Raw genomic sequence first — 288358 nt, forward strand, 5'->3', positions numbered from 1 at the left:
TCTACAGGACAAAAATAAATACGTAAATCCAGAATGGAAGCCTTTTATTTATCATTTTTCATTAAATTGCACTTGCTAGTATTATCCTCACTTATTCTCCTATAGCTCTAATGATTTCATCAGAAGTGCAGGAATGTAATCAATGATCAAATTTAGCTACAGTCTTCAAACAAAGAAAAATGGCTAATACCTCAGGGCCCTGTGGGCTCTAATAGACCTGAATGGCCCTGACCAGCCTCACCTGGGACCCCATCCACTCCCCTGCCCAGGGGACCACAGGCTCTGTTTAAGCTCAGTCCCTGCTGCAGTGATGCTGCAACAGTGCTAGTCTCCAGCTCAGCCATAGCTGTGCCAGTGCCTGGCCGAGGACTCTGCTAATACAGAGCTCAACCTATTGGCTCTGGCTCTGCACCAGCACCATGGACCTGACTAGTGACTGCTGGACAGCGTCTGACCCCGGTCACCCTCACTGTGCCTGATCCTTATCTGCAGGTTATCCTGGCCTGACCTTCCATCTGCCTCGGCCGCACAAACTTGTCTGGTCATGTGGATCCTTGGTTGAGCCCGGCCACTAAGTCCCTACCTGCCTTGCTTGGGCAGGGACAGGGCTCAGCCTTGCCAGCTGGGTTACTGTGTTCAATTCATGGCTCCTTGCTCCTCAGGAAGCAGCTGGCCCTTGCTGCTCCAAGACTGTTAAGGGGTTTTCTGTACATCTGTTTTCCATCTCTCATTCATCAGAAAATGAAGATGTTGCTATTACATTTTTCTCAATTCTGTTTACATTGGTCTCCCACCCAACTGATTTGAGTAAAGTAATCTGAGATTAACAACAGTTTAATTGAAACTTGAATTTAACCTTAAATCTTTGTTGTCAAAAAAACTGAAGAAGTCAAGAACCCGGAGGCTCTTGACTGCCACAGGTTGATTTGTACTAATAGCATAAAACATGCTTTAATTTTATAGCTCTTAGAGCTGTTTGCTGTACATGTTCAAATCCTGCAGGACACTGCAGGGATTGACTTGAAGCTCTTCATTCCTCATTTTCAACAGCTGAAATATTACCAAGGCTTGTAATATGATGTGTACCACTTACTAGGAGGAAACAGCCACAAATACTTAAAGTGAGTCTCCCACTGTCTAAGGTATGTCAACTGAGTTTCTTAAATATCCCCTAAAATGGTGTCTCTATCATGCCAGGAGAACAGGACTCTCATATTCAATGAGATTCTACCTCCACAAATGATATCTGGCAATCAGTTCTTCAGCACTAAAAGAACCAGTTAGCATGCAGTGGTAATGCAACATGTAAATGGCTTCATTCTGCAATGTAACTGAACTCAGCCTGACCCAGTGGTGCTGAAATGAAAATTTACAGCTTCCAATCAGAGTGGGATTAGCACATACTGTGTGCTAAGCTCTATTGCTGAGTTTACAGTTAAGATCTGACACATTCACAGTTTAAAGATTTACCTTTGGATTGAGTTGAATTTCAGGTATAGCTCAAATGCCAACAAATATTTATGGAAAGTTTAGTTAATTAGCTGCCTGGTCAAAAGAAAACAAATGACAATCAATATGAGCAATGGGAGCAATATCACCCAGAAATACGGTGCTAAACAATTAAACCACGCATCTCCTTCCCTTCCACATCAGTGGAAAATGTGCCAGGATGTCTGCTTATTTGCTTACAATGACTACAGCAGGAAACACAACTTTGCAACAGGTTCTGCTTCAAGCAACAAATAAAAGAAACATCTGACAGCTCAGTATATAACTACAGAGCTGAAATAAGGAGGTTGCACAAAAAACATTACTTTGTGAAATTTCTCTTTTAACTGGTGGTATGTGGGGAAAAGGAATACGTCTTTTGCATCACAACACTTAATGATTTCTTAGTGAAGCAGAAGTGGCAAATTTATTGTCTATTTTAACTATGGAATAAATGAATTTAATTTCAACAAGAAGATAAACAGGTAAACTTGCCTCAGTGTTGTGGCTTATGGTTTAACTAGTAATTGTAATTTTGTACAGTGCTTTCCCCTAATATATTAATGAAACTATTTTGCACAGATGTATTGTTCTGTGAATCTCCTACATAAAAGCACACGGACACACACCTGAAAAGATTCGAGATGGCAACCTTCATCTTTCAGGTCAAGGAATACAGGCTTGAACTTAGGAAAGACAACTTTCATTCAGTCACAGGTAGAGATAGGTTTCTTATCTTTTTTAAGCCAGCCATTAGAGGGCTATATGACTCAAATAAATGTTTGAAAACAAATTCCATCCCTAAGAAAATACTAATTTTAACAGTTGTTGTATCTTCTGTTCACTAGAAGTAGTACTTCATTAATTTGAGTTTTGTGCATTTTATAGGTGTTTTGCTACCAAAATCTTGTCAAATTAAATTCCATTTTCCTCATTTCCTGTATCCTTGAAATAGAAAATAGCATTCATTTTTAAGATCTCTTATTTGATATTCTCAGCACAAAACCACATGAACTGTAAGACTGCCTACTTGGTTTCAAACACTGCCAGATATATTGGTACTATACAATTATCATCACAAGTATGTAAGATCAGTTTGGCTATTATGTTCATTGCTTTCCCTGTTATCCCTTAAAGCCTATAGGTATCTATACCACGTCCTCTTTAATATAAGGAAGGTATGTTTATTTTTTCATATTTTAAGTTAGATTTCCTTTCAGGAATCAGGAAGTTCACCCATTCATTCAAGCCTAATAAAAACTATTGGAGAATACACCAACCATTTTAGATACTTTAATGGAAGCAGTACACACAAGGGGTCTTGTTACTAATTTTGTCATTGATTTCTTTCTCTTTGGAGAAGTAATTTACTACTCCGTGCTGAGAACTACAACATCTATAAATAGGTAAAACAACTAATTAAGAAGTAAGCCTTGAGCCTTCATGTGAATGTAAATATTCAGTGTTAGGCACAATGGAAATATCCAGGCATGTCTACAACATACAAGGTGCTTTGAGATTATCATATGAAATACGGTATAAAATGCGCAAATTATTCATATTATGTTACTACCATCATTCTATGGAATTTATTATAGTTCTGTCACAAGTCATCAGAGTCAATAAGGAATCACAAAGGGAAATAGGCTATGTTATGCAGGTCAGGCTAGATAATCATAACTGTCCCTTTTGGCCTTAAAAATCTATTAATCCCTTCTAAAGCTGTTATAAATATGGAGAATTTTACATTAAAAACGCATGACCAATAAACAAAAATACATCAGTGTAATTCTCTTTTGATACATTATGGGTTATTATGCATTAAAAAATTTCAAAATGAATACTAACTGAAATTAAGAGCTTTTACAGAATTAGATATTTTATCATGTTTTAAAGCATTTAAATTACATAAAATGTAATCGACGTAGCAAAACTTAGTGCTTTTAAACCGCATGTGCATTTTCTTCTATTCTTAAAGTTTTTTTGCTCTTACATTTATGTCAATCATTTTACAGAGCTGAAAGAACATGGTTCAGTTACTGATTCTTATGAGACGTGACTTCTGTTTGACTGCGGACATGTAGTAATTCTCTCCTGGTGAGCCTCTCTGCCTTTTCCTTTTTATGCAATTATTTATTCACTCTCCCTCCTCTTGTGTAATGGGTCCTTACCAGACTTGTACAAATACTTTAATAGGAGTACACTGAATTCTTGCTGTTGCTAGTTTAATCAACACCTTGTCATGTAAAATTATACCAAAATCATTTTAAAAGAATCTAAATAAACAGCATCATTTAATTCTTCAGATTACCAGACAAGCAACTCTGTTCATCTAATAGAAAGTGTGTATCTGTATTCCTACCCTCTTCATTGGGTTAATGGTGATTCAATATATTTAGAGCTGGAAGCTACTACTCTAAGCTTGAACATTTGAATGAAAAATGGGCAATTCAGCTACATCTCCCTTGGCAAAACGATCCATTTAATCAGTGTTATAGTTTATATCTAGGCAGTAGGTTTTAATCGGAGTATCTATCTACTAATTCAAATTGGAGGAGGTAGCAGGGAGAGAGATTCCAAGTGTCGTTGCTGAGTCGGTTTATTTCCTGTAACTATCCATCATAGCAGGAGAAGCAGCAGGCAGGATGCACACCAACTTCAGAGAAGATTACTTTTTTCCCTGTGGATTCTAGTGTTGGATCCAGGCATCATCTGTTCCATCACTCCAAAAATGTCTTCTTTCATGTCTCTCTGTACCATATGCGTGAGTATTTTAGTCTGTTATGTGACCATATCCTCTAAACAGAAGTTATGGTCTTGATACTGAAATTATAGTTTTCAATGATAAATACGAAATAAAATGAAAATAAAGTTGCATGACTTACACAGGAAGCATATGCTGGTCTTTCCTTATACAAGTATAAGTAGGCATGCAAATAAGGGCTTTCAGGACTGGTGAGTTCTTTTAAAATCCTTCTACTGTATCAGCTTTACTTTTGTCAGCAATTAATTTTATCTGCCATTTTATAGCCCAGTCTTCCAATATCAGACTTTTGCTCTCAGACTTCATTTTTATAAGCATGAATAGGAAACTTTTTCAGATCACAATTCATGCCATTTTCCAGATAATTTGTGAAAAGACTGAATAGCTTAAGTCTTAGCACAGACTTTTGTTGCTATAATTACCAGAAATTATAATTGTTTTCCCCTAACCTATATGGTTGAGGCTTTGCAAGGTATTAAAGTCATCTCCTGAGGACTTCAGGCTTCTCACATAACTGAAAGTCTTCACCCAGATTAAAACCGAATATGAAGTGCTTAATTCTCCAGCATGGGATCTTTAATGGAGAAGATATTAAACTGCGTATAAAGAGGAAGTCAGATGGTGAAAGAAGCACAGAACTGAGGATAGACGTCTTTTGTTATACAAAACGTTGAAGGAAAATTGAAGAAAAAATGGATCATAAGAGTATGAAATAGGATGACTTGAGAAACAGGCTTAATTATAAAAAACAGTCAAATGTTATAAAGAAATTAAGGTAAAATCAAATATTCTGCAAGCACAGAACAGACACTCTCAGCATTTTCAAATCCTTGCACATACCTCTTATTTCAATCAGAAAATTCTTAATGGAAAGAACCAGTTTAGTTACATGTAGCACTACAGATAAGCAGAAGGCATTACCTAAAGAATTTTTGTGTTCTTAGATTAAGCATATGAAAATGAATAAACAGTTCTAAGTTATATACAGATATCAAGATTTGAGCACACCAATGCTGGAATCTCAGATCATTCTTAGACGATCTTGATCATACTTCTCAAGACTAAGCCCTTTCCTTTATTGTTTATTGATTTTTCTGACAGTCAGGGAAACTGCTTCAGTCAGTGCCTGTTTTAGCTGATCAGCATTACATAACATAAGCCTCTACATATACTAATTGATTTATATCAGCAGAAACCGGATACAGGTAGTTCCCAAATTCTCTTTTTCTCGGGAGCACGTAACAAATAACACTCTATGTTAAAATAATTCACAATTTTAAATATTTATAGCCAACTTCTAATGAAATCATCAAAATATTTAATCAGTTACAGAGGATCACTTACATAGCCCACAACTGATCTGAGATTAGACAAGTATTTTTAAATAAATTGACATGGACATAACCTAGTACTGCTCTTTGTTCCATTGAATTTATTTTAAATTTTCTAGAGAATACAAATGGGGTTAAAAAATGGAAATAAACTTGTTTCTGGCTGTTCGTTTTTTTTTCAGAAAAATTGAAATACTGAAAATTTTAAGCCAATAGTCAGGAATAGCACGTTTCAGATTCTTAGTTACATAGCTGACATGAACAATCACATCATAAATATGACTTTAGAGAGCATAACGAGAAAAAAATACAAGAAATACGAGAAAAACTTCAGTAGAGTTTTCCTAGTTTTCTCAGATTTCCTAAAGAAAGATAAATTACTTTTGCATAACAGTATTTAAATCAAAACCCATTATTGCCAGACTTCCTCAAGCAAAGCTGCTGAGCCTATTGTTTTCAATATCCTATGACTACTTTCTTTTTCCTGTAAAATTAAAATGTTCAGGAAGTGTCTTGGGGATTCAGTGAGTGGTTTCTTTCTCCTGCAAATCAGTGTTTAAACAATGTTTCGGCAATGCTAGGCAAGCCTTCTGCTGCTGATGATAGCATGATTCGAATGAGACAGAAAATTTAAGTTCATACTGGTCTGAAGCCCTCCAAAACCAAACAAGAAGAAAATATTTATTTCAAGGGCTTTGCATTGAGTTGCAAAATAATTCCCATTTTGATAAGACCTAAGTATCCATACTGCAACAGAAATAAGTTATTGTTCTATATATTTATAGTTTTACTTCTGCTCAAATGTGTCAACACAGAAAAGATACAGAATGTACCTATGGACTTCTCTACACTATTCTGTAAATATAAAGAGTTCAAAGATGAATATAAATTGTTCTGTGATCAAGTTTTCTTTATATTGTCCAGCACCTATTTAAATACTTATAAATATAAAATGAGAATCTGTCCTAGTGTGTTGGTTCCCAGAGGGTCTCCTTTTTTCACAAATACATGAATTTATGGACAGTTCAAGAACAGTTAATTAAAGCTTCCGATTCTTTGCTATTTTTTCTCAGAAGAGCAACAGAAATGTAAGATAAATACTGTCTTTTCATGTAACCTCCAATTTATTATACATGTTACAGAAAAGAACAGTTTACTTTTTTAGTAAATATCCTAATAGCAAATATCCTACTGTAACTGTTAAAAAAAGAAAAAAAGGACTACTTTTTTCTACTACAACTTTTTTAGTAAATACCCTACAGTAAATGATAAAAAAGAAAAAACAAAAAAAGGACTACTTTTTTTCTACTACAACTGCTACCGCGCTAGTGTTTGAAACATGCCATCTGGGCTAATGGGTGCATTTTGTAAGAATATGCTATTGGCTTTCCCTTTAAAAAAATCAATATAGCAATGCTGGTGAATATTTTCTAATATAACTACATTTTGACCTTGTATTTTTCATTTGTTAAAGGTTAAATCAGAGTGTAAAAAGCTGCCTTCATAACATAGTGTTTTTTTCTCCTTTGCTTCCTGAAAGGAATAAGCGTGCACAGCATTTCTAGAAAAGATCTCATTTGTGGTCACGATACAAAAGGATTTCTACTGTACTTTAACAACAGCATTAGAAGCGTATAGGAGGAAAAAATGAACCTTGCCACTGGATGACGTCAATAGTCCAATAATTGTATGTTTAATCACTTAAGTTTGCTTTGATATCATAAGAATCCGATAATACAGTCAAAGGGGAAATAATTAGCATCTTAACTGATAAGGGTACAATGCTAGGACAGTAGAAAGCTATGAAATTGGACTGGATTCAAGCTGAGAATTGTATTACTGTGGAAATATAGCGATCTCAAGAGACTACTCCTCAATTGAAAATGATTTTCCTGTTTATAAATATACATCACTTGAGATTGGGGGGTTTTGTTCAAAGTTATTATCTTTTGAAAATGATCTTGGCTCCCAGGAGTTACTGGAGTTATTTAAGACGACAGCTTTCTCTTTAAATTGAAATCCAAACCCATTTGCAATTATGCAGTTTTTACCTTCTTTCTGACATCAACAATTAAAAATGGAAACATAGGCATTTCATTGAGATGATTTAGAATTTTAATTCTAGGGTACCAAGGCATCAATTTGCTAGAGAAAACCAATCTTACTATTGGAAACTTGAGTGTTAACTGCCAGGAAATAACTAGCTTTACATTATATTTACATTACAACTGTTGACAATTTGTTTTAAAAAAACAGCAAAAGAAAAACTATTATTACTTATCTCTAAAGATGTTCTATGTTCTTTCATTAAAAATGATGTAGTCATTACTGAAACAGGTTCTTGGATACTATTGGACAGATTCTGCGCCTGGTTACAGTATAGGCTATATACGAGCCGTATTCTTTTATTCTTGCTCAAATAAAAGCCTTCGATAGCTGTGCTGTTGTTTGCTCCCAATATTTCTAGCATTTCCCACAAAATATTCCATCTTAGCCTCATCCAATTTACTATAGATGTATCAGCTTGTAAACAGAAGAGATGAAAGATTGTTCAGCAATTTGAACAGAATCACAGAATGGAGTTTCGGGTCTTAAGAAACATATGTACATATAAATACATTTGCTGCACATACATTTTGTGCTTGACAAAAATGTTCTGTTATATGTTATAATAATGTGTTGAATATAGTATAATCTGGATTCACAGTATATATAAGAGGCAGAGCTGGTCCAAGAGTGTCCATCTGTACACTCAGCAAAATCAGAAGTCTGCCCTCCTTCAAATCCCCAGCAATAGACAAGCGTTGTCTTAAAATGCAGACAAAATTTTCAGTGTCTTGCACAAAGCTGATAGCATCCTGTTCTCACAAACACTCAAAACCCTGATAAAAAAGAATGCACATGCTGCATTCAGAGAATTAATTGCACATTATTAATACTTCATAGAACACCTACTGGAGAAATGCCTAATGCAATTTTTTTGCTGTTAATATTTTCTCACAAGATGATGTTATGATGTTTTTTCATATTCACACACCTAATGACAGCGAACCAAATTCAACACCAACCTGCATCCTGCACTAACCTACTTAATTGAATGGCCCGGTTCCAGACTTGATATACGTGAATGAGTCCAGCACAGTTCCACATATTTCCACCAGCACTGGATTCAACCATTCAACCAACAGCTCCTGCAAGACACATTCATATAACATTTAGTTGCTATAAATAGCCAGATAAAAATAATCCTTTGACCCAAGTACCCTTCATGAATTAAGTTTTGGATAGAAACATTTCCTCCCATTCTGTTTGTGATTGCTTGAAATAAATAGATTTTTATAGTTTGTGTATGCATGCCGAAAACCAATTAAACAGAAGCCAAATAGAAATAAAAACTACAGGCTATTCCAAACCACCAACAACATTGGTTTAAGCAAGAATGAACTGTGCTCATAAGAAAGTCTACAGGTAGTATCCAAGCTGATAAAACTTGGTACACAAAGCACAGCTCCAGCTGATTTTTATTCACTGAAAAACATCATTTTTTAACTGCAAACAAAACTTGAAATCGCAAGTTCTCCATAAGCTTAACTAAAGTAAAAGTCAGTGTTAGACCCAAAGACATTCTGAGATGAAAGCAGAGAGAACCAGGATTGTGGATGGGAATGGGCGAGGAAGATGAAAACTGAAAGGAAGAAAACTCCAGGTAACTTGCTCCATAGAATTCCTGTGTGATTACATACTTTGGAGATGTCCTATGCTGGAATTATTAAACAATACTTTTTAGACTCCACTGCTGCACTTGTTGCAGAAGCTGGAAAGGTGTAAGTGTATTCTTAATGTAGGATCCAAACGTTAGAATGAAGTACAATTTGGCACTGAGGCATCCAGCCACCACCATGATTGTCACTGTCTTCCTTTTAGGAGGTTTGTTATATGTATGTGACATAATTTAGTACAGTATTTCCAAAAATACCTTCAGACCCTTATAAGTCTCTGTGGATCAGATTCCCTACTTAACATGCCTGCAGTCATCCAAGAACCAGTAACTGCTTTAATAATGCCTAGGATGTTGGTTCCTAAAGCTTGCCTGTAATGCTTGGCATCTCCTGCTTCAGATCTTTTTACTTTCTTTACCACGACCAGATCTACTTGGTATATTATGTAAGGTAAGTTATGTAATTAAAAGGTAGTTGCAACGGAATGGAGGATTTCTGGACTGAGATAGTTGGAAGCTGCCCTAAAGAACTGGATGCTATATCTGACTTACAGATACACTTACATATACCCTTACATATACACTGGGCAGGTCACTCAAAGCAAATTTTTCAGAAGTAATTACTAAGCATGTGTTCTTCATGCATGATTGGAGTAATTGAAATCAATGGAAACTGTGCTTTGAATGCCTGCAGTGCTATTGTTATACCAGATACTCTGAAAAAAACAAGACACAGTATGCCAAGTTTCAGAATTAGTATATTCTTCTAATTTTTGTTTTTACATGCCTCAGTTCTGCATCTGTAAAATGGAAATAATAACTGCATTTTATCTCCTAAAGGTATTGTTAAAATTAATTATGAAAAATACTGGTGAGATGGCAAGGTCTATGAAAAGCCAAGAATGGAACTGATGTTCATAATAACGTGTCAGTTACATGCAGCAAATAAGTGTGGATATTGAACAACAATAAAAAATTAAAATTGCTCATTAGCTGAGCGGCAGGAACATTGTGCCAATGAACTGTAACTTAGAGAAGCCTATCAAAAGTGCAAAAAAAGATCCAGGAGTTGGCACGATGATGCAAAACCTCCCTGTGAAGAGGTAAGGATACACTTTGGGAATGTAAGAACCACAGACCACAGCCTTTCTGCTCTTTTTTAAAGGCAGATACTTAAAACTTCTCAAGTAAAAACTGAAAGAAACCCTATTTACATGTATACATGTGCAGAGCTTTCATATTTTCAAACAAGAAAGCTCCACATACAAGACCACTTGGTCTTCTGCTAGAGAGAAGAACTTCACAGAGATGCAAATACCAGCTGTACCTTTTTCAAGCTAGTCTCTTTCCCTTACTTTCTACATCTGTATTTCTATAAAATATTGGCTCTTGACCAAATCTGACACTTGGATAAGATTACTACTTATTCTTGAAAACTTGCCAGAAAAAATGAAGCCAAGAGAAAATTTACTTCAGAATTGAACACAGGCTGTAGGATTTAGTATTAGGCAACTACGAGTTTTCTCATGCATAGCTGCAGTTGTTTTAAGTATCACCCACATAAACTTGCTAAAATAATAAGTTCTGTAGAACTTCTTACATGACAGTGAAGCTAAGGCTTTATATGAGACAACTTAGTGGCTTGGTACAAGGAAAACTTTGTCATCACCTACCCCATCCCACCGCACCCCTGCACATACCCTTTCTTCTCCCTGGGCTCTTGCACAGGTTGCACGATCTCACCTTTTCCCTCCTATCAGCTCTGGTGCCTACATGATGTCTTGGCAAGGCCATTTAACTCACTATGCCAGCAACACCCTATCCTCACCAAAAAATACCCTTAGCTGATTATTTAATTCAATTCAGAGAGACTTGCAATGAACATTATGGCTGCCACAAAGCAGCAAGGAAGCCCACTGAGGCAGGGAGAGAAGGAGCTGGCATGAAACACAGGAGTAGGTCCTTTCTCTTTTGAAAACAGTGAACTGGAATATCAGTGCCTGTTTCTTCTCACCTTGTTTCACTGGTATTCTCAATCTTCCCTTCCGTCAGATGGGTGTTCACCATTTACCTTTTTAATGCACAAGTGAAATTTAATAACATGTGTATGCAAATCAAAATATTTTATGATGAAATGTATTAATAATTCAGATCAAAAGTACAAGAAGCTTAAAACTAAAGTCCAACAGAAAGAGAATATAATGGTTTATATTTGTTTTTTGTTTTTGTTTTTTTTTACAGGAAAGTCCATGGCAAAACTCTTGTCTCTTGGAACAGATTATGGCTTTGTTTGTACTGACAATAGCATTAGAGACTTTACCAATATACAGATAAAAATCCTCCTATAACTTTAGGTCAATGCATTTCCTGTTTATCTGTAGCAGAGGATTCAGTAAGAAAGCAAAAAAAAAATTTTTTCCTTTAACATAAATATTAACTCTCTAAAAGGATATGAAAAAGATCTCATTTCATTAAAAGTATTCTCTTTAAGACAGCATGCCAATAGTTATTTAGCTTCTTTGGGTATTTGAGTTCATAGAACTCATTCTATTGCATATTAAGATTGCATCTAACTTCCATTAGCCTACGCTTCTTTCGAAAACTATCATAACTGTTTATACACACACACACACACACACACACACACATACACCAGCCCAATTCAGCAAATACTTAAGACTATTCCTACAGTCTAGATACTGACTTAGCACAAGAAATAATGAGTAGCGTTGTTTGCGTAGGCTCCTATACTGCAGCAGACAACAATTTCAGTAAATCTTGCCATCAGTGACTAAACAATCTGAGGACAACTGCAGTCATTTCATAGCTTCTGATTTTGGAGCTGTGAGCAGAGCTTCCCAGTAATGTACAGCCACATGGTTTCGTTAACCAAGTGCGGTCTGAAACAGGATGTCACAAAACATTACTGAATGAGTTAGCAAATTTCTGTATTCTAGTAAAAGAGCTGGAACAGTAAAACAGGAAGCGTAAATACAAGTATGTGGTGCTGTCTACATGATCAGTGGGAGAAGGCACAGAAAAACAATTTAGCTAATGTTAGTCCTTTAAAAAAACATTGGAAACTACACATTGCAAATTCCTATTGGCCCGAGTTTTTCCATGCTGCTAGAAAGACAGGCTGCTGTTGTTGTGGGGCATAGGGGAGGGTTGCTCGCTTTGAGTATTTAATACATGTTAACTATACTAAAAAATATGCAATGCATGCAAAGCACTTCTTTTATTAAAAAAAGCAGGCACAGATAGCAGAATAATCTGGACATCACTTAATTTACCCAGTGCCTTCCTGCCTCATGTTTTTCTCTCAGGGTAGTTCACACCTTTTTTCAGCAGTAGACACAAGACAAAACATGTACGATGCTCAATGAACAAATGAGGTCTATTTCAGTTGCTAAAGCTCCCAATGAATGAGAAAATACAAAACAAAAAACAAATACAAAATGGCAGAGAGATGCATACAATGAAAACTCCATCTGCACTTGAGGCAGGTGGTGCATTCACCACGCTGTATGTCTCAAATACTACAAGAAAAAAAAATTGCTAGAAATAATAATGTCACCAACAAAAGCAGGCATAAGGGAACAAATGGTGCTAGAGTGTCATTGCTGCAAAGGGACTTTCGGATATTCTTCAGTTCCTATCTTTAAGTATGCTGATTAGACAACATGGTATATTTTAATGCCATTAGGGAACATAACAGCTGTAACAGTACTGATGCAACAGCAACAAGTCATTTTGAAAGTCTATTCATAAATTCTTCAGGAGAAAGTCCTCTGTGTCAGTGCTACTGCCTGTATAGCATGTAGCATAAGAGCATCATGCTGTGAAACCCTGATTCCAGTTAATCAAAGCACCAAATTAAAATTGAAGTATGCTAATCTATATGAAAATGCAAGAAATATTTAATTTTAAATGCAATCTTCACCTCATAAAATCCACATTCTAAATACCAAGAAAAAAAGTGCCTTAACAAGGTCACTGTGGCAAACTAAAGAAGAACAAGGAGACTAAATGCACAGTATACCAAAGATGTAAAGAATTATCAATGCCCAATACTTACGGTTAATTGAAAGCCACGCCATTCAGTTTGCCAGTTTCAGAACCACACAAAAAAAACACTTTCTTTTCAGAATCTTGAAATCTTTGTAATTACAGATTTAGATTCCTATCTGAAACTCAAATATTGTATTTGTTTAAATAAGATATGACCTATAATATTTCAGTAAATGATAAGAACAGATTTCAAGAAATATAGCAGGTTTAATAGATTGGATTTCCAGTTTAGGGAAGTTAACAATACTTAATAGAATTGATCCAGTAACTTAACATTGGCAACTGTTAGTGACTACCCACTAGATATATACAACTGTCAAGAGAGAATAAAATTTTTATATCTGCTTTTAGTATTTTGCCTCTTCATATTTTGAGATTATACAATTTTAGTCTTGTTTTATTCACCATAAAAGATCATTTAATTTTATTTCCAACACAAGATATTTTTATAAAAGCCTTTTCTTGTAGAAGAGTTCATAATTTTAGTAGTGGTAGGCCTAAAATACTTGTAGTTGAAGAATATTTGCTAAAACAATAAAAAGCTGGCCAAAAAGAGAACAATCATATATGCAATAAATTCTAAGAATGAACTACTGTTGGTTAAAAGCTCTCAAGTTGAAAAGAAGAAATTTTACAGTGAGGGTCACAGGCACTCATTCTCTTATTATTGTTATTATAAAGAGAGAATTTGATTTAAAATGCTATCACAAACAATGCAATAGCAAAATAGCAACAGTTGTATATAAGAGTATTTAAATTGCCTCTATCTTTAAGATAATTTTAAAATTATTTAAATTTCAGCTAGGAATAGAAGGCAATAAACAAACTTATAAATAAAGAATAAATCAATTTATTTCTAAAATAAAAGGTTGAGTTTTTCTTCAAAAGTCCCAGTCACGTTATATTTACAATTCTAATGACAAAGCAAAAGGGATATCCTGAAGACATGCTGATTCCATATTGACCTTTGCCATTTTTGTAAAATATTAGAATTTTAATAAATGGGTAAAATATTATTTAAAATGTTAGATGTTCAAGTATAAACTCAGAAGTCCTAAGGTTGATAAGAATTCCTCCCTTCCAGTGTCTTCCAGATGAGGAACTCACAGCATTTTAATTAAATTTCACTAGAGCCCTTCAAGGCAAATTATCATTATTTCTTTCTATGGCTTGCACTGATAACATGGAATTATGTAGACAGATCAATCAGGCATCTAAAATAAGTTACACACACAAACTCTTCTGGTTGAAGTCTGTGGACCGGACCCAAGTTCATTCAACTCAACACAGACCCATTCACTGCAAAAGAAGGGCAGTGGTTAACACTACCAACGGGTCTTGTCATCTTGATCTACAACAAATGACATCGGTGCATTCATTAAAAAAATGCTGGCAGGATCAATCTCCCTTTCACACAGTAAATTTGGCTGGCTACTCTGGGTTATCCTAACTCCATGCTTGTGATTTTAATAACCATTTGTTTAAAGATGAATATGATCCGACACATTCAGTTTGAACACAGATAAAAGCTGAGCTGGATACAGATCTACTGCTGAAGTACTGCAAAATACAGTGCTTCATTTGTTTTGAGCGAGTTTTCTGATTCTATTTTTACTCACCGTGATTTACCACCAGTATCCTCTGGGTGATAGTTAAGGAAACAGATGCTGGGAATCTCTGTCCCCTTAGTTCCTGAGAGGAGGGCTCTGACTCACATTTGTGCCCAGTCTCTCCTTTGTACTCACACATGCAAAGGGTGGTTGTGTGAAACTTAAATTACTGCTTGATTTCCAGTTTCTCATTGCCAGTTTCCTCAAAGTTTCCACTTACGTATTTTACAGCTTAACCAGTTTCATTTGAATAGCATTTTATTACATGTTTCCCCTTCCAAAACCTGAACTGCATGTTCCCAGGACAAAGTTAAATTCTTTTATTTTGAAGTGCTCTATTTATTTGGGATTTTCCAATGAAACTGGATAGAAAGATGTACAAATCTGAGGCAAAGTTGAAAATAATTTCTAACAGATGTTTTAGTCTGAATTTTTCCTCTAATATTTTGAAAAAATACACATATAGAGCCTAAATAGGATAGCTTAATGGTTAGGAATGAAATACATAATAGATTATCAATTCTACCTGACACAAAGACCAAATTTAATTCCCCCAACAAAAGAAAATTATCAAATAGAAATAAATACAGCTTACGCTTGCTTATAAGGCTATTGTGGAACTTTCAAGCATCCGTGTGCAGATATGAACAGCCTTGTTGGCTTTTATTGATAAACTGCTGCACATAGTGGAGTGCAGGAAGAACACTTCTGGATTGAGGCTAAGGCAAAGACAGCAGCAGGGTCCCTCTCTGATTGAGATAAGGTATATTTCATTAAGAGCTAAATGCAATTACTACTATTTTGAACATGTTGCCCTAAAAATTGCTTTATAGCAATGAAGGAGTTAAATGACATACTTGATTTCACTTTAGGAGATTTTTGTTTGACTAGAATTAAAGTCATAGAGTAGTTCAGAGCTGAGGTCCACTGTCAACCCACAATGAGTTGCTCTGGCTGAATTTCTAGAAGAAACATCACAGCACAATTAATCTGGTGGAACAGCTGGATACACAGACTGCAATTAATTTTGCTCTGAATATTAACAGTTCCACAGTAGTTGAGAAGAAATGATATCAGTCAATAGATTTTTGAATTAAATAAGCTGTGGGCAATAGAGTAAATTATTGTTGATATTGTAAAACTTGTTTAAATCAACCGAATGGTTATAATCAATCTGTATACTTGATAAATATGTACTAGCACTTATTCATATATGAGAACAGGAGATTACTTTTTAACTTCTGACTGAACAGGAAAGGGGAGATTTAAATAAACCACTTAAGTACTTTAACTGGATAAACGTGGATTGTTTATTGTTTCGTTGTTCAGTAGGTAAACAGACATACCAGAACAGTGCATAACTAATATCCATATGTTGGAAACTTGTTTCTTGATTGTACAGAGATATAGGTAATATCTCTTTAATAGTTTCTTTCAGGGAGCATTTCTACAGAAATAGCTGGACTTCTAAGCAGATGGTCACTGAACAAGAAACAGTTGAACAGTGGCACCCAGAGGTGAAAAGTGTACTGCTCCTAAAGAGCTATTCCATTTGCTGTAATCTATTTCTCAGCTTTTCCTTCTGTCACTCTTATGTTTCTTTTCCAAGTAACAAATGCCAGAAAAAAAAATGTTACAATTTGGAAGAACATACTGTAGAGCTTAAAAAGAAAGCCCCAGCTTTGTAACAACTGTCCATTACAGTTGGGTAGAAAAACATTTTTTCCTACATCTTTTCTCTAACAAAGAACAGGATAAAAATAACCATGAAAAAGAGAAAATGTTCAGATACATCTCCTCAGATGGAATGCTGAGGCCACAAAGCCCTCTCTTCTCCTTAAATTCACAAGCTGAACTTATTGTGCCGGATTATAAGAGGAACTTAAAGAGATAGACTTAAAAGTCAGTGGATTTCAGGAAGAGAGGTTTGGGATGGTAGTACAGAAATAACTGTAGGTGACACAAACTCTCCACATTACATAACTTGCCTTCAGAAGCGTAGTGGGAGCTACTGTTTTACTGTACTAAAAGCATCAGGCTGAGAGTACCAGCCTTCTCTGCTAACCTTCTCAGGCTCTTTGGCCAATATATATTGTATATATATGCATGCCAGTTATTTATTTCACAAGAAGTTTAATTAAATACAAAGAAATGGTGTGGTTACCCAGCATCAATCTCAGGAAGGCCCTGTAAAAAGAGACACATTGATTTCTAATTTAAAAGGCCATACTTTTGCAATTAGCAATGAGCGCCTGCATTGTACAGTTAGAGTGGGACTCTGTACTTGGGCTGAACTGCAGCAAACCACATCATTGCTTTCCAAGGAGCCTCCAAATAACCTTCCATCTAAGGGACCAGAATAGAGGAGGGCTTTTGGCAAACATCTGCCATCAAAAGAGGAGAGAGAGAGAGAAAGATAGGTGTCTTGCTCAGATTTTAAAGATAAAGTTTATTTCTGTGGGTTAACTGATTTAGGGGAAGTGTCCAGAATGCATCTGATGATTTTCCCTGGCATTAATATCTTTTATCTGCTTTGCTCCTCACCTTAATATCATCATCATCATCATCATCATGTAAGGAGCAATGGTGATGTGATGGACACCAAAGTGAAGCTCAGTTTTCCTTATCTGCATCTCCATCCCAAGCATGAGGAATGGATTTCCATAAACTCCAGACAGAAAGGTGAATGTTCCTAAATTCATTCTTCTATCCATGCATATCAGGGTTGCATTTAAACTACCATTCCTACTGAAGCCATCAATTGAGGTTAATTTTCAACAGTTTATAGGACAGGACACTTCTCCACTGCTGCCTTTCAAACAGGACTTTAAGCAAACATATGAAAGCAAATAGAGAGCAATTACAGGTATATGCAAATCAGTATCCTCCCACCCTCCTCCCAGATTCCACCTTTATCTTCCTGTCTATCACCATACTAAGATTGTGACTATTTGCACACACTTTTTGTTGCAAAGGCTGCAAGGCAGGGACACACTGCAGGGATCTGACACGCCCAGCGTGCTGCCGCTGACTTGAGCGCGGGCGCAGCTCCGCTGTGGGACCTGAATGCACAGCAGCAGGGGTTTCAGTACAGTGAGCTCACAGTGATCTGAGCGAACGACGACGTTACAAGAATTGCATCGAGAAACGTTTTAACTTTACTGCATAGCTGATCATAGCGGGAGCATGAACGCAGCAACCGCACTGCCTTGCAGCGTCCGGCGGCCGGGGCGGGCGGCGGCGCCACCGCGCGGCCGCGGAGCGCGGCGGCCGGGGCCCCCCCGCGCTCGGGGCGGCCGTGGGGCCCCCTGTGCTCGGGGCGGCCGGGGACCCCTGTGCTCGGGGTGACCAAGGGACCCCCCAGGCTCGGGGCGGCCGGGGCCCCCCCGCGCTCGGGGCGGCCGTGGGGCCCCCTGTGCTCGGGGCGGCCGGGGACCCCTGTGCTCGGGGTGACCAAGGGACCCCCCAGGCTCGGGGCGGCCGGGGACCCCCCGCGCTCGGGGCGGCCGTGGGGCCCCCTGTGCTCGGGGCGGCCGGGGACCCCTGTGCTCGGGGTGACCAAGGGACCCCCCAGGCTCGGGGCGGCCGGGGACCCCCCGCGCTCGGGGCGGCCGTGGGGCCCCCTGTGCTCGGGGCGGCCGGGGACCCCTGTGCTCGGGGTGACCAAGGGACCCCCCAGGCTCGGGGCGGCCGGGGACCCCCCGCGCTCGGGGCGGCCGTGGGGCCCCCTGTGCTCGGGGCGGCCGGGGACCCCTGTGCTCGGGGTGACCAAGGGACCCCCCAGGCTCGGGGCGGCCGGGGACCCCCCGCGCTCGGGGCGGCCGTGGGGCCCCCTGTGCTCGGGGCGGCCGGGGACCCCCCGCGCTCGGGGGGACCAAGGGAAACCCCGCGCTCGGGGCGGCCGTGGGGACCCCTGTGCTCGGGGTGACCAAGGGCCCCCCCGCGCTCGGGGCGGCCGGGGACCCCCCGCGCTCGGGGTGACCAAGGGACCCCCCGCGCTCGGGGCGGCCGGGGACCCCCCGCGCTCGGGGGGACCAAGGGAAACCCCGCGCTCAGGGCAGCCATGGGGACCCCTGTGCTCGGGGTGACCAAGGGTCCCCCTGCGCTCGGGGCGGCCGGGGACCCCCCGCGCTCGGGGCGGCCGTGGGGCCCCTCCGCTGGCACTGCATGACACACCAACCCACTCTCCACGTCCTTCAGACGCGGATACTCAGTGCAAGACCCATGCGGAGAAACCACGCTTTTCACAAGCCACAGTTCTAAAACTGTCAGAGCCAGGCAGTACAGCTCCAACGTGTAACTTGCTGCTTGCTAAAAGGCCCAAATAAAGATATTATTTGAATTTCTAAGGAACATTATCAGCAGCATGGCAACTGTTGTAATACCATCTTTCAACAACTTCAGACATATTACAAGTATTTATAATTACATATTACTATCTCGTTTTGCCTCAGAAGTCCAGAAAATATTTTAATGATCCTAGTTACAATCCTGTTTGGCTGCTTACTGTGTTCACTGTATGCTCTTCTTGTAGATATAGGCAGGGATTTACTTAAGTTTTTAAGGGATTTAAGTTACTTAAATGCATGGTTCAAAATATAGAACTTAACAACAGTGCTTAGACCACAGATCCTCTTCCAGGACTGCACTGCAAACAAAGAGGTGCACAAACAAATATTTTTTAATGCCAGCCAACAAACAGGGGCAACACCTTTCAATTCCATAAAAATACATTCAATAGGCAGAAATACTTTGTCGAGGGACAGAATAGAAAAGGAGTAACTATTTCCTTCCACAGAAAAGTAAAGAACTTTCTGCATTCTGTAAAAGTAAAGGTGTCTTATGAAGGCGAAAGAACAAAGCAAAACCAAAAAGGAAAAGAAACAAAAAAACCAGTCCTGTCCCAACTGATGAAAAACACTAGGAGAAAAGTTGAAACAAATGAATATTCTTGCTTCAACATCAGCATTCAGGTAAGCAATAGAGATGGGGGCAATTCACCATCCCTACACGTAATCTTTTAATTTACAGACACCCCTTTAAAATGGCCTGCTTTTCAGAACTCTCTCAAAGGAAAGGACACTCGCTGCCTTACCTCTCCACATTTTATTTGCAGCACCCAGGCTGATGCAGCATTCTGCACGTTCTGCCCCCTGGCCCTCACACTGTTAACTAAAGAGATCTTTTCATATTTAATTGTAAGTGTTATGCCTCACAGCCCAACATACATTTTTCTGTTTTGCAAGCACTGCAGCTTATTCTGCTCAGCTGTGAGAATGCAAGAAGAAAACAGATATATAGCTTAGTATATGGGTGTTAAACATTGTAAAAATTACTATTGTGAATTCTCCTTTATAATCGTATCTGCTATCTACATGTGTAGCTAGAAATCAAATGCTCTGAATATCTTTTATATACACATCAAATGCAAATGGCAGCCTTATCCAGAGAACTACCAAGTAAACCAAACTTTTATTGCTATCAATGAGAGATGGAAAGCATTAACTGTCTGTGTATATCACTGATACTAATAGGTGGTGCAGATTTTCAGCACTTCTGGCAAACTAACTAATTGCCAAACAATCTCATCACTGGTCTATTTATCTAACCTAATTTTCCATCACTACAGTGGCACACAGAGGAGCTTCCCATGAGGTACAAACCCAGATAAGCTATCCAGCTTTACACAGCAGTTGGTAGAATTCCCCCAAACTAGGGAGGATTATATCCCTATTTAAAATATTGAATCTAATGTAACTGTCAATGTCACTACTCCTACACTTAGTTTTAGATTAGAAACTGAATGTTATTCTGATAAAATAAATGGCAAAATGGAACTCAGAGAGAAGACTAGCCTGGACAAAACATTACACATAGCATGTGCAGGGCACAGACCTGAATTGGCAGGGAGATGGACCAGACACGATCATTTCAATTTCTAACTTCATGATTATGATTAAAAGGTTATAGAACACTTGCATGAAGTTATTTGACATAATTAAACTATAACAGCACTGTATAAACACATTAAATGTTATGTCCAGACATACATGAGTTATGTCTAAATAAGGCAATTAAATTTACTTTTACAGTTTTAGTTACTATTCAGAAAAATATATTAAGCAAGGTTATTACACAAAGCCTAAAAATTGAATTTGGATCTATGCAGGTAGAACCTCCAGCCTATACACTATGCAAGTGTATATAAGTGCATTTATTTAGCAGAATCAAATGACAGAATATAGTCTGCTGAGCATCTGATTTTAACTAGCAAATACACTTATCAAAATGACAGTATTATTTTCATAGCTGCTTGAATATAAAAATAAGTTCCATTTGATATATAATGTTTATATTAATCCTTTTAAACATTTGCTGCCTTTCACCCCATAGGTGATCCCTGCAAAATGTGTAGAATGATTTATTAAGGTCTGACCCAGCAAAGTGCAGAGAAGGCTCATATCCCACTGGCTTCAGGAGCTTAAGGGCTAATTAAGGGCTTCTCCATGCACCTTCCAGGATCAAGTTCTAAGGATTCTGCAGTCCTTCTGGACTACGCTTTTGTCAGGTTTTTGTACATTAACCTTCTTTATCATGATTTCACTTTGCACTGAGGTCAGTTAAAAGCTGCATCTAAAACTCTCAAGCAAAATTTTCAATCAAGTTGGTAAGAGTTTGTGCAAGAAAGGAATGCAGGTGTGAGTAAAATGTTTGTCACAGCTAGCTGTTCCACACTGAAGATCACTTAAGGATTTCACATCACAAAAATTTCACAACGTAGGCCTGAAGAAATTATAGCTACCATAGTTAATAGGACACAAATAAAATACAGCAAGAAAAGCATTTCCAGTGTAATGCATAATTCTTAGGTCTAAAACTAACATTCAGTAATCCTGTGTTTGTTTCTTCAGAATTTCGCTCTCCTGTAATACACGTAAATCAATGGAAAATATTGGGAAATGTAAATCAATAGTACTTATTTTACTGTTAAAAAGAAAATCTATTGTTCTATTTTTCTTTTATGCTGTTTGCCCTCAAACTCTAGAATTTTCTCTTTTCCCTTTGGTATTTTAAAACCCAGTTTTAGATGTTCTGTTAAAGTAACAGTAGTCATGAAAATCTGCAGTGCATTTGAAACGATCACACAATCCAAAGCATTTATCCACATCTGTAGAACTGATTGACTAAGTAAAATAATAATTCTTTTTTTAAAAATATGTACTGCTTTTAGAACACAATGTAAGTGCAGTGAATATTATAACAGGTAGTCTAATTCAAACACCAGTAAAAAGGCAGCACAACATTGTTAAATTCAGGAAAAAATGTGTTGTTCTTTCAGTTGTGTCTTTGCTAACAATACGGACGCATCCATTGTATTACTACTGCAATGTTATTGAGCTAGTTTTATTAAGGCAAATTTATAGCAATGTTAGAAATTAATACCACTCTTATTTCCTCCACTGCCTGGCTTTATTGAATGCCATGGGGCATATTAATCAGTAAAGCCAAGTAGTGCATGAAATAAAAGTATAAATTAACCTGTAACATGAATGTAAAAAGGGGCTTAATAAAATAGAAATAAATAACACTTTAATGATAATCAACCCCGCCTGGCTTAACCATGAACACAGTGTAATAATGCTAAACACAAAAAAGTACTTAAATAAAGTTTAAATCATGATATAAACAACATAATATCTGAAGTAATACTTAATTCACTGTATTGTTCAAATACACAGAAGTTTGTACAAAAAGCATCTTTCTGGCCTGACACTTGTTCATTCACAATTCCTGTTAACTTTGAAATCAGGAATCCAAAACACGGATAACTGTAATGTAAGAATGACTTCCAAGCAATTCTGCATTCTAGAGTCTGTGGATTTACACATAACTAAAAAGGAGGTTTTCGCATAGTATATTTCACTTACACCCAAAATACGTCTCCAAATATCAGCTAAAACCAGAAGAGTCTCTTCAAAGCTATTTCACCCGCAGGTGATGTGCACACAATGTGTACAGTGATTTATTAAGGGCTTGACCTTGTAAGTGTGTGAAGTCGTTTTAACCTGCCTTTAAATTTATGTTGTTATTAAAAAAAAAAAATGTATTCTGTGGTATAATGGTGGAGGTTTTCTTGAAGGAAATCTCTTTCCTCCATCCTCCAGGGTCTAAAAGACTCAATCCATAAGAATTACTCCCAGTAAACAAAGTGCAGTATATATGCAAGTCTTTGCAAAATCAAAGCTAATTTTGTAATCATAAACCAACAGACAGTTCAGCTTTTTTCTACAGTTATTACAGTTGTAGAGTACAAACACCTATGCTGTCATATATAACTACATATATGAAAATATATTTATCTGCAAAAACCGAAAAATATTGGCCCAAATCTATAATTATCATAAAATAGCAAAGTATATGCTCCCTCTGCTGGCTCTGCTGCAGAAGTCAACTATGAAACACACCCAGTGTAATTGCTCTGCTATTAATGACACCGACATATAAGTATTTAACAACTTTGCAAGAAACACAGGGTAACATGAAGAAAGGTAAGAAGAGAAATACTGTGCGAGTGACAGCCAAATGTAACAATATGAAAATGATACAGAAGTGAAGGTTTTACAAATATAATAGAAATGCATGAAATTCATTGCATCACAGTTTTGATACTATTATGGAAACATACTAGTATTGGATATGGTCAGCATTTAAAAGATATTGTGAGCTACGTTGGAGACATTGTGCTTGGGCAGAAATGTACTATGACAACCAGTACTAAGTAAAATATGTCACATTTGCAAATTGTATAAAACAGGGTTACAGACTGGTTACATTCAAAAGTGTATCCAGGGTCTAATAGAACTGGTTAAGGATCTTATTTTGGAGAAAATGTAATGACACTGAACAGGAGGCAAGCTTAACATTTAGTCCAAGTGAGGTCGCAGTACTCTGACGATGTTCACTAGGAGTTCTGTCAGCTAATGAGCTGAACCATCCGTAACAGTTTTCTAGCAGATGCGGCCCACTCCCATACCAGGCCACTACATCTTCTGAAGCAGAGATCTGTGGCAGGCTCTAGTGACAGCATTCTGAGCAAAGGGTAGAAAACTCCGCCATCAGGTACTCAAACATGGTCATTCTTCTTTGTAAACAGTAACGCTTTTCTCTTTCTTTCTTTCTTTTCCTTTTTTTTCTCACCACAGGGCCTTCTAAATACAAAATTCCTTTTAATTTCAAAACTGTTGTGATTTTTTTCCCCTTCATGAGCCATAATATTAAATTCAGCCCCAATACAATTCCACTAGATGGACAGGAGTTACACTAGGAAAGAATTTGCCCAAGTACTGCTTCTTTGCTTTTAACGAAAGTTTATGCTTAAAACCTGCATTTTTCTAAGTACATTGAATTTAATCAATGATACAGATTTTTAAATCACTAAATTTCAGAAAGTTTTAGAAGATGCGTAAGACTATCCAGTTTAAAATATTCCAAGTGTATATTATCTCAGTGCTATTACAACAGGATATGGCCTACAGTAGTAAAGAAAGCAGACAGTGAAATTCATATCTTACCCAGTAAATATGCAAAAAAAAATCCACACTTAAAATCATCTTTTAAAATGCTTTTTAATAGAACCTTTGTGTATCATTTCTGTCTTCTGCATCAAGTAGCATTTTGAACAAGGAGTGTATTTAGAGCATAATGCCATGACAGCTAAAAGACTACCGATCCAAATGGATACTTTAACATTATAAATACTGGTCACCATGTTTAGATCATTGAACTTCAAATTATTTTCCTGAGAGGTCAAATTCTTTGGCAATTAACACTCAGTGCTGACAGCATTATACATAGTAATTAGTCCTGAAGGTTTCAGCCTAATGACTGAAGATGAATAAGAGACTTTTATTCTAATAAAGCAACAGAATTCCCTTAAAACAGAAGAAATTACAGCATACCTATGCCGTTCTAGTTACATACCAACACAACATTTATGGACAGTTATTTAATTTAAATTAAACTAAACCAGAAACTGAACCAGTAGAATGCCACTTGTTGGTCTCAAATTCACCAAAGCATCAAAGCTTGCACCTAACTTTCTATGGCTATTGCAACTGGATAAAACATGCTACATTCTTTGAAATGTGACACCTTACGGATTTAAGAGAGAGTGCCAACTTAAAGAATATCCCAAATACAGGGCTTATATTTAACTAATACATTAGGGAAGCACATGAAATAAGTATTATAAAAGCTAAGGTAAAAAGAAATCAACTTACAGGTAAACAGTCGTGCTTGCATTTTAATACATTAAGAGGTATAGGATTTTTTATTTAAATGTTTCCTCTAGTGTTGAATTAAAACAACTATGCTTTATACATGAAGAAGTATAGCGTGAACATCTGTCACAAATACATTGTCTATGGATAGTGGACCAAAAGGAAGCGTACAGTGGAAATATGACCAGTATGGTTCAAGTAGTTACATACAAGGAAACAAACATGGACGCTGGCTCCCTGACATTTTTCACACCTACTAGAATAGAATATTTTAATAAAAGACAGTTATTTTTCCCTATGTTAATATTTCAAGCATCTTTTTAAATAAATTGCCTGTGTGCTTGTATCAGTTGATTATATCTTCTACAAATACCATTTTCTTTATTCCCTGGGACTAGAAACAACTCTGTATTTCTACGCCAGTGTAGTCATATGCATTAGACTGGAAGTAAGACTGTGACAACTCTGCTTACTGCTTGCAGCTGTCACTAACACTAGATCTATCTTCACAAATATTATTACAAGTGTGTTCATCTGAGGTGTCCTTATTCACAATAGCTGACCTTCATGGCTATGCTTGACATTTAAAAAGAAAAGTTCTGCTTTACAACCTTCAGTGTGCTCTCAGTTATAAATTACTTGTAGAGTATTAGTAATAATAATTGATTTTAGCAGTAAGTAATAGAGTTATAAACAGCTCCCACTATTTAATGAAAGAAATGCTTCAGCTTCTAGTTTTATTTATTAGTATTCAAGAGCTTTCCACAACCTTACTGAGATCAGTTATTGCTTAATTAAACTAGAAAAGATGGCCTGTCAATGACTCTTTGTTCAAAAAACATAAAAATAATTATTATTTTTTCCATTTCTCTACAAACCTTTTTATGATTTGCTTGTTTTCCTTCTCTGAGTTGATTTGAATGCAGAAAATACTGAATTTTCTTAATTTTACTTATATGTTAATAAAAAAGCAAGATTTTCATCTTAATGTGGTGCATCGGCTGCAAATAAGTATAATCAATGGAGAATTTTACCCTGCATTTGACTGCTCCAGAGCTCTCCTTCTCAGTGTTCACGAGTGAATCAGCTGCAGAGACAGTTCAAGCATCTTTCAGATGCTTATGATTAAACCCTACTGCATTTTTTAAGAAATGTAGCGTTTCTAACAAAGTAGAACAGTGCCTGTAGGTTTGTAATATGTAAGAACTGATGTCTGCAAATAAGAAACTAAAGACTAAAAGACTTCACTGGCAAATGGTCTGATGAATGACGCAATCTTTCTATCCGTAATGGTAGGAAGGTTTCAAATAAACAACATCCAATCAAAATCTGACTGGAAATTGATAGTAGCTGCTGATTTTACCTTCTTTTTTTCAGTCACAAAGTAGTGATAACTGACAATAAAACTTAATGTCACATCATCATTACACAAATAAAAATATACTGTACACTTACATAAATGTCAAGCTTGAAATGCTGTCTATCATCTCTCACCACTAGCTGGCACCACAGCTTTAAAAATGTAGTGGTATGTCCCATTTATATTTTACTAATTAACAAGCCAGCTACATAATTTTCAACAGAAAACAATTATTCAAAGCAAATGAGAAATATTTTGGGCTATAAACTGAAATGAGTCTGAAAGCAATATTCTCAGTGATGGCTGGTAAGATATACCCTGTAAAGGGAAATGGATAATAGTTAATTGATTCAGAGCTTGTTTTTATTAAATGAAAATAAACAGTTCTGTACACAGACAGGAGAGTCTGGTATTTTTGCTACTGAATGGGAGATTGTAGAGGTCAACATGTTGGATTATGAGGAGGATGAACCCCAATAAACTGCCCCTCTTATTGGGCTTTCTATCCCAAATAAACTCAGAAGCCACTTCACGTTTATTCCCAAGGAAACTGCTTTATTGCATCAGCTAATAAATTTCACGTGCTCTGTCTCCTTCAGTGGCTTCCCTCCCCTAATAACAGCCTGCTGCTTTCATTGTCTGGCGGCTGGGCACGGGCGCCCTGAGCAGCTAGGAGCGCGTTTGCATCTCTGACCGCAGCGGTCCTGACACTGCAACAAACCTCATTGCTATGTTCTGCTCTGATTCGTTCAGACTTGTCACTGAGGACTGATCTGACACATGCACCCACACATCCAGACATACACAAATCAAAGCACGGGAGTTACAGGCTAGTCAACTACTGCTCAACCTTAGATCAAAAGAAAATTCAGGCAACTGTTTCCAGCTGTCTATGGATTTTATATTTATTCACAGGTTAGGATATAAAAACATAAATGGTCACATAATACCATACACATAATTTGTTAATGTACAAATACATCATATTTTTGTCAGCTGTGGTACGAGTAGACACTAAAATACTTATACAGTGTAAGAAAATGCTCCCTAAAAATAAATTAAGTTTTAACCACTCAGAGGGCAGATGCTCTGCAGCTGTCCAACCAAAGTCACTCTGAAACCTGGAACATACAGAGAAGATTTCTGTATCTGTAATAGCAGTCACTTCTAGAGAATTCTGCCCTGGTACCCTTAAACAGCACAGCTTACAGTAAGGTTACACATAATCATTTTTAGTCTTCCATAGGACCAGAAGGAAGATAATGTATAACTTGAAGAGCAAAAATGTACAAAATCTGCAGCTGAGTTATTACACTCTCTACCCAATAGCTATCTACCCATTACTGTTCAACAGATATGCCCCTCCTCCATACAAAAAAAAAATCACAGAATAACATATAATGGAAGCTATGCAGAAAAAGGTGACCTCCTGTGTCATTTTATAGAGACATTTCTGTGCTAATGGGGAAACAGTGAACCTAATCTACATGTTCACTGTTCTCTAGATAGGTTAGATTCTGCTATTTACATGTTACTGTAAAGGTGCCAGGCTACTTAAGACAGAAGAGCAAAAAGCAGCTCCCACACATCAGTATTGAGGAGATTATGCATACAGACCATACCTGTGCTTCCAGCATGACCACTGACATCACGGAAGGGCATGACACAATGACACGACCACTTCTTACTAACAGATTGATCTGGAAGACTAAGTATTGCAGGACTGGGGTTAACAAACAAAACAAACAAAACATAATAGGTACAGCACAAATTCTCACCTTCCAAGAGGGAAAAAAAAAAAAAAAAAAAAAAAAAAAAAAGACTGGAAAGTAATGAAAGGAATCTACTACAAGATCAAATTATTTTGGTGTTTTAAATGGTATTTGCTGGGGAATTTTACCCTTCATCAATACAGGTATTTGTGTTTTGCAAATAACTCTATCCTGCATTTGCCATCCTGAATACAAACACTTCTTTCCTGTCTTAGAACAGAAAAGAGTGAAGAGGATATATTGGTTTCTTTTCTATTTGAAAAAATACCATATAAGGAACACAGACTGGGATCACATTTGTCTTTTCACAAGAGGAAAGTTTACATAGCTACATTTCTACATTGTATCTGGAATTCTCAGATTCCTGCCACTTGCAAGTTACACTTCCAAAGTTCATTCTGTAGCCAAAGGTTTTGAATCTTTGTTTTGTCTAACAAAAACTGTCAACATACAACAAATTAGCTGCCCTTAGTGCTTTAACAAAGCCGTGGGGGTTGACACCTCTTTGCCATATGCTCAAGAGCATAAGCATATTGCCAACATCAACTCATCATAATATAAAAGAACACTAGCCTTATTTTGCCCTGTCCCAAAGTTACTCTGAGGTCATTTCGACAGTCCTGCAAATAGTCAACAGGGCTTGTAACGGAGTCAATTCCACAGAATTCAGGACAGACGGCAATGTAAGATGAAGGATCATAAATTGGAGAAAACCTGGTCTTAGTGAATGCAGCAGCAAAGCTTGTAACAGCCGCAGTATAACAAAGAAGTGTTAGAGTTAATCCACTGCTATCTGTCTTTATTTTGCTAAACCACTCAAGTGGACACCACAGCATTGAGACTACATTAATCAAAATTTGGAATGACCTGCTTTTCATTGCAAACTGCAGTTATCTTTCTTTACTGATTGGCCTTGACCTGTCAGCTGCCTTTGGTACTGCTGACCCTGGGGGTTCTTTTGAAGAGCCGGGAGTACTATGAAGGGTTGTCTGACTCAGTTCTTGCTTGGTTTAATTCATATTCTACTCAACATACCCATTTTATTTCCAGTAGAAATTGCTCATTTAATTGCATTGTAAGTTTTATGGGCTATGCCCCAGGCTGCGTTCTTTATGCCAAGCTTCTCAGTATTTATATGTAGAATGGTGGAAGGGGGGGGGGGAAGTCATTCACTCACAAAACTAGACCAGGCTTCATAATACCAGTATTTTTTACTGCTTTACTTGGTATACAAAGCTGGTTTGGGAATAAAACAAATGTATGTGTCACCAGCCCGGACTTATTTGACAAATGCCCTGTTTTCAACTTCATACTTTCAAGATAGCTTTGTCCTCCTTTCAGGAATTTAGCAACTCTTTCTTCAATGATAGTATGTATTAAGTCTGGTAAGAGACCTATATTACAACTTCACATCTAAACAACCCCAAAGTTTGTTGGATGAGATCATTACTACATACCCAAGATACTAACGTTCTTTCAGGTAATAATTTTGCAGTGGGATCAAAGTGTTTAATTTCTTCCTCTTGCTTTGCCAATGGGTCTCAGATTTGATATTCCCAATTCTGATTCTTCCCAAAGAAATAAAGAAATGTGTAATATTGCAGAATTCTAGCATATTTGTGGTGTTTGCCAAAACAGACAAGAGTTTAAATTTGACATTCAAGTATGAGAAAATGCTTTCAAATATTATGTCACCCATAAACTCACAGACTAGTGCTATCTTCTTTATTACAAATTAGTAAAAAGCAAATTGTAGTCTTACAACTAGCATTTAAGTTTGTCAGTGCTGTTTACTGCCACTAGATCACTGTCAAAACAGTATCACAGGGATTAGGAATGTAATATTGAAAGAAATGCATAAGGTAAACTTTTATTTTTATTTATATTTTGAATTAATGGATTATTTCAACAAATAGGAGTGAGCTTATTGCTCAAGATATTTCACTTTGCCACAGAACTGATACATTAAATCAGTATCATCATGATCATGAAGCCGAAAAATTTAGATTAGATCCATCATTCAGGAATAATCTGGATCCTGGTCATCCAACCAGTTTTGTGCAGATGGATTTCTGTACCAGCTGCAGTGGAATGCTGTGCCAGAATTAGAATCTGCATCCAATGGTAAGAGTCCGAGATTGAGACCTCAGAGCAAAACACTAGCTTGCCATTACAAGTAAAATATATTTGTTATAAGTATTATTTTTAGTTGAACGTTTAATTGAATTTAATTTGCACTATGTTGACTACCTTATTTTAAAATAAAAATTTGTCAATGGAGAAAAATACAGGGGATAAATACTAAAAAAAATACTATTACCCCCTTAAAATTTTTGAAAATGGATTTTTTTTAAAATAAGATAAAGAGGATAGTAACACAAATAGGAGATATGATCAAAAATGCAAATAAAGGGAAGCTACAAAAAGACCAAGACTGCAGTTCATTCATGAGTGAAAACACAGTAACAGGCAGTATTTAGTGAGAGATAATTATTGAGAAAATAAGCCCAGAAACCAAACACCTCCAGATTTTAGAAAAACTCAGCTCTGAACCTAATTTTTCTGTGCTAGGATTTTTCACTAGTGAGCATTAGTAGGAAAGTTCTGGACTCTTACGTAAAGATCAACAAACTAGAAATGGACGCACAGGTTTTACTCCAATGTCATGTGCTATAATTTGATACTAATTCCAGTTGAACTACTGTCAATTACCTTATCTGTAAACGCAATCAGAGAAAAGTCCAGGGTCTGAAATTCACCAAGCATTTATATGAAAAGAAAACAAAGGGACTGCTTCTTTCTCTAACCTCCCTCCACTAGATTCATCAAACCTCTTCTTTCTGGTATCATTTTTCTCTACTATATGTATATATTTTCTCTACTGTATGTAATGAATTGACTGCTTCAAAAAGCAGAAGAATTTCAAAAACAAGATAAAGTATTCTTTCTGATTAGCTAAGAGCTAATTTTTTTTCTTTGCTGTCCCTCACCTTGACCTTCTTTTCTGAACAAAGTCTGTTTGTTAAGCAGTAATTGCCAGAGCAGTATTGCCAAAGTAGAAAGACAAGCTGCATTAATGCTTTAACATTCAGTTTAACTGGGACAGCAACACACACTTTACCAAAAAAAAAAAAAAAAAAAAAAAAAAAAAAAAAAACTTTTTTTTTTCAAATGAAATAACATTGCTTTCTGCTTTTGATGAATGTCACAGATTACTGATAACAATATGTAGCATGGAGTAGAAATGAACCAACAGCTGCCAGAGGTTTAAGTCTTTTGTACCCTGCCTGTTTGTACCTTCCCTGCTGGAAGTTACCATTTTCAGAAAACAGTAAGCAGAGGGAAATGTGAGCCTACATTTAAGCCACTCAGTTCACACGTTCAACATACTAAGTTGTCGGAGAGAGGAAAACATCCTCAATTACCATAGCTAAAGTCACAACTAATCAAAAGTAAATAAAATAAAATAAAATAATAAAATTATTATTAAAATTTAGTACTGTGAAAGCAATATTTTACCATATTTTATTAGAAACAGATTTAAAAAATTATAGGACATAACAGTGAGCAAATATGTTTTGATTTTTTTTCAAAAATACTCAAAATTCTGTGCCTATTTATGATCCACTTCTTCTCACAATGGTTAAAGCACAGCTGATCTTCACTGCAAAGACAAAACGCTAGTCTACTCTTCCCAAATGACCCTACCTAGACTGTGACCTTATAGGACCACATCTTAATTTAGAAAATGTAACAAGGTGGCAGTCCTAGCATGTCCCATGGGAATGGAAATGCATTGGTCAAATACAGTCCTCCACGGAATCAGGAACATTCAAAGAGATCTAGGAACAGCAGCAGTGAGCAGTACAGTCTCAGGAAGGCCTGAGGCAGTTTTGGCAAGGTCTGAGGAGACCTTCTGCACTGGTGGTATTCATATAGCAGTTAATAACATGGGTTCTGGCATATCAATGTCATCTATGTAAAGCAGATGACAAAGCAACATGATCCCTGCTGTGAGGAACTAACAGTTTGTGGGATAATTATGAAGCTAAGAATAATACCTAGCAGCATATAGTAGGGACACACTTTTTCCAAGACAAACTGTATTCATATCAAAATATTATCTTCTCCTCGTTACTCTTCAAGGAGAAGTAATTTAGCAACAGCTGTTTTGGTCCAACAACGTGCTTCCAAGAGAGTAAAGAAGATTGCTACTGCATACATAAAAAGGTCATGCTAGTACAGACTGAGGTTTATGCTCTGTTTCTAGCGGAGCATCACTAAAATACAACCCTAATAATGGGGTGAAATATTTTTCAGCTTACATACTGTCTGATTCCCTCAATATCCTAAAATCAACGTGCATGTCAATCACTTTGAAACATGCATGCTTGTGTTTTAGCATAAATGGGATCTGAGGTACATACTCACAAAAAAGATTTAGGTTCTGAAGATGAATAGTAGGCAGATTTTAGAGTCAACACTGACAGACTTAACCTAAAGGTCAAAACTGGCAAATCTGCCTCACCTCATTGAAGTGAACAAAACAGGAGAAAGAAGAGCTTTAGGCTGGCGTTTCAGCAGTGCTGCAGTCATGCATAATTTAATACTCCATGACTGGCTAATAACACTCTTCTCTATCTTCCTATCAGAAGTCTTGCAATAACGGTCAAGATTTGTGGTTTCCAGCAATCAGTCTGGAATATTGCCTCACTGCTCCAGGCCTGACACAGTAGTTCTAGGTTCCCATTGGGATATGCTATCCAGTTGCATCAGTCTGCCATCTTAAACTCTTGGGAGAGCATTAAGCTACAAATAAACACAGACAGGCAAGACAGAAGACTGTGTTTGGGCGTATGACTTATAGCACAGAAGCAAAAAGTAACTCCAATTCAGCTAGTCCCATAGCCAACTTCACGATGAAGAGGGAATAAAAGCAAAGGCAGACTGGAGGGTTAGCATATGTCTATCTGAGAAGGACACAGAAAGTAGTTAATTTTTTCTTAAACAGTAACTCTAAGATATATTTACATAAATAATCAGTTGTGTGTTTCTATAATTACACATTACAAGCATATTTATTGCATTTTAAATTAAATATTGTATAATGATAGATTAAAAATATATATTTTTCTTATTGTAAATTTGTGGTGTAACTACAGCTAATATTTCAAATGGTACAGTCTTCTTGGTTGACTAAACTTTAAAAGAAACTCCTAACTCACAGAATCGAGGTGAAACTTCTTCAGGCTGCCCCACTGAAATGAAACAAACAGATCCATTTATCTGAATGCTTTGAATAACAATCTTGAAATAGTGCCCAGAAAAAATACGAAAATGAGTAACATCTGCAAATTTCTTAGGCCTGCTTGGCCTCATTCTCAACCTACATAAATTAATGTGTATGGAATGTACCTCAGGTAAGAATCGGATTCCATGACTCTAAATCCCTTATTCAGAATTTTTTTTTATGGTGGGGACATCATGAGACAATTATTATATTGTTCAAACACCACAAAAATCACACTGTGTTTTACCATATCTGGTCTAAAATAGTGTAACAAAGTCTTCTGACATCTGGTTAATGTAGATTGATACCCATCTATAATAGCGTTATGGTTGCAAACATTAAAAATGTACTACTAGTCTTTATATTACATTTGAGCAGGAGTGATCACATTTCATGGAAGGTCAAATGATACTCCACAAAAAAAATACTTGTCTGTCATTTCACAAAAAACAAAAGCAAAATAGCAACATTTTAAATCCATATTGTTCCCATTTACATGAGTCCACTTGTTTGAAAGTTACAGTCTTAAATATTAATTCATTTTTATGTATTAGATAGCTGACCTTATATTAACTTTCTCTTGCATAATCTGCTTATATTACCATCCTCTTATTAACACATGGAAAATGATTAATTACCTGGCCAATGAAATCAGGAGAACTCAAACTGTCTGTGTCCTGAAGGCAGGAAATGTCATCAGGTTATATATTGCTGTAAATATTTCTACTATTCAGCATTTTCCAACTTTGTTTATTGCACATGATCTACAATATTTGGTAAACAAGTTTGTGCAGCCATTTCTGTGGTGAACATTCTAGAATTATAAAGCATTTTTTTTTGAACTCATAACACAATTTTCTATTCCATGGAATACAAGAATCTACACATTTGAGGTCTCTAAATGTACAAATGATTACTAGCTGCAGTTGCCTCACCTGAGGCTATATTCTCTTAGTAGTTTCAAAATATTTCTCTTAATTAAGTGATATAATCTGCCAAAGTAGGCTCTAGACATTTCTCTAGAGTTTTATTCTACTTGCCCAGCATCTCCACTGGACTCTTGGTATCAGTCAGTACAACAATTTTAAATGTAGTAAGAATGACAAGATTCTTAGAAACAATTACAATGCTCATGATGTTTGTTTAATCATTACCACTCATATTTTAGGGAATAATATTTTGTATTTAGCAATACTTCTAAATAAATACAAAAGTTTTATGTTAAAGAAAAAAGAATGATATATAGCTTGTATATGGAAATTATTATGAAGATTTCAGGATTTATTTTAAAAAGATATGCATTAAAGTTCCAAGTGCAAAGATTAGTACATGTGGTATTATGCCCTGGAATTTAAATTTATTTTGGCAGCTTGTGAAAGACAACCTTATTCACATGTTTCATGCTTTCTATATACAGAGAGCAGTATGCATATCCTGCAATACTGTAATCTAAAAACCTCAAATAAAAAAAAAGTACTTCTTGGCAACAACGGACCAGAAAATGATTATGTAAAAAATCGGTTCAAGGTCTTTTGAAACATCAGACTTCCCAGAGGAGTGTAATACTTAAAAATGAGCTGCAGCTTGCAAACAGAATAAAACATAGCATGTCATCACAAAGCACAATCCTAGACATATAAGTATTAAGCATAGCGGGGGGGGGGGGTAAATTTAAGGAAGGAATCTATTGTACAGCTATGTTTTTTAATAAATCCTGTTTGTGACAGCTGTTGGCAAAGCATCTTTTAGGGGAGTTGCTATGTATACCAGACAAACAGTTAAAATTATGCTTGATGAAACTTTAGTCACAGTCTGAAAATGTGTGCAAATTCAGTTTAGAAAAAAAGAGAGAGGATTTCCTGTATAGCAGTCAGAAAAGGCATTTTGAGCCACACAAATCCAGTGCCAGATGTAAGACTAACTATTGGTTGAATACTGACCATGTGTTTGAGCTGTGCAGATCTGAAAACCCCTCCCAGAGCTAGATCTGCATTGCAGTCAAAGACCAAACAAGATTTATTTCCTCTGCCCTACTCTCTTGCACAGATAGTTTGGCAAGCAGGAAATCCACCTGCAGTTCCTCCTCTAAACTGTACCAATTATATTTATTCTTTACCTAGTAGTACAATTACTGCTTACTAGTGTTTTCCAAATCTTAATAACATGAATATTAAGATCAAGTATAATCTTATTCTATTTTTAAAAGTTTTGATTTGAAGAGTAGATATTACCTGCTATGTCCTCCTTTCTTCTTTCCTGTACATCTTACGCTTTTTTATTCCTGTGTAGACAAAATAAGCCTTGATTAAATATAATTCCAGAATCTCTTACCTTTTTCCATGTTGCAATGATTTTATTAAATAGATTTTAGCACAGTTGACTCCTCATGCATTGGCACCTCAAACATAAAATATTAATTTTCATTTTACCTGGAGTTTTCACCTATATGTAGCTATCTCAACAAGACTAAAGTTACTGATAAATCACATTATTTCTTCCCCTGAAAATAAATATGCCACTATTTGATCTAGATTTAAAGAAATTATATGTTTGCTAACAAAAAATAGTCTAGTATAAAGAAAAAAATTTTTTTTAACAAAGCCTTAAATTTATCTAGGGCCTAGGTAAATCAAGCAGCTTAGCATATGTTAGGCTCACATTATTTATATAAAGTAAGCTCCTTAAATACGATGGTTGACACTTCAACATGACAGCTTGACACTTTGTCTAGAGTTACACAGCCAACTATGCTATAACGGTATCTCAGTAGGTTTTCTTTTCTTCATTGCTACAGGTCTCATTGTTTGAGTAGTCCTAATAAGGCCTGGAAAAACCTTCCCAATGAGTGGCTTTTCTTTTAATTTCTGTCAGCAGGGTTCAAGCAAATAATATTTTAAGAAGAAAATTCTGAGAAAGCACAGTGAAAGCAGGTTACGGAATAAAACAGAGTCTAACTATGTTCAGATTTAATTAGCGTTCAAAGAACAGGAAAGCAACTGGAAAGAATTGATTAGGAAATGGTATTCATTTTACAGTAATCCAAAATGCGGGATTATTTTCCATCTAATAAATTCAGGCTTACACATCTAGTGAACATACAGATTATTCTGTAGAATAAGCATTTTATGCGGGGATACAACTGTAAAAAGAATTCATCCCCTGTCCCTGAATGAAAACAAAAAATACAAAGGGAAAGTAGTTTACAAATATTTTAATTCAGCTAGCTGCTAATTGTTTGATCTCTTCCGTTTCCTGGGTCACAGCTCTGAGATGGAACTCTTGAGGAATGTAAGTCATGCAAAACTGATCTAAACTCAGACAGATGCAGTCTAATGAATTTAGTTGCAAGAGTTTGGTGTTATTTCTCCAACTGTTTGCCAGAAATTACCCCAGTATTAGGATGATAGACAAGGACATGTGCCTTTGCTTCACAGATACTAGCTGACAGGCTGGCGTATTAATTCACACTCACCTTTATCAATTATTAAAGTTAATATGGGAGACTCTAAATTGAAGCAGCTGACGTGCCTATATGCATTCTGTGACTTTGTAGAAAAAAAGCAGAAAGTGGAAATACCATTGCAAAACCACTGCAACTAAGTCCTGTAGAGACCGTCAAAGTTCTGAGACATTAGACACTTGGGCTGGCATCATCTGAAGTGCAAAGGGCCTTTACGATTTGTCATTTCTGAGTATGTATATGTACATATGTTTGATATGAAGAGAAAGAGACAGAAACTATTATTTCCAATTTCTGAAATAAAGCAAATACCATTACATAATCACACTACTCATTCTGATATCAATAACCAGACTGTTGGTTCTAGGTAGTTTTAAATTAATGAAGTGAAAGGTATTCTTGCAGCCTGCATCGCATAAAAATACAACTACATTTGCCAAAATGTTATCAAACTTTACACTAATATATTATCCTGTCTTTGTTCAGTAAAGATTGGCCATTTAAATCAAATGCAGAGATGAAAACAATGTCTTTTATGTAAAGAAGACAGCAGAATCTACAGATGCTTGCACAACAGTCAAGTGTCTGCAGTAACACTTATCCGTATTTAAATAGACCATATATCTACAATATAGAAAAAAGAAGACTTGAATGTTAGACTACCTTTTTTCCTGCAGCTCACTTCAGTTTTTTTACTATGGAGCGCTCAGGCCTCCTTACCAAGATTATAGTTTGTATGCTTTTCAAAGTATGAAATCGCAATACATTTAAACTAACTACACTTGTAAAACTATTATCACAATGCTAACATTTAATCAATAATGAGCCCTTTTGTTTCTGCAATCTAAGAAGCTTACGAAAATATATTTGTTTCAGTGAATTGGTTCATTAACATTACTACTCTGGAGACTAGAATTAAAGACCAGTTTTGTGGTCACATCCTAATCTCCATGTAATACTAAAAAAGAAGGTTTGATAACTTCACCAACAATAGTACTTTTGTACCCAAAGACTCATTTCACAAACTAATATATTGTAAGAATCAAACAAAAAAGAAAAAAGGGCAATGAACACAAAATTCGGCCACAGAAATAACAAAAGTCTTTCCCACTCTCATGGAAGTATGGAAGCTGGTACAAATTATGTTTCCTTTGGCTTACAATAAAGACAGTATACATTTGCAAACACTTCTAGGAAAAAAAACAGCATGCTATGCATATACATAGGTCACCTGCTGCTGCATTTGCTGCATAATATGAAACTGCATCAGCCAAAATAGATATAAGTACATTAAACATTGTATTTTCTTTTAAGAAAATGTGTGAGCCAAAATGGAAAGCAACAGTCTACCAGATACCAACGAACTTGAAAACACTTTACTAGCACAAGACTGTCCGTTTGAAATCAAAATTACAATTTTTCTTCTAGGATCTGACTGGTAGATAATTTTCATAAGCAACTGTAAATCTTTGTAAAATTGGCCTCTCCCTCTTTTATTGGTTCATCTTTTATATCAGTGTATAGAGCACAGTACTATAAAATAATTGCATTCATTCATTGCTTATGTGTAAGCAATGGTTTACCTGAAATGCAGGGGGACAGAACCATAGAATTCAAACTTGATCTGCCTATGCAACCAAAACACAGTACAATACAATCAGTCTCCATGAGCAATGCTTAACTGTGAATTTTAAATGAAAATCAAAGTAATGAAGGCCTCACATTCTCCAAATTCTATGAGGTACTTCTCGTATAAACTAACAAAAATCTTTGCAACTGACATGTACTTTAAGACATATACTTAGCCAATGCTGTTATCTCTTTCATAGTATTCTCATCCTGTCGGTGACAAAGTTATGAGTACAGGCAACATAAAAGACACATACATGAAGACTTTTATTTGAAATAAATATTAAAGCTGGGTGGTTGACTTCAATGGAGAAGAAAGGAAGAAAAGAAATTGTTGGTTTTAGCCTCAATGCAAAGACTCTCTCGAGGCTACTGAGATTCCAGTCAGTCCACTTCCTAGGAAGTCACCTGTCTTCTCAGAGAACAATCAAAATACAGTAATGATCTACAAAAATACTTCTACACCCAACTTCAGTACACAATGGCTGTGACAACATTTCTAAACCTATTTGAAATTTACACACACATTAGGAAAAGTCCCTTCAGCTACAGAAATCAAGTTTTGACACTTTTGCACAAACCGGAGTAAACCGAAGATGCTAACAAGAAACTCAGAGATTATCTCACTTTTTTGTGGTAACTACAGATTAGAGACACAAGCAAAGAAAGGAAATGCCAAGCTTCTTCCCACTGATTGATAACCCTTTCAATCAAACATTTCTTATGGGGGGGTACCCATTTAAAAACCTTTCTGTGAAACAATATCCCCGGCCATAAAAGTATTTTTAAAGGGGAAAAAGAACAATTCCTCCTACTAAGTTAGGTCATCCAACTGAAATGGTCCTAGTAAAATGGCTGTTGGTACAGTGAGGATAGAGATAACCAAGACTATGGAGTAAAGATGACTTTTACAGGTAGTTTTTTTACGCCTTTTTTTCTGTCATTTTCCCATAAGGAAAAGTTAGCTATGTATGTGCTTAACTATTCAACTTGCTTTATTGTATTTTAATTTATTATACATAACTGCTTTTTCAACTCTATTTGCTAGTTTTTGATCACAAACACCAGTAAAACAAGATACAAGTGATGCTTCTGCTTAAGAAGCTATAGAGGTTTGTCAAACTGCCTTTACTTGCTTTGATACCTAAGCTGAAATACACGAACTTCCCTCACTTTCAAAGGGCTAGTGCTTAACGATCTCTAGGAAGCCATCTCTTCATACTCTCTTCACAGGGTCTCTAGGATGAGACCAACGCATGGAGGCAAGGAACTTCCTTTTGAGGGTCTTGGGCCCCACTCGGGCATACCCCGGTTCTCCTGCAGAACTCTGTATCACGTCCCTCTTCCCCCGTTTTCTTTAAGAAGTTTGTGTCTCCTATAAAAGTATTTGAACTCGTCTAATTAACAACTTTCTTCAGGGTCAACGTCTCACTGGCTCCCCTTTCCCAACGGCGCGCGGGGCCGGACGCAGCCGCGGCGCCGTGCTGCAAGCCGCTGCTGGAGCCCGGCCCTCGACGGGCTGGGCGCCCGGCCCGGCCGCGTGATGAAGGCAGCAGGGGCGGGCGGCCGCAAGGCCGGCCTGACGTGCTCAGGGGGAGAGGCGGCGCCCGCCAGTGCGCCACCACTAACGGCTGCGCGCCGGCGCCGCCACCCCCACAGCGGGCGGCGGTTAGTGCGCTAGGCCAGCGGCAGGCGTGTGAGCGGCGAGGGCGGGAAGAAGCTTAACTGAGCGCTGGCACGGTTATATCTTATCTTATCTCACCTCTACTCCCCCTTTCCCACCTTCCCTCTTCGGCCGTTCCCGCTCCCTTCCTTTTTCCCCTTCTCTGGGTGGGGAAGGGGCTCCGCGGCCGAGCGCGGCCCAGGCCGGGCGGCACTGCGCGGCGGGGGAGGGGCAGTGGGGGAGGGGGGTAGAGGGAACAGCCGCCGCCGCGCGCAGCTGCCATTACCCCCCCACACACACACCCCGCCCCCCGCCAGCCCGATCGCGCGGCGCCTGGAGCCCGCCTTCCCGTCACGTGACCCCTCCTCCGCCCTCCCCCTCCTCTTCCTCTCGGCTCCATATTGATACCGAAGGAGGCGAGTCCGGTCACAAAATGGAGGTAATTGCCTACCGCGTGGAGGGAGCGGGACCCGCTAACCTAAGCTGAGGCAAGGGAGGAACGGAAGATGAAGCGGCATTCCGCACCCCCCTCCATACTAGTAGAGATGCTTAAGCTCTCCGCTAGCGCTCCTGGGCGGGAAGGAGGAGTGCTGGGCGCCCCGGGCTGAAGGAGGGGGCTTGGGGCGGTTGGAGGGGGCACAGTGACGCTCATCGTGCTTCCCGCAGCCTTCGCTGAGCGGCGACTGCCGTTGACTTTTTGTTGGGCTCCTCCCGCGCTCCAGGCTCATTTCCCTTTTCGCTGCGAAATGGCGCATTAGCCTGCAATGGCGGTCGCTGGGAGGAAGGGGGAGGGCGCGGGAGCGGCTGCGCCTCCTCCGTGCGGCCCCTGGGGCATGGTGGCTGCGGCCGCCATTTCGCCGCGCTCCAGCGTGTGGGTGGGTAACGCAGAGCTGGACCTCGGCTTGGGACAGGGCTGTGGGCATCAGAGTCCCCCTCTGCCGTTTTGGGGGAGACCGAAATGCTTCGGCGCGTGTTCGGGGGTGTGTGGATGTGTGGGGGGGAGGAATGAATCCCAGACATACAAGTGTCATTGTTCCTGTTCTCTCCATACGGCCCCGGTAAAAGCCACCTGGAGTACTGCGCCAGGAGTATTCTCCCACTCGTTTTCTTGGGAAGAGACTTATAAAGCAATATGGTTGTATAGGGCTGTCCCCCGCTCCTCGATGAAGAAAGGACTAGTACACGTAGCAGCACCTCCCTAGGCCGCCTTTCCACCCCCCCCCCCGCACCCTCCCTTCCCGAGGCGAGTTAGCACGTGCAGCGAGCTTTTGCTGACTGAGAAGGGGGGAAAGGCTTACCGCAAAGCTTTCTCAGATGCTTTCTCGTTTCCATTTCTCCTTTTCCAGCTCCCCCAACTCTACATGCACAAGAGCCACGACATTCAGTAGCCTCCCGCCATGATTCTGGTGGGCAACACAAAGAAGCAATCCTGGGCAGAGCTTGGTTCAAAGTTTCCTTAACTTAAATGAAATTGTGATCAAATTTGTACTAGAGCAGTCATCCATATCCTACCCAGAGGGAAGATACTGTAAGGATAGCCCCTTCTGCTTTTCTTCCCTTTTCTTCAGAACCTAAGATCTTTTTGCTCAATTGTTGTTAGAATTGTTCAAAAAAAAATACACAGTGAGCAAAATTATTGCAGTATTTTCTTTGGATATCTTAGCCCCTTTTTGCTCAATTGTTGTTAGAATTGTTCAAAAAAAAATACACAGTGAGCAAAATTATTGCAGTATTTTCTTTGGATATCTTAGCCCCTTTTTGCTCAATTGTTGTTAGAATTGTTCAAAAAAAATACACAGTGAGCAAAATTAATGCAGTATTTTCTTTGGATATCTTGGCCCCTTTATTGCAAGCTGAAACATAGAATTGAGAACAGAGAAACCAACAACTCATACTAGCTTCTGTTCCTTCCTTAAAAGTAGAGAAGAAACTGGATCCCTTAGCAAAACAGCTAAAAATAACTCCACTTTCCATGTAAGCAATTGTTTTAGTTGCTTCAGGGTTGTTGTATAGTTTGACAAATGGGAGGGATGATGGCTTCAGAGCATTTGAACATGCTTCAATAAAGTTTGGAAACCCATCACATAAGTTATTAAGCTAATATCTTCTTGTTTTTTTCCCAGCAGACGTTCCTGTTGGCGTTGGGAATAAACTGCCAACACACTTAGAGCTGAAAATCTATTGTTTTGCTGCTTTAACTCTTAGGTTTGGCACGATATACTGTATGCACATTAGGTCCAACTTTAGCTATTTACAAAAAAGACCAATACATCTCCATAGTATTCTCTGAATGGACAGGTAAACTTTCATCTTGGGAATGTCTATTTCCCCTCTACTATCTTGCTTGTTGCCTCTTTAAGAGATATAGTAGTATAAATTCCTTTGAGTAATGAGGCATCCCCAGTAGCTTTCTGTTCACTGTAGCTAGCAAATTTGTTCTGAGATTACTTTCAGTTTTGTGCTTAAGTTGTAGTATACAGCTGTTTCAGTGCTAATTAAGCTCAGTTAATAAAATGTTCTGTATGTTTTAATTTAAAGTTGAATACAGTATTTTGTTGATAAAGTATAAAAAACAGTATAAAAATGTCTTAAATTTCTGTGATTAAAAAATAGGAATGGCACTGTGTTCCGTTTAGTGGATAGTACGTGTCAGCAATGAGACAATTCTCCTTTGCCCCTCTGGTCTTCAGAGGCCATCATAGCAGAGATTATGCCTATGAGCTGGCCAACATGGAGTCCCACTGGGGAAAGCAGCAGATGACAGTGTGAGAGAGGGACTGCATATTTTTCATGTCTTCAGTAGATACCTAAACAGTCTTATACCTTCTCTTCCTAGCAATTCCTGAAGATTTCTATTGCTATGCAGCTACCTTTTCAAAAGCTTTTGACTTGTCAGTATTCTGTTTCCTACCTCCCCAGCACGCTTTAAGGAATTCTAACAGCTCAGGAGGTGTTAGGAAACTATGCCCTATCTGCTCTACTTTGGCTAATGTTTAGTTTGAAGGATTACAAGAAGAGCAGGCTTAATACTTCTGTAGAGAGGTAAACAAAACTCTTAATGTTACTTCATAAAAGCTTTTAAAATGGCTGATCACAATGTTCATGATTTTGCAACCAGATTTAATTTGAAGATCTTGATTTCATGTTGAAATACAGCTTCAAATTATTTTAAGTAATAATTTTCACTCTGAAGAACAGTACATACTGTTGGTCGTTAAGAGACCTGCCTGCCTTTCCCAATATGGTTTTTGCAGGAATAAAATTTTAGAGATGCATCTAATCTTGTAAATATCAATAATTTCCATGTAACATAAATGCAGTTTTAGAGTAGCATGTTATTTCATTAAAGAGTTCTACTTTGGCTACTGTAGTAAATTTAAAGCAACATCCAAACTAATGGTGAATTGTTGCTGAAGATGCTATTAAAGTATAGTAAGACAAGACAAGTAACTTAATGATCTGAGTAAACTTCAAATAGTAAAGATTAAAGGGAACCATCTTTTTTGTTTGAATGCTTATGTATGGGTTCACTCATAACCTTATTTGTGAAATACTTGCTTTGTTTTGCAATGACATGTTACATAAATATGTTAACATCTTTATTGTGAGCAGTTAGGCATGTAAAAAGATGTTGGATAACAGTCACAAGAACCAAATCAGTACAAAACTTCTGCGCTGATATTTTAAGGAAAATGTTTTTCAGTGCAGGGTACATTTTTTTAATGCAGCCTCTAGTGTTCCAATTTTATAGGCTGCTGGGTCGCTGATAACAGTAGGCCATGCATAAGATTGCTGCTAATAAGCTTTATTTGTAAAACATTAAATATTTCAGGCATAAAATCTAGAGAAATAGAATTTGATTTGAATTTTGGGTATCAAAAGTGGAATTTGCTTGCCCTTTACCAGTTGTATTCATGATAATTATGTAAAACAACATTTAACATTTTTTTCCTACAGATTAAAGTTTTAGATTGTTCCTAGTTATTCTAACAGTTATAGACAGACCTATAGACAGCAGATGTTCTTTCTGCAGCTCTTCTTAACTGAGCAAAATAGGCAGAGGATTTTTACACTTTTAAATATTTTAAATGTTTAATTTTGCTCCTCCCTCATTTTTTCCTGTAAAGCCATTTGTTCCAGCCAAAGAAGGCCCTGTTTCCTAGGATTCGGGGTAAGTACTGACTTATCCAACCTGTTTTCTAGGTTTCCTAGATCAAAAAGAAAGGCTGATACAGAGTACCCTTCCAAAATGGCTGCTCTTAAAGAAGAAAGAGACGTTGAAGACTACAAGAGGAAAGGAAGACGATCCTCACAGGTGAGACTATTGCTTTTTTCATTAAAAAGTGTAGTTTTAGAAAGAAAAGAGTAGTAAAACTTGAATATTTCCATTTGATGGGTTAATTTTGAGCCTTACAATTTTAAGGATTTGAGTGTTAAGCATAATGGGGAAGTTCAACTTTCCTGTTTTTTTGTTATAACGAAAGAGATCAAATATGTCCTTATTGTTTGTGATTGGAACAAGGTGTAGCAAACTTTCAAGGAATTTTTGCACTCAGAACATCATCAGGAACTTTGATTTTTTTTCTGATCTTCAAAATCCTGTTTTTAATGGGAATAATGACAGATTCTTTCTAATACAAATAACTGCCTAATACTGCAGATGAAAATGAGGCTGTACTAAGTAAAAATAATTGTTTTCTTTTGTTTGTTTATAGCAGAAGTGTAGACTGAATGAGGTGTCTGGTGAAGATTGGGACTATTCTGGGAGGATGGGGTAGGATGCAGAAATGGAAGGGGGAAAGAAAGCCTTGGTACTGTTCAGAACATAATTTTAAGACCAGCAAAGAGGATGTTAAATATGCTTATATAGCCTCTGAGCCATTTTCTGTCTCTTTATACTGATTTGTTTCCTTTCTAACATTTGTTTTCCAGCATGGCTGGATATTTTGCTAGTTAAGCCATCTTTTTTTTCTGGAGATGGTACACTCCTGTAATCTGAAGGGGCAAGTACATACTTAGTTTTGAACAAACCTGCATGTATCCTGTAGTGTAAGTTTTTTTGTATCAAAGTATTCTTCTGAAAAGAATGCATTAGTAGTCAGGTTTGGGTTTGGGATACAATATAACTTTGGTTACTCAGCTGCCTGCAAACTAAGCTTTTGTAGTTAACAAAAGTAGCTTTACCTGGAAGGTACTTAAAGGCTATTAAGTTACTGGAGAAAATGTTTCCCAGAGAGAGTTTATTAGGCCCTGGTTGTCTGTGAGCTTCTGAGTTTCAGGAGCTAGCCTGGAGATTGGACTGCCAGGGGGATTGGGCAGTTTAACTTCACCAGTTTCGCTGCAGATAAACTGTGGTTATAGTGAGAGGCATTCTGTGGAAACTTGTTGGAAACTTGTTGGTGTTAGCTTTTTCAGAGATACAGCACAGGGGAGTAATGTGAGGATAGTGCCTTTTGATGGGAGTACTGCAACTTCAAAACGTTGATTATTTAAAGCCCCTGCCATGTGAAGATTAGGTTTCTGACTAATTTGAAATAAAGGTGCCATTGTGCCAAAACTGTGAGACCTTTTCGACAGGAAAGAGGAGTCACTTGGGGGGAATCCCTCTCCCCTACCGAAAAGGTGGTACGGGTAGACTGAGCTGAGTGTTCCGGGTTTAGATAGGACGTGAGAGGCTGTAGTTAGAACAGTTACTTCGGGAAAGGATGTTGCGGAGGGAAGGAAATGCCGGCGCCGCCGGCCTGGCTGCGTGCTCCCGCTGCGGCGCCGGGACGTGGCGGGGGGGGGGGGGGAGGGGATTGCTGCTGCGCACGCGCGGTACCGCTCCGCCGTGGCCCCGCCCTCTCCGACTCCATATTGAGGGTGGAGGAGACAGGCGCCTCACAAAATGGAGGCGGTTGGTGCTTTGCAGAGCGTTGGTTTGAGGGAGGGAAGTCGCAGGCGAGGCTGAAGAAGAAAAAGCCCCCACTTCCTCTGAATGTGTAAAGATATTTGGGAACTCCCTTAAAATGCTCATGGAAAGAAACAGTAATGTAGCTGCAAGAAGGCTGAGCTTTCCCCTCCCCAAACACACTGCAAAAACTGAGTGCTGTGAAATGATGCGCTGGCTCGCGGTATCGGCAGAGTGGGAGGGAGCTCGCTAATCCTGTTGCAGCCTATGTAGTAGTTACAAGGGGGAGGAGGAAAGGAACTGTGTTGTGCAGGGCTTGCTGCCCAGAAGAGTGCTTACAGCTAGTGCATTGCTGAAGGACTAAGAAATAGCATTCTTAATGATAGAAACACTCTGAAAACCCTAGGCACTCTTACCTCAGTAAGAACAAAATGCCTGAAAAAATACCTTTTTCCATAAGAAAATGTTATCTTTCGTATCTGTGGAGAGCTCCTATAACATAGGGAAGTTCTGAGGGTAATAGTTTCTCCCCTCAGAAGAGAGTGTCCACAGTGTGCAATTTCTGTTGGCTTTGGCAAGTTGTAACAGCAGGTGGTTTTCTTCATGAGAGCTGCAGTTCATGCATATGTAATAAAAATGTAAAGGAAAAGCAAAACCCTTTTCTGCCAGGAGTGACCCAAAGAGTTCTGGTTTTTTGTTTTGTTTTGCTTTTTTGCATTTTTGGTTTTTTGTTGGTTTTTTCCCTCACCAGGTAGATATGGTTTGAATTGCTAATGGACAACCCCATAACCATAAGTAGTGTCAGAAAACTGTAAAAAGTCAGTGCCTTAATTTGAAAGTTGTTACCCAGAATATTGAGGCTCTCTTGCTCAGTCTTGAAGGTACAAATAAGAGCTGTGATTTTCTTGCCAGCTAGCTCTCCATAATCTTAGATGTTGTTGTACTGCAATCTGAACATTATAAAAGGATCCTAAAAGCAGTAAAAGAACCCTAAATTGGTGTATAGTTGAGAAACTGTTTTTCCATTTCTTGCTTCACAAATTTCATTGCTTTCTATGGCAGATGTGCAATACGTTTTTGTGACTGACCTTCCCCCCTTTATTTAAACAGTGACAGGGGCTAAAGCACTTCACCTGTGCATTTGAAGCAAAATGCATGTGAAACTGTACGAATACAAAGATTTATATGTAAAAGACTGATTTGATCTGTCTAGTTCAGCTCTCTTAACTTGTACTGCTTCTAATCCAAACTAACTCACTGCAGAGGCCACAGTGGATCCTACTGCACATTCTTGCTGCAGAATTGAAGTCATGTAGCAGCTCTGGCCAGCGCCTTTGCTATGAAGTGGTTTAAGTGCACAGAAACAATAACAAGCAACTATATTAAAGTCTTATTTATAAAAGTTGCCTTTGTTTGGGGGATGGGAAAAAGTTAAAATGACTTTTGACAAACTTCTGTCAAATGCATGTGGGTATTTCCTGCCCTACTAAAATAGCTAACATTGAAAGACAGCAGAAGCACTTGGACACTAGTAAGCCCATATTTAAGGGTGCTTTAGCACATTTTTAAATGTGGCTGATCAGGTGTAGGTGATACTGTCAAGAGCTCAATTATACTGACATGTGTTTCAACTGCACTTGTTAAGATACTAGTCTTACTCCAGTAGTTAGTCCCCACTTGTGATCAAATTCCTAACCACTTCTTACAGTTTTGTTTTCTTAAGTCCAGACTGGCTCACATTTAAGAGATATTTCCTACAACACTGAAAACCAAATAAATACTTCTGTGTTCTTGTTTGTGTGATCTCTCAACTAAGAAAGTTAACTCAATACAAAATTTACACTTTTAAGGAATTAATTCTTAATGTAAATGTTTTAAACTGGATACTACAAAAGACTGGACCCTCAATTTGGATATTTTATTTTGAACTGTTTTCTTAAGCTTTCGATAGTTTCTCATGGTTATATTTTATAAAGTGTTAAAACTTCCTTTTATCTTGCAGTGATTTTTTTTTGCAAGTCCCTACAGAGCAACTTGCAACTTGAAATTAAGATAAACGTAAAATGGAAGCACTTTGGGGGAGGAGAACAGAACAATTTAATACACTGAAATTTCTTCTTACTGTTTGCATTTGAGCATTCTTAAGTTGTTAACTAGTAACTGTTTTAATTAAAACCATACCTCATTAAGTGTTAAGCTTGCCACGTTGCTGTCTATTAAAGTCATTTGTTTTCATGTAAATATGTTCTACTTTTAGAATGTACACAGATCATTTTTAGTAATTCTGTGGAATTTTAACTGTGACTTGTATTCAGAAATATATTTGATTTTTTCCTTTTCTAGGGCCATGAGCCTAAAGAGCCAGAGCAATTGAGAAAGCTATTCATTGGAGGTCTGAGTTTTGAAACAACAGATGATAGCTTGAGAGAGCACTTTGAAAAATGGGGCACACTCACAGATTGTGTGGTAAGGTGTCAAATATTTCTGCTTTTGGAAAGATATAGGTACTTAATACAGTATAGAAATGCAGTGTCTCTTCTGTGTCTGTAGGTTATGAGAGACCCACAAACAAAACGTTCCAGAGGCTTTGGCTTTGTGACTTATTCTTGTGTGGAAGAGGTAGATGCTGCAATGAGTGCCCGACCACATAAGGTTGATGGACGCGTGGTTGAACCAAAGAGAGCAGTTTCAAGAGAGGTAAGTTAGTGTTTCGGTTAACTTTATTGTTTCTTAATATGTGCCTAGTTATGTAAAGCACTGAATATCATTTTTGATATTGCAGGATTCTGTAAAGCCTGGAGCACATCTCACAGTAAAGAAAATATTTGTTGGTGGAATTAAAGAAGATACAGAAGAGTATAATTTAAGGGAATACTTTGAAAAATACGGCAAGATTGAAACTATAGAAGTCATGGAAGACAGACAAAGCGGGAAAAAAAGAGGCTTTGCTTTTGTAACTTTTGATGATCATGATACAGTTGATAAAATTGTTGGTATGTAACTCTTTAATGAGAAGTGGCATGGGGGATAAATTAACTTTAGTTCTCAGAAAAGCAGTGAAGGGAATGTAATGTTTTCATAAATCAACTGCTTGACTATTGCAAGAAATGGGGTAGATTTAATACTTAAAGTATGTTCATGCCTTGCAGAAGCATTTTGTTAGTGTTTTATGGTGTATTGTTTGTAATGATTTGATTTTCTAACTTTTTCAATTTTACAATTATTTCTAGTTCAGAAATATCATACTATAAATGGACACAACTGTGAAGTGAAAAAAGCACTCTCAAAGCAGGAGATGCAGACTGCTAGCTCTCAGAGAGGTAAATTTAGAATTATGTATGATAATTTTATATCACTGATTTTCAATTAATGTAACTTAAGTAAAAATTTTTTTTTAGGTCGTGGGGGTGGCTCAGGCAACTTCATGGGTCGTGGAAACTTTGGAGGTGGTGGTGGAAACTTTGGCCGAGGAGGAAACTTTGGTGGAAGAGGTAGGTGACTGGAACGTTTCTCTGAAATGTGACTTTTCATTTGCTCTGTCTGTTAGCTTTAATACTTGATGTGTGTGCAGGAAAAAAATCTCATCTGTTTTGTGTTCCAGGAGGCTATGGGGGTGGTGGTGGCGGTGGTGGGAGCAGAGGAAGCTTTGGGGGTGGTGACGGATACAATGGATTTGGTGATGGTAAGTGTATTCCTGCCTTCCCCTCTCCCCCCCTTTTTTTCTTAATTTTATAACTAGCTTTATATCTTATTTCCATCTTGGAAACCAGCTCTACTTTGGAGGTAGTTTTTTACCTTGTTGAGCATCAAGAGTTGCAGGTTACTGATTTTGTTTTGTTTTCCCTTATACCTACTCCCAAAAGTGTGCTTGGGGGGGGATTTTTTCTCCGCATACAGCCTTTAAGTAACCTTGTGGCATGAGGTCATGCTTCATGTTGTGAAGCAGCTATATATCATTACTGAGAGCAGTGGAATGAAGATTTAGATAACATTTGAGATGATTAAGTCTGTGAAGTAAAGCAGTGACCAGCTATCTCTTTAAACAATGCCAGAACCTTCTCTAACTGTAAAGACTTCTCATACAGTGGTATTATCTTCTCCAAAATGAAGTTGAGGAAGAAAGCTGTGGAAATTGCCAGTCAGCTGTAGAAGCAGCATTTTCATTGAAACAAATGGCAAGATAACCTGTAATTACATGTGTCCTGATACTACAAACAGTCATGCTTAGTGATGTTAATTTCTCTGGGACTATTTCCCAATTCAGAACTACTCCATAAATATGTCTAAGACCAGGTCAGCACCTTGAAATATTAAGTCCTTTATTTTTTTTTCCGATCACCAAAAGCTTATCTAAAAGATCATCTAGTAGTTTTGGTGCAAGTTTAAGTAAAGCTGTATGTCCAGATCAAAACTGTAAACCACAATTCTTTTTAAAGGCTTTGCTTACTAAATACTTCCGATTTAGAGGTGTAAAGAGGATGGTATGTAGTACTAACAGAAAGCCACTCACAGTTAACACAGTTAACAGGCAGTGGTTGTAGTGTTACATCTATGCAGTTTGCATGAGTGAGAATGAAATTTAGTATTACACAGACAAATGTTTTCTATTTGGACTAGATAATTCAGATAAATTATAATTCTTTTACTGTTTTTAAAGATGGGCTTTATCTTACCAGTATGTAACTTTGATGTGCTTAGTTTGACTCTTCTCTTTTTTGAAGGTGGCAACTATGGAGGTGGTCCTGGCTATGGCAGCAGAGGAGGTTATGGTGGTGGTGGAGGACCAGGATATGGAAACCCAGGTGGTGGATATGGAGGTGGAGGAGGGGGATATGATGGCTACAATGAAGGAGGAAATTTTGGTGGTGGTAAGATGTCAATTCTAGTTAGCCACACACCCCCCTCCCTTTTTTTCTCTCTATATATGATCAGGCCTCAGTTGTACCTCATGCCTGAGGTACAATAATATGTAAGAGGACTTGTATAGCTAGGTCTTAACAGAGAAGATAATATAATGTAAGGAAAGTTCTCTCCAATCTGGATAAGCTTTGCTTAACCTATACAGAATTGTTTTGCCTGAAACATATCTTTAAAGAAGCAGCAGCTGTTTGGAGGTAGAGTAGGAGAAAAGGGAAAAAACTTTACTAATAGCAAGAGAAAAGGATCCTCTGACTCTACCCAGCCCAGTTCAGACTTGTATGTGAAGTTATCGTGTAGGTTTCTATTTATAAGGTTTTCACAATTTGAAGGGCTCTGTTGCTGTCAGCTATCACTTTATGCTGTCTAGATTCTTTGCCTTGGTGATTCAAGTTTGTGCAAGCTCGCATGCTCGCTCTCTCTCTCTCTCTCTCTCTCTCTCTCTCTCTCTCTCTCTCTCTTTTAGTGTTTTCCTATGAGATGAGTGACTCAAATTACATTTATAAAAGCAGGGTTTTTTGCTGTGACCAGACTATATCTGACTAAACTCACATTAAACTTCTAACACTTACTCTCTAAAGAATTAGGTAACCTCTGCATATTTTTAAGGCGGCTATCCTTTTTTGCTGTACGAGGCTTGTATGTATGGTCTACAGATAAAAAGGAAGTCACTTAGAATGCTAGTGACCATTGTTCACATTTCCCACTGTAGATGATGCAATGTAATGTAATGTATTGGAATAAAGGCCAGGACTGAGTTACAGAAATTTGCTGCTAAAGATACGTGTCAGTCATGGATGATGGTAGTTTCATTCCCCAACATAACTGTGCTGGTAAAAATCCTTTATTGTAGGGCAGTGAAATGGCTCAACTCTCAATTCTTGAACACCAATTAGTTAGACTAATAGAACACTGCATTATGGTAATAACTATTTTACGGCATTAACTAGAATAAATCCTTGATAAAAGATTAATATCTTCCATTTTAATGGCTAATCAAAATATTGCTAGCTGTGTCGTGTTGAGTAACCAGTTCAGCAGTGTTCCTATTCTTCGTTAGTGTTGTATTTTCCTAAAGAATATTCTGAATTGCACAGTTAATTCTTAAATTTAGAGCAACTTCTGTGGAGGCCTGCTATGATGGGCATGATGTTTCTGATCAAAGTATCCCACAGTTGAAAAAACAGATTGGAGTCTTTATTACAATGGTTGGGGAAGGAGTAGTAAGAATTTGCAAGGACTAGTACAGGTTTGGGGAGTTAATCTGTTGCAAAATCTGTTGAATACTAATACATTCATATATATAAATACATAAAATATTATTTATTACAATTCTGTTACTTTTCAGAGCAAATAAATTGTGTGTTTGGTTTGTGGCTTACATTGTCATCATACGTGCAAAGCACTCAGCAGTGGAAGAATGACAGTGCAACTTAGGTGCTTTACTGATTTTAGAGGCAATCATTAAATATGGCCTACTGTGTTAACTTCAGATTGCCTATTCCAGTTGGTTTAAGTTTTCTAATATTGTCTGCTATTTTTCACCTTCAGTGAATTGTTTCTAATCTTAAATGCTAAGGGTTTTCCCTCATTGGTGTACTGTGAGTAGAAGTAGCATGCAGAATGTTTGCATTTCTATTTTAGGTTGTTTTAAACAGCTGTTGGAATTAGTGTTGAATCCCTAAGCTGACAAGCTTCATGTCCTAAGTATTGAACACAAGTGGGTTTATGAATCTGCATTTGTTTCAGGTAATTACGGTGGCAGTGGAAATTACAATGATTTTGGCAATTACAGTGGACAGCAACAATCTAACTATGGTCCCATGAAAGGTGGTGGAAGCTTTGGTGGCAGAAGTTCAGGCAGTCCCTATGGTGGTAAATACATTTTATATTGAAAATTCTCTTGGTTAAACTGTCTTATTCATATATTTCAAAATACATACTTTTTTTGTAGGTGGTTATGGATCTGGAAGTGGAAGTGGGGGCTATGGTGGTAGAAGATTCTAAAAATGCTACCAAAAAGGGTAGGTGTAATGCATATTTATAATGATGATGAATGATGTACAACTGTTCACTGAGAGTAATAATTTTCTTATCCTGTATTCAACAGGCTACAGTTCTTAGCAGGAGAGAGAGCGAGGAGTTGTCAGGAAAGCTGCAGGTTACTTTGAGACAGTCGTCCCAAATGCATTAGAGGAACTGTAAAATCTGCCACAGAAGGAACGATGATCCATAGTCAGAAAAGTTACTGCAGCTTAAACAGGAAACCCTTCTTGTTCAGGACTGTCATAGCCACAGTTTGCAAAAAGTGCAGCTAATGATTAATGCAATGTAGTGTCGATTAGATGTACATTCCTGAGGTCTTTATCTGTTGTAGCTTTGTCTTTCTTTTCTTTTTATTTTCCCATTACATCAGGTATATTGCCCTGTAAATTGTGGTAGTGGTACCAGGAATAAACAAATTAAGGAATTTTTAACTTTTCAATATTTGTGTAGTTCAGTTTTTCCACATTTAGTACAGAGAATTCTATAACAGAAATAAAATGTAGATTAGGGTGTTTCCTTGTTAGTTAATAGAGAGGATTAATGCATTTCTCAATTACTATTTTGTATTAATTTAAAGTTAACAATAGAAACACCTATTGATTTGCAGTCTTAAGGGGTCTAGTCTCAGTGTATATATGTAACTGTCATTGACATGAGTTACATAGGCATACAGAGGGAAAACATCTGTATGTTGCATTATAGTTTGTTTAGATGTATAACTAGGATTGAGTTACTCAAATTAGTGTTTGTGAATTATAGAACTAAGATTTACCTTCAAATGAAAATTTCAAATTACTTTTGGTTTGTGCATATTTTTTTAATTTGTAGTTCTGTATTAGTACTAGCGCTTCAAGAAAATAAGGCATGATAAATATTTTAACAAGACCAACTTTAGCCACATTCAAGCTGTCTCCAGTCTCATTTGAGATGTGTAAGAGATAACTGCAGTTGCTCAAGTTTTGGGTGAAGAAAAAAAGAAACTTGTTTTTTATCTTTTTATTTATTGTAATTCCTGAGAAGTTAAGGGGGGAGGTTGGGGGGGGGAATCAAGTGCCTGTTGCCTTGGGATATACAATGATTCTGTCAAATAAAGCTACACCGTGGGGAGGGCGGCTTGGAATTTCAATCTCCTTCCCCTTCGTTTTTCCCCATTTCCCTCTCCCTTACACCAGATTGCACTGTTCCAATTAAAAGAGGCGTCATAGTGAGAGTAATAGGTATGTTCCAAAATAACTTAATGGCTATATACTTTCTTGCATGCACCCTAGGCAATTTTCTGGACACATTCTTCTGACTGGGAGCCAAGGGTAGCACAGGTGTAATCACTGACAGTCCCAGGTAATGCGTTCCAAAAGCCCATTCATGATGGGCAAAGTAGTATAGTTCTTAAGCTTTTTCCCTTGTGAGTATGTAAGCTCAGATAAGAGCTTGAAGATCAGAAAAACACCCACAACTTAGTTTGTATTTTACTAATGAGAAGCACTTCCCACAATATAGAACAAAACATTGTACAGTCTTAAGTTTCCATAGGTAAAATGATAGTGTGTTACAATTTGATTTGATACACTGGAGTAGCAAATCTTATCAGCACATATGGCTAGAAATTGTACTCAATTCTCACTTCTGACTTCCAAATTAAGGCACTGCCATTTGTCCTTTTCTCAGCTGATCTGACTCTTCTCTCAGCTATTGCCAGGACAGTGCTTTCTGTCAATTTAGACTCAGAAGAGTAGGGTCACAGTCAATAGAAGAAATGCTCAGACGCTTGACAGTATACAGTATTGGAATTATTCTCACCTGTTTCACTTCTGGGTCAATGTGCAGTATAAGGTAAATGCAATTCCAGTGTAGGAATGAATCTGCAAAGATGTATGAAATGGCTCAAGTCATAATCAGTCATATTAATAATGAATTATAATTTTAAGAAGCAGAAAATGAGTGTGTTGTTGAAAAAATTAAACAATGTTATTTAAACACTGTTATTGGAGTGTATTTAGACTGCAGTATACTAAAACAAGGAACCTCTTTCAAGACTGGTAGACTCCGAACTGGATTACAAAAGTCTGATTATTCTTTTGTGTGGAGTTTTAAAAATATCTAACTTAAAAGCAAGAATTGGTGATTTAGTGAACGCTTTTGTTGTTGTACATACTTATTAAGTTGGGCTTGGTGGGGGGAGGCTGTATTTCAATAAAGGCATTTTTTTAAACAACCCCTTTGGAGTTTGAAAACACATTCAGAACTTGAAAACACATCTCACTAGGGAGTGAGCTACCTATTTACTGACTTGCTTTGTACATTACTACACTTAGGAGAAGTGTAGACTTGCAACTGGGGCCTGCATCTGATTGCAGGGACAACTGGAGGATGGGTTTGATGTCCCTTCTGAAAATTGATCTGATATTTCTAAATTTCTTAGAATGTATTGACAGTGTTCTTTTTAACAGGGCCTCTTGTAGCTGTACTGTGACAACTGTTAACTTTGAAAAATAGTGTCATAATAAACTTTATGAACAAGATCTGTATGCAGCCTTTTAAGAGATGGAGTCTGTAAGTGACTGCTTTGTAGGTGGGTGGGATAGCTTAGCTGTTGTTTGTGATATGGAAAAGTGTAAGCTATAAGGACAGTGATTAACCAGCTTTAAAGAATCTAGGATGTACTTCTTTGATCCATACTTTGCTAAGGAGACTCATAAGACAGGACTTCAGCAGCCTATTGAGTATGGAGAAGTCAGCATAATTAAAGAATGACAAGGCAGCAGGAGCAACAGCTTCAACTCCAGAAAAGTGAAGGCATAATATACTGTGCTGATAGTGAGCAGCTTTCCAAAGCTAGTTAAATCTGCTTATCACAGCTGAAATATCGAAGAAAGTCTAGCAAGAGTTCTTCACCTCTTGGAACCTCCTTGAGTGATAGCTACTTGAGTTGACTCAAAATCAATAGGTCTAGCATTTAGACCTGAAAGGAAGGGCAATGAGCATAGGTAAGGTTTGCCTTTAAAATTTTTCATGAATTAAAAAGAGTAGTGGGAGATTTTTTAACAAGGTAAGAGTAATTTCTTTAATTTTCAGGTTGAATGAGAAGCTGCTGATTGACAAAATGGGGAATGTCTTGCACATCCTCTTCAATTGGAGGTTTCTGACTGGGTAAGATTTGTAGTGTTTAGTAAAACACTTGTTTAACCCTTATTTCCTTCTAGGCTTTCCTTTAGCAGCCTTTTAACATGAAGGAAAGCCTTAAGTTTTAGGCAAGTATGAAAGTGTATGTCACCCAGCAATTCTTGATCTGCATCAGGCTTGTTTGCAGATGTAATCTATGTTGAAGAATCTTGTGTTCTGAAAGGTATGAATGCTGTGTGTCTGAGATCAGCAAAATGGAAATAAATGCTTTGAAATAAATGCCTTGTTATACTGGGGAGTGTACAGTCAGGTTTGAGAAATTGTCCATTAACTTGTAATAAAAATGGAAGTCTTAAAGTGTGACATAAAAAGGTTAAGACTCTTCAGTTCTTCATCAGGATTCACAGTAGCATGTAATGTAGTGATTCTGCAATAATTAAGTAAACACATTTTGCATTGATTAGAACAGTGATTTGTCCTGTAATAAATGAACCATGGCTTGCCAAGTGATTCCTCTTCAGATACATAGTGCTTTCAGGGTAGTTTAGTGAGTCTAGTGTTGTAAAGTGATACCCAGCTGAAAGCAGAACTGCTTTTAATTGGATGGCTAGCAATAAAAATAACTTCATGGAATCTGCTTTTATGCATGTGGGTTCTTAACTTTGGGAACATATTTTCCTGTTCTTGTGTATCTTACAGACTCACAGGTATGGAATATTTTTTTTGTTAGTGCTTTCTGTCTAGTACTTAAACTGCTAATATGTATTTGAGTCTGGTATTTTTGTGAAGTGAGTTTTTTGCGTGTGTTGACTATGCCTAAGTTACTCTGAAAATAGTCAAATGGAATACACTTTTGCATTTCAGTTTAACTTAAGGCTTAGGTATGTTCAGAGTGATTCCAGCATTTAAACTTGTAGCCTAGTGTCTCTAAACACCTAGAAAGCAAACTCTTGAAATTACAATGTGTACAATTAAGAGCTAGCGTGATGTAATATAAAGATTTTCCTATAATTAGAATGTTCTTGTGAAATGGAAGTCTCATAGTGACTGAATATATGTATATTTTTTTAAAGTGACTTTTTTTTTTTTCTTAGCCAAAGCTGAGCCAAAATTAATGCTGCAGGGAGGTCAGTCTTGTCTTAAATACATTATACTAGATACCATACCGTTTAGGTGACTAGCTTGTTTCTGTACCTTTACTTTTCTTCTCCAACGCAGATACTGTTTCATGGCCAGCACTTTCTCGGATTTAGATATGAAACTTGTTTAATGCATGCTGTATGGCTGTTATTCTTGTACATGGAGTCCGTTCCCTAACAGGTTCTAACTAGCTACTTTTTAAATAGAGCTATCGAGAGCATGAACCCTGGTGTGTAAAGTGCAACTGAGGTTTTTCTATAGTAGCTGCCATTGGTTCCTAAGCTGCAGTTCTACAGAAATTTGTTCAATACCTAAAGGTATTTGTGAACTTGAAAGCAAGTGGTATTTCCAGTATTAAATGCGTTTTTCTCCAAAAAGGGCCCAGCATGATGCAGATGTAATAATATTTTGTCATTAGAGAACACTGAAATTAAGCATATTGTTTTAACATGGATAGCCTTTAAATATTGTAAGGTGGGAAGGGGAGGACCTCCTAGCCTTTTGAGTCTTGATTGTGTGATCTATTTATTGACTTGCTGTCTTTAGTTCTTGTGTTTGGGGGATTAACATGTATTCATATACTACCATCAACACTGCACTGGAATATTCACTCATATCAGTCTGGTCTCTGACAAATATTTGTATCTTGTGTGGAGCATGAAAGATCTTGAGTATCACTCAACTTCAGATATCTGATGGATGATTTTTTTTCCTACTGTGGGTGCTACAGGTTGACATCTCTATCTAAGATTAGCTTTTTCCTGAGCTAAAGTAATCCAACTATCTCCATAGAAGAAAAATGGCCTTCATGTAGAAGATAATATCGCAAGATTGGAAACAGAATAATGTATTAAAATAACTGGCAAAGACTTCAAGAGCAATGGCGCTAGTATGGTGAAATTTTAATACTTGTGGTTAAACAAGTTTAAAAATAGCATGGATATTAAAAACTTCAGTATAGTCCATAATGGATTGAAATTTGTTGAAATACTTCATTTTTGTATCAGAATAAAGTGTATATTGTCAAATGACTTACAACCTGAAATGTGTTGTCATCAGCTTTGTTAGTGCTGCAAGGAGCACAAAGAAGTTTTAAATTATTACAACCAAATAAGTAATAGGGTCATCTTTCCACTCAGGACTGTAAGTCAGAAGCTACGTTGTCTCAGCACAGTGCCTGAACTTTAGTTTTAACATCTTTGCAACTGAAGGTTTTGACCAAAATGTGAATCATCTCCATATGGAACCTTGTCAGTGTATGAGGTCAGGATGGTGATGCATTAAAATGTATAGGAGAGCTTGGCACTGTCACTAGTTGTTCCTAAGCTGGGTATTTTCATGTGTACCAAAATCATCTACTGTGGAGTATGTTTTTTTTCCTTCATTTTGTTGGATATTTCAATGCAAATATAACAATCATTGTGTTCATCACATGAAAAATAATGTTTTTAAACCATGAGTGCAAGTTGTAATGGTGTGAAGTTACTTCAGAAAGATTCTTTGATGGAATCCGGACAGAACTTGCTGCTTCGTTAACTGTTTGTTGTTGGTATTTGTTTGTTAACTGCTGTTCTTGCCTGGTAACAGAACCAGTTTTCCTGATGCTTGGTTTTAGAAACATAGGTTGTATAGTACGACAGTCCCCTGCAGAAGCCGTAAGGGCTTCACCTAGGGCCCTTGCTTTAGGGTTAAAGGAAGAACCAAAATGGGGGCCTCTGAGGTCTGTTTTGTATCCAGCTTGGTTTGTATTGAAAATGGTCTGTCTAAATGCAAGATTAAAATATTTTAATCAGAGACATTTGATAGCATCATTAATAGGAAACAAAGTCAGGAGCTTTGCCTATGTTCTCTATACTATACCATCAAACTAGCCTATGCGTTAAAGCTACTTTATCCATCTTGAAAGACAGTTCAGTACAGTAGCTCAGTGTGCTCCTTCTTTAATGCTTGTGCACTAAAATTGCCATGCTTAAGAATGACTTAGATCCTCTTACTTAAGAATGTGCCTAAATCTCACATTCCTCTACTGTTTCAGTGAGGATTGACTGTCCTTAGTGTTCTCATTCCTGGGCAGTATTGGAGGCAAAGTCGTTTGAGGCATGCTTGTACAACGGCAAGAAGAGCACCCCTTGCAGTGCAGCAGTAGCTGGTTCAGCTGACCTGGTGCCTGGCCTCTTCCACAGAGCAAACAAACCTGCTCCATCAGTCCAGTCTAGCCCCTAGTACTCTAACCACTGTTACTGGCTGTTTGCTCCAGAAAGAGTAGTCCTCAGCATTGGAATGTGGCAGCCCTGTATTTTATAGTCTCAAGGAGTGTGCAGCAGAATGAACTGACGCGTTAATAAGGAAGGAGGTTGGCATGAACAAGGTAAGTGGCCTGAGGGTGCGAGTTGCATCACCTGGATTTCCATTTTTTCCAATAAATATTTTCCGCAAGAACATAGATGTGACTACTTAAAGCAGCAGGGTTCCTAGTACTTCTAGGTATGTTGTTTTGCAAGCAACTGAGCTGACTAATGTCCATCCATGGCAAAATGGGAGAAGTCTCCCTCCCTTTCTTCCCTTTCCCTGTTTTGTTGCATGAGCTTACCTTTGTTGCAGTGCTTATGCAAAAGCACTGACTGTTTTCTTATTCCAGGGCAGTTTTCTGTAAGCTGATTCAATTTACCAACTCTGCAGAAGTATCTTAACCAACAATTAGTTTGCACTAGGTGGAGAACACGCAGCTGTGAGGTGACAGTGAAGGAAGCCCCTTCCCCTTTTGGTAGTGGTGAGCTGTTAAATCCACTCAAGTCACCTCTTGGAACTGCACCCTGAAGCGTTTTGCAAATGCTTCACTCGTTACATGATGCAGGAAATGGCCACATTAAACATCCACTGTTAGAGAGATTGGAAAGTCTAGTAGGAACACACTGAGGCCCTTCTGGGATCTGGCTGCTTTAGGGCCTTGCAGATTAAAGGAGAGCATCCTGCAGGAGACTAGATGCAGTAATGGCAGGTAAGTACAGTTATCTAGGGCTTATTCTTTCATTTCACAGGAAAGAAAGCTATTCAAGATTGGTTTTGGTTTGGGGGTTTTTTGAGGGGGAGGAGGGGCGGGGAGGTGCTATGCTATTATTCTACTGTGGTGTAGAGGAGATTGAAACTTAAGATATGGTGGTGTCTTTTTAGCCTTAAGTTTTGAACTATTCACAGGTACTTTTGAGAATGCATTATTTATGAAAAGGGAGAGAATAATAGAGAGTGGAAACTCACTGCTTTTGTCCAAGGGCTACTCTTCCCATTGCTTGCAGTTTTGATTGCAAAAATTGTAGATACCACAAGGATGAAATCGTTGTTCCTTAGAAGAAATTTTGGACTGACTTAGCTAACATACGAGATCAAAGCACCTTTGATGTGTTTCTGACATCAGCAGTATATAGATTTGGGTGATCCTAATACAATGGCAAAGCTAAATTTAGGTTAATCTCATGAATGATACTGCCAGTTTTCTTAGTGTTACAATGAATTTTTTTTTTTTTTTGACTTGTACACCAATGTGTGAGAAACAGATTTTATCTGACCTTCTTATATTTATTTTTTCCTTGTATTTACCCCTTCACAACTTCCTGTATCTGCTGGCTCATATATAAACATTTTGTGGGGCAGAACTTCAGTTTTGAAAGTTTGCGGTAAGTAACACAACACGGGAAGCTGCCTGAAAGGTGAGAGCGTTCTGTGAAACTATTAGCTGTGCTCTGCCTCTCCTGAGCGGCAGGGCCGGAGCATCCAAAAGCCCCAGTTCTAGGTCACAGGCTTTCCTCCTGGTACTAGTGCTTAGCCAGCAGTTTGCCTTTTAAGGGGGGTCTAGTCAAATCAGACTGTGGTTCCTGCAGCACTACACAGCCTTGGGGCAGAACTACCTTCCCGGTAAAGCTGCTGTTGCTACTCTCTTTAGCCTACTCTTCCCTGGTTACCTAAGGCTGAGGAAAAGCAACAGAGATAGCGCGTGTGTGTGTGAGTGTGTGTGAGAGTGAGATTATATATATATATACACACACACACACACATATATATATATATATATATATATATATATATATATGCTACAGAGGCCTCTGCTATTCAGAACCTGTGTAAAGTGAGTCAGAACAGGAGGCCGAATGACAAAGTGATGAAGACTGGAAATGCTGTGGAATTACTCAGATACTAAAAACAAAAGCTGACTGTGTAAAGTTGCACTACTACTACTGTTATCAACCAGGCAATGAAACAGCATGTGAAATTCAGTGCCTACTGGGAAAAACAAAACGTACCTCTTTGATAGTAGGGTCCAATTTAGTTATTCAGGAAAAAGGTCTTGAAATGAGTGGAGAGAGTTGTACGAAGACAATAGCTCAACACTCTGGAACCATCAAAAATGTACATACTGTGTTAGGAGTTAATAGAAAAAAATAAGAAAGCAATAGGCAACTTAAAGTCCCTTGAGTATCTATATCTTGGCTATGTGGTTCTCAGCATACACGCTAAAGAAATAATTTAGAATTAGGAAGGTACTAAAATTAGGTATTCTAATGGACACAGCAAAGACTTGACAGTGGTCTGTGCAAACATGAAGGCAGTGGAGCTGTAAGCAAAACTGAACCTATGAAAGAAAGAGTCTGCATGTTTCAAAGGGAGCTACTTTCTCATGACTTAAGCAATTAAGCAGCAGCCTGCATCACTGCAGGAAGTGAGCCCAGCACTATAAATGTGTTCACAAATGGTTAGGCAAATTTATCAGAAATCCCAAGCCTATTTAACAGAAATAGGGGTGTAGCTGTGCTTGAGAAGTCTCTCAGTTGTATGGTGTTGGAAACCAGTGGGTGTACAGTCAAAAAGGTCAATGATCTAGACACGTGTAATCTGCTATTCTGAGCAGGGTAAATTACTCTGTACAAGCTTTAGGGCATTTGAAGCAGCAGGTTTTACTGTGTTGTATTGACCTATGCAGCTATTCTCTGAATTAAATTTTACCAAGGCTTCAGCCAAGGGTCAGGAATGTAGCTTTGCTGTGTGCCTTAGAGATACAGCACACAAGGCTCAACCTTTATGATAACAGAAATTCAAGCAATCAGTTAAGGGCTTACAAAGAGTTGTTCTTGGCCAGTGAATGAAAGTATCAAAACCCATTTCAAGTGGTTTTGTCCTGAACATGAGTTCTTTGCTCCTTGAGCATTTCCTTGGCAGTTACTGATAACAGTCATCAAGATTATGGCTCTTTGTACTAACTCCCTATCCTTCCTCTTCACTTTTTTATTTTTCCAAATCTATAAAGACACTCAGAACAACTACAAGATCCATAAAAAATGATCTAATATGGAATTAGGATTATGGTCATTAAAATGGTTGTTTTGCATTTTATAGACAGCCATCCTGCTAGATAGCCATGCTGCAGCTGAATAAAAGCAGTTTAGGATAAACTTAAGAGATTGTAAATTTACCAACAACCATTTCATTTAGTACTTCTCAAAGCTTGTTTTGTGAACAGTAAGCTACCAGAAGTCCACTTTCCTAATCTAGGACTCTTTTCCCCTCTATAATTACCACCACCTTTCTGGGTCTTTCTCTACTCTAAGTCAGTCAAGCCCCTTCTTTTATCTTATTTCCCTACTATTTCCCCAACAGTTTTGCTATATGAAAGACACATTTTTTCACATGGTTTGTACTGTGCATGCACAGACCAACTGACTAATATGCACAGGTTGGTTGGGCACCAGCCACCAATTTTACTGAATGGAAAAGGGCAAAAGCTCTGTCTACTTTGCCTTTAAGGAGAGCCCTAATTGTGGTCTCTTCATCTGCTTATCCCCCTCCCCAGTTTTTAAAAAAAGTCATAGAAATGTAACACCTCAGCACTTTCATAAATCTGTTCCTCAGAAAAACAGGTTAAATTATTTTTTTGAAAAAAAGTATTAAAGGTCTTAAACTTGCACAATAACCAAGCATTTATTATGCTATATTATATAGAATATTCTAAGACAGGAAATGTTCTTAAAATGATTTAGAGTACTAGTGGCAGGAAAAAAAAAAACAGATTTAAGATTAAATGTGCCTGTTAGATGTTTCACAGGAAAGAAAGGAAGATGAGATTTTTTTTTAACTGTTCAGATGACTGTCACCGTAAAAAAAAACAAAACTGCAAAAGTGTTTCAAATTACAAACTTTTCTATACTTACATAAAATCCACTATGATCAAGTACAATGAGTCTTTTACAAGTCTATTTATTTACCCCAATTTTTAATTCTCTTACAAATCATTTCAAATTCTGCAACACTTAATTGAGCACAGGTCCCAGACTGTCCAGTTAGTTGGCAGCAAGTATGTATCTTCTATAACCTCAAAAGTAATAGCAATGACAAATGATGCTTGCTGATCAGAGATGCATAGTGCATTTCTAGAAGAAATGGTGAGAAATGCACAGAATTTTTAGTTGGAAAAATGTATAGTGTTGATGTTTTAATAACAGATCTTAAATGCCTTTGGAGAAAAGATCCCATCATGAGTTTAAGTACTGTTCAAAGAGTAAAACAATTGTTATGTAAACTTATGCTTCAAGTCTATGCTAAATTTATGCAACACTATCCTTCCAAAGGCAATTAAAATGTTGATGAACTAAGGAGTAATAATGTTGACAATGCTGTGTGATACATCTCCACTTACTAGCACATTGTTTCATGAAGACTTGTACTTGGAAAATTACTGAGGATGTTTGAATCAGCAAATAACCTACTTTAGAGAAAGAAGTAGGTATGAAGTACAGTAAAAAAAAAAAAGTTTAATGAACTTTAAAACAAATAAAAATCATATACTTTGTCAATGTTTATCCTAAATTATATATTAAATATAAAGCAAGTATAAATGTATAAGAAAAATGGGAAACAAACATTATTGCATATTTATAAAAATGTATCAAGCCATACTGTTTGTCTTGCAACAAATTATATTTAGAAAGCTAAAAATCATTTATATATATATATCAAATCTATGAATATAATGATAGGAACAGTATATAAATATCATATCTTTAAATATTTACATGTATATGGAAACTAGTCAAAGTGGTACTATAAGAAGGAAATGTCTGTTATAAAAGTGAGATTACAAATTTTGCATACATATACCAGCATTACACTATTAGTTTTAAACCTGCATCTTCCATAAACTAGTTAACTTTAGAATTACTGTTGCATAGAATCATTTGAAAAATATTACCTAATTCTGCATTCCACCTCACAGTAAAATCTGTCTGCATAATGATACGAAAATAGCAACTTGAAGAACACTAGCCAGCTGTGCTGCCCTTCAGAATTTAGTCTCTGACTTCTTGCTTTTAGGAACAAGAAAGACATTGCCATCTCTAGTTTGCTGCAGTGAATAGTCACTAGGAGAGTAAGACTTTCCATCTTCATCACGCAGCATGCTGAAGACCTCAAGGTATAATGTGGTAAGTTGCTTTTTCATTTGACGAAGGCTTTTGTCATTCTCTCCTTTTTCTTTAAGCAATTTCTCTTTCTCATCTTTTAGGTTACTCAAATCTTGCTCCAGTTCCACTATATTTTCCAGTTTTCTTTTACGGCAGTTTTGAGCAGCCACTTTATTCTTGCCTCTCCTGCGTATATCTCGAATGAGTGCAAGCTGGGCTTCACTGAACTGCTCCTTAGACATCATTTCATTGAAGTCATCAACAGGGAGATTGATGATTTTTTCTACAGGAAAAGGGATCTGCAGAGCTTTTGCTCTTTGCTCATCTCTTGTGAGATGAGCTTCAAGGCGGCTTGAAGGTTTATCTTTTGTGAATGGAGCTTTGGGGTGGCCTGGACTGGCAGGTGGTTCTTTCTTTGGTGTGTTTGCATGTTCCAAAGTAGGGGTTTGAGCACTTGGCCTCAAAGAAGAAAGTACATGATCATGGACTTGCAATGAATACATGTTTGCATTGCTCTGTGGCATGCTTCCAGGAGCACTATCCATGTCTTCCATTTCAGAATCGCTACAACCAAAAGTCTTATCTCCATAGACAGATGATTCAGAGTGTTCAGGTGATGCTACACTAGAACTTGCATTCAGTGAAATACCAGAGTCAGAATCGTTACACTCTGGTACAGTTCCTGAGTGGTCACCATTAAAAGCTTTACACAGAGAGAAACTGGAAAGATCAATAGGTTCACTTAGAATATCTGCAAGTGATTGACCTAAACTGTTTGTCATGGCAGTGTCACTGTTTGCCTTTGAATGAATAAAGGTGGCATAGAAATCCTCACAGAAATCTGAACTTGAAGTGGATGTGCTGTTCAAAGAGTTCCCACTCAGCTGGCTGGTGTCTTCTGGAGGCAAAATGCTGGAAAAAGGACTTTCAAAACTATCCAGGAAGTCTGGACCACAGTTAACATCTTTCCTCGTCATGGATAACGAGTTGTAGTAATTATAGCTGTTGTCCATCTCTGCTGGCTTTGTTTCAGGGCTTGTGATTGCACTCATCTCAGCCAGGCTGTCATTTTCAATGTTAAGACACTGCATGAGAAAAGTAAAGAAATTCAGCAACACCTCACTAATCAATCTTTTTATATAATCCACAATAAATATTTTAGCAAATCAACATGATGTAAAATGGGTATTCTAATATTGCTGTGACCTAAATTACTACAACACAGTTCTTCTGTGGAGAGACATGGAGAGGGAGAAGACAAGACACCTAAGCAGAGTATAAGGCAACTTATTCTGGACAAAGCTACTTAGATTAAACCAGCAGAGCCCGTTAGTCATAACAATATGCTCATTCCAACACACTGCACTATATGGAAATTTCATGGAGCCCTCCTGCTACATTTCTACTAGGAATCACAGAGCTCTTACAAGCACTACTGCTAATAACAGTATCAATACAGTAAATGCAACATTATTGAACATGATTTACTGAGCATTACTAGCAAACAATTATTCTCAACAATCTTTAATTTCATATCATGATATATTTCTTCAAAATCAAGATTTTTTTCAGGAACTACTGAATGAAACAGCTGTTTGGTGAAGAGAAATGTAGCTCCTTGTGAAGTGAAGAGTACTAACATTAAGCCTTACAAACATTAACTCATCCCACCTACTTTTAGTTAAACTGGCTAACATCAGCATAAGTGCCTAAAACTACTTCATTGATGGGCTTTCATTGGCTACAAGACCAACATTCTTTCCAACAGGGTGGCAGCATCTTAACTGAGGCTGAAATAAGTGTGCCTGCTGTCCCCACAGAATTAGACAATTGCCAAAATGAATCTGTTTCTCTTAAGGGACCACACACTGATTATTTAAATGGAGATCATACAAGGCTTAAGATAAGGTTTTGTAAGAGTTCTTTCTTCTCTTCAAATATAATTCACAAAAAGAATGTAGCTTCAATTATCTCACTTCTTTTCAGAAGATTATTCAGGTACTACTCAGAATTACTGCTACAATTATTTTCTTTTGGTTTTATATTTACAGTTTCACTGCTGCCTCTTCACAGTCAAATTGTCCTTGCATGAGATTTTTAATCCTATCAGTAAAGATCAGAAAAACAGGAAGATTTTTTTAAATACAGAGACTAAGGAAAAAGTACAATGATAGCAAAGATGCTGTCCCCATACTTGCTTCCCTTTTTTTTTTCTTTTTCTTTTAAGAGATGATTTAGATCGACAGGGGTTCCACCAAGCATTTCTCTCTTGTGTTAACAGCATATAGTAAAGCAACCTCATGCTGCAGCACCATAATGTTTTACAAAGAAATATGGAAAAATAAGTCTGCTTAATTTTATGGTCAACTTAAGTAAAATATAAATGAAGCAATAATGATAAAAAAAATCAACTAGATGCCCTTTATAATGCACAATTTAGGAACATAAGAAAATGGTTTTTTTAGCCTGCTATTGTTCCTTGGAAATATTCAGTTCATGTAAGTTACACTAGTAGTTCTTACTGAACATATATAGACAATAATTACATAAGAGGCAGGTATAGTTATAAGCCTACATATTTGCCATTTTCCTTACAAAACCTTTTTCCCTAGATAAAAAATGAAGACAAAATCTAAATGAAAGCAAGCATAAGTGATTTACACAATCTGTTTAACCACTGTCAAAAATACAACTGGAATTATTTCCACAAGCATTATTGTAAATGTTATAGAATCCACAATTCAGAAGTACCCATTTTTTATTCAACTGGATCTTCAACCTTAGTAATAGTAGTACTGTAATACTGTATGTAACAGGTTGTATAGAGAGGCAAATAATAATTTAATAAACATAAGCAAGTTCTGGTTGGGAAGACAAACTGTTTTACTACAGCACTCTGATTGATAATCAGTTTTCTTTCTCCTATGTATTCTCTAATTTAGTGTTTTAAAAAATTAAAAGCCAACACTGATTTACAAACATTAACAGGGAGTACCCAATGTGACAGTCACAATCACCATCTGTTAAAGTGCTATTGTACTGCATTCTCTGGAATACCATGCTTCCCCAGAATATCATGCTACTGTTTTCAGGTGCTTATCATATTAACCCTTTACCTGTAACTCTGGAAGGGACAACAGTTCTTCCCAAACTTGCTCTATGTTCTGCATATTTTCTGCATCAGTAAGTGAAACTAAAACAGGTGATTCAGGTGGCTGAGTTTGATTAGAAGACATGAAGATTGGGTTACTATCCATCTCAGCAGGAACCAGGGACTGAAATGCAGCAGAAGATACCTGGAGTATTTAAAAAAAAATACAAACAGCTTAAAATTGTCTGAAGTAAAAATCTATTCTTGATGTTCTACCACTTTTGCAGAACAAGTAGCCAGGTGTTTCATAACAAAAGCATTTCTTGTAAATAATCAGATAATCTAGAAATATTCCCATGAAAGCATTTTTTTTTTCATATTAAGGGAAAAAAAACAGGTAAAAAGGCTACTGACTGCTAAAGGGCTTATCTTTACTACATTGAATAGTCTGGGTCTGTATGCTGAAATAAAGCAATTCAAATATACCAAGTTCAGAGAGCTGAACTATGCAAGTGACTAAACTGCAAAACTCCACTACAGTTACTTGTAGTAACTGGAATGATTGCCATCAGTTGTGGTCATAAACTGAATCCTGACATGCTTTACTAGGGTAAGTACAAGGAACACAAGGGCACCACACCACCCATACCTGATACAGCCCTGGTTTAAGCCTCCCACAAAGCGTTATTCCAGTTGGGAGTCAGCATGGGGACAAAGCTGAAGCCATACAACAAGTTAATACCACAGTCATGACAAATCTTAAGAAATAAGACTAGTCCCCCAAAAGAACACCCATGAAACTGCAAAACTGAGCATTTACCTCATTGTCATCTATAAATGGGAATGCTTCTGCCAAGAGCTGCATGCAGTCATCAAATGACAAGGCTTCTGTTTCTGGTTTTGAAGTATGTGTGCTCTAAATAGGAAAGTTATGGGGGAAAAAAACCCAACATATTACTGCATCTTTGAATAACCGAAGAATCTTCCATTACAGCAATGAATGCGAATTAATTTTAGGTAACCACTAGCATTGTATCTTCATGTGAATGGGAAGAGGTTCGAAAACACTCAATACATACGAGAGTTTACCTGTGAAAAACTGATTGGTGGCTCAGTATTTTGTGACTCAACACGCTGAGCTGGCTGAATTGGAACAAATTCACCTGTCTCTTCGTCTAACTGCAGCTGAGCCAGCAAAGCTTTCTCTTGCTCTTTTTGGAGCTGCTCTTGTCTTTCCTTTTCAAGTTTCTTCTGTTTCTCAAGTTCATATTCCTTCTGCCGTTGACTAAAATCAAAAACTTCACGCCTTGCCCCAAGGTCTATATCTTGCCTCCAGAGAATGTCAATCAAGTTCATGTCCTGTAATAGAAATATGTTTTTAAAGCAAGCCTCCTTCCTAGCAAAACTGGTTCAGAATAATAACAAATCTTTTTAATTCTGTATTAAACAGGTAGATTCATGTAACTGAGATTTAATCTCTTAATCCTACCAAATTACCTCCATAAAATGTGGCTTTGTATACCCCTTCTGAAGTGCATGAACTGATGGCTTGCTTGCCCTGGCCCACACACAAGCTCACAGGAACTAAGCAATTTGTTATAATTAGTTAAGGTAACATATGAACTAGTCAGAGAAAAAACATTTTTCTTTCCTAAATTAACAGATAGAAAACAAAGCTATAGGAGGAATTATATGACTTAAGTCATTTTTTCTTAAGAGAAAAAAAGAAGAAATTAAAGAGGTTGCTAATGTAAATTTTTTCTGTATGATCCCATAAAATTGTAGAAGTTGACTAAAAACATGGCAGTGGACTGGCTGAAGTAACTATAACAGCTATATTGAAAAATGCATTTTAAAATATTCATGTTCCATCATAGTATTCAGCATTAATCCTAAAGATTAGCAGAACAGTGCTACAGAGCTGGAAGATAACCTTGTCTCAAAGTCACCAAATGGCATAACATCACTGTAGCACTAAACACAGCTATTAAGACCAGTAACTAAAATTTTGTAATTTGGAGTAAGATTTACCTAGTCCAGATTGTCATTCTAGATGTGGTTGGTTTGGAATAGTTGAGTATAAATTAGTAAGTGTGAAATTTGTTACTCACTTAGGCTCTGGCTTATCACAGACTCGGTCATTTATCCGACTGCTAACAATGAGCTAACTTTCCTGGAAACCAGCTATCCCTGTATGCTTAAACGCAGCTATAATGTTTCAGAAGACAAAGTAATCTTTGCAATCTAGGGAAATTCATCCAGTTGATATATTTTATCTGTCTACAATTACTTTTATTAACTGCACAGAGTTTTTTGATTGGCTTTGCTTTTTAGTTGTCCAACCATTTAGTATTTCTAAGGGCTGAAATCTGGACTATTTTTTTCTGTGAAGAAAATCTAACAACAAAATCATCAATCAGGATGTTAGCTGATGGAGAATTTTAGTACTTGGTGGTCCCACTTCTCAGATGGGTAAAGCCAAACATATTCTAGCTGGTGCCTGGGAATTATTAGTTTATGACATATTTCATTATTCTTAAAATCACCTTTTAGCAGCTCTGCACAGAAATAACATTTAATGTCAAACCTGCTCATCAGATTAGTACACTACGAGTAATGTTTCAGTATTTCATTTCAACAGATTTTTAGTGATTCAGTTAGTAGTTCCAGACTTGAGATAAATTTAGTATAACCAGTGACCCACCATAATAAAATCAAAATATTCTCTTATCTCTAAAGACTATTTTCAGAGAAGTACAGTAACTTCAAAATCAAGTCACTCTGCCACTCAAAAAGATAACTTCTCTACAAGATTTATGGCAAAAGGCTTTAGTATGAGTCTATGTTTGAACATACCAATTCAGTATTTTCATTTCATTAAAAATTCTATACTATTAAGATTCACATTCACATATTGCAAGAATATTCTACTAGTTACTAAAAAGGCAGTGACATAATATATTTGCATGTTTATACAATGCAGGCATTCACAGATCTAAGGCATATATAATACACTTTGCTGGGAGAGATCAAACTCAGTTTTAATGGCTAGCAATGAAGATGCTGAAATAATTACAGTGGCCCAAGATAATGTTTGGTCTTTCCAGATTGGCAGGGTAAAATGAACTAATTAGGTTCTGCAGTAATTGAAGGTATTGCAATATGGTATAGCTTCATTAAGGGCCAGTAGTTTACCAGCTGCTCATTGTCTCCTTCTGCAGCAGATTCAAAACCATTTCCTAGTTTTGGAGCATTTGCAATATGTTCTGGATAAAACTGCAGGATCTGGATTTTAGGGCTCATTTCTGAATTATTTGTTTATAAGGCACCCTTACAAACATGACTTGAAAGATTTTTTCATGCATGTAATGCATGAGGTTGTGAATTAATAGAGCTATTTTTCTCCCTGGGTTGCAACAGACCATAGAACAAAAACAGAACTGATGTTCAGTTTCAGTTTAAATCACACAAAAAAAAAGTCATATTTTCCTTAAGAATGTGGAACCATAATGCAAAACCTTAAGGTGCAGCTCCTAAATCTATTGGATATATTAATTATGAAAATAAGTAGCTTTAGGCACTGCTTTATTTGTGGGATGAGACACATCAGCTGGCCAAAAAATGATGTGGATGTATGTGAACTGTGTATTTGTACACCAGTCAATCGAGCAAGCAGCATTACTTTTCAAATCAGAATACACTTAATACGCTTGTCTGGTATTCTTCTACTGAGTAAGCTATTATGTAAAACACTCAAATGCTGTGTTGATTTAAATTTAACCTGCCATTTAACAGTTATGTATAATTTCAACCAATGATTTTACTTATACTGCATTTTTAAAGAAAATGCAAAGCCTCAGGTCAAAATTAATGGAGACAACACTGACCAGTGATTCCTTGACAAACAAATTATAACCCCAGTGTAAGGTGGTGGCAAAAAACTTCAAGAATCAAATAAATAAATTACAGTCTAAAGCAAATATACGATTTTGTTCCTTCAGCCTCCCCACAGCCTTCCACTTCATTGCCTGGCCCCACTGAACACTGGCGCACGCACACACAGATGTATACATACAGATACAGGGTATTTTAGGTTTCCCACCTAAACATTTTTACCTTTCCACTGTAAAAGAATCACAAAAGTGACAGTTTATTTGAAGTCTAAAGTGTTTGACACTACCAAGAAGTATTTTTAATATCACTTGTGCACAGCTACCCTCTAATTTTTAGACACCTCAACATGATGCGCTAGAATCAGAAAGATTCATTTAAAGGGGAAAAGCAGGCTGGAGGGAAGAGCAAGCACAGATTAATATCCAAACCAGAATACACGCACTAAAAATTCTATGAAAAATTAGTTTAAGCAAAGGCTTGTGACTGTACTTCAGAGCCATGCTAACCACTTCCCTTGGTATCAGGGCTATTTACTGGAAAGGCACCAGCAGCCCATCATGTGACTCAGTCCACAAGTGCCCGCTTGTTCGTCCCTCTGTTGTGTAATTTCTTGACTTGCATCAGAGGAAATGATTGTTTTGGCAGGAGCTAAAAGGAGACGCAGGAAAAGCTAGTTCTCCTCGGCACGAGGAAGTCAGTCTGTTAACTGGGAGGGATTGCAGATGCAATGTTTTCCCCGAATTTAGAACTCAGATCCTTCCCACTGAATATCAATCTCTATTTTGAGAGGAAATATATTAAGATATTTAATGCATGTATTACCATTGTCCAAGTATCTAACTTATGGGAGTCATATGCTTTGCGCACTTTTCCCCTGGCAAACCAGTGGTGATTTTATTTTATCACCAGTTTTGTAAACAGGGAAAGAACCTCTCTCACCAGAGAAGAGCTTGCTTTGCTTTCCCATGATCCATATAAGCAAAAGGTGCCTCTTACTCATGATTTGCTTTTTTCTTCATTTAGTTATATGCTCTCCCAACTACACTGATAGCTTAGTTTGGACTTATAAAGGCAGTTTTAATAAGATAAACCTAAATGTTAAACAATTCACATTAAGCTACCATCTGGCCCCCCAATGGAAATTTTCATGTTTTAGATTTACATATCAGCATTTGCCATCTGGGCAGAGTCTGTTATACATTTTATGAGAAAACCTCTGACTATATTTGTGAAGTTTGACTATTAACTCTTATTGCTCCTAAGCAAACATATTTGCAGCACGGTAAACAAAGGAAAGGGGCCCTATTTTCATGTTGTTCTCATAGACTAACTTTTCAGCTTTTTTAAAAAAATGTTCATCTTTGTTTCCTCCCTGTTTATCTAATCGATTTTGTTTGAAATATCAACCACTTACAGGGTAGAGTCAGTAAAGCAGAAACATCAGCAGGGGAAAAAAAAATCTAGCATCTCAGACAGAGTTTTAAATTGTTATTAACTAATTCCTAATTACAGAGCACACCTCTTTTTTTTTTTTTTTTTTTTTTTGCTCATATGCTTTTTAATGTCATGCCTTTTGCAACATAAACTGAGACAATATTAAGCATCTAGCTCACCAGACAAGGACTTCCCTTCCTTTCCCTTGATCCATTAGAACCTAACTTAGAGAAAAGGGAAAGTTTCACATACCAGGATGAAAAAAAACGAAGCAGCAATAGAATCAATGGATATTGCATCCTCAGGACGTTCAGAAGCACAAGAAGCAGGAAAACACTCCTACAGCTTATTAGGAAGAGAACTGGCAAAGTACCCCCAAATTCCTATTTGTTTTCCAAAGATGAACAAAAAGCATCTTAAAACCTTGCAGTATTCAAAACTGTAGGAAGCAAGGATCAGAGATCCTGAGATACTCCAAGACAAGAATGAAAGTGTGGGGAAGGGTAACAAAAAAAAATAACAGAAGGCATTGCAGGCTTTTTTTTTTTTAAGCACAAACAGTAGAAGTAACAGCTGAATGCCTTCCCATCATTATCTTCAGGAGGATTTTTTTTTTTACAGTAGGTTTTACAAATGATTTATAAATCATTTAATATTTTCATATGATCTCCAGAAATTACTTTTTTTTCTAATATTCCAGATCCTGCAATCTGATAATTCTTTATCAAGGTAAGCTACCACCACTAGCAAAAAAAACCCCTGGTAACAGTAGATAAGGTTAACCCAACACTAATACTTTTTAAAAACAACTAGCCTTGAAAGCTGACTCATGGTTTTCAATCCCTTATAGTTAGAAGCACAATGTCAGAAGTTAATTCAAGAATTTGGATATGGTGAAGACATCAAAAACTTGAGAAGAGCAGCATTTTTGGGAAGAATGAGGAACAAGAAATAGCAGAAGCTATTTATGCTGGAGGACAGTGGGGGCACAATGGCAATTTTAGATGTCTGGATTTAGGATTTGGAAATGTGACAGAACAGACAGCTGTCAAACAAAGCCACATGACAGCAACCTGTGATTTGTGACTCACAAAGTTAAATCCCTGGTCAAATCCCTGACTACCCTGAGGAGCTGCCCGCTGTCTCACATTTTTGACCACAACCTTTTTCCAGACAGTCTAGGGGAAAACAGTGTGCTTGGGTTGCAGGTAAACTTTTTTGTCTTTCATATTTATGCCAGTATCCCTGCTGATGAGACTGACACTAAATGAACACTTGCTTTGGCTTCTTCATGTCCATTTACTCTGCCTGGTCCTAATTAGACCTCGGATGCCTGATTTCTTGCTCAGCAACCTCTTTTGAAGGCCAGTAAGACTGATTTACCCAGAAAAGGACCCTAACAGAGCTGAATGCTATATTTAAAGAACAGACATTGTAAGAGAATTTCCATTCCTTGGTTATGTGAATAAGCATGTTGAAAAACGATGGTCACATGTCTTGGGACATTCTTTTGCCTCAGCAGAAACACAAGAGACAGGCTTACTCCCTGAAATGTAAATGTTTATAAGCAAATTTCATTTTCTTACTGAAGAAACTTTTTGTATGCTTTTCCAGGCCAGGAGCAGAAGATGTCCTGATATTTTGTTAGCTAAAAGTGTTTAGCCTCTTTTTTCTCCAAACACACTTCACATTCCACAGACAGAAGCTCTCTTTGTATTCCGGCACGCTCTCCTAATAAATGCCAAATTGCCAGGATCTTCTCTTATAAATGAAATTAGTTGGAAAACTATTTGGCTATACAGCCCAGCATTCTTCAGACAGGTTCACCAAGAGTGTTATCTTTGCTAACAGCACAATATTTGCATAATGACAGTGTTATTATGCTAACAATGAAAGTGAGAGGCTCTGCCTGGCTGGAAGGATAGTCTTCCCCTACAAGGGCTTTCAGGAAACCATCACCCCCACAACCCTCACTCCAGAAATAACTTCTCTGAGAAGTAAATGACATATATATTTTATCTGAAGCATCATCTTCCAGGAATGCTATCAACAAAGACTACAACTATTAGGTCTGATTCTGCTTACAGCTCTTCCCATATCATACAAGCTATGGTGAACCAGCTAACCAAACTGAAAGGAACAAGATATACTTCATATATTCTCCAGTAATAGCGAAAAAAAAGGTTTTAAGCCTGTAGAGTGTAAAATGAGTGAGAACGTAACTGCAACAAAGAAAAGCTGTTTTAGAATGTTTATAGTCATAAATGTACACATTTAAATTCATTCCTACTCCAAAAGTTGCAAAATCCTAATGTCAACAATAGAGCAAGACCACAGCAAGTAAAGAAAAACACTCATCACAAAGACAGCAAAGAGAAGGAAAAGAAGGAACACAAAAGGGAAGCTCACTTCTCCACTTCGACAATAGTTTTCTCTCTTTCTGAGAGAGAGGGGAAAAGAAAATCTCCACCTCTGTGCCATTCCTTAAAATACTGAAAGCATGCTAGGGTCTCACAGTACTCCATTCGAGCCTGGGGTGCAGCAGAAGGACCAACATTTTCCTCTGGCTCATTAATCTCTAGAGTCAGAAATACACACACAATTTCCTTTTTCCATTACATTTCATCTGCCTTTAGCTGACTGACCACTTCTGATACAACAGCTAGATCAGGGCATTCTTGTTAAGTATTGCAGATCTCTTTGCAGAAGATTGTTTAGCATTCTACTTTATACACTCCAAAAGTAGTCAAGTTGTCCTAAGTTGTATGATCAATGTGTATTTTAGCAGATAGCTTTAAAATAACACATTTTTAATACAGAGTATATGCCTTCCAGGGGCTGAAAGGTCCCGAGATTGATCCTCCCTCAACATCTTAAAAAAAAATGTGTTCTTTGAAAAGTCTAATTTAAATTTTACTTTTTCACAGTTTGGCTAGCATAAAAGCGTGTGGTTCCACACACCAGTTGAGACCTTATCTAGTTCCAGCTTTCATTCTGAGCTTGATTAGTGAAGTAACACTATCACTTTACTAAAACTGAACACATCAATGTATTTAGTCCAGTCCTCTTAGTTAACTATGTCCTTAGTTAAATGTCTTTTAAACAATTTTAGGTTTAGATAAAAGCTTCCACTCACATTCTGAATCTCTTTCAGTTTAACAGAGACATTTACTTGCCACTTCTTTACTGTCATCAGCAGGATTATAAAACAATTAAGTCACATTTATGGGCATGCATATTACAATCCATTACATAAGCTGCATAATGAAATTGGGAGACTCTGGCAAAAAGATAGGATTGTTTTAAAAAAAGATTAAGATAGACTGTATTTTTTTTACATGCAGGATGCATCAACCAAAATCTACTCTGCTGCCCCAGCAAGTAAAATGAGTGATTCTATTGGGGCTTACTAGAAAGCTGCTGCATAATCACCATTTATCGGACCAGGTAACTCCATTTTGAAAGGTATTCAAATAGCAGCCATCTCAGAAATCTACTTCATTTCAGGAAAAGTTGGTTTTAATAGCTTTATTTGCTATTGTTTTTCCCTCCCAAGTTAAACTCAAAATTGCACCATAACAAAACTAGCATTTATTGAATTTGTTTATGTTTACAGTAAGAAATCCTGGCCCTAAATGTAAACAAATAATATAAAAGTTATATACTTGAATGTAACCAGCATCTAAAAATACTGCTGACCTTTCAACCACAGGAACACATAAGCCTTCGCATCTCACTATTTTATATATTGAACCCATGGTACTTGAAAAACAATTACCTGCTAAATGATTGCCTTCAAGCTATCCTGTTGTACCGTGCCAGGCATGTACCATGTGGACATTGCCACAGGTTATTCATTAGTTTATCTAGAAGAGGATTTGTATGATAATGGCTCAGTCATCTGGGAAACATGATCCAGTCAAACAATAGCATGCTCTTACAGGCAATGAAACAAATCAGGAAGTTAAAAAAAACAAAAAAACAAAAACAAAAACCAAAAAAAAAAAAAAACAAGTATAGAAATAGAGAAAGGAACCTAATACAACTGCAAATAACCCATTTATTACGTTATATTAATCTCAAGTTATAACCTCATGGCCACTATTTTCATTTAACTAGGATTATCTACTTTTTGAAAAGCATGTTTCAGGTCAAACATGAGAATATAGTGCATCTGTTCTTAGGTCAAAACATTCTCTAGGATTATTTAGAATCTTAGTTGAACTATACACATTACCACTGCTCTGAGATCTCTTACTATAAAGCCCCTATTTTTAGCTATCATTTTGCTGCTGGCTGGGTAGGTTATGGGGACAGGCACCAGATGCATTATTACAGCTAAACTACAGCCTGAATGTGGAAACAGTGTGTCCTAGTATTACAAGAAGCATGTCTCACCAAGTTTCACTTCATTGATCTCACAAGCACCTTACTTTTATTGTTGTTGTTCATGGGCCAACCTAGAATGGCAAGCAACTGGAATACCAGTGTGGGTTAGAAAAGCAGAGGTTCACTAACTGTAGTGCCAGCACACATCCATCAGCTCTCATTCTGTAACACAGATATTTATTCCATAAAGCTGAATCAAGGAAATTCTTCCATACTTCCAAACTGAGCTGAAAAATAAAGAGCAAATATGCTTTTAAACTAAGAGAACTCATCACAAAACCTCATCAGCCTAGAAGTACCATCTGAAGAATAAAAAGATTAATAATTGAAAGGAGTTTAAAGAAGGTAAAACAGAGCAGAGTTAGTGTTTTATATTAAGAACATTAAGCACTCCAACTGGGCAACAGGAAAAGTGGACGGAAAGAAAACTGCTATAAGTCATGAGCACCAGTACTCTATTTCTGAGACAAAACTGGACATCCTGGTCCTCAAAACAGCCTGTAATACCTGGAGGACACAAGTGACAACTGTTGTCACTCTATTGAGATTACTAACTTTGAACTAAATCTACTGTTTTAGAAGCTATGTTGTTTCTAAATGCAGCACTATAATGTTTTCTATGATCCTAAATTCAATTTTGGTAGCAGAATTTGTCAATGACAGTCATTACATCCACTTTGCATTATCTCCTCAGCCAAAAGCTCTACATTTTCCTCCTCTTTCTTCTGCCTCTTTAGTTTTAAGGTACAATCCCAGAAAACTGGGCAATCAGCAATGCACACAGTTACCACACATAGCACAAAGTAACACACACAGTAACTACATAGTAACTCTGCATGGAATAGTTTGCTCCAGAGGTGGTCAGTTGTGACATATCCTGTATACTTTAGCCCAGATTTGGCAGGGATTTAGCACCTACCATCCTCTACAGTCTGTGGGGCACAGGTGCTTAAATACTTTTCATGATCAGAAAAATATTGCAATTAATGCACACTTTTCACATACATGATTTTTAGATATGAATGCCGAGAATTTAGTGCCAGCGCAGTTTTGAATACAGAAACAAGCAGTGTCCAATGTAATACTATATTAGAAAAATACACAGCAGCTATGTACTTCTGATTGCCCTGAAGCATATGATAAAGGGAAAAATTCAGCACAGTTTATTTTCCATTTTTTGAGTGTTTGACTTCAAATACAAGTTAAACAGGTTGTTCCATTTCTGCAGAGGAATAAGAACAGAAAATAGCCAAAAATGCATTGCTCTCCAGCAACTCACCATTGGACACTACAGAACCTTAAGAGCTTTGAGAAACAGAATTCCCTATGTGGAAAAATTTTGCTATGGTGACAGCTCATCTTTCAAAGGAATAATTCATGATTAAATGGTTTATTTGACACTATGCACAACCTTCATTAGTGACATGCTTCAGTTGAGATAAGCATTATTTAATAACTACATTCTTCAACTGTGCACTATTGAAGTAACCAGAAATGCTCTTCCAAAATTTACATGAAACAGCATAGAAATCCTTACTAAATTTGTATGAAATGAGTTTGTCCATTCTCCCTGCTTCCTACAATCATACCAAAATACACAACAGGAGTTGTTTTTCCCTATAATAAGGGAAGGTCAGATTTCCTTCACTCATTTTCTTAAACACTGAGGTTCATATATCTCTCAGTAAAAAACTCTATAAAAAAAAAACTATTAACCCCTAGATTTTTAGAAAGTTTTTATACATAAAGGTCCTGAATGGTTAAACAATTAAACCAGAAGGGCCAAGAAAGGCAAACATGTCAGGTGTCCAAGTATCAATTTATCATTTTTGTACACGATGACAGCACTTCCATAAAGAAAAGGTAAACCTACTTAGGAACTGAGTAACACTGTAGTAGAAACTAAACTTTACTTTCTGTGTTCTGCAATCCAACCCTTACTTTTTAGGGTTCTGCCTATTATTCAATTCATAAATTGAAAGCAAAAGAAGCTAATTCATATTCCAAGATGTGAACAAGAGTAAGAAAACTGCTTTATAGTTCTTCCCTAATTACATAAATGCAGTAATTTTGATACCCTCTAAACATCCCCCCCAAAAAAAACCAACCCCCCCCCCCAAAAAAAAAAAAAAAAAATCAACCATCGACAATTCATTCCTTCTGCACAAATCAGCAGCCTCTACTTCCTACTACTTTGCTTGGGGCTTCCATGTCTGCTCCTCTTGCGTAGAGAAGAGTCTCCCTACTGGATCTCCTGGAACAGCTATCTGGCTTTTCCACTACTACAAAACAGTTGGTTATGACAAGGCTGCCTCTTTCACCCTTCTGATAAAGTGAACAGATGTACTTAGGAAATCAGAATAGAAGCCAGTTCCAGTGTGTGTCCCCTCACACACTTTACCAGCAGTTCTAATAACCAAAACAAGACTCTTTTCCAGGAATAACAGACATGTCAATACACCTCTTCCATCTATAAATAGTAAAAAGGTTGTATGCCTGTCAAGGTGCTTAACAAGCATCCAATATTTAGGGGTGGGAAGGGAAAGAAGTAAGCCTAAGCAGTTCAAAGGTATATTACAGAAAATCAAGAAATTGTAAATCCAAAGTAACTCAGTGCAGTCTGCTAAACATTTATTTTTAGTTAATAACTGTGTCTGTTATCTGAAAAATGAAGTGATCTCTTGGACATGTATAAAGCAATATATTTACATAATAAATGTTAACTAAGTTAAACTAGACACAAACTGTTTTTATAGAACACTTGACCAGCGTAAGAGGGCAATTCAGAGCATTTTAGGTATTTTCTAGCACTGCAAATTTTATCTCCCACAACCACCAGCTGCAGTTTGATAAGGCACTCCAGTAGCTTCTGAAAGGAGAATGTTGGACCATGATAAAGAATATAGGTTGCCAAGAGAATTAGGGAAAGAACTAAACTTCCTTTTTCCTTCAGAAAGTACCAGACTTTTAATTATTCTGTACTCAGTGAAAAAGCACAGCAAATCTTCGTTTATCCTAAAGGCAAATAATATTTGAAAAGATAAAAACGATTCTTATTTTCAGCTTAGTTTGCTTCTTACTCCAGACTATGTTTTTTCTCCTGTGATGATTCACAATAAATTTCCTTGAAGAACATTTGATTACTTGGCATTGTGAATTCAGTGCTATTTGTTATGTGAGCCAAAGATACCTTTTCTCTGTTGTGTTCCTCTTCTCTGCCATCATGATACTCCCAGCTCAGTAAGGAAAGAGGTGGCGGTGGTGAGCCAAGGCAGAATCTTTCCAATGGTTGAATAACCCTAGCAACAATGTTCAGAGTTTTTAAATTCATTCTGTTTGACCCTTCCTTTTTGCTTCCTTTGTGAAAAAAAGCACTTTCTTCCACATATCTGGGGAATCAAGACGGTATCCTACCCTTTTTCCACTAAGTTTCTGCATGCAAACCTCCACGTTCGGGCTTTGAGAAGAGCTGTATTAACTGTCATTTGAGGAAGGTAGGGGGTATTTTTTTTTAAAGTTACCTTAAACAGCGTAACAAAGTGAAAAGGAAATCCTTTACAAAGATCCCATTTCAAGAGCAGAAAAGCTTGAGAAGAAACGGACTTACCTTGCTGCCTCTGAAGAAAGTGTCTAATCTCTAAAGACAGGGTGAAACATTCCAGCACACTGCAGGCGTATCTATCAGCAGCTGAAGGACAGCAATTTGCTGATGTATGAAATAGAAAGTAAGTGCAACTGTCCTGAGTATTTGCTGCCAAATTAAAGTTTGTGTGCTGAATTCTCAAATTCAACAAGTAAGTTTATTCAGAAAAATGTTTCCAATATCTGCATTTACTGCTGGTTTTCCTGGTAGAAGACATTGTAAAAGATTTAATTGCTTTCCAGATAGAATTAGAATTAATTTTATTCCTTTTACTCAACAAATCGATCTGCAGAAGACCACTTAAAAACTACAGTTAATGCAGAATGCAAACAAGTTTCTAGTTTGGATCCTGGCTAAACAGTTTTCTGTCCCTGACCACTTCATTTTCTTATGCCTCAGTAAATACTCAGAAAATCAGAGTAAAGCAAGCTGTCAGTAAAAATCACAAATCTCCAAAATTTTTCTAGAGAATATAAATTTTCACATAACAAGATGCTGATATCTTAGTGTAAATCATTACTCAGTCAATATTAAGTGTTCATCTGTCATTACTATTTGCATTTTATAAGACCTTGTTCATCATGTTTGCCATACACATGATTTACTAAAAACATTCATCCCAAAGTTCACTCCAATTTGCTTTTAAAATAATTCTATGGCTCTGACCTTAATAACACAGAAATTTTTAGAATAATCTAAAGTACTTCAGTAATTTGTTATATCTCCATTAAATCTATCTCCATCTCATTATTTAAATGTCTGCCATTCTTCATTTTGCCAACAAAAGAAATTTTAAGGAATGATGAGAGATGTCCACACTGGTTATCAGATGAGCAAGGATTCCCAAGAGTGGTTTGTGCAGACTAGATTCCTGAAGTGGCAGATGATAAAGGATCACAGCTCCAGCTGGAAAGTGTTCAGCAGAACTACAAAATTCTACTGAGTCACAACAATTTATACTAGCTGAAAAATTGACACAATAATCCTGTAATAGTCTGTTCATATACCCAAGCTGAATTACAAAGCACAGTATCAAAAGCCACTGTATTGGAGCTAGGGCCTACAGAAGCATGAGACACCTAAGCAATTCTCAGCTTAAACAATTTGGAAAACCAGCTGCCAGAAATTGGTATGACTTAGTATAATATATAAAACAGAGCTTACATCTGACACTATTAAAATAGTACTGTTTTTGCTATTAAAATACTTCTGTTTTCATCCTTAATTTCTTAATCCTATTCAAAAGTTGGGTTTTTGTTTTATTTATTTTTACAAATATCCATGAGAATCTTCTAAAAATTCCTCAGCTGACACATGGTCCTGCTTAACACCTCTCTACACTAAAACAAGTAGTAAGTGCAAATACAATTCAATGTTATGGAATAGTTGTAAGAAACACATTCACACACCTCAGGTCACAGAAAATCACACCAGGTTCTACAATAACTTGCTCCGAGGATATCTAATGACTACAATATCTTCATTTGTATAAGTGCCTCAGTCACTACTTCTGCAATACAGGTGAGGGCAGACATTAGCATAATAAGCTATGATGGAACAGTCACTGACAAATCCTGGATGACCCCTGTGGCTAAACTTTGTGCTCTCAACACAGAGAAAAAGCTTCTGAAAAATTGTTACCTGTCTAAAACTGAGCTGCATCAACCTTCAGAGGCCCTTATATATTCTCTCTTTTGTCACCTCTTTGCCCATCATTTTATTACCAAGCTGACTTTGGAACATGTATCTGGTTATGTAACATCAGGCAAATCTAACTGCAAATACCCTGTTAGGATAGAATTCAATCTTCTTACCCTGTAGAACATAACTTACAGAAACAGCTCCTGAAGACAGAAAGAAAAAAAGATCAAGTGCCCAAGTCCAGGGAACACAAGTTACAAGTGCCAGCTACAGAGCAGATAGAGACTGGCCATTTTGCATGGGCTCTGACAGCATTCAGGATGACATACCTGTATCTACTGCATACTGCTTGTGAATTCTGAATAAGGATCTTCAAACAGTCCAAGCAATACAGGAATTATTCCACTCTAATTATAGCAATAAGTAGGGAGACATTAATTCTACCAGAAGAGTTCGTACAAACAAAAATCCCAACATTTTCCTATCTTAGATCTTTATGGCCAAGCAGCAGTAGTGATCAGAGCTGAAAGCAAAGTCTTAGCAACTTCACACATAATTCAGCTGCTTAAAAGTCACACCTTCAACATATAACACACATTAATTTCAAACACAGCAAATGGGCACACTCTTAATCACAAAACAAATCTCTTAAAAGCATGCTATCAACCAAACTCCTCTGAGTCAATTTCTCAAGTACGCAAACTTTGTTTTGCAAGCAGTCTCCATGAGCAGATTTTCTCTTAGTTACAAGAGACAGCATGTAATACCAATATAATAAACAGCAATAAAACTTCAGAAGCGCAGGACAGAGATGTAGGGAGAGAGGAGGAGAATTTGATATCTTTAAGCTTCATAGTCATACAGAAGATACTTCCTTAAAAGGTTTGAAAGAAATTGTTTTCAAGCAGATCTTATGTAACTTGTTGCTGCAATGTTAAACTTTAAGGAAATTTATTTTCTTCTCTCCTCATTTTCAACTTCTTTGCTCGTAATAATACTGTACAAGCTGGTCTGTAAGTCTTAAGACAATATATCTGCAAGACAAGTACAGCATAGTTGGGTTGTCTCAACTTTCTCAGTACTGCAATAGCATCAACAATGAACAAACAAAAACAATTCTGGAAATGGTTTAGTTTATCTGTAAACACAGGAAACATTAGAAGTCATTTACAGTACTTTCACAATAACTTACCTAAAAATAAACATTATTGTATATTCCTTTTTCACAGTATTAAAACTGCAGCTAATCTGACCAAATTAGAAATCTGAAGTGATATGGAAACTCTCAGCCAGATCTGTAGTATAGAAGTAACACTTAAGTGGGTGTAAATTCTAAGTTTTACTCATTCTATCAAAGACTCATCAGTATTTGTGCTGCTACCTTTACCCTGCTGCTAAAAAAAACTGTTAACTCCTGAAGTTATTAACATTCTTATTAAGTTCTATTAGCTTTCCAGCATCTCCAATGATGAACATACCATAATATTTTAATCAATTCTTTTAAAGTGAATAGTAAAATGGAACTTAGGAGTCAAACATGAAGCCCATACATAAACACATAATACATCTACACAAAGCTGCAATCAATTGTCAGTTAAAAAACTCTGAGCAAACATTTTAGCAAGAATTCAAAACAGCTAAAGACAGAAAACAGAAGATACTTTATAACACAAAGACAAATTGAATTCTTCAAAGGAGTCAAATAACTGAGCATTTTTTATCCTTACTTGATGATGTTACAGGTTTCTTGGTTAACCAATTTAACATTTAATTCAAATGTATCATGTCAATTTTGGTTTTGAGAGACATTACTTCTATCTCAGGCACTGTTGGACTCTATGTCAACATAAAAAATACGCTTATGTAAAACAATGTACTTGAGGAATGTATTTTTTCTTTTCATTTTGTTCTTTCTTTTAAAAAGGTAGTAAAAAAAATAAGATAGATAAAAATCACCAAAACAAAGAAATCCTGAGACAAAGTCGTCCCTGTGCTTACTTCAGTACTGTGGATGCACAGAGTTACTCTTTAGAACTTTAGAATAGCTTCAGCACAATACAATTACTTAGCTTCTTCCTATTCTCAATTAAGACGTGACTGTCACTAGTATTAGTTTTCCTATACAGAAAGGAGAGACAGTAGGAAGATTACACAATGATTACCTTTACTTGAAATTTATTTGCCTGTATTTGTTTCAGATATACCTTTCATGTTTTAACGCAATTTTACCCACTACAAATAGTTTTGCTGGCTTCACTTCTTACTCACTAGTTTAACTGTTTACTTTAATAAAACAAATATGCTATAAAGCTATTACAGTTGAGCAACCCTGAACAAGATTGCAGGTCACTGTAAGTCATCTTTGGATAACACATCTTTAAAGTCATGAGTTTCAACTACTCTTATCTGGTTTTTCATTGGTCTATGTTAAAAAAAAGAAAAAAAAGAAATCTTGCATAACTGGCAGACAAAGTGTTTCCAAAACCAGTTAAACTAGATTATCACAAAAAAAAAAAAAAAAAGAGAGAGAGAACTAATCAGAAAAATATATTGAATTACTTTCCCTCTACCTAAGCTTGTATTTTGTGGCACATAGTCCATTTTGATATAATACATTGTATTAGAAAATGGAAAAGACTTCAAAATGTTTCAAGTTCTCTAAGAATATCCTATAATAAAATAATAGTTTACTTGAGGTTGGAATTAGATGGAGGCCAAAACAAACTTTAACTAGGTGATTAACCTGGAGACTTTGGAGGACTTTTTGCTGGCTGCAATTCAGACACTGCAGCAGGGGATTAATATTTAATTCATGCTGATGGGTTACTGCCTAGACTTGTACTGCGTGAACCTCAGCCAACACAATTACTGTAAATACATCACACTTTCACAAATTGACCTTATTTTACTGAATGGTTTAGTTATTTTAACTTCAAGAGGAAAAAAAGGAAAGAAATATCTAGATACAAACAGAAACCCTTTCCTTCCACGAAGCACATGTCCAGTGTTGACAAGCATGTGCATACCGAATGTCATTTACTCTGTCCTTTGGAACTCTTGCCTTCCCCTGTATGTAAGTCTACCATTTTCTGAACCTGTAACTGCTTCTTTTCATAAGAGAAATGCATTCCAATAATCTTTCAATGGTTCAAAAAAGAAAAAAAAAAAAACCTGACAGGTGTTACTGTTTTGGGGGTGGACAAGGGTTTTTCAGCATTTATTTTTTGAAAGACCAGAGCTAACAATATTTGATACCTATGTCTACGAAAAACGTAAAAAAACTTTTTAAAAGGATGAACTCATCTTACAGAGAAAATTAGTGAACAAATACTTCACTTAGCTCCTTCCACTTCCAGTGTTGTTCATCATCTCACAAGGTCCTTTGTAATCCACAAAGGCAGAGACCAAAACTTTAAGGAAATAAATACGCTTATCATACTATTGCTACATTTATTTCAGCTGGGAAATATATATATATATACATATATATATATATATATATATTAGTCCTACACACTTAACAATACCCTTGGTCTTCAGGGTTATAGACAACCTGCTGTATTCTTATTTATGATAAAGTTATACCTTTCCCATTTTTTCCAATTAAAAAAGGAACAAAAGTGGGGTCAGAGAGCCAAAGTTTATGCTTGCCCACGGACATTGCTAGGAAATGTATACAAACCTTGCTAACCACCCACACAGTGCTATAAAAATGTCTCAGGTTCTTTAATGCACACAAGATCATCCAGCAGCTCTTTGCTTATAGTGAATGTTCCTTTTTGTTCCAGTTTGGTCTCTTCCAAGTATTTTTCTAGCAAACTTTTAAAGCCAAAGTCTTCTCCAACTCTAGACTCTATCTATGAGTTTCTGCAAGTGTGATTTTCAGAGGAAACTAACCCCTTGTGCTTCCACCAGATTCTAACGTAATTGTAAACTCTTAGCACATTCTAAAGACAAAATACAGGACATTGTCATATTTATTATAACAAAAATTCAAGAGAGCAACTACTTTGAAAGGACTAGAATATAAACTAATAGGAACTGAGAATACATTTCAGCTAAACATATTACATTGCACTACATCTACCACTAGTTTAACTGAAGTATTTTCATTAGTGTATTTTGAAGGAAAGAAAGCTTTTTCAGTGCAGCTTGACATCAAAGTGAGCACAAGAGAATTGTGAGTCTCTAAATAAATGAATTAGTACTCAAGATACAGACAAGGACATTCTCATGTACTTTCTCCATCACATTTGTCTGTAATTTTAAGAGATAAATAATGATGTTATCATCATACTCCGAAATGTGGAAGTTTCTTATTGAAATTCATCAACATACATAGATAGATATCTCTATCGATATCTTGAGCTATTTATCAACAGGGTTTCCTATTAACCAGTTATCGAACCTAATTATCAAGAAACAAAATCCAGGGAGCTGCTTTTCAGGTCCAAGTGATACATTTGTTTGTCTTTGCCTGCAGTCTTTATGTCATGTAGAAATGATCAGCCATGAGGGAATCAAAGGTAAACCCATTCACTTGGCAATTTAATGTCAAAAATGTCAGTATAGACCTGTCATAAAACCTTTTAGACCAAAGAGAGCATGCTAATTGAACTAGAGACTCATCAGGACAGTTTTCTGGGTAGGAAAAAACCCCAACAGATACACTTAAGCAGACGCTCAATTATTTGCTCATTTGTTTTTTCAGTCATTACAGCTGGTCTTATTTCAGTCTAAGCTCTTTTAAGTGCAACTCATATAGCTTCATTCTTTGCGCTGAAAAGCACATTCTTTTTGCTCTCTTGTCTGGAGCCTTAAAATTTAATGGTAACTATTGAGCTTGAGTTTTCTTACCAAGTTACAAGCAATAGGCATTATCATTTCAATAATTCTAGAGTTGAAAAGAACAGCTACTATGGGAACATCTTGCTGTTGTAAACAATTTCAAACATCTTGACACTTATTTAATCATATTTTTTTTCTTTGGTGTGTTGACTCCTACATTATTAGTGTATCATTTGCAAAGACATCCCATTTCACCTCTGCAGACACAGATGGAACTGCATCCTATTCCTATGAAGAGAGCTACAACAACAGATTTTTTTTTCCCAAGAACACTGCACACAGTGATACTGCCATACCCAATGAGGTATATAGCAGGAAGTAGTGATTTTACATTCTAGTTAAGGAGTTGGATCAAGCTGGATCAAAATCACTCCTTCATGTTCACCTTAGCAGTTCATATTCACCTTAGCCGTTGTCACTGCTACGACAACTGCTGCCAGACACATAAGACCAATGGCTTGTACAGTACTTGTACTCATGCACACCCTTCCCATGCACTGGTTTGCAAAATCCAAGAGGTGAAATGAAAACTGTTTTCTCTGTCATCATGACCGAACATTTTAGGAAAGGATATCTGAATTTTCCACTTAGTAACTACATTTAAATTTATATTTAAAATAAGAGAATCCATAACCCATTTGGCTACCCCCAAAATACAGCACCTTTTCAGAATATATTTGCAATAGAAGAAAATACCAGTTCTGAAGCCCAGCTAGAAAAGCTTTAACTGGTGGCTCAGTAAAGAGTTTGACAGAAGTGGGCAAACAATAAAATCTAGGTTTGCTGGCAGACTAGTCATGGTGGATTGAGCAAAAAGGTACAAAACCAGATACCCAAAAATCAGTATTGTCAAGATTCTCCCTGAAATAAGAACAAAATACTGTAATTTGATATCACATGCAAGAAAAAATTCAAAGGGAATTTACACAGTGCAGGACAGGAGGTTTTTTTTTTTTTTTTTTTTTTTTTTTTTTTTTTTTTTTCCAGTATATTCCAAGAAACTGAGGAGGCAACATAGAGGTCAAGGCCATGCTACTGGGAGTTAGTGGAACTATTAGCAGCAGTCTAAATAGACAGAAAAGGAACAGCATTCAATGAACTGAGAGATGTTGGGGAGCAGAAGAGTTATGCAATACTGTTAAAGTGTTACTTGTAAAAACTTATATAACCTAAAGGAAAGACAAAAGGATATTTTTAAAAATGTTTCTTCTGTGTTACAAAATTCTTACAGTGTCTGTCACATTCTGTACAGACAAGCCCTGAAAGAGCATCAAAATTCTTCAGTTTTAAGTTTGTACTACTAAAGTAAAAAAATAAAACAACTCTAGATTAAGTTTCAAATAATACTTCTTTAAGCCTTTTTAGAATCTGTATATTATTAATATGCGAGGATAACATCATAATTACAACCTCTAACCTCTCACTTACACTGTATTGTACATACCGTTGCCAAGGTTACCCGAGTTTACTTCTTACATAGCATTTGAAGGACTAAATCAAAAAACAAAACCACCCTAGGGAAATAAATGATTGTGCAACAGCTCCAACTGGTTCCTGGCTCAGACAACTAAAGGTTGCACGCTACAGAATGGAAAGGGCCCTTTTAGGGAAACTGTGACAACCGACTATCAAGTTTTGCTAAAATAAAAGGAAACCCAAGATAATTCACCCAAAAAAGGACTAGGAGGCACAAGGCCATATGAATTCTTCTGTGCAATGACACAAGGACTGTTTTTCGTGGATTTACTTTTGTATTGGTTTCTAGGATTTCCTACACCACCACCCATGATCAGCAAGGCGTTCTTTCTCACATGAGCAAGCTCTCCCAGATCTCTCACAAACTGAGAAGACAGAGAAAAACTTCTCTGGGAGAGCTGTCAAACATCAATGGCTATCTCAAATAACCGGGGAGAAAGGGGTATAGTTAAAACAAAACCCCAAAGCTCAACCAAAACAGATTCATGAAGCCTGTGGTGACGTGTCTCAGCTGAACTGGCCCTCCGCAGACCAGGCAGGAGGTCGGCCTGAAGCTCCTCCGGCAGCAGGGACCACCCCAAACAAGCCTCTCGCCCAGCTCAAGCCCTTCCCTCGCCCAGGCTGCCCGTGCTCAGGTACAACGTTACCTGCCCGGCCCAGAGCCTCCGCGCCGTTGAGCGCCCTCGCCCGAAGCTGCCCAGCGGGCGGGAGGGCTCCTGGGGAGAGGGAGGGCTGCCGAGGGCCGGCCTGCCCTCCCCCGCTAGGCACCGGCCTCCTCGCCCACGGCAGCGGGGCTGAAACCACCCCGACCAAGAGCCATTACATTCCCTCTTCGCTTTCTCCCTAATCCTGGGGCGGAGCGGGGGAAAAGGGGGGCTGTGCAAGGCGGGTACTACTCAGCAGCGAAGCAAGAGGCGGCAGCGGCCCCCCACCCGGCTGCCAGGCCCCACTACTCCATCGTCCCCGCGCTGCCGCCGCGGCGCTTCCAGGCTTCCCAGCCACCCACCCTTTGTAGGGGGGAAGGGGCGGGGCCGCCCCCGCGCGCCCAACCGCCCCCGCGCGCCCAACGGTCCCAACCGCCCCGCCCCGTGACTCAGCGCGGCCGCGAGGGCGGGGCCACGCCACGTGCTTCCCGCCGGCCTCGTGACGGCCGCCGCCCCGCCCCCGGCCGAGCGCCGCGGGGGGGGGCGGGGCGGGGCGGGGGGCGGCGGCAGCGGGCGGGGGGCCGACGCCGGCACCGCCCCGACACCGCCCCGACGCCGGCGCCGGCCGCTCTCACCTGCGCGGCGGGGGGCACCTCGATCTCCATCGTCCCGGGCCCGGCGGTGACGGGGTCGCCGTTACGGCGCGGCTCTGGGCTCGCCCGGCACCGCCTGCGCGCTCGCCGCGGCGTTGTTTGAGGGACGGCGGCGGCCCCGGCCGGGCCGGGCCAGCGGGCCGCCCCCGCGCTCCGCCCCGCCGCGGCGCAGCCACTCAGCGGCCGCGGCAGCGCCGGGGGCGGCGCCTTTCCCGGCACCGGCGGCGGCCGCGGTGCCGGGAAGCTCCCGCCCGCCTGGTGCCCGGCCCCCCGCCGCCTCCCGCCGGCGGCCGGGCGGCGCTGGCTGCCGCGCGGGGGGCGCCCTCGGAGCGCCTCCGCCGGGCCGCTGCGGCAGGCGGCTGCGCCCTCCCGCCGCCGCGAGCCGTGAGGGGGCGCGCGGAACGCCGGCGCGGGGCGGCTGCCGTTTTCTGGTGTGCTTCCCTGTGCCACCCACAGGGCTGGGTGGAGGAGCACCAAGCGACTGGGAGCTTCAGATTGAAGGTTTCCAGTCTAGCCTGGGGCATGCGCCGCCTGCGTACAGTAATGATAACGCTCTCCGGAAGGTTGGTGGTTTTTCAGCGTTTTCACGTTTCTGCGCAGCAAGTACAAATTCATAATGAGACCGTAAGCAATCTAGCAGCATAAGGCGGCTAGTTCATCTCCAACTACTTCGTGCAGGCCTCTGATGTCCTTTTAGGTCTCCTCGTCAAAATAGTTTGCTAAATTTAGAAGGCTTCTAAAAATACATTTTTCTTGACTATTTCTAGCTGAGTCTTTGCTGAACTAGAAAGTTCCTTTTGTAGCCTCTATATGTACTTTTCTAATATACCAAGGTAATAGCTTTCCCAAAACTGCTGTAATTCCCTTACACCTATTTTATTACTTGTGTTGTAGCCCCAGTTGATACTACAGGTATTGACATACATTGTTTGATCACGATCAGGATTTGTACATTTGAATCCCATATAATATTTTTTGGACAGATGTAATGGAAATGCTCATAAGATTAAAATTTCAGAATTTCCTTCTTCAGTCAAAGATGTTATACTGGTATGGGATCAGATTAAAAGAAAATGATATCGCCGTGTTCTTTATCTAGTCTTCTATTTTCCAGTTCTTTCTTGAGTCTTAGCACAGCTGCGTATGTATCTAAGTATTTCGTACTGACATAGCACTTGGTAAATATAGGCTACGTATAGTTAAACAATGAATTCAGCACTGGCAGATGAAAGATGGAAGTCATGGCAAAACCTCATGGAATGCAGCTGTAACCCACAACACTAATGATATCCGTGTGGAGTTTTATTAGACATAAAAGAAAGCGTTACAGCACTGTAACAGCATTGCAGATCTGCTTGCATATCAGCTTCCCCAAAGCAGAAGAATACCAAACAAATGACTAAACTTATGAACTATCCAGAACAGAGATAAGAAGGTATGGGACTTAGTACACAATAACCACTTGGAATTTATACCTTTGGACTACATCCCCCAACTCCCCAAAGCAATAATGCCATTGGTCCTTTTAAAATTTGTGTCAAACAGATAAAACATTGTGGACTAGTGACAGGGATTTAACTTCTCCAGTTATTTAATATGCATTCAACAACATATCATATTCCTTAGGTATGACAGCAAGCACACTCCACAGCACACCTAAAAATAGGGAATGCCTTAGAGCTGATGAACCACAGGCCTGTATCCCTACTGTGTGATAGTTACCAAATTAATACCAAACTAAGATGAGTGTCTCATCTTAAATCACTTGTCAGTATTTGTTAAACAGCACTTATCAGAGAACAGGCAGGATTCCACCTGGAAATTCAAGTAGCAGTCAAGTACTTAATTCAGTGCGCTGAAGATGGCTTTGAAAAGAGTGTGACCACTGCCACTGTGTTTGTAGACTAGCTGACAGTGTATGACAATGTATTTTAATCCTTTTTTGAGGCTCCTTTCAATGACCTATTATAACAAAATAACATTGAATTAGTATGCTCTTACTATCCCTAAGGGAAAATCAAACAGTTCTATTGTAGGCTAATCACGAAAACAAGAAAGTAACCTGCCACCATATTTATATGTAGCTTTGTAATATCTACAGGAATGATCAACCAATCCATTTTACTACAAGGTTTATCTATGTTATCTAGAGTGGCAACTGTATCACGACCCAAAGTAAGGTCTTTGCACATTACATTTTCTATGGTTTTTGGATTATTATATAAAAATCAACCATAAGTTAGTCTGAACATGAAAATGAATCTCTTCCACATTTGAAATCTAAAGCAAACTAGCTTAAGTTACATGACTGGAATTCAGCAGCAAAATCTTAAGTAGATTCCTGTGTATCATTTTTATAGTACCAGTCTAAAAGTGAATCCAACTGAATTTAACTAAAATGAGACTGTATGTTGGAGACTGTAGAGAAACAGAGCTCTGCAACAGAAATGGGCTGTCACAGTTTAAAGAACCTTTTGGTTACAGCTGTTCCCATTCCAAGATCCCCTGCAAATGATGGTTTTATTAATTACCATCTTTTGACCTTTTCAGTACTATAAAAGAAATAGCAAGCAGAAGACAAAACACATTAGCTGAGTATGAGTAATATATAATGTCAATTCATGAAAAATTGCCCTGAAACTATAAAGATGTCTTTTCTACATGCTTCATCTAATAAAAAAGCAAAAGAAAAGCAAATGGGAGCGTTATGAGTTTGTATAGATTCTATCAGTGCAGAAATACTATGCAAAGCTTAGCTTAGCAGCTTGCTTGGACCATGTGGACAAGGGTAAAAAAAAGAAAAAAAGAAAAAAAAAAAAAAAAAGAAGAACACTTTCTGGCCAGGACAGATAAAGGAGCATTAACTATATATTTCATTCATGTTCCTTGATTAATTTCTTTTCTCCTTTCCTTATCTTCACACCTGGATCCTAGACAGACCAGTGCTTCATTTCTTATGAGTAATGCAGCTATTCAGCCATCCAACTTTTCAACTTAATGAAAATGCTGTATCTCACCACAACATTCTCACTATACACCACTTGAAGAAGTGCATTAGGAGCTTTCTGAATCTAAGTGTAAACTATAATTTTGCAGTATTCTTATCTTCATTTGATTAGACAGTCTGAAATACCTGGAACCATAGGTTGGTTTGTTACTTGCCTTGTAGCTTTCTGTAAAATAAAGTTTTAAAGAAAATGTTTCCAGTTAACATTGAATCTTTTTAATCCAGGAGGCAGCTAGTGAGGAACATTCAGTTTCTTTGGGATATTATAACATCTCCATAAGGAATATATAGAGGAATTTGGGTCCAATGTAGTGCTTTAGTCTCCACTTGTAAATACAAATTTTTGATCAAACACAGAAAAATTCAAATGCTTTTCTATTTGCCGTATTTCTGCTCATATATGTGCATCCACCTTGTAAAACTTAGGTATGTAGTCTGTATGTATTGACCTTACTCTTAAAGCTCTTTACCCATTTTTAGGATACTTTAGCTTATAGTATAACAAGATAGATACACTTTCCAGGAGATCTGAAGTAGCTGAGTACATGAGTTAACTTATGTATTCAAGAGCAACCCTTGGTGATACTTTACTGAAAAGTAACAAGGAGTATAGACGATTTTTAATTACACATATCATTTAAATTTTTACCAGTTGGCTATTTTTGTATTTGTCATTCTATTATTTCTATTCTTGCATTAGAATTTTTATCAGTCTTAATATTTGTAAAAACATGTATTTTATTATCAAAATATATTGTAATATAGTCTTATGCTTTTTAAAATGATAGGTCGAAGGAAAGATTTGGCCATACTTTTAGCTAATGGACTCTTAGTGACACTTCGGTAAAATTCTTTCTGACATATCTGTATAACATTTTATATTGCTTTATGTTGGAATAATACAAAGATAGAAACTACTGGTGCCATCTATTGCTGAAAACATATGTTATAAAACCTTGCTACTTTTGAATATCTTCAAAGAAAGGACAATGGAGGAAAATAACTGTTGGAAGATAATATTATTATAAACTGCTGAAAGATGATGGATACAAGTCTCAATATGCTGATTGGATTTCAGTCACATTGAATTTCTGAACATTTGTCAGTGACTGTGTTGAATAGGACCCTAATGAGTAGTGGCTCTCAGGATCTGTGATTTTGCGCTGGAACTTTTTTGATTTTATATTTTTAATACGGACTTTTGCTTTAAATTTAGTCTCAGTGATGACACTGGAAAAAACACTGATGAAAAGATTCAGTGAAACTGAATTTAACTCAGTGATGAGGAGACATCCTATATTTTGTGGAGAGCTCTGCATGGAATGTAAACCAAGAACACTGGAATCAGCATCATACATGGCACAAATTCTGTCCCCTTCTTACATAGCAAAGTTATAAGATAGACCATGGATAGGTGCTTAGTTGTTGGCATAATGAGACGGTATGTCCTCCTGTATGATGGCTGGAATTTATCTCCCTAATCTCTACCATCTAAAAGTTAGGTGAAGTTAATGAGCTGCCTAAAGTACAGTAGCTGGTTCTTTCTTCGCTTCTCAGAGGAGACCCTGTCACTAGTGGATTCCTGGTGGAAGAGTAACCCTATACCTAAAACCTTCAGCTTTGACCCAAACCGGTTATGATTTCATTTCCTGGAACCATGGAAGTAAGGGAAGTTGTAGGTCTTTTTATATATAAGTATGAACAAGTAGAGTATAGACCTTTACTCATTTTTTTCCTGAGGAAAGTTCAAATTTAAATTTGGCTCAGAGGAATCAGAAGTGGTTTGTCTTCTGCTGGTACTTGTCTCATTCTATAGAGTAAACTGACATCGAAATGTTTTGAATCTATGACTGTCAGAGTTTCTGTCTTATTATGATTTGATGACTTAAACTTAGAAATTAAAATCCTTTCAAGCTGAGAAATTCCTGAGAACAATGTGTTTGAAATAAATACAAGAGCTTTCAGGATAATTTAGCCACTTCGTGGCAGTATTTTCAAAACCTTTTGGAGGAACTCTGTGCTACTCCTCCTGTTTATTCACAGTGAATGTGGATGCTGTACTTACAGCACCCTGCTCTGCTTACCTTTGCAACAGCAGGCTGATCTATACTCATCGGGTAACACTGTTCTGAAGAGTTGTTCATAATACTTTTTGCACAGGCAGTTCTAGGTGCAGCTTTTACCAATGTTACGCAGTAAGAATTCACCTCCTACTGAGTAAGCTTGATAAAAACAAAATAGAGGACATTTCTTAGTTGCTGAGCTTATGTCTTCCACACAGTGAAAAGTCATGATGACTTTTTGGAAGTATTAGTTAAACAATTGTTTTAATTTACTTTCAGGAATATTTCTGTATTCCTATTCCGGCTAGAAAATTTTGAATTATGTGTGATAACAGCTGTGTTACATTGCCATCTAAATCCTCTACAGATTCTGGAAAGTCTGCAGAGCCACAAGCTGCTTTCATCTGGAATTGCATGCTTGTAGGAGAAGGAAAACAAGACAGTGAGGCTTTCATACAAAATCCTGTGTTGCAGAGTAAGTAGTCTGAGGCCTTCCTCACTATTATCTGTTCACTCTAAAACTGCTTCTTTCCAAAAGGACTGACGGGTCCTTAGAGCCACACCTGTAAAAGGAGCAGGAGAGCTCCCTCATGATACTACTCTTAAGTTCTTTGCTGTATGTCTACCTCAAATTCCTGTTTTCCTCTGAGGGTCTTGCCCACTCCTCCTTCTGGGTCAGTTACAATCCACTAAGTTGTCTTCTCATGTTTCACTCCCTATGGACTATGGACTTTTAGTGTTAACTTCTATCAGCCTAAATAATTAAAAGCAATGCAAAGTGCATACCTGAAAATTAGAATGGTTGAAAATTTGTTCCTTCTTTCTCAAAGAAAAAAAAAACAAACTCAGATTGCAGTCAGCAGGAAAAATGAATAAACTATTTGGTGATAAATTGCACAACAAAATAGCTTAATAAAAGTGACTTTAAAGTATACTTTAAATAATTAATATTCAAATCACAAAGCCATCATTGATTTAGATTCTGATTATGCAAAGGTAATTATTAACAAACTGCCTCATTCAGTTTAGTGAAAAAACAATTGAAAGTTTTAATGTCCTGGAATATGCAGATAATAAATGCTGTGATCTGGACTCTTTACCGGATTAGAATCCTAATTCTTCTTTTACTCAGGCATACTAGAATATAGGTATATGTAATGAAAGATATTTTTATGACATTTTAGAGCCAAAACAATTCTGGAGTAATTCTAAAATGGAATAATTGTTCCAGAATTAAATATTGAATTCAGCTAAAATAGACCAACAAACTTATTCCAGAATTAATGACCCTGTATCTCTTGCAATTTAAAATTCACATGAATTGAAAAGTTTGCAACCTGAATTCCACTCAGTATATTGGAAACAGTTCTAAAAGACTGAGTTTGCAACTTCCAACTACTAAAGCAAGTAGCTGAACTAAGTAACTATGTTATTATATAGATAAATATACTACAAAAAGTTTAAAGTACAGCATGTGTTTGGTAGTTGGAACTCCCTATCTGATATGCTGTTGAGCTCACCACCATCCTTTAAGTATTGTAATCTATTTATGTTGTAGGTGTATTAGGTGTGCTGACCCAACTCCTATCTGCCTGCTATTCCCTTTAAATTGCCAGGTCTTCACAGGGGATCAGAGAGCTTGGACATTTCCCAAACACTATAATTGCTCTTGCATTTTTTATTACACCAACCCCCAAATATAGAAAGTGTGAAAGCAAGAACAATGTAAATGTTCTGATATAAAAGACAAGAAAAGCATCTGGTAGAATATCTGCTCTGTCAACAAATTTTAGGATATTAGTGGCATATCTGTAGAAACAGAATTAATAACTCACATAGTAAACTGTAATATATTCAGAATCACTTTCTAGGAAAGACCTTTATTCTGTAACTTAGCGTTCTGTTTGTTGTTGGCTACAATGAAAGAGTTTGCTAACTGGGGGGAAACAGAGTTATTTCCTGTTCTGATTTTCAAAAAGGAAAGGAGGATTTGGCTGCTTTATTGCCAGTTTTTTTTGAGAGAGAGATTTTCTTTTTGATAGTCACATGATGTGGGAGTATAATACGCTATTTCCTCTTTCAGCCTCCTGTCATGCCTATATAGTCTGCTAACCCAGCAAGCAGTGCTCACTCACCGTGTTTAAAATATACACAACCTGCTGTCTCTATTCATGCTGCTCTGAAAGGCCTGCTCTTGGAGCAGCCGTACACGCAGGCTGCTCTGCTTCTTGTTCACAGGCAGGCAGTCTGTAAACTATCCGTGACTGTCAGTGCAAGTCTGTCCTGATGTGTCTGGTGGAGTGCTAATTCCCCAATGTGCTCAGATTTGTGAAGATTCAGCTGGGTGGACTCCAGTTCTGCATGAGAAAACTCTCACAGGCTCACTGCTTACTGGGCAGTGTAGGTAATACGCAGAACAAGTTGCATAGATTTGCTCCCAGTGTAGATGTGTCCTCTATGCTTTGGTGTGTAGGAAACAAAAATGCAGAAACCATGGATTCTGCTGTCAGGTTTCTGTTGGTATTTTGTCTTTGCCTCTCCCCCTTTCTCTAGTTTAACTTCAGCTTCTGACTTGCGTCTCTTTGTCTTGTCCTAAATATGTCATGGTATTCCTACCCATTGGCCTCATTCCTAATCATAGCTCTGTTGCAACAAGGAAAGTGTATTACACAGGCTAAGGATGAACTGTGTTTAGAATATCAAGCAATATCATGCAATAAGTGTGATCCTCAGCAGCATACTGGACTGTGTACCTACTATATTGTTTGAGAATACGGTAGAAACAGGGAGTTTGTCTCTGAAGGTGAGTTTCTGAGGAGACACACACTAAACTTGATTTCTAAGAATGCAAATGCAACCCTTATGTTTTCATGCTCTTCTGGGTTTGCTGCTAGAGTAATTTGGCAGATGCTCAGAAATGCCATCTCCAAAGCAGTATTGGGATCTCTGTCTGTCCATGACTTGCTGACTTGCTGACCTTTTTTTTTTCTTTTTGCTTTTTATTTCTAAATAATTTATTCCAGAAGAACAAGTCTATTATGGGTTCCCCTTAATCAGCCTTAGAGGTCTGGACAAGTTAAACATAAAAGACATATTTCCAAATAAATCTGGCCCTCCAGCCACTGATTAATTTTCTGGCTTTTTTCAGAACTCTTTCTCATCTGTTTTTGTCTTTTTGGTAGTATTATGGATGGAACTGAGTATTTAAGGCCAGAATTGTAAAGAAAATGACTTAACCTGATGCTGTTACAGTTCTTCATATGGAGCCCAAAATTATATTGATTTTTGTCTTGCTGTATCCTATTGCAAACTCACATCTAGTTGCCTGTGGAGAGGAAGAAGTTTCCCATCATTCTCTTTTCTAATTTGTGCTTTTCAGCATATTTCTTCAAATGAAAATTTGGATTGTTTGTACAATATTTGTCAAATTGGCTGATTCTAGATCTAAACTATTACTTTTGAGTATCTAATTTCTTTACATTTCAGTTATAATTCTCTATTTGACATTTGCAGCTCCCTATAGTGTACAATTGTAAATGTCAGTATCATGCTGATGATTACTTTATTTTCCTGATGAAGATGTTAAAAAAAATTAGACCACACACGAATACTCATCCCACCCCAAAAAATCTTGCAGTTCACTACATGAACTACCTTTTGTTTACACCTTTGGACACTATATTGAAGTTGCCAGTATATATTGAGGTTTCCAGTATACTGTGAACGATGTTCAAGAGGGAAAAAACTACATGAGAGCAGGCGCAGCAGTTTGGTGGCTGGCAAAATGAGGCAGCTGGGTTGTAAGCAGCATGGGAGCTTCACAGGGAAATAGCTTGCTGCTGGCAGGGTGTCATTAGTAGCAGCAGGAGGACATAAGGAGTCAGGAGACACAACAAAACTGCATATGTGATTGGCAGAAGACTGGTGTAAAATGGTCCCAACAAGGCCCACCCCATACTATCATGACCCTCATTTCAGTTTCAACTGCAGGGATGATTTTGTTGCTGCTGTTAGAATAATTGTGCTTAAGGGAGTTGCCCTATTTGTTCCAAGAAAGCTATAAAGTTGTCCTATTACTTCTGCAGAGCCTATGTGTTAATGAGGACGCCCTGGTAACTGGAGCCTGCAAAGCCTTGTGCTTGGCACACCTACAGTGCTTGGCCCTGAGCTGGGGGCAATCCCAGGTGACAAGAGGTATCTGTCAGCCCACATTCTGGGGACAGATGTTCCATAACAGCACGAGAAGTTAGAGCTTATTTGTCAAAGGCAGTTTGAATTAATTTTTAAAGTAAGGTTTTTATGGAATATGGTTTGAACCTTTAAAAAAGGTCCATTACATCTGTCTCCTTCTCTTCAGTCACTCCTCTATAAATCTGTCCAAAGAGATCACTCAAGTTTGCACAACAAGATTTATTTTTCATAAATCCACAGTATTTGTTGCTTGTGGTCCTAGAACCTTCCAGCTGTTGAGTGATTGCTTTGCAATGTTTGTAGTATTATTTACTAGGAACAGAAATTATGTTTAAAAGAGACTGATGGCAAGTATCACTCCTTTTTCTTCTCAGAATTGGTGAGATGTTTGGTTAATAACTGTTCCTTGGTTTCCCACGTTTATTATGGTCCTATTTTATAGTATAATTACAACTGTACCACTTTCGTTCTATAAAACTACCTGAATGCAGCTAGTATCCCTTGACCCATGCACAGAATGTAAATTGTTTCCAGTGTTTTTTTATGGATTCTTAACCATGCCATTTTCAATCAAGCTCTCTGCTTTCAAGGTCACAAAGGCTGTTTTATTGGAGTACGATGTGTGTTATATCGTGTTAGCTTTCACATTGTAAATGCAACAGGAGAGATGCAGATAGGTTCTTTGATGAAAACAAGTCCATTAGAAGGCTTGTATTTTGCTTAGGTGAACTGACAAAAGTGAGCAGAACAAAGCAGGCTTGTCCTAGCATAAGTGCTATAGTTTGTGATGTTCAGGAGTTAGGTTATTATGCAACAATTAAAAAGGATAAGAACTGTTCAGAATATGAGGTTTTTGTAGTTCATGCACAAAATTTTTGCTCTGCTAACATAGCCAAATACTTGGCTATCATTTCAACAAATTAAATTCCTGAGACTCTGTCTGACTTCCTCAGAAAATTTGAAGCTGTTTTGAGGAGGTTCTGTGAGAAAACACAGAAGACTGAATATCACTAACTTTGGCCTGCTTATAAGGAAAGGGCTTGTAGTTACCCTCAGGCCTAAACTAGATCACATAACGAGTAAGAAATACAAAATATATTATATTCTTTAATTCTAAATTACATTATTTGATGTAATAAGAACTTCCATACCAGATCAAATCTAAATTAGTTGTCTGACAATAGTAATTCCCAGATGTCTCTGAGGAAATTGTCCAATTCTTCAATTTGCTTTTTGCCCCTCCACAGGTATAATGGATAATTATATAACAACCTGACTATGGGGGAAGTTATTTTCTAACCTCAGCCTGATGGCTGATTTATGCCCTGAATTGTGAACATTTATATCTGTTCTGAATTTTTATCGAGTCCAATCTAATTCCCCACATAAATGTATGAATATGTACGTATAACCTTTTACTAAATCTCACTAAGCACTTGGCCTCAATGATACCATGTGCCAGAATGTTTCACAAGCATATTACTTTTGTCAGTTTTAAATATATTGCCTTTTTATTATTATGATCAATATTTATTTGTGACTGTTTCAGTAATAATCCCCAACATCCTTTTCCACAGTCATTCCCTGACCTGACCAACTCTCAGGTCTGATTTTGGATGTTCCTGCTGGACTGAAAGGTAGCAATCCACTGCAAACTAACATTTTCTGCTGCATCCTCTCATAGGCCAGACCTAGGCTTTTACATGATGGATTGATGAATGGCAGAGATGATGCTTTTAGTAAATGAAAAGGTTAAACTGCCTCAAGGATGATTATCATGCTACTGCACCACAACTTCCTGAATTTGCAAGTGTCATTAGAATTTAATGTTGAGAGAAGAGTTTATTTTAGGGGGAAAGAGATTGTTTTGGACTACTGAGAAGAAATTAATTTTCATTTATGTAGGGTTAAAGAGGTGGGTTTTGACAGACTGATTGGAGAGGGAGGGATTAATCTTAGGGTGAGCTTTTATAGCTCAATTTTGTTTGAGGGGGGTAGATTATGTTTGATTATATTGGAAAAATGATTATACCTGGTAAAATAAAGTTGGATTAGGATTTACTTTGAACACTAAAGTAAGAAAAACTGATTTTATCTAAGGAGGGAATTTGACTGTATGTATATGTGGGCATTTCACTGACATAAAAAAGTGGACTGGTTTTGACTGGAAGCAAAAGAAGACCCCTATAGAGAAAACCATACAAAAGCAGCAAGTCAGTGATTTCCTTTCTCCTCCCAAAACTGGACATTAACTGTATCTGCATTCGTAGAAACTTGAAAGGTGGGCAGATCCCAGAGTTGCCAAAGAGAAGATGTACCTTTGCAAATTAAACCTTGACTAAGCACCTGTGATGAAAGGGAGACCATGAGACTGACTTCAACAGTCTGCATATGGAAAAGTCAGGGAAACCTTGAATCTGTGACTCCTCGGAACATACACTCTGTGAGGAAATATTATCAGGCCAAAGAATTTCATTTACACAGATTGGGGATATATTCAAAGCCAGCAGAGATATTCAGAATAGTTTCCTCAGACAGCAGAATTCAAAAAGCAATAATTACACACAAAGAACTTCTATGACCAGAGTCAATATAAGGCATCTGTGAACTGACCCACAAAATTTAAATCTTGATGTAAATTCTTCAGTTTGAGAATACTGAGCAATCACCTTTTGTTGGTTTACTTAATTATATAATGAGCAGGTATAATTTTTTTATTCAGATTAAAATTTCCCTGGAACACAAGTTAGTTTAGATCTGAGGTTTTGGCTCAAGTCCATTCCCAGCTTGTACTTAATATAAATTACTGGCTTAGAAGCATGACATGTTCAATTTATCCTCCATTTTATATGAGTGAAAAGTACATGCATAATTCTGTGCATATCACACTTTCTGTAATCTATTGTGACAAATAGACCAAAGGACTGAAACTGCTAGGTAAGATGCTTTATTTTAGCCCACACCCAGACGTAGTTTAAATACCAGGCAAAAATGGCATTTGAATTACTTGATTTGAATCAATGCCAAATTCAATCCTGTGCAAGCTTGGAGTCCAAAATCTTGGACTAAAACCAGTGATTTATGTGTGGCAACATAAGGCAATAACAAGCAGCAATCAAAATAGTGACAAGAATGGACCATCATGAAAAACTGACAGCTTTTCATTGGAGCTACTGTGGTTGTGGGACTAGGAACAGAGGTGATATTTTGATACATGGATAATAACTACAAGAAAAGAAGACTTGCAGAGCAGCATTCCCACTTCCATCTCCACATTCTCTGTGCCGTGCTCACTCAGAGTGCTTTGAGATTCTTTATTGTTGAGTATAGTAGAAGAAGAAAAAATTTCCCATTCTGGAGAGAAGAACAGAAAATGATGTTGCACCCAAATGATAGAAATTATACATTATCATAATCTCTTTCAAAATAACTATGTTACATTAAGAGCTTTATCCTGAAATAATGAACCTTGGTGTTGAGTTTTGGTATGTTGGCTCAGTTTGATTTGTCTGTTAGTGTCTTGAGTTCAAATACAGGGAAGTAATGTAATTTAAACATCACCTAGAAAGAAAGCAGGACTTCCTAGAGTTTTGACAGTGTTACACATCCCATGGGGATCATGTTTTCCAGCATGATTTCATACTCTGAAATATTACTATTTTTCTTAGGCATTCTTTACTAGGTCACAAACCTTTGTAAGCAGGTTACAGTTGTATAACCAAATGCTATCGGTTCAGTTCAGAAAAACAGACATGGTAACATTCAACTCAACTCGGAAGAAAGAGATTGGGGAGTAGTTATATAGAAAGTTTGTAATTGCAGTTCTATTTGGCCACTTGTACCCCAAAAAACTTTGAATGAGCATTCTCTAAAGCCTTGCACAGAAAGGTCCAATTCCTTGTTCCAGTTTAAGCAATTTTGTCCTCAGCCAGACACCTATCCTCTAATTTGATGCTTCTCAGAGGGACTTTCATTCTCAAAACTGTCATGCCAAACAGTTGTCCACTTTGTTGTTTTTTTTCATAAAAAGGCACCTGTGCCATTTTAGATACTGTTCAGTCTGTTCCACTTCAGTGGTCTGCACTACTCCTCTGAGAACCCTGAGCTTTTGACACATTTTAGGCTGCCAGCTCTCATATGTTCTTTTCCCCAGCAGCCAATTTTGTTCTGAAACTCTTATTACTGAGCCAACTTCCGTTCCTTCATAAAGGGATACCCTCTTGTTATTGCAATTGAGGGGTTCCATAAGAGGCTTTCAGTGTCTCCTGAGTGTTATTATGTATGATAAAATCTTGAATTAAGCTTTACCTAACATTTCCTCATGCAATATTCATTCACTGGCAAACTGCATTTGTTTCTGTTGTTGACAAATACTTCTAGGTTTATTTCTAATACCGCAATTACGTGACCAGGTTAATATATAAGAGAATAAAATGTTATATGCAGTGTTTGAGTAAGAGAAGGCTAGAAGCCTGAATTCAGTACAATGTACACTGCCATCTTGTGTTCTGAAATTCTAGATAATATAAACACGCATACTATACATACAGCTTTTCGCAAAATAGGAGGTGACTCTAATAGAACAATAGGCAAAATTACCAAAAGATATTTGCTGTCATGGTAGAGTTCTTTCTTTTCTTTCATGTAAAATAGTCCTTAAAATAGCAATTCTCACTGGTAATTCAGAATCTGTCAGTTCTAAGGGGATCTATTTCTTTTAATTAATGATTTATGCGTAACGCAGTCTGAAAAAGACTACAGAGAAAATTCTGTTACAGCCAGGCCATTCTCCATTTCCAGCAGTAAGGTTCAATATGGACTCCAAGGAACAGATATAAGGTAGCTTCTGAGCTGGTCCAGAGTTGCCAGAGCGGTTCTATGCCAGAGGCGTCTCTTCAGCAAAAAATGTGTGTGATAGAAAAAGGAGTAGGTTTTTATTTTTAGCTGGAATCTCTTCCTTTGAAACAAGTGTAGTCTGAACATAGCTAGATCATCTCAGGCTGTTCCTATATGTAGTGGACTACTAGCTAATCGGGTGAAGGAGGACCTAAAGCAACATTTACTTACAAAACAAAGAAAGGGAATCTAACGTCTCAGCCTTGTGGTGCTTATTTAGAACTGAATTCAAACAACAACAACAACAACAACAACAACAAAAGACACATCTTGGTGGATGAAATAAGTATTGCATGCTTTCCTGTAAAAATAATCATTCCTTCATAATAGGCTGATCAAAGAAGCTGTGTATATGCATACCTGCAGTTGCTCTCGCTGCATCACAGTATTTAGCTCTGCATTTTTATTATGTTTTTATTAATTCCAGCTTCTTTCTGTGGTTGTTTACTATTGAAAATGTGTAGGAACACTCTGAAAGACAGCTTGAAACAATGGCTGTATAAAACCCAAAGGATTTATTCTGTGCAGCTGCTGTTGCCTGTACCAAGCATAAACATGAAAGGAAAAAGGGTGGCAAAAATCAAATAATGAGCTTAGAGAAAAGGAGCAGGACAGGAAATAGTAAAAAACATATCACTTTAACAAATGCCAAGTAGAAGGGCAGAATGGCAGAGAACATGAACAAGAGGCAGAGGAGGGAAATATGCTTGGTCTTACTTGCTCGGAGATTCCCCTCAGGTTAGTTGCTTTTCCTGCCAGAAACCTTTCATTCCACCTGTTTAACATTTCTTAGCCCATTTGCACATACTTCTGCAATATAACTTACGATATCATTTGCCACCTCTAAAGGCAAATGATTATGGCACCCATTATGACTTATGCATGCAGATCTTCTGTCTCCAAAGGTTTCATTTTATGGCTTAAGTGGCTAATATACCACAAAGCAGAAATTAAATGACCTCCCTCTATTGTGCAATGAGTGAGTATAATGATCCTAAAGAGCTTTTGCCTCTATAACAATACTTTTATAATACCTGGCCTTGATTTAAACTTGTCTTCAAAAGGCAACATGTATATTGCAGTCTGATTGCATAATCTGCTGTTTCAGTAAGATTAGAACATTAGAACTGTTTGCACAACACATTGCAGTCAGTATTTAAGTTGTGCAAAAAGTTTATTAAAAAGGACTATGTCATTTCAAAATCTAGAATGCTTTGCTAAGAGCATTAATGCTATTTCAGTTAGTTCATCCGCCTGCAATATTCTTACCAATTTTCTTAATTTCCTAGCATACAGTCATACTTTCTTTATATTCTTTGCTGTGTTGCCATGTAAAGGAGTCTCAGACAGAAAAAGCTGATTGTCTACACATGAGGAACACTAAAATAGTTACTCAAATTGCACTGGAAACTGTATCAAATGAAGTGGGAAACTGCTCTTTTGTAATCTCTGTGTCATGGTAATCTCTAATAGGACATACATATACCTCCTCACTCGTCAAATAGCACTGTAACGGTTGTGTGTGGGAAAAGCAAAAGACAGAAAATCACTGCAATAAAAAAATTAAAGCTCTGGGAGGATAATAAACAGATATTCTGTCCCCAGTGCCTGGAGATACGGGTTAACAAAGCCTGTGACTGTGGTCAGTCTAATCCTCCTATGCTCCAGGTTTTGAACCTCTGCTAAAGGTTGCTGTATTGGATTAGACTGCATAATGTTCAAGTTCAGACCTTCAGATTCCCTTTTAGGTGTGCCTTTGGACTTAATTGAAAGTCACAGTCATGTTACAACTGCATCTAGCCAAATCTTCAGTGCCCTTGTGCATAAAATCTTCAGAGAAAGAACTAGATTAGAGAATAGTAGATAAGGGTTTCATCTAGCAAAGCTTCAAAGTTTTCTTCTTTAGGCTGAATATTTGAGTTTTTCCAGTGATTTAAAGCCTAATGTGTCTGTCATTCCAGTGTTTCCTACTATGTGGTGGAAGTGAAATACCACACTTCCCTGGAGCGTGCAGTGTAGTTGCCTGAGGCCTTGCTCCTATTCTGCTGCTCTGGGAAAGCTGTCCGTAGAAGGGAGATCTGTTACAGAGCACAAAATAATTAGTATATGAACTTAAACTATTTTTTTTAAAAAAAACAAAGCTGTCTTTCCTTTAAAGTGTCCATCTGCAGGGCTATAAATGTTAGCGAGAGAGCCTCTACTTACGTTTTATTTTCTGTTACCAAGAGCAGTTGGCCATCTGCTGGGTAAAAGGAAAGCTTTCCTTTGTTGCATTTGGAAGCAAAGGTCACAAATACTACAGCCCAGTCATTTGCAAATGATATGTTTATGCTGATCAGAAAATGCCTTCACTTTAGAGTTGTTAACTCACCCTGTTTAGCTATCAAGATGATCTCCTTAGATCAGAATCCAGTACTATGCAGTTTAAAATGTCTTTCACTTAGAGCTGTCTAAGATTCTTGCTGCCCTCAGGTGTGAAAGGACAGATGAAAAGACAAGGCTTGCTTTTTGGCACCAGATTTTGGGGCACAACTTCAGCCTCTGTGTGCCAGCACATGAGGTGATACCTGCACTACATAGGAATCCAAGGACCCACTGCCTGCTCTTTCGGGCCTCTGCTGGGACTATTTGGATTTGTCTTCAAAGTCTTCAGCAGCTAGGAGCTTGCTGCTAGTGCATGTGGCAAATATAAAGTTTATCAGCTCCTCAAGGCAGGCACATCTGCAGACAAGTGCCCAATATTCCTTAATCAGAATTCCATTCTGATGCTGAATTTTAAGAAGCCTTAATCTTGCTGTAGGAATTTACAGAACTGAGGATACTGCTTAACAAGCTCCCCTATGCAGAGGCATTGATTTAAATCAGTTCTTCTCAATTCAGCATTCCAGAAGTTTAGAAGATATCTGTGTTCAGGAGCTGCTGACTCCTTGGTCTTGCTCTAACATTTAGTATATTTTAAGATCTCTTGGGGCCAGTGCACAAGGTATGATGGAGTGAAAATTGAAGAGCTGAAAGAGAGAGAGGAAAAAAAAAAAAAAACTTTGCCACAAAGAAATTAGAGATGATGTAACTGGAATTTTTGAAAAGCTTCTCTGTTAAATGAAGTAAAAATGTAACTGATTAAAATGATAAGGTGTGACTGATTAGGCACAAGGATCAAGTCTACTTGTTTTAACAACAAACAACAATGCCATGTAAGTCAGGTACAAGGTATAGAACCGGGAATACATAATTACTAGGAAAAGAAATCTGAGGTAAGTAATATTTCCTTTTTAATTTCTTAAATAGTGTTTAGAAGCTTGTTAGTAGCTACAACATAATGTTTAGACACTGTAACAAAAGTGCTTAGAAAATATTTTGTTAATAAACAAATAGATGCTTCAGTTAACTACAAAAAAAATGCTAAAAAGAACTTTCTATAGAGAAATCGTGCTATGTCTCTGCATTCCTGCTCCATGATCAGTGAACTTTCCTCTGAAAATCCAGCATGACAAAGCAGTGCTTTCAGCAGGGATTCTTTTGTTGGAGAGTTTGAACAATGCATTGAGCAGTGAATGAGGAAATTAAAACATCTTATTGCAAGAATGAGTGAGAAACTATCTTTAGCCATTTAAGGAATAATTCAAAGACAGGAGAAAAATTCAAATGAGGGGCTCAAATACAGGCACTTCAGCTCTGTCTTGCTCTCTTGTGCACTAGAAATCTCACCCTCTCTATTCCAGCTAAAATTAAATGTTTAAATAGGAGTAAGGCAGCTTTAGTGCTTTTGGCCCATGGTTCTTTGTGCAAAGATACCCAGGATAAGTACTACCATTGTCACTTCAAGACAATCTTCCTGATCAACATCTTAATTTTCTAACTCTTCCGCTACTAAATTATTATCATGGGTTTATTTTTCCTTCCGTCACAAGATTTTATTATTATTACATGCTCTCTTAAAATTAATCTATACATTAGCCAGAAGGGAGTGCTGTAGCCGGGGACACTATTATTCCAGAGTCTTAGCAGGCCTTGTTCCAGCAAGCGTGGGGAATGATCGCCCTGACATTTCTTACCAAGCTGCTTTCAATCCACAAGAACAAAAGGAATCACTTGGTACTTCTTTTTATGCCTAGTCATTAGCTATATTTACAGTAGTGCTTTCTCAAAGTTTGGCATTGCTTTCTTTACCCCCACTTTCTGTTTTACAGCTGTTCCTTGCCCCTAAACTTCCAGTGCTGCAGCGCTGAGGAGCCATGAACAAGGACAGTTTGTTTTTTACTTCTCAAAATACAAAGAATGTTGTGTTAAAGAAAATAAATTCTGTTTCTCTCTGTCTCATTTGAAAGTGCCTGTCTTCTTCAGTGATATCATTGCATGTAATGGGGCAGTAAGCTGGTCCCCCATCAAACAAAGAAAGCAGTAGAGATTAATTATCTCACAAATATTTTGGAGAATCAAGCAGTTCACCCATTTGTGCTGCTCCATTTCCCATGTTTTCAGCTGAAAGAGCAGGCTGCTGTCTAAATTGATGGTGTCCTTTTCAGCTGAGACCAGCTTAATCTATTTTGTATTCTTCAAAAAAAAAAAGAGCTGCCTTTGTTATCCCTGGTATGCACCACATTTCTCTGTTGAAACAAAGCACTGATGAACAGCATTGGCTTGACAGTGCTTGAGACTGGAGTCCTCAGGTCTGGCAAAGCTGTGGCAGTAAGGACATTTAAGATGTCCTGCTGGTGCAAATTTAACAATGTGAGCTGAAGCCTTGCTTTAATTCTATATACTTACGATTGTACCATTTAATCATCAGATCTGCAGATGAATTCAAATCACTTTATCATAAGGAAGGAAGCAAAATTAAATAAAATAGAATCTAAAAACCCCCCTAAAACATAACCAATAATTCCAAAAGTTAAAGGGAAGAGTCTTCCAGACTACCTCTTAGTAACTCATATGATTCAGTCTGCTTTAGCACTGCTTGCTTATTTATAGGTAATGTTGCTATTTAGTGTTTCTTACCCATGACTATCTACCCTACTTTCCTTTAGGAGGCTCTCAGTCCTATCACAAAGACAGTTTATCTGTCTATGGAGCAGCTGCTGAACTGCTCCGGTTTATAGCCTGGCATATTTACATAAATTGCCACTCATTCCTCTTAATATACTGTGCTGTAATTTGCAAAATCCTGAAAAATCATCCATTTTTACTAGCATCTCTGATGTTAAAACTGTGTTTTAAAAACTGCAACAGATTTACATCTGAGCAGAAATGTTGCTTTTACTTGTACAAGTGTTCTTCTGTTCAGCTGCCTAAATTATAATTGAATCAACATTTGTTTCATAGAATGACAGTTAGCTACATTTTTATCAGAATTCCTTGATTTACTACTTGATCTCATTTTTATTACTATCACTTCAGTCTCAATCTCTACTTTTGTTTCTCAGATAAGGAAAAACTGAAGAGCTTAGCTGCTAGTCCTGGAAAAGGAAAATGAAAATGAGGTGTGGATGTTGCATGCTTCTCCCCAAAACAAAATGCGCTGTATTTAGTATAGTACTGGTATAATGATAATTTAAGTGAATATAAACCAGGAGATCCCTCCCTCTCTGCTGTGGTTAGCCACCTGACTGCAAAAATGCATGGGGGGCAGGGGGAGGGCTGCACTCACCAGCTTGCAGTGAAGTTCCCGACTCACAGGTCTGTGCCTCCAGTTCTTTCAGGAATCTTCTCTTCAGGAATTCTTCCTTATTGTTATTCCATTCCTTGGGAATAGCAGGTCCAAGGCGTACAGAAGAAACCCAGCACGAGGCACACAGAAGATTTTGTGCTCACAGCACTGGCAGTCTCCTGCTGAAGCCTTCTGTAGCACAAGCATCGCTGGACATTGTTTGCCTCCATTATCGTGTGGTACAGCCGGGTAGGGTACTCGATCCGCTCTTGGCACAGGAAGAGAATCTGTTACGTGCTCTGTACCACCATCTGTCCCTGTCTGCACTCCGCCTAACTATCATCTAATCTGTTATTATCTTTGTATGTTCTTGGATGTCTTTCTGAAAGACATCCTAAGGTATCTCTAAAATGATCCTAAGGTGTCTCTAAAAATGAATTGTATTGTTCTCCTATATCTAGTTAACATATGCTGGGAAAGAGTCTTTGGTTTGTCAATAGGCACCTATGACCTAGCAATACAGAGGCAAGCTGGGTCAAACTGGAAAGAAGGCTGTACAGGAAGCAAATGTACAAACACCGAGGGAAGATGTAGCATTACAGGAGATATTGGGAGAATAAAGACTAAAAGAGAAGTGATATTAGCTAGGGCTAAAAAATATATAAGTATAGCAGCTTGACACTAGTGGGCTGTTTGGATGAGAGCCCATTAAGTTTAGTCCATAAACTGCAGACCTGCTATAGGATGTAAGGGTACAGCTTAATTCATGCCTCCAGCAGATCTTAATAGCAGAGATAGTATTCACTCTTTGCTGTGCATTGAAAGGCTATGGATTTGAATTGTAAGAGGATATAGTTGCCTACATGTATCAAAAGCAATGCGGAGACTTCAGGGTAGTTGTATCCTGTCTTTACCATTTTCACAAAGCACATACTATGTACTGGGAAATTCAGATGTATAATAAAATTCTTTATTAGTAGTCATGCATTTCCATTAATAGCTACTTTTATAGGACAATTGTACCATTGTGTAGGAGAATTACGGAGTAAAATAAGAGCATATGAGAATAATATAAATACTATTGAGACCGTGTTAACAGTTCTATCTTATTCTAAGCAGTAGATGTTTCATTCTGCTTTGACATCTATTTCCATTGAGATCATGGAAAAACCTTGGGAAAAAATAGTGATGGTTTCACATAAATTTTCATGGAAAAAGCAACCAAAATAATTAAATTATGCAAAGGGAACCCTAATAACAGAATCAAACACTTAATTCAAATGCTAACAATTGCCATTTAAAGGATGCTTTATCCATTTTAAAAAGCCACATGATTATTTGCCAACTTCCATTTGTGAGTAGTTTTTGCAAGGCCTGTTCAAACACTCTTCCCATCCCAAGTAAGCATACTTGGGATCTCCTTGCGCTCCCTGCACAGCAGAAAGGAAAAAAAGGGTTTCTTGAGCTCCACTCTGCCTGAAGGCCTGGTCGTGCTTGCAACCACAGCCCTGTTGGGCCAGTTCACCTCGTTCCCTCCATCCCCCCATCTGCACTGTGATCGCTGTGCACCCAGCTTGCTCCAGCTGCCTTGTCTCAGGGCCACCAAGCAGGGGTGAGGTTTGTGCAGGTCCTGAGCAGGGACAGCAGAGCAATGTGGTTTTGCATATTGCCACATCTGCAGGCATGAGGGGAAGGCAGGTTTACACAATTACATTGCTTAATTGTCTCTGATGTTGTATACTTTGATATCCCCTAGGGAATCTTCAGGTACTTGTCTTAAAATTTAATAGACACTAGAAGAAATTGTTCCTTCTCATTAAACTCGGTGGAAGGACTTGCAATAGCTGATTTGTTTGTTAAGCCGCCTTGCTATCTGACCTAAGGAGTTTGAGTTAACCACAGATATTAAGTGTTTAATAAGTGACCTTCTTTAACTGAAGAAGGTCAAACACATTTTTATTAACTTACCTGATAAATGTCTGTTTTCCAGCTCTAAAGAATTCTCTAATAAGATTCTGCAATAAGTCAAGAACTGCACAAATGTATTACTGCTGTTTCATCAGCACCTTTTTCATACTTTAAGCAAGTAAATATCAAACTTAAATCAGCCCTCTACATACCCTTGTATTTCCCCTGATTTCTTGAGATGTTATTTCTCACCTAGAAACTGTCAAGTTCTCAAACTTAGAATCTTCTCAAAAAGATACACATGAATTGTGTTTGTAATATAAAACACAAGCAACATTCTCTTCCACGATACAATTTATGATCAATTTATATAGCCTTAAGGAGGTAAAAGAAAGGTTATTAGAATCAATAACATATCTAGGGACATAGGCAAGGGAAATACAGAATTAAACATGTTATTATTAGGTCATTTCTTCCTTCTTTAAATTCTGAGGAACTGACACAGATTGGGAAAATTTTACTGCAAACAAAGTATTTAAAATGGATTATTTCACAAAATGCCATAATGCAATCTAGTTTCCAGTACCTCCCCAATCATTTGATACACATAAAGATCCTAGCTATATCCCACGTTGATCTCAGAATCCACACACATTAGAATGCAGGGGAATGTCAGGGCATATTGTTGAACATTCAAGTTTACTACATCCAGCTCCTGCTGCCTCAGGTCTACATAGAACATTTCTCTAGTGTTTGCAGGGTTTCAAAGCAACATATCTGAGAAGATATATGGAGAGATATATGTAACTATCTAAATGAAAAGAGAATCAAAATTGTATGAATTAAAAGCCTCAGAAGGAAACTACCGGTTCTGTTCAGGAGAAATTCATAAATTGGACTGACAGAAGCAATGCTCATTCTCAAAGGGGGATTTTCACAGTCGCAACATTTCCTGTCAGATTTCCAAAAGGGAGCATAAAACTGAAATGAAAAATTGAGGTTCTGAAAATAAATATGAGTTATGAGAGGAAGTCACCAACATAAAATGCAGGTGTGCAGGTGCTGCAACAACCAAGAAAGTGGTCAGGCAAATGATTTCCACAGAATCTCCCACATTATGTTGGGCAGTTAGATTTCCCCTTAATTGACAGTTCTCAAACAAAAAAGGAAAAGGAGAGAGTCTTGGGGCAACAAAAAAAGGCTTACAAATCACACCTGAGGTCTTTTGGGTATCTACCATGGAAGCTAAGTGTCTGTACATGTCCAATTATGCTTACTCTCACTGACAAATCCAAAGGATGGCATATGTGGTAATTATGTGTTTAGTTATATTTAGTTAGTATAGTTATATCAGCAAACAAATACGAAAACTTTTTCCGTTGACAGGCTTTGATGTTGTGCTAAGGCTGAACTGGGCAGGGACACACATCTTTACAACTGAGAGAGTTCTAGGGACCTTGTCTTCCTTTCAGTAATTTGGATGCAGCAAGACTCGGTAGGAACCTGCCAAACAAGTGCATTTATTAACATAGCTACTGATATTGTTAACAGTGATAGTTTAACTGGTTTTACTAACAGAAGTAAACAGAGTAGACAGAAATGAAGTGTCTTAGTCTGCAAAGGCTACCTTGTATTAGTTGATGCACAGACTCATCCATGCATATAACTAACAATTTAGCAAGTATTATTCCTGCATGCATGAGTGATACACAGAAAATAGTCAAATCTGAGTGTTATTAATATACACATTAAATTCCACTCTAGAATATCAGTAAAGGGCTTAGTGAAATCACAGCAGTTTCAGAGGGCTAGAAAGTGTTGAATACGCTGACAAGGATTTGGTACTTGCTTCTCAGTGATCAGCTCTTGCTTATATATAGGCCTGTTGTTTCATGTGGTATGTTCAGACCATTCTGTTGAAAAAAAGCTGAAATAGTTTCCCAGGTTTCAGTTCCTCTTATCCTGAGTAACCTTTCCAGATACAGGCTGACCCTTAATTATTACTTGAGGTCCAGCAGGCTTCTCCTTAGCTGTCACCTGAGACCTGGGCCTTTCCTGCCATAGAGTATTGAATCCTGCAAGCTGAGCCTCATACTGCTATAAGCTGGTCAGGGATAGATGGATGTGATACTTTACCCTCAGTCTCCACTGACCCTACAGAGATGGCAGAAAGTCTAAGCAGGTCTTGGACAAGTTGATTCCTTTCAGGAAAACTTCTTGGTCCTTTCAAATATCAAGAAAACTCCCAGAAGATGAATTACTCAGTGGTGAATGGCACATTCATGAATTGGTTTATGCTTCCTGCATTTCTGGTGATAAAATGACTAATCCAGAGGTAAGCTCAAAGGTTTTCCCCCTTTTCATTGTTTCATCAGCTCCTTCTGAGCCCATGATTCAGCTGTGGATGTCCCACACCCATTCTGTACTCAGAGCAGCCCAAACCTCACCTGTTGTGTAGGTGGTGGCTCTTTGTACGGGGGTTGTAGAAACAGAACAGAAAGGTGTGGCCAATCCATTAGTGTCAATCACATCTGAAGTGAAGTAGAACTGGAGAAAACAGCATCTAATACATACCTTATTCAGTTGGCATTCACTTCTTTAACCATATTAGTAGTTGCATTACATGAAGACTCTTGAAAAATAATTCTTTTACTCCATTCATGTCCTCCTCACCCATTATAGAAAACTTGGTTAATTCTTTTGTTCTAAGCTAAAAAGTGAAAAAGTATATTTTAATTGCAGTATAGTTATCACAGTTTACAGAGGAACAACAACACACCTTTGGAGATTATTTTATAATAGCTTTTTTATTAGTTTATCTAGTAGAGAAATGGCCTATTGCCAATTCATGAATTATTTGAGCTCACATTTAGAAAATTAGTAAGCCATTAATTCAGTTTTATTAAAATTATATTTTACTTACAATATTGATAATAAAGTCACACTCCAAAGTTAAGACAAAAGCTTACAAAGTCCAGCAAAAATTGAGACCTGTCATATTTAAGCTTGCCCATATTACTCAGTTTAGCTCCCATGATGATTTTTATTACATCTTCTCCTCCAGGGTAGCATAATTATGCATTTTTCCACATTGCTGTCTCTTAGAGAAGAGAGAGCAGAAGAATGGTCATACCACTTCAGACCATGGTCCATCTAAGCATGTATACGGTCTCCAGTGCTGGCCACAAGCAGACAACTTGAAGAGTAAGAACAGATAAAGCACGTATACTTAGTAGTACACATATGATACTTCTCCCTAGTCATCTGCCATCCTTTAACCGTTTTCAGTTCAAGGATTTTCCTAAACTTGTTACAGTCTGTTTACTAAGCTGATAGAGACCTTTCTTCCAAGCTCTTGCTTAGCCCTCTGCCCAGGCACATGACAGGAGCCATCAGGACTCCCCATGCCAGCAAGAGCCCATCATACCACCTCCAGCAAGGAAGCAGGACAGGCTAGGGCAACCCCCAGCATCAGGCACCTATGCAGAGCCAGGCTGAGCAGTCAGTCCACAGATCAGGGACCAAATCAGCAAGGCCTATGGCCAGGCAGGGGCAGAAGCCAGTGCCCAGCACAACAGCTATAGCATCACTAGGACAGGGACTAATAGCCCTAGGCTGAGCTTAAATACAGCCCCAGGCCCAAGGGCAAGGGTAAGTGAAAGTCTCAGGTGGGACTGTTCAGGGCCCTTAAGGTCTACTAGTGACCCCAGAACCTGGCAGCTTGTCTATCTGTATAACCTTTTGAGGTGGGTCTTTGTAAGCAAAGATTGGTCTCTTGCACAGAAACAAGACATTGATTAGCTGTATTTTAGCTAATTTTGTTCTCTATATGATGAGGGTTCCCGCTGGTTTTAGAACCATACTACCATGTTCCTCCTGCCCACAGGTCAAATTCTACATGCACACACCTGGAAAGTAATTGGGAATGTTTTGGAAAATTAAGTCCTCAGATAGTGATAAATGTTCCTGACCAGATACTAGTTAAATTCCACTTTTTACTTGGAACCCATTGTGATTAGGATCAAATACATCAGCTCATTAAGAAATATTGCACCTTAGAAGTAATGGATAAAAAGAAACATTCCAGCAAAATATGAAGTCCACTACAATGAATCTAGTATCTCGTTGCAAACCTTAAACAATGTGGAAGGATTTAGATAACTGTGACTTAAAATCCCTCCAGCTACATCCAGAACTTGTAAACAATGAGAATGGAAACTCAGTCAAGAGACCTACATTTGTTCCCTAAAGACTGTTTTTTCACAGGAGCAGATAGTTAAATGCAGTTACACGTGAGTTAATCCAGAAAGTAGTATACAAATTATTCACAAGGGGGAACTTAACTCCATAACCAAACTATTAAACTGCTGGAACAGCTATTTATATTGCAGTAATACCAGAAACCTAACCTAAGGCTGAGAGCCCATTGTAAGTGCAATTCCTGCTCCAGGACACTTATAGACTATCTTCTAGTCAAAGTACACAAAGGGCATAAAATGAATTGGTAAAAGTGAGAATAAAAGCAAAACAAATACTACTAGTGTCAGGCTTTTATGTACTGCTTTTCATCAGTAGGTCTTACGCTAGTTGATTGACATTGTCGCACAGTCCTTAGAGTTTTCATCTTCAAATGGATCTCTGTAGGGAGAGGGTTTCTATATAGGGAGTTATGACACAAAGAGGCACCGTACTGCATATGAAGTAGGGAACTGAACCAAGGTCTCGCTGCTCCTACCCTAGATACTAGTCCCTGGAGAACTTTCTGCTGGTTGCTTAGCTAATGGAAAGGCATCGTGGTGAAGTATCATGGGAGAAATAGGTCCTTTAGGGGGATTTGAAAGAGGAAAAGTTTTATAATTTTTAAAGTTATTTTCTTTCATATACATGACTGAACAAACATAAGGGTGCATGAGAAAGGAATGAATGCATAAATCAACATTGATAGGGAAAATATCATTATGAAAGTATTAATAGTCACATAGATATTAGTATTCCACTTCAAGCTTTCCATAAAGCTGATTGGCTCCATCAAACTGCAAAAGCTAATCATGAAAATAGGTCCCATGGGACAACAGAGCATGCTTCAACTGTGTGAAGTATTCTACTTCACAGAGAAAATGTTGGAATTAACTTGAGTAGGTCACCTTGCCCTGAGCAGAACTGTTTATACTGACATCATTTCTGATAGATGTTATGTTGTCTGTTCTTGAATCTGTCTTATAAGGGTGATTTCATAGTCTACTACTACAACAGTGTTTCATTTTCACTACCATTAGAAAGCTTTCCTAATACTAAAGTTGTGTCTTGCAGTTTGAGCTTATTACTTCTTACTAACATACCAGGAGCATGAAGGGCAGATTGATTGCTCCCTTTCACTTCATAGCAGTCTTTTACATATTTGAATACTGTTATAGTCTTCTTAGTTTTCTTTTGGCTAAAGAGACTCAGTTTGTACAGCCTTTTCTTCATCCTCTGGTGAAAAAAAAATCTTTTCTGTTGTTATTCTTTCTGTTCTCATTTAAATTCTTTGCAGTTCTCACATCTTTCCTGAGGTGGGAACTCAAGGCTGATGAAAGCATTCCAGGAGTAGTTGAGGCCTCCTCAATATGTAGCTATAAATCCTTTGTAGCAGACACCATCTGGGGTTGGTATCACATCTGTATCTCCCCTTAAATCCCACTTCTTCCTCTGCATAGTCCAGGAATCTATGTAGAATGACCCTTCCCATTACCTAAAGGGTGCCAGTGGTGACAAAGGATGGAGGGATCTGCCATACAATGTTGTATTTACAGTTAAGCTGATGGTGGATTAGGACAAGCTGAACTATTGCCCACCAGTCAGCAATCAGGAGAGGCTTCTGCTCCTCAACGTCATAATGACCCCGTTCGGTACAAGGATGGATCATTCTCCCTGAAGATTGTCATCTTCTGACGGTGCTTCAGGGTGAATCCCAGCTGCTCACACCAAGCCTTATACATGATCAAGATCGTTTGATAGTTCTGTACCTGATGCTGGCTGTCCCAGCTGCAGAAAGGAATATAGTCCACTAGTCAGTGTTCGTCTCCTTCCCCTAAAACTGCCACTCAAACAAGAGGGGATTTGTCTAAGCAGTGGCTATGGGTTAGGCTGATGTCTGGAGGTGCCGAAAAAGAAAAAGAAGAAAAATTCTAGGGGGTGTGGGACAATGTGGCTTGCCCCCCAGTCCTATCTAGAATGAAGGAGAGGCCTGTGGTCCCAAATTCTTCTCCTGCTGGACAATACCTTGTGCTGTCCTATAGCCTACAGGCAACTCTGAGAGTATCTTAAAGGTGAAAGTCTTGCCAGAATGACTGCAGCAGCTGCAAGAGGCAGCATGGCTCTGACCCAGGTGTGAAGCAGAGGCTGTTGAGCTGTGTCAGGCTGGGACTTAGAGCATGTTGACATGGTCATTGGCTATATGTGAGGCCGACAAGTTGAGGCTGGGTTTGTGACTGCAAGGTCTGTGTTACTCAGTGAACTCCTCAAAACATGTAAAATGAATCTGATCTGTTCATCCTGAAAGCTCTAAACTTCACCAGAATAGATGCAAAGCAGTGCAAATCACTTACCTGGGACATGTGAGGCGTTCTCCAAGATAATTGCACAACACTAGCCTGACTGTGCTAAGTCTGCTGTTATTTGGAATAGGAACCTGACTTGTCCCACAGCAAAAGGTACTGTAAGAAATCTTAACTGTTTCAGAATTCAGTCTAGAAACTACACAGATTTTGTCAACAAGAGATCTGTCAATATTTATAAACAAAAAGAGAAGAGTCCTTGAATGAGATCACAAGATATTTATCACTATTTGAACATTTGGTTACAGTTTTCATAACCATGGTAGTTATGACAGCAATTAGAATAACTTCAACATTATTACTTTTAAACATGAAATATGATGATCTTGCATATTTAGGTGATAAATCTTGGCTATGTTTATTATTTGGGCAAATAATTTTACTTGAACTGACATATACCGATAAATAATTTTATAACTAGAAATCTACAGTAGAATTGATGGTTGAACAGGTATCAGTGTGTTCATAATTCCATAGCCACTACAGATAAATATTACCTATATTAAGGTACAAGTTATCTACATAATTCAATAAAAGAACCTGTATAGACTAGCAGAACAATGTTTGTGAAATAGAATTTGTAGCAAGATTACAGGAAATCTCAGAGTAATTTAATTGATTAGTAGCTCTCTGAAAAACTATATTTTTGGTACTCTTACTATTACTTACTGGTTTTTGACTTCAAAGATTTATTTCTCTTAGAAGCTAATTTTGCTAACAAAAGCAGGCATTTTTGAGAATATCTCAGTCTGTAGTTTAGTCAAGAGGAGAGGTATCTAGGTTGACTAGTTAACCAATGTTTGTTTTATGATTTAATCAGTGCATGTCTTGCAGTCTACCATTCTCTGATTTAAGTACTCTTCCAGTTCCCTCAGCAGCTTGAAAGGAGAGAGGAGTCTGTAGAAAGAGAAGTACGATAGTATGCATTACTTTCAAATAAAAGTGACTTTGGAAGTGGGGTAGGTTTTTCTTGGGGGAGTGGATAATTAGGATTCAGGAGCCTCTCTTTTAGCAATGTATGGTATATGAAGAGCCGCTAGCTTATACGATACAGTTAAAGGGACCTAGCTAAGCAGCCCCTCCATCCATCACTCAAGGCCTCATTTTGAGACTGATGTCTCAAACAGTTCTTGTCAACTCTAATTGTATCTGTAGCTCTTGTAGGATTAGTTCTCAGCTCACCAACCTATTTCTTAAGTATCCCACCTACGTTAATGCCGTTAATTAGCATTTCATCATTTACTTGTGCAATCCTCTAACAGCTTATTTGTAATCCCTCGTATTTGTTTGAAGATCAAAATAGATAATAATTATGGGACAATCTGCAGTAAACCCCCTTTTCTCCCTTGTTTCTTAATGTGAGCCACAGACTGCTGACCTAGGTGGCTGTTCTAGCAGCCCGTACGTCTGCACGTACAAACAGGCCTGGGCTTTAAAGCTTTAGCAATGGCTGTGTTCTTTCTGAGCCACAGAAAACGCAATGTGACTTTCTGGCACTTAAACACACTCCGCCCTGGGCAACACACAAGTGGTTCCAGCAGCCTGGAGCTAGTCAATACAAATTGTCTGGGTCAAACGCTAGGAAGCAGCACTTCAAATCTAGGTCAGGAAACTTCCCTTCGCGTGTTTCTCCCTTCTTAAACTCAACGTTTTTTTCACGCTCAGGGCACAGTGGAAAGGGAAGTTTGGCAGATGCCATCAGCCCCTGCCACTTCCTGGACGAGGCGCAGTCGGGGCCCGGACGCAAGCATTTCCGTGCCCGCCACAGCTTTACAAAGCCGCGCTCCAAAGCGAGGGGCCGGGGCCGGGGCCGGGGCCGGGGCCGGGGCCGGGGCCGCCCCGGCGCGCGCGGGCACCGGTGCATGCCGGGACGGCCTATAAGGGCGCGCGCGGGCCGCGCCTTCCGCTCCGCAGACCTTTCACCCGGCAGCGGTCCGCGGCACAATACGGAAGTGCGATGGCGGCCCCGGCGGAGGAAGCAGCGGGAAGCGGCCCGGGTTCCCCATCCTCCGCCCGGCGGAGGCTGAGCATCATCTCCGGGCACCTGCGGGGCTCGCCGTGGGCTCCGGGGCGGGAGGGGCTCTCGGCGAGCCCCTGCAAGGCGCAGGGGGCCCCCGCGGGGCCGGGCTCCGGCTCCATCCCGAAGAAGCGGTAGGCGCAGGCGGTTCCCCGCGCGGGGCAGCGGGGCCGGGCCGGGGCCGGGCGGAGCGTGGGCCCCGCTGGGGCTGCGCGGGGCTGCGGGCGCCAGGAGCCCCGCGGCGCTAAGCGCGGCGGCGCGGGCGCCTCCGGGTTTAGCAGCCTCCGGGGTCGCCGGAAAAGCAGCCGGGAGCCGCTGATAGGGAAATGGGGCTAGATGCAGCCGTGGGTCAAGCGCTGAAGCGGTTAACGGCTGTGGGGAGCGGGTGAAAGCTCAGAGAAGTGACTTCCAGTATTTTATTTTTTCTTTCCCTAGTAAGAGGGGTTGTAGGCGGGCAGAGTCACCTTAATAACTGTAGGGGGGGTTTCACATTTGCAAAATACTCGGATGCTACTCTAATGAAGAGTGCAGCAGGTATGGAAAAGCAAGGTTTGTAATATGGGCTTTTTGCTGTGCCCACTTCACAGTCGCATGAAATCTTCACCTGATATGAATGCTAACAGCATTTAGTAAAAAAGAATCGTAGTTCACCCAAGACCAGAGGAAGAAAAAAAAAATAGCCGTGTTGTTTAGCTGATAGTTGTTTCATTAATTTCTGAATCTTCTTTACCATGTTCTTTTAAATGGTACAGTTATAATTCCATGGTATAGCTCCATGTAACTTATAGTAAGGTCAGCCTTTCTGATGCGGTGGGCTTGTATTTGATTTGCAGTCTCTCTTCTCCTCGATGTGGGTTTTCTGCATGTATGTTGGCTTGTTATCTTGTAAGAGTGTCTTAAGGTTTGGCTTATAGGCAATCTAACTGCTCTCCATTGAGCATAGGCGCTACTGTGGTTTTTGTTGGTGCATGGAGGTGGCCTAGAGGCAATTAGTGGTAAAGAGAGTTGTTGCTCCTTTGAGGAAAATCCATTCAGCCCATGGTTTACTTTGAACCCGTTTTTCCAGACAAGTTCAAGCTCCTGCAAGGGCTTTGTGGGAGCAAGCCAGAGTATGAATTATTACAGTAGGCTGTGCGTTTTGTCTAGGGCTACAAGCTGGGAGGACTGGGATGTTATGTGCATGAAGTCAAATGTTAAGGACTTTGAGAGATTGCTTAAGAGATTAGATTCTGATGAAGGTGCTCCTGGTTGAATGAGAAGGTAAAGGGATTTTGGGGAGGAAGTTGGAGAGTGCTACACAGTGACCATAACAGCTGTCTTTAAAGCTTACCAGGAGTAAGGAATTTTAGAAAATCAATTTGTGTTATCACTTAGCTTATCCATTGATAAAGCAAATGCTGGGCACTCTTAGCACTAGTTAAAATTATCACATGAGTGAAATTAAGGGTGTTTTTGGATGGTGCAAAGTCATTGTTATAAGGCTAGGGGTATTAATAATGTTGATGGGAGTCTTCCCAGAATTCCTTGTTTTAGGCAAATGTATAATTAATAATAAATCATTAGTTGTTTTTTATTTGGATGGTCTAGTAGATAAGAGTAAAATGTGATAATAAAAACAAAACTGCACGTGCACACAGCCAAACCAAATGATTCTGTAAATGAGAACACGAAGAAGTAGACAGAAAGACAGTCTGACTGTTAAGGTGATGTGGTGAATAGGTAGCTTCAAAAGATACTATATCTAGAATGCCTTCAGGAGTTCAGAGTTGATGATCATACATCTCTAAGGAAAGTTTAGATGGCTGAAACACTACCTGGATGTATGGAGACTATAGTAAATGCAGTAAAGAAATAGATTTGAAAGATTATGGTTGAACTTGCATTTGGGACTGAGTACAGAAGAATGAAGTATGGAGGAGCTAAATATAGTACAATAGGTCTTTAAAATGTAAACGTGAGTGTAAGGAGCTGTGTTGTTTGGTAACTCAGCTGGCTAAATATCTTTTTTTCAAATAGGGATAGTTGTTTTATGTCCAGCATTTAACCCGCACTGGTTATGCTTCCTCCTTGTTTCAGTTCAAAAGTGTCTGCATATCTTGTGAAGCTGCACCACTGAAGAACAGAAGACGCAAGTATTTAAAGCCATATCAGTTCTAAGTGTTTGAACAGATTACAAGGTTCTGAAGTTTCTTAAAAATAAAATTTTAAACTTGTTAAGTTTTCCTGCTCTTTTTTTTTTTTTTTTTTTTTTTGAGATGTATGGATATTCACACTTACCATTGCACCAAGCTGTAAGGTCTAGTTAGGTTGAAGCACCTTAAACTAATTTGTACCAAATTTAATATCACTATCAGGTTAATTGACTATCAGTCTTGTTTAGTAAAGCTTTTTGCTATGTCTTAGCATAGTCACAACTTCAGAGGTACGCAGTACTACTCGTAGCTGTCTTTTTCTATCTATCAAGAAGACAACAGTGAGGATTTCAGGAGTTAATGTGACCTTATGTTGGCAAGATCTTCGAGATAATGTTTCTATAAGTTACTGAAAAGCTTGACTGAAAAAATCTTACAAGAATAATTGATCTATAGATAGTTATGGTGGTGCTGTGTGGCTTTTTGTCAGCAATATTAGCACAATCCAAACCAAGATGCTTTTTCTTTTTTTCTTACAGTCTCCTATTAAATCTGTACATGATGATTCAGCTTTTTCACCTCTTTCTGAGCTATTAGTTTAACTTTGCCTAGCAAAGCTGTAGCTGAAGGTACCTTAAGCATTCTGTATTCATTATATCTGTTGTATCTTTCTAGTAAGGTTTGAAATAATACCATCAAAACATTTGACACTTTACAAGATTTAGCTGCAGCCTGTTTTTCTTCTACAAAGCAGGACACTTACTATGACTGCATCCTTATAGCACTTTAAACGTATGTCTCTGATCACTGCAAACTTCTTCTGACTACTTATACCATAGTCACCAGACACTGACCAGTGTAACTAACCTACAGCAGCACTGATTGCTCGTCATTGACGGTTCAAAGACCTTAAGGCTGAGGATCTTGCCGAGTCATTTTCTCACCACCACTGGAGGCAGGAAGAAGGAGAGTAGGGGGAATTAACTGAGGTTCTGTGGGTCCCCATGTGATGTCCTTATTGCCACATAAAAATGCTCATGAAGGCTAAGCAGGACGAGTTTGCAAATTTGCATGTTTATAAATTGTAGTAGGCTTCCTATTTTAGAAAGTCTCTTTTAATGAGAGGAACTTTCTTTGAGAAAGGTAAGCTACTATAAACTTCAATGAGTTGTTTTTTGAGGAAAACTATATGTTTTAAGAAGGGAGAGATGTTGTATCTTGGTGGTATTATTGATCTGAATTTTATGTTTTAATTCTATGTGCCAATGAGGGATGGGAGTCTAGTTAAACTGCAGTGTTTTAAAGCCTTAAAAAGATGGTGTGCTGAAAAATGACTAAAAATTTCTGAAAAATCTAAATCTTTTTTTCAAAACTTTCGTGTTATTCTATAATTTTTTGAGTGCTTATTAGCAAGGCCATTTTGGTGATGAGATCTCACGTTATAAATGTAAATAGTTATATGGTATTTTGAGGTTTAAGTATGTGGTGAAGAGTTACTCTTCAGCTTTTATTCCTGAGACATTGTACTGCATTAAAAACACTGCGACTGTAACAGTTAGAAAACTCCTTAGAACACAGTTATAGCAGTGTAGCTATTATATATGTTAGAAAAATCTGTCTCAGAGGTGGACCTTGTATTGATATTAATCTAGCCACGATAGTCTGTATTATAACTAATTCAAATCAAACTTTACACAATGTGTTCCTTGTTAAAGGGGAAGATTGACCAGGTATAATTTAAATGTTGTCTCTGTAGGTCACAGACTAAAAATCTTTTTCTGTCCTGGAGCAGGAAAAAGCAGGGCAGGATTTCCTGACTTCCCCTCTATGTGGGGGAGTTTCTTTCTGTTGGGATGAAGAGAAATTTGGGTTGGCTTTTTTTTTTTTTAGTTGGTATGGACATACTGCTATCTAGGGTAGACTAAGGGATGATTTTTATAGTCAGACACTGTCTCTGTATCGTGTTCACACCAAGCTTGCCTAAGGTTGCATAAGATATGAATAAAGTTCATATATCTTCATCAAGACTTGACATTCCTGCAGAAGCTGCTGGTAGCTATTATGATTATGTCAAGCAGAAGTAGGTGGAAAAAATTAGCTCAACTTTAACAAGTAACATTAAAGATGCTTCGTATTTCACTACCAGTACTCAGCCACCTTTTGCAGCACGTTTTTTCGTATCTTGTAAATTTAAATGATGACCAGTGCAAATGCTATTTTTTTTTTAACTAACAATCACTTGGTCAATTGTTCTAGTTCATCTGTAACTACTGCTTTATGTAACCTATCTTGAGTGACGGGGTTGCTTTTTCTTTGAATAGTTAGTAAATTGTTTAGGATCGTTTACCACAGTTGTTAAAGTTGACTTTGGAGGAATATGCAACTATGCTTACAAGAGCACCTTAAATGTCTAAAAGTTTATAAATCTGTTTTTATTCCAAACTAAATTCAGGGTTTGTTTAGGTTGAAGACTGGAGGATGACAATACCAAAGTATAAGGTGAGCAACAGGGGGTGGAGGATGTTGGGGGGCAGGGAGAAGAGTTTTTTTTTCCCTCAAGTTTAGCTTGTCATCTGTATGTGTCTTGAACTTGGTTACTGTTTTTTTGAAAGGTTCGGTTCTGTAGGCCAATTCTTAGTGCTACTATGAAAACATTTAACTCTCCTTAGAGAACAGTGTTCCAAAGCAAAGCTTGACCTAAATTAAATCCTGACATAGTCGACTCCACTAGCTTAAGCTGGTGGTAACTTAGAGAGAGATGGAGAGGGCTGATGCTATTCAAAAAGTCTTAGATCATAAGGAAGTATAGGCCAGATGAGTGGACAGTAAGATGGATTGAGAACTGGCTGAATGGCAGAGCTCAGTGTTGTGATCAGTGGTGCAGTCTAGTTGGAGGCCTGTAGCTAGTGGTGTCCCTCAGGGGTCAGTACTGGGTCCGGTACTGTTCAACCTATTCATTAGTGACTTGGGTGAAGGGACAGAGTGCACCCTCAGCGAGTCTGCTGTTTATACAGAAGTGGGAGGAATGGCTGATATACCAGAGAGCCTTGCTGCCATTCAGAAGAGCCTCAACAGACTGGAGAGAGGGGGAGAGAGGAATCTCATGAAGTTCAGTAAGGGGAATTACAGGGTCCTGCACCTAGGGAGGATTAACCCCATGCACTAGTATAGGCTGGGGGCTGACTTGCTGGAAAGCAGTTCTGCAGAGAAGGACCTGGGGGGTCCTGGTGGATGACAAGTTGACCATGGGCCAGCAATGTGCCCTTGCGACCAAGAAGGCCAATGGTATCCTGGGGTGCATTAGGAAGAGTGTTTCCAGCAGGTTGAAGGAGATGATTCCCACCCCTCCCCACCCCTTGCTACTCAGCCCTGGTAAGACTGCATTTGGAGTACTGTGTCCAGTTCTGGGCTCCCCGGTACAAGAGATGGAGAGCTACTGGAGTGAGTCTAGTGGACTACTAAGATGAAGAAGGGACTGGAGCATCTATCATGAGAAAAGGCTGAGAGAGCTGGGACTGCTCAGCCTGGAGAAGAGACTCCAGACTGAGGGGAGATCTTATCAATGTATGTAAGTGCATAAGTATCTGAAGGGAGGATGTGAAGAGGATGGGGCCAGACTCTTCTCAGTGTGCCAAGCAATAGGACAAGAGGCAATGGGCACAAACTGGAACACAGGAAGTTCCATCTGAACATAAGGAAGAACTTGCTGTGGAGGTAAAGAAGTCTGACACCATCCTGGGCAATGTGTTCTAGGTGACTCTCCTTGAGCAAGGGGCTTGGACTAGATGATCTGCAGAGGTCCTTTCCAACCTCAACGATTCTGTGATAAGAGTAAGCCTGTTGCATTGAGGAAGGCATGGCAGAGGGATTTGAATCAAAGCTGTTAACTGCTAATCAAGATTAATGCTCAAAATAGAGGAACAGATAACGTAAGATTCTCATTTTTAAATGCTAGCCTGATAAAAATAAAACACAATTTGAAAGCAAGTGTGACTTCATATATAGTAATAATACTTTCATGTTATCTGCCTGAAGAGGTAACTACTTATAGTTAGATGACAATTAAGTAATCTGTCACAATTACGTTTATTCATTAGCTTAGTAGATAACTTGTTAAATCTTTGATATCAGTTTAACCAAGCTAGATAGATTCATTGGTTAAACTTTGCCAGAAAAAACCCTATATGCTAATAAAAGTGTAAAGGATGTTTAATACATAAAGTAAAACAAGGAGTGTTATATGAAAACAAATAGCTATTTACAGGAAAAGAATTTTGTAGATCAACTTCATGATACTTACTGAAGTCTGAAACCTTATGCACGAGAAAATAAAGACTGTATGTAGCTATTTAAAATTTATTTGAACTGAATAGAACAATCTCTGCTAATACAATAGACTAGAATAATTGCTTTGACTTCCTAAAAGGTGCTCTGAACTGAGGTAAATTAAGACAATCTGTAGTGTAACACATTGTAGCCAGCTAGAGTTCCTGAAGTGCTACCGTACCTCCTAGACTGAATGTGATGGACAAGCCTAATGCCTTGTAAAGTCCAGAAGCGGCTGCTGCGTGGGGGTTCTCAGGGTTGATCTGACAACACCAAAAGTATTCTTTTGCGGTTATCTCCATGTGCTACAGAGCTAAATTCTCTAAACTCACAGCAGGTAAAGCAGTATTGTCCAGGAGCTCAGCTTATTTTGATGGAAAAGAATAATAGCAGACTTCTGATTCATTTATTAACTTGAATTTTTGAAGATGGTGAAACAGATTTTTTTTTTTTTTGGCAAGCTTAAAGAAATACTGCTTGCAAGACTGATCCCTGGGTTCAAAAAAATAAAAATTTTAGTGGCTCTTCCTTTACTACCTGAAAGTAACTGTGTGCATTTTGTAGTATGGCAGTCTATTCAAAAGACAAAACTAGCATCCTTCTGAAGTAGAAGATACTTTACAAGAAGCAGTATCTGTTGTGTTCTGTTGCATAATCCTTATTATTTGGCTAAGTGTGCACGTTTGGAAGCTTAGTAAAATTGGTTTTCCTGATATTGATTATAGTATTTCATATTTAATTCACCCGTATTGACTAAAACTTTCTACAAGAGAACATTAGACCAATTTCCCTGTTCTTATGGGCTTCATTTATTCCACATATGCTAGTAAGATGTGTAAGGAGAAGAACTTTTTTTTTCTTTTAAATCACAACAGCTGGAAAAGGAGAACACACCCTGCTTTGGAGTACCTAGTACTTTCAAATATATTTTGTGTCTTAACTTCTGTGACTGTGCTTGCAGTTTAACTTGGTTCTTAAAATTTAACGATGAGCTTGGATTCATGTTGCTGTATCGGATATTTGGCAAACAGAATAGCAACTGAGTTTAGGTGTATATGCAACCACAAGGGTTTTGTGGAAAGCTGAGGCTACAGAACCTGAGTGTGTCTAAGGTTGTAAAACAGACATGTTATTTGACTTCACAGACTTGAGAGCGATTACTTTTGGTTTGCTGCAGGGAAGACTCTCCAAGAGGAAAGAAGTATAAGAATGACAAACAGCAGATACTCCCTGCCTACAGCATGTCATTCTTCTCCAGATAAATGATGCTATCACAAAGCAGTTCTTGAAGAGATTCCTAGGGCTACATCCACCTTCGTAATTTCCAGGCACCTAATGCTAATTTAGTACTGACTTCAAAAACAGTTGAGTGGTTTGCTTTCTTGGTGGTTGATAACAGAGTCACTATATAACCTAAATAGGGTCCCTGCTCCAGATAGGGAGGGACAGTGACCTTCCAGCATCACTGAAGAAATGGGTTCTGAATTTCCAAGCAGTCTTCTGAATCTGTAACCAAAAGCCCAGTTAAGCTAGGTTTTGAGACCTAGCTCCATTACTGTTTGGATGATATAACTCCTTAGCACCATAATATTGCCTGTATCTTACTGCACATTTATCTTGGGTTCTGCAAGAGCTATACAGTGTAAGACTTTTTTGCACTGCTGTGTTAGGTAAACACTGGTATTTTAGACAATGTGGTAGCCCTTACAACTGCCTCTTTAAACTTGCTTCTAATCTCCTATGCTAGTTCTTGGCTGATAGAACAGGAGAGTGTGTGTGTATACGTATATATGTATGTAATTTTTATGAATATATTTTAATGGTTAGCGTCAGCTGATGATTGAGTTAAAAATACAGGTGGTTTTGGTGAGGAAATTCTTTCTTACATCTTTCTTACATCTTTCATCTTGCTGTAGGGTGGCTTTTCTGAAAGAAATCCATGGAACTATATAGTTTGGTCTTTTAGCAAATTAGCTCAAGTTTACTTCACTTTTGTGTATAGTGTGCCAGTTCTCCAGATTGTTTTGGAGAAGAGGGATAAATTTTGTTGATATTTGTGTGCTTAGATGATATAGCTGTGTGATGAGAGAGGCAAGTAATTCAATGTTGGCATCTTTTGATCATGACACTGGTGAATTAGAATTTGTTCATTGCTTGATTCTGATATTTCATTGAGCATGATTTCATAGCTTCATCGTAAGTGAAAAAACATAGTGTTTGCTTTCTGATGTTAAAAAGGCAATCTGTGTTTCAGATTTTGGAAAAGATAGAGCTGAGAATGTTTACGGTATTTTTAATTTGAAGTAAAAACTTAATTGGCAGTTCGGTATTGTGTATGTAGTTATTTCATATGTACTTGTGACTTGTATTTGAAAGGACTGAAACTAATATCCATGGTATGATTTCCTTGGGAGCTGAGCATCTGGACACTGAACTGAAGTACCTGCTGGAAGCTCTGTGCTTCCTTCTCAGTTAGGACTGGTTTTCTAGAGAAAGGAAAATTTTTGAACAGTATCTGTCACCAAAGTATGAGTTTTGAAGCCTGTATTGGTTTAATTAAAATGTTTAGTAGCCTGGAGGCCTTAGGCTGCATTAGCATTAGCATTAGGCTGGGGAGCAGGCAGAATACTCCAGGGGTGGGTGAGAGGTGAGAGTTTGCATGCTCAAAGCAATTTGCGGTGTGCTGCTTCAGGCTGGCCATGCCGCACTGCCATAGCCGCGTACGCCCGCGGGGAAACCGTGCCTGCTTAGCGTGGGGGAATACTGCCACCGCGTGGACTTACCGATTTTAGATGCCTTTACTTGTTTCTGAACTTAATGTGTAATATCTTGTGCTATAATTTGAAGACCTTTCAGCCCAGTGACTACTGATTATTCTGTAACAAGTTCTCCAGAGGAAGAGAAGAAAATGCTTGTTGTTTTTAACAAGTATTTTGCTGTAAAAATTAATCCTTGTTGCATTAAGTCAAATTAATATTTCGATGCTGTATACTGTAATAAAGTGAAATATTTAAATTCACTTAGCCTAGCTGCACTGTTTTTACAACACTAGCTTCTATTGTCACTGTTTCCATGGTAACTTGTTTTCTTTCAGGTTTTTCCCTTCAGGCAATACCATTATATATAATGTTAAAAGCAAGCTTTGCTTTATATTTAGTACTTCATGCTTTTTCTTTTTTTTTTGTTCATCTCTGGCTAAAAGCCAAAGCCAGAAGGAAAGGAAAGCCTTTTTTTTTTTTTTCCCTTATAGTATTTCTGTCTAAAATATTCCTATTTTCATCTTTAACAGAATATCAAGGTAATTTACCCTTAATTCTATTACTGTGAAGATAATGAATAGAAAAGCTGTTTTTAAATGATAGAGCTCAGGTAGAATGTAGAGCTGAGTAGCATACAGTTTAGAACACGAACAATACCAAATGCTGATGAGAGTCTTTGACTTTGCTGTATGTAGTCTTCGGAGTGATGGTAGGAAGAAAAATATAAGGATATGTTTATAATATAGCAAGACATAATAACCTTGTATGTTAACATGAGCATGCCAATCAATTAAACCAAACTGAACTTCCGATTTTTCAGGCTGGGGCATGAAACTTATTAAAATGTTTTGAGATGATCAGTCTGTATACTCTAAGCAATATTTAAGTGTGTTTTTTTTTTGTTATTTACTGTTTAGCTGGCAGCTTAAATTATTTGGACTTTTGAAAAATGAAGATGCAAATTAAGGTATTGCTGCAGGGCAGATTTTGCATTAAATAGTATGGGATATTGAGATGTTAGAGGATATCTTATCTGTACAAGTCTGGGAAAAATGGCAGTACATATTGCTTGCAGATCAATATGTAGTTTGACTTCCCTATTTTCAGAGTCACCACTTGATATGTTCAGTACTCATACATGGGGGGAGCTTTTAATATGGATTTAGGTCTGTATAGTCTCTGCATTTCTTTTTGGTCTGTGTACTCTTCTGGAATGAGAGTTTATCGTTGAGATTTTGGAGTCAAAAATGGAGATACAGAAGACTACACTGCTAACTGTCATAACTTAGATCATACTTGAGAGTTAGGGTAAACATAAGGCGGTATACTAATCTGCCAAGCGGTTGTAATCATTTACACCAGTGGCATTGCACAAAGGACAGTAGCAGTTCTGCACTGGCATTGTGGTGTGAAAAGTTTGGGCTAAGGAAGAGTGTTTGCTTAAGCAAATAATGCTACAAAAGGGTAATACAAAAAACAAAGGAGGGCTTGGAACATTATGAGAATTTTCTTCAGTTGCCTTTTGTTATTCTTATAAATTAAATTTCCAAACTTAATCTGGAAAAGCATGGAAGTGTAGAGCAGGTGTTTAACAATAGCTTCCCTTATTTGAAGGACTTGGGATAATGAAGCAGCGCAGTGCCCTAGCCTGTATCTTGCAGGGCTTTTTATCTTGCACCTATTCTGAATAATACATAAACTAATGCCCAGCATTCCACATACTCAGAAGGTTTTTCCAAAAAGTTCTGCTAAAGCCTTTGACTAGATTGCATCATTGCTATTGCCTCAGTAGTCAGTGAGGCTTGCGCATCTCCTGGATGTTTTCTGCTTCCCTTTGCATCAGAGGTAATTCTCTTTGAGTCTTGAGTTTCATCAAGCACTAAACCATGAAGTCTGGTAAAACTGACATAAACGAAGTAGCTCAGCCTTCACTAGAGGCTACATCAATTATAAGTCAGAGCTGACTGGTTGGTCATTGTCTTTTAATCTCATCTTTTTTTAAAAGCTTTTTTTTTAAAAAAAAAAAAAAAAAGCTGCATGCAGTATTTTCTGTAACCTGTTTTCACTGTGTAAGTCTGAAGTGCTGTTGACTACTATCACGTAAACCAAATAACAGAGAGTACTGCCAATATAATAACTATTATGGAACAAAATAAAGGATACATATCAGACAGGCTGGTTAGGAAGACAGCCCTTCCTATCTCCAAATAAAGCTCTTAAACTTGCTTGGGATAGTTCTGAACATAAAACAAAATGCTTGCAATTCATATTGATGGCTTGTTTGCCTGTCACAAGATGCGAGTTGCCCATTGGGCAGGAGACAAGCATCTCCTGACCCAGGGTTATCAGAACAGTTGCTTCTAAACTTCTCCCCCCACCCCAGCACCGTTTCTCCTTAACCAACATCTAAAATGCAGTATGTAACAGTTCTAATTACTCTCACCACTCCAATAACAAGAGCTGTGTTGTCTTTCGGAGCAAACCATTATATGCTTTTTTTCATTTAGGAATAGGTGAATGTCAATTAAAGACTTTTCGGGGGGGGGGAATTAAATATTGACATCCAAACTGTGATCGGGTGCTGTTGTGTGTGGGTGTGGGTTCTTTTTCTTTTTTGTCTGATGAAAGCACCAAAGACGTTAACACTTGGGTAAGTGGGCCTTTTAAAGAAGGCACGCGACGAGAATACAGCCTGCTTAGCAGAAAGATCCCCTGTTTGGGTGTCAGTTCAGTGCCTTAACTAAAAGTGCCCCCTCCTGAACGTTGGGAGAGTTTTCTGGACATGCATCAGGACAAATGATAGTTTCAAAGTTGCACTTAAGCTTACCTAATGTCACCAGCCCTTTAGAATCCAGAGGAGAACCTGGCCCTTTGCCTCGTGCCCTGCGTGACTGACGGCGGGTTTCTTCTTTCTTACTCCAGCCTTTTCATGCATCGTATTTAACAGCTTATTTTGGCACTGCCTTGCAAGAGGATATAAGCCCTCTAAATCAGGGCAACGGTGCTTGAGCCTTCCTCTGACTTGCCGTATAAATGTGAAGTCTCTTCTGACTTTGTGGTTCAACAAGAAGAGATCAGGTGTGTAGAAATACTGTGTTTAGTCAGCAGAGGGAGAAGTCTCGCTCTGAGGAGGACTCCAGGCCTGGCGGGTTTGAGGGGAACCTTTCGTTTAACAAATGCCACTTCGGTTGGTCGGTTCCGTATCAGCCTGCTCGCAGCTGGGAGTAGTTCAACTGCATAGCACTTAGTGTCTGTGTGGATTTTGTTTTTAAAATATATTTTATTTGCAAAAATGCAGGTCATAGTAATATAGAACTATGTGTATATTTATGTATTTAATATTATAAATGCATACACACACAAAAATATGCCTAAATCCAAGAACTTGTTACCAGTTTGTTAATTCATTGTCATATTCTAGGTGATCCCAAGGCATTCCTTTGATATGAAACTTGAGTGAGTCCTGGCCCTTTTCTGAGAAAACATTAGAAATGTAAAGTTTGGCCCTATTGAAGTGGGCAGCAGAACAGAGGGGCTTCTGTATCTTAACAGCAGTTTGCCTAAATGGTTTAATTTTGACTGAAACTTTAGAATCACTTCAGTACGGAGGAACAATATATGCAATATGCCTGTCGAAACGCTTTTGTTTCAAACTGCAGTGGAAGTGGTGTCTGTGTTTTTCATTTGACTAATTAAAACCTTGTGTACAGGCCGTTTGTAGAAAATGAACCCTGATTAAGCAGAGTGTTTAATTATAACACAAGACAGTCATGTCAGCAGCTGAGGTTACTGTTATCTTTATTATAAAGGCCTTCGGTAATCAATTAGCACCCAGTTATCTTATATGTAAAGCTGGATTTACTGCAGATTCATGGCAGTGGTTTCTCTGAATTTTTAAAGTCTCTTTGAAATGGTCACAATTGATTCCTATCTTATTCTTTGACTGTATACTGAAAGATTGAGCTACATTCACAGTTATACAATGGTTTGAGGTAAATCATTTGCCTTTAACTTCTTAAAGACGCCTTTTAATGATGAGAAAACTCAGGTTTAAGTTAGCACTTTATTTCTAATGTAAATAAATGAGGAATTTTTCAAGTAAAGTTAGATTAATGTATAATTGCTGTTATTGTGTAACATCTTAAATGTGTTCATATTTTTAACTTCTGACTTTATCATAATTAAAATATTCTCTATTGTAGAGTAGTTGTCATTGAGGCGCTTCAATTTTGTATATTGTATTTGTATTATATGTCTTTACTTTGAGGTCACATTCAGGTTGTTTGGTTCATTATTCCTGCAACTCTTGTTTTATTTTTCAAAATTTTTTTAAATTTGAATGTTTGAGGTACCTACTAAGAGTGCCTTGTTACATGAATATTTTAAGAATGAAGTGGGTTTACAATGTTGATGCTATATTAAACCTCAATTAAGCTTATTTCTTTACAGAGAATAACAATGCTATATGTCTTGCTTCTTCATTCTGAAATTCAGCTATTGCCTATTGGTGTGTTAGTATTCATGTATAGAATTAAAAACCGGTATCTTTCAAATATCACTTTTTTGCTGATTTGAAAATATCACCATACTGTGTGTTGACGTCAACTGATTGTTTTTTGTAAAACAGTGTTTTTCAAATGTTAAGATGTCATATCTGCAGTCAGAAAGAATAAAGCTGTGACTACAGAAATATTTTTTTAAGCTCTTAAGCTACGTGCTTGTGACATGCACTTGCTTTCTTGAGTTATTGTCCAATAAAGCTTTTTCAAAGCCGTAGAACTGCAAATTGTAGAGATGCTTTTGGCTTACAGTATGCTAATGCATTCTCACTTTATTTTTTTCCCTTTAAGGCAAGAACTTCTAAAGTGGAATGGCTGGGGATATAATGACTCCAAATTCATATTCAATAAGAAGGGTCAAGCAGAATTCACAGGAAGAAGGTACATTGAAAATTTGTATCGTTGAACTAGAATAAAGTGTTCAGGTTTAATATATTAAAAAAAGTATTGTTCAATTACAAGAAGTTCTTTGCTTTGTCTATTTTCAGAATAAGTTATGAAGTTGTTTGGCATTTAACAGGTTTATTGAACCTTATAGTATTTAACATATGTACTAAAATAGACTGTGTAGCTTATAGTAAGGTTTATCAAAGGTATTGTAAAGGGACAAAAATCAGTCTTTTCCATAACTTTATATACTCGCTGTGCATTACATTTCCCTTGAAGAATGGGATCAGACTGAGAACCTGCACTGCGTCCTAAAGATTTAGGTAATATGCAGCAGTCCTGTGCAATTTTGCCAGTTTTGAATCTCATGAGCATCAACCAGTAGCTTTACTACATAACTTTCAATTTATTTTTTTTCCTAAACTTTCATGCATGGAGCTACTTGATCCTCTGAACTTAAAATAAAAATTGCTCTTTAATTCTATGTTTTTGTGGTGGTAACATACTTTCCTGGCTTATTACCTCCTAGATCTTTGTTCAGTGAATCTTTTTTTTTCTGAAAAATGGCGTCTCTGAGTAAATAACAGGAAAATTAAGTCTACTAAATGATCTATTCACCTTCTTCTAGTAGAATTTAAGCCTACAATTTGACATATTTTTTTCCTCCATGAATGGAAAGTCTTACAGTCTTCTCCCTGACTTTTAAAGATATAAATATATTCTTAAGAATATAGAAAATGGGAAAGAGAAATAAGATTAGCGAGCTGTCCTTCAGAAAAATTCCTTACAGTTCTTTGAGTTTGTGTAAACTATCGTGAGTTAGTTTGAGATGAAGTTAGGCAAAAGCCTAACTGGTTTTGAGCATTTTAATTCTTAATTTTTTAACTTTCAGGCTCAGATTAAAATACAAAGCCTTGATTTAGGCACTTCAGCTCACTATAAACTTAGGGAGGCTCTGATGCCTTTGAATGGTATTTCACAATATATTTAACAGGTAACTAGTAGCTTTCCTCTGTACATCACATTGACAAGTTCATATTTAAACCAGCCCTTCATACTATTCCAGTATTGATATCTGAAGAGCAGAATGATGCTTTCTTCCTGGAAATAATGGAATCTGTGAAGCCTCTTCCTGGAATTGAAAGCTATTCTAGAGCTTTTCTAAAAGTCAAATAGGACCATCTCTTCCTTTCTGTAGAATTTCTATAAGATCTCCAGTAATTATTTGTGGTGATTCCTTAAGCATTTGCTTTAGCCACTAGACAGCTGGCTAGTTATGAACATGCATCTTTTTCCAGATTTGTTGTCTTCTGGTGAGCATAGCTGCTGCTGTGTTTGTTTGTTTTGTGAAAAGCTTGATGTGCTCAGGGCATGCTTTGGTCATCATCATACCCATGACAACTTCTGAGTAAGTACACCTGCTCAGCCATAATCTGTCTGGCACTTTGGGTAGCCACAGAAAGAGCCTTTGAAGCCAGGCAGACTTATTGATGAAAACTTATTTGCCTTTGGGGTTAAGTTGAGGTTTTTGAGATTTTGCTTTTAGTTGTGTTTGCCTGAGTTTTGTCCAAGTGTATCCCCTGTCCTTATTTCTTTGCGTTGTTCTTTATATTGAAAGGAAATGGGAAGAATGGGAAAATGACAAAAAGTATTCAGAGCTACTTTCATAGCTCACAAAGCTGAGGGTAGATAGGGTTTGAGGATGCTGACATACCACACTAACAAAGTCGGAGTAGAGAATATTTCATTGTTTCCATAGTTTCTCTTCCATACAATGCTGAAGAGGTTTCTTTTTTTTTTTTTGGCCTGGACTTTGACTCTTGTCACTTTGTCATTCATTCTTTCAGCTGTTATTTCTTTAGTTGTTTATCTGGGGTAGGTTATGTTCCATAGAAAGCTTCTCTACCGGATGCTTTGAAGGAAGAAAGGGTATAGGACAGGACTTTCCTTTTTGAAGAAGCATTGAGGCTGCTGCTTGTTTGACTAATTAGTATCAGTCAGTGTTCCAGAATGGTGCTGCTCTTCCCCATCTGCATTCTCTCTCCCTAATTGATGAATAATATGGTGTGACCCCAAGAGGGGCCATACCAGCATAGCTCCTGTGCAGTAATCTGCCTCAGTGGTAGGAAAGGCTGTCTGAAAAGAGTGAGAACCTGACTTTTGTGACAGATTACCCTTGTACTCCTTCACCATCCACTAAGGTTGGTGTTGGAGGTGCCTAGTGCTTTTAGTATTCATTTACAGATTTATATATATGTATAGTATATGTATACACTCATTAACCTTTTATTGCTTATTGTACTTTCCTTTCCGCAGAACTATTTAACAATTCCCTGCAGATATGGTGATATAGTAAGGGCTGCCACGGGAGTGGCTGAACACAGTCTTTCAAGCTGAAGAGTCTGAGTTGAGAGAATAGTTAAGGAATAGAATGGGGAGGTGTGGGGTTTCTCTCTCCAGTAAGAGAACTAGGAGATAAGGAAACAAGCCTTTCTGCGTAATAGGTGACTTAACTCTGGCAAACCCCAGAACTATGAAGGTTGAGTTGTAACTGGGTTAACAGTGAATAAAAAAATCTTTAAGAGCACTTATCGGGCGTAAGGCAGTGGTCCAGGTGCAACTTATGATAAGAATTTTCAACTGCTGAAAGTTCTTAATACTAAAGAAAAGTTCTTGTTCTCTTCTCCTTGGTTTGTACATACCTAAATGTGCACAGTGTGTACATACAACAATTAACAACGACTTCTACTTCAGCAGTGTGTCCCCAGCCTCACCTGTTCTGCATGTGGTATGCATGACTATAATCAGCTCATCTCTTTCTTGTCTGTCTAGCTGATTCAGAATAAATTCTCAAATATTCACATATGCCATGTAGATAAGCTCTGGTCAGAGAAACTAAATATGTTTTAATTTCCATGTTCCCCTTCTGGGGTTTGACTTTCAGACTCCCTGTGCCATAAAGTTTCTTCTGCTAGGGCAATACATAGTTTCTTCCTCTTCTGTGGCATTCAGATAGCACTGAGGATTGTACAGCCTGGAAGGTGTTGAATTTGTTATGCACTATAATGTTAAGACTCCTAGCTTTTTATTGAAATATTTAATGAGGAGATCAAGTTGCTTGAATCAGAAATGTAGAAAGAGTAAAAACAACTAGTTCTAGAAGTTCTGGTGCAGAATTGCTGATGACTTTCCTGCAGAATGTCTTTGGTGTTTTGGATTGGATCTGAGCTTTCAGGTCTCACTTCTGCACCAAATTTTTTGCTGTTTTAACAACATTGTGGCACCTCTTTAGAGTGTTAATCACTCTAGTTGACTAGGACTTATCTGCAGATAACTTCTGCAGTACTCCCTACAAAAAAAGCTACAAAAAAGCACCAAAGAAATATTGCAACTGTTTCTTCTCTGAGTCTGAGGTAGGCATATTCACATCACTTCATGGATTCCGAGGGTGAAAGAGTTAACACTTTTTTTTTCCCCCTGACAACATGCAAGGTTGAAAGCAAGATTTGTGCATGTCTGACAGCTTTTGTTTATATTGCAGTGTGTCCCTGCATACCTACTCTGTAGTAGTAACTGGCATGAAAATTGTCACAGTTTTCTACCTTACTGAAGGTTTTCTTGAAAATGGAGAGGGTGGTAGTATTGGGAGTTTTTAATAAAAAATTGGGAGTTTTTAAATAAAACCCCAAACCGCCAAAAAGCCTGTGCTATGCTTCTCAAAGATCTTAAAGTGAAAATAATATTTAAATTAAGAATTGATATGACTTTGTGTTAAGTACGGAACACCTAAATACTACAAAATGTGTGATTACATGAAAGCTGAATATATAGAAGTCTTGCAGACTTGTAGATAAAGCATTTTATTTAAAATTTATTTTTGATTCTACATAACCATAAATAGTAGTGTATCTGACATGCATTGTTTCAATTTAAAATGACCATTTGTAATATTGACTTTTCAGGTACAGGTTAGGTGGTATGGTATTACCAACTTTTAAGGAATGGATAGAAAAAACCTTTGGAGCAAGTCTGGAGCACAAATCTACCTCTAGAGTAAGTAAATAGCTGAAAAAAAATTGGTGCTTTTGAACCAGCTTTGGTGATCAAGACCAGTCTGTATGTTAAAGATATTCAGAAGCTGTAAGATGGCCTTGCATATGGTTGACTTGAATGGTGTAGTAACACTACAGAAGAGTTGATATTTATTATAAAACTACTACATGAAACCTTCAATGATTTAGCAAAACTTTTTGTTCTAGGTCAACTGGTAATACTTGAATTCAAATAAGTCTCCCACACAGTGAGTTTTTTGTCCTTAGTTGTAGGTTGTTTCCCAGTTTGCTGGAACTGTTAGTGTAGGGGGAATTATCATTTATGAGAACTTAATGGCTGTTTATGATCACAAGGACAGAAGATACAGTGAAGTTAAACAAAGTTTTCAGTGCATTTTCTGAAAGCAGGCTGCACTCATACAGTGATTTTGAAGTGACCCTGCTTTGGGAAGCAGTTCCTTCAGTTAGTTGCATTTTCTCTGAGGCAGGTAATATCTTAGGGCCTGAAAACTTGAACATTTCTTCAGTCTTCTGCTGATCAAGCCCTCCTTCCATCTGTTGTGACTTGCAGGCCAATATAACTGCCAGTACGTTTGGAAAAAATCTGTCTTCATATGAGCATCTTCCTTGACCAAGATTGGTTTTAAGGGGCAGATGCTCACAGCAAAATTGCTTTCACTTGGTGGCAAGTTCACTTTCACTTCCAGTGGTTGTGAGAGCAGTTGTTTCCTTTTTTACATGTAGAGTAAATGTACAAAGAAGAATGCTCAGAGGACAAAAGAAATTTCTCAAATATTATCCTGTTTCTACAGCACATCTTGCAAATGAGCTCCTCAGGAGATCTGCCAGCAATGTGAGTGCTTTCCTATTATGTAGGAAGTTCTGATGCTCTTATCTGGATTTTGTTGCAATGTTAACACAGAATAGACTCCTTTGGAGTCTCCAGTACATATCTGGACTCACAGACTCCCAACTGTTACTATGGGTCTTCTGTTCTAATGTCTCGGTGATGGTTACTAGTTTATTTCAGATTGTTATGCTGTATGGTTTTATTTTACTATCTCTTTGCTATTATCAGAGCATAAAGGAGCTCAGGTATAGGAACAGCAGTCCACTAGACTTTCTAACTCGTCTTTTCTTGCCTCTCTTCCTTAAGACTGGAGGTTTCCTTGGTGTATGTCACTTTCTTGTTATCATTAGCAAGCAGTAAATACTCCTGCTTCTCTGATGTTCAGGACTTCATGACTTCTCTCTCCTCTTCAGACTGGAAAAGACTTATCAACAGGAGCAATTTGGACTTAGTTCAAGTAGGCTTCATCTCCAGCCTTCCAGTGTAGGAATCCTATTGCAATAGCTCAGTCCCACAAAAATAAAGATGTATTTTTCATCTAACATTGTTACAGATTGTTATTAATTTTTCAATCTTAAAGATGACAGCTAAAGGATTAAAATCCTTGCAGGAGAGGCAGAATTGAGGTACTTAAAACTAGAATAGTTCCTTGCAGATAGTTTTAAGTAGAATATGTTCCCTTATGTGGGGAATCAAGATCTGTAAGCATTTGTTGTTCAATTTGAAGTGATGTAAATGATTCTGTCTACACAAACCATGAAGAAGTGGAAGTTTAAAATGTAGAGCACAGCTAGCAGGGATTTTTAACAAAGTACTTTAAAGATCTCTATTCATTTGGCACCTCTTTGTTTGACAGTGTTTCCCTGGGAGCAGTGCTGTTTGGATTAGCAACAGTGCTGTGTGAATGTGCATTAGGAGCAGTCCTGGGGAAGGAAAGGGCAAGATGTCCTATCTAATTCTTTGAGGGCTTTCTCACTAGAACTCTTGGTGCTGTTGTGGACAGTTTTGTTCAGACCTTGTTAACACTGGAAGCCCTTTGACACCTGGTCAGCTTTCTTAGATCTCACAAGTGAAAACTTACTGCTTTCTACAATAAATCTTTGTTGCAGAAGCTATAAAGCTGAGAAATGGTCAACCTTTTAGAGGTCCTGTCACCTGGGATCAGTGTTTGCCAGCCAGTACTTAGTGTTGCCACAGGTCGCCTTTTTTTCCTTCTACAAGTTGTCTTATTGAGAATACTTCCTTAAGTAAATGAACTTCATCAAATGGATGAGCCTATTCAGATTGAACATACTTCCCTAGAAAATGCCGTAAAATCAAACTTAGAGATGAAGCATTTGAACAGTACACAGGAGATCTGATCCTGGCTTCCTCTGTGCTTATTGTGATAGGCTGATAAAGTCATCATCTCTTAGTAGCAATGTGCTTCTTGCCTTAACCACAACACTAAATCTGAGCTTCGAAAAAAGCTTTTTTCTTGGGGGGGGGGGGGGGGGGGAACAAAAAAAAAAAAAAAAAAAAAAAACTTCCAACTTCCTTTCTCAGATGTTTGACACCGTATTTCAAGAAGTATATCATCATCATTCAAAAACAAGTCAAAACAGCACATACCCCCGTCAGTGTTAAAACTAAATACGTTCATAGCTGATACTTAGCTCACAACACTTTGAGGCTTGAAGGCAGCCAAGTAGCTGTCTCATGCAGATGTTCCTTACTGAATTATCACTGTAAGTGTTTAAGTCTCAACATTGCATTCTCCCTTTTGGAGTGGACACTGTTAGGCAACTAGGCAAGTCGCATCATCATGGGTCTGCTAATTACCTGGAAACTTTCCTATTGAAGGTTAATTCTTCCTACATGCAGATATCTTATTGTGAGAACCAAAACATTCAGAATAGACTGCTGCAGAGATGGCAGATAAAAGACTACTAATCTCCATTTCCCTTATTGTTAGCTTGGTAACTGGTGCTATACTCTAAGGTTTTGTCTTAACAAGCCACCCATAACATGTCAGTAGAAAGTATAGGCTGTTTTGGAGGCTGTGTAGAACAAAGATGCATGAAACCCTTCCTTCAAGGAAAATAAATTTGAATGGGTGGATACACTTTTTTGTAGAAGGCTGAAACACTAAGAAGTGAAAGAAGAGTGAATTCAGCTTTTACTTGTCAATAAACATAGGCTAGTCCAAAACAAATGCTGTTTCTTTGATTATGTAAATCATTTTATATAAAATGCTTGGATTTTCTTAGTAAGGTTGTAAGCAAGCTCATTTGGCATTGCTATGCAGTGCATACAGTCTTTGCAAGACTGGCAGGCTAGCTCAGTGTGCTACTGAAATAAAACTTCATGTGAGCATTTAGTCTGTTGAGTGCCAGGTAGGATGAATATGCTTGATGATAACTTTCTAATCCTAAATTTTAAGTAGTTAGGCTTTGGTAGTTCATTGGTTAGTGGTACCTCAGTCTTACTCTTTTATATGCAGCAATACTTCAAAAGTGAGCTTACCTTTAATGAACTTCTTGTTTTGTAGGCATCCTTAAATGTTAATGATGTACCTCCATCTATTGTAAATGAAGAATTCCTTCAGGATCTTATAGCCACTAAAATATCATATTCACAGGATGCAGAAGATAGGGTATTCAGAGCTCATGGTAAGAGAATGTCATTTATGTGTGCTTTTTAGATGTTTCCTATTCTAACTTGTTAATTTATTGTTTATATTTCAGGTCACTGCCTACATGAGATATTTGCACTCAGGGAAGGAATTTTTAGGCGAATTCCTGATATAGTTGTCTGGCCTGGTAAGCTTTAATTCCCCACCCCGCCCTTCTGATGTTGGATGTTGTTTCCCAAACTATGCTTTCTTGTCCTGGGGAAACTGTCTCTTCATTCATTGATTTTTTTTTTTTTTTTTTTAATGTGTTTACTGAAGCTGAAGTGAAGGAGTTTTCCTGAGTGGTAACCATGATCATTTAACATCTGGGTTACTGGTTGTGCCTGGGAAATCTCAACACCTCTTATCACCATGGGGAAGTCAAATTCATTGTTTAAATGTAGTTGAAGTTTTGTGGATAGATGATTAGAACGCGTTCTAAAAAAGTGAATACGACCAGTAGCTCTACTCTTGAAAATTAATGTCAGCCAGAATGAAAAAGATATTTTCTTCAGGTCTCAGAAGAGACTTTTCTCACTTAAAATAGACTGAATAACCTACTTTAAAGAAGCTTTGAACTTAATTTAGTCTCCAAGGAATCCAGCTGGAATGTTTGCTAGGAAGTCTCAGTCCATAAGACGACCAGCAAACCAAGGCTATGATTTCTTAAAAGTAGGATTATTTAGGTCTGAATTCCACTCTGGAGCTCTGATACTTTTGAGCCTGGCCTGTATTTATTACCTAACTGCCTTTGAAATATCTTCCTTGTGATGTCTGAAAGGGTGCTCCTACTCATTCATACTGCTGTATTTAAACAAAAAGAATAGACATAAATCCTGTTTGTAACTTCTTTGTGTGTGTTCTTTTTCTTTTTTCTTTTTTTTTTTCTCCAGTTTGCCATGAAGATGTAGTTAAAATTGTGGAGTTAGCCTGTAAGCACAGTGTCTGCATAATACCATTTGGTGGTAAGTATTATCAAATCTCAGTCTGTTCAACATCGCTAGTTAACATACTTGAATTCCATTTTGATGTGTAGGGGTAATAAATTTTACCTCTAATTCGAAAACTAGAGCTGTTCGTGATATTTTAAGTGCTGTCTTGAATGTTGAGTGATCTTGCTATATTAACAGCTGTTGTGTTCAGTTTAGCAGAAGTCAATAAAAATGCATAAGGAACTTCAGTATTGCATGTGTAAGAGTAGTGGTTGAGATTGAAAACTCTCTCTGTAGCTCTGTAACTTGGAAGCCTCCTAGGAAATATTAAACAGATTCAAATATTTCTGCTAGAGATCTCATGTTTTTGGATGCTCTACTTGCACTCTGCGTCCACAAGCATGTGTAAATTAGTTTGTTCGTGGTTGGGGCGCTGTGTACCATTGAGGCTCATGGGTCCAGGGAGTTAGAATGGTCAGGCACTATTCTGCAGAATCATTAACCATAATTCTAATTTCATTTTGGACTGCTGGACATTAGAGTTAGAGCAGAGGCTCCTCTAGTAAGCATTTTGCAGGAAAGGTTCCTATTTTCAAAGGCTATTTCTTTGACTGTATAATCTGGTGCCTTCTCAGTCTGGAAGATTTCTAAAGGACTTTAATAGTGGAATTTTTTTCTTCTAAGCCTGCTGATATAGTTTTGACTTAGAGCTCAAGGAATAAAGGATGTTAGTTTTCATGAGTTTGTTCTGAAAAGCTTTATCTCACAAACTTTTCTGTGGGTTAAGTTTGCGCATGCTTTATTTCATACCATCTGTATAGACTTTTGGGAGGACACTTACTGTTTGACAAAAAGCATCTTTACTTAATCTGCTCCATTAGTCTGGTATTGTGCCTCCTTAAAATATTATCATCCTTGTCAGATACGTTTGGAGAGCTGTGTATGACTGCTACAACTTACCTTTGGCACCAGTGAATGAGTACAGTAAAAAGCAGTGATGCTGACTAGCTCTTGTTCACTGACCAAGGTACAGGAGAATCTTCAAATTTTGTCCAAGTCTTGCATTGAATTATGATCTACTTCTGAAGTTGTTACCTAAGGGGCTGAGGGGTATTTAGGGAAAATACTTTCTTTTCTATTATGAGAAACAAAAGTGACTGGTGATACTGCTTTTGGAGTGTGTTTGATGCTTGGCACTGTCTCTGCCCTTGCTACTGCTGGAAAGGGATTCTTGTGGTAGTTTACTGGGATTCTATTTACTGGGGTTCTCTTTAGTGTTCCTGTCTCTTCTTCCCCCTATGACTTTGAGAAGCCAGAGGATTCTCAGAGGCTTTTCTGTAATATATTATAAAGGTGCATTAGAAACCTCTAAAGAGATTTGCCGTCTGTTTTTTGTTCATCTGTTTTTGTAATTACACCCTTTCAGTTCCTTACTTGATTTAAGGTAAATACTGCATTCCTATGTTAAGTAGACTACTTCAGCCAGCTTTCCAGATAGAAGCATAATATCTTTGTATTTCTGTCAAAAGGTATTTAGAAACAATAACTTTCTTGAATGGCTTTGATATTGTTCATCCTTCCCTATTTTAAAATTCTGTTCTGGACTTTACTGTGAGCAGCTGAGATGATTTGGTTAATGGTTCTGTTACCAAGTGCTTTGAAAGCACTCAGTCAGTTTAAATGTTGCCCTGCTTCCATGAGACTCTCGATTTGGTAACATGGACAGCTGTAAAGTACTAGTCATGAGCCTCAGGTAAACAGTTGATTTCAGTGATCTTCAAGTTCAATATGAGAATGAAAGTAGAAAGAACAGGGTACTCGTAAAATTCCTGGGTAACTTTTATTAAACAACAATGTGTTTTTCCATATTTTCAGGAGGAACGAGTGTTTCTAGTGCTCTTGAATGTCCTGAGGAGGAAAAAAGAACAATTGTCTCCTTGGACACATCGCAAATGGTATGTAGAGCTTCCAGGGGTGGTGGTGGTGGTGCAATTATTATGATATCTGTACCATGCATGATTTATTTTCCTTTACTTCAAGTGGTGTTTGGCTGATACTAGCCGTATACTACTTCATATGACCTGTGTACTTTTAAAATTCAAAATATATACCGTTAAGCCTGGTCATAGTAGTTTTACCTCAGTAAAAGAGGAAGCTGCGATTCTTCATACTGTTGTGTGATAGAAAGTGATATCCAAGGTTAAATGAAAGCCTAAGAGGAAGTTATTTACTGTAAATTTCACTGACTTTTTTGCAGACTAGAAAAAAAAAATACTTGAACAGTGAAGGATGAGATGATCTAAGGTCTGTAACTCCACTTAGACTTAACTTAGCAAAGACTAGATTTTTTTTTTTTTTTTGTAGATAGTATCTTAAGAAAATGAAATTCACGGCTTTCTGGCATTCTAGAAATGAAGTTTTTATAGTTCTTAATATCAATTTTCTGTTTTCAGCTTTCCATTATGAAGAGTTCTTTATGTGGTTGCATGGTAGAGATGCTTCAGCAATGGCTCTGTATTCTTAATGTAAAGCTCTACTGTGTGAGCTCCCATGGACTATGAGCTTGTTAACTCATCTAGCCTGAGAGTAAGGCCTGGATTTTGGCTCTCTACCCTGCAATCAGTTAGGTGTGCTGCTTCTTACTCTTGCTACAAAGTGAGCTTTCTTACAAGAGTGGTAGTTACACACTGAAGGAAGCTACTTTACCATTTGACCATCTCTGTGGGAGTGAAATCCAAAGAGTACAATATTGGCAAAGGGTCTCGTTTGAACTTAGTGTGATTCAGTAGTCTGCAACTTTGACTTCTGGCTGGTTTGAGGATGGAGAAAGTGCAGATGACTTACCTAGTAGACAAAAACATGACAGTAGGTAGGTAAGTATTAAGTCAAAAAATAGACCACTGTCTACTAACATGTTTAGAATATCACAGCCAGAGAGCTTCTATAGACATTAGAGTGGAGTGTAAATAAGGAGAGTAGAGCTGAAAAGGTGCATTGTCTGCATTCAAAGCTGAGGGTCTCAGAACAATTAAGATGCCTATTAAGTATCTATTGAAATAGTACAACTTAGCCAGTCATCTTTGATCTTATGGTAGGGTCTGTTACTGTTGTGTTAAACTTTGTGATTTACCTAAGCATGTCACATCGATTAAGATGTTTACATTGCAACCAGAGGTGTTTAAAAGAAGCTTAAAGAGTTGGCTTTGAATAATTAACTAGCCCAACTCTATGAGGAGAGAAAAGTTTTAAATGATAGTTTAGTCTGGACTATAAGATGCCCACATCTTTGTCATTCTGTAAATCAAAGGAAGCTGAAATTAGAGCTGTTCTCCTTCCATGCAATATGAATACATAGTACAGAAATACTTGAAAAACAGAAACTAAACAAAATACTTCTTTGATCTGGTATTGTACTAAGTGTTTTAGAATGACCTTCACTTTTCCTTTCATTTTCATGAAATCTATGTGAATTCTAAGAACAATATGACTTTGAATAGGCAGGTATGCAAATAAGAAAGCTTATGTCTTTGAGTAGGAGAACCAGCAGTCTTCTGCTGCAGCAGACAACTTCTCTAGAAGTAACACAACAGTTCAGAGCATTATTTCCTAATGCTTCTACTATTTATGGCATTTAAATTGTAGGAAATAGAAGCTGTATAGCTAGCGGTGGTAACTACAGAAGGCCTGTATATGGAAACTTGAAGAATGGACAGAGCTGTTTTTGACAGATGAAGCTTGATGCATCTTCTGTCAACAAATCGGGTTATACAGGTTTATGCTCTGCGTCATATCTAAGATGTTTCTGAAAAACTGAAATTGAATTGGAACAACTAACTATACCTATTGAGTCAGTGCATGGATGTTGTGTAGGAGATGGTGCCATGTGCTGGATATACGTGCAGTATTCTGATCCTTCACAGATCTTAATTCCTTGTTGAGACTGAGCCATATTAGCCTCATTAAGGGAACAAACATGTGATGTCAAGTAATATAAATTTAATATTCACACTTTTTTCTTTGCTCCATAACTTGCAAAGAGTTGTTACTATGTTGCCTCTGTCTGTTAATTCATTATGCTGCACTTTCTGACCTCTGTCCTATATCTACCAGATAATAATCCCTTATTAACAGTGAGAACTGGAAGCTGAAGCTTCTGTGACATCCTTAATATTAAGAGAGCTAAACCTGGACTTGCATTTTTCTGCTTCACGTGGATTGTTCTTCTGACAATGATACTTAGTGTAGCGTGTTATTCATACTATTTGCTTTTCCTATTTAGTATAGTATACTAATGGGACAGTGAATGTCCCTATCAAGCAAAATGAAATAATCTTTCTAGGTATCTTAAATTTCTAAAGTATTTGCATACTCTGACATGCTATAGTGTATCTTGCTTCTAATACAGTGTGTCAGCCCTCAAGAGCTGAGGTGGATTATTGGCCAAAGTCTATTAAACCCATGAAATATGTTCAGGAATACTTTTCTTGGTGCACACTTAATGTCCAGATATTTAGATTCAAGCACTTTAAATTGTTTTAACAGTGGAAAAATCACTGTATCATTTAATTTCTTTAAGAACTGTGACTTAATTCCTTCTGGCTTTTCTACATAGCTTCTCTAAGCATTCCCAGGGTAAATTAATGAGTATAAAATTTATATTCACCTATAGTAGTGACTACATAAATTGTAACCTATTGTATAGCTGTTTGAGGGAGCTCATCTTCCACTGCTGTCACAAGTAGAATTGTATTAAATTTTATGAGCAAGTATATTGGTCATAGTGTTATGGAAGCAAGTAAACAAATCTTTAGTACTAATTCTTAATTTCAATTGTTTTCCAACAGAATCGGATTCTCTGGATAGATGAGAAAAACTTAACAGCTTGTGTAGAAGCTGGCATTGTTGGACAAGATTTAGAAAAACAGGTATTTTAAACTTGTTGTCTAGTGTTTTATCATATTATTTTTAAAGTTGCTCTTCATATCTTGTCTAAATCATTAAATTTCTGGTGTATTTTCATGTAGACTCTGGTCTGTAAGCATTACATATATGGTTATGAACTATATTATACTGGATGCTGTATTTGAGATGCATATAAATTAAAACTATTGTTAGCTCTAGCTATAAAACACATATGCAGTAGGCCAGCAATTCATAGGGATGTAACACTGTGCTTCTTGCAGATCTTAGCTATGTCTTTTTTGTGGATATAAGGCAAACTTCACAGGATATTTACAGACCAGGGAAAGTATTAATTATCATTTTATAGTGCATGTTTTAAATATTTTAACCAGAGGCAGAGTTTCATGTAAGGTTGAGTGTATAGCAGGTTTATTACTGTTGATACTACGTAAAGTTCTGTTGAGGGAAGGATGGAGAGTAGTCCAAAACATGGATCCAGTGGAAAAATTAATAATTTCTGAGTGATCTTTAGATGCTTTTAATTGGGGTTATTAGACAAGCCATAGTAGCATCTCAGGGTCTTTCTCAGTATTTCTTTATAATCGAGCAAGCTGCAGGTGTTTGCTAGTCTTCTTCAAACGCACCATTCCATTCATAAAAACTGCTAGACAATTTCTAGGACTTGCCTTATTTGACAGCTGTATGCCATATAGACTTTTTGAAGTGCCTAAATGCACTTTACAAATACGCAAAAATTAAAAAAAAAAATTTTTTTTAAAAAGCTTTTTTTTACCCTCCCCTCCTTATTTTTGAGTATAGAGGAAAGGAGGAAAACTTGTAAGACTCTACCAACAGAGCAATTTATGATGAGAAAGATGGCCTTTCATGTCTCTTATTTGATAAACATCAAACAATAAAAAGGAATTAACCTTTCCAGATCTTTTTCTTCTAAAAGGTAGGAATTAAAATGGAAGTTGTAATCCCTTAATTTGAATGAAATTTTTCTCCTAAGTGGAAGTTCCTGGTATTTCACTACTATTCTATTACTTAAAGTAAGGCACAATATTCCTTTGCCTATTATAGCTCTTACAAGATGAAATAGTGCTGTTGCAGTTCTTCCATTTAAATCCCCTGTTTGATAGGAAGCTAACTTTTTTCCAATCAATTTTTTTTCAATTATGTAAAAGGGTATTGGCTGTCAATTTGTTCAGTGCTGAATATGAACTTGTGTCTGTACAAAGGTTTTAGCATACAGAGTGCCTGACTACCCTAGGAGCTTTGGTGTGACATCCTCAATGAGCAAAGAATGCAGACTGCAGAACAGATCTATCTATTTTAAAATGTGCCTATATACTTAAGGGATTTTTATGCCTATTTGAATTATAGGACTCTTAATGAGTCAGACATGATTAAGACTGGGACTTCTAGTGGTGCTTGTTCTCTCTAGTACAGTCTGTTAGCATAATTGACTAGTATTATAGCTCTTACCAATTTAAACTTCCACTGGAATACAGATGCAAATGAGAATATACATTTGGACACTGCAACAAAGGAAACTGCTTAAAAGATCTTTGATTCAGGTTGTAACTTGCTAGCCTTAAGCTTTGGATTGTAGAGTTGGAGGCTGTGAGTGCACAGAATTTTCACGGAAGAGTGACATCAGTAAGACAGTTAAGTAGGGTAGGATGCTCAACATCGCTGGATTAAAGGTGAGTTCTTGTGAACACATGAAATATGCAGCTAGGAATGGGCAAGGCTTGGAGGGAAGAAATTGGGTTCTGGAGGCTTGAAGATAAAATGGGGAACTGGTATGAGTTCCCACTAGAGCAGCAGTTAGAATGAAAAAGGCTTTCTCAGAAAAGCTTCAGATGCTACAGTGAGCTCTGTTGAAAACCCTCTGAAGTAACTTGTTTTTATGCTAGAACAGAACATGGAATAATAGGTGATAAATAAAGGCTGGAGGTGAAGAAAGGGTGATAAAGATGAAACAATCTTTGCTGTTTTTGTACTGAATGTTATCCATCAAGTTATGGTTCTATAGGGGAAAAACTAGTATGTGCTCATGTATTCTGGATGATCGTGCCGTACTGGCAATCTCTTACGTTTGGAAAGTATGTGGCATAGTCCCTTTTCTATCCTGTAAGTGATCTTGCCACATACAAGGAGTTTGGACCAACTGCACTGTAGGTGTGTAGTCAAATTTTTGAAAGTGTTGTCTTTTGTTGTGCTTGTGCTTATGCCAGTAGTACAAATTGGTAAGTTGTGACTGAAGCAAACTTCTTGCCCTCGTGGGGAATGAGGAGGGTATAGACTTCAACCCTTTCCTGATGTATGACCAATAAGGATCTAAAGTCATCTCTGGTAGGAGAAAGAGCAATGAGCTAGGTGAATCACATTACACAGAAATGACTTTCAGTCACTGAAGTTAGGATCATTTTATACAGCAGAACACAGTTAATGATCTGCATCTATGTTGTGTATTTACATACATATCTCTAACTAGATTGTTACAGTTAGTGCAAACTGATGGTCTCAAATGCACTAATACAATTATTCAGTGTGAGACTGCTGGCTCTCTATTTCTGTGGGACTGTTTCGGTGCTGCAATTCTAAGGGCGTTCAGTAGACCTCAGGTGCTATGCAGATGGCAAAGCTGAACTAATACAGAAAAATAAGGAACAAGTGACTACTTAATGCACAGGAACGCATGCTCTGCATCACAAATAGTTGACAGCATTGCATGCAGGAAGCCCAGCCAGATGGCTGTGTATTAAAACACATCACTCCTTGAGGGAATTAAGTACACATAATTTAGTCACATTTTTCTGCAGACCTGCTGCATATCGTATTAGGATAGAAAAAGACAAAGAGTTTAAGTGCCTTATTTGCAATGCTTGTGTGAAGTTGACAGTTACTTAGTTATTTTTTCCATATGCATTTGCATTGTACTTTCTTACAAACAATAGAGATCTTGGTTTTAAAATGTGGGGGAGAAGTATTATAGGTTGACATACAGCACAGTATAGACAGAAGCAGAATCAATTTGTATTGCACTTAGGTATCAAAGCACGACTCATAAATTTGATTGAATAATGGGGGGGAGGGGTTGTTCAGGATGCTTTTTTTTATATATAAATAAAACCCTAAACTAACATACTGAGCCTTGGAGTACTAAGCAAATCCAGGCTCTGTGTAGAATATAATGTTTCCTTTCTTCAGCTTGCTGAAAGTGGCTTCTGTACAGGCCATGAACCAGATTCTATGGAATTCAGTTCCCTAGGAGGATGGGTGGCAACACGAGCATCAGGCATGAAGAAAAATATCTATGGAAACATTGAAGATCTGGTAAATATTTCTAATGCTTGTTCTAATTCATTCTCTTGATTGCTTGAAGATTTAACTTTTGTAATAACTAATGAAGAGGGGGAAGGGAGGGTGAATTGCATGGCAAGTGATATAGTATTGATGTCAAATTTTGACGGAGATGCTTGTTTGCTTTTTTTTTTTTTTAGTACTGATAATCCATATCACTGATTTAAAAAAAAAAAAAAAAAAAACAAGATTTTTTTTTTGGGGGGGTGCTGTGCTCAGTGGTAATTGTTTCCCTCTCTTGACTCTGCCTTCTTTCACTGTTTGGCTCTCTGTGACTGGTCCTGTCTTAACTTGCAATTAGTCCGTTCTATTCAGGGTGGTTTCAGAATGCACGTGCTGTCTTACCTGTTGTGTGTTCTTGAAGTTGTCTAGTTGGATCAGCTCATTCTGCCAGCAAGCTAGTTCTTTCCACCTTCCCCACCTCACTAAGCTAGTAGTTTTTCAAATCAGCAAGCTGATCTGATTGACCCTGTGGACACGCAGTTGCCAAATGGTTTGCCACCACATAGTATGTGGGAGTCACGAGGAAAGAAGCAAGAAACTGGGAATGACAGTGTTCTGCCCTTAAATCCATTTTAAGCATTAAAATACTGAACCAGGTAGCTTTTAAGCATATTTTTGATTAAAAAAAAATACATTTTGTGTTCTAATGAATAAGTCAAAAGCACATTACTGTTCAGACTTTGCCTTTGCTTTTGGGTTGATCTTCTAGACTGCTTTAATTGTCTAGTAGATTGAAGAACCCTTTCACACCCTGGCACTCTCATTCCTTTCCCTTCCCATGACACACTAAGGCAATTTATCCGTATCACCTCAGGCTTTTTCATCAGCACATAGTTCAAACATTTCTTCTGTATACACACATGACATTTTCCTGTCAGCGAGCTTGGCAGGAACTAAATTGTATTCAGTAGGTGTGACTTGAACAAAATAAACTGCTTGCACTTAAAAGTATCGTCTGTGCGTACTCCTGAAGCGTTATTATGTAGTGTAGTTTTGCTGGTATTAAGAAATGTGAAGCAGAAGGCTTTTCTGTCATGACACCATAACTTCAAGCTAAAACTTAGCTTCTGAAACTGTCATTTGGAGAAAATTATTTGAAAGGTGATCCAGAACTGTTAATGAGTTTCTTAATGTCAAAATGAGAAAGGGGAGGTTTTTACCTTCTGGGAAAACTTAATATCTAGAAATGACCTGTTATATAAGCTGCTGAAAATCCATCATCTTATTACAGAATCAACAGTTCATAAAATGCATGTAACAATCTTGAACAATTCAGAATGGGGTGAAAATTGTTTAGCTACCTGTGCTTGAATATTTGAGAACTGTTGGTGGAAATTTAGTAATTTTGCTGCATTTGAAGGCTTTACTAAAACATATCCTTCCTTTCTATGAAAAAACTCAATGCAATACAAAAAAGATGTATGCTCTGTATTGGATGTTCGTGAATAAAGCTGGGAGCAACAAATCTTGAAAGGAACATTTAAAAAAACAAACAAGTCTTCTAGCCTTACATACGTATTGGGCTTATGGCAAAATTAACATTGATAATTCAGTTCACAACTGTCTTCTCTCTTTCCTCCTTATAGAAATATCTTTCTGTGGCAACTGATGTCTGAATCAGACTTGCTTTCTCTATCAAGCAGCAGTTTTAAAGCATAGCTCAAGCAAGAAAGCATGTTCCTTCTGTTTCAAAAATCCCCCTCCCCCCCTTTTTCTTCCCTCTGAAGTATTATATATATCCTGGATTAAAAATCTAGTGTACAAAGAAGGTACTGTTAACATTGAGAGGAACAAAGCAGTTTTAACCACTACTGTCTGTGTGCAGTCAAGTTAATTTCGCTTGGCGGAGACCTGGGAACAATCTGTTGTGTTGGCAAACTATATTGCATTAAAAATAATGGTTGTTAACAGTCTCTGGTAATCCCAAAAGTTCTTGGGGCAACCTACAGAACATTTACAGCCTACAATGCTGAACTATGTCAAGCTTAATATGCATTTTGTGGTAAAAGAGTATTATCGTTAAAAAATCTGTGCTGAATGCTAGGATGTATAGTTATTGTATATTGTTTAAACAGGTGATTCATATAAAAATGGTAACTCCTAGAGGAATAGTAGAAAAAAATTGTCAAGTACCTCGCATGTCAACAGGACCTGACATCCATCACTTCATTATGGGATCTGAAGGTATAAACACAGTAATACCATATAACTGCATCTTAATTCAGCTTCTCTAGTGGCTTTAATTTGAGTGTCCCTAACACTGTGGCTTTCAGCGTGTTTATGGGTGACATTCTGCAGGCATGGATTTCTTGTGTTGTGATAACACATTGAGACTTTAATTAGGGCCATGAAGTTATGCAACTCTGTGATTTAGGGGGTAGCTTGAAAGATTTTTATTATGTAAATTTACAGGGATAAATCATCTAGCAGTTCAGCTTTGAATTTAAGGGACTTCTAACATGTTAGTTTACAACTTCTCGGTAAACAGTTGCCATTAAGTTGGGTAACTTTTGAGAAGCGCATCTTCCAGCACTTTACTGCCTAGTTTTTCCTTTTTTCCTAAAGGAACTCTTGGAGTGGTTACTGAAGTTACAATAAAGATTCGCCCAGTCCCTGAGTACCAGAAGTATGGCTCTGTGGTCTTCCCCAACTTTGAAAGAGGGGTAGCCTGCTTAAGGGAAGTGGCAAAGCAGGTAAATAGAAGCTATGTGTTGACTTGGTGCAAAAACATTGATTCAAGCCTTGTTCTCATTCTAATGCTAAGGGTAGGCTGATGCTCCAGTCTACCTTTTTTGGTAATTGATAAACAAAAATTTGATCATGTGGGAGTCAATAAGTGTATATGGTCTATGAGACTTCACAGAATGATCTAGTTGAGGACTGAGCAGGTTGTACATTTAGACAGGTACTGAGCCAAACTATAGAAGTGCCTTTTGATAACCCTTTTTCAATGGCAGTTACTAATGTATCCCAGCACAGAATTTGGCTTTGTGTCTCCATCAGTGCAGAGTTTTGTCCTCAGGTTCATTCAGGACTATCTATAGAAGGAAACAGTATTTATTTGTATGTTGCAAACTTAATTCCTGTAAAGAACAGCTCTTCAGCATCTCTCTCTGATATGAGTCATTTTATTTTGTGTAACTGCTTGTCAGTATATATCTGATCTTTTCATGTTGCTGAACCTTATGAAATTCTGCTGTGTTGAGTTCTAAAGGACTATGTATTATGTAGCTCTCTGCGTATAAAAGAAGCCTTACCTTTAACAGCATTACACTAGTTGTCTTTCATCACAATTTAGTTTTTGTATGTAGTCACTCTTATGTTCTTGGAACTTTCAAGAAATTTTAGTTATGCTACTGGCTAAACTCAATCCTTCCTGAAAGAAGGAAATGTTAGAAGTCCGTTCTGTTGCCATACTCGGTTTTTCCTTTATTGGTACCTACAGTTAAAAACATCTCATCTTCACTGCAGATTTCTGCCAAGAATGTGAATTATCTTCATTCAGAAGCAAAATCATTACAGAGTGTTCAATGGTTGATAAAAATGGAGGCAGTGACATTTTCAGCCAGCAAAGCTAGGTGAAAGGAGTAGCCTGGGGCATGAGTTGCACCTTCCCATAGGTTGGGATAAGCCTTAGCAGCACTGGCTGTAGATTATGTTGGGTGTAGTTCCAAGCTGGCAAAATTGTACCTTTCTTCAATATTGTTGTTGCTAGGGAAAGCTTTATATGTTTGTTTGTCTTACCCAAAAACTTAAGTGAACCTACCCTAATTTGGCAGATCATGCATGTAAGGACTACTGCTGTATCACTATTCACTGTATGTGAAAACAAATTTGTTTTAGGAAAATTGGAAAAAGGCAGCTTGTTTGAGAAGACACTATCTACCTCTAACACTGTCAAAGATACTGTCTTGATGTAAGGACAGTCTCTAATTATACTCTTCAATCTAAATATCACAGTGATGGGGTGCATATTAGGGCTCTTGTTAGTTTCAATATTCTGTCAAAGGTACTGTCATGTATGTAGAAGACTTTAAAAAAAATAAGACTTTTGTTTTTCTTCAGATATGTCACCTAAAGTTCTTGGTATATTGACGTTCAGTGTTGTCTCAAGCATAGTAGCAGTCTGAGTGTTTGTAATAACCAATGGATTCTTGTCTATTTTGGGAGGTGGGAGGGGAATGTGGGTGCTGCCTCTTCCAAAATAAGTGAAGCACAAAGCTCTGACTTACAGAAAAAAATGAGTATGTTGTGTCAGCATGGAGTTTCTGATGAAAAGAAAAAGAAAAAACACACTTGGTATATGCCAGTTGCTTTTCCATGCTAGAGTTCAATTTAGTGGAGTTCTAATTTATAGCAACTAAATTCAAATGTAAAAAATTATTTTTACACTTGCCACTTGTAACTTGGATAATATTTTTAGATTGCATGGTCTGAACACTGAAAATCAGTATAACAATTATCAGAAAATATGTACATCTAAAACTATTTTATTGGGTTTTCTTGTTAGTATTTTTCAGAAAATTGGGAAAGATGCTTAGTTTTTAAAAACATGTCACAAGCAGAGGGAAATAAGGTTGAAGGTTTTCTTTACTTTCTTTTTGCGGACTTCATAGTAAATCCAGTGGAAAAGTTAAGCTTTAGTAGTTTAGGTCACCTTAACACTTCTGAGTCCCCAAAGCATCCTCACAATATCCCTACCCAGTATACATGGAATAATTTCAACTGTTCTAGTTATGATACACTGGGTGTGTTCTAAAAAAAGCTAGTAGTATTTTGTGTTGTATCTACAAGCATGTATATACTGCTAAACATAAAACCACCTTTATTTGTATGGTGTAGCAGAGCTGAGCTTAAACTGAAAATTCTTGATGCAGTATATTTGAACATACTTTGTGGATGTTGCTCTTCAAGTGAGAAAAAGTTTACAGTTGCCCCTTTTCAATGATGAAAACTAAAATGTTTAGTAGTTATGATCATATGTCTCTGGTAACAAAACTTGCTTTGTTTGTGTTATTTTTAAATGAAAATCTGATTGTCACGCATTTCAGGAAAATTGTGTTCACGATCTTTTTAATTCTTCCCTCATTTGTGCAACTTTGCCCTCAAGAGATGTGCTCCTGCATCAATTCGCCTTGTGGACAATGCACAGTTTCAGTTTGGTAAGTTCATACATCTCTCAAATGAATATCTGTTTCTGATGGCTCTTTATCTATTAGTAGCTTGTTTGTCTTATCTGGCACTTTTTCTTCAAAAGTAGACAAAGAAAGCAATGAACCCCACAAGATCAAGCTCCAGACAGTGCCATAATACATACTGTCTGGAAAAGTCTGTCTTCTCCTCTAGAAGAGCAAGATTGGGTACCACAGTCAGTAATGAACCATACTCTGCATATAGATACATAAGACTTCTGGGACCTTTCCCACTTATCACAATTGTATAAATCAGAGTCTCCTGGGGACTTTGAAATTCTTGAAGTACAATCACTATTTTGCTGTAAAGGATCAGAGCTCGTTGTTGTGTTACAGTACTGAAACGTGTTACTGCTAAAAGCACTTAGGGGAGGTCAGGGGTCAAAAAAGGGAAATTCGGCATGTAGTAGTAACTTGCACCTTATTGCCTTGAAGGTAAGTTGATTGGTTCCTGTAAATTTCATAAAAGCTTCGCAGATGGCTTATAGATTCCTGAGAAGCAATGGTTTATTTTGGAAAAGTGTGTTCTAATTTGGCAATGATTATGCTTTGGTGGGGTGGAGACAAAGACATACTTGTCAAGTGAGCTGTATATTTTTTTTAAAAAAGCCTACAGCTTAATTGTATTTGCATGCACTTATGGTATTTAATTATGTCTGAGCTTCTAAGTATGTAAGTAAAAATCAAGCTACTAGAAAGATTTTAAGCCCAAAGATTTGGTAAAAGTTTGTTCTATTTTTGTACTTAAACAAGTTAAATGTCAGACATGCAGATGATCATATCTGAGCCCATTTTAGGGGCAATGATCAGATTAAAACGTAGGAACTTTGAAAGAAGTATTCTAGTTCAGGATGCTTTTTTTAAGAAGAGTCCTGAAACTAAACTATGTAAAGAGCTAACAGTTTACAGTATATCAAGTTCTTGCTGAGGCTGTAGTATTTAGATTGTGCCCACAAGATAAAAATGTGAAATCTGATCAATCTTGAAAATCTTTATTTTAATAGCATTTGAAAGAGTTGGAATTTATTAAACTGGATTTGGATAAGTCTATAATGAATCTTGACTTTTAAATGGTGTTAATCTGATGGCAGTGAGAAACTTGAACTTTCTTTTTGATCCCAGAATGTTGAGATCTGGGTGTCTTACTTTTTTTTTAAAGCTGAGATCCAGCAAGCCTTGCTGCTTGCTCTGGCCATCTTTTGTGTTGTACTGTTTCTCTCAGACATTGAGAGCAGAAGGCAAATGAGATTTTTTTTTTTTTTTTTTTTACTGGAAATGAGTCTGATCAATTACAAGCTTTAAACTCAATGCCAGTAATAAATTCAATAAATATCAATATTCCACTCTGCAGCTTTGATCTGAGGTTGGTTGGTTGTTGGTTGAGAGAGAATTTTTAGGTTTATTGAGGTATTTAGGAAGTTTTTCTTGTAGCCATTACGTAGGCTTAAATCCTTGTTTTTACAGATTATTGTTTAATAATAAATTCATGTTCTTTCATTACCTTATCTGGTGCTGCTTTTTTTTCTTGTGCATGTTCACTTAAGTGTGTTTCTGCGTATAGAGTCTTTGGGGTTTGCTCTTGTCTGCTCAGTATACAAGGGAGAGTCTTCCCCTTCCTGAAGAAGAGAAGGGTGAAGGGTAATCAGTTATTGAAGTTCATGCTTTATTCGGGAGGAAGTACTTCGAAGTATTTTAGAGGAACTATCACGTAAATGGTGCATAACTTTTTTTATGAATTGGGCTCACAGCACGTAGGCCAGATGCAAGACTGTTAAAATGGAGCAGTTATAGGAGTTCAGAAGTTGCTTGTAACTGAAAACAATGGAACAAATAATAAAAGGCTTTCATCTCAATTAAACCCAGTCCTGAGGCAGAGATGTTAATTTAACAGACTCCAAGACACCATTTATATATCCTGGTAATTGTAGTTCTCTGTATGTGATTAAGGAAGCAATTACTAGTTTTATGTAGAAAATTTTGCACAAGTGACATAACCATTAAAGGAAAAATTGCTTAACTCCTTACTTGTACCATTTTTGGCTGTTGGTTTCAGTAGTTTCGGCATAACTTTAAAAAGGTCACTGGTTTCGCTTAGTTTTATAGAATAAAGACTAATGAAGTGCTCTTTTAAAAAAACTTTACATGTACTGTGTACTTGTGAAGATCTAAACTAGGTCAGCCTTAATTACATCTCTGCATGAACGAGTGTTAAATGGAATATTCATGCAGTTACACACATGCCTTTTAAAAATTAACAAAAACTTCTTCCTAAATCATTTTTCTAAATGAGTGAAAAGTCCCTTCAATTATGGTAATCAAAGTGCTCCAAGTGATTCTTGCAACTTTACGTACCGACTGTTTTCTTTGTTTGCTGGTTGAGCTATGAATTTTGGGATTACTGTTTGCCTAAACACACTTTTTTCCACTTTTGCCGTAGGTCATGCTCTTAAACCACAAGTTGCTTCCATTTTTACATCATTTTTAGATGGACTGAAAAAGTTCTACATCACAAAGGTACCTGTTTTTTGCTTTAATACTGTTTGGAACTTTGCATGCCATTCATAGAGTTAGATTTTTTTTTTTGTTGTGTTGTCTCCAGTGCAGCTGAGTTCATGAGTGTAAATTGTAGGAAATTGCACATCAGTTAATTGGACAGTCTCAAGGTGTTAATCCAAAATAGGATTATCTCTTTGAGCAGTTACTCAGTGAGAGCTATTCTCTCCAGTGACGTATGTAGATAAGATTAAAATGTCTTGTCTAGCAATGAGTAAGTGACAGAGCAAGACTGGAAGCAAAATACATTTTAGAATCCATTGATCATCAGTTAATACTGATGGAATGTGGCTAGCATTTTACAATTTTCTTGTATCTCCCCAGATTTTGTCAAGCTGTAACCTACCTTGTTATTGCACTAAACTAGAATCTTGGAAGAGCCTCAAGAAATTTTTCTTGAATTTCCCATATAGATTGTTCTTTCTTGGAATTCATCCAAGTAGGTACCTGTTTTTAATCCAGAATCAGTAGGTTCAAGAATGATTTCACCTAGGCTTGTATATTAACTAACTTGTCTTGTTACTGAGTTTTCTCTTAAAATACATTTGCTAAAGCGTTCACACAAATACAAGTATTCTAATGTAGAAAACTGTATCACCCCGTATTTGGATACCTGTTGTGTTAGGAGGAGCAGATGGTAAAGATTCCATTCTAATCTGATAGTATTGAGCATCTTCAAAGAGCAGGCATGCTTGAGAGACTTAATGGGTATTCTTGAGCAGATTCTGCTTCTTTCTGTTCTGCCACTTCAGCAGAAAGTGCCATGGACTTTTCTTGCTTGGAAACCATATTAAGTTTAGAGGTGGCCCAGAAAGAATTCTACCTCCCCTCTCCAAGCTGTTGTAACACAAAAATATTCAAAGAAATGAGTGTTTTAGCAATATGATCTTTATCAGGTTTGAAACCATAATCCTAGTAAGCAATATCTACTGCAACAAGCATCACCACTTACCAAGGAAAGTTGTATTATAATTCCAACTCTTCTAGCTCTGCAAAAAGGAAAGAACATTTGGAAAAATATGAAATATGCTATGTAATACTGATGCAGAGAGTCCAAGTTAGTGACTGAGCCTGCTAGGGCTCAGTTCTCTGGAGTATACAAGCAACTCTCACTTAAGTAAAACTCTTAACTGGGAGGGGAGGTGGGAATAGAAAAAGGAACAGTTTTGATGACCCTGAGGTGGCTGCCATTGCCCTGGCAATGGAAGCTGGCCTGGAAGTAAGGTACTTAACTCCATCGTACAGAGGAGTAGTAGGGTCCTTGGGAATTCACAATTACCTTTCTTCTCTGAACTGCTCGTCATAATGTGGTGTGACTATGGATTGTGACGAGCCTTTTGATCCCTTGCCATATGAAGACTTCTGTGTGGCTTGGAGGGTCAAAGTTCAGACAGTCATGTATGAGTGCTTTAATGCAGCATGTTACAAAACTTTGGTACTACTGTTCCTCCTTGTTTGGGTAGGTAGGGAAGAAAATGGAGGAGTCAAAGCAAAGTAGCTTGCCACTGAATAGCATTGGCAAATCAAAGAACAAAAGTACGAAAACATTCTTGCTTCACTTAAATGTTGTGCCTTTGTGTAGGTAGTGTCAACTCACTCTTGCCTTAATTGCTTATATTAATACTTTTATTAAAATAGGGATGAAGTCTTCCTGGATTACTCCATAAAGTTTGGGACTGTTCATTAGTTCACAAATGCTCTAGTTTTTTTTTGCCTGTCTGCCAGTTCACATTGTAGTCATTCTCCAATGCCTCTTGAAGAGAACTGTAAAGTGCTGGCTCATCATTGTGGTAGAAAGATGGAATAGAAGAAAGAATGCATAGTGGAAGAAATACAAATGGTTCTAGAATGAGAAGTGGCAGTAAATAGTGCCTTAATAGACCTTTATATTTCTGCTTGGTCTTTATCACTGTAGTCTTTCTACTGTTGTCAGTCTACTTTCTTTCTGCTTAGGTTAGCTATGCTGGTTTTGTAGGATTAATGAATGGGACAGATTTTTTTTTTTTTTTTTTTTTTTTTTTTTTTTGCCTAGGGAGATGTATTCTGTTTCCCAGTAGTTCTCGTAGTACCTTTTCTTGAGGTGGTGCATTCCTTTTCCAAAATACTAATTCAGACATCCTTAACCTGGGATGACCATAGAGATTTCAGTCTGAGTTGGAAAACTGAGCCACCCGTGAGATACCATGCCTTCTCACTGTTTTTTGGGATCCTCCTGTTACTTTTAGTTTAGTTTCAGTACAGTTAATCTGTTCAGTCAAGGAAATGTTTCCTTGAAGCATTCCTTGAAAAAGATGAATTTGAATCTCTCAGCTACTAATGCGAACTTCATATAACATTGCTTAAGCCCTAAGCAGAAAGCTACCACAAATAAATTAGTGATTAGAAGAGATGAACACCACTGAAAAGGGAAAGATTTAAAACAAATCTTGTTATATGTGTATTGATTTAATATTAGAAATACATAGTTTTAGATTGTCAATTCTTGTTCTGTTGTAGAATAATTTAGTTAACATTCCAATCTTGTATTTCTCCCCATTCTTCCTGAAATCTACTCATAGTAATTCACTGGATCTAAGTAATAGTCAGAAATGTATATAGAAAATAAGTAAGGCTCTTTCTCTTTGGGCCACTCATGAAGACTTGCCTCTTGCATCTTCAACTCTTATTCCTGGAACAAAGCCATGCAGACAGCCTGACTGCATTGTTAAACGTTTTAATGCAGTTTTCTTCCCATTTCTACTAGAATATGCTCCCTGCACAATTTTAAAGGTTAATTTCCCTCCTTTCCATAGTACTTCCTCAGGCTTAGAGTTTTTCCTGTGCTATGCTACTTATACCCCTTTTGAGAGCAGTGTAACATATTTATGGTCATCCTTTTAACACTAATAAAGGAATAATTGATAGAATGTCTCCTTATTGCTCAAAGCATTTAAGAACTGTTCTTTTTTTCATCAGTAGACAGCTGTTGTGCTGACAGGGAAAAAGGTGACTGAAGTATCTCTGTGCTGCTTCAGTAGGTTTGCGAGTGTTTGTCCCATTAAGAAAATAATGTTTTTGCATGTGTATAAGGAATACCCTGGTGCTGAGTAGAGCTACTCTTGCTTATAATTTAATAGTCAAACTTCTACTCTTCAGAGCTGTTCGTATGTGAAGAAAACTTGATTGTTTTGGAAAGTAAACTTTGAAAATTTTCAGTTTCTCTTGAAAGCAACATTTATTAACTTGAATGTACCTCGTGTACTTGAAAAGCAAATTAAGAACTTGTTACTTGTTCTACTACACAGGCTATGACATAATGTGTGTTTTCTTTTTGCAGTTTAAAGGATTTGATCCCAATGTACTGTGTGTAGCTACCTTACTCTTTGAGGGTGACAGAGAGAAGGTTCTTCAGCATGAAAAGCAAGTTTATGATATTGCCACCAAGTTTGGGTATGCTTTTCAAAGAACTCTTTCATATGAAGCTACAAGTTAACTGTCCAGGAGTAAATTAAGTACTCTGTTTTTATAGCAATTACTGTGTGGATCTATTCTCAGCTTACAAGTTTGAAGTGTGAATAATCAACTAGATACTTAGTCCTCTTTAAATATAGTTTGTACTAATTCTTAATAGATAAACTTATTGAGGTATTTCAGCTATTGATCACAGAATTGCAGAATCGTTGAGGTTGGAAGAGACCTCTGGAGATCACCTAGTCCAACCCCCCTGCTCGAGCAGGGTAGCTTGGAGCACGTTGCACGGAATTGTGTCCAGGCGAGTTTTGAATATCTCCAGAGAAGGAGACTCCACAACCTCTTTGGGCAACCTTTCCAGTGCTCTGTCATTTAATATTGATATTAGAGCAAAATGAATATTTGATTAAATATGCAGTTGAGATTATTAGAACTTAGGCTAGCTGTTATAATTATTTACAGACCTAGAAGATTCTTGTTTTTCAAAAATAAATCAATCTTTTTCCTCTAGCTGCAAAAGGGAAAGACAAAAATCATAAAGGTGATGTTAAACATTTTGCAGAATCAACATCAACACGTGAATAAAGAAAACTTGTGGGTTTTTTTAATGTATTTAAAGGAATTTGGTATATGTCCCACCTACCCTATCCCACAGATTGTTTTGTACTCTTAGAACAAAAAACACTTCAGTAGCAGGCTAAGTAATGATCAAATGGTTCTTGTCTATCTGTTTGGCTTGATTACAAGAGTGACTAATGAGAGCCATCATTAAGTGTCATTTGTCAAGAATGTGTGTTGGGCTTTGTCTGTTTTGGGGTTTTTGAATTGTGTTGCAGATATTAGTCTCAACTATTTAAATATGTATAAATGTCTTACCTGTTTCTAGAGTATCTTTTCTGAGACTTGTGCTTTGGTTCTGCTGCTTCAGGTAGTTTACAAAGATAGAATTTCACGTGGACAGCCTGATATCATTCAATGATCTTTGTAGCTCAGGCTTTTTGCTCACTTCTCACTTTAGAAATCTTACTCAGAGTTGCTGCTGTGACCTGTGAGTGCACAAGTTCACAGATCCAACATAGTCTTAGAAATGTAATTGCACATATTACTGAAAATGAACATCAAGGATGTGCTCTGTCCAGTTCTGTTTCCTCTGCTTTTTTTATGAAGCTTAGACCTTTATTTAAAGGTCACATCAAATGTTTATTTAGTGTTTACCTCTCTTCAGAGTATTGAATAAAAATAGAGCTGTGAAGAGTTAAAGATCTACTTTTGAACTAAACTGTCATTTCCAGTGAAGAAAACAAAATTTCTGGTGTATTTAAATTTGCAAGGAAATAAATGTCTCTAAGAATGTTAGGTGGCTAATAAGCCTTCACAATGCAAATATATATAAGCAATACTTATATCTAGTGTGCAAAAGATATGTCCTCTATCATGAAAACACAGTCCAAAAGTAAACCTGAGGTGACTCATTGTTTGATCAGGAAACATAATTCTGTTCTTGGCTGCAATTTGACTTAATTCGCTGCCACGCCTCCCTGTCTGTGACAGATTTGTGTGAAAAGGATAATTAAAAAAAAAAAAAAACCTCATTATGTTAAAGTGGCAGTCTTGAAAGTATTTTTCTACCAGATCAGGAGTACGCAGCAATTCTGTAATGATGAAATGTAGCAGCTCTTTAGCAGATCAGAAGGGCTAGAGTAAAGTAACATCAATTTTTAGTGCAAATTAGAGAACTTCAATCTGTTTCAGTTTATAAACTTTTTAAATTCTAAAAGGAGTTTCTTAGGAGAAAGTAGCAGTCAAATCAAATTTGTATTTAACTGAAGATTCTTTGGGGATTTTTAATGTATTCTTATTAAACAGAAGTTGAAAATTCTATAGCTTCATATGGAAGTGAAATGCTACTGTATCAAAATCTTAGCATAAGCCTTCCTATGATTAATACTTACATTATATCCCAGCTTCTGAAAAAAACAATTTTCACATAGAACAAGTGTTCTTTTGAAAGAAATTCAGGGGATTAGGTAAAGAATGGTTGATATGATATCCTCTGCTCATTTCATCCTTCTTCCTGATTCACAGTAATACCAAAGTCAGGAGAATGAGACTGGTTATAATGGTTTAATAAACTCTGCAAAGAAGTCTCTGAAGATAGTTTATATAATGTTTGCATGTAAAGGTTTATACGCTAACTAATACAGCTTTAATACCAATCTGCAATTTAGTGCTTTTTAAAAAATTTTAATTTCTAGATATCTTCATTTTACTACATGTCCCTAGTAAATGTATTGAAATTGAAATATAAGCTGTTCTAAATTATTTTCTTTAGGTTCTGAGGCCATAAAGGTTACACAAAACAAAGATTGTATTCCTATTATCCAGACACCATGCCCTTTCCTTTTTCTCTAGGGGAGTAGTGTACTTATGTGTTAGTGAAATTGCACCATTGTTACGGGAGAAGGTGAAGCTGAATTCAAAAGACCAACATGATCTCCAGATATTTGATCCTTGTATGCTTTAAGATTTTTTCTTGTTACATATCTAGTCTTCAGAAGAATGCAATCTGCCTTCTGTTCAATGTAGAAATATTACTGTTAAATGCAGAAGATGTTGTTTAAGGGAGAAAGTTTTAATTATGGCAGTCTTAATATTGAAACTAACCCTTATTTGCTTGGATAATCTGATTAAGATTTCTAAATTTTTTAATCATTGCTGTATCAATGCTTTGTATTATCTTGACCTTGGTCTAGATCAGCTTTAGTTTGATTGCCCTGAAACAGACCAGAAATACTCTTGCTTTCAGACATATCTTAGTTGACCTGGCAGAATGGAATAGTCTGAAGGATGCTGACTTAGGAACGTCTGCTCTGAAGTTAATCCTTCTGAAATCTGTTTTCCTGATTGTTTCTGGATCTGCCTTCTATGGAGTACTTCCTTTCTGAGCATTTCACTGAAGGGAAGACAACACCACTTCAGAATAAGTATAGGGACCCCACAGTGTGTAATTGTTTTAGTACAACTTTGAGGCAGTTAAGTTTTCCCATATATTTGATTAAAGTATTGATTCTTCATTTTTAATTCTTTTTGGAAACCTGTAAATGCTTTGCTGTAAAACTAATCAACTCTCATTAATTGCAGTGGCTTGGCAGCTGGAGAAGACAATGGACAGAGAGGATATATGCTGACATTTGTTATTGCTTACCTTCGGGTAGGTCACCTTTTGTTGGCCTACTGAAACTTTTGTTAATTACTGTATCAAAACCTAGAGGTGTCTTTTTGATACGAATTATAACTGCATATTGCCTTAGTATAATCTCAAATTTCTCCTAGAGAATTTTCTGTTCCATCTTTAAGCAAGCGCTACAGAGTTACAACATTTCATCTACAAAAACATCATAAAGATGTTAACTTATGCGCCTTCTAGGAATATAGAGTGTTATTGGTAAAGGCAAGGGAAAATGAGATTGGAAAGATCCACTGACAGGTTGCTAAATAAATGAGATTAAACATGGGGGTGGGGGGAAATGCATGAGTTGGAAGTAGTTAGTAGTTGGAGGAGTACTCAAAATGTTCATATGCTTGCTGAGCTTGCTTGGGCATCTGCTTATGGCCATGGTTTGAATCAGAATTCCAGGACAGATGAACTGTAGTCTGACTGGTGCAACTGTTCTTAGGAGTTTTAGTTCCACTGTCTTTTTAGAGATTTTTTTTTTTCAGAATACACTGAACATCTTCAGTATTACATTGCATTTAGCTCTTACAGTTTGGAACAAAACACCTAATCTACTTTTTTTCTGCAGGCTGTATGTAAAATGGGAAAAATAGGCAGAGCTTACCTTCCAAATAAGCACTTTTACTGCGTATTATATTGTTTAGCATAAGGGATCTCTTAGCTTGATGCTGTAATGATACAAGTATTTGGTTAGTTCAAGCATACAGACAGTCTGACAAGTTGTGTGAGGTCATGACATCAAAATGCTGACATCACCTGTGTTTTGGAAGATTGACTGTCTTTCTGTAAGTATTAACTACTGTCACTGGGACAGCTAGGTGTTTTTTCTGAATAAACTGTTTCTGCTTCTCAAATTAAATTGAACAAGTACTAACTATATATCCTCCACTGGAATCCCAGATGTAGATGCTGAATGTTATTGATAACTTTTCTCTGTTTGTTAGGACCTGGGCCTGGATTACTATATAATAGGAGAATCATTTGAGACATCTGTTCCTTGGGATAGGTAAACTGATTTTTCACAATGGCTTAAAACTTGTACCTAGTTTTATTTGAATTACTCTTAGCTCATACTTGCTCATGAGGAAATTTAGTTTTGTGCGTAGGAAAGGTTTGCTGATGTGCATCTGAAGTTTTCTCTCAGGTTTATATATCCACTGTAGTAGAGAAACATTTGACAACACAACCTAACATTTCTGCTTAAACTCATGAGTTATACAGGGTAACTGATCAGTTTTGGAAAACTGTACCAGGGTAGTTGAAGATACTTGTACAAAATATTTAGCTGTATATACTCTTCAATAAATGGATAAATTTGCCTTGTTTATTACTCAGTTCTGTCAGTTGACAAAATGGCCTGAATCTGTGTAAAATGTCAATGTCTGAATCATCTAGTATGGATAGCACTTCAGATCTGTGCAGGAGAATACACTAACTGAACACATGATCATCTGAAAAATATTAGAAGAAAATGTTTAAAGCATTTTAGCACTTTGGACACACCTGGGTCTGTCTTGTGGGGTGGGAGGGGAAGAAGAAGGAAAAGTATATGGCTCATGACAAGCTTTAATAGCTTATTGCCATGTTAGTATTACAGCATTTTGAGCTTGCAAGCTAACACACAGCTGGAAAGTTTGTCTTTGCCTTGCAGCATACCAAAGGTGTGGTGTTAGCACAAGGTCTTTTGTTGTGAGTTGCGTTTTGCCAGATACTTTGTGAAATATTTGACTGTTTTGGTAGGAAAAATACAAAGGCATACAGGATTGGGTAATCTCAATTTTCCATTAATCTCTTTTTTTTGAGTCCTATTCCTTACGCAAAAGAGCATTCAGTGCTCTACTTCAGACTAAATTCCCTGCTCAGGAGATGTACAGGAAGAGTAATAATACTACTGAAGTGTGATTAGGACTATTTTATTGTTAGGACAAAAACTGATTTAAAGTTGCTTCTAGTCTTAGTTTTCTTACTTACGCCGTTAAAATAAATTACTAAAGCTGAAAACTTTTTTTTAAGGAGGTTGTATAAAAGGACATCAAGACACCATTTTACTGTTTTCTTTTACAGGGTTTTAGACCTCTGTAGGAATGTAAAGGAAAGGATAGTAAGAGAATGTAAAGAAAAGGGTGTCCAGTTTGCTCCTTTTTCCACCTGCAGGTAAGTTATGCACCAATTAAAATATTTGTTATTTTGGAATCTTATTTGTTAAGTAGCTAAGGAATAGTTTTTGACTTCAGTACATTAAACTTTCTATATAAAAGATGAAGTGAAGCTATTTGTACTGCTGTTAGTAATCTTCATCTCTAATCTGCGAGTAGATTGTATAGCAAAGTAACCATTTATGGAGATTAGTGGTACTTGATTAGTTTTGACATTTGCTTATAGGCAGCAAGGATTCAAGTAAACAAGACTGATTTAAGAGCCTCATCTCAAAATAATAGCACTGATTCACTCTCAAAGTATGAGCAAAAAGGATACAAAACTTTAAAACAAATGCTTCCTTTTAAAATTAGTTGCCTTATTGTGTAGTGTTACATAGTGGCTGTTTTTAATATCGTAAAGCTCTGCTTGTAATGCGGTTCTCTTTAACAGGGTGACACAGACTTACGATGCAGGTGCATGTGTCTACTTCTACTTTGCCTTTAACTACAGAGGAATTAGTGATCCTATTCATGTGTATGAACAAATTGAGGTAATGTAAATATGAACAATGTTTGGGGTGGGATATAGGGGAGAAGCAGATGATTGAAGTATGTATTTCAAACACATTGGCTAAGCTAACTGAATGCAGGAGAGAGATGCCAAGAATTTGTTCAGCAGCAGCCAAGGGAAATGTGCAACCTAACAGAAAAGATCAGATAAGACCTGGTCTAAGCAGTGCTGTGTTACACTAGCTGTAAGTTTCTTTGTTTACTGAAACCTCTGGAATAATTCTTTCCAGAGAAGCCCTATTTAGTCCTGTAAGTTTGTTAAGAATACACAGGAGAGCCAGTGTTAGCTGCTTCAGTGCTCTGACTGGTGAAAGGCTATACTTCTGTAGGGGGAAAGTAATCTCCTTATTGTAAAGATGTAGTACTTATATGTAGCAGGAATATGGCTAAACTGCTTTCCTCTCTATTTTGTGTTTCATATGCTCAGTAGCAGATAACTGTTAATAGGACTATAGAGAAATAGTCTGTCCTCTAATGAGGATATGATTCTTCTCATGCTTGTTTCTTAGAAATTTCTTGTGAACTTGGCAATTGGATGCAAAGTTGTATCTACAAGTTCCAAGGTTTTCTGTGCTGTTAAATTTAGGGCATTTGAGAGCATACTTCTAAAGCGCTTTCTTAATGAAACTCACTCATACTTAGCTATAACCACTTACTGGAATTAGCAGCACGATCATGGGGATGCATGCCTTCCATTTTAGGTTACTAAATTTAACCTGATGAGTTTGCCAACAAAATACATGTACTCTGTGGGAGACTGAAAAATCTGTAGCTGCATAGATATGGTTATATACATTATTCCAAGAAAAACATTTTTTTCCCCTTCAAACTCACAATCACCAACATGATGTCTGTGCTTAGGAAAACTTTCTCTGTCACAGCTTCCTTAAAAAGCTGTCTGTTCATAATCCGAGCTGGATGGGAAAGAAAATGCTAGAGCTTGAAATTATTCAAATACTTTCTATAGCACGAAAATCTCAACTTTCCTGCTGCAAACTTTATCAACACAAGAACAGTCTTAATTGTAAAATGACTCATTTCTCAACTAGAATCTTGGAGACCTGAATGTAAACTCTGGCCTGAATAAGGAACTTTGAAAGCATTCTCTGCAGAGTGATAACAGCTCTCTGTTAAAGCCTTCCTTTCAGTAGGATCTTGTCCTTTGGGTGAGCACCCTGGCTACTAGACTAGTTTTTGCAAGGCAGAAATTCCATTCTGGAACAATGGTTGTGTTGAAATGTCTTGACTTTGACCATATTTATTTGGAAAGCTCCCAGTTACATTTATCTGTAAGCTTAAACAAAAATGTTGGTCTGTATTGTGTACCCTGTTTATTTCCGAAATTGTTCCTACACCTGCGTAAATGAGTATGATATCAAGTATTTGTTTAGTGAAATGCATTTGGTGCATTTATTGTTGAATAAATATCTTGTCTTTCTAATTTAGAGGGCAGCTAGAGAAGAAATACTTGCCAATGGAGGAAGTCTGTCACATCACCATGGAGGTATAATTCCCAGTCTAATGCTTATCTGTCTTATAGTGCCAGATATTTACCAGTGTATAAGATGGTTTTAATGGAACTTTAGAAAATATTTCAAAGATATTAATTGAAATAACTGAGAAAGATCTTTTGGCATTCTTCCAGGGAACTTACCACACTTTTGACAGACTTTCAGGGGAAGTATCCCTAGCCTTGGTTGCTTGATGTCAAGTCATACAACATGGTGTATTTATGGCCACCATCTTCAAACCTTTGACAGGAAATCTACAGGCTGGCTGAGAATCTGAAAATGTAGTTAGATAGCTTGTCTTAAGCAACTTCTACTGAATCCTGTGCAGAAGTATATTCAGGTACTTAGACTTCAAAATGGGATACCAGTTCCTTCACAATTTCAAGATGAAACATTTTAACTAGTGTCCCTTGCGGCTAAGTGAATGCTGTTAGCCCTAATTCTGTAGCACCGAGTAAAAGGCATCTGCCTGAAAGAGCTAGTGACTTTGAACTAGGCCGTGTTGTAGGTTACTACTTGTGACACAGTTGGTGTGAGCATTGACATATCTGTATTGGTGTCTGCTAACTTCCTGTGACTTTATTTCCTCGCTTGTAGTTTGGAAAGGATTTGTCATGAGTTATTGATCTCCTTTGCAGGCTATTTTCTGCTTTAATATTTGACTCAAAGATCAATGTCATGCCTAAAGTGTTACCCTAATCCTTTACATGTGCTTTTCCCACACAGCCTAATTAACTTAATTACATATGTCTTGTATCATGCTGTAAACAAGGATGTCAGGAATACTTGTTCTGGCTTCAGCTTGATTTGTGTAATTAACTTTTAAACTGTGTAACTTGTAATTTTTTGTTTTCTGTCCTCTTTTGGGGCATTACAGAATCACAGAGTTGAGAGCAAACAGAAGGAAGCCTAATGATTTAAAAATAGATTATAATTCTGAAATTCCAGTATAGCTGTGTGTGTGGGGAAAACTGGAGGGCAGAAGCAGTGTTTTGAAACATCTTGGTGACTTTCTAGACTTGAACATCTTGAAATTTGAGATTTGTATCTAGGCCTGTTTTTCTTCATTTTTCTTCCTAGAACTTTAATGCAAACTCTAAGGTACTCTGCTTCAGCAATACCAGAGTAGGAAGGGATTGGAAAACTCAGGCTGTGATAACATGAGGGGGAAAAGTACTAGTGTTTAATGTGTTTTTGTCCACTGATTGCATTTTGTGTGTGGTATTATAGTGGACTGGTCAATTCTTGCACTAGAGTGTAGAATTTCCCCTTGATCTGCTGTTGTGCTCTCCCCTGCTGTGGCACCTGTATTTTACTGTGACTGGTATTTCATCCATTAACTTGCATGCAGCTCTAGCTTGTCGTATGATCAGATGTATTTGTGTACACCATATGAAATCTTACTTACAGCATGTGTTGAGCAAGAGAAGAAATTACTTGTGTTATAGCATTTTCATACCCCTGCACACTTGAACTTCTGACCCGACAGATACGGGAAACTTGGTCTCTGTTAAACTTTTCATGCTCTGCTCAACTGCTATCTTTCTTGATAAATATTTGCTGCTTTAAGTACTTTTTTTGGTCTGGCAGTGCATTGTATACAATGTGCAAGATCATTTTTTTCTGTGTTTAGTAGACTTGCTGCCAAGAATTAGTCCAAAGGTATTGCTTTTATTTACTGACCTTCAGGCCTTGTCATTCTTAGCACTGCTAAGACTAGTGTATTGTGTGGGGTAAAAGAAAATACTAGTGCAATTTCTTCTAGTATTTGTCTTGTAATTGTGATTAATAACAGTTGTTTTCACTATCTGGAAACAGACAGGCTGGTTTGTCTGCCTACAATCATGCTGTGATAAATGGAGCTATTTTAGCTCTGGTTTTGTGTATCAAAGAAAACAGATGTAGTCTGGGACTTGAGGCTATAGAAAATACAAAGCCTACTTAATTCAATCTTCTACGCTTCTTGAGTGAGGATGTGGTCATATATGTCAGTTTTAGATGTATGTAAAGCTGTAGTTTAAATCTCGAAATACTAACTTCAGATATACCCATACCACCTAGAATGAGAACTAAAATCAGATAAACTTAATTTTATAAAGGATAACTTAAGAGATTTTTATATTCATTTTATATTATCCCCAAAACTGCTGCCCCCTGCTAATGAGAAGTACTGTAACTCTTGGACAATACTTAGGAAAAAGTTAGCAATGTCATGAGAAGAATCCCCCTCTCAACTTCTGAAATCTAAAACTTTCAAATAGCGTATTTTTTCTTTGCTAATGGACCCTGCAATACATAACATCATACCTTGCCGTATCTTGCAATTTGTAAGAAGACCATTCCAGCAAATAAATTGCAGAAAGTGTGTGTGAATATTAGCCTATTACAGCAAGAGGATCACATACATGCAAGAAGTCCTAACAAAGCTAAAAGTATGCCTTTGTGTAATCAATTTATCCTTTCAATATAACATTGACTTGTATTTTGGTGTGCAGTATCTGAGTAATTCTTATTATAAAGAAGAATGTTTTTGCTGACACTACAATTTAAATGACATTCTGTTCTTTTAATCATATTGCCTTTTCCTTACAAATTCTATTTCTCATTCTTGACTTAGAGTATTAATTAGATTTAAGTATTTGAAAGTGTCAGGAGTGATTTTTCTACTTTAATTTTAGCATTCCACATTTGAGAGCATGTTTCTGGAATATGTAATAAACAGGATTTACACTTGGGAAGGCTCTTGGGCACATGTTGCTATAAAAGTCCATCTGAAATGGATAACTGAACAGGTAGGTGCTTTACATGTGCAGGAGTTCAGCCATGCTCCAATGCATCAGAAATTGATCCTTTGTAGCAGAAGTTATCTGGCTTTTCGTGAGCTTGATAGTCTTGACTAAATGCGGTAGGTCTGTTTCTCACTAAATTTGTTGAGAACAAACTGCTGAAAACTTTTCAGTGGTTTTAAAGGCAATATTTTTGATGTGTGAATTTTGTTTCCTATGTTTTTTTTCCTGTCTCTTTTAAACAATGCTCTGACCTCATGTGCAGCTTTCTAGAAGTTTTTCAAAGGGATTCAGGAATTAGGTATTCTGCATCTAGTGATCCTCACTTTCACTTATGTGTGTGCTTTTTTTTTTTTTTTCCCTTCTTCAGCCTTCATTATAATTTCTCCTTGCCTTTACTGAGTCCTGGCTGTAGAAAGCGATAGTGCATAACTTTGAACACAGCTTTGATCCTGCTGCTTTCCTGGCAACAGCTGTGGGTGTCTTTAGGCTTGTTGAGTCATGTATGTAAGGGTTACCTGAGTCTGTGTGCTTCTAGATACCTCTTGTTAGAAAAGCAACTTTGGAAATGACAACTTCATAGATACAAACTTAGGTAAATAAAATTCTTATCATGGCAAGTCCTAAAACAACTGGTATGAAATCTCACACTTTATCTTCTTGAATTCCTGTTTTATAAAGTATCTACTTTGTTGTATACATAAAATAACAGATGCTGAGGAAGTATCGCTAGGCAGGATGGGTGTATAAACAGAACTGTTTCTCTTTGAAGTACAGGATTGTAAGGGTACTGGCTGGATTTGGGCTGGACTCTTTGTTTTACCAAGTTAAGCAGCCGTGTAAAAGGAGCGATGGTACAGTTTAAAAATTAATGATAAATTGTTTCCTTTGCAGAAAATGTTTCAACTAAGAAATGATTACTTAAGGAAACAATTATTTATTTGGCCTGTTGGTTTGAGCAAGTACCTTCATTTAGCTACTTAATAGAACTAATTTTCTTTCACTTTACAGACAGATTGACTAGGATAAATGTTAATGCAGGCTAAACCCCACAGGGTTAGTCAGGAATAATATCAGTTTCCTGACAGCCTTTTTTTTTTTTTTGAAAAAAAAATGAAATCACATGTTTGGTGTTGCAATTCCTTATTGTTAAGAGGTCATGGCTTAGTTGTATGCTGCAGTAATTAACTGCAGCCTTATTTCCTCAGGCATAAAATAACCTTCACAAATCACAATCTGAAATTGTAAAAGTCTCTCATGGGGAGCAATTGGACACATTTTGTTTGATGCTAAGTATCCTCTTTTGCAAGTTAAAGACTCGAGGTGGATCATATTTTGATCTGTAAACTAGAGCTTGCTAGCTCTAGCTAGCTGGATTAGAACAGCTACAGTTTAAATGCTTCATTCTCTGTCAGACACCAAGAAGCGCTGTTATGTGAAATAATATAATTGCTCATACTGTGTTTTCCTCTGTGATCTGTTGAAAGTCTTAACGTGATTGCCATCTTCAATACCTCTTTCCAAACAACTGCAGAGGATTCTTACTCATCAGCACAGAATTTTGGAGTATTTGAGTTGTTTAAATGCTGAGTACAAACTTGCCAGGTGTTGGACAGTGATAGGAAGTGCTAATTATGCAGTAGACAAGGCCTCAGATAGGCTGGTCCTATGTACTCCCATTTTACTGCAGTATTAGATTAATGCGCTGACCTTTCTCAGTGAATTGCAGAGTTATCTCTGGAAAAGTAATAACCGGCTAAGCCATTTCGAAGAGCAGAAGGATGCTCCCCGTAGAGAGAACCGACTTCAGAAAGAGCATGCAGCAGCTGGAAGAGCCCCGTCCTTCTTAAGGCCCAAGCTGCCAGTCTTGCTTTTGCAGAGCTATTCTGCAGTTACACCTCTCTAACTTGAAAGAACTGGAGCAGAGGAAGCCTAGGGCCGTATGCAGTGCCACTAGAGCCTCTTTCAGCTGAGACCACACACTCTCATGAATCTGTTCTGTGTGGGTAGACCTATTCCCGGGACCCATAGTTCCTCAGCTGCAATTAAACTTTGCTTACAAGCCTGATTGTGTGCTCAGGTGCTACTTAACGGGAGAAAACTGATCACTGCCTGCTGTTTTCTAGCTCCATCTTTAACAGCCAGATTTTTGCAGCCATCCAGACTCATCCTCAGAGATGAGCTAGTGTGGCCTTGATGGGCCAGAGCACTTTATTCTCATTCTAGCTTCTTTTCTGGGCAGCAAGCTACATGTCCAACACTATGAAATTTATCTATGGCAGAGACTGTAATGTCAGTGCCTAACTGCTGCAAAGGATAGATTGCACAGGAAGAGCATGGACTGTGGTTGTCTTTTACCAAACTGTCATTTGTAATTATCAATGTGTATGGTAACATCTTTTACAGAATTTTCTTTTTTTTTCCTCTCATCCTTGAAGCTAATCTAATTACAGTACTGTGGAGGAACAGAATACCCTGAAACTAACCTGAAGTGAAATAAGTGTAAATGCTGCTTTTCTATATGATGTTCGCATCTGCGCAAAGCTTTAGCCTTTCACTTTTCTGTGTAATCAGATGGACCAGCTTAGAATTTGAAAGCTAGAATTGCCTCAACTCTTTTTAACCCTATGATATCAAAATTTGCAGTAGCTGACACATCCACACATCTCATTGATGTGAACAGCAAGAGTTAGGGTCTTGACCTGCTGTTATCAAGGGGTTAAAATCTTTCCATTGAACATGTTTGTGAAGGACCACTGGTATCTGTAGTACAGCTTTTTTTCTTTCCAGTTCACTAATCAAATGTATGTTAGATTTATTATTGTGAAAGTATAAACCATAGAAAATTTGACAAGATAGATGTGTAAATTATCACTTTGACAGAACTAATGATGCACTCCAAGCACCTTCTGTTTTCCAGCACTTGGTGAGCGACTTCATTAAATATGCAACGACTGTTTGGTGCTGCTCAGACAGTGGTTCAGTTCCTCGTGGAATTGCATTGTTACTGGAGGTGTAAAAGAGGCGGGCGTGCTAGCTGTTGGGCATCCTGCTGTGATCCTAATGTGCTCCATCTTGTTGGAGCAGTTGTTTGCAGTCTTTTCAGGACAATTACATTCATAACCACAGGATACATTCACTGAAACTGTATTACAGATAACATTTGAGAATGGTAGTGACTGTTCTTTAGCTTCTTGTGTAAGAGCCAGTGTGTGAGTGACTTGAGGTAATGGTCAAGCAACATCCTTTTTTCTTCCCTCTTTTAAACAATCCCCACACAAAATTCAACTAGATCAACTTGCCCAGGTAATCAAACTGTAATCGTGGTGTATTTACAGATGGGGATTTTTGGAGCTGGGTTGCAAGATACAACTATAGTTCCTACCACATGACAAATGCTTTTGTCCTTCAGTTATGATCTTTGCTCTTGACATGCATGCTGGTAATAGTTGTTTTCTAGCAAGCTGCAAATTTCATTCTTTCTCACATTTGCTTTTTCAGTTGGCATTGTGACTAGCTCATATTCCTTAAGGTATAAACAAATATGCTCTTTTCTCCAGAGATGTGCCTGTAATTTATTATTCTGATGACTGCTTGATGGTTAGCCTGAGAACAGGGTACAAAAGATAGCTTGAATTTAGCTTCAGATACTCTTAAAGCATCTGCCTCTCAAGCCTTTACTGTATCACATCGTACTGATAAATGGACTGTATTTTAGGCTGACAGGCTAAATGCTATACTGTGTTTAATGAAAAAATGTCCTCTATTTTGAATGATCTGTTAAATTGGAGTTGATGACTTGGTTAAGAGATGAACACTTGGCCATGTAACAGGACTACTGTGAGAATTTTAGTGCAAGGAGCTGTTAAATAGCTAGTGTTTTAAGCTGTGCTTTGTATATGATATTTGTTGTGAATATCCATTTTAATATGGAAACTAAGTTCCTTTGTAAAATACTATGTGCAAGTGCTAGCCTGTGTGAAAGTTTGAATGAAATAAAATGCTTTGATTGAAAGCTAGGCTTTGTCTTCTCTTTAGAAAGCAATTTTTAGTTATTTAAGCCCAATACTATTTAAAACTTGTTTCTGGCAGTAGGTTCTGACTTATTTTTGCTTACTTTAAGGTAGTCAAGCAGTATGGGGATCTAGTTTTAAGTCTTTTCAGCTTCCTACTTAAAATGAGTTTGGCTTTTTAAATTTTATAATTACTATTTCACTATTTTTAATAGAATATGTGATCTCAGCCTAAGCTTCATCTAAATTTCGTACTTTCTAAAGAAAGCAGACAGTGTGGAACACAGGCTTCCTCTGGGAGTATGCTGAGCTTAATGAGCTTGATAGTCTGGTGGGCTCAATAAATCAAATAAAGCAAAACATTTCTCATTTTTGAATAAAAGCATTTATCACACAGTGTTTATTCATTCATGGTCACAAGATTGATTGGCTCCTAGAATCCTGCCATATATTGAAATACTTTGTTTTTGTTTTTCCAGTAGGCAAATTGCGGAAGCGCTGGATGAAGGAGAGCATCTCTGATGTCGGCTTGGGAATGCTGAGATCCATTAAAGAATACGTGGACCCCAATAACATCTTTGGAAACAAAAACCTTTTATAAAGCCCTGTACAACATGATGTACTAAAACTTCAAAATTGCTGTTGAAATTCCTTCATTTTCATTGTACTGATATCCCAGTAATCAAATATAACATAGACTAAACTTTAAGGCTACTATATTACTTTGTCTTTTCCCTTCCAATAAAGTGGAATGAATTCCTTCATTCATTGATAATGTTTATGGATTTTTACTTACACTGCTTCTAAACTCTTGAACAACCCACTGGGCACATCAAAGTATATTGCCAACCAGGAAATGCAAATTTGGTTTTCCAAGTTTGCTTAGGCAACACAGCTGAAAGTATTTTCTGTGCTGGATGCAGCCAGCTGCTTCTTACTAAAGCATCCCCTGCAAGGAGAACAAAGATTGACAATGGTGTTGTCTACAGAAGCAGCTGCTCAATGCAGCCCCTTGCTAAAGGAAAGCTACTAGGAGACAGATGAGATTACACCAAGAAGTACTTCTATGCTGAAGAATTAAGTGTATAATAGACTTGTAATCAGCAACCCTTTAAAGCACAAATGTAGGCTTTGATCGTAAGAGACAGGATTAAGTCAAACTACTTCTAAAAAAAAAAACTCTGCAGTCACCTACCTTAGCACTACTGAAAATCTTAATGTGTTCTGAGTTGTATTTGCATTGCTGGGATAATCTGCTTAAATTAATCTTAGGTAAGTCACTGAAGTTTTGTACAATGGACATTTCTCACTGTATGTTGAAAACAGGTTTGTAACATAAAACTTTGCCTTCATCTGTACTACAGTCCTTGTGTGTATGGTTTTGCTTCTGTTTTGTTTTGCAGAGATGCAAAACACCTTTTTCAGTTGAAATGTTTTAGCTATTCAAATGAAACTGTTTGCCCAGCACTGTCTTTTTGAAACAGTCTCAACAGTTTTACTAAGCTTAAGTGGACAACATACTGTCATCCTAAAAGTGCAGTTTCCCATTTTAATTTTGTACAGTTTCCTATGACCTTTATGAATTGTTTGTTTACTTCACTGGTAGCCACAAATGTAATTGTCCATTTAACTTTAGGAGAAAATTTTCTTGAGTACAGTATGTGAGTAAGCATTTTTACATTGAAACTTGAATCTTAATCAGTAAAACTAGAAGTATTTGTCAATACTCATGATCCATTTTTAAGGTGGGTTCTTTTCTTAAAGCAAATTATCCAACTTTTTGATAAAGTATATGATCACATAAGTAAACAAAATACAGACTGTCCTTTGAGGACACTGTCTCTCTAGGCAACTGCTTCACTGCTCTGTAGTGACAGTTTGAGCACCTTTTGTATTGGTAGTGCCCTTAACAAGGAGAAAAAGATGAAATTGCAATTCTGTTTTTAAACTATTTTAGGATACTGTCTAATTAGTTCTCAATTTTGGTAATACACCATAAAGTAGGATATACATGCTTGAAGAATACTGCATATCAAACAACTTTGAAACTGCTTAAATTTCAAGTATGTAATTAAAATCATCTAAAAATCATGAACAGTCAAAACATCACTTTAAAATGCATGTGACTGATGCCACATCAAAGCCTTTTATGATCCACAGGTCATAAAATAGGATGCTAAGATGGTATTTGTCATGCAGTTAGATTTATTTCTAATAGTCTTTGTTTCATAACACTTCGATATATAAAAAAAATCTAGTCTTCTGCATTTTTTGTTCTTAGTATTTTGGCCCACAGAGCTCATACTTCAGCAGCACCCGAAACGATGGTATCTGTAGTCCGTTTTAGGAAACTGATTCCTGGCACTGTGGTTAAGTGTTCCTTATTCGATATGTGCACAATGGCTGTCTCAGCAAAGTGAGTCTGCGCACGTTTCTGCAGGAGACTTCTTCATTTTGCATGCTGCACAACAGTGATTATTTGGCCACGGCTGGAATCTTGCTGATGGCCAGTGTCACTGAAATAGAGACCTTTCTAGGAGCTGGTAAATATGGGTGGGTTTTTTTTTATGTGCCTCAGTGAAAGCATGGTATGCTGACATGAAATAATCGGATTTGAAGGAAATTGTGTGGATAACCAGAAGCATTTTTGCACAATGACAGCACAAGCAGAACTAAAACAAGTCATTATAGCTCAGTAATACACTTGTCTCTTAAGATGTTGTAGACTTATTTGACTTTAAGCATTACTATGTAGTACTTTTAAAGTACTACATAGAAGGTACAACTTCCTCCCTAACTCTTAACTTCCTAACTATGGTTTTCCCAAACTGTTTTATTGAAGTTACACAGCCAAAAACTCTTTATGCCCTTTATTTTCAATCTTTAAATAGCCAGCGGCTTCTGAAATTTCACTGCACATCAATTTTCCTATGGCAAGGTGAAATAACAGATTATAGAAGTCCTACAGATATAATGCAGGATAATCCCAGGGAAAGGATTAACTGCAAATGTAATAGATAGCTGTCGGCCAGCCATTAGAGAAAAAGGTGTCTTCCTAAATATTTTTCTGTCGTATGAACTGTTTGGAGCTTAGTGAAATCCTACAGTTGAAATGCAGATTTTATTGGCTGTCTTTAATTCTTTCCCTTTTAAACATGTAATGAAAATGGAGAAACATGCAGTACAAAGACAGGAGGGAGGCCTAGATACACACAGGTCATTAGCCCTTTAAAAGAAATCTTCCCTCTTCTAATAGCGAATTAAGTCTTCCACCTCTCTTCCTTCTCCGTTTTCCTCATACGGGCTACGCTTCCCATAGCTGCAGCCTGTTCAGAGGTGGAGTTTCTTCCATGCAGGTCGGAAGCGTATCCTGGCAAAGCATCTTTCTTTTTCATTTGACTACTTTGGCCGTGAGTAAGATACAAGTTTAACTTGTTGTGACTTGCAAGTACACAGCTACTGTTTTCCCCCCCCCTTTAAAGGCAAGAAAGATGCAGAATGAATATGCTTGACTAAGTGTATTTCCATTAGACACACCTTTATAAAAGTTTGAAAGAGAATGTCATCAGAGAACATATGTTAGAAATTAACACAGAGTCTAGATCTTAAAGAAAAGCACGTCATTTTGTGATTTTAATACTGTGGATGTTACTACTTACAGTATATTGGTTACATTGGAGATGTCATCTTTGCTTTACAGCTGGGAACGTAGGCCAGGCCGAATAGTTCTTCCATAGCGATGTAAATTAATTGAAACCAACCTCAGAGGCAGGGATATGCTAGCATTGAAATCCAGAAAACACAAACTGTTTCTCAGTCTTGGAAAATGTACGCTTATCAAGGTTGTAATTCAACTTTCTGCTAGTAAAGCCAAACGGTGTTTGTCATTCTAGTGTGAGACTAACTGTAAAACTGCAGTTGTAATGTTAAGAGATTATCAAACCTTATGTCATTAATAAAAATAATGGGCCTAAACCATTATGTGTTTTTGTGCTGAAACTAAAAAATATGTTCCCCACACTTGTCACTTTGGTTCATCGTAACTTGGTGGTAAACTTCTGAGGAAAATTAATAGGAAGGTTTTTGTATTTGTAGAGAGAAAGGAGATTAATTTGAAAAGATATGCTGATAGAAGATTTATTTTTGCATGCTGTTTAAAGCAGAATATTAAGATAGTAGATTTTCAGTAAAGGAAAGTGAAAACAATACTTGGCTTCTGTTGGATTATGTAAATTTGTTGGTCTGCTCAGTTCAGAGGTTTCTCTTCCCCCGTTCTCCCTGTTTGTACAGCAGAGTGACTTTCTGCTCTTGGGAAGCTCAGTGTATGCGACGCAGGAGAACACCTTATTTTAGCTTCCCCTTGTTCAAAGGCTTGTTGGGTTAAGTGATTGCACCAGCTATGACTTTAGTTTCCTGCTGTTGCATGTATTTGTGATAAGAACTATTTGTTAAAGCTCCATAAATCTCTATTTGAAAGTTTTGTGCGCATGAATATGCGCATACAAGCAAAAGCTTATTTCAGTTATTTCTCCTTGCTATATTTTATTATGTCCTTTAAGCTAAAATGACTGAAATTGCATCTTGCTAAAAGGTCTGTTGCGTTGTCTTATGCTAATGCAGTTTCATTAATTCACTTCATTTTAAAACTGCAGAAAGCATTGTAGGCGGAGAACAGGAGATGCAATGGTGTGCTTTAATTTGGAGAATTATAAATGGCAATATTGCACTGTTATCTACAATTTTTTGGGGTGTAGTTTCTCACAGGAAGGAGGAAAATTACCTGATATTTAGGCATTATTTGTATGTTTCCTTCTCATCAGCAGCATAAAAATGCAGTGGTTTTGTTTAGTTTTGATCTAGTTACTCTCTACACAGAGCAGTTCTTGGGCGATGTGTAATACTTCTCTCAGGATGAGACCAGTCTCATTAACGTCCTCTTCATTTTTAAACAAAAATCCTGCATTTTATAAAAAGCTGGATCTGAACTGGCAGCTGCATAAATACTGTAGCTTGCTGTGCATGGTTTCTCAGTCCCAAAGCTGACTCAGTCCTACATTATCTTTGAAGAAAATTGGTGTCTCTCCCTCGGTGGTTTGTGGAGACCGTACTTGGCAGGTGATTACTTTGTTCGTGCTCAGCTTTCGGGTCTCCCGTGGTGCTCAAGTGCTGAGGTGGCCAAAGCTTTTTCCAAAACTGTTTGGCATACTGTCAAATATATCCATACTGTCAGTTTGAAATTTAAAACTTACTGTTTCAAAATATGAGAACTTCATTTTAAATCTTATTGTTACCTGCAGTATTTACCAATACAAGTTGCAATAACATGTACCTCTTCTGAAATGCTGTGAAATATTTTATTTATGAAGTTGTTTTTGCACTTTTGAAAAACTAAACTTTTTTAATGGGAACCTTTATGAATGTTTCATTTTGATTCAGAATAAAGCTAAATTTGTTTTAGCTGACTGTTGAGAAACTCCAGTAAAATAATTCTGTTTGGGGAGCATCCAGTCCATTTCTACCTTCATGATAAAAGCATGGGGACATAACAGCTTTTGAAAGACTAATTTGTTGTAGTGCTGTAAAGTATCTCATAGCAGCCTTTTGTCTGTGAAATAGAAGCGTTGATCAGAGCAACGTATGTATACCAGAAGATGATGGACACAATCTGATGATGTGACTGTAATTGTATAAAGCATAAACTTCTAGGAGTTCAGATTAAATCATAAATCAGAAAAGTGACAAATGTTAGTCTTTGTTTAAAATTTATTTAAAAATTAAACTATGTTTTCTAATGAAGAATGTCAAATGATTTTTTTTATGACTTTGCAGTTCAATACCACATGGCTTATCTTAGTGTGGCTGGCTTTCCAAGGTGCTACTACAAAATAACAAAATAACGGTATACAAAATAAAATATTAGATAGAGTTGAAGATGGGGCCTTGATAAGGGTGCTCTCGTTTCAGATTACTGGAAGGGCTTGGATCCGTCCCCGTGGCGTATCTGGTGCTGCCATCACGCCAGTCGGTGCAAGTTGAGCAACGTAAATGCTCAGAGCAGTTTGAAGGCGATAAATAGCGCTGATGTTACGCACTCAAATGAAATCCAGCACCGAATACTGGAAACATATAAAAAGGTAGATTTGGGTAGATCGGTGCAAAGGCAAGACAAATTGATATATGTAATTGCTGGTAAATTGATTATTGATGTTGGTATTGATAAGTGGTTGAACAGCAACCTTGAATTGCCGAGGATGAGGGAGTAATGAAGCCGGAGGGCCTGGGAGTAGGTACAAATGCAGCCATTGACGTTTATTTCTTCTGCCCAGCAGCAGCAGCCATCAGTATTTCCCGTTTCACTCTGTTACTGCTGCCGCGCAGGAAATCCTGACTGCCCAGAGGCAGGGGTTAAAAGCTGCTCTGAAAAGTCAAGTGACACATGCACTCACCTAGCAAATACGTAGCAGCTGGATAAATATGTGTAGAGATGAGGCAATAAAAGCCAGTCATTAAAAAAGTAAATCTTGCTGAGGTTAGGAAGCAAATGTTGTAGGAAAGACCTGAGCGAGGAACGCTGCATGAACATCGTGACCTTAGAATGGCATTTTTGGACAAGCCTTGGGCATTGTACTCACCAGATCAGGCCATGGGGTTAGTGCGGAGTCCTGGATAGAGGGGAGGTTTTTACTTTTAGCTTGTTTGGGGGGGGGGGTTGTTTGCTTTTTTAAAGGAAGCTAAGTATATGCAATCTCTTTACTGCTCAGTTTGCTCCTTATTTTTCTCCCTTTGCCTCCAACAAACCTTTTGAGCTTTGTGGACAGTTTCAGCCAAACTTAAGTGGGTGGGAGACTCGATACATGAAGTTCTCTCAGGATTTTGTGGAAAACAGGCAGCCATGCAGTTAAGCAACCCTGATTTGTACTGGCAAGGAGCTGAAATGTTAGCTCAACCCTTATTTAATACCAGACAACCCATGTGGTAGAAAAATGAATGCTCTGACTATGGGAGAAACTAATTGGTATTCACTCCAGCTGATCAGTGCGCTCTGCTATACGGTCCTCTGGTTACTAATAGCTCTTTTGTTTTCCTTGTAGCCTTAAAATATTTTCATGAGTGGGTCAATCCCAAGGCAAAGCCATTGCAAACTGGCCTTTTCTGTACTGCTGCTCCTGGAAATACAAGACAACGCTGTTCTTACAATTAGTGTTTTTGATATAAGCTTTTCTTATTAAATGAAGGTCTTGCCTTAGTTCATGCTTGTCGCTGTGTTGTGACCACGTTGTCCTCAGCTGTGCTCAGTGCTATTTTACAGCTCGTGTCCTGGCGCGGGAACGTGCGAGAGCAGAGATTTGGCTTCCCTGGGATGTTTCTGGGACTCGGTTTAGAGCATGTCTCAAAGGGAGTTTGGGTGGTAGCTTCTGCTTAGAGGAGGAGATCCCTTTAGAGCAAAGAATTAAGGACAGCCTGCAGGGACCTGGGGCAACCTGCAAAAGAGGTGCTGGGGAGAAGAGGGAAGAGAAAAGGTGCTGGGAGGAACCAGCAGAGAGCCAGGTCTGTACGCGTGTTGCTGGCTGCAGTTCCAGCATCTCTGTGAAGAAAGCGTCCTCCCGACGAGGAGCTGTGCTGGCCGTACGAGCGTGCGCTCCTGCAGTGCTGATACCCGGCGCTTGGGTAAGGACGCAGGGTTTGTGGTTTTAGGCAGAGGAGACGAGCGACTGCTGTGCAAGAGAGAGCAGAGAGAGGTTTTCGGGAAGAACTTTTGTCCCCTCCGCACGCTGAATAAAAACTTCTTTGTACGACTTTGTCGTATGCCTTAGAGCAGATGATGTAGTGACCAGGAAGCAGCGAGAATTACTAAGTGGGAAAACAGAGCAAGGGCAGGGCAAGGCAGTGTCTTGCTTCTCTGGCTAAATTACACAGAAATGAACATCTGGCAGCAACAGCCGAGCAGAAGGAACTTGGTTGTTACAGAGAAACGATAAATTTTAGGATGGTAACAAATCTGCTGCCTTAGTTAAAATTTAGTACTTTAAGATCGATGAGAGGAAATCTCTGTCCCTTCATTTGTAGAGCAGTATGCTGCTCTGTGGATGTGAAGACATGTCCACAACATGACATTATTTCCTGTTCTTTTATAAGGTTCCCCTACACATCTGTCAGCGTATCTGAATCAGCATTCAGGTGTTTACAGCTATGCATTTGCAAGCTGGCCCCCTACACCTTCTCCTGAGCTTTGGGTTCTTCCACCCAGTCTCTATCGCAGTGTGATTTCTGTTACTGAAGCCAAAATTATCCTTGTGGCTGCTGCAGAAAGGATAGCCTGGTTGTTATTCACTGCTGAAAAGAAAATATTAAAAGAGCGAAAGCTTTGTTTGGCGATTTTTCTGTTCTATTTGTTTTAAGACCGTGTGCTGATATGCTACGGGTGCAGAGCGGTGGGTGCCCAGCACCGCGAAGACGCGGGGGACTAGCAGGGCAGCAGTCCTGGTGCAGAAGGATGCGAGCGCAATGTGCTGCACAAGCGCAGAGGCTCTGCAATGGTCAACAAGATCTTCGGCACCTGGAGCACTAGTGTGTATCACTTAAAGTAAACGCCAGCTTCCTCGACGGCAAGGAGGTTGTACGAATGTGGGGCCTAGCGTGGAGGAAGAACCATGCTTGTATCTATTACAGCCTCGGCACACGCAGCCCTGCGCGTGGTGCTGATACTCGACATCTTGAAGCATAAATGTGATGTCTCACTGCGAGTCTCAATGACAGTGTTTGCTCACTGCTTGCAAACAAACAAAATGACTGTGTTGACTTCCCATAATGTTGCCTGGGGAGCCATAGAGAGATGCTGCAGGTTTTTTGAACTCCCTCCAGATACAGGCCACAGCTTGCGTGCGTGTTTTCTTTAGAGCGTGGAGAGCTTTGCCATCTCACATGTGCTATTTTTATTGGCTGCGTTTGCGAACGCCTGTCGTTTTATTCCAGCTGTGCTGGTGTTTGCCCCAGCTGCAGGTGCTCTGGTTGCTACAAAGGTTTCTGGCCCTGGCCAAGCCAACCTCCACCCGCCCTCGCCGTGTCCCCAGTGCACACACGCTCGCCGCCGCGTTCGAGCCGGGGAAGGAGAAGCGCCGTGGGGCTGAGGGCAGCCCGGTGCTGCCGCGGGGGCAAGCTGGGACCGCAGGGGGTTGTGACTGGGCGATCCAGTCCTCTCTCCTTCCCAGCTGAAGAAGGTGGTGCCGCGGGTTGCTGCTTCATCTCATGATGTTCGCTGCTCTGCTTGGAGAAGACACTGGCAGCGGAGGGTCTGGGGCAGGGGGAGACCAGCAGGGACGGACGTGTGGCCTGAGCTGTAGGTTTTTCGTAAAAAGTGAGGGGAGATCTGCTATACTGATTACTTAGATAATATTTACTGTCTCTGTTCATGTCATGAAGCCTTATATCCTTTTCCTAAATTACTGTTCTTCTGCGTAACAAATGGCTCTTTAATAGCTCATGTCTCGATAACTTTAAGGAAAAAAACACACTTTAAGTACAAAATTTAAAATGAGTAAATCCTACCTGGTGGTCTGTATTTCCAGGCCTGCAAAGATAATTTCAGCTCCATAATTCAAAGTTTCTTTCCTTTTCTTTCTCTCTCTGTAGGAGAAAGCGTTTTCTTCCATCTCACAGTAATTTTATACATGTCATAAATAATGCGGGCGCTTTTCAGAATTAGCACCACAGGGAAACCCGTGACTGCCGATCGCCGGAGCTCGGCCGCGTTCGGGTCCGGCCCCGCGGCCGCGGCCGGGCAGCTCCCCGCGGCCCCTCGCGCCCGGACCCGCCGATCCCTGGTGACCGGTTTGCCGGCGGCGAACCCCTTGAGGTGCTGCGCCGCGAGCTGCTTTCTGCTGGTCGTCTCCCGGGGCCACCTCCGCCTGCCCCGCTGCTGATGGCAGCTCGTCTGTAGCCGGCAACTCGTCGGCTTCCAAAAGGAAAATAATTCTCTTTAAACAGAGAGTGCCGCCCATAGAGCTGCACCATCACAAAAACACGGGGGTTATTTGCAGCCTGCAGGCACAAAGTGGCTTTTTTGATAAATTCTTAATATCCAGGTACGGTCGTGCCTACTGAAATGATAAGCGCTGGAAGAGTTAACGAAGCGGAGCTTCGGGAAGTCTGTGGGACAAGGGATGCCAGCTCAGGTGCGACAGCCTCCTTCGTATAAAGCTCCTAACGGCTGCAGGAGAGGGGAGCAGGGGAGTCGTTTTACTCTTCGCGTTTTCTTTGAGGTTGTTGAATGAGCTTGAGCCTAGCGACTTCTCTGCTGCAGAGCAGGGGCAGGAGTTGTCGTGTGCCTTTGTGCTCTAAAAGCTCTTACTGATCTTTGCGTTCTACTTCTTTCTTCTATTTCTACCTCTTGCTTCCAAATTTTGCTTGCTGTATTAAGACTCTGAGAACAGGGCACTTGTGCTCTGCCTATTCGGTTGTGCTGCTGCTATGCGCTGTTTGTGCATTATACACTTTTGATTAGGATTTTAATTTTGGGACTTTTTTGGACTTTTTTTATATTCCATTTCCGTCAACTTCAAAACACGACTGTAAAATGTTGATGCAGACATTCAAACCTCAGTTATGAAGAACTGTACAATTTCAGTCTTGCTGTTTTTGAGAATACATAAAAAGGCAGGAAAAAAATTCCATATAGTGGAAGCTGCAAATGAATTTGCTCTTAACCACTGTATTACAGTGACTTGAGTATAACCTGCCTGTAAAACTTTCCAGCTGTTCTAGCTCTTTCCCTTTCGGAAGGCTGCCTATAGAATAAATTAAGAGTATAGAACTGAAACCAAGATGTGAAATTAAAGTTTAATAAAAGTAAATAAGGTCCTGGATTTATTTTAAAGAGTGAGGCAATAAAAATGAACATATAAAAACTTGCAATTTAAAATAACGTACATTCTTTTTATGTCATTCCTCTGTCTTGAATTTTATTGGTACAACTGAGTTATATTTACTCAAGCTGCATACCTGTGTTTTTCCAACAGCAATGGTAGCTTGTGTGTTTAGCTTTTGAGATGCCATGGAGGAAGCCTGAGGAGCAAAGCGGAAAAAGGGAGCTGAAGAGGTAGCTAGCGCTGCTGTGGTCAGTGCCACCTGGCACCAGCACCGTGAGGCTGCCTGGGGCGCCCTTGGTCCGTGCCCAGCGAGCAGCCCCACACCTCTGCCCAGCTCTGTGGGGCCCTGCACGGCGGTGGTGGTGGTGGAGACCTGGCCCTGGAGGCTGCCTGCTGCTGCACGTCGGCAGTGCAGACCCAGTGGGCTGGAGGAGGTGCTGTCGGTGCTTCCCTCCTGCCAAAAGAGAGACTTGATATCACTCCTGGAAAAGTCTCTCTTTTGTCATGAGCAATGTGGAAAAATGCTTAACCATGGAGGCCCAGAGTCCAAGGCCTTGTTTCCGTTTAGTTCAACAACAGTAACAGCAGGAGTGAAACGTCTGCGTACTGCTGAGTTGTACGGCTTACTGATACTATTGGTGAACACTGCTTGACCTCCACTGAAGGTGGACTAGAGGATCTTCTCTCTAGCTTTGAGACCTGCTGGGGTAAGGAGGGAGAACCCCTTTTCCCTTTCTGGAGTCTTCAGAATGAATTCTCTTTGCATTCAAGAAATGGTAATTCCTATGAAAGGACATTTTCCAGTGTACTCCATGAAGGGAAGAGGAAGTTTGGAGGAGGAGAGAGAAGAGAACGTTTAAATAGTGTTGAGCATCTCGGACCCGTAAGTAGTGTTGTCTTTGCCATGGATGTAAGAGGGAGAAGAACGTGAGTGGCACAGAAACCTGGCTTCATCTAAAGTAACTAGCTCGGTTTGCATCGTTTTGTTCTCTCTGTCTTTCCATCCCATTTGCAGAACTGCAGCCTCTATCCTGCAACCTTCCAAGCCTCTTCAGTTACCAACGCCTTCAAAGACAACTCAGTTGTTGTGGACCAAGTCTACATCTCATAGGTAGTCCAAACTACTACCTTTTGAGTGCAGAAATTGATTTTCTGCCTGTTTGCAGTTGAATATTGCCCTATTTCTATACAGTGTTTGCTAGCAGGGGCTGCAGAAGCAATAGTTTTTAAAGCACCAAGGCAGGTTCGCACAGTCTGACTGAGATACTACACTCCTTCTGAATTTCTTGTTCAGCAAAAGCGATTTCTGTGCTCTGTTAGTGGCTTTCACTTCAGATAGGGACATTAATTGGGTCTACACTGATGAGAGTTGTGCAAGCTTTCTCATGTAGGACAAAACTTTCTCTAAGGTTGATTCTCCTGGCATTTGATTCATTCAAAGAAAACAGTTTGTCCATTTTACCACATTTGCAAAGCTGAAGAGAAAAGATTTAGCCTATTTCATACGGACAAAAAAGAGGATTTTTTAAAAAAGTGCCCTGATTCAGAACTGTCTGTTCTGGGACGTTCATGATCCCTCAGCTAGAGAATGAATCTCTGGCAGTTGTGTGATGCTGTTTCCCAAGACTCCCCAATACAGACCCATCTGCCCTCAAAACTGGGCTGAGCTGCCTGCTCAGTGGTGGTCTTAACTGGCATCAAGGCAGTCTAAATGGAGAATTAATGTGGATTGGCCACAGTAATACAACCATTGTGTTGCTAACACATTCTCCATCTTACTCTAATATCTCCCTGTGGATAAAATGCTGAATTATCTATCCTGGAGCTATTGTTTCTCAAAAATTGCGGAGTCTAGCATGGCTCTGCAAAGCCGTTGATTCCTTCTGGCATTGAGGAGCGGGCAGAATTGTTATTTTGATGATAAGGTGCCCGTTCTCACCTGCCTCACACCCACTGCCCTCCCGCCCTTTGGCTCTGGAAAAGGAGGGAGGTGAAGGACGTGTTTGCTGCGATGCTGGGGCAGAAGAGAGGAGGCTAAAGTTGTCTTGGCTTCTTTGCTGTAACCATTCTGGTATTGCCATCTGGAAGTCACTGAGGGAGCCTGTTAATTTAATTTTATTACTGTGTATTTTAAAGACTGTCAGGGAAGCCCAGGGCTTTGGGACAGGTCTTCATTTTAGTTTAGTCTAAATCAAAATAAATAATAAAATCCTCATGAAGATGTACAGGCACCATGAGATACTTATTCAACCTGACATGATGAAAAAATAAACTAATGATGTTTTATAGGCTCATGAAAAAATATTTACTTACTTCATATGATTGTGCCAATAAAGTTTTAAACAGATTAAAAGCAAAGACAGATGAGAATGTCCATACTGATGACTTGCATTAAAAAAAAAAAAAAAAAAAAAAAAAAAAAAAAAAAAAAAAAAGGAAAGAGAATTATCCCAAAATGACAAAGCTTTCCAAACCCCATTTAAACTCATTAAAATAATGTCTGGTGCAACCTGAACTTGTTTGACTTCTCAAACCAAGCAAGTTTAGCCATAAATTTGGCAAGCCCTTAGCAATAATTGAAGAAAAATGGTACAAGTGCATATTGGGAAAGATTTTGGATCAGAATATAGGCTTTGGGAATGAACTAAACTTGAAACGAGGCTATTTCAGTCTGTGCAATTATGTTTCCAGAGATGCATCTGATGTACTGAGGCTGTTAGAATAAGATTTTGTTCACCAAAAAGACGGGCAAAGGAAGTGTGTGAACCTAGTTGAGTTGAGCCAAGTGCTACGATGAGTATAGATACGTTTCTTTAAAGTGTTCAAATGTTTTAGCCGTTACATACAGGAAGTAAGACTACGACAATTGAGAGATAGGAGCAAGTTCTCTACCTAGTACAAAATTCATGAAGATCACACTGCATGCCAGAAACAACTAGTTTCAGAAGTACATGCATCTCTTGAATTATTTTTGGCACAGAGTTGAACTTCTGCTGTGATTTGCATCCCCTGCTATTGCAAGCCTGACTGGTAGCCCTAACATGAGAATGCTCTGGAATCAGAATTCATCACAGAATAACGCCATAATGAAAACACGCGAGTTTCATGTCCATAGTACCTGCCAACGCTGCAGGCACCTCTGGAGCTGCCTGGCACTGAGCCCCAGCAAGTGCCATGATGAAGCCAACAAGGGTTCAGGGTGGGCAAAGCAGGGCAGAATTCGGCCCAATTCACCCAAGGAAGAATAAAATGGAGCATTTGGTGGATGCTACCAAGGAGGGGAAGCTTTGTTTCAAGGATGAAATGGCTCGCAAGAAAATCAAATATATATAAAACTGGCCAAATCAACACTAAGATAAATTTATGGTATTGACTAATGTACAAGCATGTATCTTGCCTTGCAGCGTGTCAGTGCTCTTAGCTGTTCTTCCACAGACTAAACTATGTAATTAATGAATTTTCCTATGGCAACAACAGCTCTGAGTGAGGACCCGGCGTTCCGCCACGCGCCTGCTGACCGCTCGTAATGTTCTGCACTTGTATGGTGTTAATGTTCCTCTTTTTTTCCCCCTTAGTTAAAAAACTGTTGGTCCATTAAAAGGCTGCTTATAACAATTTATTTTTTTCCTTAGGATTGGTCTTCCACTGAGGTAAATAAATGATGTACAAAAATGAAAAATGTACAGATCAAAAAATGGGAGAAGATGTGGCATGAGCATCATGAATGAGCCCAGATAACTGCAGGGAGGGGCTGGGATTCGTGATGCTACATCCCTGACCTAAACCACTGACAAATATATGATGTACTGGTCTGGAGCTAAACGTAAACTTTGATTGAACCACGCTTCTATTAGCAGTATGCTTACAAGCAAGCGTATCTCAGGTCTCTGGATCCTAGTTCTGGATTGGAAATAATGCATGTCTGATTGATATCTGCAACAAGTTCTTCATAAGTCAATGCATTTTTAAAGAAGGATAATCCTTTTTTTTTTCTTACTTCCTTATTTTTTAATTCATTCCTGCAAGCTAGTTTGTGCACAAATTGTTTTTTGCACGATGTGCACAAATCACCTAACATATTCCTGCCTGCAGGACATCTGTAATTGGCTTTTTTTTTTAGTTTTTTTTAATCAAATTTTAAAATGTCTGAGCAGCCGTATGTGTGATAAAGATTAACCGCTATGTAGAATGACTGCTTTCAGAGAAGAGGGTGTATCAGAGCTCAGCACGAATGAAAGGTGTGCGCTCTGTTAGGTAATTCAAAACTATCATGATATGGCTAGCAATGCTTATGATCTTACCTCTGTTTTCTTTCTATCTCTGTTCTTCCCTAAAAAAAAAAAAAAAAAAAAAAGAAAGAAAAAAAAAGGCTGTAAACCAGAGAGGCTACAATATAAATAGATATATATCTAATTGATGTAGTAAGCAATGACCACGCCAGGGGCCAGATGGGCCTTGGGTCAGCCTATAAATCAATACGATCAATACAATCTGAGTGTAGAACGGCACAACAGCTTAACTTGGGCCCCTCTGCCTTGCATGTGCGTGTCGTTGTTTTCTAATAGGCCACCGTGGAGTAAAGTGGATGTTCTGGCCCCTTTTCTAATATGCCTATTACTGTAAGTGCTACCCGTTCTGCAGTTTGGTCTGCTTCCATCCTGAGGCACTTTCAGAAAGACTCCAACATTTTTATAATTCAGAGTGATGAAAAAAACTATCAACATGACTATTGGCAGAGCAAGCAATCCCATTTACTAGCGTTGAAGCTAAACACCCCCTGCCTGGTAAAGCTGCCACTGTCTCTTGCCGGCCATGCCGAAACGATGTCCCAGGCAAGGGGTCTCCCACCTCTAGCTCTTGCAGCCCAGGTCAAGAATGGCCTGGGTATACAGTAAATCCTCATTTAACTCTAGACCAAAGATCACCTCGCAGCAGCAAAGGAAGTTAACTCTCGCTTTAAAGCCAGATGGTGCAGGTTTGAATGCTGAGAAAGAAGATGTTGAAAAACAAATGAGAACAGCTCTGAGACAGAGACTGCCAATTTCCTTACTGTTGCTGGGCTTCTCCTCTGTTCTCCTTAAAATGTGTTTGCACCACACAGCAACCAAAGATCAGTCTGATGCTATTACTTCAGTTTTCTGAAGTGAATTTGAGGTGTTGTAAGTGAAACCTTCGCTTTCCAGAATTAGCTTCCCCTTCCCCTCCTCGAATACACACCTTTGAAAATCTTCTTCCTTGTTTTCCCATTGCACGCGTACTATACAACAATCATCATATTTTACGGGAAAATTCAAACAACTTGATCACTACTTACTTTGCTGTACCATAGGGAAGCACCAGCCTGTGTTGGCAAATGCCTTCCATCAGTCATGATCTGCAAAAACCTTGGTCAGAAAAGAAAGAAGATTCTTGGTTCATATAAGCGTTGGGCTTGCTGGGGCTAACAGCTAACACAAGGAGAGTTTATTAGTGCTATCTGGTTTTAACGACCTTACTAAGGCCAGCAGCTCCTCAAATGTGTGAGCCACTAGCCTTGACATGGGTACTGACAAATTCCAGCGTGAATTCAGCCTGCATAGGGCAATTCACTGTGAACATGAATTCACTGGCTTCCCTTTCAACAACTGAGCCAAAAGATCTGCTCCAAAAATGCTAAACTCAAAGACATTCAAAATGTGGATATAAATGCTGCAGTCTAGAACTAGCTAATCATCTCTGGCCTAGGCAAGAATTGGAGATGCAACAAGGAGATGCAAAGCTTCACAGTCTGTTTGCATCACTTGTATCCTCGAGTTTTTGGCAACCGTCAAAAACCTTGTATTGGATTCTTCTATTGGCTTCCTAAACAAAGCAAGGGAAATGCACTATATATATATATATATATATATATATATGTGTGTGTGTGAGTGTGTGTGTTTAGCCACTTTCGTAAGAATTACTATTTCCACAAACCTAAGCTTGGTTTGACTTGCTCTGCTAGCAAAGGGCAGGGAAACTTGAATACCCTGAGAGGTTCTTGATGGGGAAGCTTACAGGCTGTCTGGGACCGAGGCACAACATCAGAAAGGACTGTTCTCTAAGAAAATGGCCAGGAAAAAGCTTCAGCCCAAAAGATGAATTAGCCTACACTTTGAGTCACCCTATCGTGACTGTCAGAAGATGTTACCTCCTCAAATGAGCCCTTTAGATTCATTCGTTTTTTCTCCTAGTCTCTCCCTATGCTACGGTTGCACTCTCAACAAGGCATGTAGCTCCAAAAAGGAAATTGTCCCTTATGGGAAATTGCCCTTTCCTGATGAAAGTACAGGTGCCAGCTGAGCAGCTGTGTAAATGATTTGCTCTGAGACAAAAGCTGCCAATCAGTTTTTCCAGAATGACCGTTCAAAAGTTTTGGGATTGTGTCCTTGCTTCGTGTTACATCTTTTTTGGAAACAGAGTCTGACTTCTTTCTGTTAGCTGCTCCAGCATACCTTTTGGTGATTTGTTGAGCTTAGCTTGGTTTTTGTGTTGTGCTGTTTTATATGAAAATATAATTCCTTCTGTAGGTGCTGGTTTACGGTTATTAGATGTTAATGGGCCCTGGCAGAGCGATCATGTGTGCTGGAACATGTTAGGGTTTGATGTGGGCCGTTATTTCATTCTATCGAGGCTACAGCTTGAATGTGTTTGTTTGCTATTTGGCTTCACTTCTGTTCCACCACTTCCACTGGCTTTCGCTTCTGTTCAGCTGGGCTGAGAAGTTGAGCGGGATTCCTGCCTGGCAGATTTCGGCATGTGGAATTCGGAAGCAGTGTTTCTGGCAGTTCGCTGATAAATGCTGAGTTTCCCCAGGCTGCAGGCAGAATCCTTCTGGTCCAAACTTTGTTGTGTATTTGAATTTCTCAATGCCCATAGATTCTACCATTTTTGTTCCTTTTGAGGCTGCTTCTTTGTTTTCCTTCCCCTCCCATTATAAGGATCCTCTCAAACATGAAAAAGTCTGGGCTATCCATGCATTTACACTGTGATCTGATCTGCTTTGTAACTTCTGCGATTTGTGGCCCCAGCCCCAAGGAACAGGCAAAGAAGTGCCTGAGATTGTGGCCTGGCTTCAAACAGGTGGCTTAGAGTCCTGTTCCTCTATTAATCTGCATTGCAGACAATAAGCCAGATTGGGTAACTCCACTGGGCTTTGATTCAGCTACCCCAGTTTAGTATCACAGTCTATCCACAGCAAAAAGATTTCCAGATAAATGGAAAAATGTGAAAAAAGTGTGAATTACTGCCAAAGCACTGAACTTTCTGCTCTGGGTCCTGCACTCTTCAGACCCTCTCTATCTTATCTATCTTAGCTGAGGGGGAGAAAAGTCTTTTGTTCAGTTCTCCCCAGATCTGAGAGTTTTCGATGTAGCTGGATCTTTCTCATCTCTGCTCTCCAGCCCACACCTACTGCTGCTTTGCTCATTCAGGTTGATGTGGTACTTGGCCATGTCCTTTTAAATGTTAGGTGCTTCCCCGGCAGTGTCACCTCTCTCTTCTTTGGAACAAAGGCAGCACATAAGACCATGTTATTTGGTTTATATAAGCAAGCTATGATCAGGGACATGAGCCTCTTCACCAGCTCCTACGATGAGTCTCGTTTTGTTGCACTGCCGTACATCCAGCATTGCTGTTCACCTCTCGTAAGTAATGGGATTCAGTTAGAAAATGTGAATTTGAACGTACTTGCAGAAATACTATCTTACTATTTGTTCAGATGAGACTTGGGGATGAAAAAGGTGGCCGAGACTCTTTCTGAGTGAGTGGGCAGTGCTGGGTCTTCCTCCGTGCAACCCAGGTCAGCAGCGGTGGCTTGGAGAGCTTCTGTGGCGACACGGGAAGGTAAGGGATCCTGTCTGTTTTCTCCAAACTGAGAGACCTTGCCAGGTTAGTGTGTGTGAACGTACAGGGTAGGTTTGGTTTTGATTGTGGTTATAACCAGAACAAGACACTCACCAAGCAGAGATGGTTATACCACCTTTCAACGCTTGTGTGTACTCAGTGCTCAGCATCCCACGTGTAAGTTCAGCCTCTTATAAATCTCCTTGAGAAAGGAAGCTGTTTCCTAAACCTCCCTAAGAAAGAGCGAAACAAACATCTCGTCTGGAATAGTAATCTAGCTCGCTTCCTGCTGCTCCGGCGGCGTCCCCACGGTGCCTCCACCAGAGAGGGCTCGGTTTCATCCAAGATTTACTGTTCGTTCTGTCAGCCCGTACACATGCCACTTTTGTCTTAATACTTTCTGACATCCCAGCAGAATTTGCTGTGGAGACTGTGTTTAGATGTCTTCTACAAATTGGCTTAGACCGTAATAGGTGAAATGATGGCAAGAGCTCAAACCTAAACGTGGAGGTACAAGGTATGACAGAAGGCATAAATCTTTGTCCCCCCTTCCAGGCCAGATGCACCAAAAGCTTGACAGACTTATGATTTTCTGTGGAGAACAACATATGTTATGGTTTTTATTTCTCTAACCATTAATCAAAAGGTATTTTGTATAAACAACATAATTGCAGGCTCTGGCTAGCATGGGTGGGCTGACAGAAAGGTTTTGCAGCTTTTAAAGCATAGATGAGCTTCCCCATACACTAACATGGTAGTTAGAAGATGCTGTAAGTAAAACACACCAGTGTAGGTGGGTTTGCTGGGCTGAGCAACAGCAACAGCATGAGCACATCTGGCTTCTAGCTTCAGTGCCCCTATTGACAGGGCAAGAAATCTGAATTCTCAGTTACGCATGTAGGTGCCTAAATTTTCAGAAACCCTGAGCACCCAACAATTCCCAGGAATTATTCTGGGATGTGAGCACCTTGGTCCCTGAAAACTGGATTACCCTATCTGTGTTTAGGAATCAAAGTTGACTCTGGAAGTACTGGCCTTTGCCAGCTCATTTATTCTCCCTGAGTTACTGTCAGCTGCAGCTCTCACAAGACAGCGTTATTTCTCATCTCTGTCCTTGTAAAAGACTTCTTCGAGTGCTGCGTGTAAACCGCAGCGTTTACTGCAAGAGCAAAATATTACTTTTTTTCTCTCGGCTTTTCTTTGAATTGTCCTGGGAGTTTCTGTGGACTCTGAATCAGAAGCAAGTGGGGTAGGGTGAGAGCAGCTGACCGAATTCAGCGTACACAGACGCAGCGGAGCCTGCAAGCACACAAGCTCTTGGTTAATGCAATAGTGGCTAGAAGGTAGCGTAATGTAACGCTGCTAGAACTGAGAATATTATTATTTCTAAAAAAGCAAACCTCCTTGCGTCTGGCTTTTTGTTTCCAATCCCGACACATGTTTCTGGAGTTCTGAAGAACTAGTGATATTACAAGCACAAGTTCAGACTTTTTCAAATCTTAAATAAAGTAAAATTCAACTAATGGAACAGGTCCCTGTTCAATCACTTACAGGAAGGAATATCTGCTTCTTTATTATAATTTGGGTTATGTCTGCTTGTTTTGTTGTAACACAAAACTTATGATTTTGGGGGCATTCATTGTAGAATTGTGGCCAAAGCATTTTAAACTGCAGAAAAGACAGCTGCACATTGGCAGATGACTTCCCTTAGGTAGTGGCATGTTCTCTGTCATCACTTTTCTGTGTATTTTTGCCCACAATCCAAAATATGGCTAAAAATTAGAAACTGTAAGAGGGTTTTCTGCTGCTGCCAGGGATTGGGGTGGTCGTAGGATCTGGGACCTGGGTGCAGAAGCCGGTGTGTTGTTTGAGGTGGATGTAGGAAACCTTTTTGTTGTTCTTCTGAAGACCAAGGACAGGTCTCTTCTGTTTCATGTGAGTCAACGGAGAAGAAAGAGGCCACAGCAGAGGGAGGATCACGCTCATGCATCCCGGGCTGTCCTGCTGCTTGAGCACCTGTCTTCTGGAGGGAAGGGAGGCTTCAGGCCCTGCAACAGGGTATCTCCTGCGAGCAGAGGGAGCCTGCAGGAGAGGGAAAGGAGAAGCTGTGAAGCTCCATGGCATCAGGGTTGTTTCCTGAAAGGAAAACATTTTATTGTCCAGTTTTACGCTGCTTTTTGGCACTGTGGTCATTTATCTCAAAGGATCTTTTCCAGGCTACTGATGCCAGGTGATTTGAAACTGCAGCCAGGCCAGGATTCTGGTGCCAAGGTGATTTTGAATAGCAGCCAGCATGAGCAAGAATTGCCAGGATGATAATGAAATGCTGTTTCTAAATCACTTCCAGAAAATAGTAATCTATTTTAATTTTAAGAAATCTGTCCCAAGCCTTTAGAAATTGCCCTCACAAAACTGTCAGAGTTTGCAGTCCTGCAAATATTTTAATCTACCGAAGAGCAAATGCTCTTATTCTTTTTTTCCCAGAAATATTCTCAGTAACTTAAAATACCAGACTTACAGTAGGATTATTTCACAGATGGCACCAGAAATAGCATCCGTATTACAGTGGCAGAAATGGCGCATCTTTGCTATTGCTATTTTCATCTACTGGGAAGAAGTCCACCAACTACAGATTCTCTCTCTACTCCTGTAGTTGCCAAAAGCCTATCAGTGCCAAACAAGGCTCATGTGAGGTGTTAAACACACCACTGAGTCTGCATTCCACCCCCTACCTAATTCCAGCTGTTATATGGTGTTGGTCTGTTTTGTGAGTGGTTGTGCTGCTACATTAACTTCACTGGAAATCATCATAAAAGCAGTGGACAAAGTGAAATGAAATCAGCAATGCAAAATCAAGTTGTCCCAACAGTTGGTCTTATAGGTTTCTGCTTGGGCAGCTTTAAAGGGTTAGAGAAAATTTAGACTGTATCAAGAGTGATTAGCCCCAAGTAGCAAATTTCAGAGCCAAACCTTGGTGTCCACAAATCTGAGGAGATTTTAGATCTGCAGTTTTGGTTTAGCCTGTTCTGTCTTTTCTTCAAAATGTGTTTTGGAGCCAGATTTGGATTTCTTACCATCTCAAAATTTAGCTCTGGTGGGCAAAACAGATTTATATTTTGGCTGTCTTGGACTGACTTGTTGAGTAGCAATTCATAGAGTTATCTGTAACAAATTGTTGGATCAATGATCTAACACAACAAGTACGCTGTTCCTGACAACGTGATGATTCAAAAGCCACAAACCTATTTTGCTGTGCCATCTCTGAGGAGAATAATTTCTTCCTGACACTTCTAGTGATCATCTCAAACCATGAAGCATGAGATTTGATTACTGCTACTTTAGCATGAATAACTATAAAGGTTGTTATTTCTAATGGAGTGGACAACACGTCTCAGGAGAGTTATAACTGCGTCATGTGTGTTTGAAATGCGATTGCTGTGATTTGACTGTTTCTAATACAGAAGGCTTTGCATAACAAGATTAGCTGATGAAAACCCAGCATTGCTCAACGAATCAGCAGGATTCATAGTGAATCGTTCGTGGTGTAGGGCATTATTTTTTTTCTCAGGAACTTGGCTATCTTAAGTAGCAGCAGTTCCTGTGGATAACGTCAGGCTGGGAAACAGCAGCATGGAATTAGATGTGCTGGAAATGCCAGTTTTGCATGTGTTGAGGTCTGAGTGGCAGGGATGTTGTGCTATGATTTGGAGTGACCTGTTGATTATGTAATAAATTTTCCATCACCTTTTTCGTCCTCTCCTCCATGGTGGTAATTCTGGCCAACTACCTTACAGATAAGACGTATTAGTCTTCCATGAATACTTTCTCATGCTATTTACAACCACTCCTTCAACAAACAGCCTGAGTTTCAATCCATGATGCTGAAGTCTTACACACATCTTCAGACTGCCTCAGGAACTTTGCAGTTGCATGTACATATTTTACGAATGCTCTGTCTCAGGCTTCTCTTTAAGTAACCAGACTCACTCAGATCTCAAAGGCTACCCAACAAGTAACCTTTGATTGTTTTTCATGTTGTACCACAGTACTGTATAAAATAGGAGCTGAAATAACTTTAGAATGGGTTATTCGCAGAAGCTAAATCTGTTTTTCTCATATAGCACGTGATCAGATTACGAATGGTTTAAGGGAGCAGACACCGTTCAGCTGTTCTCGCTGCGCAGGGCGACGGTAAAGGTCCTCACCTTTGCTTCTGCCACGTTCGCTTCCACACCTGGGTCCATGCTGTGACCTCCCACGGCAAACGCTGCTGCAGGGCTGTTTACAGCCTGACTGCTGGGCTGGGGGCAAGGAGGGTGTAAACCCTGTCTGCTCGGTGCCCCACAAATAAAGCGCGTGCCCTGCACCAGCACACGCTTTTGTGGCCAGATTTACTATTTTCCTGGTGGTTTGTTCCCTTGAAGAATCTGTTCCCATTACTGGGCTGGTGCTGTTTTCTCTCTCCTGCAATGCCAGCACTGGAAACTGACAGCAGTCTTAGAATAAGGCTGTGCTTTGGTGTTTGAATGATTAAATTCTGCCCTCCCCTTATTTGAGGATACGAAGCACTTTTAACTGATGACAAAGGTTTGATTTATTCTGTATAAACTGATGAACACACATCGTACAAAACAAAATTTCTTGTAATATGGCTGCCTCAGAAGCTGGGTGATGTTCTTTTTTAGCAAAGCTTTCTGTTTAAAATGAACTTTTGAGTTGTCTAAGTGGGACTTGAAATTAACAGCCATGACCTTAAAACCACTCAGCTTTAAACTATTGGGATAATATAGCTGTTTTTATAACTGTTTAAAACAATTAGTGGTTGTTAGTGTTGCCATAGTGTGAGGGTGACAGAGCACTGGAGCAGGTTGCCCAGAGAAGCTGTGGAGCCTCTTTCTCTGGAGATATTCAAGGTCCGCCTGGACACAATCCTGTCTAACGTGCGCTAGGTGACCCTGCTTGAGCAGGGGGAGAGAGGTTGGACTAGATGATCTCCAGAGGTCCCTCTCCAGCCTCCACCACTCTCTGATTCTGCGTGATGCTGTGATTTGCAAGAGGTGTTCTGGAGGCCTTGCCTTCCTGGTAGGGTTTGGAGAGAGTCTGGCCATGCAGTTGCAGTCCATAACATGCTACCGAGCCTCGCGGCCCGCAGCGATCCTTGCCAGGTTTGCTCGTGGAGTGGAGGCAGCGAGGAGCTCCTGCGGGCGCAGGTCATCCCCTCGCAGCGGTGCACAGGGGCACCAGGCTGGCTCGTTTCGGGGACCTCTGAACAGCCACGGAAGAAGGAGCCTGTGGGTCCAGAGCTGAACTCCCACTGCTGAACCCTCTTCAGCTCTCTGGCAGAGTTAGATGAGCGTAGATCTGACTGTGCATTTAACCAACAGAGATTTTGGATCTTCAGTTTCTGTGAAATTGAATAGAAATTACAAGCTGCCTACTCTTAAATATTTACGTGCATTTGAAGTGCAGTTCCTTCTGTCTCTCTCTCTCTCTCTCTCTCTCTTTTTTTTTTTTTTTTTGGCCTTCTGTTTTGATGGCTTTCTTGTTTAATGCCTTTTGGATGCAGTCCCTGAATTTACAGATCGCAAGGGAATATTTTACCCACATGTCTGCCTACCCACTCTGCCTTTTGATTTTACAGAGACTTGTAGCAATGAGTACATTTACAGTGTGGTGAAAGTAAATTTAAAAACAAATTGAATCACACCTTGTGGCCACCGCAAGTCGATCCAAATGCTGCAAGTATGAGGACTTTAAGTTATAATGCAGAAGCCCATATTTTCTTCAAGCATGCAGACCAAATGTTCTGTGTCTGCTTCACCTTTTCTTCATTTCACCTTATTTGAAATTAGAGTGACAACGGACATAGAGCATGCCTGTCTGCATATGTCTGGCAGGATTTAGTTCATCTATGAATTCATATTGCTTTTTTTAATATTGCTGATAAGTGATAGCTTTATTTCTAGACCAGTTAGGGGATACAAGAGATGCATAAGGCCTTATACAACATAATCAATGCAGCGGCAGAGCTTACTGTGATAGAATTCACCGGTAACTAATGTTGCCAGATGTATACAGCAATTAGGAAAAGCTGAAATTTAAGCTATTTTGTAACCAGATTTGTTCTGCAGATTGGACATCGAGACCAGATATTTATTTGCTATTTAAATTTGGCAAGGAGCAAGATGATTGATGTTAAGGCACACTACATAAATCACTGTTCTGGACGCCTTTTTTTTTTTTAACGGGTGCAGTGGGTTGCCCATTGGAGGACCCAGTGCCTTATTCTGGCAAGGAGACGTGTGTGCCTCTGGACAGCCAGGGCCGTACTGGACAGCAATTACTCTTTCCTGGACAGACGGGCTCGCTCTCTCAGGCAGGTGCCAGTATGAATCACCTCCCCCAGTGTCACGGCTCCAACCTTTCCAGTGCACACCAGCAAACGCGCTCACACTTACTATGGCAGCACTAACAACCACAGGGGAAAAATTTAGCCTTTTGTGTCTGACTGAGCCTGGTTTCATGAATAATGAGCCTCTCCTGAGCGCTCCCCCCTTGGTTTAATGTTTCCAATCGTTTCATTAGCCGCTCTTCTGACAGCGTCTCAGCTTTAATCATGGGTAAGAAAACAGCTGCAGTAGGTGTCTCTTGAACTGTCCCCGCGGCTCAGAGATTGCACAGCTCCTTTGCGGTGCCCTTCCTATGAAACGCTTCTTCTAATCCCGTGTAAAGCAGCCGATTTGCTAAAGGAATTCCTAGCTATTTATTTTTACGTCTTTCATCGTTGGCTGTTCATAATTGCTCTCAGCCTTCCTGACTTTCAAGCTCTGACATTTTATTTGCTCTAGTTCATGTTCCCTTTCTGTTGGCTTCAGTTGGGCAGGGTGTTCATTTGGAAGGCACCTGTTTGGCCCGAACAATATCTTGCCATTTAACCATTTTATTGCTTTCCCCCATACTTTCCTGCCTTCTTCTCCCCCACACCAAACACACCTCTTTTTTTTTTTTGTGTGTGTGTGTGCTTTCCATGACTATGTTAGAGTTTCTTAAATAGCTCCCATGCTGAGTCTGAAAATTTTAATTTCCTTACTTTTGTATTTAAAGTCCTTTTAATAGCTACTACGCTTAAACAAAAAGCCTCCTTTCCACGGTGCCAGTTCACGCCGTGGGGTCCTGCCCGGGACGCTGAGCTACGGCCGAAAGGGTCGGGCCTCCTGACCGCCCTCGGGGTCCCTCTGCCCCCCGGCAGCCCCCGGGGAGCTGGCGCTGCTCACCAAACCGACAGAAAAACCGACCCGAATTTTTCTAACTGCTACTTTGCGAGTGCGTACCTTCCCGGGAAAAGCTGCAGGAACGTTTAAAGCCGCTTCCTGCCGACGTTTCTTCCGTGAGATCGCGAGCGAGCGCGCTGTGTTTTCCCCCGGCGGTTCGGCCCTCGCGAGGCGCCGCCGTGCGGGGCGCGGGGCCGAGCGAGGCGCTGCCTCTTGGGCAGCTCCCGCTTGGGCCGTGTCTCAGGCCCTGCCGTGAGGAGTGAGTCGCGCTGAACCAACTGCACGTGTGAAAGGCAGGTGGCTGCATAAACGTCCCTGCCTTGGTTTAAACTCGGTGTATTTTGATGTATTTTTTTTTTCTTTTACTCCCTTAAGAAGATCAGGATCACGCACTTACTAAACTGACATAAACTACCTCTAAATCAAAATAACACTGGTTAGTGTGCACCAGTTCGGTAACCTCTGGAAACCCGTTTTTTACAGCTTGTTTGCACACGTGACGGATGTACCACAGACGCGAGCTACGCTAGCACCGCGTCGGCCCTGTCCGGAGTCGCTTCTCGAGCGCAAGATGCCGCCCGCTCCAGGCTGAGGGGCCGCTTGGCGCTGCCCTCCGCCGTGGGACCGGCACCTCCCGTGCTCCCGGGGCCGCTGCCTCTCGCCGGCTCCAGGCCGGTCCCGACACGAGGTCTCCAGGCTGGTGCCTTCTGCCCTGGCCTCTCTCCCCGAACGCGCGTCGCTCCCGTCGTCTCTGCGGTGCTGCCTCCTGCCCTGGGGCCGGCAGCACGAAGACTCGCACGTTGGTATGGGGGGGGGACCATCAGACCTGCGCTGGTGTTTTGCCACCGGGCTTGGGGAGTCCGGCTGGCTCCGTGGGGCTCAGGAGGAAAGTGGGCAGCGGAGCTCGCGAGGAGCTCGGGGGAAAGGAGGCACGGTGAGGAGCGGAGCAGACTGGGGTCCGGAGACAACCGTCTGGGGGGAAAAGCGGCGGGTGGATTTTGTGTTAGCCCAAGACAAGAAATCAGCCCCGTCCGGGGAGGCGGGTGGTTTGGGCTGGTGTCACGTTAACGGAGAATAAGAGGCTATGGGAAAAGCACCTGGACTCCGTGCGCGTCCGGGCGAGGACGCCTCCTTCGTGCACGTTGCTGTGTTTAGCGAACGGCAAGTAGCAATACTTTGAAACAGAATATGCGAACGTAGCGTGGTGGAGGAATACAGGCTTCTCTTACCGAAATACCCAGAGACTTTCTGTGGAAAAAGAGAGGCCAATCTTTAATTTTAGTGGCATCGTTCCAGGAAATTCAGGAAATTTGTGAACTTGGGAGAAGGGTAGTACAATCAAAACAATTTTTTCAAGATACAAATTCCTGCAGTTTTAAGGCAGTTCTTCACTAGAGCTCAAGTCGTTCCTATCATGGACAGAACTAAAAAAGCAGAAACCTGAACTTCGCAAAGCTGAATCCAATTTTTGTAGTTCCAGCTTGCCCCGTTTTCCTTCTTTCTGCATTATTACCTTGAAACTGTCAAGCTATATTTTTAGTTATTAATTTATTTTTGCCATTCTCTATTGACAGAGCACTAGAGAACAAAGTTTCAGCCTCAAACAAATTTTTATAACCAAGTTCCAAAACCCTGGAACAAGTTATTTTATTGAATGTACTGTTAGGCCTTTAACTGGAGCAGCGCTAGCAGGAGCTGCAATAATACGTAATGGTGCTATTAGTGCTGTGCCTGCTCTGTATTACTACCCAAAGGAAAACCAGATTGTAGGAAAAGCAGAGAGCTTTAGCAAGTGAAGATTTCCCCACGGCCAATGGCACTAGGAGGGTCCCTTGACCATTCTTACAAGGTAAGATGTGGAAAATAAATTATAGTTATTTGTAATGACTCTTTATCATTGCAGCAAAACTATGGCCAGTCAGGACCGGTAATGAGTTTAGGTGACTCCCTAGCTTTGTTACATTCCTATGCCTGGAGAGTTTATTTAATTGAACTGCTGTGTTTTTATTACCAAACTTTCCAGAGTCCCAGGCTTCAATATAATACGATGCAGGGCACGGACAGAGGTGTGCTAGGAGTGCATGAAGCAGCTTTGATTGCTTCAGATTCCCATATGTCGTCCTTCCTCCTCCACCACTGTCCCTCCAGAGGTGCCTCTGGGTCAAAGCTGAATTGAAAAGTCATTTAATGTAAATACTTTAACATATCTATCGTGGTCCCACAGGCAGTGGGCAACACACCAAACCTCCAGGCCTTTTGAGAACAATATGTCTATGGCATGCCACAGCAACACCACTGCTGGCTGCAATCTAGGCTTGTATGCTTTTCTTCACCAACACTGTAATTCCTGCTGTATTTTAAACAAGAACAGACAGCGTCCTTTAGGTTTCTTTCCATAAATGTATACAAACTGGGCCAAATTCTTGTCTCGGTGCTCTTGAAGTAAATCAGAAGTAATTCCACTGACAACCGTCAAGGCTGCAGTGAAGTTGCAACAATGAAACTTTTGCACTTTTGAATGAAAGTTGGACTGCTGTATGTATGCATGTAAAAGCTGTAACTGCAAGCAGCCAGGCTGAAATGCTCATTTACTGGAGCACATGGATAGCATTATTGTTGCTTTAGACTTTGTTTGGGTAGAAGTCAGTGGTTAAACACCTGAAATCTCAGTAGACGAAAGAGAACACTATAAAACTTTATGACTGTAGAGTAGAAGATTGAAACATGTAGGTGCCATTAAAAAATCAGAAACTATGTTATATTACATACTTTAGAGGTTTTGTCACTGAGTTGATTAGTATGAGTTAGTTATTAGCTGTTACTAGAAGCTTTCCACTGAGAAATGGAATTAGAAATACCAGTTGCTGCATTTCTATTCACAATCTTGTTGAATTCATCTCAGTCTCACAGATGCACAGAGAACCATTCCAAAGGCTGTTTTATATGTTTAAATATTTGCCTATTCTTTCTTTATGGAAAAAATGCAATCTAGAGGGAAAAAACCCATGTTTTTTAACAGCTGGGCTTCAGATGCATATGGCAGAGTTGAAAGAGATGAGGGCTGTCAGCCACATTTGTACTTAGGAAGTTGTAATTCTGTTGACTGGGATACTTATTTTCCCAGGCTAGCACGAGCACCCTAGTTTCTGATGCTTTCCCCTTTCCCTGACCTTCTCAAATCCCTGCAGTTTCCCTTCTCTTTTCTCTGCCATCCTTACGAGTCTCCTTCACTTAGCACCTACAGTCTAAGCACTGTGCTGTCTACTCTGACTCGCCAGAGAAAGGCAAGGAATTTGGTAAGAAAACATTTTGAAAAAGCTCTTGTTTGTTTTTTTCTCACATGCATGAGAACCCACACTTAGATATCGTGTTACTTGTTCTTTCCTGAAACATGTTTAATGTACTTATAACATTTTTTCTGTCTTGCAGCTAAATCATTAATATCTTAAAGGTTAGGTACATTGCTTGGCTGGGGATGGTCAACACCAATTGTTTTGTCCTCTGAATGCACAAGTACAGATATGTTCAGTGCCAGCACATACATGAGAGGATTTAAAAACCAGGGAGGGGTTGATGCTATGGATGGCTGTGGACTTGACTCTGAAATTAAATTTCTGGGAATATGTTAGACAACTAAATTCATTACTCAGCAGTAACATAGAAGAACCTTCAGTCTGACAGTAGAGAATTCCTTAAAAGTACAAAACAATGTTTTCAGATAATTGTTGTAATATCTGTCCAGCCCTGTTCCTGCCTCTTCCTCCTCCCATAACAATTCCAGTATTCACTTCTGATCCCCTGTATGTGCAACCAGGATATAAGAGACCTCGCTTTCACTAATTCAGGTGCCACAAGTTCACTGGGCAACAATATTTCAAGGCAGGAAAAGCTTGCATTTAAGCCAGTGATCTGAGAGGGCGACTTAAGAATTAAGACAAGCTTTTGAAAGCAGTCAGACCCAAATCAGCCCCTGTGAGTGTGACTACTGTGTTGACTGCAGTGAGCAAGTCTTAATGTTCCTCCAGTCTCTCTTAAAGCAAACAAATAAAGCTAATGGGCCAGTTGCAGTGCCTCTTCCTCTACGAACCTGGAAGCATATTTGCGAGCCTGTCTGTCTTTTCGACCTGATCACAAGAGACCTTGATTAGAGCATAACACATTGACAACGTGAATGTTTCAATTGCGTTCACATTTGTACTTGAGTTTGGTATCCCCAGGGAGATTTGTAGGTATTCAGGAATTAGCGAGTCATCTTATTTTACCCATTTTTATTGTTGATTGAAAAATGTAGGGCTGAGGGGGTTTTCTTGTTGTGTTTTTGCTAGTGAGAAAATGCAAAGATAAGAAATCCCTTTGGGCATGAGAAATAACTGGTGTTGTATTTTATATAATAAAGAACAAATTTTGCTGCAGCTCCAAGCCAATTTATAAATGTGATCTCTCCAACTCACACTTTTAATTACAAGGGGAAGAACTGAATTAGTTCATTAATGTTGTGAAAAGGAACAGTGACCTACCTGCCAAATGGCAAGGTGGAAATAATTAATCTGGTCAATTAAAAAGAAACCGATAAATTAAAATGCAAAGACCTCTATGTGGTGCATTAAACTAGGGAGTCATGATTTCTGGACTGTGGTTATTGTCAGGCTCGATCCTTCTTTTTCTTGCTTGACACGATTTGGAGTTTGGCTAGTTCTGTGCGCAAGCTGCCCGGCTTCAGGACTCCCGTATGAATTTGTATGTCCAGGCATATTTTGCAGAAGGGAGCAAGATCAAGCTCCTCATGAAATTCAAGTGATGAAGTGCGTATGCCTTGTTTTTGTGTCGCATTACAAAACCGCTCATTCCGTTTGCTTTGCTTCGCTTTGCTTCCCAATCCCTAAATGTCGTTTGCGCTTTCTTGGGTTTTAGGAGACTTAGGCCTGATGCTGAATTGCCGGGGTCATCTCAATCTCTTTATGACCTTAAAAAATCTTATCCGCACAGAAACGACTGAGCTGCTGAAGCTGAACCCTAAAGTATACAGCATATTTGCTCCATAGAACTGGAAAGAGTAAAACAGTTTCTTTTCTATAAATATCAGTAACTCCTCTTGACATTTACAAGTGCGTAGTGTGGGGGTCCCCCCCATACACTGCATGGTTTCAAAAGCGCTTAACAGCCCAGTGAGCTGCGAATCTGCTCTGCAGAGGTAACCGCAGAGCCACGCCGCACCCCGCATCATACCTCGCAAAAGCCTAGGACATTTACAGCAGCTCCTGCCCCTCTCAAGGCCATAAATTGAAATAAGAAATATGGGCCAGTTAGCGAATGCTTGACCAATGCTCTGGTGCAGCCTACAGGAAAATACGAATGTTACTGTTTACTTTAGCCAGGGCGTATATCACGCGGAGCCGAGGTCTCCTTGTTTGCAAAGACGAGGTCTCGGGGGGCATGTCCCGCGGCTAGGGAAACAGCAAGCAGAAAAGCAAAAACAGAGCAGAGGACGGGTTCAAAGTTTATCTGAGGCGCTGAGGTTGGCAAGCACTAAGGGAGGAGGGTGAGCGCGCGGCGGGGCTGGCGCGGCGCGGGTAAAGCAAGCCGGGCACGGTGCAGGCTGCTCGGGAGGCTCCGGCAGCTGCGGCCAGAATCCGACTGCCTGGCAGCTCGGGTCCTCCTGCTTCCAGGCTGCAAAGCCCCCGTGGGCTTTCCCTTACCGCAGCGGCTCTGCAAAATCGTCAGACGGCCCCTACAGCATGTTTCTAACTCCTGGATGCTCACATGCGTCGACAGCCCTCCTCGCCGGATCCCTGGGATGTCCCGATTCGAAGGCGGGATAAGCACCGTGCGCCCGTCCCCATCCGAACGCGGCCCCCCGCCGCCCGCCTTCGCTCGGCGGCCGGACGCCGGGTGGCTCCGGTTCCACCCAACAAGCCAAAAAGGAGCGACAGGAGAGGAGACGGGAAGTTGTTTCACATCCTCTTTCTGATTTCATGTTCCCCAGTTTAATTCAAGAATAACTTAATAATAATAATAATAATAATAATAATAATAATAATAATAACATCATACCATTCTATTCCTGCAACAGGCCAAGTAAGACTTGGAATCAGACTGGCTTATATTTTCATCAGATAAAAGGATAACATATCCGGCAGACCAAAAGATTATTAGGAAGGGAAATAAAACATTGCAGCCCACTTTGGGTTTATTTTTCTGCCGCAGCCCCTTGGCAGAAATATTAAGCAAATGTTGTCACATAAATTGCCTTTCTCGTCCTTAATACAAAGCTGATGACTTAGGTTAAAACTCGAAATGAAAGCGTTAGTTGTTTAGGGTCCTTGGGTAAATTTATGTCTATTTGGCAAAAGGAAATTGGAGAAATAAATTCCACAGAACTTGATACAGTCTTAAATTTCAGGAGGTTAATATAAATCCTTAGTGTTTTCAAATGCAAAAGATAGGAGGTGCCTATTTAACGTGCCTCCCCAGGGAGGAATTACCTGATTCCTAACGTGAGAAGGGGCCTGCTGCTGCTCCACCGCACAAGAACACGTTCCTTTGAAATTTCATCAGCTAGAAAATCAATGACGAGGGTTTCAGATTTCATAGAGGAATTTTACCAGGTATTTTTTTAGGTCCAAATGATAAAAATGCTATAAATTCTATCTTAGGCTCGGCAAGTGAAAGGTTTAAGAGATTATGTGAGTAAATCATTTGTGCCTGCTGACTGTCCTGCTGATAAAAGGGATCCCCTGATGTGATATGTACTGTCAGGTCTGAATTTGAAGCAGCGAATTTCTTTCAAGTTCCCTTTAGGGAATCTGTGCATTTTACAGTGAATATTAGGCTCACCTCTGCGGGCGGGGAGAGGAAGCCGGAAAGAGACCCCGAAGCCAGAGAGAAATCATCAGGAAGAGATAAACTGGTTTCTTTTTTTTTTATTATTATTATTAAATTCTCCTATACCCAGCTTTATAACCTAGCAAGCCGCAAGGGCTTTGCGGGACATCATCGCCCGCGCTCCCCGCAGGCGTCTCGCCAGCCCGGGGAGGCGTCTGCCCCTCGGGCCGGGTCCCGCTCCGACGGCTTCCTCTTGCCAGCTCCTTCCCCGCTGCCGCCGGCGCCGCTGCTCGCCGGAGGGTACACGGGGGCAGGCGAAGGGGACGCGCTGCAGCATTTTAAGTGCGTGGAAACAAGTTGTTTTGTTACTTTTTTTTTTGTTTTTTTTTTTTTGTTTTTTTCCCCTCCTCCCAAATTTGACCAGAGTTTCAGTATTACAGCACTTGCAAGAAGCTGCTCTTGGACGGTCTGCAAAAGCAGTCTGTGAAAACGGATATTTTCTAAGGTGCCAATTTAAAGCTCGCTGAAGTCTACGGGAACTTTTTATTGGCTTTACTGGCCTTCAGTTTGGGCTATAAACTCTACTGAATTTAGGGGAAGAATCCCCAAAATAGAAGCATCCTGGACCAAAGCTGTTGGATTTGGCAGGGTCTGCTCTACAACAGAGCTTTATTAGTTTAGATTCCAGCAAGACTTAGGAAAATTACACTAATCAAGAGATTCTTTGTAAAATGAATCCAAATGGCTCCATTTTTCTACTGAATGGGAAAAAATGTCAGCCACAAAAATAAAATAAAATAAAATAAAAATAAAATAAAAAAAAAAGAGTTGTTTGCTGAAAGTAAATCCTGAAATCTCACTGGGCCTGAAAGTCTCTCTTTTACTTTGTTCAGGAACTGTTTCTTTGGGAGTTATGGCTGGGTCGCACTTCCCAAATAAGGTTCAGGGGGCTGAAAAGCAGCTGTTCGTTTTCGGAGCTGGGTTTCGGTGCGTCCCTGCAGCGCCTCTCAGGGCGCCTGCACGCCGGCGTATCCTTGCCTTTCTGATCAGCGATAAGTAAATCGATTCACGCAGCGAGAAGGCGAATGCTAATTCACTTTTCACCGTTTGATGCATTTCTGTAATTCCTGCTTTGGTCCCCTCTTTCCCCTCCCCGGCTCTAATTTTCGGGGTCCCCCGGGCTGGCGGGCGCGACGAAGCCCGGAGAGCGGTGGGAGCCCGAGTGACCATATCCTCCGGGGAGAGGGCAGCCCGGGCTCGCGAAAGCCGGGCGGGGGGGGGGACGCTTGTGCTGCTGGTCTTTCAGAGGGCGATGCGGAGAAAGGTGGTGTTGCCTTCTTCTCCTCACGCCCTCCAAAAAAGCTGCTGCTCCCGCTCAAGGTTTGCTCTGGCGGTTTGCCTTCCGTGACTGCCCTGAAAATGGCAATTTGGGGTTTGGACTAAAGAAGAGCTGTGCTGGTATAGGGCATTAATTTAGGCAGATCTTACAATATTTCTCAGCAGCATAAATCATTATTTGGCTTCCTCCCTTCTCACCAAATAAAAGTGTATATGTGCCTTTCTTTAAAAATGTATTTTGTGTGAAAGTCACATAGTGATAACATTAAATGCAGTATAAAGATAGTAATAAAACTGGTTGTAACATTCATATTTTTCTTCCCATGACCGAAGTGCTTTGCAGCTGGCGATGCTATAAATGCACGCACTTCGCAGAGAGCAGCGGCACCGTCCCACCGCGAAGCGCTGCAGCAGCAGGGCCCCCGGGCGCAACGCCGCGCGGGAAGGGCAGGGGGCCCAACGCGGACGCTGCGCGCGTCCCGGGTCCCCTCCGGCCGCGCAGCGCTGCCCCGTCCCTCTCCCCTTCGGGCCTCAGAGGCCTCCCGACGCTGGGGTCGCGACGCTCAGTGTCCCTGGACTCGCTCGGTCCGGCCGGCCCCGGGGCGCGGTGCTCCCTGAGGGGACAGGCAGGTACAGGCACGCCGCAAGGGGGTAACGAGGGAGGCGCTGCTACCGGCGTTTCCCCAGGCCCGCGCGGGAGCAGCCGGGGCGCGCGCGCCTCGCCCGAGAGCCGGCCGCGGAGGACGCTCCGAATTGCTCCGGTCTGCTCCGAATCGCTCTGAGGGTGCTCGTCCGAGGCGTGCGCTGACGCAAGTCTGCAAAGCGCAAATTTTTAAGCGCCCGCTGACTTTCACAGAGCACGCACTGTGAACGTCGAACAAAGCGCCGATCGCTGCGCTCCTTTCTCCAACACGCACCACGACTTTTAAAAACTTTTTTTTTAAAGGTCGTGCTGTTCGTGCTGCATAATATATAATACAATTCCACTGTAAATTAGAAACATACTTTAGAGCCTGCTGCTGTGCTTCATGAAGGTGAACAAGATTTGAAATCACAGGTCTCCTCCTCATGTGGAAGCAGCTGTGGAAAATATTTAATATCTTCGTAACAGGGGTCCTGGATGGCTTTATGGATTAGTAATGAGCCACAGAGGCCTTTCTAGGACACCTTGTCACACGTTACTGCCTACTTCTTAGTCTTACCTACAGTAGAATATTTTCCCTTTGTAGACACTGAAGACAACCGTGTTAAATTTTATCATACTTTCTCGAACGTTTTGGTTAACTGCACCTAACTTGCAACTGCTCCCTTTAGCGGCTGCGGACAGCCCCAGGCACGACAGGCCTCTTGCTCAGGGGTAAGCAGAGCCGGCTTTCTACACGTGGAAATGGTTACAGGCCTGCTGCTAGATGAAGGCACGTCCCCACCCTCCCATATATGTATATACACACATATTAATTCTCTAGAAATACCTAGTACTCCATTGCAACTTTCAAAAATGCTGTCCTCTCTTTCCAGGTAAACCATGGCACAGAAACTTCATTTTTTAGGATGTGCCTTTTGATTCTGCAATAGCAGTTCAGGAAGCCAGTATCAGAGGTAAGGAAACGAGTTAAAGCTGCAGATCTTGATCCTTGACTTAAGAAACTGCAGGTCACCTGCTGCTTCAGAAGGAAGAACATACAAAAAAGGAGGGCAGACAAGGGCATCAGTACTAGACCACACAAAAATACTGAAAGGTAGATTGCTTTTGTGAGGAACCCATATATGTAATATGTTTTTAAAAGTATGTGAATACTGTTGAGAATATAAACTGTTCAATGCCAGTGCGATGGAGATGCTAAAGAAAGTGTGTAAATAAAGAGGGTTTCAGAGAGGTGTTGGAGAAGCAAGTAAGAAAGGAGAAAATTGAGGAGCAGATTTCTTCCATCTGAGAGAAGAAGTCAGAAGTCCCATGTAAATTGAAACTGCGTGCTTTTTTGAGCAATATGGAAAATAATGTATGTTCACAAGGTTTTTACCAGACCCTGGTAAATTCTAAGACTGGCATTTGAATAGGAGACAGGCAGCCAGGCTGTAAATCAAGGACTGCTTGTAAGTAAGCAAGCACTTAACTCCAAATGCATCTACAGGTCAACAGAGGCTGCTTAGGCAGAGCTGGCAAGTAAACGTTGGGGATCACTGCAGATGAGGGGGTAGCGCTGGAGAGTGTCTAAAGCCAACATGAGGCTTGTTACTTGCAGTCGTAACAGCGTTTACTGCAAGGGTAGTCCTAAACTGACACACCATGAAGATAGGCTTGAGACAAACCTTCTGGTTTACTTTTGAATACGCAGGGATATCGTTAACCTGCTGGCTAACGTACTGTTAGAAGCAGGACTCTTCTACAGTGCTTGTGGAAGGAAGAAAAAGCTGCAATTTCTGTAAAATTCAGCTCTGTTTTCCTACTGCTAGTATATCCTTTCCTTCTTGGTCCGTGTATTAGATTTATAATTTGCCAGAATACTCAAGCATTATTATTGAGTTAGCAAAAAGCCACGCTGATTTTTTTAAGATCAATTTTTATTGTAAAGCCATCTTTTATTTAGAATATAAAATCAACTTAGCCTATAACACATTAAGTATAACTTGGAAAAAGCAAAAGAAAGAAGCATTTCACACAAATGTACAAATTAGAGAATTAAAACAGTTCTGTTTCTTCAATTTCTGTGCTAGGAGAGATGGATAACGTATTATTTTTAATTGTGAACCCATGAAAAGAAACTTGATCAAAATTTCACAGGGATAAAATATTTTACAGGTGGGAACTCCATGGTATTTTGGTAATGAAGGTCTTGGCCACCAAATCTTAAGGCATATTTTATACAACTGATAACTGAGAATGTGCACAGTTATTTAGTGTACGTTAACTTATGCAAGTATTCTATTTTCCACTGAATACTGTTAAATCCTATACATAGGATAAAATATTTAAATGCAAGCAGTAAGGAAAAAATGTATCACTATGGACTACCCAGGTCAGCATCAACGATGGTGTGAGACAGTTAACAGAGTTCTCATTCCTACAGCGTAGGAACACCATTTATGTATTCCACCCGATGATCTCATACATCAGTGCCCTCAAATGCCTGGCTTCATATGTAACTGTATTTTTCCCACTGTGCATCCTCTCCTCTTCAAGTGGTTGTTCTATAACAGCTGGGATATTTCTTCCATACAGTTCACAATGCTCCAAAAACTGGATGCACCCTTGAGTGACGCTGTCACGCAGCATTATCATGTGCTTGGACATGTTCTCCAGCAAGGACAGGAAACATCTTTTGGCATAATACCATGTATCGGTGCCTAATTTTTTGTTATATGGCTCTAGGCTTTTAATGACCCTTGAAATGCCAAAGTCATAGTTTCCCTTTGCACAGTAAAGGGTACCAATGACTAGATTGACAATGCAGAGATGGTAGATCTTTTTATCAGGATCATCATAGGACAACTGCTCTTCCTCTTTCTCAATCTTTCTCATCAGTTCCTCTGCCTCTTCATTCTGGCTTGTCATGATGTAGGAAACACAGAGATTAGCTAACACAATGGCACTGACTTGGAGAATGTTATCGTAGTGCTTTTTAACTATTGGTTCATAGAAGCCAATAGCTTCTTTATACTTGTTTTCTTGCATGAAGAGCACATGAGCCACGTTGAGCTTCCAAACCTCATGTTCGTTACAGAACTCCACTGATTTGCGGAAGATCTTTTCTACCATTGCATAGTTCTCCATGTCCCAGTAGATCTTTGCCTGGGCCATCAAGACAGGCACGTATTTCTCCAGAGTCTCATCATATTCATTAACTGCCTTTTTTATGGCTTCATCGTCCCGATTTTGCCTAGCTTCCTGTACCTGTTTTGTGAGTTTTCTCAGCTGCTCTGTCAGCATCCCTGCTGAATCATCTAGCTTGTGGAAAGCCTCCTCGGGGGCAGTCTGACAAGTTATAATGGCATCCAGGAAGTTGTACAGATAAGGTGTGAGCAGTTTGTAGGTCAAGTGAGCGTTCTCTGCCAACACATCAGCGGCCAGGTCATAGTACTGGTGCTTGCAATACAGCAGCAGCAAGTTTCCGAACGTTTCCGGTGGGCAGGGGTTCTGCAGCAGGAGAAACTGCAGTTTCTCGAACCCTTCCGAGGGCTGGCTGTCCATGTTCATCAGCGCCTGGTTGTGCAGCGTGACCGGGTCCAGCTCCTCCTCGGCCCTCGGCGGCATGTCTGTAAGCGCCTCCTGGGCCGCCTCCAGGTTGTGCAGCTGGTACTCGATGGCGGCCTTGAGGTTGAAGGCCTCCACTAGGGCCGTGCGGTGCAGCAGCAGCGTGTTGCCCACGCTGCGGACGTCGATGCCCTCCGTGGTCATGCCCACGCTGAGCTCGGGGTGCTGGTGGATGCCGCGCTCGATGATATCCGAGATGTGCTTGAGGGCGGGGGCGTACTGCTTGGCGGCGTAGGAGCACAGCGCCATGTTGTAGGACAGCTCGGGGCAGTACCCCAGCACCTGCATGGCGCCGGCGAACTTGCCGCAGGCCTCCTCGTGCCGGCCCTGCCGGTACAGCAGGCAGCCCAGGTTGACCTCGGCGTCGGGCAGCTCGGAGGGGTCCTCGGCGGCGCCGGCGCCGCCCTCCGCCGCGGCGGCCAGCGCCTCCTCCACCAGGCTCTTGGCGGCGGGCAGGTCGCCCTGGGCGTAGCGCGCGGCGGCCTGGAGGCGCAGGGCGCGGCCCTGGAAGGCGGGCACGTCCAGGAGCGGCGCGGCGGCGCGCAGCGCCTCGCCGTGCAGCCCGGCGCGCTGCAGCGCCTGCGCCTGGTACAGCCGGTACGCGTCGAGCTCGGGGTGCAGCGCCGCCAGCTGCTCGTAGCACTCGGCCGCCGCCGCGAACTCCTGCAGCTGGTAGTAGCAGTAGCCCAGCAGCGAGAGGCCGCCCCGCGAGCGGCCGCTCCGCTGCAGCTCGCCGCTCAGCAGCGCCGCCGCCTCGCCCAGCCGCCCGGCGCGGATCAGCCCGTAGGTGACGGCCGTGTACTCGCCGTCCGCCGCCGCCACGGCCGCCGCCGCCATGGCCGCGCCGCCGCCGCCGCCCTGGCAACGGCCGCCGCCGCCGGCGCCTCCCCGCGCGCCGGCGCGGGCCGCGCCGCGGGGCACGCTGGGGGCTGCAGTCCGCCGCGCGCGCGCGCGCGCGGGGCGCCGGGGAGCGGAGGCGGCGGGCGGCGCCGCGGGGCACGCTGGGGGCTGCAGTCCGCCGCGCGCGCGCGCGCCGCCTCGGCAGGGCGGGGCTCGCGCAGTGGCCGTTGGTGCGAGCGCAGCGGCCGTTGCTCCCCCCTCGCGCGGCCGCCGTGAGGCCGCCATGAGGCGCCGGGAGCGGAGGCGTTGGCGGAATGGTACTGTAAGTATCACTTACAGTAAGTGGTACTGTAAAAGAAAGCCCTAGGCTAAATGCATAGGCCTGGAGGAGAGGAGTTGCAAATATTTTATTGACATCTTGTGCTTTTTGAACACAAAACAGTTCCTTTATCACGATCCAAAGTTTGAAAAGCCTGATGAGAGATGTTTGTATCCTAGGAGAGTACAGCAGCTTTCCTAGAGCTCTAATAGTAAAACATATATTTTAGTGCTTTTCTAAAATTGCTAATTTCAACAATGTAATTGCTCTTTGGAGGGCTTTTATGGTTTGAGGTTGTTTTTTGCCCCAAAGTATTCTGCTGAATAATACTACATTCTAAAGATCCAATATCAGGGGTTCGCACTAATCTATATAATTTCTGAAGATATAACACTGGCCAGATTCTAATTATTCTAAAATAATGTATATAGTGTATCTAGTGAAGCTAGGCTTGTTCCCGGGAATGAATGCTGCAAGGTCGTATTTCAGAAATTATATGTGAGCTCAGTTGCATGTGCTTTCCTAGCTTGTCTGTGTGAATCAGTAATCAATAAATACAGTTCTGATTCAACAATATTGTTCTAATGAAAAAAAAAGTAAATCACAGGGAGCCTTTAAAGTAGCTTTTTTTTAGTGAGACTAATAAAACCAAGTTGTTGATTTCAAAAACATGCTTAAAAACTGAATCAGCATTGTTTGATCTACTAAAGCAAAATAATGAGGATAATGGTCTTAAAATGCAAAAAGGAAATTGATGCACAAGTCTTAAACTGTGCATTTTGAAAGCTTGTAGGCTTAACTTGCATAAGAAAATATACACACTTTGTCTCTGCATGTGTCAGTTTCCCATACGCAAAGACTGAAAGCTTATAATGATGTTCCACACACAACTGTAAGATGCAGTGTCCAGCCTGCTCATAAATTGGTAATTAAATACAAGATAATCCAGGAAAGAAAAGGTAACAAGCAACATTTGATACCTATTCTAATACTGTCACATTTAAGTCATTAAAACCTCTGGAGTCTCTTTATTTCAGCTGATTTATAACTTGGGTTTCATTGTTTGATTCAAAACAATTCATATAATTTTATTATTAAAATCTTCAGTTTCTTTGATAAAGCCAATGTAGTTTTCTTGCTCCACTCTTTTCTGCCCAGAGCATTCTAAGCGGTGGAAGTGTCTGTTATGTTTTGCATAACCTCAAAATAATCTTATTCTAAAATCTCACTCACTATACAAAATGTAACTAACTAAAATTGTCTTTGTTTTATGAAGGGAAAATAAATACTTAGCCTGTAGACTGAAACACTGTCCTATGTTTCATTAGGATTAGTCTAAATTTTACAAATTAGATTAGGCACTGCTGGTTGCAGTCTTCAAAAACAGTCTGTGAGCACTAGTATTGGCTTTGCTGATAACTGCTGGCATGTTATGAAATCGAAGTGCACTAAATGTAGGAGCAATTAGCAAGGTCACCAGTGCAGAAAATGCAGCCACCATACCAAGGGCACCTTTTGATGAATACCTGAGCTAAAATGAAACATACTAATCTACTCTCTGGTTATTTTCTTTAGGGCACAAAACAGTAATACTAACAACCTTCTCAGCAAGACCCCCTTCGTCCTGCGAAGGAGTAGGAGCCAGCTACGACAGAGCTAATTGGGAGTTAAGTGTCTAATTGCCACGAGTGTCCACGTTTGACTGTTACGAGCTACTGCTGCCTAACCTTGTAAGTGTGTACATTTCTGCTCTGGAGCACGAACAAAAGCTTGTCAAGATGTATGCACCCATCCATGTCTGGGCAAAGTTCTGCAGTCTTGCCTGAGTCCCAGGCAGGTCCCAGCCTGGGAGAGGCAAAATGACTGGGCCTTTTTAGGGCAGATCTCTGTCTTATTTTACTACTAGAATTATGGCCAAAGACTCCTCTTAGAAGTCTTGTTCTTAAACAGGGGGAGAAACCCTTCTTCAGTCTGATTCAGAGGAGAGCCTTGTCCCAGTCTCCTGTGGCCTTAATTAGGATGTGGTTTTCTTGGCAAGTCACAATCTTGCATCCCAGGAGAGAGCTTTAACCAAAGGCCTGTGAGAATGGCACATGTGAGCCCCTCTCCAGCCCTTGGGCTGAAGTTGTTCTGCATTATATAAATGACCAAAGCAGAACAGGCCAAACAGAAATCAGTTCTGTAACTAGGGGGAGTTTGCCATCCTCGCTAGGAACACGTATGCAGTTCCTTAAAGTGGGGAAGCTTCAACAGGAGGGCTTGGGACAAGCCTACCCTTGCAACTCCCAAAAGGCCACACATTAAAGTGCAACCATAGTTCAAAAGCTTGCTCCAGATTGAGTGAGATTTGAACACAAGTCTTCCCCCTGTTCGCCCTAGGCAATGCGCTTATGTGCTTGTTTAGGTAAGAGGTCTCAAAGGTGAGAATCCTGAGTGCAGTTACTGTGTGGCCTGAACTATCTTGGAGGGCTCAGATGAAGCTTAGTTCTCCTCAGCATCTTCCGCTGATAAAGTGAGGGTAGCTGGCTGGCTTTTTTGAGGCCTCTTGGCCTGCAGCCCATAGTACAGGAAACCAGATCAGATTCAGGTTGCATCTAGAATAAAAGGTGCAGTAGGGCACCTAGGGGGGAGAAAAAAAAAAAAAAAAAAGATATTGCAACTAGCTCAAAGCACCTTCAGGGAAGATGTAGGCCACTAAGGTCCTGTGGATGTTTCATGCGCTCACCACATCTTAGCACTGGGATTGTAAATATTAAGAGTCCTTATTCTAGGCAAAATTTCCACTAACTGCAGAAGCAAGTAAGTAAGGATGCTTCTGTTGCTCAGATGTAACAGCATACTGGACACCTTCAGAGAAAGGCCAAGCAGGGCTTTATTAGCACCTAGGTAACAGTGGATTTTCTGTCCTACTCTCTACATGTCCTCTAATTTGTCCTCTCCTGTTACGTTCTTGTATTTTATAGACAATTGCAGAAATAAGCTGGTATCAATGGATTTTGATGTCTGCTTGTGCAGTGGTCAGGAAAATAAGTAAAAGATGGAGAATTCAGACTTAATAATTTATACAGAAATCTCTCACATGCCCATCTCTTTTGGAATACTTTGACAAAACTGACTGAAATACTAGAAAAGTGTTTCAGTATCAGAAGAAAATGATGAAAAGCAGATACACTCTCTATATATCAAGCTCATAAACACTAACTAAAAATTGCTTCCCACCATCTTAAATATGAGAAACTTGAAATAGATGGTTCTTTACTATACCATGTGATTCCATTCAAAGAACCTTTTCTCTTAAAAATGCAAGTCTTTTGCTGATTCCTAAACTGAGCACTGAGAAGATTTTAGTATATTCTGAGATCTTTTTCCCCCGAGACTGAGGTATATCACTCTCAGAGATCGGATTTCGTTCTGAGATATACTTCCATGACTCAACTGATTTCAGTAAGATTGCTTCATTTTGCCTATGAACAATCTGATAAAGATCTAACTAAGCAGTCTTTATTTTTTTCCTTCTGATGGAGGAACAGAACCATAACATTAGTCAGCACTTTCAGAATTTTGACCCCCCAAAAGGAAAGATACCTAAAGACAGGAGAAATAGATGGAGGCAATTACAAACAGTCATTTGATTGATGGTTGACATTGTTAGAGCTTCAACTGTATGTCAGGTTGCAGTGATGCTGAATTCCCATCTCTGCCGGTGGGCGTTGCTATGGGCAACAGTGCGCTGAAGCCAATAAAAAGGAAAGGAAATGAGGGGAAACTCAACCTTGGGGAAAGCTGTAGGGTATGCACTATAAATTATGTTATACTTAGCAGTATGCAATATCAAAATTCAGGAAAGCTCTGTGTACCTTCCAGCAGTACTTTGTCAATCCCTAGTATCCATTTCTCCCATAAAGTACATATTGCATGTTTTATATGGCTTGCGGCTTACTATCCTGCATCTATATTTATTCGGGGAAGAAGAAGGTGGTAAAATAATAGCAGAAACATTTCTGTTTGGTGCATGTCTTCATTGCTGTGTAGCCTGAATTTCTGCTCCTTCTCTGCTGCTCTCTAATAGAGAAAATGATGCGTTCAGTTGTGTACTAACAGATTTTCTTACAATGGTACTGTAATTTCCAGCAGTTCTCCTATCCACATGACTAGTACCACAGAGGATTTTGTTTTATCTTTTCTTTTTTCTGTAAGAAATGATCAGCAGATTTGTTTTTATTTGACAGACAGATGTAGTCAGCTTTTCAAAGGTGCTCACAACTTGCTTTCCTTAGATTTGTAAATTGAAAATGTCTTTTTATCACCTCGTCACTTGGGGCAGGTTCTGATTTCAATTATGTTGGTGCCAGGTCAAAGTAGTTCCACTGAAGTAAATGGAGTGAGTTGGGTGCTGGTGTAAAACAGAACTGACTTTAGCTCTAATTTCTTGTGCGACTTTTACCCACTGCCAGACGATCCTATCTTTAAAATTGCGTTTTTCATAGAGTACGAAAGCTTTTTTTTCCCCCTTTATGAATGGGAACTACTAAGCGTTGCAGCATGAGTCCTCTTGTATCTGATCATGCAGCAGCGAAAGCACCCTCAAATCAGAGATCACAGTTTTGCTGTGCTAGTGAACTCTGCACTAATGGAAAGAAAGCAACTTTCACATAACACTGGTGTCATCACACAGAACTAGACACATTTGGTTTTGTGGCCTGTCGTGTTTGATTAAACTTTTATGACGTCTCTACCACAGACATCTACATGTGTGCCTTGACTAGTACTCTGCTAGCTCTAACAACATTGTCTTAAATTGTACTGAAAGAACAGCAAGAGGAGTAAGAGGTAGTCAGTCCAGTGTGATGGTATTCTTTCCCTTTACCATTTCCAAAATGTTCGTTTCAATTGGAAATTCTACCAGAAAGGCATATCCGTGGTAAACTTCAATGTAATGTAAACCTGAAGCACAAGGCAACAGATTTCATTTTTTATTTTTATTTTATTTTCATTAAGGTTCATTAATCTTTTCCTCAGGGGACACTGTAACTTTAAAAAAAAGAATGCATTAAAGGAGTATATTTAAAAGATTCCCCCCCCCAAATTATCATGCAATATTTTGCCTTTATACAAATTTCCCCTTGCAGGGAAATTTACTGCATTGTTAATATGAATTTCTCAGGAAAGCAGGGACAGGTTGGTATTTTTAAAGATAATAAAGTTTGATTTTAAATGTAGCAAAGGTAGGCAATTCTAAAGGCCCTTATCAATCACTAAGAAGCTTTGTTGTAAAAAAATACTTCTTTGGAATACAAAGCAGGCTTTTTGGAACATTCAAGCATAAAAGAAGAAGGAAAAGTGAGAGAGGAACATTGCAAAAGCAGGCATAATTGATTCATAACATGTACTAAAGAGATGCAAAACAACAATGTAATTACATACTACTCCTTTCCTGCAGCTCTTGCATATGAATTGACCATCTTGCATCCCAGTTCTGCTCTGTATTATTAATTTTATTAAGCCGTAAGTTCTTATATTTCAGGCTGTTGTCAGCTTTGTGTGATTTTTACAGCAGTGGCTGAAATGTAGTGGAGCTGAATGAATGCTTCTTGTGCTAAGTCTTCCATGTCGCTCCAGATACCGGCACGGTCTCACAGCAGGCTTTTCTTTCAGACCCGCTAAGCTTCCAAGTAAAAGCAAACTACTGCTATCAAGATAATATCCAATTAATTAAGCATGTCTGTGAAAGCTTTTTTTTTTTCCTTTCCTTTCCTTTCCTTTCCTTTTTTTTTTTAATGGTGTGCCTAAGCATACACAAGTCTTTCAGACAGCTCTTATCATAAACCAACGCTGACATTTGCAGGCTTAATTTATGTCTTCAAGAGACACAGTAAAGCTAGAAGAAAAGGAGGACGAGGATGCAGCCTGAGAAGGAAGTCTTTTCAGGTGTAGCTCCTTCCATTTACCTCTGTTCACTGCCACAGAGTCCAGCATGGGCTTCAGTTTCACATTCAGCTTCACTAGACACTGGAAGACGATAAAAAAAAAATTAAAAGAGGGAGAGAAAATATTGACAACATTTCTACTTTTCTGATTCACAGTCTAGAGAGTAACAGAGTAAACAGAGTCTAGTCTGTAGAGCACACTGTGACCCCACAGTCCCTCCCTGGCTGTGCATTCCTGTGTAGGTGAGGCTTTTGGTTTTTGCTGGCATCTCTTTATCTCATACTCATCTGATCTGAGGGTTGAGGCTTTAAGGCACTAAAAATTGCAAAAAGGGCTTCAAATAGTTTAGCTTTCTCTTGATCTTTGTTGATGGTCCTTACTTCTGAGGCGTCCCCACAAATGCCTGAGGCAATCTGGTTGCTGGTGTCTATGAGCAGGAGGTCCACCAGGTGGATGGCAAGTTGGACAAAACTGAAATAAGCCTCAGATTCTCTCATGTACTAGATTCTTATTTCCTACTATAAATGAGTAAACCACAACAGTACTAAGCTGCTAGAGCATCCATTGCTGTGTGCTTTAAATAAAGAAAAAATTGTTCTTTTAAATGTCACTGAAATTATCTCTTTTCTACATATCCAATCCAAAGCCCGAAAAATGAATGAGAATCATCTGTTTTCACTAGGCTCTGAATCAGCCCTGAAGTGATGATAATCATCACATACCTTGCTAGAAGTTTATTTTACCTTCTTCTTTAATATCAAATGCTTATGGGGAGGACCACAATTGCTTCATATACTTTTATCTCTACATTAAAAAAAGACAGCACCTCCTAACACTAATACAGAGATGTGAGGAAAGGGTGAATCAGTTACCTCCAAAGCAGTCATGTAATGTGCTCAGTTTTGGGACAAAGGGTTGTATGATTCTTTTACAGAGTTTTTCATTAGTAAGAAGTGGATTCTGTTGAAAGTTGTGTTTCTGACAGTATGGGACATTATTTGTCATTTAAAAAAAAAGGTTGGTGCAGTGAAAAAAATAAAAGAATGATAGAGAAGACAACAAAAGTTTGCTTAAAATTGCTGAAAACTGGAAGAAAAAGAGAAGAGAAGAAGGTATCTTTGCAGTTGATCTTTTTTATATTTTGCTTTAAATAGCACAGTTAACAGCAACCACTTTAAATGGCCCCAGAAGTCAGACACCACTAAAGAACTGGATTTTTTTATAACTAGCCTGCAAGCTATGGGAGCTTGGTTAGCTACTGAAGTAAGTCTTGGTAGATTTTTAATTGAGCTATTATATGGTAATTAAGGGTTAATGGCCTGATTTTAAGATGTGCTGAAAACTTGCAGTTTCAGTTGACTTCAGTAGGAAATATGAAATGCTCAGCACTTCTAAAAATCATGCCATAACTACCCTATTTGTGTGGAACTTGAAGCAAATCCACTTCAAATTATTTCTTTAGAATATGGCATGGACTGAGCAGATAATAATGCACCTTTGGGCCATGGGTAAGAGGCAGAGCTTATTGTGGTCTCTGCCACATACAGTATTGCTTGATGGTGACATTTCATTCCTATGCTTAAATGGAATTGGAAATACATTGTTTTTATCACCATACCTCAGAGCTGCCTATTTTTAGCTCTTTATTTCAGATTATCATGTATTTCCAAATCTCGTTTGGCCTCCTCCAAAAAGAGGGACAGTAACCCATTATAAATACCTGTGTGAAAAGTTTGCTGCTGAGGCTCACTAGCACCTGCACTACTGCTCCCAGCTTGGTCTTGATTTAGCAAATCAGATATTCAGACCTTTACAGCAATTCATCATATACTTTCTGTGGAAAGTGAAGGGCCCTGTCAGAGTGATGCCAGCATCCATCCACGGACAGTTAAAGCTGCTGTTTTTTCTTAAATCTTCAAAATGTTTTCATCAGATGTTTTCCCAATATTTAAAAACATTTTTCCACTTAAAAAGTATTTTCCCTGTGTTTAAAAATCAGGGTATTTCAAACATCTCTAAGCCCAAAGAGGGCATTCTGCCCTCTGACCTCGTCAGTCCCAGGATCTGTAAGCATTAAATTCTTTATGTTTTGTTCCTACCATAAATGATATTCTAGCAACCTGCATCTGCCTACAGGCAGTGTAAAGAAGGAGGAGCTCATTGGGACACCTGACTTGGTTTTAGTGTGGTTGGTCAACTCTAGGCTATATCTGTGTCTTTTCTGTGACATTTTGTTGCAAAACTTGCCACAAGACCAGGGTGTTTTCAGTTCTAGTACCAGGGTGGCACGGCCCAGCGCTGTGCCGCTGCAGACCAAGGTGTATGCCGTGCTCTTCTGGTAGCAGAAACCCCTCTTCCCTCTGTTTCTGCCCCTGCTGCAGAGGCCAAGGGGTGCTGGGAGGACTGTGTGCACTCAAAATACTCAGATTTGCATTAGCTGCAAACTTGGACTTGAGGTTCAGGTGGATTAGGAACAGATTCAGCAAGCATTCTGCACAGTTTTACTTTTGTTTCAAGTTATTCAGCATTATTTTATGAGCTGTAAACACACTTTAAAATCCAAAAGCAAATGTATAGATTTCCTGTAAAAGTAGTATGCATATAACAGAGTCTAATAATGCACATGTAACAGAGGTTACCAGTTAAATAACAAGAATAAAGTTACTTAATAAACTCCTCGTTGGTTAATTAATACCATTAAACACTGATAAAATAAATAAAAAGGAGTGTTTAAAAAAGAATAAAACATATCTTTGATTTTCAATTTTACTACAGCACAAGCAATTAATTCTATTGAATACTTACTTACAAAATATATAGTATAATTTTAAGAAACTTTATCTTGTTATGCTTTAATTTAGATTAGGAATACTTGACAGTGCAGATTTTGCACTTGGTCTATTAAATGTCTTTATTCAGACATTGATTTGATGTTTAAACCGCTGCTTACGTATTTAGTATCTTTTTGCTTTGGGACTCCTTCATTCTGATCTGGTCTTTTAATTAAACCTACTACTATAATTCCTATGGAAATTAGCTTTTATTTTATTTTTTCAGCTACTAAAGCATTTCACTAGGACTTTTCCAATAGAAAGTACACCGATTATTTTATTTCTACTTGAGATGTAATTAAAAACTCATTTGATTACTATATTTCTGGCTGTTTTAATTATTAAACTCCTGTAATCAATTTCTTTTATGAAGCTTCAGGGAAATTATCTCAAAAGCAACACATTTCTCTCCCTTCTGGCAGGTTCTTGACCATTTACTGAATTACGTTCATAACACTCGTTTCTGATCTGAATTAAACCAATTTATTTTTAAAGCTATTTAAGTTTATTTGGCTGTAGCCTAGTCAAGGTTCTCTACCTCTTGGCTGCACTTTTTATTTCTGTTTTATTGCATGAGAATCCCTTGATAATACTGTTTCTTCATGCTACTGTTTTTTGATGCATGCATCACAGGAACTCCTTTGCTAGCGATTTGTCTAGTTTCGTATCTGGGTTCTTGAGGCCCAATTTATTTTTTGCTTCAGTGGGAAAAGGATTGGTCTTCAAGAGCTATCTGACAGGAGATGCCACCAAATAATCTTATAGCTCCAGAAATGCCTTGTTTTATCATGTCCCTCCTTTGCATTGCAGGAGCGCTTGCTCTCTAGCTTGCCATGTCCTCATGGATGCATTAGGACAGGCAGCGCTTAGGGAGTTTCCGTTCCCTGCTTCAAGCCTCAGCCTTGGGACCTGGATGCCTGTACGTAGTTCTTGTGCTGCAATGCAATTGCCTTGTCACAAAGCAATAGGCGTAAGATTGGTAACTTTTGCGATTTTATCCTGTTTAGTGTAAAAGCAGTTCTGAATCACAGATTGTTAAAGCATGCTATGAGAGTAGTTGTGCTGCTGGCTGCGCATTCCAGCGTTAGGAAAAGCCAGATAAGTTTGCAGTTCCCTTCTGCGTCTATGTATTACAGACCTCAAAAAGTGACTGAGCTGTTCCTCAGAAATTTACTGTATAGCACAGACTTTTCCTACCTCTGTTAACAATTTTAAGTACCTTTTGTCACTACGTACTGCTCTGCCTATGATATGTTGTTACAAAGTGTATCTCCTCTCTCCCATAAGCTCCTCCTGCACAAAATGAGGTTCAGGGGGCCTTCAGCACTACCATGATGATACCTGGGAGAGGGGCATGGCTGCTTGAGGGAAGAGCTCCAAAGGGAGAGAGCATGAGATATTCAGAGGAAGCTATTTATGGGGGTGGCTGAAGGGGAGAACGGCTTTTCTTGGCAGGTAAAACAAAGAGAATGCAGTAAAAGCAGAAATAGCAGAAAAATCCTTTTGCGGGGGGATGACGGGTAGCAGCAGACATTTGTTATTAGATCTTCTCACTGCTGGATAGAAGGGCAGCAAGGGGGTGTGGGGGCAGAGGACTCATCTGCTACCTCAGCTTTGGTGCTGGGAAGGGATGTTACTGGAAACATCCAAGATGCAGCACGATGTGGCCAGAGTCAAAACTGCTACAACAAATACAACATTTTGTTGTATTCTAATATCAAATCCTTTCAAAGGGGGGCATGGCACTTCCTAACCCACAAATGTGGGACCACAAGGGGCTTTTTTTGCTTGTTTTGAGTTTTTTTTTTGGAGGTTCTCATCCAAATGTTGACCAGCTCTGACCTTGCTTAAGTTATGAGCTTTGACAAGATTACAGCTCGTGGAAGTATGGTTGTGGGTCTAATATTTGTAAAGTGAGTTTATGGAATAAGACCGTATAAATTCAGTTTTATTACTGAGCACATATCAAAAAGTTATAGGTCACAGTGTTCACTCTTCTTTGGAACCCAGTGGTTTCTAATGAATCACTTTTATTATGTAGGCAGTTTCTGAGTTGAAAGGGAGGACTAGTGACCGGGAAGCTGTAAGGATAAATTGAGTCCTGGTGTAAGCATATGAAGCATTGCTGAAGTCAAGAGAGTTGTGACCAGTTACAGCAAAGCTGAATTGGACGCTTGAGTTTTGCTGAAGTGGCTTTCATGAGAGAATACATAGGCCAGAGGTGAGTCATCTGTTTTAAAGTCCTTGAACTCCAGATTAGTTCAGATAAACTGGAACCTATATTGTGCTCATCCACAGACTTGATCTCCATAATAAAAATACTTGATTAAAGATGTTTTGAAAAACTAAAATAATTTCTATGCATATGCCCATATACTGGAAACAAAAAGATCACTAAAATTCTATCTTCAGTAGACCCTCTACAGAAGATAGAAGGGTTAACTTCTGTGAACCTATGGCTGTGTATGTGCCCCACTGATTAAGGCTCTATTTAATCATTACTTTCCTGAAAAAATTACCATATTTGGGAGAGGCTGAGGTAATTTTAAAACAACACCACCACGAAAGCAGTCTCCTCACACTTGATGGAGTCTGTTATTTTTTTCTAGAGCTTATTGAGAAGTCCAGATAGTCAAGTACACAATGCATCAGTGCATTGTTTTTGCATTTCAGCCATAGAAATTTTTCTGGTGTTTAAAGAAATAACTAGATGAAATTAATAGCACTAACTTCCCTGATAGGAAAGATGAGTTTCTGGTTTATCTTCTATAGAAATTGTTAGCAGTGCAGAAGGGAGCTAATTGTGATTGGAAACAGATGTAATACAGCAAGTGGTCAGCTCTTCTGGTATGAGTTAGTGTCATGTTTTCTTTCTGGTGATGGTATACTAGCAAGAATAATGTTGCACTCCTTTGTAACTAACATACATAATATGGATGGATGAGTCATAAAATAAGGTTCTGCACTGGTAAAATATGTCCTATACTTCAGGTAGGAAAATATGTACAGAGGTCCTGGTAACGAAGTGTGCTCTGACTATCATCTCACCATGTTTTTGCTGTCAGAGGGAAAGAACGCTACTGAAGGATGGACACTTGCTGAAGTAGCTGACATGTTGCTATAGTTGCTAGACAAACAATTAACCTATCTGTTCATTATAACTGCACTGAATGGAGGTTTTCTCCACAAGAGGAGAAGAGCTATTGTTTCATGAGCAACGTCTTATTTGGCTCTACTGTTTATGGTTTTGATTCTATATCTAAGGTTTGCGCAAAAGACAGAACATTTCTACCCCTTTTCCTTTCAACATTTTAACCAAGCAGCCGATCAATGTCTTCTGCCCTGTTATTAAATGGATTTTGAAAAACTCTTCAAACCATATCTGTCTCATATCCTTATTTAGTTCTTTGAATCTGCCCTCAGCTGGGAATTCTGCAGGCAACTGTGATTCTGTTGTGTTAAACACTTACTTGAAGTGTTTCATCCATCATCATTTCTAGTCCTTTTCTGATACAATGTAGTTTGTACTTTGTCTTTCTTGAAAACTGAATGGCTGTTAAATTATCCATTTATCTTCTTTCAGATTTGCTGTACAATTTGAGTTCCCTCTATTGGCCGTCTCTTCTACCTTATCTGCCAACTTTTCAGTCTGCTTCCTCAGATCTTTATATGCATTTCCATACATAACTGCATGTCTTCTGCAATACATTGGGCAAATAATTCTAAGTAAAACAGCAACAGAAATTGCAGTATTACGGATTAATGACTTTTTTCTCATAGATCGTGGTGAAAACCTTTAATGAAGCCTAGCTTCATTGAAGTCGATGACAAATGTTGCTTCTTTTTCCTATATTTTTAAAAATATCTTGGTTGCTGATAGTCTTTTCAGTTGAGAACTGTATGGCTTTCCTTTCTGGCATTAGATGACCAATTGAGAAATTGAAAACGTACTCTCATTTGAAGGGATAAATGTTTCTGCTGTCTCTTCTAAGCAATTTGAGAAACATATGAATTCCTGAAATTGTCCATAGTAATACAATGTCCCATGAATAATCTCATCAAATTATGAAAGTCTTAACAACATTTTCTGTTAACTCCGATGCCAAAAAGCCCTCACTGCTGTTAAGAAACAACAACAACAACAAAAAATGCCAGGATCATTGTGCCCCTCATAAAAACAAAACAAAGCAAAAAAAAACATAGGTGACTCAAAAATCCCTGCTCTGAAACCTCCTAAATCATCCATATTACACTGTGAAATGGTGACTGACTTGGAGAGAAACTGCAACTGTATTACTCTTCTTCACCTCTTCTCTCCATTAATATAAAACTAGCAGGAAAAACACACTCTTAATGATGCAAAGTAACAAAAAAACCCAGTCTGATGATGTCTATTCAATCCCTGGAAGCTGGAAAATAGTAATAGCATATGAATTTTCTAAAAGTTCAAGAAAATTAATTCTGGGTTGTCTTGTTTAGGTTCATCATTAGTAGAAAACTGGCAAGGAAACAGTAGTGCTGAACCTAGCTGAGTTCCTGTTTCAAGGCCACAGAGATCCTTCTGCAGTGCTAAAATCTCCTTTCCCAGGGACAAACATGATCCTTAGCTACCAACTCCCCCCAGCCCAATCATTTGACATAATTTACCTGATTAAGTTTCTTCTGCAGTAAATTTCTTACAAATACAGCAGAATATGCTGCACCTGCTCTTCCTTGTAAAGTATGAGTAAACTTTCCCTTGAGATTTCACCAGAAAGTGAAACTAATTTAATCTGCCAATTTCTGTACAGCCTGAGCATATCACATACAGCATTCTGACGCTATCTGCCTTACTAATCTTTGCCAGCCAAGCATTCCAGAAGAACAGATACATCATCTTTTGCTGTCTCTGTCCAAGTCAAATGTCAGAAATAAGTGCTGCCAAAAACGTGCATCTTTATAGTATTCTTTAGGATCTGTTGAAAGTTATCCTCTTCTTCCTATAAAGTTTGTATGAATGGGAATTGCACAGACCTGATTGAATTGCTTCCCATGAACATGTTTTCTTTATAGCTTAGTCTTTTTTTTTCTCATTTGTTTGTTTAAAACACTTCTTAACAACTTATGAACACATTTTAGTGAATATTTGTAAAAGTTGTTCATGGTGAAAAACTTGCTACCTAATGCTATCCCTGCCCTGTAACTAGGTGGAAACTTTTAAAAAGGAACAGCAGTACCCTGACTTTTGTACAAACAGATGCAGTTGTGGGTTGAATGAAGGGTACAATCAGCCATTTCAAAAATGTTCATACAGGTAAGCTCTTCCCTATTAAACCATTTTAAAAATTCTTTAGTTAGAATTATAGAGCACAGCTCTCCTACCTTCTTAAGTGTTACTGGAGTTTAAGCTTTTGGCACAAATCGCTGCATGTGCATACACACTTCCAATTCAGGCTTCAAAGTCAACTCTTGTACAGGAAAAACTAAAGCACAGTCAGTCATGATTGTTGGATTTCTGTCCGTTTTCCCTGCACTCTGCAGAAACTCTACCACTTGCAATACCTTGTGTCTTAATGTATGCTTCCAAGCAGAATAGATGCTTTTGCAGCTACATTGTTATAGGAGCATTATTCTGAAGATGAATGTAATTACAAGGCTAGACATTATCTTCTGCAGGAAGACAGGCATCTAAGAGCACTTAGAGTTGTAGAGCAAGTAACTATTTCCTTCTGAGCATGTCAAGCAACGTCATAAAGAAGGACTTTTACTGTCTCTCCACAGAAAGTCTAAAAAATGTAAAGTACTTGCTGAAATAAACATAAATGTTTCTACTCTTCCCAAATTCCTCCTAGATTCTTGGAGAGAATAATGCATATTCACTTCTGTATATTCTATGTCTGAAGCTCTTAATACCCAAGAAAATCTTGAATAGCACTAAAAATAGCACTAAAATGGAGCAGTTCAATGAAGCACCAAGGTAGAGGTGAGCAGGGCAACCTCAGGCACATATAAGTCGTGAGCTTCTTTATCTCCCACAAAGACATCTCCCTTAAATTTAAATAGCTGCTGTCATTGTCACTGACTACCTGACTATGTATTTATCTGGCCAGAAGCAGAGTGCATGGCCTTTGGCCCTGCTATTCATGGTGCTACTGTCTCTGGTTAACAATGCTGTGAACAGAGCTTGGCTTCTTTTACCATCTTTTGTTTGAAGTGAATCACTAAAGCTTTGATGTTGTTTGTGAGAAAACTAATGATAGAGTAAGATCTGCACTTTCCCACTCTGTCTGCTCCCCACAGAGAAATCTAATCTGAGTTGGTGGAAATCTGTGACTGGTTTTGTTTTAGGTACGTATAGATCACAGAGTCCAGGATTGGAATCTGATGGTGTTAAAACTCTAGCCTCAGTTTACTGCAGCTTCAGAGAAATGATTTGTGTTAATGATCCAAATTCTGCTTATGTTTCTGTTACACAAACCTATGTGTCTAATAGGTACAGAATACTTTATCTGTATGGTGAATGCAGCTGTTAGTTTAGCCATAATGTTTTATTTTCAGTGGGATGTTTTAGACCTCCTGCTTCAGTTGCATGTGTTCCCCCTTTATTAGAGTGCTCTAGCTAGAAAAGGGGGATGATAATTTCACATTGAAGTGATATGAGTACATTTTAAATGGTCTACAGTTCCAAAAAATATATTTTCCATATAAATGATTATTCTAATAGACTTGTTTCTCATCTCTACTGATGAACACTTTCCTTGCTGTCATTTTTGAACGAAGAGCAAATGTTATGCAGTAAAGCGTAACTAAAGCCCTTAACTAAAATTAGAGCTTCAGAGTAAATGGATGGCTGTTCTGCTACTCAGGGCAAAACTCCACTGTCACATAAAAATACTCCGATCAGTGATCACTACAGTAACAAAAAAGTAAATTCAATAAAATTATAATGTCCCAAGTGTAATAAAAAGCAATGAACAAAAAATTGGAAAGCTTTTATCTTCACAATCCTTTAATATATCGTGTGAAGGAAACAGATTTTATTACTAAGGTATTTTGAAATTGGAGATGGCTTCATTCCCACATGGAACAGTGTATGTGGGGCAGATCAAGGGAGCAGAGCCATGGCTTACCTTGTGACAAGAGTAGAGTCAGGCTTAGATAGTGCCCCTTCACTAGCAAACACAAAAAGGTTTGGATTTAAACACTTAGATATGGGAAATATAGGTGTGGGTGAGTGTGTGTATAATGTCCTCAATTCTTATTATGTATCTATACTCAGCTCCAAATGTAATCTTAGCTCATATAGCATATTATTTCTATCTTTGACCTTCTTCAGGGTTTGACTTTCCCTGTCCCCAAGGGACAGTGAAACAGGATTGCTGAAAGACAAATCTGGAGGATTTGCTAGTCACTTGTAAACCTTCTCACAAAAAAGAGGAGACCAAATAAAGAAACAGGTGAGCATTTCAAGATATACATCTCCCTGATAAAGGAGACTTGATCATATTGGGGCAAAAAAAACATGCACGTCAAAGAGGCTTGTCATAAGCTGCTCTGAGGAAAGGCAGAGGGGAGACCAAATACTTGAGGAGCAGGCAGAGCCAAAGCTCCCAGATGTCTGATCAGATCCTAGAGAATGTCACAGAGTACGTTGAGGCAAGAAATGCCATATGTGTGTGGCATTTTTTAATCTGGATCTGTATCTCTTTTGTGCAAGCAACAATTCTTTCTTTGCAGAAAGCGCTGCAAAGTCTGTAAGTGTTTTAACTATCAAGCATTCTTCATGAGCTAAGCTGTGGCCCAGAGTGCCCACAAGCTTGAACTCTGGAGAAGGTATGTGATGGTGTGGTCAGTGGCACTCATGCGGTGGCTGGAAGTCAGTGGTCGCTCCTAGAAGTCTGGGCTCTAAATTTCCATCTGTACTGGAAGTTGTACATTAGAAATCTGCAGGTGCCAAGAATAGCCTGCTCTTGGGACTGCCTCGAACAAATAAAACCTTGTCACCTATCCTGATGAACTGCTGAAGAGGGAATTCTGCTACAGCTGTGACATCTTCTGCATTTACATTCACTTTTTGGTCTGCTTTCTGTGAAACATGAGTTGCACAGTTATATAGTAATAACGTATATGCCATTAGTCACCCTGATGTGCTAGTTTTACTGCTTTTCTGGTTAAAGCCAAACTTCTGACTTTAATGGGAGTTGCCAGCATTCACTGACTGCTGGGACCATCTCTGTCATGTGGGTGTCATGTAGAATGAGGCAGAGTGTAAGGTCCTGCTGCAGCAGCTGGGTTGGTATGGGTGCACATGTTCCCCCACAGAGTTCCCTTCAGGGCTTTCCACACAGGCATCTGCCCGCACGGATTCAGGACTTCTAATTCCTAAAATAGAAATAACTATATGCAAAAGCCTTGATTGTGTTTTCTGTAGTTTAATGTTGTCATTTTGATAGCAAAATGACTGTCAAGTGTTTATGTCAAACATATGGTTTTTATAAGCACTATCTATTGAGCTGTATAGGCACCGCTAAGATTTTACTAATTTGTCAGCTGCCATTCTGCCTCTTTATATTGCATGTGTAATGATGTAACCCATTCTATCCCCACATGCAGTCTGTACAACATGTTATAGAGGCTAGAATTCTAAAGAATGTATTCAGAAAGAAAAAAAATTCAAGACTTAGCTGTAGTTGTAGTGTATTTAGCCAGCCCTAAGCAGAGCATTTACAATGCCTGAATACACACTGATGTGATATGTGTATTGAGGTTTGATTAAGCCAGATATGAAAATTAAAACTTGGCTTCATATTCAAGAGAGCATCTCACGCAGTGTGATACTGTGACATCAAGTTTTCTGTTTACCCCTAAGGCTGGTGCTGCAATGACTTAGGGGTTTGATAGTGTCTATTTTAAGCTGTTGAGCAGCAGGCTAATAGCTGCACAGCATGATCCAAAGACAGCAGAAAGCAGGGAAATCAGATGTGAATATATTCCCCAGAGATCTCCTGCTAAGATGGAGCTAACTAACCAAAGCTTTAGGGCTCAGATCTAGTCTTTCATGCAGAGGATGGCCTGATTATCAGCTCTTCTTGCTTTATCGTACTTTTTGGATTACAGATACTATTACAAATCATGAATTCCGATATAATATGCATTCTAATGTAACTGTTATATTGAGAGTAAGATTGCTTTTAAAGAGTTTTATTCCAAGATCAGTTCCTATGGTCACGTTGGTAGTTTAAAAAAATGTAAGTGTCTATGGGTCTTCTGTGCTTACTTTATCTTAATTGTCCAAAAGCCATAGATTTACAGTTTATTTCATCATTACAAAGACTGACCTGACCTAAGGAAGGGAATAAGAATATTGGCAAAGCTGTAGCCCGCTTGCTGTTAACACCAATGCATGTTATCATGTCACACAACAGGAGCTGTCTTTGCTGCTGGGCAGTCCCTTCATTACTACCACAGCTGCAGTGTTAGATGCCACAGGGTACAGAGGGCAAGGGAAACCTACCATCCTTCTTATCTCAGTTGCTGTTGGTGACACATCTGGTCTATAAAAAACAACTGCTAATCCTTTTTATCTGTGTGTGCCAGGAAGCTACATTCACACACGTTTTCAATAGTAAAACGTGAAGAGGGGAGCTGGTACCTGTTGCCTGACGTTTGGCTTTGTATTCCGTGGAGATGTGTGGCAGTTTGGGCGCAGCGGTAAAAGGGAGAACATTCTTGCAATTCCCCAGAAACGCCTAGTGAGAACATCTGTACGTTTTCTCAAATACTAAAGTGGCAGTCTTTAGTGGCATAAGGCTGTACATGTGGTTTCAGTGAGTAGGAGGAATACCGGCTCACACAGTTACTGATAAATAGAAAATAACATTAGAGAATCTTAACTATTGTCCTGCCTGCATACCTCTGCTTTGTATACAGGTAAGAGAGAAAAAGTTAAAATGGTGGAGCGTATGTTACATGAGTCAAGTTCTGAAGCTAGTTTAATCCAAAATAGAGAAACATTATCCTGGTCGTTCACAGCCCTGGTACTTAAGGACTTATAATTTATTCCAAGAACCTAAACAAGCACAAAGGCTGAACCACAAATCTTTGTCACTGACCTTAAAGCCTTGGCCTACAGTGCCCCTTAGCAGTTTGGGAAGAAGTCATAGAACATCCTAGAACATCCCACTGGCCCTACTCAGTAGCACAGTCCACATCTTGCTAAAATCAGAATCAGTTTGCCTCAAACATAATAAACTGTTGCCTTAAGAGCTTTTAGAGCTTAAAGAGAAGTTGTATTTACAGATTTTACCATCTTCAGGGAATCTGAAAATTTCTGCATAGAATTCAGACTTTTGGTAAAGTCAAAGACAGGTAAGAGCTCAAAGAGCCTCTAAGGCCGCACTGTAAGCTAACTCTTTTTCCCTAGAGAGGAAAGAACAATCCTCTCCTGACTCAATATGGGCAGTAAGTAAAAATTACCTCATACAAAGGCATGCAGATGCTATCAATCCATTCCAGCTGCAGCCTGGGTAGTTCATCTTTCCTGTTCCGATCAAAAATGGCCTGAATTGAGAAGGGAACAAAACTGTCATGCTTTATTACACCAGAGTATTTTACAGACACATCATCCAGCACTTTAGAGCTATGATCAAATTCTCACAAACAGAACACTTTGTAAACCATAATCAATCTTTGCAGAAGTGTTCTTACTGCTTCGTCTAGCATGAAAAATAAACTGTTTATTTTCAATCCTGTTTTGAAATTTGTAGGCTGAATGTATTTAAATTTTATAATTCTGAAATGTAAAGTAGATACCTTTGAGTAGAAATTTCCCTTTTTTTTTTTTTTGCACAGGGTTTTCCATATCAGCAAAATGAATAGTGAAGGATCTGGGCTAGCTCCCTCCCTCACAATTACAGACCCTTTTTGCAGAACCAGCCATGTCTGTGAAACCAAAAGTGGGGAACCAACAGTCCAATCTTGGGAGTAGTTACCAGTTTGTTCCTCTGCAGGAACAAACTCAGCTTAATTCATTGCCTGATGGCCACTCCTGAGAAGAGAGTTACAGAGGCCAAAGTTGATGTTTCACAGGGCAGTGCAGCCACTCTTAAAGGAGATGGAAAAAAAAAGTCATGAAGAGTGTGAACGTGAGTTTCCTCCATAATCTTAGATTACTTGGGTCCATCAGCTTTCCTTCTACAGGATCTTAGTCTTCCTTTACTGGCTCACTCACACCACTCGCCTAATGTCTCTTTTTACTGTGAATATGCTAAGTTTTTACCCTTCCTGTGTTTTCCTATGGTAAGTTTGTTCTTATTCTGGGCCTATCTCCATTAGGTTTGATAACTTACTTTTCTCAAACATCTCTATCTTCCAGAAATTCAATTACATTATGTTGAATGTCTGGTTGAATTCATATCGTTGTAGCCTGCTGTATAGGTATCCCAGTGTATTAAAATAAGACATAGAGATAAGATTCAATGACTAAATCATCTTAAAAAGAGAATCTGGGGTAGGAATTTGGAAAATTCTATGTTTCATCATGAAACCATTTGAAAACTCCTGTACTTTTCAGACCTTTTAAGCACAGTGTGAGAAAAAAAATCCCCCAGTTATCAGAAAAAATATCACATTATTTTACTGACAACTCTCTTCTCTATCTTAGCTAACTACAAGCAATAGCTATTTACGTGACTTTGTCATAGGGGTATGTCACAAAATACATCAGCAACTGATCTTGTTTAAAAATTCCTCCTTATTAATATGGTGAAATTCCGCACATGATTTTTATCCTTAGATGTCGGATGTTAGAACTGATAAATTTTGTTTTTAATTACTGGTCTAATCTCCAATGTAAAACACTTCACATGTCACTTAACTGGACTCTTGGAAACTGAAGGGCCAAACAGGGAGAAAAAAATCCTCCATTTATATTGCTTCAAAGCATGCCAAACATAGGCCCCAAATGATTGTATTCCTTGGTGTAAACTGAAGAGCCCAAAGGAGGAGTGAGAGGGCTCCTTTGATGGAGAAAGTGCTTAAGATACAATACAATAGCAATACGTTCTTCTTCCCCACCTATCTAGGCTGTTGGATGCAGATTTTCAAAAGATGTGGGGAACCCGGCAGAAAGCTCTGGCTTTGGTCTTTCTCTGCACTTCTACCAAGTCCACAGTATGACTAAAATGTAAGCTGTAATAGCACACTTCAAATAATTCACAAGATTTCTAGACCAGGGCCATTTGCATTGGAAATCATTGCTACTTGAAGACAGTAACATTAATGTACATGCTGAAAAAAATTACTTGTATGTTTTATTAGCACGAGGAACACACTTTTTAACTTTTATCTACATGGTAGGAAAGGCACACATTATGAGGAAAGGAAATTGCAGTTACTCAGGGCTAGAACTGGTCCCAGAATTGTTAGTGCTGTGACTGATTGATTATTGTGCTACTGGATTTTAGCTACTCTTTTACTGAGAAGATGTATGCATGGAACAACCACACAGAAATCCATTAATTTCCCAAGCTATGATAGTGTACGAGTGGAAAGCCATTTATTGTAATTGAGTCTTGTTTACTTCAAACTGATTAACTTTTTTGACTTCATTGTATCTCCACAGGGAGTATGCTCATGTGCAAATACTACCAACGTGAGAACCAGTCTGAACCAATGGGACATATTTTTAGAAGCATAAACATATTTGTCAATGGCTTGTAAGTTAAATTCTTTAGAAAACTTTCTAGTTTCCTCTCTCCTGTTTTATCCAGATAATGGTTTGCCAACATTTTGAGGTGTTTAATCTGGATAAGGCTTTCTCTTCAAATCATTCACTGAAAATCTTCACAAAAGTCTTCTTCCTCTTAGTTTTTGTTTGACACTTTATACTCATCTGCCTATCCTTCACTTAACACCAGAGTGTTACATTTAGTTGCATATCTGCAAAAATGCCTTTTCAGCATTTGATATATTAAATAACACAAATAGCAGATGGCTGCAGCATAAAGTAAACCTGAAATTTTTTATTTCTTTAACTGTCTGGTGATTTTTTGTTTGAATGTTGTACATTAGAAATAATACTTGTTGCTTTAGAAAACTGACAGGCAAAACAGCTTTGGGAATAGGTATAGAAGATGGAGAGAAGGGCTTAATGCAATTATAATTGAGTTGACTGGAGAACTCTGTATCTGGCTGTAAATGCACCTCCTTGTTGGACAGAGCTTTTATTTATTCCAAGATATTTCTCTCCATAGAAAATATAGTTTGTTTTCCTGAATAAATGCAGTATTTTTTTATACTATCCAAGTAGGTAGCTATTTCAAAAGTGATAAAAACTTACTGAAGGAGTGAGTTTGAGTTCAGATCTTTCTCTGTCTCCTTGTTCAAAGAACTCACTGGTTACCAGTTCAGCTGCCTAAAACATAAATCATGATAAAGATTAGAGTTCTTGTTACATAATTTTTAGGGTCACGAGTTGTCACTCAGGCCATGACTTTAGCCTATGCTTAACTATAAACAGGTTAATAGCCCCGCTTACATTACTGATGTTTGTAAACCTTTCAGAACTGAGCATACAGTGGATATAGATAGCCATACCCACCTACAAGCATGTTTTTGTCATCTGTTGATATAGAACTTGGGGAATTACATTGCAGTGTGGAGGTAATGCTCATTGCAGTTCCTTGTAACTTATTCAAATATTAAGAAAGGAATGGAGAAGTATAGTTTCTTGTTGGCATATATAATTATCTCTGTACAAATGCTTTGTAAGGTGTGCAAGAGCTCTCTGGGTATTTACAGGCTGTTACCTTATTGAACAACTTCTCTTGCTAAGGAAAATTAAGTAGCCTCTGTTGCCAGATTTAACATGAGATCATGAAAGGTTTTTTCCACCATGCTTTTTTTCTGTGACAGTCATCACTATAGGACCTGAACATCTGAACATAAACTCAGATTATGATTATCATATTGGATTAAACAAAAGTACTGGAGGGATGGAAGGTGGCATGTGTCTTTCTGATTTTTGTGAATGAAGATACTATTCTATTCAGTAGAGGTTTATGCTTCTTGGAGGAATGAGATTTAAAAACAATAGTTGTAGAAACAACAGGAGTTTCAAGAAGTCACCCAGTGAGCAATCCTGACATAGTAGCCTAAACAAGTTATACTATTTCCCATATATGGGGCCTTAGAAGGTATGTGCACGTGACATTTAAGATGCAACAAAAGAAAACTTATCCACTGAAGGTGGCATCTACTGTATTTCCTGTCATGCCTGCTTATTGTTTTCAAGTGCACTGATGGAAAATGATTTCATAATACCATGGCTCAACAGGGTTCTCTCATAAAATCTCAACATTTCTTGGTTCAGCAATTACCTGGTAGTTAACATTCACAAATTCTAAGCTTGCTACAATTGAAATAGGGAGTCTCAAAATAAATTAGAAGTAGGTGAAGTGATGTTATAAAATACTCTTAAATCTTCAGCCAGGCTTCCACACAGTTTGGAACTTTATAATGTATGAAATCCCAGCACACTAAAAAATTCTGGATCAATACTCCAGATGGATGAATAATATAACAACTTAGCAGCAATTAAGGGTTTGCCAAGTGTGTTCTATAAAATAATCAAGATATATTCTCACCCCTGTCTCACTGCTCTTCTCATCCTGTTCTCCTTGTGTCTCTTTCCCTCTTCTTTTGTCTATTTCTATCTTGTTTTCTGAAAGTTTGCCTTTGTAAATTTATCTTTATTCCATTTGATTCATATATTTCAATTTCTTTCTCTCTCACTTCTCATGTTCTTTTCCTTTAGACACAGTTGAGGTCCAGATATTATTCCTGCTTTCTCTCTGTGGACTTTTTGGCTTCTCTGCTAAACCAGATAATGCTTCAATCAGTCCCAGACTGGACTTTTCAACATGAAGTAAACTTGTACATGAGGCTGCCGAGGAATTTTCAGCAAACTTTGAAACTGGTAAGAGTAAAAGACAGTTTGCCAGAGGCTTCAGCACTGACTTAGCACCATAGCACAAAGATTCACACCATGGAAAGCAAATTCTTCCTAACATTTTGGCTGTCAAAGAAAACTGAGGGGCTAATTGGGTTAAAGAGATAAATAGGAGGAATTCCATATACCACAGCTGTGGTTAGGTGGTACTGGAAAGACTTGTGCCTCTTTTTCCCACTGTAGGATAACAACATACTGCCTAATTTCTGTGAGAAGTAATCATATTCTGGCTAAGTAGAATAACAGCCTTAGAAGGTCTATTCTCACAGTCTGCTTATAAAAGCAAAATATATTCATTTGATAAAACTGCAAGCTGAGCTGAAGCCCTTACCACATGAATGCTTTTTGCCCGAGTTAATGTGCGTGTACTACTGCAAAAGCGTGCAAGTCCTTTTCAGCTTCTACCACCTTCCTTGACTTTCTCCAGAAACTCTGGTTACACTAGTCTTGTCTAGCTTCGCTTCTTCACCCCCCCCTTTTTTTTAAACAATTACTTTGCCATTAAGCCAGTCAAATTCCTGACAGCTTCTTACCTACACTGAACTGCACTGGTGTATTTTCTATTTGCTTGTTGATGCTGTATAGTCCTCCAAAACCCCAGTTCCCAACATAGCCTGCCTTCTGCCTATTTGTTCTGGACCTGAAGACAGGACAGAGTATTATTAGCATAGGAAAGAAGAAATATTAATGATGGATGTTGAGTAAGGAAAGATGCCTGAAAGTGGGAAAATCATACAGTAATGGACAAGACTCTTGGAATGAGCCTTGGTCTCGCAAGACAACAGCTTGCTTTCTCGCATTTTAGTTGCTTGCTGTAGCAAATGCTACAAGACCTGAGTATTATGTATACTCGGGGCCTAATCAGCAGCAAAAGCCAGAGTTTTTGCTCACTTCTAAATACAGGATGCTAAATAAGGCTCTGTACTGCACTTGCAGTGTTCCCATCACTGTTAAGCTAATTAGCACATTTCTCTTATAAAAACCAAAGATTTGATGTTAATCAACGTCTGCAGATCATCTGCTGGTGTTTTTGCTTTAGGGAAGATTCTGCCACTGCCATGTACACTACAAAGGAAAGCTTTGGGACAAACCAAGCAAGCAAAACTACATATGCCTAACACTTTTTTTTTTTTTAATCTATCCATTTTTAAATACAGATTTAAAGGGTTTGTAAGAGGGGAAGAAGCTATAAAACTAGATCTCTTCAGGTGCCTACATACTGCTCCAGCAGCATGTGCAAATGAACAGATTTTGCAATAAACCATTTCTTGCAGAAACCCCCTGCTATTTTTTTTTTTTAACAGCATTAACACTGCTGTAAATTGATTCCAGTTTTGCTCCCTTGTAAGACAGGGCCCTGGGAATATTGTCCCACCAGTCCCGCCTCTTCCCAGCCCTGCTATTAATCATGACTTGCCTGTCTTGAAATCTCCCACGGTTTGGTCACAGCTCCAAGGTCACAGGCTGTCATTAGCATTGATCTGAAAAACAGAAATGAACAATACAAGCTGAATCAACCTTTGTTGGATTTCTAAACAACTCTGTTCTGGATGCATAAATAAATAATACATATATAAAATGTCAGTCCTGGCACCTCCTTTTCCTCCAGGAAAGAATGACATGTTTGAAATCTCAGCCATCAGTGTTGCTTTTACATCACAATTGTGCCTAGGAAGCCTAATCTATTGCAGGTCATCAGAAGACGAATTTGGTACTGTGCTCTGCTCACTAGAAAAGAAATGGTATTGCAAGAGAGTAGTTGCTAATTTTGCAGTGCTCCTAATACTATTTATATTAATTTAGATTATATAACTGAAAAGCATGTGCTTCACATAATATAAGTAAGGGTATTTAGTTATATAATAATACCTGAAAACTGGATTAATTTATTTGCCTATTTGTAAGTGACTGCTGTAGCAAGAGAACCTATAATCATAAGAGGCATCCCAGACACTGTTTAAGCAGTTTCTACTGCTCATCTGCAATAAAAAATTAAAATTTATTATATGAGCTATACTGTTCCACTGTAGTTTAATACCTGGCTACAACCATGTTTTATATGCATTAGAAGAAAGAAACCATTCAACTGTAGAAAGCGTTTATGTACAGCACATGATGCAGATAAAAGTCTGAGAAAGTTTAAATGAAGAACAAGGGCACTGAAAATGAAGCATCAAATATATTGCCCAAATCTGAAATTACGGATGGGTGAAATGATATGGGAAATAGAAAATGGCCAATATTTCAGTCAAAAGACCAAGAAGAAACACAATTTTAATGAAATTTCAGATAAATTGAGACATTACCAGACATGCATACGCAAATGCATACATTTTAGTGTCTCAAAAGTGGGGTATACCCAAACCACCCACAATGTCTGAGGTTTCTTACAGTGTGCATGTCCAGATCATTCTTGAAGGCTAGAAGAGTACAGAGTACAGTGTAAATGTACAGTGTATCTGTAAATTCTCAGATACAGACTAGGAGAGAGAAACTTGGGCAATGAAAGTAAACAGTTGAGGGAGGAAAGAGAAATGGGCAGGCAAGAAGGGTCCTCGAGTCCTGAGGCAGAATATTGGTGCTTTCTGGAGAAAGAATGGAAGGGCTGAGAGGTAACTGGTGAGGCTGAAAGGAAGAAAACATGGCAGAGAAAGTGAAGGCAGAAACAGGAATGGAAAAGGTGAGGTCATACTGATTCCTTTCATGCTCATTTCTGGTTTCAAAATGTTTAGAAATCACCTGCTTATTCTAAAATGAGCTACCTTTTCTTGTTACTGCAGTCTTCTCTCCCTGACATACGAAATCCTTCAAACAAATAAAGCTACACCGTGAAATAACCAGAAAGCAAGAAATAATGGTGCTCACCGAAATACTTCTCGATGGTCTTTTATATTCCAGTCATAACCACCTTTACTGACAAGTTCAAAAAACTCAGTTCTCTTCCTGCAGCAAAACAGATCATCAGAGAAGGCAGCAGACACTTCCAGGGTAGCGCAGCAGCAGAAACACTGTTCTCTCGACAACACGAAATCCTCACACCCCATGCGTTATTATTAAAGATATTACACTGACAGTCCATTTAAGCAAAACATGCTAATTTCCAACCACATTCTATAAATGTCTGTCATCAACATCAGAGCTGCCTGGTAGAAGAGATACTGTATTTATGGTCTCCAAAGATAAGGAAATAAAGTATACCAAAATGTTCAGTCTTCCATGGAAGCATGAAATAGTTGACTACAGCAGGACAGACAAGACAGTAGCAATGCCCCTGGAATATGCCCACTTGTCTTTACTTGTCCTTGCAAAATGCTTTTTTATTTTTTTTTTTAGAAAACCTCTACATACTGAAGGGTGGTTTTTCAGAGAGATCTAAATACTGCTGTATTTGTATTCCAACATATGGAAGAGAACACTGAGACACAGGAGTTGCAGATGTCACAGTGAGTTAGTAACTATCATCAACTAGAAACTAGGTCACTCTGTTTGCTCGCATACTTTGTCTTCTGTAAGATCTTACCTACTTTTTCAAAGTCTGATAAAATGAGTTAGAACATGTTAACACTTGTTTGGAGCCTTTAAATATCAAAATTTGGACTTAACATAATTTTCTGTGGCAACACACTGTAAAATTGGGTAATTCTTTCATTCTGAAGTCATGGTACTTTGGGGCAGTTCATATATTATTGGACGCAAAGCAAGCAACAATTTTTAAGTTGAAAGCTCAGGAAAGTGACATTTTAGACACTTCAAACATTTAAATTTGGATTATAGAGATCCATAAACAGTAACAGAAAATGTAGGTGCGTCTCAAGGCTTTATGTTAAGATAAACATTTTTAAATAAGAATTTGCTTTGAAATCTACAGAAATGGATGGAGAAACAGCAGTCTTAACTGCTGTTAACTGCTCTTAACTCTTAACTCTTATAAGGAATTTCCAGGAAAGAAAAGGGTCGATCTAATGAAAGCAGCCACGTATAAGGGAACAATTTAGTATTTCCTATAGGCTGCTTCTGTATTATCTATTATCTATGTATTATCTACAAGCATCATTTAAAGTTATCTACTAAAATCAAGTATATTTTCCACATCTGATCTTTCACTGAAAGTCATCTTTTTATTTATTTAGAGAAAAGCAGTACCCTGAGAAGGTCACACAGGTCTTGCTGTGCCTGGAGTTTGATTGCTGTCCTAGCTGCATTAGTTTTAGGCATTCTAAGAATACAAATATGAAAATTTTCTTCTCTACAAAAACAGATACTAAACTGAAAATCAAGCCTGAGTAGCAAGGTATTTGCATGGTAACATCTGTTCACATAGGGTGTCTCTTATAGGTGTAGATCATCATTTCTGGGAAACGATTTTCATTCATGTTTGGAAGTACAGTAGCGTAACAGTGTCCTGATTAATGACTCGTAACAAAAGGAGAAAAAAAGATAACTTATTTGCAGACTTCTAAGTAAAGAGGCTTCATTTGCTAAAAGATTTCTGATTCATGTGGCACATAAAAATCAGTTTTGCAAGCCAGGGAAGAATCATCCTGAAATTCAGCTGATGTCCCTTTTTGGAGATTATTTTGCTGCATTAAAGACTAAAAAAACCACTCAATCTTGTAGTTTTTCAATGAAAGGAAGGCAGGAGAGAAAGCTCTATCACCTTTCAGTCTGTACTGGGTTTCCTTCTGAGATACTGCCACTAGCCCTAAGAGAGAGCTTCCTGCTCTTCCAAGAGCTGCAGAAGATGCCTCCCATAGAGAGGGATCTCTCACAACCAGTTGCACAAAACAATTCCGCAGCTCTTGTTATTTGTGTTTAGACAAGAGAATCCATACTGAAATCACACTGTAGTTCTTGTATTTCATGTAAAGCTGTTAACAATTTCAATTGTTATTACTCCTAAAAACTACAAGCAATCTTAGCGGACAGTTTCAGAAAGAGTATGTTGAAAGAATGTTATTTTTCCTGCTTCAGATTTTTATGGTAAATTATAAGCAGGATTTCATAAACTACTCTTAGAAGTCATTCATAATAACACTATTAATTAAAAACATTCTTATTAAAGCTTCTGTGAGAATAGACTTACAGGAAGTAAAGACCATCAGTGTCTCAATTATTGCGTGTATTGTTAGGAAAGAGTCCTTGACACTAATCAAATACTGAGAAAAATCAACACAGCTCACATTGCACCATCGCTGTTATTACCCAGCTGAAGACACACTGTTAATATAGATAGATGAACAGAATACAAAGTAGAGACTTTGCCTAAAGTTTTCTGGAAACTTTCTGGAAACCATCAGTACTCAGGATGGAGAAAATCTGTATTTCCTCTCATAAAAGTTAAGAAAACAATACTAAATGCTGTAGTGTCACAATGTAGCATTGGACAAGATACAATGCTAATGAAAATCAAGCCATTTCTTACAGCACAAAAATTCCTAAGGATGAAATGCTATCAAGTCTGGGAAGGTAGTACACAAAACTGCACACACTGCACTTCTCTCAGCAAATCAGTCACATACACATGCTACAGAACGTGATTCCAAAAGTGTAATGTCACCACAACACTTCAGCTCCTCCAACCGCAGGCATATTTGCATGCGTTCTCTCTGTGAATATTTTGAAATTATTAACAGTATTAGGGAAAAAAAAAGCACCAATTTGAAGATTACTTGGAGACTTGATATGCAAACAAGGAAAGTGAGGAAAACTTTGAGAAATATCCTATCATACTTCTACAGAGACACCCTCATCTGATGCAGACTGGCATAGTTTGTCTTCAAAGCAGCAGCATGTACTTTCACTACCTCAGCATCTGGCTCTGTAATTAAATATAGTATGTTTTTTAGCATAGGTCTGTGTACCACTGTAGATTTGAAGCTCAGAAATGGTGGAAAAAATTATAAAACACTCTTGATTTTCTGAACAAGGAAATTATCACAGGAAGTTAAGCCTAATAAAGGAAACTGGAGAAATTATCACAGAAGGGACAGAGGAATTACAGGGCTGCGCTGTAGCTGATTCCTGGGATTGTCTTGAAGTATCAGCCTATGACGTCACTTGCCTTTTGTTGATACAAACATGCTATGCTTTAAAGCAAAACTTATTTGGACACTTGAGATATTTCTATTAGCCTAAGATATACTAAGTATTACACTAAATCTCTTCAACCACAGCTGAACACTAATTTCTCATATTATGTATCCTTATTGGGATTTAATAGGTCATTAGAGAATGTTCTTCGAATTTTCATTTGTCAAATACAAAAAATGCCAATACTTACTCAAAATACAGAGTGAGGTCTGTTGCCAATATCGATTGCTTTAGAAGCTGCATAAGGTCACTGTAGTCCTTAGAGGACAAGTTAGCAAAGATGTTGTGACCCTATAATGAAAGAGATAAAGGAGGTAAAGGGCTAGCAATCAATATAGGTTTTTAAAAGGTTTTCTAACTCTTTAGTCTACTATTTCCCTGTAACAGAGGCTTTTTCCTGATTCATGGCAAAACTATGACAGTAATGTTAATACTACTGAGATTACATTGAGGTGGAAGAGTTGACCATTGTAATCAAGCACCTGGGATGTTTTTCTAAACTCTGCTGAAATTATAGCCTCTTGAGAAAAGATTTACTCTTTGATCTGACACTGCACAGATTCAGTTTATGGACAAAAACTATAGATACATCTCAATCTTTCCTCTTATTAAATCTTTTTGGGAGCAGTGCAGTGCAGCTTTTGAGTTGTGCTCCTAATAGATTTATCTGTGCTGCTGCTTACAGGCACACAAACTGCTTGTAGAGCAGTCAAAGACACTAAATCAGTTTTTCATTCAAAACAGTATCTTTGCTCACTCTGACTATTATGAGGCTGTCTTACAGGGTATACAAGCCTTTACTATACAGCCTGAAGAACAGCAGTCTCATGCAGTTTGATGGCCCTTTGTAGGCCCAATACATGACTTTTTAAAGAATCGTGGATTAAGGTCTTGGATGATGTTCCATAACCAGAATGAAAGGGAACAAATTATTTAATATTGATATTTTGGAGCAGGAAGGTGCTTTTGTAACTGAACTTCTGAAAGGTAAGAGGAACACAGACCCTATAATTTCTCCATTAAATCCTGCAGAAAACAAACTTTAAGTGGCAAAAATTAATGGAGAATTTTAGCTGTAACATCAGTCATATGTGACTAAATCACATAAATAAAATACTGCACTTACACAAACTGATAGGTGTTGCATTTCATTAATAAGTATCGAATAAAAATCCCACTGGGATTAATTTTTTGGTCTAGAAATAAGAAGCTGGAGAAGATGATGCCTGATGATCAAAAAGGAGGACTGGCATTTCAGGGAAGTAGTATTTTATATCTAGGAAGGAAGCTAGAACATATTTCAGAAAAAAAAAAAAGATTTTACAGCTGGTAAGGGTTAGGAAAAATATCTATTCTGAGACGTTCATCTAATTACGTCCATCTTGAGCCTGTCCCCAGAAAGATATCCTGCTATGGTGAATATTTCAAGAACCAGAGAATTCACCACTTCCCAGGAAAGCTTGTTCCAGTGGTTGAAGTCTCACTGGTTTGGGGGTGGGGAGGAAGCTCCTTTTTCCTTATTTTGAATTCACCTTTTGAATTCATTTAAATTTGCTTAACTTTCACCATTAGCTTCTTGTTATATCTTCCTCTGCTATTATAAAGGGCCACTTAATTCCCATTATTGGCATATAAGATAGCCTAAGCTATATGGATAGAGTTGATTATTTAAAATGTTGACTATTTGAGATGTTAGGGCTTTCATATCTTTGTTTCTTTCATTTCACAGCTACATTTTTACCATAATATCAAGAACCTGAATAGTAGAGCCATAGTCAGTATCCTATGACTGATCTCTGCAACACTGAACACAGAGGTAAAGTCATCACCTTGTTCCCATTTGTCTGTGATTATAGGACACTCCTAAATGCTCTTTGAAAGTTACTGCAGAGCAGCATATAGCCTCCAATTGTGTAAATACGAACAATACTTTTGCTTTCTATATACTGAGCACCTTTTGTAATAAGCTTTCTGTATAATTAACAAAATGTAATCGTTGTTTTGTAATGAACATGGTCCATCCTTCTACTTTCCCTACTTACTATGTCTCTTAGCTAGTGCGTGCTGCATACCATTACTCAAAAGATACTCTAAGCTAGAACTGTATCTTTATACATATCTGCAAAGCAGCTAGTGTACTTTGGACAGTACAGTATCAATGAGAGTAATTGTGAAAACATCCTTTAACAAAATAATTCAAAACCATTTTGAAAATATGAATTACAAAAGAACTGTCAAAATATTAACTTTGTCCAGTAAAGCATGACTGCGATATACTGAACGCTCCACCTGTGGCAAAGGTAAGAGCTCCTCTACCTATCATTCCACTAAGCAGGATATATGTAAGAAAACTGAGTAAAAGCAGGCCACACGATTAGGGTATGTTCTCCTTGCTGCTAGCTGATTGAGACAGATATAACCTCTGGGCTATATGAACAGCATTTGTAGTTGTTTAATTTTGTGCTAGTTGTGACCTTTGTGGTAACCAATAAATAATTCCTCAAGGAGAGGGCATTAAAAAGGTACTGTGTGTGGTATTTCCTTTCCCTGGCTGAAAGTGCCCAACAGCTTACAGCGAGATTAATAGTAATGCTTTTGTACCTCACTCTGGAGAATCATGACAGCATGATTGAAATGGTGGTGCTCCAAGGTAGCAGAGGTGCCATAGAGCTGAGCTAAGGCTGATCCGCTCCTGAAACAGAATGCAGGGAGTCAAACACTGCTCGGCTGCTTATGCAGCAGATTTCAGAGACAATGTAGTCATGAAAGCAGACAGTCACGCTCTCTGTTCCGGTAACCTTACTAGAGAGAGCTGGCAAATTCAAAATACCCACTTAAAGCTAGAAACTAGGCATTTATGTTCCAGATCTTGCTAAGTATCATCAGCAAACTAAAGATTATTCTGGAAAAACATGAAATTTTGGGATGGAACTTTCAAAAATGCCTCAGGGATTCTGCAGCAGAGGTGCAGCAATTTGCACTGAAGACCAACTGAAACCTTTGTAGGGCAGGGGCAATCTCTTCTTTTGCTGCTTTCTATTCTCAGTTCCTAGTACAAAAAAAAAATGCTGCAAATGCAGCTGAGTTCCTGTCTTTACAGCCCATAGAACTAGGCAGTTAAAAATACTGCAGTAAACAAAACAAAAGTAAATATAAAAGGAAAGTTTAACATCTCCTTAGAACAAATTTGCTAATCACATTTATCTTCTCAAACAAAGTAGCTTCAAAATGCATAGAACAGATGGATTTTCCAAGTTTAAAGGACAAAAAAATACAAAATGTAATCATGAAATTGAGACTTGTTGGGAAGTACAGGGAGTAGGATTGAATTGTCAGGGCAATTAATGTTTCACCAATACTTCACTTCTGGGACCCAACCTAGAGCAACAAGATGGGCTTTCTTTCCAAAGAAATGAGTATTAGAGATTATGGTAGAGGCAAACAGAAAGAGTCTCCGAGGACCATATACTACAAAATCACCACATACTGATATTTAATTATCAGGGGCAGCTATATTAGAGAGAGTTGATCAGGAAACCTAGAAGACGCAGTATTAAGGAATGTAACAGAGCCATTTCAGACAACTGTGATACTGCTGTGATATACCACTGGGACTTTCATCATACAAAACAGCAGTATCGAACTCTGAAGATAAGACAGGAAAACACGATGCTTAATTTTGTAAGTCAGGTTAGAGGAATATATCACAGCTGCTGTTCTAAAAGCTACAGCTTCTGTTTTCAGGGTTATTTTATACATGTGATAATGTCTGTCTTTTTTATATGTTTTTAGCAATTTCTTTATAGGGTTGTTCTGAGTACTTTGCACACTGTTGTCTAACAACAGGGATAACTGACAGCAGACTAATGCTGAAACCTCTCCCTTTAATTCATCCATCCCTCTGCTCAAGAAATCTTGCTGTGTAAAGAAGTGGTTAACTTAATAAGGGGCTAAAACTGTGGAGATGCAAATCTTATATCTCATTTTTGTAAGTCAGGAACATAAACATCAATCAGTTGAGCTTTGTATTTGCCTTATCTTTTCTGATTCTCTTCGAGACTCAATTGCAAAGAGGTATCTAGCAGTGCTTGGTAACCTTTACGCCAGGAACTGTCTTTTGAACACTGCAATTGATTTTCCTGGCTATGATGACTGAAGATCCAGATAGTGTTGTCATTTCATTGAGACTCTACAGCAACACCAATAGCTGAGGACATGGCAGCCTAGAGAACATCGGAAACATCAGTTTGAGTGATGTTCAGGGAGGCAACTAACCCTTAGTATATGCACGCATTTCAAGTTGCAGCAAACAGGGTCGTCTTTTGCACATAAAATTGTAGGACAGAGCATGCTAACACAATATCACCCTGAATTTCAAATACCTTTGGACAACCATTTGACTACTTCCTCCCCAGACTAGAGGATTAGCAGCGATACAAAACAGACAAAGCTGCAAACACACCCTGGGATCTGTGGGACAACAGCTGCAAGGTCTCCCTCCAGGTCTCCTAAGATAACCTTGAAATTCAACGAAATAACATAGGCTATAGAGTAGAAATCTGTGCAACTGACAGCTCCATTTCAGAGCTGAGCCAGGATGTTGTCAAAGGATATTTCTTGCTGCCTTCCAAACAGAATTGGGACAAAATTAGACCTTGGTCCAGGGAGCTTCCTTACCTTCCAGTAAGGAATACCACCAAACTTGGGGGGGGGGGGGGGGGGGGGGAGGAAGTGCAAGTCGGCTGCAAGAGTAAGAATCTGACTGCAAAACCAGCATCATATTCTGGTGGGTACTGACCATTTCACTGGGTGGCCAACCCCCGCCCTGTGCTCCAAGGCAGGTTTCCAAACAAGCTGTGTATACTTGAGCATATGGGACAGGCCATGGAAGAGGCATTTATGCAAACCAGTGGCACTAGATGCATGACTTTAGTTTTACCTATTTTCTTCTTAATAGCTTAACAAGATTTTGTTTAAGTTTTGACATTGCAGCCAGCAAGAGCAACTCAGGTAGTTTCAGTTACCTGTGTCTAATATCAGAATTCATACCTGAGCCTGAAAGGAACATCAGGCTTTGCTATTTCTGCATGTGGTCTCAGTGCATTGGGGTAACCCCGTCCACAGCCTGACACAAAGGACAAGTCAGCAATTACTCCAAAAAATAGATAATCCTAAAGATGGATAGTCCCTCACTGCATACAAAAATAAGAATACTTGGCCTTGGTGGCCTGGAATTAACATGTCATCCTTTATCCCGCTCAGCTTTTGCTCTTCTGTGGAAGAGAAACAAATTAAAGTAATAAGAATTAGAAAACTTACTTGGCTTGGAAGGCATTATTGGTTCCCCTGTGGTCAAGGTCATGACATAAGCATCCCACAGTCAAAGCAAGGATTTCAATTTCAGATAGAATCTCCTGAAATCCTGCTGTCTGAGAACAGAAAAAATAGCAGCTGTAACTATCAGAAGCATAAGTCCATTGACAACAGTCAAGTTTGTTTTGATACCACAAACTTTTCAGTAAAGAGAAGATAAATGCTTTATTGTCGTATTATATTCCCTGCAGTATGTTAGATGGTTAGCAGAATAGATAATCCTCGGAGTGACCTACGATTATCTCCCGGTTGCATTTCCCATATGCCATTTCCTCGCTACCCAGAAGGCACCAGAGGAGAAAAGAGCTGAAAATAAAAACCAGTAACTGCACACTAAGATAGGAACTGGAATTTCATGAGAGCGCAATACAAAACAAAATTCATTTGATTTGAAAATTATCAAGAGAAGTCATTTGACACAGATTTATTCAATCCTGACGTGACCATCTTAGTTAATTCCTATTGTAGAAAATATTTGAGAGGTTACATCAAAAGACCTATAAAAGACACCAGCTAAAATATATTTTATGTAACCATTACAATCTATTAAGACATTTATTCTCTGAAACACAGGAATTAAAAACAATGTGACATCATTTGAGACAATTTTGTCACAAATGGCATAAATCTGCTGCAGATACCTGTTTGAATTTGAGGAAACGTTTTAAAATTTAATGTACTGAAATTCCCCATGATCAGCTCCAAATATGCCCATATGAATGGGGGAGCTGATCCTAGAAACACTTTATCACTCTATTTCTCCTCATAGATAGTTGCCACAGCAGTTTTTCTGCCAGAACTGTCTCATGCCAGGGAAAGGACACTACTGTCATTGACAGTGTCAAGCATCCTGAGCAGAGTATGCCTGGATGAGGTGGTGGAGCCTGTGTGAGATACCACCTCACTATTTTCGAGCATCTTACTCAGGACAGAAACAATCTGGTTCCTCAACTTTTCATATATGGAAGGTAGTACTGCCTGTACAAATAACTGGCTGAACTTGCCCTGAGAAAGTCCTATAACAACATTTGTATTTCCTAGTGCCAATCTCCAACTATGCTCTTTACCTAGCAGCAAAATCTAGTTACTATGAAAGAAACATATGAAAGAAATTCATAATACATTTATATTGGAAGACCAAGCCTAGCCTGAACACTAGATTGTAAAAAATCCTGAATTCCACTGATTTTCAGTGGAGCATAATTTTACCCACTGACAAAAAGAGGGTTAGGTGGTTCAAAGGCAGTGAGTATCAGTGAGATCTGATGTCCTTGCTCTCCTTTAGACCAATTCGCCCAACCTACTCAAGGACGCAACTCAGTTCCTGAAGCATCACGCGACAACTCTGCTAGTGACCCTGAAGAGCATAAACTCCATTTCAATAAATTCATATTCACATCAGAAAATCTGTTTCTCTAATCTGCTAGGTGACTGTTAATATTTAGGCAATATAGAGGGCCAAGATCCCCCAGATGCTCAGGAATACATTTTCTGTTTTGATTTTTTAAATATTGCTGTCATATAACAAAGAATAATCAAGGTCTCTTAAAAAAATTTTTTTTAATATTTGTAACTGACAACATGTCATGTGCCAAGTTTCACTCCAGAGAAAATGTTCATGGTTGAGTTATAAACCATTGAAAATAGACGTTTTATAATAGAAAATTGTTGCTGTAAGAAATGGTCCTTAGCTTAACACAAGCTTTGATTAAACCCAAGGATTCAACTGGTATTGTAAACATAGAGAGTAACAATGTCTCAAGAATAACATCAACATTTTATTTAATCAACAATCTTGTCATATATATATATATATCATATATATATATATATATATATATGTATATATATATAATATTTCATGTAATAAACATTTAATTTAGAAACAGTGTTACAGTAAGGATATCTTTTTTGTATATAATGCAAGAAATAAGATTATGTTTCCCCATTTTTAAAATTTACACATAGAAAGAAGAAATACATAACGATAGACGATGGCGCAGGAGAATTTATTTTCCCCAGAAAAGGAATGACCCATAACTCATGAGTGGCAGAGTCTCCTGTGAGTTATGGAGGTCATTCTTTCCTGTGAAGAAATGAATTGCATTCATTACATCTTGCCCCACAATTATATGTTTTGTTGTTAGCACACCAGATGGGATTTTAATTTTATACTACTTACTTTTTTATTTTTACTTTTTAAAATAAGTATCTATATGAAGTGTGTCAGACAAAGGCATCAGTATCAAGCCAGCCAGGGCTTGATCCTGCGGTTTATTCTTGTCTGATGCTACTAACTGTCAGGAGCAGTCTTGCTTCAGTGCTCGGCTTTGGAATATTTGGGTGAGTCTGAAATAGCGAAATGTAGCTCGCAGGACTGAGTTAATAATTCTCTAGTGGCTTTCTGGAGAGGGAAAATATGTTCACATAAACAGAAATCTGATGCAGAAGTAAAACAGCTGGTTTACTGAATTTTTTTTGATACAATCCTTGTGCTATTAGTATTGCTTGACCATCACTTTGGGGCCTTTTTTCCCCAAAGCCAATCTTCCCATCTCTGGTAGTGACAGCAGCCACAGCAGGTCACACACCGAACTTAAATCATTTTCTCACAAAAGATGGCAGCAAAGCAGAATAAGACTTCCGATAACTCAAACACTTTTGGTACATGTGTCCAGCTGTCCACTTAGAAGTCACTGCGCCCCATGGCTGGGCCCGTCAGGGTGCAGCTACCAGCATCAGCGCGGTACGCAAATTCCAGCTCACCTCCCACAGGACTTGTCCACGCACTGATTGCTACGGACAGCCTGAAATTGTGCTTTGCAAACCACAGGCAAAGTAGTTTAAGATTTAGGCCTATCGGCCTGCTGTTGGCTGCTTAGGAAATTCGGAGAGACCTTTTTTCTCTCTGCTGGCTGCCAGTTCCATCATCTGCAGATGAGACGGAGCTGCCTGGTAGGCAGGCATGTCGCCCACCCAAAACAACAACCTGCGGAAAACTTGGCCTCAGAGCTCCATCTAGAGGACGTTTTGCCTCACAAACGAGATTTGCAAAGCTGGGGGACTGGAGCTACCTCCCTTACTGAGAGCACTTGACAGAAGTGAACATACCTCCCAGTTAAACACTTTCTCCCCTAGCTTGGCTTTTACTCCTCAGAAGAAAAATCTTTTAAATCTATAACGTTAAAAAAGTGAAGATTGCAAAACTTCAAAAGTTAGCAATGGCCACACATTATCATGAGCTTTCATTAAAGATCGACATTTGCTGGTAGACAGAAACAATTTAATTCTGTTTAGCTGAACAACCTCACTCCCAAATAGTTACTCTCTTATTTAACATCTCCATTTACTTTGCCTCATAGTAACTGATACAACCTACTGCATCTTGGTAAAAGCTCGCAGCAACTGTAGCTTGCAGGACAGACCTAGAACTAATGTCATTTACTTGCTAAGTGACTTCATACCCTGTTTTTTCTTGACTGATGTACACAGTTTTGTGTCAGAGATGAGGCTAGACTGAGCAGGATGGGGGGGGGGAATACACACGAGACACAGCTGTGCCCCACAAACATGTAACACGCCACAGGCTTGGCCTGAAGTCCACTTAAAACAGTGGAAATATTTCAGTGAGCAACAGATATAGCCGCGATCGGCACTGCACTGCTAACGGGACAGACTGCACAGTCTCCGCTGATAACTCCGGTGCTGACAGTGCCTGAGTGCCAAGCACGCTTCACGGACTGGCAAGCCAGGAGAATTTAGAAATTCAGTGTTTAAAAATGCCCATCAAAGGCAGCCCAGTGGTATTCTTATTGTCAACAAAATGCCAACACCCAGATAATTCACAGAAAAACTTGTTTCTCCTTCCATGTCTTTGCTGAGATGTGAGAATCTTTGTGTTGTCCACCTGAGACCACATTAAACAAACATATTTGTCACCCACTTTTTTTTTTTTTTTTTTTTTTTTTTTTAGTATCTACTCACGAATATTGGAGTATTGCCTTCAAATGTCTAAAGCATTAAAAATCATGGAAATTTTAAACAAAGAAAATCATCAAAAAGGGAAAAGCTTCAAAAGACTTTTCACAAGATTAAAAAAAAAATGTAAAATTGTCACATCTTTTACTGACCCATAGGCATAAGCTTGTGCTGCCTACCACAGCATCTGCCTGGTAAGTGTGTACAAATATAGAAAATGATGAATGAAGAGTTTTTTAATCACGGCCATGCTGGTATTAATATTACTTAAAAGATTTGTTATAAAATAAATTATGCCATAGGGCAAAAGCAAGTCTTCAAACCTATTTACTTTTTAAAAGAAGGTATTTAAAATTATCAGGTCTTCATAAACTTTCTCTTCAACTAAATGAAGAACTACCTGCACAAATGCTGTCAAACCATACCTTTATACAACTCTCAAAAACATCAAAATTGACATCAAAATTGCAAATAAAAAAAAAATAAAAAAAATGAATTTGAGGTTTAAAATGAAATAAAAATGGAGGTTTGAATTTTTATCTGAAGGTAAGGCAAAACCAAGATGGAAAGTAAAGTCTTGTGTGCACACAGCCATATTCCTTCTATCAAGGCATATGAACCAGAATCTTAAATGTTATGGAACCACCAGTCTTTTTATTGATACATTTACAGGAACTAACTAACCACCTACTAAATCTGGATTCTTCCCTGTGGTGAGGTTGCTGTCGTGCAGGGAGAGCACAAGCCAGCGAGAGGATAAAAGCACCGTTACTTTCAACAGGAGTTACTTTGAGAGGAGATAAAGCTACCAACAGAGACATACGTTAATAAAACCCAGCAGTGCTATAGTGTCCAATGAAGATACAAGATTCACTCAGATGACGCTGTTGGAAGATGATCTTTAAGGACAAATTCTACAACTGTTCATATGCCAGAAAAGAAAGTAATAAGTATCAACTTAATAAATACTCCTTCTTCTGGGATTCTAATCTTCCATGTTTTTGTAGCCTCCAATTTAAGAGACCGAAATAAATGCCAAAACAAAGAGTTCCAAAAGAAAAACATTATTGTAAGATCAAGATGTATAATAGCAAGCTCACTCCAAGACTGCCATCTGTTTTCAGTCACTTTAATGTGCCTGTGATATCACTGTCACTAAAACACCATAACGTTTTGCCAAATATGTGCCGCCTGAAGTTGAATATCCTCATTCTGTGTGCCTTTCTATCTGAAAAAAACAAATTTCACAACAACTAGAAAAGAAAACAAAGGTTGGAAATTGTTTGGACAGGTAAGACAACGGGACAATAAAAGCTCCTATGGGTTTGTGTCTGTAGCTGGATACTTACAGTTAACATTGCAAACATTAGCTGGCACACGTTGAAAGCATGCCTCCAGTTGTGATACAAAACCATTCGATAATTCTTCCTAACTGTCAAAAGCCACCTACACAGCGTCTGAAATGAAAAGCACAAATTGCATCAGGGCTACTAAATGCGTACAGATGGACAGAGCAGTGCCAAGGCAAAGCAGCAGCTCTCTCGGCAGGGCAGGTGGTTACCTCATAGTCAATCTTAAATTTCTGAACCATTCCAAGTTCCATGAACATCCGGAGGGCCGCAGTGATCATGGCATCCACATCAAGTGAGAAGTCATCGAAATGGATATCATCAATGCCAAGCTCTGACACCAGAGGAATGTTTGCTGCCTGAAAATGCCAAAGGGAAAGGCAAACTTCTGATTCTAAATTTGGATCTTTTTTCTTTGACAGTCCCTTAAGAGAAACCTCCCATATCTCTGTTCTGACCTGCCAGTACATCCCCTGCTTCATCCAAATGCCGAGCAATAAAAGCGTTCGTCAGAGAAATACAAGCAGGCCAAGCAATAGAGCAGGGATGCAGTGGGAAGGAGAAGAATCTGATATGAGCAGGAAATATGCTTACCGTCCCAACTGGAGCCCATACATAGTATCTAGACTGAGAGAGCTGACCACTTTACAGCTACTGCAGTAACACAATATATTCGAATGCAAATTACAATGTTCAAAAGCAAGAAACATCTGGATAGCCAGCAGCTGTGAATTTTAATTGCTACCATTCAGAAATGCAAAGTAAATATACCACTCTGCAGAATTTCTCCATCCAAATGTCTTTACATCAATAAGTATACAAATGCCCTTTGCTTTACACTATTCACTATACATTCATAGAACCAAAAAAGTACTAAATGTCTAAAAGAAATACTTTTCAAAGCAATATAAAAATCATTCTAAATATTCTGATCGTTTAGTAAGTAGACATACCATAGCAAAAGCCCTACATTTTACCTTGTCCATACAACAGTGGATTTTTCATTTCTGTTTGTAATAGAAGAATGAGCGTATACAAAACCATACAGATGCGCGTGCAAGCCTGCCTAATTAATACAGCTGTGCACACACATGGTCCAGTGGCAGCATCTGTAGGAGCCAGACAGAGGTGCTGACAACCCTCATGGGCTTCTCTGCCCTTCCTTACACGTTGCCAGAGATGCCTCTCTGCTCCCTAGGGAGGGCAGGTGCAGGAGGCTATTTGCTGAAGGAGCATCTGCTCCTTGTCTCCTACAGAGAGGAGGTGACGAGTCAGGTAGAAACCTCACACAGGGACTGGAGACTGCCCCCAAGCCATGAGCTGAACCTTGCAGAATTAAACTTAAATGGACTGAGATGGTGTGGCACATCCAGCTAGTCTTTTGCACATAAAAACACCCATTTATTCATGCAATTATAGGCTCACCTTTACAATTACAGCTTCTATATGACTACCTTATGGTTTCCTTTTTGCAAACTCATATTTTAAAGTAGTATCCACAAATATGACAAGTCACTGACATGTAAAATTCTTTTCTAGTCAAAGTGCCTTCTTGATTATTACTTCACACTAGGATTAAACTGGTTAAGCCATACCACAAAAGACAAGATGGTGTAAACTTGCCATAAAATATTATTGCGCAGTGTTAACTTATTTGCTAATTAGAAGGAAATCGTCTTCTCAGTTCAGTGTGCAGCAAAGCATGCCAATACCACAAAAAAGTCATGGTGCTACCCCAGAGAGGTTAACTGGCATGGGAAATAAAACAAGCCATTCAGTCCAAGTGTCCACCCAGGACACAGCTGAAGCACTTCTGGAACAAGCAGGTGGAGAAGCAAGATCCACCTGCACACTTGCTTCATCTACTAGTGTTATTTGTCCAGGTCAAACTGATTCAGCATCTTTTTGGAACAATTACTGAAACCTCCTCATTAGCGCTAAATGATACCAACAGGAGTTAGAGCTTAACACTCTGAAGGGTAAAAGGCTGTGTGTTTGCTTCTGGGGTAAAGAGAAGAAAGAAAATGCTGTTAGAGAAACAGAAACACTAGCCCAGAGACTCTGCTGTCCAGACCTTCATCGGTCTTAAAAAAAAAAAAATTGAGACTTTTTTTTTAAAACATCCAGTCATTCTTCAGAGCTTTTAGGGACAGTCAAGATTCATGCTAATATTTATTCTATAAATACATTCAATATGTATAGTAATATAGTAAATGCATTCTCTATAAAATGCCTTGACAGAAGAAACACATTTGCCCATTGAACTTACCTGTTCCTTAGAACAAAGCTTAGAGAGCAAAGATTCTGAGACAGAAGTACACACTTATAAGCAAATCTGCTTGAAATTGTTTTACCAAAAATATTTTACAAACCATCTGTAGCATTTTCATGAACTCTGAAGTAGTAGAGGCTCTGATTAAAATTTTCATGTATGTTTTCTCCTCTTGAAGGAAAATGAGAACAGTTATTTTCCTTGCTATTTTGCACTGGGAACAAACACTTACCAACCTGTTACAATTCAAGGGAAAACACTCCAAGCAGTTGCTCAACTGCAATTGCTTTTCTCTTTGTCAAACAATGGAGAAATAACAATATATTCAAAATCTATTATAAACTGAACAACAGGATATTAACAAAGCAAGTCAAAAACAATTTCTTCCCATGTCAGTCTGAAACTTCTAAATATTTATGAGGTTTAACATTCCTAAATTTAACAGGAGTGCCATAATCCAAAATAACTGCTGAATTAATAGCCAGGAGATAACATTTGTATAAAAGAACCATTTGCTTTACAACAGCAATAAAGGAAACAACAGAATTATGAGTGTTGAGACTAATTTGAATAATGTTAAAAAAATGATATGTTGTGGGGCTGCAGCAATATTCTGGCTGCACCTGGTATTGTCTGTCCTCAGTTGCTTGTATTGGAAATGTAGCAGCCCAGGGTTTATAGAAGAGCAGTCATTAAAACTTCATATTTTTTTTAATTACAAAGATATAAAAAAATTCATAATATAGAATATTAAAACATATCCAGTCCTGAAATTTTGCTGCATTGCAGGAGAAATTCCACTAGATTTCTTAAAATAAACAGCAATAACAACATTCTCTTCCTGGAAAACAGAAGGGATGAAAATACCAGGACAATAAGAAGAAGGGGCAGGCAATTAAAATTCAACTTATACTGAAATTATTTTTTAAAGCACCTCCTGTGATTTAAGATCTCTTAAAAGGCTTGCTTGCTTTCTTCTAAATGTTTTGAAGTTCAATTTCCTCTTTCTGAAAACAATTAAGAAAATTATACACTGAAGTCGTTTTACCCTGCAGACCAAGTAATTTCAAGGCTCTTCATCCTTGAGAAAGATTCACATGACTCGCGTGAGCTTATTGTAAAGCTGGACATGCCTCCTTTGGTCATGTCCCAGGACCCTTGGTATTAGAACAAAAATTTGTCTTGAAAGGAGCTGTGAAAACAAGTTGGGGTTTATGAACTAAAAACAACAGTTCCCAGGCTGGAGAACCATCTCACTATTTGCAGGTAGCTCCAGAAAGCAGATGTCATGGCCCCAAATGAGAGCGTGGGGACGAGGGCTGGGGCCGCCCCATACTCAGGCGTCCATGAGCTGGGGCTCGGATGGAGACGGGAAGGAGGGAAAGCGCCTTGCGCTTGATTTGTTATTGGAGACGGGTTCTTGTTTCCTCATTGCTCTCTGCTAGCGTGTGAATTGCTTTGCTGCTGTTTGGTAACAGGAAGAGCTGGGAAACGAGTGACTGCTTGAGCCTTAGCAAACCTGGATCTGTGGCCACGGAAGGGCTTTATGTCATTAACAATCATCGTACTTCAAATTACACAGAACAGCTAAGTGGCCGCTACCAAACACCTAATCTTGAGTCTGGCTGCTATCAGAGAGAGCACATGGGAACAGATAAATCATGGTTCTGGTTCAGCATTAATAAGCCTCTGGACTGCTGCAGATATACAAAAACTAAGGAGGAAATTACAAAATCAAGCAGTCAAAGCTTTAGGGAAGCACTGGGAGGACAAGTACTTCAATCAAAAGCTAATATTTGATGTTTACATGTCAGTGCTGCTGAAGACAAATATTTCACATCATTCTTCAAAACTATTTGTAAAACGTATGCTGTATAAAATGGTTGCTTTATACTGTCAGCACAGAACTATATCAGAATAAAGACAAAGATTCATACTGTTTTTTCTTCTAGACAGCATGTGTATATTTGTATACACACGTCAAAAAAACCGCAATCTAATACATACACAGACCATTTTAAAGTGTTCTGTAAGGGCTGAATAAAGCAATCACTTGCAAGGAAAAGCAATCAACCAACACAAGCAAAAGGGAAACTTCTGCTATTCTTACCAGGCACATTTCCTGAACAAGAAAGATACAGGTTTACATTTAGCTTGGTTAATGTTTATGCTAATAACTTTTAATATGATTTTCAATTTCTGCCATGTACTACACCACGAACTTCGTAACAGCCAGTACTGCTACTGAGAAAATATATGCAAAACATACCATTAATTACTCTCTTACATTCACTAATGACATGGGGAAAAACAAATCGTCTTTATGTAAATCAGTTTATAGTTATAAACAATACAAGAATGATCCTTTGAAATGGGTGAAAGGAAAGGGAGGCAAACTTCCTTTCTTGAGTTTTCATAAATAGTAGCTGCCATCGGCTCCTGACAGGTGCCCTTCTATTTTAGGGGTTGAAAACACATCATCAGTCCTTCCTTATTTGAGAAATACTACATTCTGTTACTCCACATGCTCAGTTTCTTTCACATATCATATTAGAGCTATTCTGTAACGGTAACTTCTCCTACAGAACATAGTCTGCTTTCTATACAGCTCTATGGACGGTAACATTCGAAAAGTTACCATTTCCTAAGCAGAAAATACTGCTGGTCAGACAGAAAACAATAGCAAGGAACTTGAACATTTATTAGAAATATACAGATATCCCATGAAATACCTATGCCATGTCTCAGAACAACAGCAAAATGATACGGTATTCTACTTAACTCCCAGGGGCTCCATTTGAACCAGACTCTATGCACTACGATTTCAATAGAGGATCAAGACCTGATCTCATGCATACTTTATGTTGGTGAATTATTTTCAGGTGGTGAGTTAAACAATGAAACTGGAGCTTCAGACAACAGGACTTGCACAAAGAAGTAATAAACCTCTTGTAACTTAAAGCTTTCTAGGCTGAATATTTCTCTGCCTCGAGTCTCTCTCAGAAGATTAGGAACTGAAAATCCTTAAAGCCTGATCATCAAAAACAGCATAGAAACCATCAAAGTGAAGAATATTTAAATGCGATACATTCTTTATTTCACACTTCTATCAAATTGTACTGAAGACAGTATTTGCTGATGGCACAGACACTTATTTGTAAGGGGTTCCTCTTCTGTGTAAAAGCCTCTAAAAATCCTTGCTTATATCTTCAAGCATCTTTTAAAATATATTTCTTCATAATCAGCTATTGTTAGCAGAAGTAGACTTATTTTGCACTTATTAACAGTTGTGCAAGACCAAAGCTTTTATCTTCCAGAGTCTGACACATTTCTTACTCTTTCCAAAGGGGAAGAGTTAAGTGTTTCAGCTCAGGGACATTTTAATGCCCAGAGCAGCATAGGTTTTAAAGGCCTCCATCTGTTAACTGCAGGCTGAGGATGGCATATCGCTGCCCTTCCCAGTGCTGAGTCAGCACGGCTTCTCCAATGACCAAACACAGCAGAAGTAGGACAGTGGCATTTCAAGGGAATTTTACAGTATTTACCATAAAGGGAAGTGGGAGTGGTGGAAACTCAAAGTACATACATGTATTCTCCTCTGGAGTGCAACTCTATTGATTTTTTTTAATTAGGATTATCACAGTAACATTATTTTTACTCTAGAAAAAAAGCAATGCTTATTTGCCCTTCAACAACCTTCATCCAATTTTGATTCTCTGAATGAGGTCACAGTGTGAAGGGATATTGAAATAACTGGAACTGGAGAGTGGAATGAAATAGGAACAGGGCTTTGGCATGAGTTGAATGCAGACAGATGAAAACATGAGATGACGAGACCTCACCCTCCCATATACACGACTGTCCTCAGATCTACTAGATCCCATTTCTGCATCCCAGACTGCGTCAAGGTTTTATCCAACAACTGCTCAGAAGTCAAAGACATCAGCAGTCCATGGAACAGGATTTACAGATTTTAAATCTCTCCTGAATAAACCAGCAGATAAGCAGAGTTACAATTGTGTAACTGAATGCCTAAGCTCTACCCACAGTCCCACGGCAGGTAACTGAGCCCTTTACTGGAAAAGGTCATTCATTGCTTCATGACAAAATTTCTTATCTGTAAACTGAGAATAATGCACTTTTGCCTAAAGCTTTGAAATCTGCAGATGAAGTATGCGTATGTATGTGTATACTGCCTCATCTTCAGCTAGTGTTGCATGTAAAAAGTTGCATTTAGTCTTGTTTCAAAAAGTTATGTTTTGTTAATGGTTAAACTGAATATGTTGCCATTTAGCATGAATATTGGTATTTGCTTTAATTAAAAGAGAAGCTTCATGGCATTAAGAAAGCTGTTTATTCAGCTCCTGTAAGAACATGAAAAGTCATTAAGCAATGTATCACCTATCAATTACAGCATTTCAGTAATTTTTTTTGATTATTTATTATTTTATCATGCACCACAGGCTTAGGACAAAAATACAGTATTTACTTTTTGCTTTTGGCATAAAATTATGTGCATGTGAGAAAAAGATTTGCCTTTCCATAATTTTATTTTTAAAATGGCAAGATAAGACACATCATTAGAGCATTTCACATACTGTTTCTGAAGGTAGCCTCAAATGGTACTTAGAAAGCTGAAAGTATCTTAAATGTTCCTGATCAGTTAATCAATCTTTTCTGAACATGCCGCTTTTCCAAAACGGGACCCATGAAAAGGAATGATAAATTTCACAGGCTACTAAGATAAAAATATTACTTTTAAAATTTTGTTACAAACTATAATAGAAAAAGCAGAAAATACATGATTTATTTTGCTAAAAAATCAATCCTTAGTGTTAAAGATGTTTCCTGGTACAAAGGAACAAAATATATGGTAGCCTATAAAAGAAACAAGAAAATTCCATTTTAAAAGAACAGAGACATAAAATAAAAGCAATTAATGGTCTGAGCATCTATTTTTCTTAAGGCCAAAGCACATAACCATGGCAGCTCAGGACCAGGATTTTACAGGGCATGAACATTCGAAGCAGTGATCTCCCTAGGCACACAGCGGAGTCTTCATGGACTTTCAATTTGTTTTGTAGGTAATCAGGAAATAACTAGTATACCACATACTACAGAGCAACATTTTTTTATGACTATTGGTGCAAATAAGAAGATCATACAAAATAATCAATTCAGTCTTTGTCCCAGAATCTGAAATAGATACAAACCTAGGTCAAATCTCTCTCCATGGTACAAAATAGGTTTTAGGCATGCAGACTGCCATTTCCCACTACAGGTTTATCTGGCTTTGGTCAGCAGAAAGTCAACTTTGTTGCTCCCATCAGACTGAGTAATGAGGACTGACCCCCTTGTGTCTGTAAATTTGGGAGCAAGAAGGGTGAGGAATATAAGGGAGTCTTCTCCCCCCCCCCCCCCCAAGACCTAGGAAGGGGGAGAAAGAGTCCTTGGAGACCCAGAGGAGGAAAAAGCCGATTGAAGAAAGAACAAGGTCAAGATTCCCTTCAAAGAGAATATAATGTGAGGGAGAGGGGAGGAATCGGCTCTTTGGTGGCAAACAGCCCCGTTCTCAGAAGCAGACGCAGTACGTGCAAGCATGTGAGAGAAAGAAACAAAGGCGTCCCAAAGAGAGATGTTAAAAAACAGAAAAAACCACTACAAGTATCACAACGGTGGGCATGCTGGTATTACACTATGTTTTCTGTCCTAGCGCACTTCAGCAGCATTGACTGCACAGCTGCCTTGCGATGACCCTCAGCGTCACGGACCTTTGGTGCCCTGGCCCTGAGCAGAGCTAGCTACTCCGATGCTGCCGTCGCAGCTGGGCCTTGGGGTGCTGGAAGAGCGCGCAGCAGAGACACTGGATGAAGCTCCTGCTGGCCACTAATGCTTTAAGTACTTGCGACAAATCAGGCTGGCAGAACAGTGACAGCTGGAGAAAGTTATGCAAATATATGAGGGGGCTACTGCTCCACTGGGGGGAAAGTCCTATTTCAGATGTGCTAGAGTGACAGCTAGAGCAGAATATTGCTAGGTAGACAATAAATAATATTGAAAACACCTTCAAACTTAGAACACACACTTGCAGAAAACCTAAGGAGAACCTTGCAATGCTTCAATATGCTTGCAATATGTTTTGTCTTATTCATCTTAGTTTAGATCAAATTCCAGTTGCAGATTAAAAAAACCCAAAACACAAATACCGTACACCCCTCCTATTCTGAATCAATAAATCACTCCCTAGACATACAGGGCAGGGCTGCCTGACACAACTTTCTTCAAACAAGCCAGCCAACCAACCAACCCACCCACCCCAGAGCCTCATCCTGCTGCAGGTTCAGCTTCCCGGGCAAGGCTGCCCAGGAGCTGGCTGCGAACACTGCAGGGGCACAAAGCCAAACTCCTCCGCTCTCCCCTTCCTCTAGGGCATCCCTCAGGGTGCACAGAGCACACCAACACAGCATGTCCTAACACCCAACCTGCAGAGCACACAGCCCCATTTCACATGTAACTGACAGCCTAACTGCATTTTTTCTGAGAATTCATAAAATTCACAGATCCTGCTCTTTTAATAATCAGTACTTAACCTTGTATGTATGTAGCTCTTTTCTTACCAACTATCCTCCACTATCTTTATACATTCTCTTTAAACAAAAGAAGTTGCTTTTATCTACCACTACAATACTTTGAGGTGGAAGGCTGCAATTATCTTGCAACACAGCTTATATACTGGTTTCTTGCTGTTCTTAATGAAGGTCTTATAAATATGTGCTAAATGGCCCCTAACACAATACACTCACGGTATTTGACTGATCTTACTGCTCTTTTTCTCCTGCCCGTACATTACATTCTTCCTCTCCTTCTTGTCTCTTTTCTTTCAGTTCTTCCTTGGAGATGCTCATTAACAGAGTGGAAAAATGGCTAATCAGCAGTAAAAAGAAAAAAACAAACATTTTTTACCCAGAGATTTTTAGTAGATACCTTGGATTTGCCAAATTAGCAGTTTGAATATTCTGTCTCATTCTGCAGTATTTCAGTCTGGCAGAGATTTAATCTGATGTCATTTTGCTGCAGCAAAATTCTTCTGTAATTCTTTCAGAAGTGTTTGTTTGCCCCTTTAATTGCAAAGATTCTTCCTTCACTGTGCAGTGTAAGACTGTCCCAATGAATCTGCAAGCATATGGTGGTAGATGCTCTCTTCACTCATTTTAATCAAATGGCAGTGCCAGAACTCAGCTGTCTGTATTTACTACTAGAAGTCTCCTTCACAGTGATGCAACCTAAAGATGATTTCAAACCAAACTCAGTAATTTATATATTCTCCTTGCTGTGCCTTCGTTATTTCTTTCATAAAGTTTGCTTCCACCAAAAACAACTTTTACATTTAGCTGATCCTTTATAGTCATAACTCTATTTTATGGTAGCAGTCTGTTTCCATGGTATCACTGGGTGCCTCACATGCCATTCTCCAAGAAATTAAACTAGATAAAAACAGCTTACTAAAATTTCAGAAGAGTCAATCCTACATATTGTGCCTAGTGATAGGAAATAACCAAATTATACACATTATAAATGTTGTAATAAAACTTTTAGTTTTACAGTTTCCGTTCAAATGATCAAACTGTTTCTGGCACACCACAAATGTTAGAGACTCCATCTAAGCAATGCAAAAGACAAGGTGAATTCAGTAGAAAGTAGTTTCTCAGAAGATTCTTGCATGTTAATCTGAGGACCTATTATCACCTATCACATTAGTTAATAAAATTGAATATCCAGATAGTAGCAACAGTAGAAGAAGCTTCTTCTCTCACAGACGGAGGCAAAGACATTCCAAGCAGGGAGGGAATGCAAACACTCTGTTCCTGACTGCTTTGAGATAACTGCCAGGGAGACGTGGTCTAATGGGAAGGGCCCACCATTTCCCACTATGGACAGAAACTTTTTGATTTGAATTGGTAGTTTTTCAGGGCAAGGATCAACTCTATTAGCTGCCTCTATTGCACCTAGCACAACAGTGTTTCTAGAGCTGAGCCACATGAAAACTCTTTCATACCAGATAAAATATTCTATTTCCAGGTTTGCTCTACCCTATTTAAAATTATATTAAGGTAATTTTTTAAGAGGAAACACTGACCTGAAATAAGAACGGAAATGTTTCATCCTGAGAACTTTGGAACGTAACACATGGACTTTTCTTTTACAGATCTTTCCTAATAAAAACAGGTCAGTACATTCAAATTGCAGTTTCACCAAGTGTTTTGATCAACTGGAAGTGCTTTTAGTGATAAAGAGAATCTTGGACTGAAAAGATTCCTCCAGTATAGCTGTACGTGCTATTGCAACCCAGATAACAGGCTGGATTCAAGGAAGAAAGCCTAATGCCATTTATCTCAGCAATAGTGCCAGTAAAATGAGACCAATGCACTGAGAAAGTGCAGCGGAGGGGCTGTGAGCAAAGGGGCTGATAGGGAGGTAAGCCACAGTGCCAGCTGGGGAGGTATGAATCTCAGGCAGTTCCTCCAGTGAAGAGGTCTGTCTGATGCTGCTTTAGGGACGCTGAGGGTTGTTAATACCTGGCATAAATACCTGAGCTTCCACTGCCTCAGAGAGAGAGAGAGAAGTAGGACAGATGCCTTCATGTGCAAACAGAAATTAGCCCCCGTGCTGCACAGCTGGCAGCCCGGAGGATGCTCGCGAGGGCGTCCCCGAGCCTGTTCCTGGAGGACGGTGCTGCCCACGGCCAGGTTCTCCCATAGCTTGCCATGCCCGGGCTGCAGTCAAACAGCTTGCACCACCCCCACCGCAACAGGTCTCTGAAAGCTGAAATTAGTTTAACAGCAGCATCTATGAAGGCCTAAAGCTATTATTTTTTTGCCCATAAGCTTGTTGTATGCCTGGGACATAACAAATGCACTGCCGCTCACGGCAGCACAAAAAATGGAGTCAGTTATGTTACATTTAAGCACACCAAGTAGAGCTGTACGTGTGCAGGGGGGATCACAAAGGCACAGGGAAGCAATGATATCTGACGCTCTCAGCTGTTTTTTGTGTTCAAATCTTGGTATAGCTTGTTGCAAAACAAAAGATGATGGAACACTTCACAGAAATGGCCTCATAAAATATTCAGTTTCCTGGTTTTGCCTGGGGTGCAATCTGCACAATTTCCATACAGTTGGAGCAAGAAAGAGAAGTGCTAAAGTCTATTTCTCATGCACTTAAAGTGTTTACAATTTAAAAGTCTAAAAATGCAGAACTACTGACATATTTTTCCCTTAAAAAATACATTCACTCTGCCTGGGATTTTGCCAGAAGGAAAAGATGCAATTTCCATGAGCCCCAAGGACTAAAGCAGTTTGAAAGTTGTCCAGGCAAATAATGAAGCAGTGTCATAAATAACACCTAAAAAAGTTGTAATCACAAGTATTTTTTATATAGTATATACTAGATACAGTTCTGTTTGGATGACACAGGGCCATACAGCCCCAAATACGAACTGATCCAGAAAACAACTGTGCACTCATGTAATTTTTTCCTTCAGATAATCCCAACAGACTCTAAATTAATATTCCACAAGGGCACAGCCCTGTGCAGGAACAGGTCTCGCAGCACTGCCTCATTCTGAATCACCCGATGGAGGGCTGCAAAAAAAATTGCTGGATAGGGAACTGCGGGCTTAAAGGGCTGAGCCAGTGAGGCTATTTCTCCCGAGTCTCTTCTCGGTTCCTTGTGCAAATGGGGCACACTGCCTGTGCTGCTAACATATTCTAGTACATGCACACAAACGTTATGATGGTGTGAAATTGCACTGGTATTACCTTTTTTCAGGATTTTATAGCTTAGAGAAATACTGCTCAGTAATCAGCCTTAAAGTGGAGCAAGGATGGCACCCAGTGGCCAAACAGATTCATCTCAGACAAACGTTCCTCACGTATTTCCACTCCTCACTTTCCAGAGCTATTTAATCAGCAAAAGGTTCTAGCTCTAACACAAACTGCTCGGTAACGGTGAAACCTTTTAAGGACAGCGTCTTGTTCATTTAGGGGACATTTGTATTTGTTTTTGCAAAACATGTAAAAAAAATGCCTGCAGAAATATTGCCATTAATAATCTAAAATCGTAACTGTAAGTGCTTATGATAAACAACTACTTGCAGCCAAAACACTGTATAAAGCCAGAAAGAGACCGTTAACAAAGAAAAGTATTTCGTCTTTTCATATTGCATATGCTGGGGAAACAATAGTTTCTCTCCTGGCTTTATAATCAGTATCACTATTAAGGAATTTGTTTAATTTTTAAAATAATCTTGATAACGTTAATGCCAGTCTTAAAATTTCTATCCACATAGAAGTTTGGTTAACAAAAACATTTTTTTAAACAGAAAATTTCCAGCTGTAACTTTCAATCTGTTAGGCCTACAAAACAAATCTAAGCACAGCAAAATAAGTATGTTTTAAAATGTGAAATAACATACTACTTTGCTACACTGCTTTGAATAATTATTTCTTTCACAAGTTAAATTAAATAGTAAAATGGTCTTACCAGGCCAGCACGGGAATAAAGTGCTCAGGACCGTGGGCGGTTACATGCACAGCTAGCCCCGGCCATGTGAGTTAACTGTACGGCGAGCAACTTGCTCCTCGTTGACACTGACAGGCTGTCAACCGCAACAGACCCGTAATGAAGTCTTCCTAAAGTACCATCATTCTCCAAGACTCCGTTATTTAAAATTATTCTAATCCAACTTAAGTGCACAACTCTTCATTAGATTCGTTTTTCTCCTGTTTGAAAACCCTTCCCAATGTAAACGCAGTCACACCTGTGACTGACTGAAGCGCACTCTCTCTTTATCATTTGACAAATGTTGATTTTTTTCTTTTAAAAACCCACTCATCAGATACTGCTCAGGTTTGCATGACATTTCAAACGTATTCTGTCCCTTATCGCTTTCTGCACGGTCGCTGGCTGAAGGCTGTGGCAACGTTGCACTGTATTTACTCCTCAGCACCTTCCAGCTGACAGGAGACTCTCGTACAGCACGATGGCCGATCAGATCGGAGGAGAGACGACAGCTCGGCAGGGGAATGAATCATTTCGCCTTCGATTATGAACAACGCTATGCCCCCAGTGACTGCTGTTTCTGATTTTTTTTTTCTAAGCCTTCCCAAGTCCTGGAACAAGTTTGCTTTTGGATGAGAGAATAGATACAATAGTAACAATATAAAATAGAGAGTTTGAGAGTGGCAAAAGAATAGCACGTAGTCTTTTTTTCTTTTTAACATATGGGTAAATTAATAACTATAACTGTTTTATTACTTGCTCCTCTGCTGAAAATTTCTGTTGGTGAAGTAGCACTACATTAGTGTGCATAATTACTAAAAACTGAAAAACAGCCACTATTAAAGGCAGTAAGTCAGTAATATTTTAAACTATATAGAATTTTTTAAGAGTGTAAAAAAGATATTAGAGTACAGCAGAGATGCTTTGAATTTTATTAAAATCTAAAACAAATGGAATACAGTTCAGTTTTAAGTGAAGAAAACTTTTTCTATAGTAGCAGAAAAGACCTATTTTGACTATGAAAGTGATTTTTTTCCTATTATTTTCAATGATAGAAAGAAGCTTATTAGTTATTTTTAAAACTCTGAGATTTAAGCTTCAATCTGAATGTGAAATAGTTGATCTTACAAGTACTTATTTATTATTTAATATTTCTAGTTCTTGTGTCTTTACTCCAGTCTGAATACCAATATTGACTTTTCACATTTATTTTTAATACTGACCTTTAAAATTCCTTTTTTCTAAGCTACAGTATAAACACATACAGAGATTATTCTGTATAAGATGTATACCTAAAAATAAATACATTTAATATTTAATATTTAAAAATAAGACTTTTAAAAACTTAATTTACTTATGATCTAAGAAAACCCAGGAATCTTATACTCCAAAATAAACTCTTCTTGTACAGGCTTGTTATACAAACTGAACACAACTTTTCATAGCCCTAAAGCATCTCCTTACCAAAGCCTCTTACAGAAGTGCTAAAATATTTCTACTGAGGTGTTTAAATATTTCCATGCCCTCTTTGCAGATAAGAGAACAAAGCAGAAAGGTGCTTTGCCCTCCCCAGATGATAAGATAAGTGTCAGGGCAAGGAACCTACCCAGCTGGGCTACAAACATTAAAAGACGGACAGACAGAGCGGATTTATTCCTCATGACTGCTGTAACCTGCCTGTGCCCCTGTGTAGCCACCAGAGAAAGGCAGGCCCCTCCAGAAAGCAGCTGAGCACCCAGGCCTCAGCAAGTGAAGTTACTCTCTGCCAGCTCTCCCTCCACAGGACCCTGGAAGCTTCATATTTCCTCTGCTCTGGAGGGAAGGGAGCCCTTCACCCTGCAATCTTGGTATTTTCACCAGGAAATAACAAAGATGGTGATTAAAAAACTAATAAAGGACTAATTTCAGCAAGTCTTTTGCAAAAATTTAATGTCAGCCTGACCAACTACATACAGTGCTAGTAAAAAATTTTAATGTTGAAATCTCAATAAAATTAAATGTTTACATTTTGAAAAGGGAATTCGTAATTCCCATTATTTTTTCTATTAATCATCCCTAAAATTAGGATAAACACTCTTGTGTTTAGTAGAGCACCACTCCTTTTACAGTAACTCATAAGCAGGTACCTCTGACATCTCCAAAACACCGAAGTCTTTCCACTTTCCTTTTTTCTCATTAAATCTCCTATGGAACAAATTAAAACAATCTCCTCACCACCACTAGCCAGGTTTTTCCTTAACGAAATGTCATGTTGTTCTTTTATATGCCTTATTCTCAATTAAACTTATCACACTGCATTGGACCTCATGATGGCAATACTATCTACATAAAAGTGGGTGTTGCATTAGAAAAAACTCATCTGAGACTCACAGACCTGAGCACTGAAAGAAAGGGCTGAATTACTTAATAGGCCAATCAAGAAATGCTTCAAGAGCTTGAGAAAAATGAAGGAAAAGCTCTTATTGCATAAAACAAACAGAATTCAACAATCTTAGGAGTTTTCTCCAAATTTTGTATCTGAAATTTGAGATTTATAACCGTAATTACCAAGTCAAAGAGCATTCCATTGCAGCTCAAAGATAGAAGATCTCTTTTTTGAATGACAGTGTGTGATGCAAAGAAGTTATCTGAATGTAGTTTCTCATTTCTTCTGGATTTCTTCCAAATAGTGCTTCTGGAAAACTGTGATTAATCACATCAGAATGGTTTTACGTATTATATCAAAGGTCCATCTAAGCCCTGTGCCTTAGCTGTGACGGGGCTTGACAGATGCTCAGGGAAGAATATTAGAACTGAGAAAACACACTTCCTTGGCATGCTCTTTCCAGCTTCAGAGACTTCCTAAGCCAGAGGACTGTCTTTGACAACAGGTCTTGTTTGATTTTTCATCCTGTTCATCATTTTTTTTAAAACTCAGTAACATCTATGGTGATAGGACACATAGTTTAAGTACATGCTTTTTGAAAAGATCTTTTGTCAGATTAAAATCTGTACCCTGATAATTTCATATTTCATTAGATGCCCCTAACCTAAACATTGCATGAGAAGAGATCATGAACAATCTTTCCCTACTCCTCCACACCTGCCATTCTGTTTCTTCACTGAAATTTAAAACATTTTTTTCAGTTTTATATATCTTTGAACTGCACAGCATTAGCCTGATGTCAACAAGCAAGAGCCTTACATTCCAGAAACTGGAATTAAAAAGGCAGTATTTTATTTTTTTTAATCATTGTTTATTAATCATTTTTATTGTATGCAATGTGTTTCTGACTTCTTGTTTCCATGACAACTGAAGACATAGGCACATGTAAAAGGGTATGAAATCATATAATACAATAAAGACCTCAGTTTCATGAATTATGAAACATAACACTATACTCGAGTTTCATGCAGGCAGTGTATGTGGAAAAGCAGAGAAAATAAACTACTTCTTGCGTCCGTGTACATTTCTCAAAAGGAAAAGGAGACATAGTTCAATATAACACTTAAGCCTTGTATACCCTCAGGGTTTCCCCTTGATTTTTCCTATTGCTGCTATTCGCAGTGGACCTTGAGCAGATAGAATTAGCATTGGGAAATAGCTCAGTGTGTGCACAGACACTCCTGCAACAGCCAGATTGTGTGACTTCAGGGCAACAGTCTTAGAAATACTCAAACCTGTGAGTAACTTCATGCACTTACACCACAGTCTAGGCCTCTAAGGGATCGTGTGCGCTTAACTGTATGCACGACTGGGACCCTGCCTTGCAATCCTGACTTACCACGCGATTATTGGCCTTCAACCCATCTGTGTTACCAGGTGGATTGAAACAGCATCATCATTACAGCCACGTGTATATAAACTTCATCTTCTAGCTACGTGTATTTAAACACTAGTAACATTTCACAAGTGGTCCAAAATACGAAGACCTGCTTGGCTTTCTGAAATGTAATTACCAAGCAAGATTATAATGACATTATCATAAAGCACTATAAATGATTTAATTACCAGAATATAAGAGTAATTAAAATAGTTCTGAAGTGAAAGATGGAGACAGAGTAGAGAATAGCATAGATAAGCAATGCTTCCGCCATCCTTGCAGAGATTAGAGATAAAATTAATATACAAGTCTATTTTTCCTTGTGTAATCCACACCCATGTTTTTAAGGGTGGGTATAAAATTGTAGCAGCATATAACATGTATATCAGACTCATTTTGTATCATACATGTAGTGCACTCCCAGTATCAATTTTACTGAAAGTAGTCATCTCTCATGCAGCTGACTGTTTACACTGTCACACAGAGTAGCAGTCCTAAAAGTTGTTTGCCTTTCTGGCTCAACTCTATTCATCTTTGTTTAGTTAAATATCTGTAATTTTGAGAGAGAAAGCAAGCCTACCTGTATGGAGGTAGGTCTTAACTAGCCACACATCAGTCCATGGACTTGAAAAACACAGGAATTATTATTAACACTGCATTTTGAATCGATTATTTTTTGTTGTGTGGCTCTCCTGTGTGCTGTTTGCCCTAAAAAATGAGAATCTCTCACAAGGCTATAAATAATGCATCACAGTCATTAAATATTGATCTGGCTTATATCACACACAGCTGCACAATTAGGTTAGCTTCTTAAAAATAGCTTCTTGTATACTACACATCATAGGGCAGTGTTTACATATTCTCTTTGGAAACTATATTACTTGAATTTAAAGGTGATGCGTGTTTGTGGAGCCGCTTGCTAAGACACAAAACTTGTTCATTATTGTCTCACAACACAGTAACTTTTGCTATAAATATCCTGTCCTGGACCCAGTTCTGAATTCTTTACTCGTGCATCCTGGCTTTCTATATTTGTCTGCAAGTACTATTTACAGGCTTGGACGGCCTGTATTTCAATGAGAAGAAACTTGGCAATATAGGGCAATTGTTTAGAATACCATCAGTCTTAGATTAATGGGACTTCATCAATCTTGTCTTTTCTAATACTACAAATGCTTTTAGCTAAACACTAGTATTGGTATATGATTGGAAGTAACAGAATTCTCCCATATTTTAACTGAAAAATACAGCACAAATTAAAAACTTTGTGGCAACTCAGAAGTTAAAGTCATACTTATTTTTACCTGCTCATTAAAAATAAAGGAGAATTGATATTGGTATGATTCACTGGTGCACTATTTTAATTTATCCTACCAAAATGCAGTCTGAATCTAGTAGCGTTACATAGACATAAGCTAGGAGAAGCACAGTGATGAATCAGGCTCAAGACTTCAGACACTCTCAGATGTGCAATCAATGTTCGCACTCGACGTGGATTTTTTGTTTTACTTGCAAACGCCCATGAAAAGCTAGGTTTAAAATTTTATCTCTGGATCTAGAGCAATGGCATCAGAAATATCTACCTATCTCACATATCAGAAAATAAAAGTAGTATTATGTGATTTATATGAACTAAGCAACAATTTTTATTAGAAAGTCATTATAATTCACATTCTGAAAAAATCCATGTTGAAAATTGTTTAGGAGCAAACAAATCAAATGCACTGGAACTCCAAAGTCTTTAATTACTGTTAGGTTCAATGTCAGTCCAGATCCAGTTGTGAACAATCTGCATTAATCTCCATTAGATAGTTCTATCAAGTATGTTTGTTAATGTTCAGACTGAATCAGAATATAAGGTAAATCGTAACAGGCACTTCGACTGAAATGTGCCAGTAAATCACCAAAAGGAAGGGGGAGAGTTTTATCCAACCTATACCCCCAAAGGGAGGAATTATTTATTAGCCAGTCAAGCCTAGACGATAATAATCATATAATACAGGGGTTATACAAAAAAAAAATATATAACCAAGAGAAGGGAAAAGAATTATTTCAGGGTAGGAGATTACACCTATTTGGATCCCTTAAGAGACCTCAGAGAGGAGACCAGCTGCCAAAGCTCTGTGAAGGGCAGTCAGCAGCCATCCCGCAGAGCAGCTCTCTCCAGGGCACGCTCTCTGCCAGAGGCTCACAAGGCAAGTAGGACCTCTCCAATAGATGCAACTAATAATGTCAAGCATGCACAAACACTACCTGACTGACATTTCATCATGAATTGAAAGCAAGACAACTGGATAAAAGAGAGGGAAAGTTTTCAGAAAAAGTCTCAGTGTAATTAGTTTAAGCATAGCTTGGTTATATTTTCCATTTCCTCACCTATGTCCTTTATAAAAATATATCCATTACGGATGTTAAGAATAAATGCTCTTAGTTTCCCTTTACTTTATGTTTTACAGTCAAAGGGATAGTTATGTGCCTCTAATGCAAATGGATAATGACAAGACATTCTTTACTAGGAGACTAGCAAATCTATTAATGAAGACACTTGGGAAAACAAGTGTCCATGTACTAGCATGGATCCTCGGCGTGCTAGTAGTCAACTCCGAAGTGTAACAGTGGGCCTGTGTTGCAGGTACACAGACCAGACGGAGGAGGAACTGCTTTCCAGTTGCTGACAGCAAGCAAGAACGCCAGCCACCCAACAAGATACTGGCTAGATCCTGACAGTCACAGAAACTGTATCACAGGTACCTACTCCAATGTAAATTAAAATACAAAAAATACAATACAGTATTTATGGTTCTTTATTGCTTTCTCTCCCCTCTCCCTCAAACAGACCTCAGTGTTCCGCTCACCAGACATAAAATATGACTATTAAGCACATGGAAGTATTTTCTGTTGGCTGTAGTGTTGGAATGATCTTATTTTCAGCAATAATCCAGTAATCTACTCTTCATGTTATAAAAGGGTAGGTAACTGCAGCAATAGCTGCAATGATAGGAGAACACTATATTCATACTGCAGTTATGGACACAGAGTTCTAAGGCACAACCATTGCTTGGGCAATAAACTACAAAACTAATCAACTAACTCGCAATGGCTGCTGTTCCTCAGTCCAGGTAACACATCAGTATCAGTTTTGCTACATCTCCCATGACTCCCCCTTCCACCGAGATCATCTCCACGGTGCACAGATTAAGTTGTGGCCAGCTAGGCAAGGATTATCGATGCACTATGTATCAGCCCGATTGGTGTCAGAGAGTCACACAAGAGATGGCCAGCAATATGCGGTCACTACAGCCCAGGTCTCCTTACCAGCCCTGGTCGATCTCCTACACGCTTTGCACACAGGAGAGACACACTAACCCTCACAGGAGCTTCCCAAACAGCTTTGAGAAGCCCTCTACAATGCAGACTCCTCACAGGCAAGGAAAAGGCCACCAAGTTCCTTAGTGTTTCCTCAAACAGAAAAGGACAAATTCCACATTTTAAGGGTGCAAAGTCCCTCCCCACCTTCTTCAGTCTCCTTCTCACCGCCTGCAGTGGCATGAATTCCTTCAGTGGTTTTTGCTGAGGGGGCCACAAAACGCATATTAATGCACAGTTCCCACAGCTGCTGGTAGGACCAGAGTATTTTTCTGTTGTGCAGCTACCACTGCAGCTCTTTAAACTTTGAAGGATTTTTTCCATCCTCCTGCCTGACAGTCTAATATACATCCTTTGTAAAATGCTGTTAATTATGACTTCCTGCTTTTAATACAAAAGTAAACTTTTCTCTCAGATAATCTACATCCATTTTAATTTACACTGTATTTTCATAAATAAAGTTAAATCCTTACCTTAAATTTGTCAACTTCTGCCTTTGAACATGTTGCATGATAAGATAACACCTGCCCCAGAACAAAAGATAAAAAAAGATTTTTGTAGGTCTGACAAGTAGAAATAAATAGGCCTCTATAGTGCAATCTAATCAATAATTCTTAAATTTAATTAATATTTATGCATGATAATTTAGTTCTGAATGTCAGCATATAATAACTCATTGCAGGTTATCAGGTATACATTTGGCATTTACATTGCAGGTAATTTTATAGGAAACCATGGACAGTAAGTAATTTAATATTATAAGCATTTCTACGTTGTTCTCCTCTAGTTCTACAATTAAAAGAGAAAGAATTTAATGTAAAAATAACCGCAGACTTTAAATAATGCCTTTTGCTATATTGTTGCATTTTAATGTCTCTTCTAGTGGCATATCACTGCATGTAAATTAGCACCTTTATGTTAGGCCTGACATTCTCTTCAATACCATTCCAGAGATGGTACATTAAAACATAATACACAAAGGTTACCAAACACCTTGCTCATACACAGGAGTATGCACACACTTAGAGGGAATGCAGTAAGTTCTTACATGAAGATACTAACATTCAACTAACAGTCCAGAAGCTGCAAAAGGCACCTTGTGATTTGGACCCACCAAAGTTTTACTGTGTGTAGGACAAGGCGCTGAATCACAGGGGAGCTCGCCGAACGAGAGCACTCCTAGCAAGGGCAGGTATTCCTAACCGCACAGCAACCAGGGCCTGCTTATGCTCTAAAGCTTTGATATATTTTTTTCATTTTGAAATTGTTTTCAACTCTAAATGTTCCCATTACTCACACAAATATCCAATCTCTGTTTCAAATGCCCTTGGTTTGCAGTGTCTTGTGGCAATAAGTCCCAAAATGTATTTACTCATATCGGTTTTAGATACCTTCTACAGTTACAGAATATCATTCCTGTCCTATGAAAGAATAAATAACCACAATTTACTTGTTCTATCTCATGTTTTACTTTTATTAAAAATATACATATCATGTCCCTCCTCAAACATTACCAATTTTTCTGTCCAATCATATTGTAGTTGCTTTCAGAAATCTATTATTAAAAATTATTTCTTTTGCTAAAATACATTACATAATACTGAAATTCTTCTGTCAAGCCTCTACTTTATCGGCATCTATTATGTTCCACTAGACAATCTTCCTTAATGTTGATTATTCTAATTTTGTAATCATCTGCAACTTTCGCATCATTAGGAAACACAGTAGAATTTGTCCTAGAATATAACTATGTGGTATCCTACTGTCAAACTTTGTCACATCCAGTGCTCACCATTTATATATGTTTTGGTCTTTTGTTTATTAGCTAGTCTTAAAAGAGAGTTCTATAAGAAAAACAGTATCTATATATATAGATAAATAGATTAAAATCTTACTATACTACAGAATAAATTACATTGATTTATATCTGATACCAATATCATTTTGAAATGCTAGTCATTTCAACCTAAATACACAAATATTAATAAAGCACTCTGTTACTGAAAAAAGGACTCAGTCCTTCAGCATATACCTTTCTATTGTTCAATATTTCTTTGCTATGTCTTCAATCACTTCACAGAAACGTTATCATGACTTGCTGCTCGTTTATAGAAAGAATTACTCTTCACTGAAGTACAATGGCCATTTATCAAATCCATAATCTACATTCATGCTACTAGTCTTTTTCATATTTAAGAAAGAAGCTGTATCTTAAACCAAGAAATTCAAATTTCCTTGATTTCAGTAGCAAATAACTGGCTTCAATCTTAACTTTCATCCTTGTGTATCTGAGTGTGATAGTTGCCACTGCTTGTTTTTCTTGCCAGAAAGAGTAGTCAATCTAAACTTAATATTGCTCAAATAACTAGGGCTTATAGTAATTCATGCTCGTAAGCAAAGAAAAAAAATCCCATCTTCATAGCAATTCAGTTCAATTTGACTATGCTTTAACAGAGAAATTCTTGATCTCTGTTCTCTGTTTGACTAATGTTATCTTAGTAGTTCTTATAGTAATGATGAGTACTGTATAAAGTCAAAGCAACTACACAATTAACATCAGGGATATATAGATCATTTTATTCTGTTGCCAGATATGAAATTTAAAACTATACTGAAAACGTAGGGTAGTTACCCCTTCATTGAAGACGTGTTCTAAAATGTCTTGCCTAACAGTTTTAAAAAGGTCCTAAATTTTATTCAAATCATTCTCTATTATTGACTTAGTAGGAATAAGGTAAATATGTAGGGCTAGCCTCAAAGTTTAAAACTTTTCTTTCATCAAAATTGTTTTTAGTATAAATACATTAAAAATCTACAGAATAAAGTAATAATTATTTGTTGAATCATGTTATAGAAGTTTAGATAATTTTTTCTTAAAAAATACGAATCTTTTAAAAATGTTCTAGATTTTCAAGTACATTTTTACAGGAGCTGTTAGGTTTCATTCTTCATAATACAGGAAAGGAAAGAATAGAAATTCCTGCAAAAGTAATGGGCAAGAAAAGGAAGAGAAATCTTTCATCCATTTAGGCTGTCTAGTCCGTACATATTTTACACAGAAATGGAATGCCAGGACCCTTCATTACGTATTGGCCTTAACCTCTAGCAGAGTTCTTAGTGAACTGCCAGTCATCCAGCTCTGACTTTATTCTAGCAGTGGATACATCTAATAAAGGTCCAGTAGATGTTGCTTTTGATACTAAAAAACCCTCCCCCTACAACAACGATCAAGCTTATGGTCTTTTTTCAGATTTTACCCTGGTCACTGTATTCTTTGCTTACTTTTTACAATACTAGAAAAGAAGAACAATAAGCTATGTAAAATACCAAATGCTAGGAATTTTCAAGTATTGGTGAGCAAGAAGATACATACAACAGCTAGTTTTGTTCCTACATATACCAGTATAAGAAACTAGCTTCTCCATTGTCACTCTCCCTTCCTTATGAGAGAACCAGAGGCATCAAATGAGATAGCCAGGTACAAAATTACTTAAGCTGTGGGTTAGCTCCACAGCTAAATGTGCCCCAAGAAAGTTTCCTTTCATGTTGTTCAATAAAACAAACATTCTAAGGCGTAGAAAGTTAGATACAGAAAACGATGCTATCTACAATAAATTCAGAAGCAGTAGGTTCCTTTACATACAATGCTTATGAGCAAGGAAAGATTTTATTAAGATGTAGACCTACGTCAAGAGCCACAGATTGCTTTGCCCAGGATTTCTTCACTTGGTCATACATTATCGTGTTGTTAATTCCCAGGCCACAGAAAATAACAAAAGCCTAAAAAAGAGAGAAAGAGAGAGAGAAAAAAAAAACTTGATTATAATACAGCATTCATTTTTGTGTTTTCCCTAATCATTGAAAAGAAAGTGGATACCAATACTAGGAGTCATTTTGTTTGGACAGGTTATCCAGAAAATGCAGGTCGGTCACTGTCCTGAGCAAGAAGAGAAAGATCAGACGCAAGAGATGTGTTTTAGTTAGGATGCAACTTTATTAAGTGAATTCTTTTCAGGACTAATGGCAATAATTTGTACAGCTCAGCTCTCCAATTCTGCCTTAAGTTTTTCATGTTCTCAGGGACACCTTTTTTCCGAGCAAGGTGCTGCCTGGCCATCTTTTTACTTGACTGGGGATGAGGAAACCAGGAGAACATCTCCCAGATACTACTGTTCCTAGCCATGTTTTCTAGTTTGTTTAGGATGCGGCATTCACTTCTCATTTGATCAGAAAACCAAGCCACACAGAGAGCAAGTATCACTTCTCTTCCACAAAGAGACATTTGTAAATACTTTGCTTTTTTCTCTTTCCGTCAGTCAGTTCCTGAATGTCAACCAAAACCCAGTCATCATGCTCTGGCTGGAGAACTACACTCTGTTATGTTAATTTTCATAGAAAGCATAGGCCAAAAAGTCAAAGATTTTCTTTTCAATTTTAAACAGTTAAACAAGACTTGGCTCCTGAGTATGGGAATCTCAGTTTGCTAAATCCCATAATAAACAGTTATCATTAAAGTGTTTCTACTCTATCTTAAACTATATGGAAAAAGAACAAAAAGCTAATGAAGAATTTGAAAATAAAATATTATGTAAATGTCCACTTAAAAAGTGTTCTTAGTTAACAGGAAATTTAACAAAAGGATTTCCACTGGGAGCACCAATTCCCTTTAAAATATATTTTAGATATGACAATTGTCCTTTTTGTGGGGAAAAAAAGGAAAAAGTTATTAAACAGTACAATTCCAGTTCTCCTTTTTTGATAACAAGTATGCAGAGAAATTGAGAGAAGTCAAACAGCAAAACAGGTAACAGCTTCTGTTTCTGGTGCTTCCTCTCATTTTCTCACTCAGTGTTGTGGGATGACTATCACAGTATAGGCTTATCAGCTATTCTGTGACCGAGCAAACTTGTCCCAGAGACAAGTCATGTAAGATGAAAATCTGCCTTTTTGGTCAGGAGGAGAAGGTCACCTCATTGCATTGTCCGTCTCACCCTGACCCCTCAAGTTATTCCCTCTCAAGCTTTTTCATTCATGCCGACTCAGAACCGGCTCATATATTTTGCCTGCAAACAGCCTCTCAGCCCCACAACCTGCTTGCACAATCCCAGGCAAGCACTAATCGGCGCAGAAACTTGCCCCTTCCAAACTGGCTGTTACCGTACACTGTCAGCATGAATACTGTAGGGGCAGTTCCTCTGTAGGGGCAGGCTGAATAAATAGCTTAGCACAGAAAAGGCTTTGTAACAAGGGTAGGGCTTTGTAATTTAGGGGGATACAACACTGAGGGAACATTTCCATACTCTGACCCTTAAAAAATTTAAAAATACAATTAAGAACTGCCAGGGTGATTCATAGAATAGGAAGGCAGGGAGTTGCCCAGTCACAGCTAGACAGATCTGTCTAATATTGAGGCTACAGGTGCACTTTCTTCTTTGAAAAAGACAAAAAGACACTGCTGACTTAATTTATTGAAGAGTATTAGGAGGATTAGTAAACTAGAAAACATAAATTATAGACATTTAGGAGCACATTGTCTGGAGGAGACAGGTCAATACCCCTGTTATACAAGAATAAATGATTATTGAAAAAACCTTTTTATGTAATGTCTTCATAGTTCAAGCAACCTGTTTTCCAGGGAGAACATTAAGCATAGTACTTACCAATTACAAAAACCAAAATGAGCAATCCCTTGACATACAATCTTTTTTACATTTGTAACTTAGCAGTAAAGGGACTAAAATTTTACCTTATGCAAACATGATTGGCAGACCTACAATAAATAAAACTGCCTACAACCCAGAATGAATACTGTAGTTGTGTATTTACATTTGGAACTACAGCAATTTTAACCATTATCATGTCTCCAAATGTTATACAGAGACTAAAGACAAATATTAAGTTCTTTTATCATGCTGCTTTTCATAGTATACTATCACAAAAAAAGTGTAAAAACATGATCAATTTGCACACTAGCATTCTGCATTTAGGTGATATGCCAAAAACAAATAATCAACTATATCATCTCTCAGTTAAGCAACTGTAAGCACAGACGCTGAAATAATAATAAATGGCACTTTTACAGCAATAAAAAAGTGGTAATACAGCAAGATCTTTCTTCATGTTGTGTGTACTCAAAAGCTTAATGGATTTTTCCAACTGCCTCAGCAGGTTTAATAAAAGGTGAAACCTCCCTGCAAAAATAGTTTCTTTCTCATACCACGATAGCAGGTACAGTGCAATAGCACTACTAGAAATTATCATACAAACATTTATGACACAGAAACTAGAACTTACTATACAAACATTTATGACACAGAAAGTAAATCTTGAGTTGCTAAAGAGGATTCTTCAAATGTTTAACTATTGTTAGTAAATCATAAACTTATTTAACATGTTTTGTTACTTACTTTTGTTTATAGATATGCTATACTCCTATGTCTGAAAACCTCAAAAACCTGGGAAAAGTCAAATCAAGAGCTGAACTTCTTTGTTTAGATACATCCCATTTATTCTAAATCAACTCTTGTTAAGGAATGAATATGATTTTGCTGTTGTTCTTGATTAGTACTGTGAAAGATAAAAACTGCTTCCTATCTTCCCCAGAATACGGGCTGTCATAATCAACTAGTACTAAAATGCATTAAAGATGAAGGTGTCGACCATAAATACAGATCAGGTATTCTTCTCCCCAAAAAAGGATGAAGCAGGATTATCCAGAAATACCATATTCTGCAGAAGAATGATATCACTACAAAACTGAGTGCTTCTTACCTCAAACAGTCGCTGGTCAGCATCGTCAAAGGGTTTCCCATCAAGCCTGTTCAACACTTGAGCTACCCCTTTGGAAAGAGTTAATATGAATTACAATCTGCATTCATTAACTCATAATGCAGAATGTTTTATTCATCAGTCATATTTAAAATATATTTTTAAAACAATAAAGCAAAATTATAAATACTAATTCTGAAATTTATTAAACAAACATCAATATCTAGAAGTCTGACTTTTTCGATACCATGACTCAAGTTTATAACTTTCAACTGTTATTCTTCGTTCTGCAAGCATAAGATTAGCTACTTAAACAATGCTACTCGCACTGCTTTCCACAAACGTTTAGGCGTCTGATTCTGCAACGTATTTAAGCACTTTGTTAACAGCAAGTGTCTAAGCTGTCCTCATAATTTCAAGTTACACAGATAATTTGTGGAATTAGTACCTTCATTTCTAAATCTTAGTTAATTTAGCATGACATGGGTATATAAGCCCCTTTTTCCCATTATGGTTCATCCAAGAATTTATTCAACAAGTGGGAGGAAAAAAAAAAAAAAAAAAAAGCAATTCCTTTAAATAACTGGGGGGGGGAAGCATTCAAAACTACTGGCCACAGCTGAGTTAATGCTGAGCTCCACTGCAATACCATTTCTATTTCATTACTTACAACACACCCTTAGAAAAATACCGTAAGAACTATTAGCAGTCAAGCTGAGTTTCTCTTCTGCTTCTTTAAGCTAGTACATGCTTTGCCACAAACCATGAGCCACGTTTTTGAAAGGCTCAGTTCCCACATCCTCTCTGCTGATTAATAATCTTGAACATCCTGATCATGGCACTGAGCGCCTTCAGCAAAGCCCTACTAATCTGAGCTCTCGCTGACCGCCACACCACACCGCAATATTGTCTTGTTCCCACCCCTCTCCCTTGCCTGGGATGGCTTAAATTGCTGCAGCTTTGCCTTGAACTCTTCTGTGGAAAGACACAGAGGAATCTGGTGCTGTTATTTACAAGTGGTGCTCTTTTTTGTGCCAAAATCAGATAATAAGGCAGGTTCAAATGCAGCTGCCTCATAGCTGGGAAGCACTGCATCAAACAGGTAGCGCCCTGTCACCTCCCGATCCAGCATGCACCACTGCCACAGGCAGCTCTGGCAGCTGCCATAGCCTCTTCAGTAAAATTTCTCCGTGTATTTTTATTATTAAAAAGAGAAAAGACCACTTTGCTGGACCGCAGAAACAGTTGCCGGGCTGTGCACAAAAGAGGAGAACTAGCAAAACTACCAAAGCATACTATACATTTTATGCCAGTATTGTTAGAATTTCAGTTTTCTTCTCATTAGTTTTCAATACAACATATAGCTCAACAATGGAACAACAGCAAAGCTGAAAAAGTCCATACAGTATCCAAGTCAAAACATCCCTTCTTGGATACTTAGCATGCATCCTAGGTACCGTAACTTCTTAACAATATTCAGCTGGGAAAAAGAAGAAAAAGGAACATAGAATTAAAAAGACAGAATTAAACTGACATTAGCACAAAAATGCTGCAGCTAAGAGGAACATCTTACCGATTATTTGGTGATTGCTATTCCATATAGGAACACACAGAACAGACCTTATGTGAAAGCCAGAAATCTGGTCAGCCTAAAATGTAGAAATGAGAGCTCCCATTACTGGTAGGGTACTATTTAGAGCCTTTTAAATTCTAGTAATAGAGATGTCAAGCAGAACGCCTGCAAGTTTACATTTACAAATTCATGTCATTCCACATAGATTAGCTCTCACTCATACCTCATTCGTAGTAGGTTTAGCTCAAAGTCACAAGGACGATTCCAGAAACCTCCAAATGCGAGTATCACCATCTTTGCTACTGAGAGCACACATTATTAACTTTGACTTTAAATTAAAGGCAAATTGTGACTGTGTAAATGTCCAGACACTTCCTGGGCAGAGGTGCAAACTGGGAAGAAATTGAAGCATGCAATCAAAACCAAGATTTGAGTTTTTCTACATAGAAGTGAACTGGAGGTGTAGTTCTGAAGAGAACTTTCTCCTTTGTTGGTTTTGAACTAATATAACGTAGTATAAAGCTTTGCAATTTACTATAAATATTATTGATTCTTCATTTTCTATCATGAAAAAGCTTTATTCTTTGAAGTTATTTCTACAAAAATCTCAAGAAACAAAATATTTTTTCAAAAAAGATTATAAAAGAAACCAAGAGAGTGGGATAAAGCCTACTCAAGGAAAATGTCAGGAGATGTTCTCTTACTAAAACTGCTGATGCTAAAGGCAATCCGTAACAGAAGAAAAGTAAAAGATCAGCAATAATTCATATACTCGGTCTAGTCAGGATGGAATTACTGCAATCTCCTAGCTAGTAGAAGTTAGAACTCAGTTTTTCTGAGTACTGCTTATCCATACATACACATAACTTGCCACTGAAATCACTGTGAAGTGCTTCCTAAAACCTATGGGAGTGGGGTGTATAATCACCCCAGAGGCATACTTTAAAACAAACTTAATATTTTGGTGTTAAATACTCAGTGAATGAATTGGAAAAAAAAAAATCAAGCATCAAAGCTTTAAAATGACAATTAGTGTGTAGAAAGAAAAAACCTGACAGCGTTTTTGATATAGGCACAGAACAAAGTGTTCATAACTAAAACTGTATGTTTGTTCTATCTGAGATATAAGAGATAATATGCTCCTCTCTTACTACACCTAACTGTCTGTAAATCAGACTAACAACTAAATTTGAGAATTAAATTTTCATATGAGCCTACTAACAGAAAAAAATTACTGTAATGTGTATAGGTGATTTTTTTTTCTCTATATAAATTGGGCAGTGCCTGTAACTTGGAAGAGACTAACTGTGAAACAGATCTGAGAAGGCTGAATTATTCAGGACACGACATACTAAAAGTACAACTGCAAACATACCAAGGATTGGCATGCTTTATTTCAGTGTATCTCTTTGGCAGGAAATAGTCCCCAGGCATTAATTGCACTTTCTGAAATTCTGAATAAATTAGCATCAACACAGTTTTCCCATACACTTCTCCAGCAGGCTCCTGTTGTTTTTCTCCTGTTTTGAAAAATTCTGCTGGTTTGAAAGCTATTCCCTATAATGACTGGAACCAAGGAAACTCTACATGAAACACTTCCAAGCATACTTATTGTAGCAATACAGTCTGGTAAGCTTGCTGACCAATTCTGTCCACTGATTAATGTGCTGCCCAAGTTCCCTGTAGTAATTCTGTTTCACAAGCTAGAATTCAGTGAAGATTTCCACGTGCCTCTAACATCTATTTAGGTGTGATATACGCATATACATTTTTATCCATATCTGCACCATTCCAGCTGAGATTGGAATGAGTACCTTAGGATACACACACAACTTTTATTAGGAGTGATATGAATCTTGTAGAAATAACCAGTCCAACATGTACATTTTATTTGTGCAGAATTACTGAATTAAAAGGGTAGTTGGCTAAATCAAACCACAAACATTTGTCTCTTTAGATGCTGATCTGTTGATGATCTGTGTGTGTACAGTCCCCATCATCCTGACGGCTAACAACGATGGTTCCACTAACACAGAACTGCTGGTGAGCAGTGGAATTTTCAGCAATAAAAAATAGTCTGCATAGAGCTCAAAACACTTGATACAGGAAGGTATAATTAAATAAATGAACAATGGATAGTAAGTGCCTATAGTTATATACTGATTCAGCAACCTATGTTTACTCTATAAAGCCATACCAACACCAAAAGATCAGAAGGAATACACACTGGAGAGAAAAAAATAATTCAATACAAATATTCACATGTTTTACAGCCCTTTAGATTGGATAATAAAAATTGCACTTTATTAGTTACAATGCCAAAAGTATGATGTATATTTACATTTCTAAAAATCTCTTACTTCAGCATCAAAGCGAGGATCCTGATAGGCGTCACTGACATTCACTGGGAGACCCGTGGAAGCTACAAGTTCAGCAATGCTATTATTTATTAGCCAGTCGGAGCAAGATGATGATTTCTCCATGCTGTCTTTGAAACTATCATA

The 288358-nt window shown here is 38.7% G+C and overlaps 5 protein-coding genes and 2 long non-coding RNA genes across 21 annotated transcripts in view; 3 read left to right on the forward strand and 4 right to left on the reverse strand.

Annotated features, from left to right (window-relative positions):
* Positions 1-8690: 8690 nt before the first annotated feature.
* Positions 8691-40634, reverse strand: LOC134141798 (uncharacterized). Its single transcript, XR_009958726.1, has 3 exons — positions 40536-40634; positions 35916-35965; positions 8691-8774 (listed from the first exon to the last, which is right to left on the reverse strand). It is a non-coding gene; the product is annotated as an uncharacterized LOC134141798 (long non-coding RNA).
* HNRNPA3 (heterogeneous nuclear ribonucleoprotein A3) lies at positions 40391-55501 on the forward strand. Of its 3 annotated transcripts, none has more exons than XM_062578225.1 (13): positions 40391-40513; positions 42563-42734; positions 44640-44751; positions 48670-48792; positions 48877-49023; positions 49109-49319; positions 49557-49646; positions 49725-49817; positions 49898-50008; positions 51048-51194; positions 52993-53118; positions 53198-53267; positions 53354-55501. In XM_062578225.1, exons 2-12 carry the CDS (start codon positions 42727-42729, stop codon positions 53248-53250), a joined length of 1221 nt encoding a protein of 406 aa, XP_062434209.1. In that variant the 5' UTR covers positions 40391-40513; positions 42563-42726; the 3' UTR covers positions 53251-53267; positions 53354-55501. The 3 variants fall into 3 exon arrangements, with proteins under 3 accessions (XP_062434209.1, XP_062434210.1, XP_062434211.1); XM_062578226.1 differs by having other exon boundaries at positions 49928-50008; XM_062578227.1 differs by lacking the exon at positions 49898-50008 and having other exon boundaries at positions 40392-40513.
* An 8216-nt stretch (positions 55502-63717) lies between these two features.
* NFE2L2 (NFE2 like bZIP transcription factor 2) lies at positions 63718-90843 on the reverse strand. 7 transcript variants are annotated; one of them, XM_062578219.1, is made up of 7 exons: positions 90690-90843; positions 81410-81508; positions 80993-81101; positions 69175-69444; positions 68906-69001; positions 68111-68290; positions 63718-66079 (listed from the first exon to the last, which is right to left on the reverse strand). In XM_062578219.1, exons 4-7 carry the CDS (start codon positions 69439-69441, stop codon positions 64874-64876), a joined length of 1749 nt encoding a protein of 582 aa, XP_062434203.1. In that variant the 5' UTR covers positions 69442-69444; positions 80993-81101; positions 81410-81508; positions 90690-90843; the 3' UTR covers positions 63718-64873. The 7 variants fall into 7 exon arrangements, with proteins under 7 accessions (XP_062434203.1, XP_062434204.1, XP_062434202.1 ...); XM_062578220.1 differs by lacking the exon at positions 80993-81101; XM_062578218.1 differs by lacking the exons at positions 80993-81101; positions 81410-81508.
* A 218-nt stretch (positions 90844-91061) lies between these two features.
* On the forward strand, positions 91062-183150 carry AGPS (alkylglycerone phosphate synthase). 2 transcript variants are annotated; one of them, XM_062578517.1, is made up of 21 exons: positions 91062-91270; positions 96145-96252; positions 135100-135189; positions 139158-139248; positions 142628-142748; positions 142824-142898; positions 143644-143715; positions 145558-145637; positions 148527-148607; positions 151804-151929; positions 154035-154143; positions 154525-154652; positions 157070-157121; positions 159589-159665; positions 163021-163133; positions 166296-166365; positions 167334-167395; positions 168454-168543; positions 168979-169078; positions 170544-170601; positions 177887-183150. In XM_062578517.1, the coding sequence occupies exons 4-21, from the start codon at positions 139174-139176 to the stop codon at positions 178006-178008; spliced, it is 1611 nt and encodes a 536-aa protein (XP_062434501.1). In that variant the 5' UTR covers positions 91062-91270; positions 96145-96252; positions 135100-135189; positions 139158-139173; the 3' UTR covers positions 178009-183150. The 2 variants fall into 2 exon arrangements, with proteins under 2 accessions (XP_062434501.1, XP_062434500.1); XM_062578516.1 differs by lacking the exons at positions 91062-91270; positions 96145-96252 and adding an exon at positions 120973-121166.
* A 30991-nt stretch (positions 183151-214141) lies between these two features.
* On the reverse strand, positions 214142-216652 carry LOC134142138 (intraflagellar transport protein 70B-like). Its single transcript, XM_062578918.1, has one exon. The coding sequence runs from the start codon at positions 216650-216652 to the stop codon at positions 214646-214648; it is 2007 nt and encodes a 668-aa protein (XP_062434902.1). The 3' UTR covers positions 214142-214645.
* A 238-nt stretch (positions 216653-216890) lies between these two features.
* The window catches only part of LOC134141772 (uncharacterized), a 71701-nt gene continuing 233 nt past the window's right edge, over positions 216891-288358 (forward strand). Inside the window, exons 1-9 of one of the 6 annotated variants that reach the window (XR_009958719.1) lie at positions 216891-216977; positions 218550-218704; positions 233049-233169; positions 238335-238428; positions 240528-240689; positions 244056-244165; positions 248542-248628; positions 256159-256357; positions 256836-257146. This is a non-coding gene — a long non-coding RNA (uncharacterized LOC134141772). Of the gene's footprint in view, positions 216978-218549; positions 218705-233048; positions 233170-238334; positions 238429-240527; positions 240690-244055; positions 244166-248541; positions 248629-256158; positions 256358-256835; positions 257147-262666; positions 263023-276779; positions 276934-287811; positions 287904-288219 lie in introns of those variants that run through there. The other 5 variants (XR_009958718.1, XR_009958717.1, XR_009958716.1 and 2 more) reach the window with 5 other exon arrangements.
* The window catches only part of PDE11A (phosphodiesterase 11A), a 135347-nt gene continuing 68967 nt past the window's right edge, over positions 221979-288358 (reverse strand). Inside the window, exons 6-20 of the mRNA XM_062578158.1 lie at positions 288215-288350; positions 285855-285930; positions 284285-284352; positions 281201-281293; positions 277987-278037; positions 257725-257871; positions 257513-257620; positions 252132-252241; positions 249414-249504; positions 247003-247103; positions 243588-243665; positions 242136-242203; positions 239052-239122; positions 236189-236272; positions 221979-222983 (exon numbers count right to left, since the gene is read on the reverse strand). Coding sequence (XP_062434142.1) covers positions 222822-222983; positions 236189-236272; positions 239052-239122; positions 242136-242203; positions 243588-243665; positions 247003-247103; positions 249414-249504; positions 252132-252241; positions 257513-257620; positions 257725-257871; positions 277987-278037; positions 281201-281293; positions 284285-284352; positions 285855-285930; positions 288215-288350 — 1444 coding nt within the window. The 3' untranslated portion in view covers positions 221979-222821. The remainder of the gene's footprint in view (positions 222984-236188; positions 236273-239051; positions 239123-242135; positions 242204-243587; positions 243666-247002; positions 247104-249413; positions 249505-252131; positions 252242-257512; positions 257621-257724; positions 257872-277986; positions 278038-281200; positions 281294-284284; positions 284353-285854; positions 285931-288214; positions 288351-288358) is intronic.

Source organism: Rhea pennata, chromosome 6 (genome assembly GCF_028389875.1).
Source record: "Rhea pennata isolate bPtePen1 chromosome 6, bPtePen1.pri, whole genome shotgun sequence".
Taxonomy (NCBI): domain Eukaryota; kingdom Metazoa; phylum Chordata; class Aves; order Rheiformes; family Rheidae; genus Rhea; species Rhea pennata.

What these genes read in the sequence shown, in the direction of transcription:
- HNRNPA3 (XM_062578225.1), top strand. An exon ending in TACAGTTGATAAAATTGTTG is followed by an intron (nt 49,320 to 49,556) that starts GTATGTAACTCT and finishes AATTATTTCTAG; the next exon opens with TTCAGAAATATCATACTATA. An exon ending in AGGAGGAAATTTTGGTGGTG is followed by an intron (nt 51,195 to 52,992) that starts GTAAGATGTCAA and finishes CATTTGTTTCAG; the next exon opens with GTAATTACGGTGGCAGTGGA.
- NFE2L2 (XM_062578218.1), bottom strand. Translation starts at nt 90,719, where the DNA reads ATGGAGATCGAGGTGCCCCCCGCCGCGCAG. An exon ending in CACCAATCAGTTTTTCACAG is followed by an intron (nt 69,002 to 69,174) that starts GTAAACTCTCGT and finishes TTTCCTATTTAG; the next exon opens with AGCACACATACTTCAAAACC. An exon ending in CATTTATAGATGACAATGAG is followed by an intron (nt 68,291 to 68,905) that starts GTAAATGCTCAG and finishes TAAATACTCCAG; the next exon opens with GTATCTTCTGCTGCATTTCA.
- AGPS (XM_062578516.1), top strand. Translation starts at nt 120,973, where the DNA reads ATGGCGGCCCCGGCGGAGGAAGCAGCGGGAAGCGGCCCGGGTTCCCCA. An exon ending in CTGCATAATACCATTTGGTG is followed by an intron (nt 143,716 to 145,557) that starts GTAAGTATTATC and finishes CCATATTTTCAG; the next exon opens with GAGGAACGAGTGTTTCTAGT. An exon ending in TTGTTATTGCTTACCTTCGG is followed by an intron (nt 166,366 to 167,333) that starts GTAGGTCACCTT and finishes TCTGTTTGTTAG; the next exon opens with GACCTGGGCCTGGATTACTA.
- LOC134142138 (XM_062578918.1), bottom strand. Translation starts at nt 216,652, where the DNA reads ATGGCGGCGGCGGCCGTGGCGGCGGCGGACGGCGAGTACACGGCCGTC.